Source organism: Crinia signifera, chromosome 7 (genome assembly GCF_055691185.1).
Source record: "Crinia signifera chromosome 7, ASM5569118v1, whole genome shotgun sequence".
Classification (NCBI taxonomy): Eukaryota; Metazoa; Chordata; class Amphibia; order Anura; family Myobatrachidae; genus Crinia; species Crinia signifera.
Genome location: NC_139223.1, coordinates 12,590,339 through 12,878,696, shown reverse-complemented (window position 1 = coordinate 12,878,696; position 288,358 = coordinate 12,590,339). Strand labels below are relative to the sequence as shown.

The 288,358-nt window shown below is 46.4% G+C and overlaps 3 protein-coding genes and 2 pseudogenes across 3 annotated transcripts in view; 2 read left to right on the top strand and 3 right to left on the bottom strand.

Annotated features, from left to right (window-relative positions):
* LOC146019782 (uncharacterized) overlaps positions 1–5,605 on the top strand; it is a 10,280-nt gene extending 4,675 nt beyond the window's left edge. The window contains exons 2-3 of the mRNA XM_083152336.1: positions 1,021–1,064; positions 5,453–5,605. Of these exons, the coding sequence (XP_083008462.1) occupies positions 1,021–1,064; positions 5,453–5,551 (143 nt within the window). The 3' untranslated portion in view covers positions 5,552–5,605. The remainder of the gene's footprint in view (positions 1–1,020; positions 1,065–5,452) is intronic.
* A 1,399-nt stretch (positions 5,606–7,004) lies between these two features.
* Positions 7,005–71,880, bottom strand: LOC146019780 (guanylate-binding protein 7-like). Its single transcript, XM_083152333.1, has 11 exons — positions 71,718–71,880; positions 55,022–55,217; positions 48,327–48,454; positions 42,095–42,204; positions 36,435–36,622; positions 36,084–36,332; positions 33,722–34,002; positions 26,764–26,976; positions 25,437–25,539; positions 19,733–19,926; positions 7,005–7,672 (listed from the first exon to the last, which is right to left on the bottom strand). The coding sequence occupies exons 2-11, from the start codon at positions 55,212–55,214 to the stop codon at positions 7,478–7,480; spliced, it is 1,854 nt and encodes a 617-aa protein (XP_083008459.1). The 5' UTR covers positions 55,215–55,217; positions 71,718–71,880; the 3' UTR covers positions 7,005–7,477.
* A 22,621-nt stretch (positions 71,881–94,501) lies between these two features.
* LOC146019781 (guanylate-binding protein 2-like) lies at positions 94,502–220,002 on the bottom strand. Its single transcript, XM_083152335.1, has 11 exons — positions 218,782–220,002; positions 201,454–201,649; positions 197,166–197,293; positions 189,626–189,735; positions 172,907–173,094; positions 172,573–172,821; positions 168,286–168,566; positions 154,841–155,053; positions 127,791–127,893; positions 125,807–126,000; positions 94,502–94,728 (listed from the first exon to the last, which is right to left on the bottom strand). The coding sequence occupies exons 1-11, from the start codon at positions 218,836–218,838 to the stop codon at positions 94,612–94,614; spliced, it is 1,836 nt and encodes a 611-aa protein (XP_083008461.1). The 5' UTR covers positions 218,839–220,002; the 3' UTR covers positions 94,502–94,611.
* Positions 178,357–178,475, bottom strand: LOC146025310 (5S ribosomal RNA; annotated as a pseudogene).
* Positions 187,851–187,969, top strand: LOC146025312 (5S ribosomal RNA; annotated as a pseudogene).
* Positions 220,003–288,358: the final 68,356 nt, after the last annotated feature.

Below are 288,358 nucleotides of genomic sequence, written 5' to 3'. Positions count from 1 at the left end.
TTCGCACGCCACAACTTTACTAAAGGTGATAAATGGTGGCGTGGACATAGGAGGGTGGTGTGGACCCTGAAAATAACCCTCACGGCTCGCCGTGTGCTACGTAAGTTCCATAGCGTAAGCGATGGCTGCAAAGAAGTGAAAGTACCTCAGAATCTCTTTATTTAGCCCCTTCTACTAGTACCCCATCCGTGCAGCTCCATCTTGTGCTCAGACCTTCAGCATACCTCCCAACTTTGAAGTCCAGGTAGGAGGGACTTCTGTGCTCCTTCAAAATTTGGGGAGTTGCCGCTGTGGGAGAATGGCTAGCGGCTCTGTAAAGCTGCTAGCCAGTCCCTCTGCTTTTGGGAATAGACACTGTGCCGTGAGACAATCGCAGCTTGCCACACCATCATACCCCCCCCCCCACACACACACACACACACGATATGGCAGTGAAGGAGCAGAGAAGATCTCCAGAACAAATGAGATGCCGTGGAAGTGGCGGAGGCATGCCTGCCATGCAAAAGAGCTTAAATGCCGCCACCCTGTGGGTGAAGATGCTGGAAATGTCCCAGCTAGGTCGCAAGTGCTGCCCATCAGTTGAAGAATTCCAAAAAGTACTGGAGGGGTAGCGAGTGCTATGCCTCCAGGTAAATATACCTTGGAAGTCCCAATGGGTGGCAGCTTGAAAAAGAGCTCAAAACCCCATCGGGTGCACAAGCTGGGGGATACGGTGACCATTTTAAAACCTAAAATGATGCTGCCTTTCTCAGTGGTGGGGCGGGGCAGGTTTGCATTATGCCTGCCCATTGGCTGCATGTGGGCAGGGCTTACTCTCCAATGGACAGTAAGCCCCGCCCCTGCCCTCAGCGATTACTGCACAGGCATATTGAATTGGAAAGCCCTATCTTTATAAGGCAGCACATATTTGTGTAAAATAAAGAAACTGTACATCTCTGTAACCCCAAAAGGCCCGATACCTCCCCAATATTTATCTTGAACAACATACCCAAGGTATTAATTCATTCTTTTCCCTCATAGGCTACTGCACAACTTCTAGAGGAAGCACATTGCCGGAGATGATGGTAAGCTTACTGCCAGTGTCCACGAGCACCCCGATTTCTCAACATTCTAGCTGTACCATGAGTAGAGGGGGGGGGGGGTAAGAGAAAGATTTGGGGCCCGATTCTCTAAGCTTCAAAAGTGATAAAATGGAGAGTGATAAACAGCCAGCCAATCAGCTCCTACCTGCCATGTCACAGACTGTGTTTGAAAAATGTCAGGCAGGAGCTGATTGGCTGGCTGTTTATCACACTCTATTTTATCACTTTTAAAGCTTAGAGAATATGGCCCTTGCTCTGCGGATGCACTCCAAAAGGACAGAAATTAATAGACACGTTAAAATCTTTTAATCTTTATTTCAAACAATTTTTAAAAAGAGTTTTTTCAAAATCCTGTGTCCATTTTTAATTAGTGGATTTACAGGAAAAGGCTCCTACTGGCAGTGACATTTTTTTGAAGGAGTTTTTTATCGTTTTAAACAAACTTGACACACAACATATAATAAAGTGCTAATTGCACTTGTGAAGAAAAGAGAAGAACATGTGTATAAAGATTAAAATAGGTAAGGTAGCAGGGAGATACTGTTCTTTGATGAGTATGAAATGGTTTGAATAAAGATTTTATTATTGATGATTTTGTGTCTTTATTTCAATTTATTCAAACTTATTGTAGTAGGTACAGGCAGCTCAGTTTATTATGATGTTGAGGTATTTCCTCATGTTTATTGACACTGTGTTGTAGGTATAAATACCTTTAAATATTGAGGTATTGCCTCTTATTTTACACAGTGATAACCCAGTGGTGTTATGAGCAATTATAAATTCCCTACAACACACGTGGGATCTTATTAGGGATTAGCTCAATTCAGGTAAGCTCTCTTTCCCTGTTATATACTGGTCTGTATCCCCATCTAGTGGCCGATCTTGGGAATTGTCAGCACTCGTCACTTTGTTTTAATAAAGTGAGCTTCGTCAGGACGAAGCTCAAGTGAAACAGCTGTAGAGATGTTGTTAGGCTAGGAGCAGGGAGGATGTTTACGTATAAATTATCTATATTCATGTAGTAAAGCAGCCATACATTGTCTAATGGTATAGCCTCTGCTCTAATACTCCAAGCCAAGAATTAAACTTGGAGAGAGAATAATAAGAGGAATACCTTTGACATATATCCCCATCTTATATATGTATATAATTATTAAAACAAAGTGACGAGTGCTGAAAATTCCCAAGATCGGCCACTAGATGGGGATACAGACCAGTGTATAACAAGGAAAGAGAGCTTACCTGAATTGAGCTAATCCCTAATAAGATCCCACGTGTGTTGTAGGGAATTTATAATTGCTCATAACACCACTGGGTTATCACTGTGTAAAATAAGAGGTAATACCTAAATATTTAAAGGTATTTATACCTACAACACAGTGTCAATAAACATGAGGAAATACCTCAACATCATAATAAACTGAGCTGCCTGTACCTACTACAATAAGTTTGAATAAATTGAAATAAAGACACAAAATCATCAATAATAAAATCTTTATTCAAACCATTTCATACTCAAAGATCAGTATCTCCCTGCTACCTTACCTATTTTAATCTTTATACACATTTTCTTCTCTTTTCTTCACAAGTGCAATTAGCACTTTATTATATGTTGTGTGTCAAGTGTGTTTAAAACGATAAAAGACTCCTTCAAAAAAATGTCACTGCCAGTAGGAGCCTTTTCCTGTAAATCCACTAATTAAAAATGGACACAGGATTTTGAAAAAAACTCTTTTTAAAAATTGTTTGAAATAAAGATGAAAAGATTCTAACGTGTCTATTAATTTCTGTCCTTTTGGAGTGCATCCGCAGAGCAAATCTTTCTCTTACCCCCCCCCCCCCCCCTCCCCTGCATTATATTTGCCTGGATGGCACCCCCGCCAGAATAAATAAGGCGGCACCCTGAGAACCCCCTAGAAAGAATCAATATATAGGGGTAATCTATTTGTGTGCAGAAAACCCATATTCCCCTCCCCCCATTTCCCTAGCATCTATAATAGCTGTACCATGACACAGAACAGGGTGGACTCTGCTTTGGATATATTCCCAGCAGCCATGCTGATCATTGGCTGAGTCGCTTTCCCTAAACCGCAATCCATTGGCAATCCATTGGCTCTTCCTGTCTGGGGCAGTCCCACAATATATGACCAGTCTTGCCACATTGAAAACCCACTGTGGGAGGTGGGGCCTTTGGCTTAACCACTGGAGCCTGAGTTCTGGGCTTTGGTACTGGCACACATTCTGTCCTGACTTTACTTAATTTTGCCAGGGTCAGCTGCCACTCAATCGCCACTGCCAACTCTAACATCTGGGGGTCGGCCTGAAGGGCCCACTGCTGCACTGTGTGGTCTAACACCAGCAAAGCCTGGTCCAGTGTAACTACCTCCACAATCTTCACTGCAGAATTTTTATCTGGCTGCAACCAGGCCCTTGTCAGATGGGCTAGTTTGGCCAGCTGAATCCTGGGAGGCTCAGAGCCCTCCAGCCGCCAGTCATGAAATTATTAGGCTTTGCTGGAGCCTGGGTAGGAGTGTGTCTCAGCCACTGGGAGCCAATCAGACCATTCCTCTACAGGCCATTTTAAATGCTTGTCGGTGTTCTCAAACAAGCAAAGGAATGCCTCAATTTCATCAGCTTCAGTAACCTCTCCTACCCACCTTTTCTCAGCTCATTATACAGCAGCTGCATTTGCTGTCCCTGAATCTGAGATTGCTGTTTATCAGCCAGGTGCTGCTGTCCCTCATGCAACATCTGAACATCAGTGGCGTAACTACTGTAAGGCAGCCCCAGCAGCCGCTTGGGGGAGCAAGAAGCAGCAGAGTCTGTGTGGGTGCCGGCACCCGCTTGACGCACTGACATGCTGCTGCCTGCCGCTGCCCACTGGCTGAGCACTGGAGGCGAGTCAGCCAAAGCGCGATTGGGGCCATGACAGAGATGACAAATTCCCCCACTGATTCAAGTGACTGTACACAGAGCCGGCTATTGGCTACTGTGTACAGGATGGGTGGGCGGATGGGCGTGCTGGGGTGGCCTGGGATGCGTCGGAGCCAAGGGAAGCAGCAGTGTCTGCTGGTCTCTCTTCCTCTCTCCTGCTTCAGCGTGGAGCGTGCTTATGCGTGTGACTTCATCACATCACACGCTGGGGAAGGATGCTGGAGAGGAGCCTGGAGGGGGGAGGAAAATTTATAGCTACGCCACTGCTGAACATGGTCTTGTTGCCCCTCATGAAATAGCTTAATCTGAGCTTTTTATTTAGCAGCCAGATCCTGTTGCCCTGAAAACAGTTCAGCAAACATTTTCATTAATGACTCCATAGTATCCAGCATTTCCCCATTAAGGGCAAATTTAGGAGGCTTAATATAATGTTCCAGATTCACAAAACAGACTTAGCTCACACCTACCTGCTTCACTGTCCACTTAACACAAAACACAAAAACAATCTTTTATGACACGGTGGCGCTGTAAGGCTGGCTGCCACACCTAACATTTGCAACTCCAAGTTACCCTGATATTGCACTACAGTCACAGAATGGAAAAGCTTTAACAGGCTGACCAGATAATGACAACCCATTACCCACACTCACAACATTTCCTTGCTCCCAAAGTTTTCGCCATTCATCTGTCTTCCCGGGGTTCTTTGCGGTTTGCAATCTTTAGCTGTGATGCCTCACCAAATGTGACAAGGAATCACACAGACTGGATAGCAGTAATGTCTTGTTTTTTATTTGTAGCAGGAAGACAGCATACAAGGTAACAGCATGGCAGTTCTTCAGTTACAGCATAGCAGGTTTTCCACAGTAAGGATACACTCCAGATAGCACCTAATATTATCCCCACATTCCTTACCTATCACCAAGCCTCTTTTAGGCATTGGGAGCCATGACCCCCTGCTCTGGATAAACATATAAGAGGAAGTAACAGGTGCTGTTAATTAGCATTCACAACACAACTTAAAAACCCGACCTGGATCTCTCTAGCCCTGCTGCTGCTGTTCTAAATCCTGGACTGGATCTTGCACATTACCTTAACGTGGAAGTATGCTGTCCCTGCCACACTCCCCATATATTGTCCATACTGATATAAGTGCATACCCCTGATTGGCTATAGCAACGTTTTAGGGTTTTCCATTCATGTACAGTAGCAAGCGATCACTCAATCCCATGAACAGAAGCATTGTGCCCGAGTATCACAGTTTCCTGACACAAATATTGATTATTGTTTTAATTCTAAATCCATTATGGTCTTTAACATTTTCTTGAAAAGAGATTACTGATAACAGGGGGAACAACCACGTCCAAAATCTTTGCAACTCCACCCAGAATAGATGAAACAATGTCGGGGCTTCTCACTTCCTCTCTCTTCTCCTTCAGGTCTTCGATCTGCGCCTGGTACATTTTGGCCTGCTCCGATCCCTGTTTCCTGAACGCTTCCATCTCCTGAGAAGACAGAGAGAATCATTACATAGATAATGGGAAAGTAACAATCTGCTGTGACTGTAAATAAAGTCACTTATAAACCACAAACATCTACATAGTCCTGGGATGAGGTTGTTTTTCTGTATGGCTGTGTTCAGTGATTTCGACAGGTTGGTTGGGCCCCGGTGAAACAAAGGGACGTGATTACCAGGATGGGACATAGCCACGCCCCTGTGAATAAAAAAAAATCTTCATTTGTGTGGGCAGCAGGGGAGTGAGAAGGAACCCACACTCAGGGAGATGACAGGCTGCCCCTACAGCTGCCTCTCTCCCCAGCTCAGCACACACAGCTGTGGCAGCCTGTCCTCTCTCCCTAACTGGACCGCTTGCAGTCTCATCCCCCATATTTTTCTATGGGGGATGCAATGCTGGCCGATGCACCAAAATCAGGCAGCATTGCATCAGATCCCTCAGCTACCACTATTCTGAAATGGGGGTAGCCCATTGTAGCCTGTGGGTTACTTACCACACTGTCTTAACCAAATCCTGATAGCTGATGTGCCAGAGAGACTCACCTGTGACTGCCCTGCGGCAGTGTGCTGGATGAACACTCTGGGCATGCAGCAGTACCTTCCTGTTCCTCGGGGTCTGAATGTGGGAGCTTGCTGCTGCCCAGTACTCTCAGCTGCCAGCTGTGCTGGCTTCTGCCTAAGGTCCCGGATGCTGGCGGAGCGGGACTGGACTGCTGCCCGGTGGTTGTGGGTGGTGTCACTGCCTGTGTGCTGCCACCTTAGCGCTGATCCCAGCACAAAACATCCATACGTATGGCACTGGAAGCCTGTCCCGCCCACTGCTTATCCGTCTGGAGAAGGTACTGCGATACATGCAGCCTACACACTATATTCTAGGGGGAGTGTGTCTGAGTGATGCTGGGATTTGGGTGTTGATAGTGAATGGACATAGAGGGCAGGGGGAAGGGGGGGGGGCATGAAAAACTACTTTGCCTCTAGGCTGCTGGTAATGCCAGAAATGCATCTTAGTCTATTAGTGATGTAACCAATAGGTACAGGACACTGTGCTTATTAATTTGGTATGGCGCTATGATGTAACTGCCTCAGCCATTTGCCACACCAAGTTCCACCGTGCTCCGTATACAGACTCCGTCTTAGCTCACACCTACCTGCATCACTGGCCACTCAACACAAAACAGCAAAACAATCTTTTATGACATGGTGGCGCTGTGCCACACCTAACATCTGCAAGTTACCCTGCTAATCCACTGCTGTCACAGATTGGAAAGGCTTTAACAGGCGGACCAGATAATGGACAACCCACACTCACAACATTTCCGGGCTCCTAAACCAGCTGCACCAATGTGTAACCAGAAAGTTTTCGCCATTCATCTGTCTTCCCGGGGGTCTTTGCGGTTTGCAATCTTTAGCTGTGATGCCTCACAATATGGGCACCAAATGTGACAAGGAAACACATAGACTGGATAGCAGTAATGTCTTGTTCTTTATTTGTAGCAGGAAGACAGCATACAAGGTAACAGCATGGCAGTTCTTCAGTTACAGCTTAGCAGGTTTTCCACAGTAAGGATACACTCCAGAAAACACCTAACATTATCCCCACGTTCCTAACCTATCACCCATCCTCTTTTAGGCATTGGGAGCCATGACCCCCTGCTCTGGATAAACATACAAGAGGAAGTAACAGGTGCTGTTAATTAGCATTCACAACACAACTTAAAAAACCCGACCTGGATCTTGCACATTACCTTAACGTGGAAGTATGCTGTCCCTGCCACACTCCCCATATATTGTCCATACTGATATAAGTGCATGCGCCTGATTGGCTATAGCAAAGTTTTAGGGTTTTCCATTCATGTACAGTAGCATGCGATCACTCAACCCCATGAACAGAAGCATTGTGCCCGAGTATCACAGTATCCCCACACAAATACTGATTATTGTTTCATCTCTAAATCCATTTTTTTGTAAAGAGACTACTGATAACAGGGGGAACAACTGCGCTCAAAATCTTTGCCACTCCGCCCAAAATAGATGAAACAATGTCGGGGCTTCCCAGTTCGTTTTTCTTCTCCTTCAGGTCTTTGATCTGTGCCTGGTACATTTTGGCCTGCTCCGATCCCTGACTCCTGAACGCTTCCATCTCCTGAGCAGACAGAGAGAATCATTACATAGGGAGACTAACACTCTGCTGTGACTGCTATTCTAGGGGAGTTGGCAAGTAAATTGTATATAATATCATCAATAGAGCTGCCGCCACATCATGCAGTGTAAGGGACAGAGCAGAGCTGCCACCACATCATGCAGTGTAAGGTGCAGAGCGGAGCTGCCACCACATCATGCAGTGTAAGGGACAGAGCAGAGCTGCCGCCACATCATGCAGTGTAAGGGACAGAGTGGAGCTGCCACCACATCATGCAGTGTAAGGTGCAGAGCGGAGCTGCCACCACATCATGCAGTGTAAGGGACAGAGCAGAGCTGCCACCACATCATGCAGTGTAAGGGAGAGAGCGGAGCTGCCACCACATCATACAGTGTAAGGGACAGAGCGGAGCTGCCGCCACATCATGCAGTGTAAGGGACAGAGTGGAGCTGCCACCACATCATGCAGTGTAAGGGACAGAGCAGAGCTGCCACCACATCATGCAGTGTAAGGGACAGAGAGGAGCTGCCACCACATCATACAGTGTAAGGGACAGAGCGGAGCTGCCACCACATCATGCAGTGTAAGGGACAGAGCAGAGCTGTCACCACATCATACAGTGTAAGGTACAGAGCGGAGCTGCCACCACATCATGCAGTGTAAGGGACAGAGCAGAGCTGCCACCACATCATGCAGTGTAAGGGACAGAGCAGAGCTGCCACCACATCATGCAGTGTAAGGGACAGAGCAGAGCTGCCACCACATCATGCAGTGTAAGGGACAGAGCAGAGCTGCCACCACATCATGCAGTGTAAGGGACAGAGCAGAGCTGCCACCACATCATGCAGTGTAAGGGACAGAGCAGAGCTGCCACCACATCATGCAGTGTAAGGGACAGAGCGGAGCTGCCACCACATCATACAGTGTAAGGGACAGAGCGGAGCTGCCACCACATCATACAGTGTAAGGGACAGAGCGGAGCTGCCGCCACATCATGCAGTGTAAGGGACAGAGTGGAGCTGCCACCACATCATGCAGTGTAAGGGACAGAGCAGAGCTGCCACCCAGGGCCGGTGTAAGGCTTCTCAGCACCCTAGGCAAAACTTCAACCCACTGCCGCCCCCCCCCCCCCCCATACTGCCACCAATAACCATTTTCCAACCCCTTAATGCATACTTGCCTAAAATTCTGGAATGGCAGGGAGCCTCCCAAAAATTGAGTGGTCCACCCAGCCCCCCAGGAAGGTGGGCAAGACCCTTGCTTTCCCTGGAGGCCCCCAGCACTCTCCCCTTTGACACTCATGACAGAGTACAGGAAGGGAGCAACTTAAGGAAGTATGCCTCAAGAGAAAGTATGGAGGTGAGGTCTTAGAAGTTCCACAGCAGCCACCTGCATTAATTACAACAAGGATCGTTACAGACATCATTGATTTTTTGATAGGCAGACTTGGTGGCGCCCCCTAGAACCTGGCGCCCTAGGCAACTGCCTAAAGCTGCCTAGTGGTAGAGCCGGCCCTGCTGCCACCACATCATGCAGTGTAAGGGACAGAGCGGAGCTGCCACCACATCATACAGTGTAAGGGACAGAGCGGAGCTGCCACCACATCATGCAGTGTAAGGGACAGAGCGGAGCTGCCACCACATCATACAGTGTAAGGGACAGAGCGGAGCTGCCACCACATCATGCAGTGTAAGGGACAGAGCAGAGCTGCCACCACATCATGCAGTGTAAGGGACAGAGCATAGCTGCTGCACATGCCCAGTGTACCAGCTTCTTCTACTACATACATATAGTGTGGATCTGAGAACTCAAACATTGCAATGGACTGGAGAGCAGCTGCCAGGAGGAAGAGACAGGAGCCTTACCATGAAGTGGGAGATTGTGAGCTTAGCAAGTGCATTACTGTTTCTATAATGTTTGTGTATTTATGTATTTATTTTTTCCGTATCTTATTTAAATGTTTGAAACTATACTATAGACCAGTGGTTCCAAAACTGTGTGCCTAGGCTCCCTGGGGTGCCTCAGGACACTTGCAGGGGTGCCTCGGATTGGTCATTCAGGACCAATTCAAATTATTTATGATCAATTATTTCTGGATAAAACCAGTGCTGGTGGCTGCCAATCATAAAACGTGTACAATCAGAACCAAATCCTGCCATTTACCACATAACTGAACCTAAGAAGCACATATAAACCCAATCTACTTAATTTGATATATATTTTTTGGGGCCATGGAAAAATTCTGATACTCTAGGGGGCCTTGATTAGAAAAAGATTGGGAACCCTGCTATAGACCATCTGTGCTGTTAAATATCAATACTGTATTCCCCAAAGTATCCAGTGTATAAAAAGCATACTTACTCCAATGCGCTGCAGAGTGAGAGATTTTGGATTACATTTGGAAACCCCCCTCTAAAAATTCTGCGTTTTCGGCTAACATCAGTTCACTATCTTCAAAAAGCAGTGATGGTAATGACAGGGGAGCATAGTGCATTTTGCACACACCACCTCAATTGTACATGGTGTAATGCATTTACTGTAGCACTCAGCCGCACACAAATATACAACAGTCATATATCAGAGACTGCTGGTGCGTCCTAGTCACCTTGCATTGTCACTATGATAACTGGGATGCAGTGCTCAGTGTCATGTACCAGCCAATAAGGCCAAAAAGATACTAACATGTATAAATAGGGGCATGGAAGCTAGGGACGCCGGGATAATTATATCACTGTACAAGGCATTGGTTAGACCTCAACTAGAATTTGGGGTACAATTCTGAGCTCCTCACTACACAAAAGACATTGTAGAACTTGAAAACGTCCAGAGAAGGACAACCAAGCTAATAAAAGGGATGAAGGGTGGGATGTAGTAAGGGGAAAACCCCTGTTTTACTGCATTTTCCTATGTACTGTATTAAAACCCTGCTGCCTCGTTACCACAGTGAAGGGTATCGCCACCTTTTGGTGACGATACTCTATAGAAGCCTATGGGCTTCTTTTCGCCGCCCGACGCCTCCGCCGCAAACCCGCCACCAAACCCCCGTCTGGCTTACCCTAGTCCAGGTCCTCCTGGACCCGGAAGGTAAGCCCTTCCTCCCCCTAGTAACGCAGTCGGACGTCCTTCCGGCTGTAGGGGGAGGAGGAGGTGCCGGGGACAGCTTGCCCCCCCCACCCCACACACCAGAGTACAGGTATCGCGGGGGTCACCGCACCGCAATGCCAGCCGCATACCCTCCAACATTTGAGGAGTACAAATCGGTACAACTGCAGAAAAGGGGCGTGGTCACGAGTAAAGGGGGCGTGGCCACGACCCCTAAACTAAAAAAAAAAAAAAAACACTGCATCTGTATGAGGTGAGTAAGTAGGCTGCCCAGTGCCTACCTGTGTCCATCAGGCTGAGAGCAGTCAGCGGCAGTTGGTGTGCAGGGGCTGAGACTGTATTCATGCAGGTGGCCTGGGACGAAGCCTGCTAACTAACACACACGTAGGGGGAGAGAGATGGTAGAGGGAGAGAAATGCTGCTGCTTACTGGACACACGGCACATAGGAGGAGGGCGGGGGTGGCTCTGTCAGAGAGAGGATGAGCCGCTCTTCCAACTGTCTCCTGCGCTGCACTATCCTGTCATATACTGTGAATGTGACAGGCTCAGCGCAGCCAGTAGCAGCAGCGGCGGGGCACAGCAGCAGTCGGCACTCGGCAGGGCAGGCGCAAAGTGTCTCGCGTCGTGATAGGGTGTATGACATGGCACCCTAAGCCCTCTGGGAGTTGTAGTTTGGTCGGCCACTCCCCCTCCCCGAAGAGCAGCCGGCTGTGAAAGAATAAAACTACAAACATATGCATGCCAGTTTGTCGGAAGCCAGGGGAGGAGCCAGTTATCAAAAAAAAGGTACATTCGGTACACTTTGATTTAGCCGGTACAGACCGTTAAAAAACGGTACTGTACCGGCTAAAATCGGTACAGTTGGAGGGTATGCAGCCGCATATGTTAGTACATATACGCTGGCATCACGGCGGGCAGGCAGCGATGTATTTTAATACATCCCGCCCGAAGTCGGAGGACAGGTTAGCTGAATTTGGAACGCTGGAAAAAGAGATGTTTAAGGGGAGACAAGCTTAACATGTACAATATAGCAGGGGACAATACAATGTTCAGGCACCATCTTTACTTTGAGGTCCGAGACTAGGACACGTGGTCATGCACTCATGCTGGAGGATAGAAGATTTCGTAGAAGGAAAGGCTTTTTTACGGTCAGGGCAGTAAAGGTATGGAACAGACTTCCAGAAGAAGTGGTGTCGGCAGACACAATAAATATATTTGAAGTAAGGTTGGACAAGCATTTATTGGATAAAAGCATCCAGGGATACAACCCATAATCACAAACTAGCCCAAAGATGAAACAAAGGAAATAATTAAAATGGGGATATCACGTATAGGGCGGGATGTATTAAAATACATCGCCGCCCTTCGCGCCCCCCCCGCCGCGATGCCGCCGCATATGTACTAACATATGCGGCTGGCATCGCGATGCGGTGACAGAGGCCCCCCGCGATACCTGTACTGTGGTCTGCGGGGGGTCTCCGTCACCTCCCAGCCGGCTTCTGCAGCTTTCACGCCGGGGACAGCTAAGCAAGCTGTCCCCGGCGCTTCCTCCTCCCCCTGCAGCCGGAAGGACGTCCGGCTGCGTTGCTAGGGGGAGGAAGGGCTTACCTTCCGGGGTCCAGGAGGACCTGCAAGAAGGTAAGCCCAAGGGAGGGGGGAAAGGGGGGGGTCGGCGAGGCGGCGGGTTGCGGCGACGCGGCGGGCGGCGAAAAGAAGCCCATAGGCTTCTATAGGGTATCGCCACCCAAAGGTGGCGATACCCTGCCCTGCGAAACCGCTGCGAACGGGTTTTAGTACATAGGAAAATGCGGTAAAACGGGGGTTTTACCGCATTTTCCCTTTAGTACATCTCGCCCATAGACCATACACTGGTCCATTAGAAAGACTGAACTTGATGGACTTACATCTTTTTTCAATCACAACTACAATATTATTATGGGCGGGATGCTATATAGCAGAAATGCGGTAAAAACCCCGTTTTCGGGGTTTCTACCGCATCTCTATATGCTATATGGCGCCTCCGCAGTGTCAGCGCTGCGGAGGGAATCGCCAGCTAAAGCTGGCGAATCCCTGCAGAAGCCTATGGGCTTCTTACCGCAGCGCTGTTTGAGGGATCCGTCACGGATCCCTCCCAGCGTGCCCTGCGGCCGGCGCCGGGGTCTGCGCATGCGCAGATGGACTCCCGGGTCACAGACCCGGAAGTCCAGCGCCGGCACCGCATCGCAAGGGACAGCTCTTACCGCAAGAGCTGTCCCTTGCATGAATAACGGCATATGTTATAGCATATGCCGTTATTAAAAATGCGTTAGCCAGCGATAATGGGCGCGGATGTTACAACATCCCGCCCTATGAGCGGGATGCGCTAAGAAGAAAATGCGGTAAAACCCCCTTTTTATTGCATTTTCAAATGTACTAATACCCGGCTGCCGCGTCATCGCAGGGAAGGGAATCTGCACCGCAGCAGAGTCCTACCCCCCTCCCCATCCTCCATGCTTCTCCTAATCCCCCAGCAGCATGTGACAGCCGGGGAAGTCCCATACCCTCCAACTGTACCGATTTAGCCGGTACAGTACCGTTTTTTAACGGTCTGTACCGGCTAAATCAAAGTGTACCGAATGTACCTTTTTTTGATAACTGGCTCCTCCCCTGGCTTCCGACAAACTGGCATGCATATGTTTGTAGTTTTCATTCTTTCACAGCCGGCTGCTCTTCGGGGAGGGGGGAGTGGCCGATCAAACTACAACTCCCAGAGGGCTTAGGGTGCCATGTCACACACCCTATCACGACGTGAGACACTTTGCGACTGCCCTGCCGAGTGCCGACTCTGCTGCTGTGCCCCGCCGCTGCGGCTACTGGCTGTGCTGAGCCTGCCACACTCACAGTATATGACAGGATAGTGCAGCGCAGGAGACAGTTGGAAGAGCAGCTCACCCTCTCTCTGACTGTTAATGACAGAGCCACCTCCGCCCTCCTCCTATGTGCCGTGTGTCCAGTAAGCAACAGCATTTCTCTCCCTCTACCATCTCTCTCCCCCTACGTGTGTGTTAGTTAGCAGGCTTCGTCTCAGGGCACCTGCATGAATACACTCTCAGCCCCTGCACACCAACTGCCGCTGACTGCTCTCAGCCCCTGCACACCAACTGCCGCTGACTGCTCTCAGCCTGATGGACACAGGTAGGCACTGGGCAGCCTACTCACCTCATACAGATGCAGTGTTTTTTTTTTTTAAGTTTAGGGGTCATGGCCACGCCCCCTTTACTCGTGACCACGCCCCTTTTCTGCAGTTGTACCGATTTGTACTCCTCAAATGTTGGAGGGTATGAAGTCCTTCTGGCTGCAGGGGTGATGAGGAGACGCCAGGTAACGCCGCATAGCCCAGGAGGTGACTAAGACCCTCCCCACAAAACATCACAGGTATCGCAGGGGGCCTCCGTCACCGCACCGCGATGCTAGACGCATATGTTAGTACATATACGCTAGCATCTCGGCGGAGGCGTGGTGAGGGGTGGCAATGTATGTTAATACATCCCGCCCTATGTATGCAGGATCTTGCACTGTAGATGTATGAGGTATATCACGCTGCACGGTGTACTGAGGCTGGATGTATGAGGTATCTCACACTGCATGGTGTACTGAGGCTGGATGTATGAGGTATATAACGCTGCATGGTGTACTGAGGCTGGATGTAAAAGGTATCTCACACTATATGGTGTACTGAGGCTGGATGTATGAGGTATCTCACACTGCATGGTGTATTGAGGCTGGATGTATGAGGTACAATATCTCACACTGCATGGTGTACTGAGGCTGGATGTATGAGGCATCTCACGATGCACGGTGTACTGAGGCTGGATGTATGAGGTATATCACGCTGCATGGTGTACTGAGGCTGGATGTATGAGGTATATCACGCTGCACGGTGTACTGAGGCTGGATGTATGAGGTATATCACGCTGCACGGTGTACTGAGGCTGGATGTATGAGGTATATCACGCTGCACGGTGTCCTGAGGCTGGATTTATGAGGTATATCACGCTGCATGGTGTACTGAGGCTGGATGGATGAGGTATATCACGCTGCACGGTGTACTGAGGCTGGATGGATGAGGTATATCAGGCTGCATGGTGTACTGAGGCTGGATGTATGAGGTATATCACGCTGCACGGTGTACTGAGGCTGGATGGATGAGGTATATCACATTGCATGGTGTACTGAGGCTGGATGTATGCGGTATATCACGCTGTACGTTGTCCTGAGGCTGGATGAATGAGGTATATCACGCTGCATGGCGTACGGAGGCTGGATGGATGAGGTATATCACGCTGCATGGTGTACTGAGGCTGGATGTATGAGGTATATCACGCTGCACGGTGTACTGAGGCTGGATGTATGAGGTATATCACGCTGCACGGTGTACTGAGGCTGGATGTATGAGGTATATCACGCTGCATGGTGTACTGAGGCTGGATGTATGAGGTATATCACGCTGCATGGTGTACTGAGGCTGGATGGATGAGGTATAGCACGCTGCATGGTGTACTGAGGCTGGATGTATGAGGTATATCACGCTGTACGTTGTCCTGAGGCTGGATGAATGAGGTATATCACGCTGCATGGTGTACTGAGGCTGGATGGATGAGGTATATCACGCTGCACGGTGTACTGAGGCTGGATGGATGAGGTATATCACATTGCATGGTGTACTGAGGCTGGATGTATGCGGTATATCACGCTGTACGTTGTCCTGAGGCTGGATGAATGAGGTATATCACGCTGCATGGCGTACGGAGGCTGGATGGATGAGGTATATCACGCTGCATGGTGTACTGAGGCTGGATGTATGAGGTATATCACGCTGCACGGTGTACTGAGGCTGGATGTATGAGGTATATCACGCTGCACGGTGTACTGAGGCTGGATGTATGAGGTATATCACGCTGCATGGTGTACTGAGGCTGGATGTATGAGGTATATCACGCTGCATGGTGTACTGAGGCTGGATGGATGAGGTATAGCACGCTGCATGGTGTACTGAGGCTGGATGTATGAGGTATATCACGCTGCACGGTGTCCTGAGGCTGGATGTATGAGGTATATCACGCTGCATGGTGTACTGAGGCTGGATGGATGAGGTATAGCACGCTGCATGGCATACTGAGGCTGGATGGATGAGGTATATCACGCTGCACGGTGTACGGAGGCTGGATGGTTGAGGTATATCACATTGCCATACCCTCCAACTGTACCGCTTTTGCCGGTACAGTACCGTTTTTTAACGGTCTGTACCGGCTAAAATAAGCTGTACCGAATGTACCGCTTTTATCACAGAAGCTCAGGGTGATTGAGGGACTCTGGGAGTTGTAGTTTAAAACACTGACGACTGCTCTCCAGAGAGCGTGGGGGAGCTGCCTGCTAAGACTATATCTCCCATGGCGCACGGCGGGGGGGGACGCAGCGGGCCTGCCTCTCCCTGCTAGTTCCCTGTGGTTGGAGGATGGCATGGCTGCGGGGAGACTACAAGTCCCAGCATGCTGTGTGCGGCCCTTCAGCCGTGCCAGAGTGACTGCACCCAGCCACTAGAGCGCAAGCCGGCGCTGGGATAAAAGAATGGGCGGCGTGACGTCACTAGTGGGCGGCCTAAAGTGCCGCAGCACGGAGAACCCGGCTGTGGCGACTAACAGCGGCCGAAGTTTCAAGTCATCTTCCAGCCAGACCCCGCACAGCCGATGGGGACTGAGGTAGGGACAGCCAGCACAGCTGTCTCTTTTTTTAAATGGGATACTATAATTTTGGGATTTTTGGAAGTGCAAAGTAAAAGGGTCGTGGCCACGCCCCTTTACATGTGGCCACGCCCCTCCATCTATGGCCACACCCCCGTACCGATTTTTTGAGTCCAATATGTTGGAGGGTATGCATTGCACGGTGTCCTGAGGCTGGATGTATGAGGTATATCACGCTGCACGGCGTACTGAGGCTGGATGGAGGAGGTATATCACGCTGCACGGTGTACTGAGGCTGGATGGATGAGGTATATCACATTGGATGGCGTACTGAGGCTGGATGTATGAGGTATATTACGCTGCATGATGTACTGAGGCTGGATGGATGAGGTATATCACATTGCATGGTGTACCGAGGCTGGATGTATGAGGCATATCACGCTGCATGGTGTACTGAGGCTGGATGGATGAGGTATAGCACGCTGCATGGTGTACTGAGGCTGGATGGATGAGGTATATCACGCTGCACGGTGTCCTGAGGCTGGATGTATGAGGTATATCACGCTGCATGCTGTACTGAGGCTGGATGGATGAGGTATAGCACGCTGCATGGCATACTGAGGCTGGATGGATGAGGTATATCACGCTGCACGGTGTCCTGAGGCTGGATGGTTGAGGTATATCACGCTGCACGGCGTACTGAGGCTGGATGGAGGAGGTATATCACGCTGCACGGTGTACTGAGGCTGGATGGATGAGGTATATCACATTGGATGGCGTACTGAGGCTGGATGTATGAGGTATATTACGCTGCATGATGTACTGAGGCTGGATGGATGAGGTATATCACATTGCATGGTGTACCGAGGCTGGATGTATGAGGCATATCACGCTGCATGGTGTACTGAGGCTGGATGGATGAGGTATAGCACGCTGCATGGTGTACTGAGGCTGGATGTATGAGGTATATCACGCTGCACGGTGTCCTGAGGCTGGATGTATGAGGTATATCACGCTGCATGGTGTACTGAGGCTGGATGGATGAGGTATAGCACGCTGCATGGCATACTGAGGCTGGATGGATGAGGTATATCACGCTGCACGGTGTACGGAGGCTGGATGGTTGAGGTATATCACATTGCACGGTGTCCTGAGGCTGGATGTATGAGGTATATCACGCTGCACGGCGTACTGAGGCTGGATGGAGGAGGTATATCACGCTGCACGGTGTACTGAGGCTGGATGGATGAGGTATATCACATTGGATGGCTTACTGAGGCTGGATGTATGAGGTATATTACGCTGCATGATGTACTGAGGCTGGATGGATGAGGTATATCACATTGCATGGTGTACCGAGGCTGGATGTATGAGGCATATCACGCTGCATGCATACCCTCCAACATTTGAAGGGCCAAAATCGGTACACATTTAAGAAGGGGCGTGACCATGGGTAAAGTGGGTGTGGCCTTGGGTAAAGTGGGCATGGTTACGTCCCCAGGCACCCTGACCCCCCGGCCCAGCACCTGATGCAGCTCATGTCACATGGTGGCTTGGTGGGCTGCTGGCATATTAAATAAGTATATTTAATATAATATTTAATAAATAAGTATATTAAATATACTTATTTAATATGCAAGCAGCCCACCAAGCCACCATGTGACATGAGCTGCAGGCAAACATAAGTGTCGATGCTGGATAGAAGAGCTGGGGTGATTTAGTGCAGCTGGCTGAGCCACCTACTTATTGCTGCACAGAAGTGGGTGATCATCTCTGATGGGCTGACATTCTACTGTGGCAGGCTGGCTCCGGACGGCAACCACTGTGAAGAGGACACCCAGGAGATCACACACCCCCTCCCCCCTCACGCGCGCCGGGGCTCGCCACTGCACCACTCTCCCTCACAGAGAATTGCGCCCCAGTCTGCGCATGCGCACAGTGAGGGCAGGGAGACCTCCTTTCCTTTCCCCTGGATGCGCGGTGCTGGCGCGTGACGTCATGACGCCCGCAGCGCAATGCACTCATGGGAACGGAGGGGGAGAGGGGAGAGCCGGAGCACCAGGTTACTGAGCAAGCACACAGAGCTAGTAAGTGCTAGAAAATCGGTACATTCGGTACAAACTGAATTTGCCGGTACAGACTGTTAAAAAACTTTACTGTACCGGCAAATTCGGTACAGTTGGAGGGTATGTGCATGGTGTACTGAGGCTGGATGTATGAGGTATATCACGCTGCATGGTGTACTGAGGCTGGATGTATGAGGTATATCACGCTGCATGGTGTACTGAGGCTGGATGTATGAGGTATATCACGCTGCATGGTGTACTGAGGCTGGATGTATGAGGTATATCATGCTGCACGGTGTACTGAGGCTGGATGTATGAGGTATATCACGCTGCATGGTGTACGGAGGCTGGATGTATGAGGTATATCACGCTGCATGGTGTACTGAGGCTGGATGTATGAGGTATATCACGCTGCATGGTGTACTGAGGCTGGATGTATGAGGTATATCATGCTGCACGGTGTACTGAGGCTGGATGTATGAGGTATATCACGCTGCATGGTGTACTGAGGCTGGATGTATGAGGTATATCACGCTGCATGGTGTACGGAGGCTGGATGTATGAGGTATATCACGCTGCATGGTGTACTGAGGCTGGATGTATGAGGTATATCACGCTGCATGGTGTACTGAGGCTGGATGTATGAGGTATATCACGCTGCACGGTGTACTGAGGCTGGATGTATGAGGTATATCACGCTGCATGGTGTACGGAGGCTGGATGTATGAGGTATATCACGCTGCATGGTGTACTGAGGCTGGATGTATGAGGTATATCACGCTGCATGGTGTACTGAGGCTGGATGTATGAGGTATATCATGCTGCACGGTGTATTGAGGCTGGATGGATGAGGTATATCACGCTGCATGGTGTACTGAGGCTGGATGTATGAGGTATATCACGCTGCATGGTGTACTGAGGCTGGATGTATGAGGTATATCACGCTGCATGGTGTACTGAGGCTGGATGTATGAGGTATATCATGCTGCACGGTGTACTGAGGCTGGATGTATGAGGTATATCATGCTGCGTGGTGTACTGAGGCTGGATATATGAGGTATATCACGCTGCACAGTGTACTGAGGCTGTATGTATGAGGTATATCATGCTGCGTGGTGTATGGAGGCTGCATGTATACGTGAGTAAAATGCGCTGATTGAATGAAAGTACTGACCCTGTTCTTCTCCTCAATGGTCCGATCTATCTGTTCCTTCATCTGTCTTCTCTCTTCCGACATTTTCTCTTCCAACTGTTGCATGTTCTTGTTCATAGTTTCCATCTGATCATCCATCTTCTGTCTCTCCTGAGCTCTCTCCTGTTCCCGCACTTGGTTTTCCAGTTCTTCATTTTTCTTTCTCGCTTTCTCCTCTGACAGAAAATACTGAAGTTATAAAATAAAGCACCTGACACATCGATACTGGGTTGTAATCACTAACAGCACTGGGTATTTCCCGTCCCTGAGTACTGGGCTGTAATCACTCACAGCACCCGGTATTTAGGGTCCCTGAGTACTGGGCTGTAATCACTCACAGCACCCGGTATTTACCGTCCCTGAGTACTGGGCTGTAATCACTCACAGCACCCGGTATTTACCGTCCCTGAGTACTGGGCTGTAATCACTCACAGCACCCGGTATTTACCGTCCCTGAGTACAAACCACCAATGTATTAAACATGTGTTATATCTCCTAAATAGGGTGCTAGTGACCTGGACGGTGACCTGCAGCAATTCAGTGCGACACAATATTAGTGTGAGCCCTAAGCTGCGTTACACAGATCTAAAATCATTCAGATGCAGCCGATGCAATACGGGTCTGAGCAATTACTACTGAGTGTACAGTATTTAACATACTGTAGATGGATAGAATTACCACAGCATCACATTATGGGGGGGATGTTCTAACATCCGCACCCCAGCTCCGCCCCCCTAATGCCGTCCATCGCATTCATAATTATCGCATATGCACTAACATATGCGATAATTATGGCAAAGGACAGCTCTTGCGTTAAGCGCTGTCCTTTGCGATAGAGTCAGCGGGTCCCATGGGGACCTGGCGGCTCTCCCCTCCCTCCCTTACCCGGCGCTGCTGCTGCGCCGGGCTCTCCTCCTCCCTGTACCCGGAAGAGGATCAGTGCAGGAAGGAGGAGGTCACAGGTCCGGGCAGCACAGCTCTGTGCTGCCCGGACACAGGCGATGCGGGGCAGCGGGGGTCCGTGTGGGGCGGCGGTGGGGCAGTGCGGGGCGGCGGAGGGTTGCGGTAGAAGCCCATAGGCTTCTATGGGACATCTACAAATTTTTCTGGCGATGCCCTCCGCCGCGGTAACCCGGCGGTGGATGCTTAGTGCATCCCAAAATGCAGTAAAAACCCAGATACTGTAACTGGGTTTTTACCGTATTTTTAGCTTAGAGAATCTCCCCCATTATGTGATATCCCAACGAGATCAGAAGAGCGCTTTAGTCAGTATGTTTCTAAAAGGTCAATTTTGACCTATTGCTTGTCAGTTTTTTAAAAGGAAAAAAAGAACTGAAAAATTTACATACAATCGAAATAAGGTTATTGGAAAACATTTATGTTTTCTCCTCGAGCCCATTGCAAATCAGAGATTTACTAACAGTTGGTTTTAAAATTGATTAAAAATTAATCTATGGAGGGACAGTGAGAGAGGTACGGAGAGGGCAGTGAGAGATATGGAGCAGGCAGTGAGAGCTACAGTACATGGAAGGGGCAGTGAGAGAGATATGGAGGAGGCAGTGAGAGAGATATGGAGGGGGCAGTGAGAGAGATATGGAGGGGGCAGTGAGAGAGATATGGAGGGGGCAGTGAGATATGGAGGGGGCAGTGAGAGAGATATGGAGGGGGCAGTGAGAGAGATATGGAGGGGGCAGTGAGAGATATGGAGGGGGCAGTGAGAGATATGGAGGGGGCAGTGAGATATGGAGGGGTAGTGAGAAAGATATGGAGGGGCAGCGAGAGATATGGAGGGGGCAGTGAGAGAGATATGGAGGGGACAGTGAGAGATATGGAGGGGGCAATGAGAGAGATAGAGGGGCAGTGAGAGATATGGAGTGGACAGTGAGAGATATGGAGGGGCAGTGAGAGAGATAAAGAGGGGGCAGTGAGAGAGATATGGAGGGGGCAGTGAGAGATATGGAGTGAACAGTGAGAGATATGGAGCGGACAGTGAAAGATATGGAGAGGGCAGTGTGAGAGATATGGAGGGGGCAGTGTGAGAGATATGGAGGGGGCAGTGTGAGAGATGGAGGGGCAGTGAGAGATATATGGAGGGGACAGTGAGAGAGATATGGAGGGGGCAGTGAGAGAGATATGGAGGGGGCAATGAGAGATATGGAGCAGACAGTGAGAGATATGGTAGGGCAATGAGAGAGATATGGAAGGGCAGTGAGAGAGATATGGAAGGGCAGTGAGAGAGATATGGAAGGGCAGTGAGAGAGATATGGAGGGGGCATTGAGAAAGATATGGAGAAGGCAGTGAGAGAGATATGGAGGAGGCACTAAGAGATACTGTACAGTATGGAGGGGGCAGTGAGAGAGATTGAGGGGGGCAGTGGGAGAGATATGGATGCGTCAGTGAGAAAGATGTGGAAGTAGTGAGAGAGTTATGTAGGTGTAGTAAGAGAGATATGGAAGGGCAGTGAGAGATATGGAAGGGCAGTGAGAGAGATATGGAGGAGGCAGTGAGAGAGATATGGAAGGGCAGTGAGAGAGATATGGAGTAGGCAGTGAGAGAGATATGGAGGAGGCAGTGAGAGAGATATGGAAGGGCAGTGATAGAGATATGGAGCAGGCAGTGGAGATATGGAGAGGGAAGTGAGAGAGATATGGAGGGGCAGTGAGAGATATGGAGTGGACAGTGAGAGATATGGAGGGGGCAGTGAGAGAGATATGGATGGGGCAGTGAGATATGGAGGGGGCAGTGAGATATGGAGGGGGCAGTGAGAAAGATATGGAGTGGCAGCGAGAGATATGGAGCGGACAGTGAGAGATATGGAGGGGGCAGTGAGAGAGATATGGAGGGGACAGTGAGGGAGATATGGAGGGGGCAGTGAGGGAGATATGGAGGGGGCAGTGAGAGATATGGAGGGGGCAGTGAGAGATATGGAGGTGAGAGAGATATGGAGGGGGCAGTGAGAGAGATATGGAGGGGCAGTGAGAGAGATATGGAGCCGACAGTGAGAGATATGTAGAGGGGGCAGTGAGAGATATGTAGAGGGGGCAGTGAGAGATATATAGAGGGGGCAGTGAGAGATATGTAGAGGGGGCAGTGAGAGATATATAGAGGGGGCAGTGAGAGAGATATAGAGGGGCAGTGAGAGATATGGAGTGGACAGTGAGAGATATGGAGAGGGCAGTGTGAGAGATATGGAGAGGGCAGTGTGAGAGATATGGAGGGGGCAGTGAGGTATGGAGGGGGCAGTGAGCGAGATATGGAGGGGACAGTGAGAGAGATATGGAGGGGGCAGTGAGAGAGATATGGAGGGGGCAGTGAGAGAGATATGGAGGAGGCAGTGAGAGATATGGAGGAGGCAGTGAGAGATATGGAGGGGGCAGTGAGAGAGATATGGAGGGGGCAGTGAGAGATAGGGAGGGGGCAGTGAGAGATAGGGAGGGGACAGTGAGAGAGATATGGAGGGTGCAGTGAGAGAGATATGGAGGGGCAGTGAGAGATATGGAACGGACAGTGAGAGAGATATGGATGGGGCAGTGAGATATGGAGGGGGAAGTGAGATATGGAGGGGGCAGTGAGAAAGATATGGAGGGGCAGCAAGAGATATGGAGCGGACAGTGAGAGATATGGAGGGGGCAGTGAGAGAGATATGGAGGGGGCAGTGAGAGAGATATGGAGGGGAGAGAGATATGGAGGGGGCAGTGAGGGAGATATGGAGGGGGCAGTGAGAGAGATATGGAGGGGCAGTGAGAGATATGGAACGGACAGTGAGAGAGATATGGATGGGGCAGTGAGATATGGAGGGGGAAGTGAGATATGGAGGGGGCAGTGAGAAAGATATGGAGGGGCAGCAAGAGATATGGAGCGGACAGTGAGAGATATGGAGGGGGCAGTGAGAGAGATATGGAGGGGGCAGTGAGAGAGATATGGAGGGGGCAGTGAGGGAGATATGGAGGGGGCAGTGAGAGAGACATGGAGAGGACAGTGGGAGAGATATGGAGGGGACAGTGGGAGAGATATGGAGGGGCAGTGAGAGATATGGAGCGGACAGTGAGAGATATGGAAGGGGCAGTGAGAGAGATAAAGAGGGGGCAGTGAGAGAGATATGGAGGGGCAGTGAGAGATATGGAGTGGACAGTGAGAGATATGGAGCGGACAGTGAGAGATATGGAGAGGGCAGTGTGAGAGATATGGAGGGGGCAGTGAGGTATGGAGGGGCAGTGAGGTATGGAGGGGGCAGTGAGAGAGATATGGAGGGGACAGTGAGAGAGATATGGAGGGGGCAGTGAGAGAGATATATAGGGGCAGTGAGAGATATGAAGCGGACAGTGAGAGATATGGAGGGGCAGTGAGAGAGATATGGAAGGGCAGTGAGAGAGATATGGAAGGGCAGTGAGAGAGATATGGAGGGGGCATTGAAAGAGATATGGAGAAGGCAGTGAGAGAGATATGGAGGAAGCACTAAGAGATACTGTACAGTATGGAGGGGGCAGTGAGAGAGATTGAGGGGGGCAGTGGGAGAGATATGGATGCATCAGTGAGAAAGATATGGAAGTAGTGAGAGAGTTATGTAGGTGTAGTAAGAGTGATATGGAAGGGCAGTGAGAGAGATATGGAGGAGGCAGTTAGAGACATATGGAGGACGCAGTGAGAGAGATATGGAAGGGCAGTGAGAGAGATATGGAGGAGGCAGTGAGAGAGATATGGAGGAGGCAGTGAGAGAGATATGGAAAGGTAGTGATAGAGATATGGAGCAGGCAATGGAGATATGGAGAGGGAAGTGAGAGAGATATTGAGGGTTCAGTGATAGAGAAATGGAGGGGCAGTGAGAGATAAGGAGGGGGCAGTGTAAGGTATGGGGGGGGCAGTAAGAGATATGAAGGGGCAGTGAGAGAGATATGGATGCATCAGTGAGAGAATAAGAAAGGCAGTTAGAGAAATATGGAGGGGGTGGTGTGAGAGATATGGAGGAGGCAGTGAGGGAGATTTGGAGAGGGCAATGAGAGAGATACAGTATGGAGGGGGTAATGAGAGAGATATGGAGGGGGCAGTGAGAGAGAGATATATAAGGGCAGTGAGAGAGATATGGAGGGGGGCAGTGAGAGAGATATGGAAGGGCAGTGAGAGCAATATGGACGAAGCATTCGAGATATGGAGGATGCAGTGAGAGAGATTTGGAGAGGGCAATGAGAGAGATATGGAGGGGGCAATGAGAGAGATATGGAGGGGGCAATGAGAGAGATATGGAGAGGGCAATGAGAGAGATATAGAGGCGGCAGTAAGAGATATGGAGGGGCAGTGAGAGAGATATGGAGAGGGCAATGAGAGATATGGAGGGGGCAATGAGAGAGATATGGAAAGGGCAGTGAGTCGTGAGTGGATGTTAGTGTTCTACTGTACCTACCTTCTCCTTCATATTTCTGCTGTCTCTTTCTCTTTGTTTCCTTTTTCTCTTTCTCCCTATAAGTTTATGTTTACTTAAAAAAAATGTTATATACCCAAGGATAGGATGTTATTCCTTTTCCTTACCACCAATTTATGATGGGACTCCCATACAGTCCAAAATTGTTTTTCTTTCATATGAAATGATTTACATATTGTTGCAAAGTATTGTATATGATATGTCTTTGTTTTTCAATTAAAAAAAAGAATAAAAAAAAAACTAAACGTATAGTTACAAGTAACGCTCACCTTCCCTCTGCTTCTCATTCTCAGTCAGAGCTGCGTCACTTTTCAGAATGTTGGCTTCAATGGATTTTTTGGACATGAGGTAATCCTTCAGCACCACATCCGCCTGCAGAAAGTCACAGAGTTAGAGACCACAATGTTGAAAAAAGAGGACAGGTCTCCTGGGGTCCAAGAACATGCTCGATCTCTAAAAGTGTATTGTCACTCGAGGAGGGTCGGATGGAGTCGTGTGAGTTACAGGGGCCACAGATGATTCAGAAGAAGTCGGGTTGAAACGACCAGTTTTAATTAATGTCCTTTTCATAAATAGAGAACAATGGGTAGCACTCAAATACTTCTTTGAGGTCAACGGGAGAACAAAATATAAAGCAATACGTTCTTGCGTAGTAAATAAGAAGAAGCAATCGACTCTTGCGTTGAAACAATAAGAAGCAATAAGTCCTTGCGTAATAACTTAAGAAAGTGGATGACGGGATATGGAGAAGACTGACTGTGGAGGAGACCAGAGGGAATACCAATGACTGAACGGAGAAGACTGGAGTTGATTGGAGGCTGGAGAATAAGGAATGGACCCGGTAGAAATAGATCGGAGTGGATCAGCTGGAGCGGACCGGATCGGACTGGATTGGCACTGCTCAGCACTGCTCTCCCGGCTCCCCACGCTGCCGGACAAAGCCCTGGATCCCTGCCGCCTACTGCCAGCCCCGGGGGACCTCTGCACACAGGATAGTTGCCGACGGGCATGGACGGGTGAGTAAACCACCCGCTGTGTCCCGCGGCGGCGTCCTGTGACATGTATATACTCCTGTGACATGTATATACTCAGTTATAGAACTGCCATTGGGGTGATTCAGAACTGATCGCTGTTGGGCGATTTTGCAGAGGCCTGTGATCAGATAGTCGCCGTCCAGACAGAGTGAATTCCCACCCCATGCCATCAGCCTGCCTCATACTGTGGAAAATGATTAACCCCCCTGTGAAAATTGCCTGGCCAGGTGAAAAACGCACAGTGTGTATGCACCTTAAGAACACTGGTAATCAGACTATTTTAATAAACTCTGCAAGTTTCTGTATCATGGAATAAAATTTAGGTTTTTGCATATATTTGTTAAAAATATGGATCCACCTACCACAACCAGGTGAACTCATCAGGTGGGTCCTTAACATTCCTAACGTTCACATTCAGAACATGGGACCCCCTGGGCCGGCAGTGTTACATTATAAGAAGTAGCGCCAATATACAGTTTCCCTTATAATAACCCCAAACTAATGAGTTCATAGTCACACAACTGAGAACTAATTAGCTAAACAGTAAGCCCCGCCCACATACCTGTATACCTTTTCCCGTCTCATTTTTGTATTTTTCCTGTATTGCTGCCAGGTCTTGCTGGAACTGTTTATGGCCCCCTGGGACGCTGTATGTTCCTGCAGCCAGCGCCTCCTCAAATCCTGCAGAAAGCTTCCTAATAAGAGTCTCACAGCGTTCCCGGGACGTTGTCTCATTCACCTGGCAGAACTCCTCCTTTTTCTGTTGTACAAGTTCCTGGGGGGAACCAATCAGATACATCTGTATGTAGCGCGGTTATTAATGGAAATGTCAATATTTACAGTACCAGTTCCGCTATCTAGTAATTCCCAGTTATTTCCTGCACATTGCAGGAGCCTCTCCAATCAGAAAAACTTACTGAGGGTTACTTAAAAAGTTGGGAGACTGGGGGGAGCACCTCTTCCTTAACACATTTATATACACCTTTAAATAATAGAAGATTTTGCCATGAAAACCCTGGCAGCAAGTAGTTAACTTACTGTGGGGCATAATATTTAATAGGCATTACGGTGTGTGGCATAATGTGTAATAGGTATTACAATGTGTAGTATAATGTGTAATGGGCATTACAGTGTGTGGCATAATTTATTGGGGGAGTAAAGGGTTAATTGTTAATTGTACCCTCCCCAGAACATAACCAGCCCCGGTCTCTTTGAGGCAGTGCTGGTTCAAAAAATATGAGGGGAAAAGTGCATAGGGTTCCCTGTATTTAAAGAACCAGCAACAGGATCCTGGACCGGTCTTGGTTAAAAAATATGGTAAACATACTGGCCTCAACCAAACGTCTCCTAGCCCGCAACTGGAGGACAACTAACATACCTAGCCTTAAAGAGATAGAAGAGGCAGTTCAATCTCACTTTGAATTCGAATCAGCTGGCACATCTTATAACTCATCGCCATCAACTTCCGCAACTAGGCTATGGCAAACTTGGATGGAATATAAATCAGAACAAGTAATGTAGGATTTAAACAGTGTATGTACTTATTAACTCCGACCACTCTATTATATTGTATTATTGTAGTTCAGCACTATATCATTACACTATGGAAATGTAACCGTACCTCCCCCCCTCCCCACCCCTATCTCTGTTCTGTATCATATCCCCAAAAAAATAGAAAAATCAAAGTCATAAGACACGCTTGCAATGATATATTGTTTATTTGGATTTGTGACATTCAATAAAATTTTAAATTTGAAGAAAAAAAAATGGGAAACAAAAAATGTTGGGGTCCCCCATATTTTTTGACAGGAGATATGGAGGTAGGGGGGTATCTGTGCGCACTATTTTTACTACGGAGTTATCTGCAGCCCTCTGTTGCCAAAAAAGAGTAACACCAACTCTTGAATATACAGGTTCAATGGAAAGATAGGTCAACAGCTTAGGCGCAAATAGTCCGGAGTGGATATGTGAATAATCTGGACCCACAGTGGGGAGTATTTTACCAGAACAAAGATTTGACATACAATTCACAGTTAAAAAGTGCAAATGCAAATGGGTGCACAAAGTGCCAGTGCAGCAGCAGTACAATTTCTCAAAATTCAGTGACAATGCATATATTTTCAAAAGTGCATGTACAATGAATGCGACGGGGCAATCTGATACTTTTATCTCACCATTCCAGGGAGGTGCGGTGGGCTGGGTTCTATAAGATGGTAAGTCCCGGGTAGCAGGAATAAAGCACCACCGCACAGGCTTTGGATGGGGATACAGTGATGTTACTGCAGAGTCCTCCCGTCAGAGTGTTGGCATCCTCATAACATGTTTCGGAATCTGGTTCCTTCTTCAGATGTGGATGCCAACACACTGAAGCTAAGGGTTTTTATACCATATGGGATAGGGTGATTTGATACACCTGTGTCCCACACCTCCGTTTTCCGGAAGTGACGTTTAATGGTGCGCTGGAGAATCTCATCCTCCATATGCAAAGGATCTAACATTCCCCCACAGCGTCGTTCCGCCTGGAGGCAGACGCTGTGGAAGTAATCACATGCAGATTGGTTCAATGCACAGTCCATTGCGCCTCCGTCCGGATCGGAAGTTCAAACCCGGATATGACGTTTGCGTTTCAAGGCGCTTCCTGTTTGCGTTCCACTGCGTCTTTTTCTCACAGGAATCCATGCATTTTGTTTTTCAAGATTTGGTTTTCTATTTAAATAATAGAAGATTTTGCCATGAAAACCCTGGCAGCAAGTAGTTAACTTACTGTGGGGCATAATATTTAATAGGCATTACGGTGTGTGGCATAATGTGTAATAGGTATTACAATGTGTAGTATAATGTGTAATGGGCATTACAGTGTGTGGCATAATTTATTGGGGGAGTAAAGGGTTAATTGTTAATTGTACCCTCCCCAGAACATAACCAGCCCCGGTCTCTTTGAGGCAGTGCTGGTTCAAAAAATATGAGGGGAAAAGTGCATAGGGTTCCCTGTATTTAAAGAACCAGCAACAGGATCCTGGACCGGTCTTGGTTAAAAAATATGGTAAACATACTGGCCTCAACCAAACGTCTCCTAGCCCGCAACTGGAGGACAACTAACATACCTAGCCTTAAAGAGATAGAAGAGGCAGTTCAATCTCACTTTGAATTCGAATCAGCTGGCACATCTTATAACTCATCGCCATCAACTTCCGCAACTAGGCTATGGCAAACTTGGATGGAATATAAATCAGAACAAGTAATGTAGGATTTAAACAGTGTATGTACTTATTAACTCCGACCACTCTATTATATTGTATTATTGTAGTTCAGCACTATATCATTACACTATGGAAATGTAACCGTACCTCCCCCCCTCCCCACCCCTATCTCTGTTCTGTATCATATCCCCAAAAAAATAGAAAAATCAAAGTCATAAGACACGCTTGCAATGATATATTGTTTATTTGGATTTGTGACATTCAATAAAATTTTAAATTTGAAGAAAAAAAAATGGGAAACAAAAAATGTTGGGGTCCCCCATATTTTTTGACAGGAGATATGGAGGTAGGGGGGTATCTGTGCGCACTATTTTTACTACGGAGTTATCTGCAGCCCTCTGTTGCCAAAAAAGAGTAACACCAACTCTTGAATATACAGGTTCAATGGAAAGATAGGTCAACAGCTTAGGCGCAAATAGTCCGGAGTGGATATGTGAATAATCTGGACCCACAGTGGGGAGTATTTTACCAGAACAAAGATTTGACATACAATTCACAGTTAAAAAGTGCAAATGCAAATGGGTGCACAAAGTGCCAGTGCAGCAGCAGTACAATTTCTCAAAATTCAGTGACAATGCATATATTTTCAAAAGTGCATGTACAATGAATGCGACGGGGCAATCTGATACTTTTATCTCACCATTCCAGGGAGGTGCGGTGGGCTGGGTTCTATAAGATGGTAAGTCCCGGGTAGCAGGAATAAAGCACCACCGCACAGGCTTTGGATGGGGATACAGTGATGTTACTGCAGAGTCCTCCCGTCAGAGTGTTGGCATCCTCATAACATGTTTCGGAATCTGGTTCCTTCTTCAGATGTGGATGCCAACACACTGAAGCTAAGGGTTTTTATACCATATGGGATAGGGTGATTTGATACACCTGTGTCCCACACCTCCGTTTTCCGGAAGTGACGTTTAATGGTGCGCTGGAGAATCTCATCCTCCATATGCAAAGGATCTAACATTCCCCCACAGCGTCGTTCCGCCTGGAGGCAGACGCTGTGGAAGTAATCACATGCAGATTGGTTCAATGCACAGTCCATTGCGCCTCCGTCCGGATCGGAAGTTCAAACCCGGATATGACGTTTGCGTTTCAAGGCGCTTCCTGTTTGCGTTCCACTGCGTCTTTTTCTCACAGGAATCCATGCATTTTGTTTTTCAAGATTTGGTTTTGGCGATTCAGGTTGTTTGTATGGGGAGAATCATTCGCAGTTATATGCAGACCATTCTTAGGAGAATCTTCTTGATACATCCCCTGGGTCCCAAATCTCCATTTTGAAAACTGGCAATCCAGCAGATAATACAATGGAATATCCTATATGGCCACATCTATAAGCTAAGCCCTACTTCGTTCAGGCTAAGTCCATCCCTAATGTGGCCGTATTTCATGTATGGATCCGCGAAGTGTCATGTGAAATAAATAGATAAAAAGAGGATTAAAATACAAATATTAAAATGAATATACATACATGATAAATTAATCTAAAAACCACTTTAACTCTAAATCTATATTGAGCCCATGTGGCGTGAGGGTATCTAAATTAAAAACCAACGCATTTCACTCTGGGCAAGAAGTTTTTCTACATTCTTCTCTCTCCAGGTGTTTTTAGCTACTTGGATTCCTAAAAATCTTTTAATGTGCTTCTCATTGCTGCCATGTTTCATTTTAAAGTGCTAGGAAACTGAATGACTCATGAGGCCTTTTCTTATATTATATATGTGTTCGGCAAGCCTCACTTTTAAATTTCTTGAGGTCTTGCCTACATATATTAGGCCGCATGTGCACTCTAAAAAATAAATCACATTTCGTGTATGGCAGGTAATAAAATCTTTTATTTTGTAGGTTTTGTCTTTGATTTTAAATTCAGTGTATTTCCTTTCAATATTTGACTTTGTGGTGGTTTTGCACATAGTGCACTCGCCACATCTATGGAAACCTACATTCCTAGAGCTGGGGGGGTTTTCAATGAGAGCACTCCTTACCAGCTGATTTTTTAGTGATTTTGCCCTCCTGTAAATAAAGGATGGTCTTTTGGGTATTATCTTGCCAATCACGGGATCATCTTGTAGGATTCTCCAATTATTTGATATGATATTTTCTAGTTTTTTGTGATGGCTACCATACTGGCTGATAAAAGACCATTCTGTTTTATTGTCTTGAGCCACTTTGTTTTTTTCTATCAGCAGAGAGCTTCTATCAACTTTTTCTAATTCAACCAGGGCTCTGTCTAGAGCAGGCATGTCCAACGTTGGCCCTCCAGATGTTTTGAAACTACACATCCCAGAATGCTTTTTCACAGTTTTGCTATTAGAGAATGCTAAAACTTTTGCAAAGCATGCTGGGATGTGTAGTCAAATATTGAAAGGAAATACACTGAATTTAAAATCAAAGACAAAACCTACAAAATAAAAGATTTTATTATTATTTCTGGAGGAAAAACAAAATGCATGGATTCCTGTGAGAAAAAGACGCAGTGGAACGCAAACAGGAAGCACCTTGAAACGCAAACGTCATATCCGGGTTTGAACTTCCGATCCGGACGGAGGCGCAATGGACTGTGCATTGAACCAAGCTGCATGTGATTACTCCCACAGCGTCTGCCTCCAGGCGGAACGACGCTGTGGGGGAACGTTAGATCCTTTGCATATGGAGGATGAGATTCTCCAGCGCACCATTAAACGTCACTTCCGGAAAACGGAGGTGTGGGACACAGGTGTATCAAATCACCCTATCCCATATGGTATAAAAACCCTTAGCTTCAGTGTGTTGGCATCCACATCTGAAGAAGGAACCAGATTCCGAAACATGTTATGAGGATGCCAACACTGACGGGAGGACTCTGCAGTAACATCACTGTATCCCCATCCAAAGCCTGTGCGGTGGTGCTTTATTCCTGCTACCCGGGACTTACCATCTTATAGCACCCAGCCCACCGCACCACCCTGGAATGGTGAGATAAAAGTATCAGATTGCCCCGTCGCATTCATTGTACATGCACTTTTGAAAATATATGCATTGTCACTTTGAATTTTGAGAAATTGTACTGCTGCTGCACTGGCACTTTTGTGCACCCATTTGCACTTTTTAACTGTGAATTGTATGTCAAATAAATCTTTGTTCTGGTAAAATACTCCCCACTGTGGGTCCAGATTATTCACATATCCACTCCGGACTATTTGCGCCTAAGCTGTTGACCTATCTTTCCATTGATCCCCCATATTTTTGCAACCAGCACCGTGCTTCACTAGCCAGGGGGGTAAAGACACTAGCCAGGGGGGGGGGGGTGTGTGCTGGGGCCACAGCATCACCCCCTCCCCAACTAGTCACCCCTGGCCAGGGTCCCTTGGGAAGTGGGGATCCCCTCAATAATGGGGTCCATCCTCTCTAGGGCACCTAAGGGCCAGGAATGAAGCCTGGGGCTGTCCCAGCACCCATGTACTGTGAATGCCAGGCTGATAGCCAATGTCACTATTACCCCCTGTGTGCAATGGAGAGGAAGCTGTAAGAGCTTGCGGAGGCTGCGGACAGGTGTAGGACCCAGGGGGCCACGGATGGGAGCAGGACCCAGGGTGGCCACAGACTGGAACACGACCCGGGGAAGACGTGGACAGGGGCAGGACTTGTGGCAGCCACAGGTCAGATTCGGGCGGGGAGGGTACAGAAGGCTTGGCTTGGGACAGGTGGGAGCGATAAATCTGAAGTACACAAGACCCATCCAATGTGCCCCTGATGGCTTCGGATCAGATAGATCCTTGGTGCAGCAAGGATCTATCTGTCAGACACATCTAAAGTGGGGATGCACATTGGATCGGAGTGAGCTCCGATTGGCCTGTTTTCATTAGATCCACTATAATCTGAAGAAAAGAGGCCAAATTGGACTAGTGGATGGGGGCTTTTAGACAAAACCTAAACAGTAAGCCGGATACTTTATACCCATTACATCACTGCGGGTACTGTATCTTGTTTCTATACAGACTTCTGTAATAATCACTCTGACAAACCCGCACATGCTCATGGCTACAGACTGCAGATCGCTCGTTGCTCATGTTTTTAATATCTTGAAAATATTACCTGCACCACAAAAGGAGCCTCCTAGACCTGTCAGCCTGGTTCTATATTCCCCTAAGAGGAATTTCCAGATTTGGGGAGTAATTTCTGTTACTTACAGTATCATCTAGCAACACGTCTCCTACATTCTAGTTCTGTATCCTACTGTAAGTAAGGGTCAGTCTAAGTTTTATGTTTGGATCTGACACTCACAATAAATTGTTTCTGGAACTTCTGTTCTTCATCCTTAAAGGATTTTTTCATGAAAATCTGAAGAGCTTCATCCTCATACTGTCTGCTCAGAGTTAGGAGCTGATTGAGTGTCTCAGTGGGGTACACCACGCCATCGTTCATCTTGCTCACGTAGTGCTTTATTGCCTCCTCCACTGCTGCCTTGTTTTCTGTCTCAGACAGGGAAAGCACCACCTCCTCCATACAGGCGACATTGGAGGAGCTTATAGCCTCTGTGTATGTTTTTGCCAATTTAGCCAACCCTAAAATGGGGGGGGAAATATGAATGGGTTCTCTAAACACTTGAGATTAAGATAGGAGTTATATTGAAGGTGGGATGTTGCCCCTAGCAACCAATCAGATTCTTCTTATATATTTAGCACCTTCTAGAACTTAATAGATATAATCTGATTGGTTACAATGGACATCTCATCTACAATAGAACTCCCATCTTAGTAAATGTTCCCCTAAATGTTAAAACATGTTCATTTCTGAATAATAATAATAAAACATAATTATTTTGGAATCATTTTAGTTTCCACAGATCACCAAAGATTGTATCAGTGCTCAACAATTGGTAACACGTGAATGATTGAATAAATGTAATTAATTTAAAAAATAATAATCAATCTTTTAAAAAAAATCAACAAAACATATATTTATAATATAGTAGTATAGTAATATATATATATATATATATATATATATATATATATATATATATATATATATACACACAACAAATGAAAGCAGTACTCAAGTTTTGTATAAATACTGAAATCAGTTTGTGATTTATTGATCTAAGTTTTGGAGATGTGCTCCCCTTCTTCACCATCTTTTATATGATTGCTTGAAGAACATTAACACAAAATGACTTAATGTTTAACGGAAAATACTTCATCCAAAAACAGGATGCGCAATGGGGTAATTGGTTGCACCCACACTTGCAAATGTGTCCATGTTTGAACAGGAAGGGAATCTATACTTCAGTTCACAAACCAGGAGCAATAGACTATTCCTATAAACTAGATACATAGACGACATTTACTCCTTCTATGGACAGGACCAGAAGATAACTGCCTATATTATTTACAATCTCAGAAAACAACCCCATAAAATTCACATACCAAATGAGCAGAGCAAGCATCAATTATCTAGATGTAACAATAAAAATTATGGACACCAAAATGAAAACTTCTTTATAACCAAAGTAAATCAACTGCCATATAATTCTTCAAAACCGCAGCTGCCACCCCCTGGCACTTAAAAGAGGATTAACAAAATCGCAAATGCTAAGAGCAGCAAGAATATGAAGTGACCGAGAACAACTAAAAAGTCACTGGACATTATAGTTAAAAAATTTGTGGCACGAGGAATAAGCTACAGGGCAGTAACAAAAGCAAACAACCAATTGTTAGTGATCCCTAGAGCACAACTATTGACCCACTCTAACAAAAAAAACAACGCAAACAAGAAATCCATTTGGTACTACACTTACCCCTACCAGCCTAGTATTGCCAACGGCAACAAAAGCAATTTGGACAATAGTAATGAGAGATAAGTATCTAATTTGCCGACATGGACCCGGACGCCGACATGGACCAGGACACTGGACCAAGACCCAGGGACCTACCTACGGGCTCAAGATAGGTAAGTATCAGTATGTGTGGGCTTAACGCTGTTTTTTTAAATTATTATTATATTTTTCTACTTTTTTTTTACACTCTGCTGCCTGCACGGATCTGACTGATCCGTGCAGACTGCCCGCACAAATTCGTATTAGCGGCCATATATACGGCTGTTAATATGAATGAATACGACATCGGAGGGTTACAAAGCAGTCGTATTTGACTGCTTTGTAAATTCCCCTCCGGAACACAACTTTGCATACGGCTGAAACAGCCATATGCAGTCGTATTCATTTGTATTAAGAATACTAATACGATTTTTTGTATTCGCATTCTTAGTAAATTTCCCCCAATGTTTGAGAGATACCAGTCTCCTGTGTTATCTGGATGGCAGATCGACGGGGGTGGAGGTCAGCCATACCATGCCATGCTATGGTTGACAACTGGAGGTCAACAGTGTCTAGTTAGATGCCTACACAGTGATTGAAGGTTGACTGAAGGTAAGCATCAATGGAAACCTGGTGAACAGTAGCAAGGTCGACACAGGTTTTTTGGCTTTTTTTGGTGCCGGTCCACTTGGTTCCTCTTAGTGGGCTGAACGTAGCGAGGCACCATGCCCAAAGCATGGCGAGTACAGCGAGCCATTGCTCATTCATCTAGAAGCAGGCATCTCCTTAAGAACAAGCTTAATCAGAAGGTACATGAGATCAACTTACTGACTCCTGTAACCAGGGGTACTCCGGTAACGCGTTTCACTTCTGCCTTCCTGAAGATATAGTCGCAGAACCTCTTTGACTGAGCCACAAACTCCGGATTAAGCTCACTCTCAGGAACTTGCTCCATCTTCTGGAGAACTTCCTTGTCTGCCGACGGCTGGTCAAACACAAAGCATTTCCGGCTACTGAAATACATGCGGAGGCATTGCCTGGGCTTATTATATTCCATGTTCTTCATTGTTTTTTCAGCTTTCATAAAAGGAAAAAAAAAAGTTATAAAAATGTTCTTTTTATTTTCATATTTTTATGTAATCCTACGAGAATCCTATAAGCGCATTTCACTGTACTTACGGGTCTTCAGCTTCAGGGCGTTCTCTAGGTAGTCATCTTCTGTGACCTTCTCTCCATCAATCACTAGTCCTAGAGTAAAGTCTCTGACAGCCCAGATGAAGATGGGGAAATGCTCTGAGAATTCAGCTTCCTCATCATCGTTGTCCTTAGATTTCACCTTGATAAGCTCAGAAAGTTCCCCCACAAATCTAGCAGAAGCCAATAAAAATGTGAGTTTTTATTGAGATTTTCCAGGTTGCACACATACAAAACAAAACAGTAAAGAGCAAAGAAGACATATATATATATATATATATATATATATATATATATATATATATATATATATATATATATATATATATATCTCTTGCACCTTGATAAAAAATCCGGAAAGGATTTGAAACGTTGGTTAAACAAGGTCTCCTGCCTGTTTATTACTTACCTCTACTCCGAGTGCCGCCGTCCACCACAACATATATATATATATATATATATATATATATATATATGTCCAATAGACCGGCACAATCCACTGCAGCTATGTGGATGATAGTGGCTGGGTGCCTGCACGAAGAGATAGTATACTTGCTGGGGTTGGAGCGGCACTCTCAGCAGAAAGAAGAAACAGGTACACGTTGTTATCAGAGCGACGTCCTTTATTTGGACATTTTCTTCAGGCTGTTAATCATTTGAAAGAAACATGGCTTTATACCCCTCCGTGCTGGATTGCGTCCCCTGCCACCACGTAGGGCGGCGTGATGCGCATGACATCATAAAAAAGTGCTACCATCACCATGGTTACGTACAACAACATACCCCCCATTCACTGAAATACATCACAAATGGGACAAAAAACATGAATGACAATAAAGGCAAAAATACTGATATAGGGCAATATAAATACACTGCGGTACATATTTAAAACCGCAAAACGTACATAAGCATAGTGACAGTCAATAATTACGCCAAACTTGAATACACTTATAACACTCACAAAGTGAGAACCTATGTTTTATGGCATGTAAAAGAGCCCGAGAGGCTCTTAGATACAAGGGGATGATGACTACAGGTGTAACTAAAGTATAATGATGTAAGAAATACCAAAAGGCAACAATATTTGAGGAATATTTTAAGGAAATATTATAAAAAATTTGTTATTAAAGGTAGCGGTATAACCTGGATAATAAATTGATTATAAAAGATTGAGTTATTATCTACTATTGGTCAACGACTAGATTTTCAAAGCAGATTAGAGATATATATATATATATATATAGATATATATATATAGAGATAGAGATATATATATATAGAGATAGAGATATATATATATATATATATATATATATAGATATATATATATAGAGATAGATATATATATATATATATATATATATATATATATATATAACCCATGCTGTATGTGTTTCTGTTACCCCTTGTAATTTCCCCCACCTAATCGCATGTCAAGTTCATCTACATTCTACTGTGTGTTTGCCCCTTCCCAACACCACTCCGTCCCTTCTTTTCCTCTCTTAATTTGAATTGGGCATTCTAGGTCCAACTTTACCAGCCTTTATATTCCACTGAGTTATGGCTGATCCCATCAACTTAATGTCATAAAAAGTTACTTTACTAAATCAAAGGTTGATGTAGGCTACCTCCATAAGGCCCACCTTATCCCAACGGAGGTAGAGTAGTTAAGAAAGCTTAACTGATCAGTGACAGAAACAACCCCTATAGATATGTGTACTTAATAGCAGATCTGTCACGGCAATGGGTTATAACCTGAGTCACATACAATGGTGTGAAACAAGTTATTTTTTAAGTATATAATCCAAATACGATCAAAGGCATTCTTCCAATTATTGGTAGCTAAGTTCACCATCTATGGTATACTTATGACCTACTAATGCCCCATACACCCTGGGCGACTTTGAGCTGAATGCAGCTCAGTTTTGTTGTTTAAGTCGCTTTCAGCTCAAAAACCGCCCAGTGTGTACAGAGCAGCGATGAGCAGTGAGCGCTGATCACAACAGCTTTCCATAGAGTCCTGTTATGGAACAAGGCTAATTGGTTCCCAACAAATTAACCCTAGAATATCTGTGTGAGCGTGTACATGTGGTAGGGAATATAGACTGTAAGCTCCACTGGGGCAGGGACTGATGTGAATGTTCAAAATATTCTCTGTAAAGTGATGCGGAATATGTGTGCGCTATATGAGAAAATGTTAATAAATAAATAAAACATTTTTTTTAAAGAATCGAGATAAGGGTAAAGAATTATAACTCTTATAAAACAAAGCTCTCTGCACTTTTTAGACATTCAAACAAACACAAAAAAGTGGGGATCCCTTTAGGACCGATTCACGTTTTTTCTTTATTGTCTAAATAAATGGCCATCAGTTCAGGAGGATTTAGAGTTCCCATTCTGAATGCCAATTTGTCCATAAGATATATCTAGATTGGTTTGTAGAGAGAATTCCATACACAGATTACGATGTAGATCAAATACTTCTTGACCCATTATCACTGGACGACTGAAGACTGGTGTTATGGTTTTGGGTGAGAACCCACAGCAGGGACACGGCAAAATGTACACTGACTCTGTTGACCCCCAAAGGGAGATGGCTGATTCCTCCAAATGCTAGGCTTTGCCTTTAGTCGCTACATTTGAAGGAGCGAGTTAAGCCAGTTACTCCAGCTCCGGTGCAACCAGGTGTTAGGGAGTGACAAGGAAACAGCAATCCTCTAAGGGTATGGTCAAAAGGAAATCTAACTACTTGGCCTGCCTGGGGAAAAAACCTGCCTAATGACTTTAGGCCAATGACGGGGAATGCGACCTAGTCACAGATACCTCTGACAGGAGAACTGGGGTACCTCCAGCGATACCTATGCAGGAAATACAGCTAACCAATAATGTAAACAATAGCACAATAATCCAGTACCCCAAAATGACCAAATCATGGAGTATAATGCCCCTTGCCACCATGGGAGGACTGAACAAAGGTGGAACAAATGATTGCAAAACCAACACAAGGAATTGGCAGCTTGCCATCTAACAGGGATACATAAATAGAACCAGGCTCCAACAGAACAGGAGACTTCCAGCAGCTGCAGATGAGAAGAAGAAAGCAGGGACAGACTGGAGTAGACAGACAGATTCCAGACATAATGGAAGCAGGCTGAACCAGGAAAGGCTGCATTTGGCTATGAACAGGGAGAAACAGACTAATAAATAGCAGACGGCTGGTGACCAGCTGGAAACAAGAATTTGCAGCTACCTGCAAAAGGAACAGGAAACTATCACCGGCAAGGCAGTGCTGGGGAGAATGCTTTAAGAAGTGTTCAAGTGATCAATCACCTGGGACATATCTAGCCCAGCTCCCAAGCTAGGATAACAAGGTCATTACCTCCCAGTCTTGTGCATAAATCAACTCACAGAAGATTGAGCTGCATAGGCACAGACTAACCACTGAGGCCACCAGAGAGTCCATTACCAGAAACAGACTTGAAGACCACAGAACTGACATGACAGTAATGAGCCATAATAAATGGCTCATGACAACTGGAGGGCTCAGGTAAGTATAATAACTTTAAACAATGTTCAACCCTGGCCGATGCAGATCGATGGAGAATACATGGAGGGAACACTGCAGGTAAGTATAAGGCTCTAGCTGGTACCACTAATACAGACACAGTGACGGTCCACCGATGATGACTGTAATCGATTATATCTACCCATGGTGGTAATATCGATGTGGACTTTCTGAATGGTGGCTGTTAATGGAGATGGTACTGAGGTGTGAGCAGGTAGCAATGGAAGGAAGCAGTGAAGGCTGGAGAAGCAATGAATGATTGATGGTACACAGGAGATAATGAAGCTGTAATGGACTTGGTGGAGCCAATGCAATTTCCCAGTCTGGACACTGGAGGGAGTCAGACTGCAGAGAGGTGCTAAGCCACAGATGCTGTGGAAAGCAGGAGATTCTCACGGGTAGCAGGGGACACTGTTACCCTAAGTACATCATTGTAGTGACTGCTTGACTGGACCAGCTCCAGCATATTTATATGAAGAGAGTACAGGGGATTGGTTGTAATGGAATGATGACAGAAATGACCAGTCTTGGATTGGCTGAGGAGATCATGTGAGTGAAACCAACATGGCTGCGCCCATGCCAAGGACCGTAGGAAAGCTTGGCATCCACGTGGAAGGCATGATGCCTGCGTGAGAGTGGAAGTCTGGCACTAACTGCCATGGAGGACCAAGTCGTGGACGCAACCCAGCAGCGGCTGCCAGGATGACATTGCAGGAACCACTTAGTTGCACACATGTGGCTTTCTCGGACCATATGTGGGAGTCAGAGTCCCATGCCCGAAGACGTGGCATGATAGTGGAGGGTCAGGTGGAGATAAAGTCTATTGGTCCACAAGGACCGGGAGTTAGTCTTTGAATTGACTGAAGAAGTGACTGGAATCGGCTGGAACTGAAAAACTGTAGATGCTGGAATCATCTGGAACCAAATAAGTTACTGGAATCTGCTGGAAATGAAGGGGATAGTGGAATTGGCTGTAAATGAAGGAGATACTGGAATCATCTGGAACCAAAGGAGATAATGGAATGTATCCGATGATGACCATCGATGGGGAGTAAGTAGCAGCAGCAGATGATGAGGCACTGACCCCTTTTACTAGGCAGCGGAGAAGCTGCATTATGCACCAAGAACACAGATACCGCAGGAAGACACCAATGACAACAGGTACCTATGGAGGCTACCGATGGTGATTGGTAATGCAAAGGGTACACTGGAGATGAGTAGATGGTACCTCGATAGTAATACTGTAGATGGTGGTCGAAGGTAGTATGGAATTGGAATCTTGGAATTGGCTGTAATAGAAGGAGTAAAGGATTGGCTAGAACGTAAGGGAGCCAGGCAGTGCAGCAGGATTATTAAACAGAGAGATTTCTACAGGAGCTGAGATTACAGGATGCAGCCTGGAGGAGGACATCATTGCACTGGCCTTTTGGGAGTGGTTTTCTGACCCCCTTTATAGGAGTCAGTGCCTGGTGACTGACTCTCAGATGACAATACTGGATTCACGGGTTTGGTTGTGGAGAATCATGTGATAGCATCCAAGATGGCTGCACCTGTGTTTGGATTTTGGCGGGAAACGTGGTGTGGTACTGGCAGGCCAGAGGCGTGGGATGATTTCGGAGAAGCGGAGTGCTGTCGGCGGCCGCTAATGGCATGGGGCCGTGACGACAGGCTGCTCCCATGGGAATGCCCAGCATTTCATTGGTGTTCCCGTGAAAACGCTGGGCACTCCCATGGAAATTAGGCAGTGACACGGCTGCAGGGGGGCAGGTCACTGAAGTTTTGTGTGTACCTTCTCAATCATTCGATGACTGGCGACCAGGGAATGGTTTGGCCTCCGCACCCAAGGCTACGAATGGATGTTTATGTAAAAGATTCATTCGCAGCCATACGGGGAACTCGGCGAGCGAAGAAGCGGGGCAGTGCAAGCGGCGGGTGGCCTTTCATCCATTTTGCAGAGTTGCATGTGAAAGAGAATCAGGCCCTTAGTAACTAATGGAATGGGTCTTGTTGGTGCGGAGTGTAGAACAGTTATGTGTATTCTATTATATTCCATTGCAGAGTGACATAGATGGAAGGATACCTCAGCTTGTTCAGTGCATCCTGGTCTATGGTGCCCTTACTGTTATACACCAGGGCGCTGCTCAGGAGAACGGCCAGCGAGAAGATCCTGATGTCATTCTTGGTGTCGCCCTGTAAGATAAACACAACAATAAAGCAACAATCTGACAATAACATTGGGTTGTCTCCACCACATGCAGGGACCTGGAGAACCACAAATCCCAGCATGCAGGGTATTAAAGGGCCTTCTGGGACTTGTAGTCCCAAATTATGACTAATGTTAAAATAAAAACACACACCCTGAAAATGAAACGTTTATTATCCCACAGTACATGCTGCATACACACATTCACACACACAAACATATCTCTTATATATTTGCCCAGAACTGTCACTCTGTGACTGTGTGTATAACGCTGGATGGAGTCATAGAGTGAAACTCGACCCAGCGTTATATACACAGTCAGTGGCAGGCTGGGCTGAGGGGCTGCATCCCCGCTGCTGTCCTCTATGGCTGCCGCTGTCTGTCACACTGCATGACAGACAGGCAGCCGCAGCATGAAGCTCCCTTTCTGGCTCCCAGCACCATTTGACTATATCAGTGGTGGCTGCAGGGACTAGAAAAGGTGCAGGGTTACACGCACTGGATGGGCGGGACAACACTGAAGGGAGGGGCGGGCCTAAGGGCTGCATCCCCTCTGCGGTCCTCTATGGCTGCCACTGTCTGTCACACTGCATGACAGACAGGCAGCTGCAGCATGAAGCTCCCTTTCTGGTTCCCCCCCATTTGACTATGTCAAGGGGGGTGTGGGGGGGGTACTGATTACCTGGGCCCAGGCTTGCTGGAGGGGCCTGGTGGGGGCCCTGGTACACACCCCCTTCCCCCTTCATCCCTCCCGGGCAGCAGCAGCAGCACACACCTACAGCATGTGCTGTGCTGACAGCAGACCCAGCATGAGCATCTCACTGGCAGCATGAGAGCTCATGCTGAGCCTGCTGCCAGCACAGCACATGCTGTAGGTGTGTGCTGTTGCTGTTGCTGCTGAGGGGGGGAGGGGACAATAACACCCCCCCCCCCCTCTACTTTAGATAGGTTTTTTTATCCCATAAACATTTTGGGGGCGTGGACTAATCGTGGGAGGTGGCTATAAGTTACCAGCCAGCCTCTGTCACAGAGTGTGCACACATACTGTATAATAGTAGAGCTGGAGCAGGGTGGCAGAGTATTATTACTCCCCAGGGTAGCCGCTCATTTTTAGGGATGCAGGAGGTCCGTGATGTCACTGCATGGAGGCGTGCCCTCCAACTCCACCACCCGCAGTATCCCCGCACCTACCACTGCCCCACACACACCACCCACAAGCACCCTCCCCCACCCATGGCACCCTCGCACCCAACCCTCATCCACCCACGCCACCGCCACACCCACCCGCAACACCACCGCATCCTCCCCTCCACCACCCACAGCACACCCATATACATTTGTAGAAACACCACAACCGCCCCTCCCACACCCGCAGTACATACACACCCTCCCCTCCCCCACCCACGGCACACCGACCTCTCCCCCATCCACAGCACACCCAGACCCCATCCCTCACCCATGAACACCCGGGCCAACCCCTTCAGCATCAGCAGCACCCCGCCCCCAACCATCCCCCACCCACCTGCAACAACCCCTGGGGTGGAGCCCCTTCCAACACTGTGAAGAGCACTCGTCGGGAGCGATGAATCACCTAGTATATAATATACATTGTGTGCCATACTCAGGTGTCCTGCTCATGTAACTCCTATATTCTCCCTGTATTAAACACATATATATAATATACATTGTGTGCCCTACTCATATAACTCCTATATTCTCGCTGTATTACAAAAATTGGGGTTAGGGGGAAGAGGAGGTAATAATCCGCACACTGATTATTTTAAACCCTTCTGATTTTTTAAGGGTCCATAAGGTCCGCCTATTCATAATTTTTTCATGGCGGGGGTGCTATCCGGGCAAACTGAGTACAATATGAATGAAGAAGAAGGAAAGAAATTGCACTATGGATGCACACCTAGAAAGATCATTTTTAATTTTTAAAAGGGTTGGTACTTTATTGAACTCGTTTTTAAGAAATAAGGAGGAGTTTGTCCGTGTTCGTTGAATTTATAGGTTCACGGGTAATCCCACCTTATTGGTTGTGAAATTGATAAGAATTAAAAAGTTTTAGAAACACATAAACGAACATACATGTAACGTGATTGGCCACAACGGCACTTTATAAAGAATAGAAAGTGTGCATAAAGATTAAAAAATAGGCCTTGAATTCTATATGGTTGTTTTTAGTTCATACACTGCCAAGTAAACTTATTTTCTACAGATATTTCAAATAAATGACATACTGTCTGAAGCTGTGTCTGTTGTATTACTCATGTATTTGGATACTCCTTCCTTCTAATTTATTGTTACCATTTATTTTGTAACATTTTATGTAGAGGAATAATTGTGCAGCTCTTATGCAGAGTCTTTTTTGGTGATCTGCTGACCTCTTGTGGTCGTTCAGCACAATTGCAGTTGTGTATACTGTTTTTTCATATGATACCTTCAAATAGGATTTATGGTCATATGATTTTATTACTTTGTCTGCTATGCAGCAGTGTCCGGCCAGATGATTTTACTTTTTTCACTTATTACACATTTCAGGGAGTTCAGCATATGGATTTCAGTGCTACCTTTAGGTCTTGGCATACACTGGATTGTTTTATGAATTTACCGTAATTAATTAGTTTAATAACTTACGGAAAGCAGCATATTAATGGGCATGTTCTCTCACAACATGCCAGACTAAGATGCTGCTATTAGTATATAAATCCTGTGTTCTCCTTCCAATATGTGTTAATGATCTACTGACCTTTTAACAGTATATTATCTGCACCAATGTATTGCTCTATACAGCCTGGTTATTAACCTTCCAATGGGGTTAATGGCTCTATTAATCCTCTACATTCAGGGTAGGAGACCGCTATCAGGGGTACCATTACCTAGTGAACAATTTCTTATGGCTCCACCTTTATTTCACAATACATGGTTTGGGTTGTATTATCAATTACACACTCTCTCACAATATGTATATTGATACTGCCAATTATTGGCTGCTATCCACCTTTTGAGGATTCAGTATTTAATTCTGATCCTGTTTATCAATGTATCTAGGGAGGAACTAATTCCTATCTGGTGTTGGTGATAGTTTGCTGACCTCTGGTGGTTGGTAAGCAGTATATCACCTACAGGTATTTTTACAAGCAACTTTATTAGCCTTGATCTTAATTGGTACTAAATTTCTGTTCTGGATAGGTTTTGGAGTTTTAAATAAGGGGTTACCTCTTCCCTTCGAAGGGAGAGAGGACAAGCCCTTCACTAGGCAGTATGGTCCTCAGAGTTTGGCACGTGAACTGTTACAATTATTTCTATACAATTGATTTTTATCACATTTAGTTATGATAACATTATTAGCACATATAGACAATGGCCTATTGTTTTCGACATGTGTTTCACAACATGCTTTCTCAAGACACTTTTTAGGGTTTGGAGTTTTAAATAAGGGGTTACCTCTTCCTTTAGAAGGGAGAGAGGACAAGCCCTTCACTAGGCAGTATGGTCCTCAGAGTTTGGCGCGTGAACTGTTACAATTATTTCTATACAATTGATTTGTATCACATTTAGTTATAATAACATTATTAGCATAGATAGACAATGGCCCATTGTTTTATGTCGACACGTGTTTCACAACATGCTTTCTCATGCTGTCTTGAGAAAGGCTATTGTCTATCTATGCTAATAATGTTACTATAACTAAATGTGATAAAAATCAAGAGGTCAGCAAACTATCACCAACACCAGATAGGAATTAGTTCCTCCCTAGATACATTGATAAACAGGATCAGAATTAAATACTGAATCCCCAAAAGGTGGATAGCAGCCAATAATTGGCAGTATCAATATACATATTGTGAGAGAGTGTGTAATTGATAATACAACCCAAACCATGTATTGTGAAATATAGGTGGAGCCATAAGAAATTGTTCACTAGGTAATGGTACCCCTGATAGCGGTCTCCTACCCTGAATGTAGAGGATTAATAGAGCCATTAACCCCATTGGAAGGTTAATAACCAGGCTGTATAGAGCAATACATTGGTGCAGATAATATACTGTTAAAAGGTCAGTAGATCATTAACACATATTGGAAGGAGAACACAGGATTTATATACTAATAGCAGCATCTTAGTCTGGCATGTTGTGAGAGAACATGCCCATTAGTATGCTGCTTTCGGTAAGTTATTAAACTAATTAATTACGGTAAATTCATAAAACAATCCAGTGTATGCCAAGACCTAAAGGTAGCACTGAAATCCATATGCTGAACTCCCTGAAATGTGTAATAAGTGAAAAAAGTAAAATCATCTGGCCGGACACTGCTGCATAGCAGACAAAGTAATAAAATCATATGACCATAAATCCTATTTGAAGGTATCAATAGTCATACATACCTCCCAACAGTCCCGATTTTAGCGGGACAGTCCCGATTATCAGGGCCTGTCCCGCTGTCCCACCCGCGGGCAGCAGTGTCCCGTGATGTGGGGGGGCTGTTGGGAGACCCCCCTGTCAGCTGCTAAGCAGCGGGGAATAAACGCTGTGCGCATGCGCACAGCGTCTATTCCCGCAGCCCCCCTGGCTGCGGGAATAGACGCTGTGCGCATGCGCACAGCGTTTATTCCCCGCTGCTTAGCATGGGGGCATGGCTAGAGGCTCACAGAGCCTCTGGGTCATGCCCCCATAGCGGCAAAATGGGGGCGTGGCCTCGCGGGGAGCCGCAGGTATAGGCCACGCCCCCAAATTAGGCCACCACCCCCCCGAAAATTTTGGCGCGTCTCTGGCGCGCAGCAGCAGCGTCCCGCCTGCTGAGCTGCCAAAGTTGGGAGGTATGGTCTTATGAAAAAACAGTATACACAACTGCAATTGTGCTGAACGACCACAAGAGGTCAGCAGATCACCAAAAAAGACTGCATAAGAGCTGCACAATTATTCCTCTACATAAAATGTTACAAAATAAATGGTAACAATAAATTAGAAGGAAGGAGTATCCAAATACATGAGTAATACAACAGACACAGCTACTTGGCAGTGTATGAACTAAAAACAACCATATAGAATTCAAGGCCTATTTTTTAATCTTTATGCACACTTTCTATTCTTTATAAAGTGCCGTTGTGGCCAATCACGTTACATGTATGTTCGTTTATGTGTGTCTTATCAATTTCACAACCAATAAGGTGGGATTACCCGTGAACCTATAAATTCAACGAACACGGACAAACTCCCCCTTATTTCTTAAAAACGAGTTCAATAAAGTACCAACCCTTTTAAAAATTAAAAATTATCTTTCTAGGTGTGCATCCATTGTGCAATTTCTTTCCTTCTTCTTAATTCATATTCTCCCTGTATTACACATATATATGATATACATTGTGTGCCCTACTCAGGTGTCCTGCTCATATAACTCCTATATACTCCCTGTATTATACATATATATGATATACATTGTGTGCCCTACTCAGGTGTCCTGCTCATATAACTCCTATATTCTCCCTGTATTACACATATATATGATATACATTGTGTGCCCTACTCATCATATAACTCCTATATTCTCCCTGTATTACACATATATATGATATACATTGTGTGCCCTACTCAGGTGTTCTGCTCATATAACACCTATATTCTCCCTGTATTACACATATATATGATATACATTGTGTGTCATACTCAGGTATCCTGCTATTATAACTCCTATATTCTCCCTGTATTACACATATATATGATATACATTGTGTGTCCTACTCAGGTATCCTGCTAATATAACTCCTATATTCTCCCTGTATTACATATATATATATGATATACATTGTGTGCCCTACTCAGGTGTTCTGCTCATATAACCCCTATATTCCCCTGTATTACACATATATATGATATACATTGTGTGCCCTACTCAGGTGTCCTGCTCATATAACTCCTATATTCTCCCTGTATTACATATATATATATGATATACATTGTGTGTCCTACTCAGGTATCCTGCTAATATAACTCCTATATTCTCCCTGTATTACACATATATATGATATACATTGTGTGCCCTACTCAGGTGTCCTGCTCATATAACTCCTATATTCTCCCTGTATTACACATGGGCACCTTCTCACCTTCTCCACGTCCCCCAGACCTTCTGTGTCCAGCAGAACCAGGGTGTGATCCAGCTTTCTGGGATGGGGGACGCACCACATCCAGATGCCCTTGGTCTCCGCTTGGACATTGTAGCCCAGGTTAAAGCCTGCAGACATTACACACAGAAAGTCCTTATTAGAGCCAGACTTAGGGCCTCATAATGACCTAATTGCACGGCTGCGAATTTGCAGCGATCAGTTAAGCTGTTGCCCTACTGCGCCGCATTGCGAATTAATGTGCGCATATGCACACACACACACATGCGAATATACCCGAAATCCTATGTGACAGGCCCACCATCTAATGATTTCTACTCTGGGCACCAGTCATTGCAGGCGCCGCGTAGCCGGAGACATAATTGCTGCTGAAGTGAAAAAAAGGCACATCCGGGCTGACGCTGACACCGCACACCCTCCCCTGAGCCGGCTTGGCACACATTTTCCCAGACACACTCAGCACTTTTCTAGGCACTCCCAAAAAATGGTCGGTTTCCACACCCACACATGACATTCAGCTTACAAACAGTCAGCGAACATAAGTAGTTGCAGGAATTCATCGCCAGACGGCCTTGTGTATGTGTACTGTGAACCGTACGCAGTGTGCCGATAATAACCTGCTGTGACAAATCTTAGTGACTACACTAGCGAACAGGTCTGAATCAGTTCTAATGTTTTCTATTGCTGGTACAGACATATGTGACAGATAGGACGGTTACTGTATCGCTCCTGCTGGTTACCTCTGCAGCACAAGTCTATCCAGAGGTGTACAGATGGGGCCAGGCTCATCTTTGCTGGCGAATCGCCAGAAAGACACCGCTGGCGATCCACCAGCAGCCCAGCTCGCCATCTGACTGAGACGCACGTGCGTCTCAGTGTCCGTGCGCCAGGGAGACGGACAGGGTTAGGGGGGGTGCGGGGAGGCAGTGGGGACCCCGGACGGCAAGCCGGCGGGGACCCGGGGGAAGCAGTCGGAAGGGGACGCGAGCGGATCTCGTGTGCGCACGTCTCCTTTCGCAAATACAGGTGGCGGGGGATGGTGTTGCCAACGCCATCTCCTGCAAAGAAGAGTTCCATCTGTACCTAGATATTCGTGGGCCCTATAGCAAAAGTTTGTAAGGGCCCCTTATTTAGCGGCTGATGGTGATAAATGTGTGTAAAACATATTTCTCAGACAGTAAAGATGGGCCCCCTTCAGCTCTGGGCCCCATAGCAGCTGCACCCCTTGCACCTATGGTAGTTACACCCTTGAGTCTATCTATTCTCTCCTGGTAGAACATTCCATTAGGTACAAAATGCTCTGTTCCTGGACTTCCCTGCCAGTGGCAGTTACAGAGGTTGGACTCCAGCACAGACCAAAATTCAAAAAGGGGGGGTCACATCAACTGCCATTGAGTCCAGGACAGTGATGTTTGGAGTTTCATTAGGTGTGGCTCCCCTTTCTGAATATTGGACTGTGCTGCAGCCTCACCTCTGCAACTGCCACTGGCAGGGAAGTCCAGAAACAGAGCTTTTTGTACCTAACGGAATGGGTCATGTTGGAGAATATGTAATACCAGCATTGCATGGCGGGGGCGTGGACATGATGACGTAATTGCACTTGCCAAACCAATGCAGTACTCCCCGGCAAGGTCCGCCTCTGTACCTAGTGAGGCACGGGCCTAGGGGCGGCACATATTATGGCCGCCCCTCAGAGGCCAGAAGCTCCATGCCGCCATTCCCCAGTCTGGAGTCATCATCCCCTCAGCCAGAGTGCCGGGCTCCTGCAGAAGCAGCTCGCAGCAGCGCAGACCCACCAGCTGGAGGATACCCGAGCTGCCCAGTCTCCGTATGGCGGCATTGAACAATTTAAGTGTGTGTGTGTGTATTAGGGTGACCAACTCATCCCTTTAATCCGGGACACATATTAATTACACAGGTTCTGTGGCAGTTTAAAACCAGGAGAAAGCCAGCCACAGAACCTGTGTAATTAATATGTGTCCCGGATTAAAGGGATGAGTTGGTCACCCTAGTGTGTATGTATGTTCTGCGTGTCTGTGTTTATATGTATGTTGTATGGATGCTATGTGTTTATTGTATGTATGTGTGTCTTTATTGTATTTATGTATGATGTGTGATTATAGTATGTATGTATGTATGCTAAGTGAGTGTATTTACAGTGGTAGCATTGGGGGTGGGGGGGAGGGTGGGCACAAGGCACGTGCCACCCCTGTCGTTTAGGAACCAGCAACAGGGATTTTGCAATCCTCCCTCTGGGTCCAGGGGGCAGCCAAAAATATTGTGCCTAGGGGCGCCCAGTCTGTACCGCCCCCCTTTTACTTCTCAATGCCCATCCCTCCCCCCCACTTCCCGGAGCTGGCGTTCAGAAAGTATGCTGCAGCTGCTGCCAATTCTCTGCACTGTATTTATATCCAGCGGCTGTGGATGAACTTGATGTTTCCTAAATGACAGTAGTTCCAGCCAGAAGTTCATTCCTCCTATCCCTCCTGGATGAAGTCCAGGTAGTAAATACTGTAGCTAGCTATGGGCCTTATTCAGATCTGATTGCTGTTGTGCAAATTTGCAAGGCGGCCAATTATAGTACCACTGCGCATGCAGTCAGATCATAGGCCCTTATTCTGGTTCACTTGCAAAGGCAAATTCCTTCTCAAATGGACAAAGCCATGTGCACTGCAGGTGGGGCTGATGTAACTTGTGCAGAGAGAGTTAGATTTGGGTGGGGTTTTATTTCAAAACTAAAATCTATATTGCAGTGTAAAAATAAAGCAGCCAGTATTTACCCTGCACAGAAACAAAATAACTCACCCAAATGTAACTCTCTCTGCACATGTTACATCAGCCCCACCTGCAATGCACATGGTTTTGTCTATTTGAGAAGGAATTTGCCTTTTGCGAGTGAACCAGAATACCCCCCTATGTGCGCATGTGCAAGGCCAAATAGTGATGAAAACTACAATGGTTTTATTCGCAATCACCACAAAACTTGAATGACAGGAAAGATACAGGCGTTCCCCGGTTAATCAGGGAGGGTCTGTGACATCAGCGCTGTCTCTGTTACAGAGGTGTGGAGGAGTCAGAGTTATGCACATTAGCGCAGACTGGGAAATTCATTCGATGGTGAGTGTATGGATTTGCTGCTGGCGGCCGATCGGCGATCCATTCGCAGACCTGTAGGGGGCGGGATTTCATTCTGTCTGATCGCAGGACTCTGTCATACGCAGCCTGTCAGCCTACTCTGTACTAGCAGGGGACAGCTCCAGCACCACCCACCACCACCAGCTCTATATGTCTCCAGTAGGGGCAGCCACCAACTCTGCGGGGCCACTTCCAGGGACGCCTCTACTGGGCCACAAGGGTAATCCCTGTCCTCTGCTCCTTCCTATAGCTGACCATCACATAGCCAAAGCAGCCTCTGGGGTACATTCCCTGCCGTTGCAGACTCTGATCACCGGGATGAGGGTTCTCCATACGGTAATTTCCTGGTACGCTCGGCACCCCGTAACTCCCCAGTTCAATATGGCCACATCAATGGTCCTTGCAGCCTGAGCTACCCCCAAGCCATGTGAACTTCAGTGTAGCCAGCTTGTGGGTTAGGAGCTCGGATCACGGTGCACTGACTTTGTAAGTGTAATTTTCCTGTAACGGTGGTCAAAGTGGGCAATATAAAAGGGATTAAGGGGGTGATTTTGATTTATTTGCTAAGCAGCAAAAATTCACTGTGTATCGGGCCTTCTAACACTGCTCCCCCAGTCGCGGTCCAAACATCCACCCCACTTTGCGAATGCATGTTTTGCATAAAGGGGAAGAGTCAGGTCTGGCGCCACCACTAGGCAGCTCTAGGCATTTGCTTAGGGCGCCGGCACCTGGAGGGCGGCAGTTCGCCCCTCATCCCCAGCACTGTGGTACCTGTGAAGAATCTTGCGTCTCCGGCGTCCCTGCTGAGTGCTGGTGCGTGCAGGGGTGTCCGTGCCGCCGGGGTAACCTGCGGCGCTGTTATTGTGTATAAGCTTGTCGCGGCCGGCGGGGTCCCTACAGTGAATAGAAAATAACTGGCGCTATGCGCGCGGCGGCGCGGGAAGCGCTAGTTATTTTCTATTCACTGTAGGGACCCCGCCGGCCGCGGCCAGCTTATACACAATAACAGCGCCGCAGGTTCTCCCGGCGGCACGGACACCCCTGCACGCACCAGCACTCAGCAGGGACGGAAGTTTTTTTACACAAGTACCAACCTCCCCCCCCCCCCCCCCCCCTCCCCGACTCGCCTGGGGCGCTCTGGTGCCTTGAACCGGCCCTGGGAAGAGTAAGGGTGCAAATTCTTTTTTTTTCAGAGACTCACGGACACTAGACATACAGGGGAAAATTTACTAAGAATACAAATATGATATTTCGTATTCTTAATACAAATGAATACGACTGCATACGGCTGTTTTAGCCGCATGCAAATTCGTGTTCCGGAGGGAAATTTACAAAGCAGTTAAATACAACTGCTTTGTAACCATCCAATGGCGTATCCATTCGTATTAGCCGGCCGTATATACGGCCGCTAATACGAATTTGTATAGCCAGTCTGCACGGATCAGTCAGTTCCGTGCAGGCTGCAATGTGTAAAAAAAAAAAAAGAAAATAAATGTTTTTAAAACGGCGTGGTTTCTCCCCCCCCCACAACTCTAACCAGCACCAGGCCGAAAGAGCCGGGGACGGTAATAAAAAAAAAAAAAAAACAGGAAACCCTGCAAATAGGGGTTCCCCGATTTTTCCTCCAGGGCCGGGGTTCCATGATTTTTCCTCTAGGGCCGGGGCTGGTTCCCAAAATACGGGGGACAAAATTACTAGGGGTCCCCCGTATTTTAATTGATAGCCCCAGGCCAAACCAGCCAGCAGTGTAATGTTACAGTCGGGGGACACTTATTATATAAGGTCCTGCGGCCAAAACATCACCCTACTGACCAGGCAGCTTGGCCAGGAGCCCTGTGGGAGTGGGGACCCCCAATAAAGGGGTCCCCCCCGCTACAGGACCTACCTGACCAGGCTGAAGGCTGGTGCTGTCCCCGGTGACCCTATGCGATTCCAGTATAAAAAAATGAATAAACTATTGTATTCTACTGTAGAACTATGAGTCCCAGCAAGCCTCCCCCACATGCTGGGAATTGGAGAACTCAAAGTCCCAGCATGTGGGGCATTAAAGGGCCCGCTGGCACTAGTAGTTCCACTGTATTAAAAATAGTCAAATAAACACACTGACACATGAAAAATATAACTTTAATACATCCAAAGCCCTTTCATACTGATACTTACCTATCTTGAGCCCGTAGGTAAGTCCCTGGGTCCGGGGTTCCATGGTCCTGGGTCCGGGGCCTCGGTTCCTGGGTCTGGGGCTGCAGAGTCCAGGGTCCGGGGGCTTGGTTCCTGGGTCCGGGGCTCCAGGATCCTAAGAAATCCATAGGGGTACCTGTGGAAGGAAATCCAACTCACCAAGGTCCTCCGGCGAAGATCTGTCCTCTTCGTTCTAACTTAGTCCAGGTCTTCTTAGAATAACAAACACCCGACTATTCCGTCCGGTACCCACGACGGACTGAGGAATGACGCTGATGTTTCATCCTCAGCGCCTCTCCTCCTAATGACTCTATTGGCTGCCTAGCGGCCAATCAGGAGCCGAGAAAGTCGAGACATGATAAGTAACTATGGATCCGCGGACCGGAAGTAGTAATCACTTGCCGTTCTTGCTGGGGGGGGGGGGGGCACAGATTTGTATTTGTATTCTATAACCCCTTCATCACACAGGGGGCAACTTCGCACAGGAGCGGGATGATTTTCTTCTGCGCATGCGCTGTGTGTGAGCGGCCCCAGCAGATAGAGTGTGGGTGCAGTGCGGGTGGGGGGAGGACGGGGGCAGTGGGCCGGGGGATTCATCCATGGGAAACGCCCAGTGTTTTATGGGCATTCCCATGAAAGAGCTGGGCGTTATCATGGTAATACCCCGATGACGAGGGTGCCGGGGACGGGCAGCTGACTTCACTGGGTGTCAGCTGCCCGCCCTGTCCTCAACAACCATCCAATGATGTGGGTGTCACCCCGTAGGCTGCAAATTAATGTTTATGCAAAATATTGATTCACAGCCATGTGGTTATAATTCGCCCTGCGCAGGTGGGTGGGCGGCAATGCAAGTGGCAGGCGGGCTAAAAAAGACACACAGCGCTGTGAACTTCGCAGCACTGTGTGTCAACCAGAATAAGGACCACAGTCTGATCTGTGCGGGCTCTAGCACAACATGCTGCTCACAGGCAGGTATACGGAACTCGTGCAGGATACAAATGACTTCATTCAAAACAACACACTATTGATGCACCATCCAAACACTCGATTCCCTCACACATGATTCTTAGCAAGTCTGCGCTTTTGATCGGACAAATTTTGTATTCTAGTGATTCCCAACATGTTTAGTCTCAGACAAACTCCATTCTTAGTACATTTATCCCCCAGAGCGCTGAGAGCGGGATGTATCGAACCTAGGAAGAGCCCAGAGCAACCAATCAGCTGCTACAGTAACTAACACATTCTATAGGATTATAGGGTGAATCTGATTGGTTGCTCATTATAAGAATAGATATATGTCCCCCATACTGATAGGAGACACTGCCCTGGTCAGACGTGGTGTCTCCAGCTACCTGGCCACTGACCTTTCTGGGCTCCCGCCAGCTTGTTCATCAAGTAGGACTTCCCGGTCCGGTACAAGCCCACTATGGACACCACCACCACCGGCTGGGTGATCCGGGAGAGGATGTCTATCGCCGCAGGGTTGGTTTCCAGCTTTCCGTCAGGGGTGTTGTTAATCAGACAGACTGGGGCTTCCATCATCATGTGTGAGGCCATAGTCTGCAGGTGGAGCAGAGTTAGGTGTGACAGTGGCTGCATGGTACATGAAGGGTTACTGATACTGTGTATTTGTGTTACTGTATGTCTGTATCCATAGCTGAGAACATCTATAATCCTATTGTTCTATATGGAAAGCCTACACACTGCATTAACTATTATTGAGCATTTATGCTTCTGCTTAAAATATATGCAAATACTGGGTTGTGGCCTGGACAGTTCTGGCTGATAATTATCCAGAATCAAGTGGACTACTGTATGTAAGTGAGGCTACAAGACAATTGAGCGATGGAACAATATACCGACAATTAATCTCGGATCCTACCCCTAGATTCATCAAAGATCTTAGGGTACTATTGGAAAAAGCTCTTACAAATAATGTTATTTCGAAGGATGAATTTCGTTACTTGTTCACTGAACACCCGGTTATTCCTGTTTACTATCACCTTCCCAAAATCCACAAATCCATCACCGCACCACCTGGACGTCCTATTATTTCGGGTGTGGGTTCTTTAACGTCTAATTTATCCCATTATGTAGACACTCACCTTCAAGCACGGGTGTCCTCACTGAGGTCTCACATCAAAGATACAACCCATTTTCTTAATTTAATCAGAGATATCAAGTGGAAGGAGTCATACTCATTTATGACCCTTGACGTACAGAGCCTCTACTCTAATATTCCGCACAATCTGGGAGTAGAGGCAATCAAAAAACGCTTAGAATCTGATGGAGACCTCAGTGAGGAACATACACAATTTCTTTTGGATTCTATTTCTTTTATTTTGGGACACAATTATTTTATTTTTCTGGATAAACACTACCTGCAGATCATGGGGATGGCCATGGGGACCAGATTCGCTCCGAGCTACGCCAATCTCTACATGGGGGAGGTCGAAGACTCCCTCGTGTGGGGGGGCGGCTGGGAGGCGGGTCTGGTCCTCTATAGCCGTTATATTGATGATTTATTTATAATTTGGGATGGGGATCACGATTCAGCACTATCCTTTTTTTCACACCTTAACACTAATAAATTAAATTTACAATTCACTCACACTTGCCATAAAACCAAAATTGATTTTTTGGATATAAGTTTGGTTATTAAAGATAACGAAATTCAGACTTCGAATTTTCAAAAAGAGACCAACACCAACTCGTACCTACACTTTCATAGTTCCCACCACCCTAACTGGATAAAAAATATCCCCAAGGGTCAAATGCTTCGCTTAAGAAGAAATTGTTCTGACCTGACCGCCTATGAGGAGCAATCTAAAGACCTCAGCAGAGCCTTCACATTACGAGGGTACCCAGAACCTCTAGTGGAAGGGGCCAGGGAAGAAGCCAGAAAATGCAATAGAGATACCCTATTAAAGGGTAAAAAACGTGTCAATAGAGTAGAAACCCAACAGAATGGCACAAATAAAATTGCTTTTATTTCCACCTTTAATTCTCAATACAGAGATATTAGAAATATAATCCAAAAAAATTATAATGTCCTCAACCAGGACAATACATTAAGAGAAATCGTCCCCCAAAACCAACTTTCATTTACAAGAAAAACAAATCCCTTAAATCCCTTCTGGCGCCAAGTGAATTGAAAATAAAAGACACCAAAGAAATTGGGTCAAGTAATACACATACTATGTGGCTCCCCAAAAAGACAATAGGCTGCTTTAAATGCGGAAAAAATTCATGCATAACTTGCGGATTCATACAGAACAGAACTCTAAATATCATGCTGGATTCAAAACCCGTTGATATTAGGGGCTTCATTAATTGTGGCACAACCTACGTGATCTATCTCCTCACCTGCAGCTGCGGTTTGAGGTACGTGGGTCGTACCACAAGGGCCCTAAAAACTAGATTTTTAGAACACCGTAAAAATATCTTGAACAAAAACATCCATAGTGTCTCCAGACATTTTGTGGAGTGTCACGATAGTAACCCAGTAGGGCTCAAACTCCTGGGTTTGGAGCATATAAAAACCACCACTCGGGGGGGAAATAGATTTAAAACCCTCTGTTGTCAGGAGATTTACTGGATCTTTAAATGTGATTCATTGTTTCCAAGGGGTCTTAATGATTCATTAGAATTAAATGTAGTTCTTTGAATCATTATTTCCACGCTTATCCCCTCATAATTAGACCAGTATAATTTGCATAATGGTGCACACTTTCACAATGTCAAATTTATATGTCAGCTCTCTTCATCCCCTTTTTTCCCTGTATTTTTGGACATGCCAAATTTCTCCTAGTTATTCTTTTTGGACAATCCTGTATCTATCAATCATACCGAACTCCTAAGGAATCCCTCTATTTGTGTACTGTAAATGAATGTATATATACTTTATTCTTTGCTCCATCATGGGATTCCATATGCTCAATTGTGTATGTATTTATTTAATCATTGGTAGCGACTTGAAGTTGATATTCATAGAATCGAATTATATTTGAAATCAATAATAATAATTTTTTGTATATAAATAAACCCAGTGGTAATAATCTTAATGGACAGCTAGAAACTAAAAACTAATGATTAGATGAGTGAAATGTTCCTTATACAGGTTGAGTATCCCGTATCCAAAATGCTCGGGACCAGGAGAATTTTGGATAACGGATTATTCCGTATTTCTGAATATTTTAACCCCTTCCTGACACAGCCAGTTTAAGCCTTCCTGACAGAGCACTTTTTTTCAAATCTGACATGTATCACTTAAGTGGGGATAACTTTTTTTTGTTTTTACTTATCCCAGTGATTTTGAGATTGTTTTCTCGTGACACATTGTACTTCAAATTAGTGGTAAATTTGGGTCGATACAGTCTGTGTTTTTTTGTGAAAAATACCAAAATGTCGTAAAAAAAATGGAAAATTTAGCAATTTGCAAAATGTAAAATTTTCTGCTTGTGAGACAAATAATCATACCACTCAAAATAGTTAATAACTAACATAGACCATATGTCTACTTTATGTTTCCATCATTATTTCAACTTCCTTTTAATTTTTTTGGACACTAGGAGGCTTACAATATGAATAGCAAATTCTCAAATTTTCAAGAAAATTTCAAACACTGATTTTTTTAGGGACCAGTTCAGTTCTGATGTGACTTTGAGGGACTTGTATGTGAGACACCCCCATAAATGATGCCATTTCAAAAACTGTACCCCTCACAGTATTCAAAACAGCATTTTGGAAGTTTGTTAACCCTATAGGTGTTTCACAGGAATTAAAACAAAGTGTAGGTGAGATTTCAAAATTTGCAATTTTAATACATTTTTCTAAGGAACACAGTAGATTTTACTAGAGAAATGTGACTAAAAATTGATTCCCCCAATTCTTTTGTTTTCAGAAATATCCTATATGTGGCCCTAGTGTGCACGTTGACCAAACCACAGGCTTCATAATAGAAGGAGCACCTACTTGATTTTGGAGCCTCCTTTTTATGAGATTATTTTTTAGGCACCATGTAGGTTTCTAGGCACCATAAGATGCTAAAATTTAGAAACCCCCCACAAGTGACCCCATTTTGCAAACTACACCCCTCAGGGAATTCATCTAGGGGTATAGTGTACATTTCAAACCCCCAGGGGTTTCACCAATTGTGGTACAACTGGGCAGTGAAAATGAAAAATTAAATTGTTTACACAAAAATGCAGTTCTGGCTAAAAAATTTTCATTTTCACAAGGAATGAAGGAGACAAAGCACCCCAAAATCTGTGCCCCAATTTCTCCCGAGTACGGCAATGCCTCACATGTGACCAAAAAATACTATTTAGGTGCATGGCAGGACTCAGAAGGGAAGGAGTGATTTTTGGATTTTGCAGCTCAGATTCTGGTGGAATGTTGGTGGGTGCTATGTCGCATTAGCAAGACCCCCCAAGCACCAATACAGTGGAACCCCCCCACAAGTGACCCCATTTTGCAAACTACAGCCCTCAGGGAATTCATCTAGGGGTATAGTGTACATTTCAAACCCCCAGGGGTTTCACCAATTTTGATACAACTGGGCAGTGAAAATGAAAAATTACATTTTTTTTACACAAAAATGCAGTTCTGGCTCAAAATTTTTCATTTTCAGAAGGTATGAAGGAGAAAAAGCACCCCAAAATCTGTGCCCCAATTTCTCCCGAGTACGGCAATGCCTCACATGTGACCAAAAAATACCATTTGGGTGCATGGCAGGACTCAGAAGGGAAGGAGTGATATTTGGATTTTGCAGCTCAGATTCTGGTGGAATGTTGGTGGGTGCTACAGTATGTCGCATTAGCAAGACCCCCCAAGCACCAATACAGTGGAACCCCCCCACAAGTGACCCCATTTTGCAAACTACACCCCTCAGGGAATTCATCTAGGGGTATAGTGTACATTTCAAACCCCCAGGGGTTTCACCAATTTTGATACAACTGGGCTGTGCAAATGAAAAAGTACATTTTTTACACAAAAATGCAGTTCTGGCTCAAAATTTTTCATTTTCACAAGGAATGAAGGAGACAAAGCACCCCAAAATCTGTGTCCCAATTTCTCCCGAGTACGGCAATGCCTCACATGTGACCAAAAAATACCATTTGGGTGCATGGCAGGACTCAGAAGGGAAGGAGTGATTTTTGGATTTTGCAGCTCAGATTCTGGTGGAATGTTGGTGGGTGCTATGTCGCATTAGCAAGACCCCCCAAGCACCAATACAGTGGAACCCCCCCACAAGTGACCCCATTTTGCAAACTACACCCCTCAGGGAATTCATCTAGGGGTATAGTGTATATTTCAAACCCCCAGGGGTTTCACCAATTGTGGTACAACTGGGCAGTGAAAATGAAAAATTAAATTTTTTACACAAAAAATGCAGTTCTGGCTCAAAATTTTTCATTTTCCCAAGGAATGAAGGAGACAAAGCACCCCAAAATCTGTGCCCCAATTTCTCCCGAGTACGACAATGCCTCATGTGTGACCAAAAAGTGGCAGGACTCAGAAGGGAAGGAGTGATATTTGGATTTTGCAGCACAGATTCTGGTGGAATGTTGGAGGGTGCTATGTCGCATTAGCAAGACCCCCAAAGCACCAATACAGTGGAACCCCCCCACAAGTGACCCCATTTTGCAAACTACACCCCTCAGGGAATTCATCTAGGGGTATAGTGTACATTTCAAACCCCCAGGGGTTTCACCAATTTTGATACAACTGGGCAGTGAAAATGAAAAATTACATTTTTTTACACAAAAATGCAGTTCTGGCTCAAAATTTTTCATTTTCAGAAGGTATGAAGGAGAAAAAGCACCCCAAAATCTGTGCCCCAATTTCTCCCGAGTATGGCAATGCCTCATATGTGACCAAAAAATACCAGTTGGGTGCATGGCAGGACTCAGAAGGGAAGGAGTGATTTTTGAATTTTGCAGCTCAGATTCTGGTGGAATGAATGGTGGGTGCTATGTGGCATTAGCAAGACCCCCGAAGCACGGTGAAATGATTAACCTAATAATCCATAGATGTGTGGTATATTTTAAAACACTCCTTTATACATAGGCCGGGTTTGTCGGGGCAAGTTTCACAGTGGAAAATAGTTTCCTTTCTTATTCCCTTTTTATAGCAAACTTTGCACCTTTTTTGTGTCCTGCCCTTTCTTGCAGTGGAGGGGATTTCGTTAGGAAAATGCTGCCCTGGTACAATACAGGGGCCAGTACTAGAAGTACTGGGGCCCTCTGCCTGCTGGTTCACAAATATTAGGCCCTTTATGACTTCCTCTTGAAAGTGCATAAATGTCCCCCTCTGGCCGGTAGAACGGAATAGCACGTAAGCGTTATACAGTGCCATCTGGATGATATACACGGCCAGCTTCTTGTACCAGATTTTTGTTTTCCGCAGGGCACTGTACGGCTTCAGTACCTGATCTGAAAGATCCACTCCGCCCATGTACCTATTGTAATCTAGGATACAATTAGGTTTTGAGGTGTGGGTACTGGTACCTCGTACAGGGATGGAGGTGGTACTGTCTCCATGAATTGTTGTCAGTATAAGGACATCCCTCTTGTCCTTATATTTGACCAACAACATATTTTCGGTGCATATTCCCCTGCTTTCACCCCTTCTCATTACTTGGGCAATGTGCGTTTTTGGGAGGCCTCTTTGGTTCTTGCGCACAGTACCGCAAGCTGCTGTACCTCTTGAACCAAGGGCCTTAAACAGGGGGATGCTAGTGTAAAAGTTATCCACATAGAGGTGATAACCTTTATCCAGGAAGGGGTGCACTAAATCCCAGACAATTTTTCCACTAACACCTACGAGGGAGGGGGGGCATTCTGGCGGTTCAATTCTTGAATCCTTCCCTTCATATACCCTAAACCTGTGGGTGTACCCTGAGGTGCTTTCACACAGCTTATACATTTTTATGCCATACCTTGCCCTCTTACTGGGAAGGTACTGGCGGAATTTAACCCTTCCTTTAAAATGTATAAGGGACTCGTCAATACAAATAAATTTTTCAGGGATGTACATCTCTGCAAATTTGGCACTGAAATGATCAATGACCGGCCTGACTTTGAATAGCCGGTCAAAGGTGGGATCATCTCTGGGTGGGCACAGTGTATTATCGGTGTAATGTAAAAATTTAAGGATTATCTCAAAACGAGCCCGAGTCATGGCCATACTGTAAAATGGGGTGCTGTACAGAACATCTGTACTCCAATATTGCCTAATTTCTGGCTTTTTTACTATGCCCATATGTAACACCAGACCCCAAAACGTCATCATCTCTACTGCATCTACAGGGGTCCACCTAGCAAATAATGACGTGGGGTTTTGAGCAATAAACTGCTGGGCATATAAATTACTTTGGTCCACCATTAAATTTATAAAATCATCAGAGAAAAATAATTTGAAAAAGTCAATTTCTCTGAGACCTGCTGAATCAAATTGGATTCCTGGGATGGCCAAAAACTCAGGAACCTGGGGCTCAAAATTGTCTGGTGGTGGGGTCCATACGGGATCAATCATTTGGGGGGGGGGTCCCAGCTGCTCTACGGGGGCGTCTTTGAGGGGGTCCCTCATCAGCAGAGGAGGAAGAGGAGCTTAAGGCGAATCCTTCAAATTCCCCGCTTGCATCACTGGCTGTGTCAGAGTCAGAGTCAGAGGCAAGCATGGCATATGCCTCCTCCGCTGAATACATTCTTCTGGATGACTGGGATGACATTTGGGATGACATTTGGGATGACATTTGGGATGACATTTTTATTTTTGTGTTTCTGTAAGTGTAATGTTTCAACACGTGTATAGTGTAGGGGGGGTACAAACTTTATTTCAACACGGGGGGTATGTAGTGTGTAGTGTGTATGTAGTGCAGAAAAAAAAAATACTTTATACAGGAATTTGATCCCAATAAAAAAAAAAAAAAATTGAAGGGGTTAAAAAAAAAAAAAAAGGTCCTGCGCCAAAAATTGAGCACAGATGTGCCAAAAATGCTGTTCAGTGATTGTACGTCACTGATCAGCGGCCACAGGACACCCACAAAAGCAACGTGGGTGTAAAAACAAAACCCCACAGCACTCTCCAAAAAAAAAACAATTTAAAAAAACTGCAGGAAAAAAAATGATATCAACCCTGTGCCAAAAATGCTGTTCAGTGATTGTACGTCACTGATCAGCGCTCAGCGGCCACAGGACACCCACACAAGCAACGTGGGTGTAAAAACAAAACCCCACTGCACTCTCCAAAAAAAAAAAACTGCAGATCAGTGATGCAGTGATGCAACACTGATTAGCAGTGAGGGGCAGCAGACACACAACCTGGCAGGGTATATATATAAAAAAAAAAACCTGGACCCCCCAAAAGTTGCTGATTAATTAATTTAAACTGACCAGCACAAAAGGGGGGGCAGCAGGGGGGGGGGGGGCAGCAGTCAGTTGCACATGCAGCACAACCTTTGGTGCAACTGACAGGTATATATATATATATATATATAAAAAAAAAACCCTGGACCCCCAAAAAGTTGCTGATCAGTTAATTAATCAGCACAATCAGCACAAAAGGGGGGGCAGCAGGGGGGGGGGGGGCAGAAGTCAGTTGCACAGGCAGCACAACCTTTGGTGCAACTGACAGGTATATATATAAAAAAAAAACCTCTGCACCCCCAAAAAGTTGCTGATCACCTCAGATATAGTGATCAGCACAAAAGGGGGTGCAGCAGACACAAAATATAGCACTCTCTATCACTCTCTGTCACTATCTGTCCCTATCTCTCACGATCTGTGACTCTATGACACTGCAGCAGCAGCACACACAGAAGTCACAAGATCCAGGAAGTATCCAGCTGCTGGCAGCACGCTACCAGCGGTGATCAGCGGTGATCAGGTAAGTTTCAGGCAAGGATCAGGTATGTATCACGACAGATTGGCACGGTGACCGCTCTGCACGCAATTCCAGACCGGAATGGCGTCTGCAGTGCAGTCACCGTTAGTTTAAATCACGCGCCTTGGCTGTGATTGGTCCGTGGGTCCCACGGACCAATCACAGCCTTGGGGGCAGGTGGGGTGAGGTGTCGTCGTCACCGATGACCCCCTCATGCCCCCTGACGCCCGGCGGTGATTGACACCTGTGTTACCGAGCGTCTGATTCGCCGGTAACACAGGAAAACGCTGTGAATGGCTGTTCACACTGAACAGCCAATCACAGCGATCGCTGATGGGGGGGCGGCATCGCAGCCCCCCTGGGCATGCAGGGACATGTCTGCTGTCAGGGACAGCAGACATCGTCCCTCTGTCCCCGCGTCTATAGACGCGGGGACAGTTTAAAGTCATGACGTATATATACGTCATGTGTCGGGAAGTACATCCCGGCCATGACGTATATATATATGTCAAATGTCGGGAAGGGGTTAATATTTCAATGATGTATTTTGAAGTATCTTGCATTTATGCTGTATAAACACATAATATACACACAAATATATTTTATTACCACATAAAATACACACAAATATATTTTAATTGTTCAAAAAACAAGGTTTCAAAACATGAAACAAAATGTGTGTACTATCTCAGCACTGAATTTGAATGCCAAGCAATCATTGTCTTGCACATATATAGTGCCAGTTACATATCATGTCCCCAGAGATGCTGTTACAAATGTCCCCAGTGAGTTTTTAGCAAAAAAAAATAAAAAATTTCACTTTCTGGAATGTCCGTATTTCGGAATATTTCGGATAACGGATATTCGGATACGGGATACTCGACCTGTATTATAAAATAATCATTGGTTATTCATGGTATTGAAACAACAGTATGCCGTTTATATGTATATAATCTCTGCGTTCCACCAGGTACATACTGTACTTCCGCGTTCCAGAACATGTATTGACATATAAACGGAAGTAACTATTTAAATGACGGACTAGCTCCGCCATGACACGCGGAAGTTATGCACACTGGTGCAATGCAGACAGACTATAACTCCCCACCGCTATGACAGCTTCCGGTGGGGAAGTATGAACGAGTGGGACAGAAGGAACGTTTCCATAAGTTCCGTTCCCTGATCATTCACCAATGGAGCCCGCCGTTAAATGCATAGAGCAGCGGAAGAGCATAAAAAATAAAGATGCGAACCGCCGACCTCCCTCCATAACCCCCGAGCCGAAACTGAATCCTGTCACGGCCGGGGAAAGTATTTTAGGACACGCCGCTCTATTTCCGGGACGCTGTTTACACCGTAACGTCACTTCCGGTGACAGGAGACCCGGTATGTAAACGAGTGGCCTCTCCTAGACCTATAAAGATGTCTTTATATAAACAAATAACATATGATATGTGATATATTCACTATGCCACTTTGGTGGGGAGTTTCCAATATGGTTTTGAGATACTTAAGTGCCAATTAAATAATAGTGACCCGGAGTTGAACCCGGAAGTGAAACACAATAATAAAAAAAAATGAGAGAATGTTGAATTTTTTATTATGTTACATGGTATTTTTAATTTGATTTTATGTGATTGTCACAATGAATATTCTAAGTTGTCTCCGAGCATGTTTTTTTTCTTGTTTTTTTTTTTGTTTGTTTTCTTTCTTGTTATTTGCTGTATTTTATAAGTGAATCAATTACGTATGCTCATCAGTAACCAGGAAGTGTGGGTATAAATACCCTTAAGGTACACTTACAGAGACACCTTGATAAAGCTGACAGGGGTCAGCGAAATGCGTTGGTGTTGTGTGGATTGCCATCCTTTCACTTTACTCATTTGGACCCTGCCACCTGCTTAATTTACTGGACCTAATATCGAGACCTGGGAGAACTTACCATCTATCGGGACAAGCCATATACCGCATACATCGTCGAGGTTGCTCCACTGTGGGCGAATTTTGCCCTAATTCTTTAAGGATCATCATACCTCCAGCGGCTTTCTAACTAAGATTGGCTCACCCAAGGACTTTCTCCACAAAGGACTCTAGCCCGTTCCAGTGCAGGTCATATGATGTGCTAAATATACACGTTATTTGATTTTAAATTTTCTTACATAGAAGCTTTTTATTCTCAAATCCTGATTAATTGTATCCTATGTACCATTAAAATTGTTATATTTTTATAGTAATTTGATTCACTTATTATTAATTATTAATTTTACTGTACAGCGCTGCTATTTCTGTTTTTTCTTGTCTATTTTCATGAGGGAACTGACTACTCCCTTTTTTAGCAGCTGCTTAAATCCTTGAGGGAACAGCTTGTGAGAAGCGCTCCAAATCAACCTAGGTTGATTTTTTTCCTCTGGCTGTAATACAAGCTGTGTAATATTCATGTGTCCTGTTGTTCTGTTACCTCTGATTGTCTGACATTATAGCACATTACCACAGGACCTTACTGGTCCACTCTCCGGGAAGGGACAGGCCAAAATACAGGGACACTCCCACCCTACTGGGAAAGCGGACAAGTCACCTGCATCCCACTCGCACCTCTACCCTTACATACCCTCCAACATCTCATACCTAAAAATCGGTACAAATTGGGGAAGGGGTGTGGAAACATTGGGAGATGTACTCTTGGCCGTTTGCTCCCCGTCATGGTCCCCAGTGAGCAAGCACAACCTGGCCTGAATCAGTAGGGGAGGTGGGCCCACTGCATACCCCCGCAGTGCACCCTGCTTCACCAAGCCGTGGCGTAACTAAAAATGTTGCTCGCCCCAGCCAAAATATCATCTGGCGTCCCCCCTGAATTGCCTACCCCCTGATGGATATATGTACATATATATATATATATATAGCCCCACAAGGGGACTGTCACTGCTGGGGCCAGAGCAGACATGCTGCAGTGCTGACAGCCTGACATATTATCCATCCCTTCTAACAGCAGGGAAGGTATGAGGGGAGGAAAATACAAGAGGGAGCGGAGCCACGTGTGTACCTGGGTCTTGTAGTAGGGGCTGGGGTGGCTGTCATATGGCCACCACTCAGCACTCTCCCTCTGCCCAGCCCGACACACGCCGTCGCCGCTGTTGCAGTGCTTGCCCCTCCAGCATCCGTTTGAAATTTGGCTCCAGTCCGTGAGCCAATTGGAGCTCACATCCCTGCAGCCAATCACCACGGCTGCAGGAACATGAGTTCTGATTGGCTGGCGGTACATTTCAATTAGCCGCCGGCGCTGTCTAGGCTGCACTGAGAAGTCTGTATAGCTGTGAGCACCGGGGGAAAGGGGCGGGTGTGACCATTACTTGGTGGCCCGAGACAGTGAGTTACAGAGTGGCTTGGGGGCACATTGCAACCTGCCACCCTGCCCAGCCCACAACTGCTGGTGAGCACCGGCGGCACCCCGCTGGAGCTTGCTCTCCCAAGCAGCCGCGGTGGCTGCCGTACGGTAACCATGCCACTGCCACCAAGGCTCCATTTCCATAATCAGAGATTATGGAAATGGAGCCTTGGTGACACACTTTGTCTCTCAATAAGTGCAGTTGTCTACTTCCTATGTCGACTATAAACTTCGGTACGAGTCTCATCATTTAAACAATTGAGTGTTTCATAAAACGTATAATCACAGTGTTATACTGTCCAGCGAGCATATAGACCGCGCCTGGCTCATTATACACACTGCATACCTCCCAACATGACCCTCTCCAGGAGGGACACATTGCTCTGTTTCTGGGCTTTTCCTTAATGTATGATTGCCATCACCTGTTCTGAAGCACCTTTCTTATCAATTAACCTGTGTGAAACAGGTGCTGGCAATCATACATTAAGAGGAGCAGAGCATTGTGTCATGTGTCATGTTGGGAGGTATGCACGGAGCTCAGTCAGACAGCCAGGAGGAGGAATGATTTTGTGGCGCAGGCACACAGTGTAGAGATGGATCGTTCATGAACGAAGCGGGTCTTTTGAACGGATCCCATGAATGACTGAGTGAGCCGCCGATCCCAAAAAGGTAAACCCTCTTTCTTTTACTTTCAGTTTCGTTTTTCATTACAATGCATTTGCCTGAGCTCAGCACTGCCACCTGTGGCAGCTGACATGTACTGACTCCAGAGACTGAGCTCAGCACTGCCACCTGTGGCAGCTGAGATGTACTAACTCTGTACAGTGCTGTGAGTGCAAGTGAAAGAAGGAATAACAAGGCTGCTGCTACGGATGGCCATTGGTGCAGACGCCATCGATGGTTGTCATCGATGGCGATTCTGCACCCAGCCATCGATCTGTGTTATACTCGGTTATGTATGTTCTTATTTGTTCAGCTCACTGTTTAAAAAAAAAAAAAAAAAGTAAAAATAAAAATGGCAAAAAGTGATTGTAAAACAAACTATGCTTCGTTATTATCAAATTACCCCTTCTTTTAAAGTGAAACGTTGATCCGCGTAGAAGACCTGGATCTTTTCACGGACTGATCGGTTGGATCCCAGCTCTCGTTAGTGACCCGTTTTGCCCATCTCTAAACAGAAACTCGGTAAAAACTGAATTTGCCGGTACAGACTGTTAAAAAACGGTACTGTACCGGCAAATTTGGTACAGTTGGAGGGTATGTGATACACGTGAGCTTGCAGCAGATAATTCTAGCAGGTATGACAGCACAACTAGGGTGGCCAATCCCGGGATCGGGATCGGCGGGATCCCGGGATTTGGCCCCAAAATTGCCGGGATTTGAATCCCGGGATTGGAGCTTCCAATCCCGGGATTTCGGGATTAGATTAGTCTAATGCTGGGCAGCGTCTGAGCGCTCGCTCAGACGCTACCCGGCTGCTTCGTTCTGTTCCTAATGCACAGCTCAGACGCGCAGCGTGATGTGCTCAGAGGTCACGCTGCGCGTCACACTGTGCAGCCAGAACAGGCCCCCGCACTGCCGCTCCCTACTACCGGAGGCTCTTCGCCGCTGTGACCAGAGACTACCTGCCGCTGTGACTATGTGTGGCCGGGAGAGGTCGGGCAGCGAGCGAGTTGTGACACCAGAGGTGTAGCGCTGCAGCCTGCGCAGAGTGACCCATGGGTCACGCTGCGCAGGCCGCAGTACTGAACCCGCTTGCTGCCCGACTTCTCCCGGCTGCACAGTCCAGTGACATACCGTCAAACCAGCAGCCTGCTTCCATTCTGCTGCCGCCTGCCCCTCTCAAAAGTAAGGCAATGTGGGAGAGAGGGGGGATACCAATCCCGGGATTGAGCATTTTTCAATCCCGATTCCCGGGATTGAAAAAATGCTCCGGGATTGGCATCCCTAAGCACAACACTGGGGAGTTCTAGAGTGTATTAACTCTTATTTGTGAGATTCCATCTGTCTCCCTCATCACATTAGTACATACCTAAATGTCTGGCGTTCTTGTCCTTTTGTGCAGCTCCCAGCAGTTCTGTAGGGACAGCAGCGTCTTTGTGGTCTGGCTCCTGGTGGTCCCACTTTTATAAGCCGGCAATAACAACTCATGGATGGAAATAGAATGAGTTCAGGAAGTTTCACTTTCACTGTTCGCTGCTGTGTAATGTCAGTAAGTGGTGTGTCACCAAATGTCTCTGTGCCTCTCAGATGTCAGGATATCATTTTGGTAATCCCTAATTCCCAGCAGTCACATGTCATGTTAAAGGGACAATTTATTAAAAAAATATATTTTTTCTCAACTATTTCAGTTTCTGTTAGTTTTATTTAAATGTATTAAAGGGATGTTGCTGCAGATTTGGGGTTTAAACTATGGATGTGCACTGGCCACTTTTCGGGTTTTGGCTTCTGATTACCTTGAGGTTTTGGGTTCTAATGGGTTTTGCCAAAACACGTTTTGTGTTTGGATTCTGATTTTTTTGTTAAAAAAGCATAAAAACTGCTAAAATCACAGATTTTTTTTTTCTCCTACGTTATATTAACCTCAATAACATTAATTTTCACTCATTTACAGTCTATTCTGAACACCTCACAATGGCCCTTATTCTGGTTGGTGCGGTCAGAGCCGCACACGGGGCTCCGACCGCACAAACCAAGGGCCGCCCACCGGACGGATCGCCACGGCCGTCCGTACACGGACGGCTGGCGATCCGCACAAAAATGGTGGAGGCTACGCCTCCACCATGGTGGGAGCTGCCCCCTGCCTTCGATGGTCGACGACCATCGAAGGCAGGCCCGCACGCCGCGGCAGCTCCCGCAAGCTCAGACCACACGGACAATCGTCCGTGTGGGAGCTTGTAAGGGGGCTGAAAGCTGACATCCGGCGACGTCAGCTTTCCGCCCCCATGTCATGGTAATGAGGGCGTCATGCCCTCATTACCATGCATACGCCCCGCGTTTTCATGGGAACGCCCATGAAACGCGGGGCGTACACATAGGGAAATGAGGGGCTGAAGCCCCTCACGCCCCTATACGCCCCCTTTGCGGCGGACGAAATCCGTCTGCGGCGAAGGGGGCTGCACATGCGCAGAATGACCTCTGCGCATGTGCAGACAAAAAACATCGGCGGTACGGCCGCACGCGGGCCGTACCGCACGATTCTGAATAAGGGCCAATGGGGTTTATTCTTTCTGACAAAATCCTTCTTAGATGGACAAAACCATGTGCACTGCAGGGGGGCAGATGTAACATGTGCAGAGAGAATTAGATTTGGGTGAGTTATTTTGTTTCTGTGCAGGGAAAATACTGACTGCATGATTTTACACTTCAATATAGATCTCACTTTGAAGAAAAACCCCACCCAAATCTAATTCTCTCTGCACAAGTTACATCTGCCCCACCCGCAGTGCACATGGTTTTGTCCATCTAAGAAGGATTTTGTCAGAAAGAATGGACTAGAATAACCCCCAATATTGTTTTTAGGGCAAAAGGTTGCACCGAGGTAGCTGGATAACTATGCTAAGCCACACAAGTGTGCGGCACAAACACGTGGCTCATGTAAGAGTGGCACTGCAGCGGTAGATACGGCAGTACTAGGCACCAGACAGGTAGATACGGCAGTACTAGGCACCAGACAGGTAGATACGGCAGCAATACTAGTATATGTGCACCAGCAGAATTTATAATAATTAATTTTATTATTAGGTACTTCTTGGCAGTGGCACTCAGTGGCACACGTCAGTGCACCAGCAGCATGGAATTATTTTTTTACAGTCCCACGCAGCACAAGTATTATTTTTTAATTAAATTATATATAGCAGCCTAGTATGTACTTGTACTACTAGGTAGGTGCACTTAGGCAGTAATACTGCCAGTGGCAACAGTGGACTGAGTAAATAATACTGGCAACCTCTATTCACAGTATTCAGTGCAGGCAGCACCAGTGGACTATATATAATTAAATTAATTAAGTATTAATAATAATATAGCAGCCTAGTAGGTAGAGAAACTAAACTACTAGGTAGGTAGGCCGTAGCACTGCCAGTGGTCACCACAAAAGGTAGTTACACACCACCTGTTGTTAAGGTTGCTGACTGGGTGCTGAGGGAGACTACAGGAGGCAGGGAGCTGTAGGTCAGGCATGAGCCCGGAGCCGGGACCACTGGTTAGAACAGCCACAGCGAACCCTACACTGACTCTATTGAGTACCCCGGGCAGATGACAAACCTCTGCGGGAACTAGGCTTCACCTGTGGCTGCCGCGTCCGAAGGAGCGAGTTAGGCCCACTCCAACCTCGATGCAGCCAGGTCTTATGGATGGACAAAAGGAGAGCGATCGTCAGGGGTAACTCAAGAGGATAATCTAACTAACGGGCCTAACTGAAAGATGCCCCTATCTGCCGGCACCTGGCCAATGATGGGAATGTGACCCAGTCACAAGCACAAGAGACAGAGCACGGGGAATCTCCACACAAAAAGGAGACAATGCTAATAGGCGAATCCCCAAAACAAAACCAGGACTGAATGGGGGAGGCCCTGCCTATTAAATGCATAGAAAGGGCAAGCAAAAGGAAACAAAGATAAATAAGTGGTGACTACCAGAGGGAGCAAATGGGCTTGGCCCATGGCGGGGCGCAATGCTGAACCCCAAAAAAACTAAACAACGGGCTGAACGGCCCAATAACTAAAAGAGCTTGGTGGCTCTCCAAAAGAACAAAATGGAAAATAACCAGGCTCCACAGGAGCACTTACGTGAACCGAGATGGGAATAACCAGTGAGACTGGACCGGGCACAGGAACTGAAAACTGTGTGATGGCACACCAATCAAAGGACAGCCACTGATGCCAGGACTGGGACAGGTTGAGTCCGGGGACTGGGCACAGACACGCAAGCAGGGACCGGGATTAGCTTGCAGGAAGCTATCACTGGTATTGTATTGCAGAAAAGCCTGCCCTATAAAGGGCTCAAGTGATTAATTACACCTGATGGATATCCAGGCAGCTCCCAGGCTTGTGCTTAACGAGCTCATTACCTCGCAGACTAGTGAATAATTAGCTCCCAGAATATTGAGCTGATATGGCACAGACCTACCACTGGAGGCCACCAGTGAGTCAAATGCCAAACACAAACTGAACAGAAAACAAAACAGACAACCATTCAACCTGGTTCCTGACACCAGTAGCTTTATTATTAGAAGAAGACGGGAGGGATTGGCACAGGCTAATTGGAACAATTACTTTAAACAGTACATTAGATTACCAACATGGTTACTGCAATATCTAAATGATTCGCAGTGTCCGGTTGGTGGTGCTCCCAAAGGATGTTCAGTAATAAAACTGAAAAAGGGGGTTGTCACGGAGATGACTACAAAAAAACATACGTGAGGTTTTTTGGGGCACACTTATCATATAATGGTGGTGAGGGTGTAAATGGGGTGATTGAATAAAAAATAAACTTTTATTAGATATGCGCTAAAAGAAGAGTAAGGGTGAACTCGTCACTTGTGTTATCTCACAAGTAACTTGACTAGTCACCTTGTATAGAGAGTCCTGAGTATATCTTTTCAGATGGCGCAATGATGGAGTACAGTTCGGATCTACCTGTCCACGAAAATTAGTAACAATAATATAGAATAAATTGGCACAAATGCTGGAGATTACTTGGTACAGGTAGTTCAATTCAGACGCTTGACACACACATAGAACAGTATATATACAGTAAGTATATGTATATGTAGCCTCCGTCCTAGAGACACAATATGAGACAGTAAGCTGTAGTAACAAATAGAGAGGCGTGGAGTTGGTACAGATTATAAATTGTAAGTTTGGGTCAGACACTGAGTGTTTCTGCTGTTCTGTGTTATTACAACACCGTGCATTCCCAGTGAGTCCTCCCCACAGGTACTAAGCCGACCAATCACTGCTTAGCTGCTGAGATCGGAACGGAATCAGGCGATACAGTGATGTATGGTAGTAAAATTTCTTATCAGAGTGAGAGAACACACGTGTTGATACCCAAGGAAAAGTGAGTGCCTCTGCTTTCAGAAGTGCCGGCAGTATCTCACCCTGTTGCCTGCCTGCATTGCAGGGTGATCAAAATATGACACGACTGATGAGAGAGCATTGAGCAAGTCTGTAGGGAAAAAGTTGGGTTATTGTCTGTGGCGTGTCTCACCTTCTGCTGTCCACCATCTACTGGATGTATCCAATGGTAAATGAGAGAAGTGAGCAGCGCCGACACCTCCCCTAAAAATGGTAGTTGTAAGATAGAGAAAGGTGAGAGAAAGAAAAGACAGATCTGCTCATTTAGTCCGTAATTGCATCGATATTGTGCTGGACTAATGATTTTATTTAAGATGGTGAATGTGTCCTCGCTGCTGGTGCAGCTGGTTGGTCACTGGTATCAGTATAATATTACTAGGAGCGCTGTGGCAGCCTGAGGAGATTTCTCATAGATTGCCTGGTCTGTATGGTTTTTTGTTGGTGGGGTTTGGGTGAACTGACATCTGTCATTCCCCAGCCAAATGACCAGGCAAAATGATGACCGGTTACCGTGGAATTAGCTTTTTGTAGATAAAGTAATATGGTAATATTGTTAATTGTAAGTATACAACCAGTTGAAGGATAATAAGTGAACTATGATAAAAAAAAATGTTTAGCCCTCTCTGGTGGATTGATAAGGACAAATACTGAGAGCCTATAACTGTTACACACATCAGACTTTAAGTGTTAATTGAGAGGAATTGAAGCAGTTACCTCCTAGATATGTTTGGCTCTACTGGTAACACTGATATCACTAAGTTACAGTAAAAAGAGCCAAACATATCTAGGAGGTAACTGTTTCAATTCCTCTCAATTAACACTTAAAGTCTGATGTGTGTAACAGTTATAGGCTCTCAGTGTCATATTTTGATCACCCTGCAATGCAGGCAGGTAACAGGGTGAGATACTGCCGGCACATCTGAAAGCAGAGGCACTCACTTTTCCTTGGGTATCAACACGTGTGTTCTCTCACTCTGATAAGAAATTTTACTACCATACATCACTGGATCGCCTGATTCTGTCCCGATCTCAGCAGCTAAGCAGTGATTGGCCGGCTTAGTACCTGTGGGGAGGAGTCACTGGGAATTCCCGGTGTTGTAATAACACAGAACAGCAGAAACACTCAGTGTCTGACCCAAACTTACAATTTATAATTTATAATCTGTACCAACTCCACGCCTCTCTATTTGTTACTACAGCTTACTGTCTCATATTGTGTCTCTAGGACGGAGGCTACATATACATATACTTTCTGTATATATACTGTTCTATGTGTGTGTCAAGCGTCTGAATTGAACTACCTGTACCAAGTAATCTCCAGCATTTGTGCCAATTTAATCTATATTATTGTTACTAATTTTCGTGGACAGGTCGATCCGAACTGTACTCCATCATTGCGCCAGCTTAAAAGATATACTCAGGACTCTCTATACAAGGTGACTAGTCAAGTTACTTGTGAGATAACACAAGTGACGAGTTCACCCTTACTCTTCTTTTAGCGCATATCTAATAAAAGTTTATTTTTTACTAGCTGACCCGCCCGGCGTTGCCCGGGAAACCCTTGGGGTTTCTTTATTTCCAAAATTGCTGAAAAATGTCATCTTACAATATGCTGTGCCAAAGACCTAAGATTGTAATTTGTTATAGATTCCACCATAATGTTAGAATGTGTTTGCATTGATACTCAATGACGGCAATGAGATCAGGTGTGGTGTTGTTGTTTGAAACACAACGCTCCTGAGTTGATAACTTGTATGTGTTGATGAATTCCACATCCACTCCTGAGATTTAGCACCTACTGTATGACATATCCTCCAACATCTGAGGGTCAGAAATCGGATAAATCAGAAAGGGACGTGGCCACACCTCCATTTCTATACTTTCAAATTGTACAGTTTCTAGGGTGTGTATTTACAGGCGCTGAGTGCAAAGGGACCGGGGTGGGCGTTACTTACCCCGCCATAATTAATTAAAAATTCACTGCTCCCTGCCACTGCCCTCACCGAACCTGCAGCAGTCTCTGAGGTCTGGGGATCTGTAAAGCACATGCACTGAGCGTCTCTACCAAACAGTGGGGCAGCGCCTGAGTGTGGGAGCAGGTCCACGGGCCTGGCCACATGATGTCATGACGCGACGCACGCTACCCGCACCACTGTAATGCCCCACTGGGAATGGGTGCAATGGGCCAAATTCTTCCCTACACCCGCCGAGCCAATCCACTGATCCAGCCATCACAATCATCAATGGGTGCATTGATAAGGTTTGAGTGTAAGAAGTTGAAGAATAAGACTGAGAAAAAGAATTGCCATGTTACAAAGTGTACAATTTACTCAATAAATCGTGAAAAAAATGTAAGTGTACATAGAAGTACAATCAAGAAATGAAAGTAGGATTAAAAAATAAGTTCTGATTCAAACTGATAATTGTTTGGATGGGGTGGGTTGTGAAACAAATCTATAGGTGGGGGTATGGATATTGTGGGCATAATTGGTGTTTGTTACACCTACATGGGGCGCTCAATTGATGGGATTTTCACTACAGTGTCACGGTCACATTGTCACCATAGGGGGATTCCCAATTGGGGTCCAGGTGGTCTTTTAGGGACCCTTTACAATCCTGTAGGTCTCTTCTCCTTGAGCTTACGGTCTCCCTTAATGATAGTCAATCACTGAGGGAGACCATAGGCTCCAGGAGAAGAGACCAACGGGATTGTAAAGGGGTCCCTAAAAGACCACCTGAACCCCAATTAGAAATCCCACTATGGTGACACTGTAGTGAAATTTTTTCATCATCTGGGTACCCCCTGTAGGTGTACCAAACACCAATTATGCCCACAATATCCATACCCCCTCCACCTATAGATTTGTTTCGCAACCCACCGCCATCCAAACAATTATCAGTTTGAATCGTAATTTATTTTTTAATCCTACTTTCATTTCTTGATTGTACTTCTATGTACACATATTTTTTTCACGATTTATTGAGTAAATTGTACACTGTAACATGACAAATCTTCATCTCAGTCTTATTCTTCAACTTCTTACACTCATAACATTCAAACAAATGCATGCAGCGCTCATGTCCATCGACCAAACATTATCTATGAACCAAAAGAGTCTGGGAAAGGCAGAGCAGTGTCTGATATCCAACTGACTAACAGGGTGAGTGCAGTGTACCCACTTTGTATTGATCAATGGGTGCATTGGCCAGGACAAAGATTTCTCAGTGCAACTGGAGGACTGGAGAGACGGATATGGGGAACAAAGTAGAAATGGTACATTAGGTACAGTTTTTATTTGCCGGTACAGACTGTTAAATAAACGGCAAATTATTTTTTATGTGTTTGTGTGTGTTGTACTGTTTTTGTGTGTGTGTTGTAATGTATGTGGTTTTGTGTGTTATATTGTATGTATCTGTCCAATGCGTAAGTGTGTGAGGTGTGCTATGTATATACAGTATGTGTGTGTTGTGTCTTTGTGTATCTGTGCAAAGTTTAAATGTGTGTTTTGTGTGTGTTGTACTGTTTTTTGGGTGTGTGTGGTGATTGTGGGTGTGTGTTGTGCTGTTAGAGGTATGTTATGTGTGTGTATCTGTGCAATGTTTAAGTGTGTGTTCTGTGTATTGTACTGTTTTTGGGTGTGTGTTGTAGTGAATGTTGGTGTGTGTTGTACTGTGAGTTGTGTGTTATGTGTGTGTGTGTTGTGTTGTGTGTATATCTGCCGAATGTGTAAGTTTGTGAGGTGCGCTACCTATATATATGTGTGTGTAGTGTGCTGTGCATATCCTGGCAATGTTTAAGTGTGTGTGTTCTCAGTGGCGTAGCTTGGTTTGGGGCGCCCCCCCGCCGGTAATGGGGCGGCGCCTCCCCCCCACCCCGGCCGCCGGTGCCACCCCCCCATCGCCACAGGCTTACCTGTCTGCGCGTCCCGGCTCCCCTCCTGGCTTCAATTAATAATTCTATGCAGACGGACCACGATAAAATGGCCGCCCCCATACCGCAAACAGTTTCAGAGAACTGTCTGCTTTATGGGGCGGCCATTTTATCGTGGTCCGTCTCCATAGACTTGATTGAAGCCAGTAGTTGTGTGTTTGTTATACTGTTTTTGGGTGTGTGTTGTAGTGTGTATGGATTTGTATTGTACTGCATGCGGTGTGTTTCCAGCGATTTCAGCCCCTATCTCCCCGTGTGTACACAGCTTAAGTGTGTGAGGTGCTCTACGTATAAATGTGTGGGTTGTGTGCTATGTGTGCGTATGTGGTGTACTGTGTGTGTGTGTGCGTGTACAATGTGTACATGTGTGTGTGTTATGTGTGGTCTATGTATATCCTCAATTATTTCCTAATTGTTTAAAGCCTTCACCATAATGTTAGAATGTGTCTGTCATACTCAATGACAGCAATGAAATCAGGTGTGGAGTTGTTCCTTCGTCCACGGATTCCCAGATCGTCGATCTTTTCCCCAGATCATCAATGGAGGAAAATTAAAACTTGGTGTTTTTTTAAATTCTAAGTGAATTTTCCCAAAAACGGCTTCGAGGTGCACACCACCGGGTCCAGAGGTATCTTGTTGCCAAATTTGGTGTCTCTGAGTGCCACGGTGTGTCCGCAATGCGACGGACACGCACACACACACACACGCACACAGACTCTTCAACTTATTATATAGATTATATTAATAATTAATTATATTGTATATATAGTCCACTGGTGCTGCCTGCACTGAATCTGCCAGTAATATTTAGTTACTCAGTCCACTGTTGCCACTGGCAGTGCTACTGCCTAAGTATACCTACCTAGTACATACTAGGCTGCTATATATAATTTAATAAAAAAAATAATACCTGTGCTTCGTGTGACTGTAAAAAATAATTCCATGCTGCTGGTGCACTAACGTGTGCCACTGAGTGCCACTGCCAAGCAGTACCTAATATAAAATTAATTATTATAAATTCTGCTGGTGCACTGCATAAAGCTACTGGTAAAGGGGGTTGTCACGGAGATGACTACAAGAGAACATACGTGAGGTTTTTTGGGGCACACTTATCATATAATGGTGGTGAGTGTGTAAATGGGATGATTGAATCTATATAATAAGTTGAAGAGTCTGTGTGCGTGTGTGTGTGTGTGCGTGTCCGTCGCATTGCGGACACACCGTGGCACTCAGAGACACCAAATTTGGCAACAAGATACCTCTGGACCCGGTGGTGTGCACCTCGAAGCCGTTTTTGGGAAAATTCACTTAGAATTTAAAAAAACACCAAGTTTTAATTTTCCTCCATTGATGATCTGGGGAAAAGATCGACGATCTGGGAATCCGTGGACGAAGGAACAACTCCACACCTGATTTCATTGCTGTCATTGAGTATGACAGACACATTCTAACATTATGGTGAAGGCTTTAAACAATTAGGAAATAATTGAGGATATACATAGACCACACATAACACACACACATGTACACATTGTACACGCACACACACACACAGTACACCACATACGCACACATAGCACACAACCCACACATTTATACGTAGAGCACCTCACACACTTAAGCTGTGTACACACGGGGAGATAGGGGCTGAAATCGCTGGAAACACACCGCATGCAGTACAATACAAATCCATACACACTACAACACACACCCAAAAACAGTATAACAAACACACAACTACTGGCTTCAATCAAGTCTATGGAGACGGACCACGATAAAATGGCCGCCCCATAAAGCAGACAGTTCTCTGAAACTGTTTGCGGTATGGGGGCGGCCATTTTATCGTGGTCCGTCTGCATAGAATTATTAATTGAAGCCAGGAGGGGAGCCGGGACGCGCAGACAGGTAAGCCTGTGGCGATGGGGGGGTGGCACCGGCGGCCGGGGTGGGGGGGAGGCGCCGCCCCATTACCGGCGGGGGGGCGCCCCAAACCAAGCTACGCCACTGAGAACACACACACTTAAACATTGCCAGGATATGCACAGCACACTACACACACATATATATAGGTAGCGCACCTCACAAACTTACACATTCGGCAGATATACACACAACACAACACACACACACATAACACACAACTCACAGTACAACACACACCAACATTCACTACAACACACACCCAAAAACAGTACAATACACAGAACACACACTTAAACATTGCACAGATACACACACATAACATACCTCTAACAGCACAACACACACCCACAATCACCACACACACCCAAAAAACAGTACAACACACACAAAACACACATTTAAACTTTGCACAGATACACAAAGACACAACACACACATACTGTATATACATAGCACACCTCACACACTTACGCATTGGACAGATACATACAATATAACACACAAAACCACATACATTACAACACACACACAAAAACAGTACAACACACACAAACACATAAAAAATAATTTGCCGTTTATTTAACAGTCTGTACCGGCAAATAAAAACTGTACCTAATGTACCATTTCTACTTTGTTCCCCATATCCGTCTCTCCAGTCCTCCAGTTGCACTGAGAAATCTTTGTCCTGGCCAATGCACCCATTGATCAATACAAAGTGGGTACACTGCACTCACCCTGTTAGTCAGTTGGATATCAGACACTGCTCTGCCTTAAGGGTTTCCCAGACTCTTTTGGTTCATAGATAATGTTTGGTCGATGGACATGAGCGCTGCATGCATTTGTTTGAATGTTATGAGTGTAAGAAGTTGAAGAATAAGACTGAGATGAAGATTTGTCATGTTACAGTGTACAATTTACTCAATAAATCGTGAAAAAAATATGTGTACATAGAAGTACAATCAAGAAATGAAAGTAGGATTAAAAAATAAATTACGATTCAAACTGATAATTGTTTGGATGGCGGTGGGTTGCGAAACAAATCTATAGGTGGAGGGGGTATGGATATTGTGGGCATAATTGGTGTTTGGTACACCTACAGGGGGTACCCAGATGATGAAAAAATTTCACTACAGTGTCACCATAGTGGGATTTCCAATTGGGGTTCAGGTGGTCTTTTAGGGACCCCTTTACAATCCCGTTGGTCTCTTCTCCTGGAGCCTATGGTCTCCCTCAGTGATTGACTATCATTAAGGGAGACCGTAAGCTCAAGGAGAAGAGACCTACAGGATTGTAAAGGGTCCCTAAAAGACCACCTGGACCCCAATTGGGAATCCCCCTATGGTGACAATGTGACCGTGACACTGTAGTGAAAATCCCATCAATTGAGCGCCCCATGTAGGTGTAACAAACACCAATTATGCCCACAATATCCATACCCCCACCTATAGATTTGTTTCACAACCCACCCCATCCAAACAATTATCAGTTTGAATCAGAACTTATTTTTTAATCCTACTTTCATTTCTTGATTGTACTTCTATGTACACTTACATTTTTTTCACGATTTATTGAGTAAATTGTACACTTTGTAACATGGCAATTCTTTTTCTCAGTCTTATTCTTCAACTTCTTACACTCAAACCTTATCAATGCACCCATTGATGATTGTGATGGCTGGATCAGTGGATTGGCTCGGCGGGTGTAGGGAAGAATTTGGCCCATTGCACCCATTCCCAGTGGGGCATTACAGTGGTGCGGGTAGCGTGCGTCGCGTCATGACATCATGTGGCCAGGCCCGTGGACCTGCTCCCACACTCAGGCGCTGCCCCACTGTTTGGTAGAGACGCTCAGTGCATGTGCTTTACAGATCCCCAGACCTCAGAGACTGCTGCAGGTTCGGTGAGGGCAGTGGCAGGGAGCAGTGAATTTTTAATTAATTATGGCGGGGTAAGTAACGCCCACCCCGGTCCCTTTGCACTCAGCACCTGTAATTACACACCCTAGAAACTGTACAATTTGAAAGTATAGAAATGGAGGTGTGGCCACGTCCCTTTCTGATTTATCCGATTTCTGACCCTCAGATGTTGGAGGATATGTCATACAGTAGGTGCTAAATCTCAGGAGTGGATGTGGAATTCATCAACACATACAAGTTATCAACTCAGGAGCGTTGTGTTTCAAACAACAACACCACATCTGATTTTATTGCCGTCATTGAGTATCAATGCAAACACATTCTAACATTATGGTGGAATCTATAACAAATTACAATCTTAGGTCTTTGGCACAGCATATTGTAAGATGACATTTTTCAGCAATTTTGGAAATAAAGAAACCCCAAGGGTTTCCCGGGCAACGCTGGGCGGGTCAGCTAGTATATAATATTACAGCACAGCACCAGAGGTAGGCCCCAGCACAGAGGAGACAGTAGTACTACAAGTACACAGTTGGACTGTCCTCCTTGCTAGGGAGATCCCACCCTAAGCAGAGAGGAGAACAGAGTACACAGCAGCACTGAGAGACAGCCCCAGCGAATAAAATAATTACAGCACAGCACACCAGAGGTAGATCGCACAGAGGAGACAGTAGTACTACAAGTACACAGTTAGACTACACAGCAGCACTGAGAGAAAGCCCCAGCGAATAAAATAATTACAGCACAGCACACCAGAGGTAGACCGCACAGAGGAGACAGTAGTACTACAAGTACACAGTTAGACTGTCCTCCTTGCTAGGGTGATCCCACCCTAAGCAGAGAGGAGAACAGAGTACACAGCAGCACTGAGAGACTGCCCCAGCGAATAAAAAATATTGCGTTCAAGGTCAAGCTCAAGCTTAAGCCCCAGCAGCAGCACCAACACACCCTCTCCCAACCCACTACTAGACTGGAGTGAAGATGGCGGGTGCAGCAGCCACTATTTAAAGCCTCGCGAAATCCGGCATCGAGAGATGACTTTCTGACCACGCGGACGGACCCGAGTCAGGCGGGAATCTCCGAACACTGCTCAGAACCGAGTCTGCACATCTCTAGTTTAAACTGCTCCAAACTCTTTAATTCAGTGGTTCCCAAACTGTGAGCCTAGGCTCCCTGGGGTGCCTTGAAGCACTTGCAGGGGTGCCTCAGATTGGTGGTCCAGAACCAATTCAAGTTATTTATGGCTAATGAAATAGGTAAAATTAGTGCTTGTGGCTTCCAATTAAGAATAAGTAGGTAAACAGAAGTGAATCATGTTCCTCACCACATAACTGGACCTAAGGAAAACATTTAAATCACAACTAATTTAATATTTTTCCTGAAATTAGTAGCCAACTTTTGGCCTAGGGGTGCCGTGAAAAATATTCTGATACTTTAGGGTGCCGTGATTCAAAAAGTTTGGGAACCACTGCTTTAATTCAATTTTTATTTTAGTAGCCAGATGATTTTTATAATTTGAAATACCCCCCTGCAGTGCCGCTTATACATAATACCCTCTGTAGTGCTTCTTATGCGTAATGCCCTATGTTGTACCACTTATACATAATACCCTCTGTAGTGCTTCTTATTCGTAATGCCCCCTGTTGTGCTACTTAGATTAAGCGAGGGCTGCATAGGAATGAGGGCATTTAAGAGCCTGCTAATTTTTTGATTGTCCTAATAAAGTTGTGTGAATAGTTCATTACCCATAGAAGTCAGAGGATTGATGGTTAGAGTAGCCAATTAGGTGTAGCAGGGGTGGTAGCTTATGCAGGGGTATATACAGTATAGGGGAGTCAGATGATGCTGCTTCCTCTTATAGGCCCTTATTCTGGTTGGTGCGGCCAGAGCCGCACACGGTGCTCCGGCCGCACAAACCAATCCCCGCCCACGAGACGGATCGCCACGGCCGTCCGTACACGGACGGCTGGCGATCCGCATAAAAATGGTGGGGCGTACGCCTCCACCATGGTGGGAGCTGCCCCCTGCATTCGATGGTCGTCGACCATCGAAGGCAGGGCCGCACGCCACAGCAGCTCCCGCAAGCTGAGACCACACGGACAATCGTCCGTGTGATAGCTTGTATGGGGGCTGAGAGCTGACATCCGGCGACGTCAGCTTTCCGCCCCCATCAGTGGCGTCATAGCCTCATTACCATGCATACGCCCCGCGTTTGCATGGGAACGCCCATGAAACCCGGGGCGTATACATAGGGAAATGAGGGTATGAAGCCCCTCACGCCCCTATACGCCCCCTTTGCGGCGGACAAAATACGTCTGCGGCGAATGGGGCTGCACATGCGCAGATTGACCTCTGCGCATGTGCAGACTAAAAACATCGGCGGTACGGCCGCACGCGGGCCGTACCGCACGATGCAGAATAAGGGCCATAGTCTGGATTCCCACCCTCCCTCCCTTGCTTTTTTCAATTGCTACCTGGCCTTTTGGCCTTCACCCAATTTGGCTTCTCAACTATTAATTACTAATTGGAGGGAAGGCGCTCTCGACCAGCGGTCAATATTGAGGTACAGGTGGTCAATGTGCGGTATTGCCCCTCTCTGCCAGGACAGCTGGTGAGTCCTGCCCCCAAGGGGGGACATTGGCCACTTCCTGGAACTGTCCTTGCCATGCCATAGGAGGGGCGGTAAGGCCGTCACAGTGCGGGCTGTGCCTTAAATTTAATGGGGGCAGTTCATCGCCCTGGTTATAAGTTGGGGCGTTGTAGTCGCCACCATTTCTAACATTTTTTGACCTGAGCTGGTCTCCAAGCACTTTCCTGGCCATCCCTTTCAGTAGGGTCATACCACTTAATAAATATTATTGACCTTTTAACTTATGCAGATGTTGTCCGTGTGATTATTTTCAGAATAAGGTGTCCGTGTGATTATTTTTAGAATAAGGTGTCCGTGTGATTATTTTTAGAGGTAATTTAGAGTTAAGTTAAGGTAAATGTCAATCATGATAATTCAATAGGAGCCTTATAGATAATGCCCTCTGTAATGCTCGCTCAACTCCACGGTCTGGCCTCCATTGACTCTGCTGGCCACTAAGGGGAGGAGTATGGCGTGCAGGCTTCTCCTACCCCTCCAATGGCACTCAGCTATTTTTAAATATGGTGCCAGCTTGTGAGCCAATCAGAGCTGCCGGTGTGCAAGCTTTGACTGGCTCATGAGCCGGTGCCTCATTTGAAGTGGTCAAGGGCCACTGGAGGGGTAGGAGAAGCCTTCCTTTGACTGATAAGTGTATGGGCATGGTGACTCCTCATTGAAGGGTGACACCTGCGTGTGAGCTGCACCCTTGAACCCCACTAGTGATGCCACTGTATGTGTGGCTACAGGATTCAACTTCCACAGTTTGCCCCACCTATCGGACATGTTTGCTCCCACCAGGCCTCTGCCAAGGTTGCTGTACAAAAGTCTGCACTCCCATAAAACACTGGGCGGACACCTGCGACCGCCCCCTGTCTGCCTCCTGTCTGCCTATCACTGAGTGAACACCCCAACAAGTATGAAACTCGCCGAAGCCGTTTGCTCCAGGGGTTTGCAGAAGTGCATATTCGCGCATGCACATGTGCTAACCCCCATCATTGGTCAGGGGAGTGAAATCGGACCTCAAAGAACATCCTGCCAGAAGATCCCCCAGTCGGTGAGGGGAGACATGCTGCAGTGCCGCGGGTGAGAGACGTGGGTGAGCGGTCTCTGACATGGGTACGGTACAGATTGCAGACACCAGCGGTGAAATTGCTGGATAGACATGCTACAGCGTGTGTGAGAGATACGACTACACTGCCCACCGACTGGCTCAAGATAGGTAAGTATCAGTATGTATGGGCTTTGGATGTATTAAAGTTTTATTTTTCTTGTGTGTCAGTGTGTTTATTTTACTATTTTTATTACTGTGGAACTACAAGTGACAGCGGGCCCATTAATGCCCCACATGCTGGGACTTGTGGTTCTCCAAGTCCCAGGTTGTGGGGGAGACTTGCTGGGACTCATAGTTCCACAGTATTAAACAATAGTTTATTCTTTCTTTTACACAGAATCAGCCCGGTGACCACCGCTCCAGGGTCACCGGAGACAGCACCAGGCTTCAGCCTGGTCAGGTAAGTCCTGGGGGGGGGGGGTCCCCAGTGGCAAACGCAGGATTTTCAGAAGGGGGTTTCCAGAGGGGCGGAGCAAAGCACGGAGATGGACACTTAGGTGACCCAGTATAAGGCGGTCAGTTAAAGTATTATAGATAGACCAAATGTATATAAATAATAATACACACACACATTTATTATTTATTTATTAACAGTTTCTTATATAGCGCGTACAAATTCCGCAGCGCTTTACAGAGCATAGTTATGAGCAAACACAAAACAAATCACATTACAAGACAGTTTAGGACAAGTACATGGTTAATATGGATAGTTTCATCAGGGGACAGGACACTGAAGCAATTATCAGGGTGGCAGTAGTTTATATATTCTAAGAAGGGCACAAGAGGAGAGAGGGCCCTGCTCGTGAGAGCTTACATTCTAAAGGGGAGGGTTAGACAGACAGGGGTAACACAGAAGGGGGAGAGGTGAGCATAAACAGGTTAGGATGAGAGATGGTCAGGTTTTATGCAGGGGGGTCGGAAGAGGTCAGCTTAGTGTTTGATATTTTAAGTCTAAAATAGCGCTGGGTCATCCAAGAGTAGACAGCAGAGAGACAGTTGGAGATATGAGTTAGGATGGAAGGAGAGCGATCAGGAAACGAGGGGTAGATTTTAGTATTTTCGGCATAATGGAAGTCGAGTGAACAAATAAGTTCACCCAGAGAGGACATGTAGAGATAGAGAAGAGGGCCAAGAATAAAATAATCAGGGACACCTACTCTCAATGGAACAGCAAGAGAGGTAAAGTCATTAGAGGTACAGCTGGGCATTTTCAAAACTGACAGTGCAAGTGCAAACTGACACACATATATACGAACATAACAACAGTGTATGACCCCTGGGCATAGCAATGTATTGGAGCCCCTACCAATCCTCCAGCGGTAGGGATGGGGGAAACTTTGATGTCCCCCGGGTGGTAGGGGGTATTATATCAACCGCTCAGCATGTAGGGCCTGGATCAGTAATTTCCATTAATTGCCCCTTTACTGCACAGATGGTGGGAGAAGGGGACATTGGGCTGAATGAAGGGGTCCTGATACATAACTTCCAGGGTGGTAGAGGATGTGTAATACGCAGAGGAGGGGTGTATAGTGGAGTGGGCTTATTATTCATAATTTTCTGGCGGGAGGACAGCTTGCTTAACTGCAGATAACTCCAGTTCCCAGAAATAGATTTATTCGATTTTAATGGAATTAAAAACTAGAGAATCCCACCTACCAAATGGACTAGGGGATCAGAATTCAGAAGGGAGAGCAATCCGCCAATGAGTATATAAAACTACATACCAGGAGTGTGGAGCTGGAGCAGTAACCAGCTGCTGGAAGGCTGATATCTCTGGTTCTGGGTACAGTAGAGACAAGCGTCTAGTGTCCATCAAAGGGGGAGAGTCCCAGCTTTTGGAATATACCCTCAGAAAAACTCTAAAGGGCCCTACATACGCAGAGATGTGTGCCAGAGATACATAACGGGAGATTCAGCACAAGAGATTTCACTCTTGTGGCTCATTTCAGACAATGAGCCACATACAGAGAGATTTGTGTCAGAGATTCAGCACGGGAGATTCAGCACGGGAGATTTCAAATCTGTCACAGAAAGTGAAGTACAACACTGCACTTCATCACAAAAATGTTATTATTACTGAACATTACTTATTTTTCTTTAATAAGTATTCTTTCACCTCCCCCTAATATTGCCCCCCCCCCCCAAAAAAAGTTAATCATTGGTGGCTAGTGGTTCCCCCTGCACCGACCGACCCCCCCATATGCAAACTTTTTAACATTGGTGGTACAGTGGAAACGGACATAAAAAAAATACTTACCAAGTCCGGGGTCCAGCGTCTCGTCCTGTCATACAATCATTTTGTAAAATAAAAAAATGGCATGGGGTCCCCCCCCCCAGGCATGACCAGCCCCGGGCTTTTTGAGTGGTCCTGGTTCCCAAAATCCAGAGGACAAAGTGCGTGGGGTCCCCCGGATTTTGGGGACCAGCACCAGGCTCTTGAGCTGGCCCTGGTTTCCAAAATACGGGGGGACAAAATGAATAGGGGTCCCCCGTATTTCGGAGACCAGAACCAGTAGCAGGGGGTGTAATGCCATAGCCAGGGGACACGCTTGATGGTGTCCCGTGGCCAAAGCATTACCCACCCTAACTAGTCAGCCCAGGCCGGGAGTTTTTGGGGAGGTGGGGACCCCCCAAATAAGGGGGTCCCCCCTCTCCAGGGCACCCCAGGCCTGGGCTGCAGCCCGGGGCTATCCCCTGCACCCCTGGGCGGTGGGTGCAGGGTTGATAGCTTGTTTAACAGTAATATTGTCTTTTACAGTAGGACTACAGGTCCCAGCAAGCCTGCCCCACATGCTGGTACTTGGGAGAACCACAGGTACCAGCATGTGGGGCATTAAAGGCCCGCCGGTACGTATAGCCCCCCTGTAAAGGAAATATTAAAATAAAACACACAAACACTGGTTTTAAAATATTTTATTAATCTGATTCTTCTTTTTTCACCCAGGGGAGCTCAGCCCCCCAGGGCTTCTGCGGCATCTTCACCTGGGGGCGGCAGCCGCCTAAGCTCTTTTGCATGGCTGCCGCCGCCCAGGGCTTCTGCCTCTTCATCTGTGTTCTTCACCTGGGGGCGGCGGCCTTTTAAGCTCTTTTGCATTGGCCGCGCCTCCCAGGACTTCAGGAGCTCTTCTCTCCTTCTCCGCCGTCGGACTGACTGCCCCTACCCCGTCTCGAGCTGGCTAATATAGCCAGCTCTAGGGGGCGGGGCAATGACGCGGCGAGCCGTGATTGGCTGGCCGCGGCCATTTTGAAATTTAAATTATAATTTTTTTTTTAACATGTCCGCCGCGCTGCCGCCCCGAGGAGAGGTGAGGTGGGGGTGGCGATGGGTGCTACAGCTGGTGGGGGAGGGGGGTCAGGGGTGGCGGCGGGTTCTGCGGCGCGGGGTGCGGCGGGTCTGCAGTCGCTCGGCCCTGCTCATCTGCCCGCAGCCACACATGCGGGAGATGAGCAGGAGCTTTCTGAGCGACTGCTCTGAATTGTACAGCTCGTCCTTTCTGAATCTATGACAAATTCAGAACGGCGGGTGCGCGCATGTAAATCGCTTTGTGGGCTATATACACAGCGATTTACATGCATCTTCAGGCATTTTCTGAGCGATTTGTTAGAATCGCTCAGAAAATGCCTGAATATCGTGCTGTATGTGTGGGCCTTAAGTCAGATATCTCCGGTTCCCAATAGCCGATTTTTAAGATTATTGTACCCATGGAAAGAGGGGACCCTCAGATTTCAGCTTAGGGCCCTTAGACTCCTAGGGGGTTTTATGGGTACTCAGAAACCCCCCCTGAGTGCACCACTGTGTATATCTGCATTGACTGTGTTGCACACAGTTCACGGATATATCGATTTTCTGATGGTCCATCAATATATCGGCCAGTGTGTGCGCACCTTTAGAACCATGTATATTTCACACTTTGTTCTCTGTGATGTTAAGGAACACACTAGACACACATACACACACTCACACACACACACACTCACACACAGAGGATTATAATTGGTCTGATTATTAGATACGCTTCCTACAAAAATGTTGTCACTTTCAAATACCATTTAATTATCAGCAATTCACATTAAGCTGGGGCATACTGTATGTAATACCATGATTCATACCACATGTACATGATTTATCATTGCAGCATTAATGTCAGTAGCGGCTTCCGCACAGCACGGTGGGTTTTGGTTGACTCGCAAGGGTGCAAATTCGTGCCCAATCGAGTCAACCAGAATAAGAGCCATCATGTAAAAAACATAAAACATTTTGGGGCAGATTTATTAAGCTTGGAGAAGAGATAAACAGGAGATAAAGCGGAGAAAAGGTAAAAGGAGATAAAACTCCCAACTGTCTTTTTCAAACACAGTTGATTGGCTGGTGCTTTATCTCCTTTTACCTTTTCTCCGCTTTATCTCCAGTTTATCTCTTCTCCAAGCTTAAAAAATCTGCCCCTTTATTCCTTGGTAACATAAGTAAATGATCTCAGATAAAACAATAATGAAGATGGAGGTTACCAGGCCGTAATAAATAAAAGGCCCAAATGATGTTCTGTAGTGCAGATAAAGGGTTTCCGGATAAGCCGACCTCAGGACTCCCTCAGAGACATCCACTCAGGAATCTCCTCAGGTCTAACATTCACACTTGTGTGTTTTCTGCAACGCGTTTCAGGAGCTTATTTCCCATCTTCCAGACATTATCCCAGGAGTGCAGAGTACAACATATTTACAGCGTGACCATTGATTGCTTCTGGCTCATAAGGTCATGGGCTATTCTTACATCAAGCTCAATATATTTACATCTTATTTAATTGTAATACATGAGAATTTAACATAAATAAAATTGCATGCAGCAAGTATTTCTACATTATACGTAAAAATTTAGTCATATTAAATAAAATCCCAAGACCAGAAGTGGAACGCAGAGGACTCCCTTAAGTGAGATGCCAGAGTATAGTAATCTAGCAGTACAGTAGGTTGTATAGAGGACTTCAGCAAGGACCATGTTTGAAAATCTGAAACCATAATGATCTTGGACTGTACTTCAGGGTCTAGGGTAGAAATATAAGAGTCCTACAGTATTTCTTATGAAAGCGGAGGAGGTTGGCCCAATTGTCTAAAGATATAGATCGTGATATGTGTTAGAACATTATTCTATGAACTTCAGCAACCGCTGGAGCTGGCTTAACAATGGCTTAATATCATCTCTTCTGGAACAGTAGAAATGAGAGTAAACATAAGGAAAAGATGATGAAGTTGGTTATTGTTACTCCACACAAAAATGCATGTACAGAGTGTGCATCTATATTTGGGGAGATATACGCTCTATGAAGAGAGCTTACATGTACTTCTTGTAGATAAGCTGAGCTTAAAAGTTTCATGGTAGAGTGAAAATGGAAGAGGTCATCATAGGATTCAGTACTAGGGATATCTCCTTTCCAAGACTCAGCTAGTTTCAGCAAGTAAGATTTGGCCGGTAAATCTGTCAAAAGAAACATAGAAACATAGAATTTGACGGCAGATAAGAACCATTTGGCCCATCTAGTCTGCCCCTTTTTTTACCCTTCAGGTAAACTCAACCCTTTTTAATCCTTATTTCTTTGTAAGGATATTCATATGCCTATCCCAAGCATGTTTAAATTGTTCTACTGTCTTAGCCTCTACCACCTCTGATGGGAGGCTATTCCACTTATCCACTACCCTTTCTGTGAAGTAATTCTTTCTAACATTTCCCCTGAACCTACCTCCCTCCAGTTTCAGTGCATGTCCTCGTGTTTTATTACTTGTTTTCCTTTGAAGAAAATTTCCCACCTGTACTATGTTAAAGCCCTTGATATATTTGAAGATTTCTATCATGTCCCCCCTTTCCCTTCTCTGCTCCAAACTATACATGTTAAGATCTTTTAGTCTATCCAGGTAAGTTTTGTGATGTAGGCCATGCACCATTTTAGTTGCCCTTCTTTGTACACTCTCCAATGTATTTATATCCTTCTGAAGATATGGTCTCCAGAACTGGACACAGTATTCCAGATGAGGTCGTACCAATGACCTATAAAGTGGCATTATTACGTCTTTTTTTCTGCTACTGATTCCTCTCCCTATGCAACCAAGCATCTGACTAGCCTTCCTCATTGCTTTGTTACATTGCCTCCCTGCCTTTAAGTCACTTGAAATAGTGACTCATAGATCCCTCTCTTCCTCAGTAGTTTCCATTATAGTACCTATGATACTATATTGAGCCTTTGGGTTTTTCAGTCCCAAGTGCATAATTTTGCATTTTTTAGCATTAAACTGTAGTTGCCATTCTCTTGACCAATTCTCAAGTTTACTTAGATCATCAGTCATTTGATTTACCCCTCCTGGTGTGTCTACTCTGTTGCATATCTTTGTATCATCTGCAAAAAGGCATACTTTCCCTTCAATACCATTTGCAATGTCACTAACAAAGATATTAAAGAGCATTGGTCCAAGTACAGATCCCTGGGGTACTCCACTGGTAACATGTCCCTCCATAGAATGCACTCCATTTACTACAACTGTCTGTTTCCTATCCTGCAACCAGGTTCTTATCCATTTAATTGTTTTATAATCCAATCCCACACTTTCAAGTTTATTTAGCATCCTGCGACAGATTACAAAGACAATAGATTTGTTTAATTTTGTGGGGCTGGATCTCCCAATGTTTCAAAACCTTCAAAAAGGGAGACACTGGAGACGGGATAAATGAAGTCTTATCTAATGATTGAACATAATGGCGTGTTTGGAGGTACATGAAGAAATGTATATTGGGGAGTGAGAAATTCACTTTCAAATGTGGGATCTGGAGTATTGCCCTCAAGGATAAAAACTTGGTTAGCATACCCCTTCCCCCACCACTGAGGAAAGAGAAAGTTATATAAGGAGGGAGTAAAGGCTGGGTTTCCCCAAAGGGATACGTATTAAGACATCTCAGTTTTTTATGCAATTTGACCCAACCTATATACTGTATGTATCAAAAAATAAGGGATGTTGCAATAGAGGGGGTGGAATAAGATATATTTTTGTATGCAGTAATGCGTTCAAGGAAAATGGGTGAAAAATATTAAGACTCAATTTTTGAATCAGCATAGTGGTTCGGTCTAAGAATCCAATCTGTTGCATATCAAAAAAGTATAGATAAATAGTAGGATGAAAAATCAGGTGCTCCAAAAACCCCCTTGGATTTATCTATTGTCAATTTCGAATACGCACCCTTCCGTTTTTTCTCCATGCCAAATAAATGTTAACATAGCTTTACGGAAATGAATATCATTGGCGTCTTTTAGTCAGAAAGGGAGTAGCTGTAGGATATAAAACATTTTTGGAAAAATATTCGTTTAAAAAAAAAAAAAAAAACAACCCTTCTGCCTAGTAAAAAGAGAGGGAGGTCTGCCCAGCCATCTAGTTTGGCTATAGATTTGGAAATGACTGAGGATATAGTCTAGAAAGATCTCCTGAATCCTGCACTCCTACATATTTAATGGAGGCTGCAGTGATTTTATACGGATAGGTGGAGATAATGGAGGAAAGGAGAGATCTGAAAAATGGATGGGCAGCATTTCCGATTTGGTGATATTGTCCTTGTATGCAGCCAACTGGCCAAATTCTGAGATCAATCGCAAAATCTTAGGGATTGATTCCAGAGGATCAGACACAAATAGGAGCATGAATGTGTGTGCATGGTGCGCAACCAAACAACAGCTGACACTGGGTTGTCAGACCCCAATGGGTTGAAAATTAAGAAAAAAGGAGTGTCAGTGCTGGCTATGCCAATAAACCTGGCATACTGACACCATCCTTGCTGATTCGGTGACCTGTCCAACCTACCCACAGATGTCCCTCGATATTCAACTGGATCAATCGCATCTTAGATAACCGCCTGATCCCTAATTATTCCAGCAAAAACAAGAGGAAGTCTACACAAGTGGGAACTGTGAGTCCTTGAAAATATAGGACAACTAAGGACACTTCAGTCACCAGTCTGGATACATCCATACACCAGACCACCCAGGATGGTAACATTGATTGTCAGTGCATAAAGTGCCACCAAGCCTTAATATCCCGGTGATATACTTTTTAAAGATCATTAATTGGACACTCAGTCTATTGATTCACACCTATTTTATTTAACATATTCATTTTTATTTTTTATATTATTGTATTTCTTTTATGTTTTACTACTATTAAATTTGTTATATCTTTTGAGAACCGTCTGATCCAATTATTGGCATAGCCAGCGCTGACACTCCTTTTTTCTTAATTTTCACAAATAGGAGCATATCTTCCGCAAAAAAAAGCTACCTTAAGATCCACATCATTAATTAAAATTTCTTTATAAGTCTTTGATAATCTCCAGGCCATAGCAAGGGGTTCTAAGGCAATGGAAAAAAGTGATCGGGAGAGGGGGCAACCTTGCCTAGTGCCTTTTCCAATAACAAAGGGAAATGGAAGGGTACCAGTGCAAGAAACCTGAGAGTAGTAGTAGCAAAACTAAGGCAAGGCATGCTGGGATGTGTAGTTCCTCAACAGCTGGAGGGCCGCATTTTGCCCACCCCCGTTATAGAAGATAATAGTTAGTATCTGATTGGTTGCAGCAACCCATCTGAAATCATACTTGCCTACTCTCCCGGAGGCTCCAGCAAATTGGGCTCCACTCCCAGCCCCCAGGAATGTGGGCAAGTCTCTTGCATCGAAAAAAACAAAGTTGTGGGTAGTTGGAGGGTTAAGAGGTTCCTCCTCTAACCTAACCCTCGAAAAAGTTTCCGGTTGTCTGGGAGACGAAATGCGTCAACGTCACTTCCGCCCTTACGTGGAGAATTCATGTGGTTGTCATTTCCGGTATTTGTGCCAGCTTGTAGCATCCGTCCCCCTCCAATCACTGGAGCCCAACAGAGCACCGCTCCGATTCACGGTGAGCCGGGGAGAGAGCCTACTTGGCGCAATCATCTGTCCAGCAGAGCACCGCTCTGATCCATGGAGCGTTGGGGAGAGAGTCCACCTGGCTTAATCATCTGCCGCAAACCCCGCTCTGTCAGGATACATCACCATTGGCCGACGTACAGCCCTCCGGCACACAGCCCATTGGTGCACAGCCCTACGCCTCATCCCAGGCTACCTGCAATTATCTGCACCTGGTAGAGCCGTTGAATTATCCAGCTCCCCGACCCCTCCGGATTCGTCTACAAAATACAGGAGGGTGAGCATACCGTTACAGGGCAATTATCAGACGCAAATTGTATGTATAGTCTAAGGGATCCAACCACAGACTACTAACAACTACTAATATATGTGCCATAACTTGCACAAACTAACCTGATTTAACAGACCCCATCTGCATTAACAGACTAATTTCATTACCACTAATACTGGCAGTACCGGAACTAACCAGAATTATACCACCATTCTCTTCAATAACCAGAATATTTGTATTATACAGTACAGCTAATGCATATCAACTAATTTTGATTGTATTGTATTATATTTTTTATTATCTTTCATGTGTATTATCAATATGCTTAATTTTATACAATTTTGAATATATAAGGCAGTGTGTCCAGTGTCCTTTCATTCAGCAGAGGTTATTAATTAATTATAATACTCAGTGGCGCAAAGTGCTATAAACTCCTTCCAAGTCTCTCGCATCACCCCGCAGCCCCTGCACCCCCTTCCCCGCTGCATCAAATTCCGAATTTTGCAGGGAGGGGCTAAAATGATGCGAACCGCGTCAATCACGGACCCGCATTTCTGCGGCTGAGTGTCTTGGGGGTCTTGTTGATGTCAGCCTCATCCTGCCCCTGACATGTAGCCTCACCGCTCCCCCCTTTTACGCCACTCCAGGCTTCTCCCAGAGAGGAGTGAAAAAAAGCAGGCAGGTATACAGTATCTGAAATAGAACGCCCATCTTAGTAACTTTGCCCCTAGGTCCAGAAACATAAAAAAGTTTTCTTGCCCAAATATCAGAGAATCCCGACACTACTACTAATATTTGTTGAGTTTATTTAAACATTGTGAATATATATATTTTTAAGAAGCGATTTGAGACTGCAGTGAGTACAGACAGAACCAGGGCCAGAAACTGCATAGATCCTCTCATAGCAGCACACAGTCTTTCTGCTGTTCCTTATCCTTCCTCCTTACAAGGTTTTCGATCTGCGCCTGGTACATTTTGGCCTGCTCCGATCCCTGTGCCCTGAACGCTTCCATCTCCTGAGCAGACAGAGAGAATCATTACATAGAGAATGGGAAAAAAAACAGAGCATGTAGTAACTGGGGTAACAATGTGCTGTGACTGCAAACACAGGGGGTTATTCTGATGGCATCGCTTTCCTGCGTGTACGCTCAGAGCATGTAGTAACTTGGGTAACAATGTGCTGTGACTGCAAACACAGGGGGTTATTCTGATGGCATCGCTTTCCTGCGTGTACGCTCAGAGCATGTAGTAACTTGGGTAACAATGTGCTGTGACTGCAAACACAGGGGGTTATTCTGATGGCATCGCTTTCCTGCGTGTACGCTCAGAGCATGTAGTAACTTGGGTAACAATGTGCTGTGACTGCAAACACAGGGGGTTATTCTGATGGCATCGCTTTCCTGCGTGTACGCTCAGAGCATGTAGTAACGGGGTAACAATGTGCTGTGGCTGCAAACACAGGGGGTTATACTGATGGCATCGCTTTCCTGCGTGTACGCTCAGAGCATGTAGTAACTGGGGTAACAATGTGCTGTGACTGCAAACACAGCGGGTTATTCTGATGGCATCGCTTTCCTGCGTGTACGCTCAGAGCATGTAGTAACGGGGTAACAATGTGCTGTGACTGCAAACACAGGGGGTTATTCTGATGGCATCGCTTTCCTGCGTGTACGCACAGAGCATGTAGTAACGGGGTAACAATGTGCTGTGACTGCAAACACAGCGGGTTATTCTGATGGCACCGCTTCCCTGCGTGTACGCTCAGAGCATGTAGTAACGGGGTAACAATGTGCTGTGACTGCAAACACAGCGGGTTATTCTGATGGCATCGCTTTCCTGCGTGTACGCTCAGAGCATGTAGTAACTGGGGTAACAATGTGCTGTGACTGCAAACACGGGGATATATCTGATGGCATCGCTTTCCTGCGTGTACGCACAGAGCATGTAGTAACGGGGTAACAATGTGCTGTGACTGCAAACACAGCGGGTTATTCTGATGGCATCGCTTTCCTGCGTGTACGCTCAGAGCATGTAGTAACTGGGGTAACAATGTGCTGTGACTGCAAACACAGGGGGTTATTCTGATGGCATCGCTTTCCTGCGTGTACGCTCAGAGCATGTAGTAACTTGGGTAACAATGTGCTGTGACTGCAAACACAGGGGGTTATTCTGATGGCATCGCTTTCCTGCGTGTACGCACAGAGCATGTAGTAACGGGGTAACAATGTGCTGTGACTGCAAACACAGCGGGTTATTCTGATGGCATCGCTTTCCTGCGTGTACGCTCAGAGCATGTAGTAACTGGGGTAACAATGTGCTGTGACTGCAAACACAGCGGGTTATTCTGATGGCATCGCTTTCCTGCGTGTACGCTCAGAGCATGTAGTAACGGGGTAACAATGTGCTGTGACTGCAAACACAGGGGGTTATTCTGATGGCATCGCTTTCCTGCGTGTACGCTCAGAGCATGTAGTAACGGGGTAACAATGTGCTGTGACTGCAAACACAGCGGGTTATTCTGATGGCATCGCTTTCCTGCGTGTACGCTCAGAGCATGTAGTAACTGGGGTAACAATGTGCTGTGACTGCAAACACAGGGGGTTATTCTGATGGCATCGCTTCCCTGCGTGTACGCTCAGAGCATGTAGTAACGGGGTAACAATGTGCTGTGACTGCAAACACAGGGGGTTATTCTGATGGCATCGCTTCCCTGCGTGTACGCTCAGAGCATGTAGTAACGGGGTAACAATGTGCTGTGACTGCAAACACAGGGGGTTATTCTGATGGCATCGCTTTCCTGTGTGTACGCTCAGAGCATGTAGTAACGGGGTAACAATGTGCTGTGACTGCAAACACAGGGGGTTATTCTGATGGCATCGCTTTCCTGCGTGTACGCTCAGAGCATGTAGTAACGGGGTAACAATGTGCTGTGACTGCAAACACAGGGGGTTATTCTGATGGCATCGCTTTCCTGCGTGTACGCTCAGAGCATGTAGTAACGGGGTAACAATGTGCTGTGACTGCAAACACAGGGGGTTATTCTGATGGCATCGCTTTCCTGCGTGTACGCTCAGAGCATGTAGTAACGGGGTAACAATGTGCTGTGACTGCAAACACAGGGGGTTATTCTGATGGCATCGCTTCCCTGCGTGTACGCTCAGAGCATGTAGTAACGGGGTAACAATGTGCTGTGACTGCAAACACAGGGGGTTATTCTGATGGCATCGCTTCCCTGCGTGTACGCTCAGAGCATGTAGTAACGGGGTAACAATGTGCTGTGACTGCAAACACAGGGGGTTATTCTGATGGCATCGCTTTCCTGCGTGTACGCTCAGAGCATGTAGTAACGGGGTAACAATGTGCTGTGACTGCAAACACAGGGGGTTATTCTGATGGCATCGCTTTCCTGCGTGTACGCTCAGAGCATGTAGTAACGGGGTAACAATGTGCTGTGACTGCAAACACAGGGGGTTATTCTGATGGCATCGCTTTCCTGCGTGTACGCTCAGAGCATGTAGTAACGGGGTAACAATGTGCTGTGACTGCAAACACAGGGGGTTATTCTGATGGCATCGCTTTCCTGCGTGTACGCTCAGAGCATGTAGTAACGGGGTAACAATGTGCTGTGACTGCAAACACAGGGGGTTATTCTGATGGCATCGCTTCCCTGCGTGTACGCTCAGAGCATGTAGTAACGGGGTAACAATGTGCTGTGACTGCAAACACAGGGGGTTATTCTGATGGCATCGCTTTCCTGCATGTACGCTCAGAGCATGTAGTAACGGGGTAACAATGTGCTGTGACTGCAAACACAGGGGGTTATTCTGATGGCATCGCTTTCCTGCGTGTACGCTCAGAGCATGTAGTAACTTGGGTAACAATGTGCTGTGACTGCAAACACAGGGGGTTATTCTGATGGCATCGCTTCCCTGCGTGTACGCTCAGAGCATGTAGTAACGGGGTAACAATGTGCTGTGACTGCAAACACAGGGGGTTATTCTGATGGCATCGCTTTCCTGCGTGTACGCTCAGAGCATGTAGTAACGGGGTAACAATGTGCTGTGACTGCAAACACAGGGGGTTATTCTGATGGCATCGCTTTCCTGCGTGTACGCTCAGAGCATGTAGTAACTTGGGTAACAATGTGCTGTGACTGCAAACACAGGGGGTTATTCTGATGGCATCGCTTCCCTGCGTGTACGCTCAGAGCATGTAGTAACGGGGTAACAATGTGCTGTGACTGCAAACACAGGGGGTTATTCTGATGGCATCGCTTTCCTGCGTGTACGCTCAGAGCATGTAGTAACGGGGTAACAATGTGCTGTGACTGCAAACACAGGGGGTTATTCTGATGGCATCGCTTTCCTGCGTGTACGCTCAGAGCATGTAGTAACGGGGTAACAATGTGCTGTGACTGCAAACACAGGGGGTTATTCTGATGGCATCGCTTTCCTGTGTGTACGCTCAGAGCATGTAGTAACGGGGTAACAATGTGCTGTGACTGCAAACACAGGGGGTTATTCTGATGGCATCGCTTTCCTGTGTGTACGCTCAGAGCATGTAGTAACGGGGTAACAATGTGCTGTGACTGCAAACACAGGGGGTTATTTTGATGGCATCGCTTTCCTGCGTGTACGCACAGAGCATGTAGTAACGGGGTAACAATGTGCTGTGACTGCAAACACAGGGGGTTATTCTGATGGCATCGCTTTCCTGCGTGTACGCACAGAGCATGTAGTAACGGGGTAACAATGTGCTGTGGCTGCAAACACAGGGGGTTATTCTGATGGCATCGCTTTCCTGCGTGTACGCTCAGAGCATGTAGTAACGGGGTAACAATGTGTATGAATGAGAGCGGCAGTGTGTGTAGTATGTATGAATGAGAGCGGCAGTGTGTGTAGTATGTATGAATGAGGGCGACAGTGTGTGTAGTACAATAAAATGCAATAAAATCAATGGCGCTGAAAAGGGCGGCACTAACCTGCCCAGGGGTTACCTTCCCTGGGTAAAGAAAGACAGTAAAATACAAAAGACAGGAAAAGCGCCCACTGTTAGGATTTGTTGTTCAAAGTCTTCAAAGTCCATATAAAAAGTTCTCTTTTTATCTCCAGCACAGGTATATGTAAAGAAAATAAAAATAGAGGGAACACAATGTGTAAATCTCTTTCTTGAACCACAAAAAATATATATAGATGGGGTTTCTTTAAGGACACTTCATATCCCTTTTTTTTTTTTTCTCCAGTGATGTTATAGTCTTTAAGGTTCACCACGTGTTCTCTGGTCTGTGTAAAAGCTGACGTACATGTATGCTTACATATATCTGGAGCTTTCAACACACATCAGGGTATCTTTTTAGTAGGTATTCTTACTTGTATGCTTACTTTAAGCTAAGTATGGATCCTCACATCAGGGTATCTTTGACCATGGACACGTCTCCAAAGGATTTTTCACGTAGTTTTATTATAACAAACGAGGGTCAAATTATACAAATTTTAAAAATGGTTTCCAATATCTTAAAATGTATACCAGTGATTATGGATTGTTCTAAGGCCCAGGTTAGGGAGTCACAAAAAGATGTTATGCCCGGGACGGCTCACCAATACCTTAGGTCTATCACAAAGAACATAAACTGGATATACCTTAAAAACAGCAGCACCGCACCAACGCGTTTCGACCCTCAGGTCTTTATCAAGGTGGTGCTGTATATGAGTTCAGACATGGTTTATATACCTTAAATCCCCTCCCCTTCCCCTTGTCATAGGTGGGTGTGGGAGGTGGGTAATCGTTGGCAATACATCAAATTGTTGAAACATTGGTATAGTAGTGCATTTTGTAAACAAACATCATCAAAGAACATATGAAAGTTTTAAAAAACACAGAATTTCATCGCATGCACAAACATATCAATTAAAAAACCTGTCAATCAGAAAAAACGGAAATGTGGACCGGAAGTCCATTTATGGGCATGTTACCCTGCACCCTGTATCTCGCCTGCCCCACGGGGGCTCTTTATCCTTATGTTATTATATATGCTCGTGTGGGGGCTGGCCAGGGCGGCTCTCCACTGGGTGTTAGCGTATGGGAAGCTCCGCTTCCGGTATACGAACACCCGGAAGTCGGAGCGCACCGTGGAACGCACGGCCATCTTGATTTAATGTGTCTTCTGGCTGTGACACGCATCGCCGTCTGACGCGATGCGCTCCTATTTAGATGTTGACACGCACCGCAATGCACACTGCGCGCGCAGGGCAGCGCATATTCCTATAGTAAACAGAAGCTTGATTCTGGCTTCTGTTATGGTGACACGCACGGCCATTTTGGATGGTGTGTGCATCTATTCATTTTGCTATGACACGCACGGCCATATTTGATTTAACGTTATGGTTATGACACTATCTCCTTTTAAAGCTGTACAGCCATAAAATGTTTAGAGTTCTATCTAGATCTTTTATTATTAAGAACATGAAAATATCTTTTTAAATAACCATTCATATTTGGAACTTTTGTCTGGATATATTTTTTTCTAATGTATATGATGGCTGAATCCATTATGGTATCTTGTTTGGCTGATTAAAGGAACCATTTGACCTCAAAATCGCCGTTTAGGCCGTTGGGTGTGAGGGTTTTCATATTGTAGATATATTTCATTTTGGGCAAGTGTTCTGTCACATCCTTTTTCTCGCCAGTTCCCTACTACTTTTTTAATACCAATCACTTTGGTTATATCTTGCGTGGAACAGGAATGTTTGTTTTTGAAGTGCTCTGAGAGAAGATGGCCTGTCATGCCTTTTTTGATGTTTCGGGCATGTTCGGCCCATCTTTCTCTAGCGTCCTACCTGTTTTGCCCACATATTGAAGGCCACATGAGCATTGGATCATGTATATGCAGTTTTTGCTATTGCAAGTAATGAATTCTTGGATCTTGAAAACAGAGCCATTAGCTGTGGCTGTGAATTCTGTTACCTTGGTAGGGGTATTTTTGTGGGTCTTGCACATAGGGCACATGCCGCACCTATGGAAACCCTTAGTTTTGATTCTCCCGTCTCTTTGTTCGGGATTAGCGCTTTTTACTATTTTAGATTTCAGATTTTCCGCCCTCCTGTAAATAAACGTGGGTTTGTCTCCAACGTGGTTCTTTAACAGCGGATCTTTAGTTAATATGTGCCAGTGTTTTTTGAATGCCTTTTCTATTTCCTTGTGTTGATTATTGTATTTGGTGATGAAAGCTAATTTTGGTTTGGTTTTTTTCTTATTGTTATATTTCAACATGGATGTTCGGTCTTGGGATTTCAGTTCTTCTATTTTTTCATCAATCTTTTTTTCCGGATAGCCTTTTTCCATAAAGCGGTTTTTCATTTCTTTCGCTTGTTCCTGGAAAACCGTCACTTCAGAGCAGTTGCGTCGTATCCTCTGTAGTTGCCCCGAGGGGATGCCTTTCAGCCATGTTGGATGATGATTGCTTGTCACCGGGATATAATTGTTATTGTCTGTAGGTTTTGTATAATTTTTCGTGTGTAATTTCCCCTCCTTTACGTAGATGCATAGATCCAAAAACTGTACCTCAGTGTCACTGATGTTAAAGGTAAGTTTTATATTGTGGTCGTTGTTATTGAGAATATTGCAGAAATCTTCCAAAGTTGATCTGTCACCTCTCCATATAAACATAATATCATCGATATACCTTCTCCAAACTTTAATTTGTTCTCGGTGTATGTTGTTTGTCCAGATATTATGATCTTCCCACCAGCTCATAAACATGTTCGCGTACGCAGGTGCGAACTTCGTTCCCATAGCGGTACCTGTTGTTTGCTGGTAGTACCGCTCTTTGAACCAGAAAAAATTGTTATTGAGAATGAATTCTATGGCGTCTTTCAGGAAATCTATTTTATTTTGATTGAAATTGGCTTTTGTGAGATGGTATTCAACCGCTGCAATTCCTGTTTGGTGATTGATTATGGAATATAATGAGGTGACATCGGCTGTTACTAGGAGGTCATCTTTTTCCCAGGTTATTTGGGTGATACAGTTAATGGTGTCTATTGTGTCCTTGAGGTAGGATTTGGTCTTGATTACCTCTGGCTGCAGCGCATGGTCCACAAATTCGGAGAGGTTTGCTGTCACCGAATTTGTGCCTGCTACGATCGGACGTCCGGGGGGTTCTTTATTGTTCTTGTGTATTTTAGGAAGTATGTAGAAAACTGGGAGTGACGGATTGGGATTGTGTATGAATTTTGCTTCCTTTTCTGTAATCGAATTGTTGCTTTGATGTTTGACTAGCATTTGTAGTAAATTCTTCTCTATTTTGGTAGTTGGATTACTTCTTAGGAGGATGTAGGTGTTTCTGTCGTTTAATTGTCGTAAAGCTTCCTTCTCGTAGTCGTTTTTATTCATTATAACGATGCTCCCCCCTTTATCCGCGGGTTTGATAATTACTTCTTTGTTGTCTTGAAGTGTTTTTATAGCATCTCTTTCTTCTTTTTTCAGATTGGGCTTTTTCGGCCACCTTGGGACAATGTTTTCCAATTCTTCACATACGAGTTTTTGAAAGGTCTCTACCAGGCATCCTCTTGCGAAGGTTGGGTTAAATGTTGATTTGGGTCTGAAGTGAGTGGGATTTTCTTCATCTTCCTCTGCTTCTTCTTCATTTCTGTCTTCTTTCGCAAAAAATCTTTTAAGTGACAACTTCCTGGTGAACTTTTGGATATCTATATACGTTCCAAATTTGTCGATTTTGTTATCTAGTGCATACTTTAGACCCCTGTTGAGGACTGCAGTTTCATTTGGATCGAGTGGGTGATTACTTAAGTTGAAAATTCTATTATCTTTTTTTGTTGTTGGTTCTCCGATGGATTGTGTGTCCACATTTGGGTTTTCATCTTTCTGTTCTGGATCCACATCTTTTTCCTTCTTCCTGAAATGTAAACCCCCTCTCTTTCCTCTTCTTTTTTTCTTGTACAGATGAGTTATATATAATTCCTCCGCTTGTGACTCCGATCTAAAAAACTTTCCTGAGTTTTTTGTTGGTATGGGGTCCTTGGGTTTTGGCGTCCTGCATGCCATTCATCTTGGACTATGAAGGTTTTGTGATTGTTGTGTCGGTAGTTGTTTTCTACTCTTGAATGACGTATTCTGAATCTATCTTTTTCGTAAATTCTCATATTTGTTCTGTTTGTTCTTGTATCTCCTTTGTATGTCCTTCCGTTATTTCTTTCATGGTTATCGTTGTATCTTCTTGTTCTACGTTTCTCCCAATGTTGGGGTGTATTCTCATATTGGTCTTGGTTCTGTCGCCATTCTCTTAGATCTCGAAACCTTTTATGTGGGACTTTATGTTTAATTTTGCGTTCTGTGGTGGCTCTTAGGTTTGTTTGTGATGTTCTCTGATGGGGGGTTAGGATCGGGATTTCACAGTCGCAACTTGTTTCTCTCTGTGTTGTTAGGTCTAAATCTTCTGTCTGTTCCTTATGTGTTTTGTCACTGATGTACTTCCTCTGTTTCCTCTGTATTGTGGCTTTTTCTTTATTTTTTACTCGATATTCGATATCTTTTTCTATTTGGCTGTATTCTTCTAAGCCTCTTAGGGGTTCCAAGCTTTTGGTAATTATATTAATTTCCTCCTCTAAGTCGTTTAGATATCTTTTTCTATCTCTTATAATATGGTTCATTAAAGAAAAAGAACATTCCTCCAAAATTTTATCCCAGCCTAGATTGAAATCTGGGGACTCGTTTTTATTGGATGGTTCTTTCTTTATAATTAATCCCTTAGGGATCATTTTTTCCATTAGGTACTGTTCCATGGTGGCTACTTCCCACCATGTACTGCTCTCTTTGTTCAGAGCTTTTTCTAACCTTTCCATTATTTGTTCTAGGCTTTCCTCTTCTACCTCAATGGTTTCATTGTCATATTCTTCATTTTCAAATACATGTTGTACAATCAATTTTCTTTTATCTCTATATCCCAACATCCTGCTGCCTGATCTTATAGGTAACACACAAATGTAATACAATAAAATGCAATAAAATCAATGGCGCTGAAAAGGGCGGCACTAACCTGCCCAGGGGTTACCTTCCCTGGGTAAAGAAAGACAGTAAAATACAAAAGACAGGAAAAGCGCCCACTGTTAGGATTTGTTGTTCAAAGTCTTCAAAGTCCATATAAAAAGTTCTCTTTTTATCTCCAGCACAGGTATATGTGAAGAAAATAAAAATAGAGGGAACACAATGTGTAAATCTGTTTCTTGAACCACAAAAAATATATATAGATGGGGTTTCTTTAAGGACACTTCATATCCCTTTTTTTTCTTTTCTCCAGTGATGTTATAGTCTTTAAGGCTCACCACGAGAACCCCCATCTATATATATATATATAAAGAAACCCCATCTATATATATTTTTTGTGGTTCAAGAAACAGATTTACACATTGTGTTCCCTCTATTTTTATTTTCTTCACATATACCTGTGCTGGAGATAAAAAGAGAACTTTTTATATGGACTTTGAAGACTTTGAACAACAAATCCTAACAGTGGGCGCTTTTCCTGTCTTTTGTATTTTACTGTCTTTCTTTACCCAGGGAAGGTAACCCCTGGGCAGGTTAGTGCCGCCCTTTTCAGCGCCATTGATTTTATTGCATTTTATTGTATTACATTTGTGTGTTACCTATAAGATCAGGCAGCAGGATGTTGGGATATAGAGATAAAAGAAAATTGATTGTACAACATGTATTTGAAAATGAAGAATATGACAATGAAACCATTGAGGTAGAAGAGGAAAGCCTAGAACAAATAATGGAAAGGTTAGAAAAAGCTCTGAACAAAGAGAGCAGTACATGGTGGGAAGTAGCCACCATGGAACAGTACCTAATGGAAAAAATGATCCCTAAGGGATTAATTATAAAGAAAGAACCATCCAATAAAAACGAGTCCCCAGATTTTAATCTAGGCTGGGATAAAATTTTGGAGGAATGTTCTTTTTCTTTAATGAACCATATTATAAGAGATAGAAAAAGATATCTAAACGACTTAGAGGAGGAAATTAATATAATTACCAAAAGCTTGGAACCCCTAAGAGGCTTAGAAGAATACAGCCAAATAGAAAAAGATATCGAATATCGAGTAAAAAATAAAGAAAAAGCCACAATACAGAGGAAACAGAGGAAGTACATCAGGGACAAAACACATAAGGAACAGACAGAAGATTTAGACCTAACAACACAGAGAGAAACAAGTTGCGACTGTGAAATCCCGATCCTAACCCCCCATCAGAGAACATCACAAACAAACCTAAGAGCCACCACAGAACGCAAAATTAAACATAAAGTCCCACATAAAAGGTTTCGAGATCTAAGAGAATGGCGACAGAACCAAGACCAATATGAGAATACACCCCAACATTGGGAGAAACGTAGAACAAGAAGATACAACGATAACCATGAAAGAAATAACGGAAGGACATACAAAGGAGATACAAGAACAAACAGAACAAATATGAGAATTTACGAAAAAGATAGATTCAGAATACGTCATTCAAGAGTAGAAAACAACTACCGACACAACAATCACAAAACCTTCATAGTCCATGATGAATGGCATGCAGGACGCCAAAACCCAAGGACCCCATACCAACAAAAAACTCAGGAAAGTTTTTTAGATCGGAGTCACAAGCGGAGGAATTATATATAACTCATCTGTACAAGAAAAAAAGAAGAGGAAAGAGAGGGGGTTTACATTTCAGGAAGAAGGAAAAAGATGTGGATCCAGAACAGAAAGATGAAAACCCAAATGTGGACACACAATCCATCGGAGAACCAACAACAAAAAAAGATAATAGAATTTTCAACTTAAGTAATCACCCACTCGATCCAAATGAAACTGCAGTCCTCAACAGGGGTCTAAAGTATGCACTAGATAACAAAATCGACAAATTTGGAACGTATATAGATATCCAAAAGTTCACCAGAAAGTTGTCACTTAAAAGATTTTTTGCGAAAGAAGACAGAAATGAAGAAGAAGCAGAGGAAGATGAAGAAAATCCCACTCACTTCAGACCCAAATCAACATTTAACCCAACCTTCGCAAGAGGATGCCTGGTAGAGACCTTTCAAAAACTCGTATGTGAAGAATTGGAAAACATTGTCCCAAGGTGGCCGAAAAAGCCCAATCTGAAAAAAGAAGAAAGAGATGCTATAAAAACACTTCAAGACAACAAAGAAGTAATTATCAAACCCGCGGATAAAGGGGGGAGCATCGTTATAATGAATAAAAACGACTACGAGAAGGAAGCTTTACGACAATTAAACGACAGAAACACCTACATCCTCCTAAGAAGTAATCCAACTACCAAAATAGAGAAGAATTTACTACAAATGCTAGTCAAACATCAAAGCAACAATTCGATTACAGAAAAGGAAGCAAAATTCATACACAATCCCAATCCGTCACTCCCAGTTTTCTACATACTTCCTAAAATACACAAGAACAATAAAGAACCCCCCGGACGTCCGATCGTAGCAGGCACAAATTTGGTGACAGCAAACCTCTCCAAATTTGTGGACCATGCGCTGCAGCCAGAGGTAATCAAGACCAAATCCTACCTCAAGGACACAATAGACACCATTAACTGTATCACCCAAATAACCTGGGAAAAAGATGACCTCCTAGTAACAGCCGATGTCACCTCATTATATTCCATAATCAATCACCAAACAGGAATTGCAGCGGTTGAATACCATCTCACAAAAGCCAATTTCAATCAAAATAAAATAGATTTCCTGAAAGACGCCATAGAATTCATTCTCAATAACAATTTTTTCTGGTTCAAAGAGCGGTACTACCAGCAAACAACAGGTACCGCTATGGGAACGAAGTTCGCACCTGCGTACGCGAACATGTTTATGAGCTGGTGGGAAGATCATAATATCTGGACAAACAACATACACCGAGAACAAATTAAAGTTTGGAGAAGGTATATCGATGATATTATGTTTATATGGAGAGGTGACAGATCAACTTTGGAAGATTTCTGCAATATTCTCAATAACAACGACCACAATATAAAACTTACCTTTAACATCAGTGACACTGAGGTACAGTTTTTGGATCTATGCATCTACGTAAAGGAGGGGAAATTACACACGAAAAATTATACAAAACCTACAGACAATAACAATTATATCCCGGTGACAAGCAATCATCATCCAACATGGCTGAAAGGCATCCCCTCGGGGCAACTACAGAGGATACGACGCAACTGCTCTGAAGTGACGGTTTTCCAGGAACAAGCGAAAGAAATGAAAAACCGCTTTATGGAAAAAGGCTATCCGGAAAAAAAGATTGATGAAAAAATAGAAGAACTGAAATCCCAAGACCGAACATCCATGTTGAAATATAACAATAAGAAAAAAACCAAACCAAAATTAGCTTTCATCACCAAATACAATAATCAACACAAGGAAATAGAAAAGGCATTCAAAAAACACTGGCACATATTAACTAAAGATCCGCTGTTAAAGAACCACGTTGGAGACAAACCCACGTTTATTTACAGGAGGGCGGAAAATCTGAAATCTAAAATAGTAAAAAGCGCTAATCCCGAACAAAGAGACGGGAGAATCAAAACTAAGGGTTTCCATAGGTGCGGCATGTGCCCTATGTGCAAGACCCACAAAAATACCCCTACCAAGGTAACAGAATTCACAGCCACAGCTAATGGCTCTGTTTTCAAGATCCAAGAATTCATTACTTGCAATAGCAAAAACTGCATATACATGATCCAATGCTCATGTGGCCTTCAATATGTGGGCAAAACAGGTAGGACGCTAGAGAAAGATGGGCCGAACATGCCCGAAACATCAAAAAAGGCATGACAGGCCATCTTCTCTCAGAGCACTTCAAAAACAAACATTCCTGTTCCACGCAAGATATAACCAAAGTGATTGGTATTAAAAAAGTAGTAGGGAACTGGCGAGAAAAAGGATGTGACAGAACACTTGCCCAAAATGAAATATATCTACAATATGAAAACCCTCACACCCAACGGCCTAAACGGCGATTTTGAGGTCAAATGGTTCCTTTAATCAGCCAAACAAGATACCATAATGGATTCAGCCATCATATACATTAGAAAAAAATATATCCAGACAAAAGTTCCAAATATGAATGGTTATTTAAAAAGATATTTTCATGTTCTTAATAATAAAAGATCTAGATAGAACTCTAAACATTTTATGGCTGTACAGCTTTAAAAGGAGATAGTGTCATAACCATAACGTTAAATCAAATATGGCCGTGCGTGTCATAGCAAAATGAATAGATGCACACACCATCCAAAATGGCCGTGCGTGTCACCATAACAGAAGCCAGAATCAAGCTTCTGTTTACTATAGGAATATGCGCTGCCCTGCGCGCGCAGTGTGCATTGCGGTGCGTGTCAACATCTAAATAGGAGCGCATCGCGTCAGACGGCGATGCGTGTCACAGCCAGAAGACACATTAAATCAAGATGGCCGTGCGTTCCACGGTGCGCTCCGACTTCCGGGTGTTCGTATACCGGAAGCGGAGCTTCCCATACGCTAACACCCAGTGGAGAGCCACCCTGGCCAGCCCCCACACGAGCATATATAATAACATAAGGATAAAGAGCCCCCGTAGGGCAGGCGAGATACAGGGTGCAGGGTAACATGCCCATAAATGGACTTCCGGTCCACATTTCCGTTTTTTCTGATTGACAGGTTTTTTAATTGATATGTTTGTGCATGCGATGAAATTCTGTGTTTTTTAAAACTTTCATATGTTCTTTGATGATGTTTGTTTACAAAATGCACTACTATACCAATGTTTCAACAATTTGATGTATTGCCAACGATTACCCACCTCCCACACCCACCTATGACAAGGGGAAGGGGAGGGGATTTAAGGTATATAAACCATGTCTGAACTCATATACAGCACCACCTTGATAAAGACCTGAGGGTCGAAACGCGTTGGTGCAGTGCTGCTGTTTTTAAGGTATATCCAGTTTATGTTCTTTGTGATAGACCTAAGGTATTGGTGAGCCGTCCCGGGCATAACATCTTTTTGTGACTCCCTAACCTGGGCCTTAGAACAATCCATAATCACTGGTATACATTTTAAGATATTGGAAACCATTTTTAAAATTTGTATAATTTGACCCTCGTTTGTTATAATAAAACTACGTGAAAAATCCTTTGGAGACGTGTCCATGGTCAAAGATACCCTGATGTGAGGATCCATACTTAGCTTAAAGTAAGCATACAAGTAAGAATACCTACTAAAAAGATACCCTGATGTGTGTTGAAAGCTCCAGATATATGTAAGCATACATGTACGTCAGCTTTTACACAGACCAGAGAACACGTGGTGAACCTTAAAGACTATAACATCACTGGAGAAAAAAAAAAAGGGATATGAAGTGTCCTTAAAGAAACCCCATCTATATATATTTTTTGTGGTTCAAGAAACAGATTTACACATTGTGTTCCCTCTATTTTTATTTTCTTCACATATACCTGTGCTGGAGATAAAAAGAGAACTTTTTATATGGACTTTGAAGACTTTGAACAACAAATCCTAACAGTGGGCGCTTTTCCTGTCTTTTGTATTTTAGTGTGTGTAGTACGTATGTATGGAGTGGAGGGGAGGAGAGAGGGAAGCTTCACTTGCACTGCGGGGCACATGTGTCTGGCACTAAGGGACAGGTGTACTGTGGGGGCAATGTGTATCTGGCGCTGGGGCATATATGTAAACTATCTGCCACTGTGGGGACATGTGTATCTGGCACTGTGGAGCACTGGTGGGGATACATGTATCTGGCACTTGTGGTGGGAACATATGTATCTGGCACTGGGGGGCACGTGTACCTTGTACTGTGGGGGCAATGTGTATCTGGCAGTGGAGGGCATGTGTATCTGCCACTGTGGGGACATGTGTATCTGGCACCGGGGGCATATATGTATCTGCTACTGTAGGGTCATGTGTATCTGGCAATGCTGAGGGCACGTAATGTGTATCTAACAATGTCGGGCATATAATGTGTATCTGCCACTGAAGGGCATATAATGTGTATCTGCCATTGTAGGGCATATAATGTGTATCTGCCACTGTAGGGCATATAATGTGTATCTGCCACTGTAGGGCATATAATGTGTATCTGCCACTGTAGGTCATATAATGTGTATCTGCCACTGTAGGTCATATAATGTGTATCTGCCACTGTAGGGCATATAATGTGTATCTGCCAATGTAGGGCATATAATGTGTATCTGCCACTGTAGGGCATATAATGTGTATCTGCCAATGTAGGGCATATAATGTGTATCTGCCACTGTAGGGCATATAATGTGTATCTGGGGCTGCTGCGGCATATAATATGTATCTGGCACTGCTGGGGGCATATCATGTGTATCTGGTACTTTGGGGGCACGTATGTCTGTCAATGTTGGGGCATATTATGTATATCTACCAATGCGGGGACATATAATGTGTATCTGGCACTGTAGAGCAAGGGGCTGTACTTGGCGTACCGTGTGCAAAGGGCTGTACATGGCATACTGTGTGCAAAGGGATCTACCTGGCATAATGTGTATAAGCGGCTGTACCTGGCATAATGTCTAGGAGCGGCCACTGGCATAATTAGAATTTTATCTCATTCCGTGGTGGATAATGTGTATAAGGCAAATATGGGTGAGGTACACTACACTTAAGAACAAGCCCCTTTTTAAGTGACCACGCCCCTTTATAGGTGAACCCGTCCCTTTTTAAAGTAGCCACGCCCCCTTTCTCCGAGCGCGCGAGGCGTGCGCATAATTACAGCCTTATCTTTTGCATACCCCCACTTCTAAATTTCCACTTCGACCACTGTGTATAGAGAGAGAATGAGAGAGAGAGAGAGAGAGAGAGAGAGAGAGAGAGAGAGAGAGAGAGAGAGAGAGAGATGGCCTGGCACCCCCTCAGCTGGAATTCAGTACCTGGGTGCCTTCTGGATTTTTCATTGAAATTTCACAAGCAACGAAGGGAGATCACCACACGGATTCTATATGTTAAAAAATCCTGACAGGTTGCTCATCTCCTTTTTTAGATCGAATTAAAATAATAAAGTACAATTTTTATATTAAAAAAAGACCAGAATATTTCCATCTGTTTGAAATATTCCTCCATTTAGGTGTGCATCCACAGTGCAATTCTTCTCTCTTTTGAACCTGTACTCTAACCATATTGCCTGGATAGCACCCGCTGCCCAAATAACCAGAAATTGAAGGCAACCTCCCCCCAATTAAATATAGGGGATACTCTAAAGAAAAGTGTGTGCGGACTCCTAACTCCCCCTCCCTTATCCCCAACCCATTGCATGCCTTCTGGAACAAACAGGTAGTCTCGTAGGAAGGAACAGACAGCGGCACTCCAAGGGTTTTCAACAGCGTGTATTAAAGCAAACCAGCGTTTCGGGGTATCATTCACCCCTTTGTCAAGGTTTAAGTGCAATAACAAGAAAATAGTGACTGGTGACCGACGAGATGCCCGAGATTTCCCATAGGGAACAATGTTAAATGTCCCAATTGACCCGATTTTCCTGTTCAATGTCTCAATTGGCGTGGAGTTGAGAATAGAAAGTGTGGCGAGCGGACGCGGATACCTTCACAGATATACGCGTCCCCTCGCGGGCTTCACGGCTGTCCGCGTCCCCTCACGGGGCTCGCCACGCTTCGGGCTCGGTGGCTCGCTGCGCTCGCCACACTTTCTATTCTCAACTCCACGCCGACGTGGATAGTGGGGGTATGAAAAGGTCGTAGGACGCGTACCGCCGCCCCTCGCGGTCTCGCTGCGCTCGCAACGCTTCGGGTTCACGTTGATCGTGGGGTGGCGTTAACAATTGTGGGGGCCATTTCACACTGCAGGGTGCCTATTTGGCCTCTGTGGGCCATTTAACATTGTTTCCTATGGAAAATCGGGTCAATTGAGACATTGAACAGGAAAATCGGGTCAATTGGGACATTTAACATTGTTCCCTATGGGAAATCGCGGGCATCGCGTCGGTCGCATCGCATGCGATTTTTTGGTCGCATGCGATGCGATGCCGCTCTCATTCATACATACTACACACACTGCCGCTCTCATTCATACATACTACACATACTGCCGCCCTCATTCATACATACTACACACACTGCCGCTCCCATTCATACATACTACACACACTGCCTCCCTCATTCATACATACTACACACACTGCCGCTCTCATTCATACATACTACACACACTGCCGCTCTCATTCATTCATACATACTACACACACTGCCGCCCTCATTCATACATACTACACACACTGCCGCCCTCATTCATACATACTACACACACTGCCTCCCTCATTCATACATACTACACACACTGCCGCTCTCATTCATACATACTACACACACTGCCGCCCTCATTCATACATACTGCACACACTGCTGCTCTCATTCATACATACTACACACACTGCCGCCCTCATTCCTACATACTGCACACACTGCCGCCCTCATTCATACATACTACACACACTGCCGCCCTCATTCATACATACTACACACACTGCCGCCCTCATTCATACATACTACACACACTGCCGCCCTCATTCATACATACTACACACACTGCCGCCCTCATTCATACATACATACTACACCCACTGCCGCTCTCATTCATACATACTACACACACTGCCACTCTCATTCATTCATACATACTACACACACTGCCGCCTTCATTCATACATACTACACACACTGCCGCTCCCATTAACATAGAAACATAGAATTTGACGGGAGATAAGAACCACTTGGCCCATCTAGTCTGCCCCTTTTTTTAAACATGTTACCTCAAACCATATTTGATCCTTATTTTTTTGTAAGGATATCAATATGCTTATCCCAAGCATGTTTAAATTGTACTACTGTATTTGCCTCTACCACCTCTGATGGGAGGCTATTCCACTTATCTACTACTCTTTCTGTGAAGTAATTCTTCCTCAAATTTCCCCTGAATCTTCCTCCCTCTAGTTTCAGTGCATGTCCTCGTGTTCTGCTGCTCCTCTTCCTGTGAAGAATGTCTCCCACCTGTACCTTGTTAGAACCCTTGATATATTTGAAAGTTTCTATCAGGTCCCCCCTTTCCCTTCTCTGCTCTAAAGTATACATATTAAGATTTTTTAGTCTTTCCTGGTACGTTTTGTGATGTAGGCCATGCACCATTTTAGTTGCCCTTTTTTGTACAGTCTCTAATGTATTTATATCCTTCTGGAGATATGGCCTCCAGAACTGAACACAATACTCTAGATGAGGTCGTAACAATGACCTATACAATGGCATTATTACTTCTTTCTTTCTACTGCTGATACCTCTCCCTATGCAACCAAGCATCTGACTTGCCTTCTTCATTGCTTTGTTACATTGCCTACCTGCCTTTAAGTCCCCTGAAATAGTGACACCTAGATCCCTCTCTTCCTCAGTAGTTTCCATTATAGTGCCATTTATACTATATTTAGTCTTTGGATTTTTGCAACCCAAGTGCATGATTTTGCATTTTTGGGCATTAAACTGTAGTTGCCATGCCCTTGACCATTCCTCTAATCTACCTAGATCATCAATCATTTGTTTTACCCCTCCTGGTGTGTCTACCCTGTTGCATACCTTTGTGTCATCTGCAAAAAGGCACATTTTACCCTCAATTCCATTTGCAATATCACCAATAAAGATATTAAAAAGCACTGGTCCAAGTACAGATCCCTGGGGTACTCCACTTGTAACCTTTCCCTCCTTTGACTGTACTCCGTTTACTACAACTCTCTGTTTTCTGTCCTGCAACCATGCTCTTATCCATTCAACTATCTTAGAATCCAATCCCAAGCTTTCAAGTTTATTTAACAGTCTGCGATGTGGGACAGTGTCAAAAGCCTTACTAAAGTCTAGATAAGCTACATCTACAGCCCCACCTTGATCTATTACTTTAGTCACCCAGTCAAAAAAGTCAATAAGATTTGTTTGACATGATCTTCCCCCAGTAAACCCATGCTGTTTTGGATCCTGTAAATTGCTGGTTTTGAGATATTCTACAACTCTTTCTTTTAAGAGTGTTTCCATCAATTTCCCTACTACTGATGTAAGGCTCACTGGTCGATAGTTGCTTACCTCTTCTTTGCTTCCACTTTTGTGCAGTGGGACTACATTCGCTGTTTTCCAGTCCTCTGGAATTACTCCAGTAGCTAGTGACTGGTTGAATAATTCTGTTATTGGTTTTACCAGCTCCCCTTTGAGCTCTTTTAGTATCCTTGGATGTATCCCATCTGGCCCCATTGATTTATCCACTTTCAGTTTTGAGAGTTCTGTGAGGACTTTCTCCTCTGTAAATGTACTTGTTTCTCCCTCAGTTTTCTGACTATACTTGCAACTTAATTGTGGCCCCTTCCCCTCTCTTTCAGCAGTGAATACTGAGCAGAAATAATTATTAATATTATCTGCTATTACATTGTCCTCCTCAAGAAAACTTCCACTCTCTGTCTTTAGTCTTATTATTCCACTTTTTGTTTTTCTCCTTTCACTTATATACCTAAAAAAAGTTTTCCCCCCTTTACCCACTGATTGGGCCATTTTCTCTTCAGCCTGTGCTTTTGCACATCTGATTACCTTCTTAGCCTCCTTCTGTCTAACAAGATACACCTCTTTGTCCTCATTCTTCTGCGTCTTCTTAAATTTCTTAAAGGCCAACTTTTTTGCTTTCACAATACTTGCTACTTCTTTTGCAAACCACAATGGCTTCCTTTTTCGTGTGTTTTTCCTAACTCTTTTGACACAAAGTTCTGTTGCTTTTAGAATTGCACTTTTTAATTTTTCCCACTTATCCTGCACTCCTTCCAAGTTCCTCCACTCTGCCAAAGAATCCCTTACAGAGTTTCCCATCTCTACAAAATCAGCCTTCCTAAAATCTAACACCTTTGTTTTTGTGTGCAATGAGTCAGTCTCTGTCTTTATTTTGAACCATACTGCTTGATGGTCACTGGATCCCAGGTTTTCACCAACATTTATGTCAGATATTCTGTCACCATTTGTAAGTATTAAGTCTAATATTGCGTCCTTACGAGTGGGCTCCCTCACCAATTGCTGGAGGGATGCTCCTTGCAAGTAATTCAGCATGTCCCTACTTCTGGTGGAACTTGCAACAGGCAGCTCCCAGTTTACATCAGGTAGATTAAAGTCTCCCATGATTATCACCTCTCCTTTTAATGCCATTTTATTGATGTCCTGCATTAGGCTCTTGTCAAGTTCCTCTTCCTGACCTGGTGGTCTGTAGATCACCCCTATATGAAAAATCGCCTTCTCCCCTGTTTCTATGGTCACCCAAAGGGCCTCAGTTTTTTCTTCAATACTTTGTATTAAGGTAGTCTTTATACTTTTTTTTCACATATATTGCAACCCCTCCTCCAATTCTTCCCATTCTGTCCTTCCTAAATAAAGTATATCCTGGTATAGCTATGTCCCAGTCATGATTTTCATTGCACCATGTCTCTGTAATAGCCACAATATCCAGTTCATCCCTTGTCATTATTGCAATTAGTTCATACATACATACTACATACATACTACACACACTGCCGCTCTCATTCATACATACTACACACACTGCCACTCTCATTCATTAATACATACTACACACACTGCCGCTCTCATTCATACATACTACACACACTGCCGCCCTCATTCATACATACTACACACACTGCCGCTCTCATTCATACATACTACACACACTGCCGCTCTCATTCATTCATACATACTACACACACTGCCGCTCTCATTCATACATACTACACACACTGCCGCTCTCATTCATTCATACATACTACACACACTGCCGCTCTCATTCATACATACTACACACACTGCCGCTCTCATTCATACATACTACACACACTAGCGCTCTCATTCATACATACTGCACACACTGCCGCTCTCATTCATACATACTACACACACTGCCGCACTCATTCATACATACTACACACACTGCCGCTCTCATTCATACATACTACACACACTGCCGCTCTCATTCATTCATACATACTACACACACTGCCGCTCTCATTCATACATACTACACACACTGCCGCTCTCATTCATACATACTACACACACTGCCACTCTCATTCATTCATACATACTACACACACTGCCGCTCTCATTCATACATACTACACACACTGCCTCCCTCATTCATACATACTACACACACTGCCGCTCTCATTCATACATACTACACACACTGCCGCCGTCATACATACATACATACTACACCCACTGCCGCTCTCATTCATACATACTACACACACTGCCGCTCTCATTCATACATACTACACACACTGCCTCCCTCATTTATACATACTACACACACTGCCGCCCTCATTCATACATACTACACACACTGCCGCCCTCATTCATACATTCTACACACACTGCCGCCATCATTCATACATACTACACACACTGCCGCCCTCATTCATACATACTACACACACTGCCGCTCTCATTCATACATACTACACACACTGCCGCTCTCATTCATACATACTACACACACTGCCGCTCCCATTCATACATACTACACACACTGATGATCTCATACATACATACTACACACACTGCCGCTCTCATTCATACATACTACACACACTGCCGCTCTCATTCATTCATACTACACACACTGCCGCTCTCATTCATTCATAATACACACACTGCCGCTCCCATTCATACATACTACACACACTGATGATCTCATTCATACATACTACACACACTGCCGCTCTCATTCATACATACTACACACACTGCCACTCTCATTCATTCATACATACTACACACACTGCCGCTCTCATTCATACATACTACACACACTGACGCTCTCATTCATACATACTACACTCACTGCCGCTCTCATTCATACATACTACACACACTGCCGCCCTCATTCATACATACTACACACACTGCCGCCCTCATTCATACATACTACACACACTGCCGCTTTCATTCATACATACTACACACACTGCCGCCCTCATTCATACATACTACACACACTGCCGCCCTCATTCATACATACTACACACACTGCCGCCCTCATTCATACATACTACACACACTGCCGCTCTCATTCATACATACTACACACACTGCTGCCCAGAGGGAGGGATGGCAGGGACAGAGGGAGGGATGGCAGGGACAGAGGGAGGGATGGCAGGGACAGAGGGAGGGATGGCAGGGACAGAGGGAGGGATGGCAGGGACAGAGGGAGGGATGGCAGGGACAGAGGGAGGGATGGCAGGGAGAGTGACATCAAATTGATCACATCAGAAAATAGGGATTTAGAGAGGGATGAGGTTAGTATTGCAGCAGATCGGATGCTGGCAGTCGGAATACCGACACCAGCATCCCAACTAGCGCCCAGGTGCCAGAATCCTGACATCACTGAGGATATCGATGTCAGAGTCCCGACTCCAAGCATACAGATAATAAATATGCAGGTGGGTAAGTGTTAGGATGGGGAGGGGGGAAGGTTAGGTTTAGCCAACAGGGGGAACTTATAGATAGGGTACTGGGAGGGAGGTTTAGGTTTTGGCAATGGGGTACAAGGGTTAGGAAATAGCGGGAAGGCATACGGATAGACCGGTATGGGTGTGTGTTTAGGATTAGGCTGTTTAGGATTAGGCTGTAAGAAGGGGAAGGTAAATATTGTTACCAGAATGCATTGCTGTAGTTTCCCTGATGCTGTTGTCAATCATATATTACTGTGGAGGGGCAGATACAAATGAAAATGAAGGGGGATGGGGCACCATGATAGGGGAAGTTAGTTAGCAGCTGTAGGTATAAGCAGTGTACACTCCCCTAGTACAGAAGACCCCCTCAGTTACAGGATTTCCTTTTAGCAATAAATAAACCCCCTCCTCCTCAGAAAGAGCATCATCTCCCCCTAGCATAGAATAGTTCCCGCCCCCTTAGGACATATCATCTCCCTCTGGTATAGAATTGCCTCCCGCCCAGTTCCTGTAGATAGCTAATCTCCACTGTAAAAAAAATAACAACCCTGCAGTACATGCTAACCCTAACCCAACTGCCCCCTCCCCCGCCAACACAGAGCAGGACATTGTTTTTAAACACTTACAGACTGGCTGCAGTGGATGCCTCCCCGGCCAGCGCTGTCTCCACTCTGTGGGGCAGATTTATAAAGCTTGGAGAAGAGATAAACTGGAGATAAAGCGGAGAAAAGGTAAAAGGAGATAAAGCACCAGCCAATCAGCTGTGTTTGAAAAAGACAGTTGGGAGTTGATTGGCTGGTGCTTTATCTCCTTTTACCTTTTCTCCGCTTTATCTCCAGTTTATCTCTGTCTCCAATTAGCAGACAGGGAAACTTCGCATGGCATGTGGGAATCGTCCAGCCCTGATCTATGATGATGCACGGCATGGCATGTAGCTGCCTGCTAGTCAGTCCCGGACACTACCACACTGCTCCTTAGGGATGGCCATCGTTGCCATTGCCATCGATGGTTGCTATCGATGGCAAATTGGCAACTGGCCATCGATAGTGCTTAACTATGCAATGGCTGACCATCGATATTTTTACATATCGATGGTCATCCATTGTGTTTGATTGGCCTGTGGGCCAATCAAAACTGGGGGGCGTGGCTTCTCGGGTGTCGGGGGGCGGAGCTATGCTCCGTGTCCCAGCACTTTTGAAACAAAAAAAAGCAAAACATCGTTTTGCTATTCCATCGATGGAGGGAAACCATCTGGTACTCCCCCAATCGATGGCAAAAGTATTCGACATCGGCCATGAACCATCGATGATTTCGAATCATCGATGGTCGATGGCCATCCCTACTGCTCCTCGCTTTCAGGCTGAGCTGGCTGGTCAGAGCGTGTCCTGGGGTACCCGGCTTTTTTTTTAACCCCCATATGAAAGTGGCGGTATGACATCCTGCCCCACTTCGACCACTGTATATATATATATATATATATATATATATATATATATATCACCCAAAATCTCTTATGCTGAGCTAGTAGTGATTCCAAAGAAGTGGGTCGCCAATAACTCTCAGCCCCCTACTAGTGGGGCTCCACAAACCAAATATACCCACAATAGTGTTACGGGGCGCGCTATATTTTTGGACGGTAATTCCTAACTCTCCTCCCATTATAAATTCATAAACAAGAAGTTTTATACTTTAGACATAAAATATTTATTAACATACAATTTAAAAAAAGTTTTTTCGTGTCAATTTCTTGTTAGAGACGTACTTTTTCACAAGGTTATAGATGACGCGTTTTGTCTAGTTATGAGACTTCGCAATGCTTTTTTTTTTTCATTCTTTTTGATCGAGGTCTGTCCCATTTTTTTGCAGGACAAGTGGAGCAGGGTAGGGAAAAAATATATTTTACCCTTGAAATGAGTTGAGTCTGCTTGTGCACTAATGCGCCCAGACAAAGATTTCTCACTGTGGCATGTGTGTATGTCTTGTTTGTATTGGATAAAATTGGAGTTTAAAACTGTTAATAGTTGGCCCAGTGGCTGGTATTATAGAGCGGGTACAAATGAGTCTTAAATCTGCTTTATTATTAAAAGATGGTTACCTTAATATAACTTTACTAATTTGAGGAATTCCCCTAGTTTAACTGTATATACTGTATATATTCTAAGCACCCAGAGTTTGATAACCATAAATCCCCTTGACAGTGATGCATTCCCCAGTGGTGAAACGCATGCCACCATTGGTTGTGAGCCACACGCTGACCGGGAGGGTGGACACGTCACTTCCGGTGATGCAAACACTTCTAAATAGTTGATTCGTTGTTGCATGATTGAAACACTATGCCATGTGATCGGGGCGGTAAGTATGCTGGTTTGTGATACCGCTGGTCTCACTTGCCTTGCCCTGTTCAGAGGGGCTCCATTACCTGGATGTGAAAGCGGTTATTTGAATATGTTCTCAGGGGACACAATATGGCGACGCATTCAACGGTGGTGGAACGTACGCCAGTTCCGTACTTACGCACACTCAGCTAGGAAAACCCCTGATCCTAACATACTGCTCCCATCAGCTGCTACATAGCTGCTCACTATACCTAATGCACACTCAGCCAGGAACATCACTGATCCCCACTACTGCTCCCATCAGCTGCTACATAGCTGCACACTACACCTAATGCACACTCAGCCAGGAACATCACTGATCCCCACTACTGCTCCTATCAGCTGCTGCATAGCTGCTCACTACACCTAATGCACACTCAGCCAGGAACATCACTGATCACCACTACTGCTCCCATCAGCTGCTACATAGCTGCTCACTACACCTAATGCACACTCAGCCAGGAACATCACTGATCCCCACTACTGCTCCCATCAGCTGCCGCATAGCTGCACACTACACCTAATGCACACTCAGCCAGGAACATCACTGATCCCCACTACTGCTCCCATCAGCTGCCGCATAGCTGCACACTACACCTAATGCACACTCAGCCAGGAACATCACTGATCCCCACTACTGCTCCTATCAGCTGCTGCATAGCTGCTCACTACACCTAATGCACACTCAGCCAGGAACATCACTGATCCCCACTACTGCTCCCATCAGCTGCTACATAGCTGCACACTACACCTAATGCACACTCAGCCAGGAACATCACTGATCCCCACTACTGCTCCTATCAGCTGCTGCATAGCTGCTCACTACACCTAATGCACACTCAGCCAGGAACATCACTGATCACCACTACTGCTCCCATCAGCTGCTACATAGCTGCTCACTACACCTAATGCACACTCAGCCAGGAACATCACTGATCCCCACTACTGCTCCCATCAGCTGCTGCATAGATGCTCACTACACCTAATGCACACTCAGCCAGGAACATCACTGATCCCCACTACTGCTCCCATCAGCCACTGCATAGCTGTATACTACACCTAATGCACACTCAGCTAGGAACACCTCTGATCCCCACTACTGCTCCCATCATCCATTGCATAGCTGCTCACTACACCAAATGCACACACAGTGAGGAACACCCCTGATCCCCACTACTGCTCCTATCAGCTGCTCCATAGCTGCTCACTACACCTAATGCACACTCAGCCAGGAACACCCCTGATCCACGCTACTGCTCCCATCAGCCACTGCATAGCTGCTCACTACACCTAATGCACACTAAGCTAGGAACACCTCTGATCCCCACTACTGCTCCCATCATCCGTTGCATAGCTGCTCACTACACCAAATGCACACACAGTGAGGAACACCCCTGATCCCCACTACTGCTCCCATCAGCTGCTGCATAGCTGCGCACTACACCTAATGCACACTCAGCTAGTAACACCACTGATCCCTGTTACTGCTTCCATTAGCCACTGCATAGCTGCGCACTACACCTTATGCACACTCAGCTAGGAACATCCCTGATCCCCGCTACTGCTCCCATCAGCTGCTACATAGCTGCTCACTACACCTAATGCACACTCAGCCAGGAACACCCCTGATCCCCACTACTGCTCCCATCAGCCGCTACATAGTTGCTCACTACACCTTATGCACACTGAGCTAGGAACACCCCTGATCCACACTACTGCTCCCATCAGCCACTGCATAGTTGCTCACTACACCTTATGCACACTGAGCTAGGAATACCCCTGATCCCTACTACTGCTCCCATCAGCTGCTGTATAGCTGCTCACTACACCTAATGCACACTGAGCTAGGAACACCCCTGATCCCCACTACTGCTCCCATCAGCCACTGCATAGTTGCTCACTACACCTAATGCACACTCAGCCAGGAACATCACTGATCCCCGCTACTGCTCCCATCAGCTGCTATAAACCACACAGTGGCCCTGATTCTGTTTGACACCCTATGCTTTGAATTCGCAGTGGTAGCGTATTTTTGCTTACTGCACACACACCACATACACAATATGCATGTTCAGATCTTCAAACTTGCATCACTATGAGCATAAAAACACTTCCCAAGCGAACAACGAAAGCAAGGCGTGTTGTTCGTGCCCCTCTGGGCGCGGCCTCAGAACACTACGAAAAACTAGGGATGTTCACCGGCCACTTTTCGGGTTTTGGGTTCTGATTACCTTGAGGTTTTGGGTTCTAATGGGTTTTGGCAAAACACCTCCTAAGTGTTTAGTGTTTGGATTTTTTTGGTTTTGGGTTCTGATTTTTTTGTTAAAAAAGCATAAAAACTGCTAAAATCGCAGAATTTGGGTGTTTTTTTTTTTGCTCCTACGCTATATTAACCTCAATAACATTCATTTCCACTCATTTCCAGTCTATTCTGAACACCTCACACCTTACAATATTGTTTTTAGGGCAAAAGGTTGCACCGAGGTAGCTGGATAACTATGATAAGCCACACAAGTGTGCGGCACAAACACGTGGCTCATGTAAGAGTGGCACTGCAGCGGTAGATACGGCAGTACTAGGCACCAGACAGGTAGATATGGCAGTACTAGGCACCAGACAGGTAGATACAGCAGTATTAGGCAGTGAGCCCCAGACCACACAGGTACGGCAATATTAGGCAGTGAGCCCCAGACCAGACAGGTAGATACGGCAGTATTAGGCAGTGAGCCCCAGACCAGACAGGTAGATACAGCAGTATTAGGCAGTGAGCCCCAGACCACACAGGTACGGCAGTATTAGGCAGTGAGCCCCAGACCAGACAGGTAGATACGGCAGTATTAGGCAGTGAGCCCCAGACCAGACAGGTACGGCAGTATTAGGCAGTGAGCCCCAGACCAGACAGGTAGATACGGCAGTATTAGGCAGTGAGCCCCAGACCAGACAGGTAGACACGGCAGTATTAGGCAGTGAGCCCCAGACCACACAGGTACGGCAGTATTAGGCAGTGAGCCCCAGACCAGACAGGTAGATACGGCAGTATTAGGCAGTGAGCCCCAGACCAGACAGGTAGACACGGCAGTATTAGGCAGTGAGCCCCAGACCACACAGGTACGGCAGTTTTAGGCAGTGAGCCCCAGACCAGACAGGTAGATACCGCAATATTAGGCAGTGAGCCCCAGACCACACAGGTACGCCAGTATTAGGCAGTGAGCCCCAGACCAGATGGTAGATACGGCAGTACTAGGCACCAGACAGGTAGATAAGACAGTACTAGGCACAAGACAGGTAGATACGTCAGCAATACTAGTATTGTGCACCAGCAGAATTTATAATAATTAATATTATTATTAGGTACTGCTTGGCAGTGGCACTCAGTGGCACACGTCAGTGCACAAGCAGCATGGAATAATTTTTTACAGTCCCACACAGCACAAGTATTTTTTTTTTTTTTTATTAAATTAGATATAGCAGCCTAGTATGTACTTGTACTACTAGGTAGGTACACTTAGGCAGTAACACTGCCAGTGGCAACAGTGGACTGAGTAATAATACTGGCAACCTCTATTCACAGTATTCAGTGCAGGCAGGCAGCACCAGTGGACTATATATAATTCAATTAATTTTTAATAATATAGCAGCCTAGTAGGTAGAGAAAATAAGGTACTAGGTAGGTAGGCAGGCAGTAGCACTGCCAGTGGTCACCACAAAAGGTAGTTATTAATATTACACACCACCAGTAGCTTTATGCAGTGCACCAGCAGAATTTATATAATAATTAATTTTATTATTAGGACGGTACTGCTTGGCAGTGGCACTCAGTGGCACACGTCAGTGCACCAGCAGCATGGAAATTTTTTTTACAGTCCCACACAGCACAAGTATTATTTTTTAATTAAATTAGATATAGCAGCCTAGTATGTACTAGGTAGGTACACTACGTAGGCAGTAGCACTGCCAGTGGCAACAGTGGACTGAGTAACTAAATAATACTGGCAGATTCAGTGCAGGCAGCACCAGTGGACTATATATATATATATATATATATATATATATATATATATATATATATATATATATATATATATATATATATATATATATATATATATATATATAATAAAATTAATTAATATTATTATTAATATATAATATAATATTACAGGCACAGCACAGCACCAGAGGTAGGCCCCAGCACAGAGGAGACAGTAATACTACAGGTACACAGTTAGACTGTTCTCCTAAGCAGCACTGAGGGAGACAGCCCCGGCGAATAAAATAATTAATTACAGCACAGCACACCAGAGGTAGACCGCACAGAGGAGACAGTAGTACTACAAGTACACAGTTAGACTACACAGCAGCACTGAGAGACAGCACCAGCGAATAAAAAATATTGCGTTCAAGGTCAAGCTCAAGTTTAAGCCCCAGCAGCAGCACCAACACACCCTCTCCCAACCCACTACTAGACTGGAGTGAAGATGGCAGGCGCAGCAGCTGCTTTTAACGCCTCGAGAAATCCGGCGCCGGAAGATGACGTTCTGACCACGCGGACAGACCCGAGTCAGGCGGGAATCTCCGAGCGCTGCTCGGAACCGGGCTCGGAATGATGACGTCCGTGGGGGCTCGGATCTCTGGAATCCGAGTCTGCACATCTCTAGAAAAAACGGGTGTAAAATGGGACAAGGGGATTATACAAAAAGTGCACGCATACATTGGGAGTGTTGGGAAGGAAAATCATTCAAACTAAGTGACTCCTAGATGTCCCCTGGCTACAACTAAATGGGGAAGCGCTCACAACACCAATCACCACTCTCAATAGTTATATTGCATCCGTCTTCACACACTACTAAGCCATGCACCATACCAGTTTCTTTCATTAATCAATTCGCTAAGCTCATGTAGTGAATGCCGGGCCACGGTAAGCACAGTTCTTAGCCATTTCTACGATCCGTGCTTAATATAGGATTTACAGTATATGTGTGTACACAGTGGCGTAACTTGTGGGTTGTGGGCCCAGGTGCAGAAATATAATTTGGCCCCCCTCCTGCACCCAAACTCAGTTCATTATATGCAACATGGCACTCTGCCTCCCCCTTACCAGAGAGAGGTAGGGGGAGTCAGAGTGTGACAGGGGAAAACAGTGGACGACGGGGGAGCAGTGGACCCCTTAGTCCTCAGGGGCCCTGGTGCACTGCGCCTGCTGCACCAATGGTAGCTCCGCCTCTGTGTGTATATATCAGCCCTTAATATCAATGTTATTACCAACTGTTGCCTGTAATTTAGACAATGTCCTTCAATAAAGACAACGAAGTGAGGCAAATGATCTCATTAACTGTAGTGTTGGATCATATGTAAACAATGAAGTTGTGGGTTGACTGTGTGTATATGGTTACAGATCCGAGCAAACACATCAGACTGAGCGTGTGTGTACGTGCGCACAGTGCAAGAACCGTCGCTCATGTGAATGTGTCTACGAACACGCAAGTGTGCGGCTGCCTTGAGCTCACTCCCCTTTGTGTACCGTTTTTGTGAAGGCTTCTGTTCAGATGCGGTGGGGGCGGTGGTGCGATTGACTGTTTGCGATCGGTCGCTCTGTGTATTTATGCGTGCAGAAACAAGCACGAACGAGTCAACCAGAATGACCTCCAGTACAGATGGAGCGTCTCTGATCCTTGGCCGGGGATCGCCAGCATGCCTGCGCAGGCGATCGCCGGCGCAGAGGCGCTCCATCTGACTGGGATGCGCGTGCGTCTCACATGCACGCGCGTGCCAGTTTTAGGACGGTGCCGTGGCAGCATCCTGTCCGTCTCTTCTTCAGGGAGATGGGCAGGGATAGGGGGGGGGGGCGGCGAGGGGCACCGGGGGAGGCGGCGGAGCCAGCTCCGTAGCCACGGGGTGCGCGCGAGCGTCTCGTGCACGCGCGCCCCTGGTGAGAGTCGGCCAGCCCCTGCAAAGATGGAGCCTGCTCCATCTGTATGTCCACCTCGCACTAGTCTGTAAGAGCAGCGGCTAATGTGCATCCTGAGTCATGTGACATCTCCGAGTTTGTGCTGCTGCAGTATTGCAGATGATAAATGTCCTGTAGCTGCACAGCTGCAAATGAGTGAGTGTAAGTGAACTGATTCAGTGGAAGTATTTACCCTTATATGCTGTGCAATAAGTCGCTCTATTTGTTGGTTCGACTGTCTACTTTCATCCTCCATTTTTTTTTGCAGGTGTCTTATGTTCTCCTGCATAGATGCCGTCTCATAGTCACGCTTCTGTTTCTCCGCAGCGTCTTGTAGTTGCTGCACTTTGCATTCCATCTCTCTGTTTCTCTGGTTCGCTTTCTCCACTAAAAATATTTAAATGAGTGTAAATAAAAGTACCGGACAATTTCTTACTGGCCTGAAAATCATCCCAATGCCCCAGTTATATCAATTTCAGACTGCACTCTCGAACCGGGTTATTGCAAGGTTGTTCCAACATCAAACTGGGTTGAGAGTGCGGTTTGAAAGCATCAGCCCGGGTCGAGCCACCCGGCATTTCAACCGTGGTCACGACCAGGGTTGAACACTGCTGTGACCCAGGTCGAGGTGCAGTGTTTATGGGTAACCCGGGTCCTGTTCACACGATGGAGAAGGCAGCACTGTCAGCTCCAAGTGCTGCCTCCTCCCTCACCCCTATGGTGCACCATTCATCCGCTCCACCCGACAGCAATAAGCCGGGTCACTGTGGGTCACAGACCGCAAATGCCAGGTCGCTCCTGGGGTGAACTTGTGTCCTAATCCTAGGTGCGACCTGGCATTTGTGGTCTGAAAGGTGTATTATTTACCCTTCCCCAAGTACAATCTGCCAACATCACTTTGGTATACAGTATAATGCATGAAAGAAGTAGGAATTGTGAAAGCAAAAAAGATTTAGGAAATATAAGCAGACACAAAATAACGATGACAAAGGTCAGGGGGGTTTGATGAAGGCTGGGGAGATTACGGGGGAATGCCCACCCTCCTGGGGGCCGGGAGGACACAATTTCCAGGAGGCTCACAGCCATTCCAGGAGGGTAGGCATGTATGGCTACAGGAGAAAGGCTGGAAAATAGCAAACATTGGGCCTAATTCAGACCTGATCGCAGGACAAATTTGTTCTAAAAATGGACAAAACTGTGCTGCACTGCAGGTGGGGCAGATGTGACATGTGCAGAGAGTTAGATTTGGGTTGTTAACTTTGCTGGGGGGGGGGTGGCACTCCCGGAATTTTCAATGGGGGTGGAGATATGATAGCTACGCCACTGATTGGTGCACTCACAATGCAGATGCGGTGTGGGCAAGGCACAGCTGGCACACACCTAGTTACGGCCCTGGCCTATGCATTGCAGCCGCAACATATAAGGATACATCTGTACTTTATGTTAATAACAAAGTTCATAGGGGTTATTCTGGTTCACTCACAAAAGGCACAATCACTCTCTAATGAACAAAACCTTATGCACTGCAGGTGGGGCTGAGAGAGTTAGATTCGGGTGCGGTTTGTACTTCAAACTGATATCTATATTGCAGTGCAGTGGCAATATATCCATGTAGCCTGCCGGGCTGTGGCTTCACAGGCTGTGTGAGTGGCGCTGCCTGCTATACGCGTGCCTTCATGACCTTACAAGGGCGGCCAGGCAGGGGGAGCACAATGCAGGCAGTGTATCACAGCCAGGCTCCCTGTCCTGTCTGATCCTGCCACCAAGAAGCGGCACCTGTCTGGCGTAATTAGTGTCTGCCTGCTTACTGTCATCCAGGTGAGCTGGCAACTAATGAACAGGGTGGGAGTGCCTAGAGATGAGAAATCCAGGCTGAAGCGATGAAGGGAGCTGGCCATGTATTAGGGTTAGATGTAGAGCCCTCTGTGAAGGAGCAGAACCTTTGTTCTGTCCACGGCTGCCATCAGGAATTGTGGGGCCAGGTACTGGCAAAATAGGCAGGGCCCTCCCCCTCCCTCCCCCTCTCACCCTCCCCACCTCCCTTATGGGAGGGGGCATAGATGGACAAAAGGGAGAAGGCATAGATGGTACTGCCTTCTGTGTACTACAGACTCTGAGCACTAGGACCCAGAATTGCTAGGGAGGTGTGACCTCTGATCTTAAATGCTACTGCTCACCTTCCACCTGCTTCCGTGCCTCAGTCAGAGTTGCATCAGCTCTCAGAATGTTGGCTTCAATGGGTTTTTTGGACATCAGGTAATCGTTCAGCACCCCGTCCGCCTGCAGAAAATCACAGATTTAGAGAACATAATGTTTAAAAGGGGAAAGGCCTATAGGATCAAAAGCCATGAGTCTGTATGGGTGCATCCACCCAGCTATAGATCATAACCCTTATCCAGAGGTGCGTTCAGTTTAGAGATGAGCTTGAGATCAGAACCCAGGGCCGGAGCTACCATTAATTCTAATTGCTACCTTCTAATTAAGGACAAACTATATAAACGCAAGCTGCCCATGCCACAGCACAAGCCTTGAAAAAGACCTTTTCTACATAAGGTCGAAACGCGTTGGCTAAGTGAAGTGGCAGCCTTTGTTGATCCAGCTCAAGGGGACACCAGAAATTTACCTTCGGTATTCTACACCCAGGACTGCTACCCGGGACCAGACTGGTGACTATTATACCGAGCTTATGAACTGATTAACACCCAGTTCTGATACTATATTCGGTAATTGTACTGGGCACTTGATTGCTGGATTTTTGTTTTTTACTGGATCTATTATTGTGTATTTTTGTATGTTATGTTTGTGTATGTATATGTATATTAAAACTGGCTTCACTATCTTGAGCCTTTCTTTTTTGCATATACCGGAGTTTACAAACTGACAGAGATACTCCACATATGGAACTTTGACCACCGTGCATAAAGGAAGTATATTTTTTTGCATTTCCCCCCTTGTCACCTGTTATTATTAGATTATTACCATTAGCTCACTGGCGCCATTTGGAGTTGTAAAACTTTTGTTGTTCGGATGTTCTAATTGTTGAAGGTTTTGGATACCCTTCTTTGCAATTTCTGTGGCGGCCTGGCGCAGAACTGTAATAGACACCACCAATTGTACTTTTGTCTGTAATCTATCCTTGGTCTATATCAGTTCAGCTGCAATATGTTTAAATATAGAGATCAAAGGAAGACTCTATTAGAGGATATTTTTAAAAATGATGGTGAACGCATTGACCTTTTGGATGACACATTAGAATCCATAATGAAAAAATTGGAGACACTTCTCATCAAGGAAAATAAACTTTGGTGGGAGGTGGCCACCTTAGATAAATATTTAAGTCATCAGATCATACCAAAGGGCCTGCGTATCAATAAAAAAGCTAGTTTTTTAGATGCCTCTGATGAATTTTTGGATGCATGGGAAGGGGTCATCAATGAGTGTTCCTTTTCCCTCATACGCATCATTATAGAAGAAAGGAAAAGGGATCTAGAAACTTTAGACGGTGAAATTAAAAAATATAAAGACCTATTAGGTCGCTTCACTGATCTTACTGAATATAAAGATTTGGAAAAGGATATAGAATCTAACATCAAAAGAAATGAAAAAATATTAGTAGAGAGAAAAATTAGGAAATTTCTCCGTGATAAGAAAGAACATGAGGAGAATGAGTTTGATGCCGAGGGTTCATTTATCTCTATAGAAACCCCAACCACCTCTGGTAATAAACCCTTTTTGATGAGTAAAAATAGAAAAAATAATAATAAAAAATATATTAAAAATCCCACGCCCTATAAAAGGACTGCTCAAGAACATTTCCAACCAAAAAGGAGAGATCGAGAGCCTAAAAGAGACAGAGAATGGAATGGGAATAGAGAATTCCATCCTACAACTGCAAATTATAGGGGCGACCATAGAGAGGAGAGACCTAGATTTCAAAGAGATCGCAATTGGAGAGTTCGAGATGACGACCAATTTGTTGACCGCACTCCTAGAGAAAACAGAAATAGGTACAATCCCCTGAGAGATAACCATGGAGATCATTTTTTAGGGAAACATCGGTCTACAAATGTAAGACGGTAATTAAAAGAACGCATAGAGGTAAAAGGGGTGGCAATAAAATTAAAATCATACAGAGGAAAAAAAAGAATAAGATCAAGAAAAAAAGATCTAAGGTTAAAGCAGGCCCTCCAATCATAGAGGAAGCCACAAAGGTCAAAATCTTTAACCTCAGTACATATGTCCTTACCGATATAGAAACAGCAGTTTTGGGTAAAGGACTTAAATATGCCCCATCTGTCCCTTTAGATAAATTTACAACATTTGTCGACGTGCATAAGTTCCTGCGAAAACTGTGCCTAAAAAAATTCTTCCTCAACAGAGAACACACGAATGATGAGGAGGAACTAATCAGACCTAATGAAACCCCTTTTAGACCTAAATCTATTTTCTGTCCTACTTTTATAAAAGGGAACTTTATAGACACTTTTTGTTCCCTAGTCCAGGAGGATATTAAAAAAGCACCCCAAAAGGACTTCAAATCCAATCTTACTTTTAAAGAAAGAACCGCATTGAAGAACCTTAGTGAGAATCACCTTATCACTATTAAACCCAGTGATAAGGGGGGAGGCATAGTTTTAATGGATAGAACCAGATACGAAGCCGAAGTTTTGAAACACCTAGAAGATAGAACAACATATCATAAATTAAGAGCTGACCCCACCCTTGTCATCTTAGAAAAATTAAAAAAGATGATAGAAAAATATGAAGGGGATGGTGTCTTACTAAACAGAGAGGCTAAATTTTTACTGAATGATGAACCAGCCATTCCGGTTCTTTACCTTCTACCTAAGGTTCATAAGGACCCCCTGAATCCCCCAGGGCGTCCTATTATGTCAGGGGTGAACTCCCTCACAGCAAACTTATCGGAGTTCATAGACTTCCACCTACAGCCTTTGGTTCTGGAGAATACATCACATCTGAAGGACACCAAAGACTTGTTGAACTACCTATCCACGGTCCAGTGGGAGGAGGGATACGTCTTGGTAACCGCGGATGTTAGATCGTTATATACGATAATCCAGCATGAAGCTGGGGTGGAAGCCTGTACAGAAGCACTTTCAAAAAGCACTTTAGCTACCCCGCTACAACTGTTTTTAATAGAAGGCATTAAATTTATTCTTAATAATAATTACTTTATGTTTAATGAGACCTTTTATATTCAGAAGGTCGGCACGGCGATGGGTACCAGGTTCGCCCCAAGTTATGCTAACATCTTTATGGGGAAGTGGGAACAGGATGTTATCTGGTCCCACAACCCCTTTGGGGCGAACCTGGTATCCTGGAAACGGTATATAGACGATATACTGTTCCTGTGGAAAGGGGGACGGGAAACCCTGTCTTCATTTTGTACATACCTTAATACCAATCTTTTAAACATAGATCTTACTTTTAATATCAGTGAAGTTTCAGTTGATTTTTTAGATATCACTATTTTTATTCAAAATGGAGTTTTATGTACTAAAACCTTTACGAAACCCACGGATTCTGGCACCTATATTGAGACCACGAGTTGCCACCACAATAATTGGTTAGAATCAATTCCGGGTGGTCAACTCAAAAGGATTAAAAGAAACTGCAGTGAGAATGAAATTTATAAAGTGCAGGCTGACCAATTAGAAAAGAAATTCAAAAAATGTGGTTATAAGGAAAAATCAATCCAACAAGCCAGAACCTTGGTAGACAATACTGATCGTAAGGCCCTACTGGAAAACAGAGTCATCAGTATAGAGGATGATACATCCAGAAAGAATAATAAAGCAGAGTGGGCCTTTATTACTAACTACTCTGCACAATATAAATACATTGAAAACTCCTTTAAGCGACATTGGGAAATTCTATTTCGTGACCCCATAATAGGGGGAATTATTCCCAAAAAACCGCAGTTCATTTATAAAAGGGCTCCCAACCTAAGGAACAAATTGGTTAGAAGTGCCCTCCCCCCTCAAAAGAAAGAGGGCAATATCCTTACGAAAGGGTTCCATAGGTGTGGGATTTGCCAGGGATGTAGAGAAGTGAAAGGTGATGGTAGCAAAAAAACTGATAAAATTACCATCAATGGTACATCCTTTGAACTTAGAGATTTTTTAACTTGTAACACAAAGAGTGTGGTCTATATGATAGAATGCGCATGTAATTTAGTATATATCGGACGCACCTCAAGACCATTTAAGGTCAGAATAGGCGAGCATCTACGTAACATTAAAAAAGGGCTCGCCACCCATGCTTTATCTCAGCATTTTAATGAGGTCCACAATAAATCCATTAGTGGTATAAAAAGATTCTTGGCGATTAAAAGCGTCAAGACGGACAATAGACAGCGCAATTTGAGTACTGCTCTTGCCAAAGCAGAGATGCGCTGTATTTATGACTTTGGAACTCTCAAACCAGGTGGACTTAACGCTGACTTTGAGATAAAATGGTTTTTATAGAATGTATTTTAGTGCTTTTCTATTCTATTTTTTTAGACCACACTACTTTTTTAATTAATTGATGTTTTTAATTAATTGAAGTTTTATGCTAATGTAACTTTTTTAAAATTTATCCTTAATTTTAAATATTGGACGTTTTCAGATGCATATATCAAATTTTATTATGTATTTATTTATCTGCACTTTCTTGCACAAATAATCTATATGCACTTTGTGGAATGAGTAAAAGTATCACGAAGTATTGCATTTAATGTCCTGATTCTCGCATATTATTTTGTCCCATCACAGAAAATAATGCTGGCTCAGGGACTACATTAAGGACAAGCTTTATGCACTGCGCTTTCCCTGGTACGCTCCGTCACGGAGAGCCAGGAAGTAGAGTTTCCGGCTAGTTGGAACGCAAACAGCGTTCCACATACCGGAAGTGACGCGACGCAAACCCGGAACCCGGAAGCGATCAGCGGTGACAGCGGGGAAGACGGGTGGACGCTCGTTCACCGCTGATCCCTTCTAATTAAGGACAAACTATATAAACGCAAGCTGCCCATGCCACAGCACAAGCCTTGAAAAAGACCTTTTCTACATAAGGTCGAAACGCGTTGGCTAAGTGAAGTGGCAGCCTTTGTTGATCCAGCTCAAGGGGACACCAGAAATTTACCTTCGGTATTCTACACCCAGGACTGCTACCCGGGACCAGACTGGTGACTATTATACCGAGCTTATGAACTGATTAACACCCAGTTCTGATACTATATTCGGTAATTGTACTGGGCACTTGATTGCTGGATTTTTGTTTTTTACTGGATCTATTATTGTGTATTTTTGTATGTTATGTTTGTGTATGTATATGTATATTAAAACTGGCTTCACTATCTTGAGCCTTTCTTTTTTGCATATACCGGAGTTTACAAACTGACAGAGATACTCCACATATGGAACTTTGACCACCGTGCATAAAGGAAGTATATTTTTTTGCATTTCCCCCCTTGTCACCTGTTATTATTAGATTATTACCATTAGCTCACTGGCGCCATTTGGAGTTGTAAAACTTTTGTTGTTCGGATGTTCTAATTGTTGAAGGTTTTGGATACCCTTCTTTGCAATTTCTGTGGCGGCCTGGCGCAGAACTGTAATAGACACCACCAATTGTACTTTTGTCTGTAATCTATCCTTGGTCTATATCAGTTCAGCTGCAATATGTTTAAATATAGAGATCAAAGGAAGACTCTATTAGAGGATATTTTTAAAAATGATGGTGAACGCATTGACCTTTTGGATGACACATTAGAATCCATAATGAAAAAATTGGAGACACTTCTCATCAAGGAAAATAAACTTTGGTGGGAGGTGGCCACCTTAGATAAATATTTAAGTCATCAGATCATACCAAAGGGCCTGCGTATCAATAAAAAAGCTAGTTTTTTAGATGCCTCTGATGAATTTTTGGATGCATGGGAAGGGGTCATCAATGAGTGTTCCTTTTCCCTCATACGCATCATTATAGAAGAAAGGAAAAGGGATCTAGAAACTTTAGACGGTGAAATTAAAAAATATAAAGACCTATTAGGTCGCTTCACTGATCTTACTGAATATAAAGATTTGGAAAAGGATATAGAATCTAACATCAAAAGAAATGAAAAAATATTAGTAGAGAGAAAAATTAGGAAATTTCTCCGTGATAAGAAAGAACATGAGGAGAATGAGTTTGATGCCGAGGGTTCATTTATCTCTATAGAAACCCCAACCACCTCTGGTAATAAACCCTTTTTGATGAGTAAAAATAGAAAAAATAATAATAAAAAATATATTAAAAATCCCACGCCCTATAAAAGGACTGCTCAAGAACATTTCCAACCAAAAAGGAGAGATCGAGAGCCTAAAAGAGACAGAGAATGGAATGGGAATAGAGAATTCCATCCTACAACTGCAAATTATAGGGGCGACCATAGAGAGGAGAGACCTAGATTTCAAAGAGATCGCAATTGGAGAGTTCGAGATGACGACCAATTTGTTGACCGCACTCCTAGAGAAAACAGAAATAGGTACAATCCCCTGAGAGATAACCATGGAGATCATTTTTTAGGGAAACATCGGTCTACAAATGTAAGACGGTAATTAAAAGAACGCATAGAGGTAAAAGGGGTGGCAATAAAATTAAAATCATACAGAGGAAAAAAAAGAATAAGATCAAGAAAAAAAGATCTAAGGTTAAAGCAGGCCCTCCAATCATAGAGGAAGCCACAAAGGTCAAAATCTTTAACCTCAGTACATATGTCCTTACCGATATAGAAACAGCAGTTTTGGGTAAAGGACTTAAATATGCCCCATCTGTCCCTTTAGATAAATTTACAACATCTGTCGACGTGCATAAGTTCCTGCGAAAACTGTGCCTAAAAAAATTCTTCCTCAACAGAGAACACACGAATGATGAGGAGGAACTAATCAGACCTAATGAAACCCCTTTTAGACCTAAATCTATTTTCTGTCCTACTTTTATAAAAGGGAACTTTATAGACACTTTTTGTTCCCTAGTCCAGGAGGATATTAAAAAAGCACCCCAAAAGGACTTCAAATCCAATCTTACTTTTAAAGAAAGAACCGCATTGAAGAACCTTAGTGAGAATCACCTTATCACTATTAAACCCAGTGATAAGGGGGGAGGCATAGTTTTAATGGATAGAACCAGATACGAAGCCGAAGTTTTGAAACACCTAGAAGATAGAACAACATATCATAAATTAAGAGCTGACCCCACCCTTGTCATCTTAGAAAAATTAAAAAAGATGATAGAAAAATATGAAGGGGATGGTGTCTTACTAAACAGAGAGGCTAAATTTTTACTGAATGATGAACCAGCCATTCCGGTTCTTTACCTTCTACCTAAGGTTCATAAGGACCCCCTGAATCCCCCAGGGCGTCCTATTATGTCAGGGGTGAACTCCCTCACAGCAAACTTATCGGAGTTCATAGACTTCCACCTACAGCCTTTGGTTCTGGAGAATACATCACATCTGAAGGACACCAAAGACTTGTTGAACTACCTATCCACGGTCCAGTGGGAGGAGGGATACGTCTTGGTAACCGCGGATGTTAGATCGTTATATACGATAATCCAGCATGAAGCTGGGGTGGAAGCCTGTACAGAAGCACTTTCAAAAAGCACTTTAGCTACCCCGCTACAACTGTTTTTAATAGAAGGCATTAAATTTATTCTTAATAATAATTACTTTATGTTTAATGAGACCTTTTATATTCAGAAGGTCGGCACGGCGATGGGTACCAGGTTCGCCCCAAGTTATGCTAACATCTTTATGGGGAAGTGGGAACAGGATGTTATCTGGTCCCACAACCCCTTTGGGGCGAACCTGGTATCCTGGAAACGGTATATAGACGATATACTGTTCCTGTGGAAAGGGGGACGGGAAACCCTGTCTTCATTTTGTACATACCTTAATACCAATCTTTTAAACATAGATCTTACTTTTAATATCAGTGAAGTTTCAGTTGATTTTTTAGATATCACTATTTTTATTCAAAATGGAGTTTTATGTACTAAAACCTTTACGAAACCCACGGATTCTGGCACCTATATTGAGACCACGAGTTGCCACCACAATAATTGGTTAGAATCAATTCCGGGTGGTCAACTCAAAAGGATTAAAAGAAACTGCAGTGAGAATGAAATTTATAAAGTGCAGGCTGACCAATTAGAAAAGAAATTCAAAAAATGTGGTTATAAGGAAAAATCAATCCAACAAGCCAGAACCTTGGTAGACAATACTGATCGTAAGGCCCTACTGGAAAACAGAGTCATCAGTATAGAGGATGATACATCCAGAAAGAATAATAAAGCAGAGTGGGCCTTTATTACTAACTACTCTGCACAATATAAATACATTGAAAACTCCTTTAAGCGACATTGGGAAATTCTATTTCGTGACCCCATAATAGGGGGAATTATTCCCAAAAAACCGCAGTTCATTTATAAAAGGGCTCCCAACCTAAGGAACAAATTGGTTAGAAGTGCCCTCCCCCCTCAAAAGAAAGAGGGCAATATCCTTACGAAAGGGTTCCATAGGTGTGGGATTTGCCAGGGATGTAGAGAAGTGAAAGGTGATGGTAGCAAAAAAACTGATAAAATTACCATCAATGGTACATCCTTTGAACTTAGAGATTTTTTAACTTGTAACACAAAGAGTGTGGTCTATATGATAGAATGCGCATGTAATTTAGTATATATCGGACGCACCTCAAGACCATTTAAGGTCAGAATAGGCGAGCATCTACGTAACATTAAAAAAGGGCTCGCCACCCATGCTTTATCTCAGCATTTTAATGAGGTCCACAATAAATCCATTAGTGGTATAAAAAGATTCTTGGCGATTAAAAGCGTCAAGACGGACAATAGACAGCGCAATTTGAGTACTGCTCTTGCCAAAGCAGAGATGCGCTGTATTTATGACTTTGGAACTCTCAAACCAGGTGGACTTAACGCTGACTTTGAGATAAAATGGTTTTTATAGAATGTATTTTAGTGCTTTTCTATTCTATTTTTTTAGACCACACTACTTTTTTAATTAATTGATGTTTTTAATTAATTGAAGTTTTATGCTAATGTAACTTTTTTAAAATTTATCCTTAATTTTAAATATTGGACGTTTTCAGATGCATATATCAAATTTTATTATGTATTTATTTATCTGCACTTTCTTGCACAAATAATCTATATGCACTTTGTGGAATGAGTAAAAGTATCACGAAGTATTGCATTTAATGTCCTGATTCTCGCATATTATTTTGTCCCATCACAGAAAATAATGCTGGCTCAGGGACTACATTAAGGACAAGCTTTATGCACTGCGCTTTCCCTGGTACGCTCCGTCACGGAGAGCCAGGAAGTAGAGTTTCCGGCTAGTTGGAACGCAAACAGCGTTCCACATACCGGAAGTGACGCGACGCAAACCCGGAACCCGGAAGCGATCAGCGGTGACAGCGGGGAAGACGGGTGGACGCTCGTTCACCGCTGATCCCTTCTAATTAAGGACAAACTATATAAACGCAAGCTGCCCATGCCACAGCACAAGCCTTGAAAAAGACCTTTTCTACATAAGGTCGAAACGCGTTGGCTAAGTGAAGTGGCAGCCTTTGTTGATCCAGCTCAAGGGGACACCAGAAATTTACCTTCGGTATTCTACACCCAGGACTGCTACCCGGGACCAGACTGGTGACTATTATACCGAGCTTATGAACTGATTAACACCCAGTTCTGATACTATATTCGGTAATTGTACTGGGCACTTGATTGCTGGATTTTTGTTTTTTACTGGATCTATTATTGTGTATTTTTGTATGTTATGTTTGTGTATGTATATGTATATTAAAACTGGCTTCACTATCTTGAGCCTTTCTTTTTTGCATATACCGGAGTTTACAAACTGACAGAGATACTCCACATATGGAACTTTGACCACCGTGCATAAAGGAAGTATATTTTTTTGCATTTCCCCCCTTGTCACCTGTTATTATTAGATTATTACCATTAGCTCACTGGCGCCATTTGGAGTTGTAAAACTTTTGTTGTTCGGATACCATTAGGCAGCTGCCTAGGGCGGCAGCCACTTGAGGGCGCTCTTTGTTCAGCCCAAGTATAAATGAAGCAATGGTGGCAAAAGCGGGTCACATAAATAGTTGCAATTTTTCCCCCCAGCACTGTATCCGCAGTTTCCAGATGAGGAGGAGTGAGGGGAAGGGGAAGCACTTCAACCACCGTGCAGCAGCTGCAGCGACGCTAGGGAGCCAGTGGCAGCAGTGGAGACCAGCCGCAGCGCTCCCCACAGTGCCTACCCACCATCAGACAGCGGCTCCTCCAGTGCCTACTCACCAGTGGATAGCTACTCCCCCAACTCAGACAGACAACGGTAATTTCATGCAAATAGAAGAGAAATTTTCTGAACCTTGCGCTGATCAGTGCAGCAGGTCTCCTTAATTAGGGTTAACGCCCAACCCAAACATACATGTATACAAAAAAAGGTATAAGGAGCCTTGCGCTTTGAGAGATTCTAATAAAAGGCTTCTCAGTGGGACTCTTCTTATGTGATCCTCTATGCACAGTGACTCTGCTGTATTCAAACAGATGGAGCTTAACTTACAATATAATTCTGGCAGGGGTTCACGTAATGGTATCTTTACTTCAGCTCACAATGAATGGCAGCATGAACTCAACTTACTTTCTGGTTCATTCACGCGTTCACATAAGGGTATCTTTATCCACTAGTCAGGAGTCAGCGGTGAGATAAAGCAGGATTTATTGCAACAAACAGCACGTGAAGAAAACTTTTCAGATACAGACAATATCTGAAACGCGTTGATGACCCAGTGAACCAGGACCGCCGCACTGTTTGAGTGACGGAGAAGACCAGCTTCTCGTCCACAGTTCCATCTGACGGAGAAGGGCGCATTCGCTCAGCGCCTGAATCTACGTGTCTGCAGCACAGAACCCTCACACTTGCATGTTCTGAGGCTAGCTCGATGCAGTATCCATCTTCAGTGCCAATTTTTGGGATCCAAAGCAAGGCCGAACGTCATCATCCCGCTGTCGGATTCTCGCAAGTTTCGGACTCTATATAAGTGCCTGTGATCAGCACCATCTTCAGTTTGTCTGCAGGGGCAGAATGGGGGCTGCTATGGGGGAATATTACGGGGCACTACTAAGGGGGCTGCTTTATTTAAAAAAAAATATATTAAAAAGTAAAATCGAGAATACATCCGGATGTGATTTTGAATGTGCGATTTTTTTAGACAGGTCAAAATGCAAATTCTACCGAAATTGGCATGTTACTACTAGGGATGTGCACCGGCCACTTTTCGGGTTTTGGGTTCTGATTAACTTGAGGTTTTGGGTTCTAATGGGTTTTGTTAAAACACCTCCTAAGTGTTTTGTGTTTGGATTTTTTGGGTTTTGGGTTCTGATTTTTTTGTTAAAAAAGCATAAAAACTGCTAAAAATCGCAGAATTTTTGTTTTTTTATGCTCCTACGCTATATTAACCTCAATAACATTCATTTCCAGTCTATTCTGAACACCTCACAATATTGTTTTTAGGGCAAAAGGTTGCACCGAGGTAGCTGGATAACTATGCTAAGCCACACAAGTGTGCGGCACAAACACGTGGCTCATGTAAGAGTGGCACTGCAGCGGTAGATACGGCAGCACTAGGCACCAGGCAGGTAGATAAGACAGTACTAGGCACAAGACAGGTAGATACGGCAGTACTAGGCACCAGACGGTAGATACAGCAGTACTAGGCACAAGACAGGTAGATACGTCAGCAATACTAGTATATGTGCACCAGCAGAATTTATAATAATTAATTTTATTAGTAGGTACTGCTAAGTAGGTAGAGAAAATAAACTACTAGGTAGGTAGGCAGGCAGGCAGTAGCACTGCCAGTGGTCACCACAAAAGTTATATTACACACCACCAGTAGCTTTATGCAGTGCACCAGCAGAATTTATATAATAATTAATTTTATTATTAGGTACTGCTTCGCAGTGGCACTCAGTGGCACACGTCAGTGCACCAGCAACATGGAATTATTTTTTAAAGTCCCACACAGCACAAGTATTATTTTTTAATTCAATTAGATATAGCAGCCTAGTATGTACTAGGTAGGTACAATAGGTAGGCAGTAGCACTGCCAGTGGCAACAGTGGACTGAGTAACTAAATAATACTGGCAGATTCAGTGCAGGCAGCACCAGTGGACTATATATAATATAACTAGGTGATTCATCGCGCCCTACGGGCGCTCTTCACACCGTCGTAAGGGGCTGCGCCCCCTTAATTTGTGAACATTTGTATATGAGAAAGATGGTTAGAATTGTATGAAAGATGGCCTGTATTGCAACTTGAGTTATAGGTGAAATGTGTTAAATAGAGAGCATATGATGTGGAAGGGGGTGTGTATTGTTTTGTTTAATTAAAAAGCGGTTACAGAGTAAGATGTACATTGATAGTGTGGATGGTACAGTGACATTTGTGGGTGTGGGGGGGGGGGCTGTGTGTGCATGTTGTTTAGGTGTGTGTGTGCAATAGTAAAGTAGGGTGTTTTTGAGTCAGCGGCTCCCCACTGGCGGAGGTCACGACACAGGAAAACAGGAGGATGGGTAGTGATAGGGGTGTGTGGGCATAAGGGGGACTAAAGAGGAGGGTGGGAGATACTGTGCAGCTTCTGCCAGTGGGTGAGGGTCCAGCGTGGCAGTACAGGATGGTGGCCCTTAGTCAGTGTCTCCTCCTACTGGGTGGGAGTTTGGGTGCATGAGAGCAGGAGGCTGGGCTATAAGGCATGATAGGGGCATGTGGGCAAAACAGCGTCAGCGACTCCCCAGTGGTGGAAGTTATGGTTCAGGAGAGCAGGAAGCTGGGTAGTGATAAGGGTGTGTGAGTATACGGGGGACTAAAGAGGGGCTTAGGGGTGCCGTGAATTGTGGGAGGGGCACGGTGGGTGCCGTGAATCAAGGGAGGGGGGGCGCAGGTGTCGGCGAATCACGGGAGAGGGCGGGGGTCCGCAAAGCGTGGGAGGGGGCGTGAATTGCGCGAGGGTGGGTTGCGAATCGTAGGAGGGGGGGTGCACGGGGGTCTGTGAATTATGGGGGGCACGGGGCGCGATTAATCACCTAGTTATTATTATTATTATTATTATTATTATAATTTTATTTATAAGGCGCCACAAGTGTTTCGCAGCGCCGTACAAAGGAACAATACAGGGAAACAAAACTTGGCATTACATTGAATAAATAACAAAAATACAGTACAAATAAAGAGCGCCACAGATCAATACACATTACAGCTTGGATATAAGTAGTGAGGACTCAATCAACATACAACTAGAGGCTTGAGGCCAATGATGGAGAGGAGTATGCAGATGAAGATGGTCACTGAGTGTTGGAGTAAAGGAGAGCTGTGAGTGAAATGTGAAGAGAAGTGGGCTTTGACAACAGGAGGGAAGAGGGCCCTACTCGGAGGAGCTTACAATCTAGTAGGAAGGGGAGACAGACAGATTACAAGAGGTGCAAGCGAGGGGGTGGTGGTTAGATAGCAGGATGTAAACAGGAAACAGGCAAGGGGTCGGAGAACCAGCTGGTTTATGCAGTGGAAGGGTACGCTTTGATGAATAGGTGAGTTTTCAGTGCCCGTTGGAAGCTTTGCAAAGTTGGTTATATATTCTTGTAGAAGGATGGTAGGATGTTGCTGTTTCTTAATTTATTCAGAATGCATTTACATAAACAGTAATAGTAGCAGTAAAAGGTCTGACTTAAAACACCTACAGTAAAACAGAACAGGTGTTATATATTATACAAAGAAGTGGTTGATGATGTGTAGGTTGACGTGCACATAGTTCATAGTTGTCACTGGAAAAAAATTGCTACAAGAAAAAATCAACACAGAAAGTTTAACACATGTAAATGTTGACATAAGTGTGGCACTTCATCGGTGTCCATGTCGACACATGAGAATGAATATGAAAACATTCAAAATAAGAAAAATAAATCTTCAAAAACTCATGTCAACCTTTTTCATTGTCGACCATAGCCGTGCCAGTGTTTTGCATGTGCCATTTAATCCTGGGGTTGCCGTGAATCGCGTGCGGGCGTGGGGGGGAGGGAGTAGGTTAGGGGTGTCCGCGAATCATGGGAGGAGGGGTCGTGGGTGGATGCCGTGAATTGCGGGAGGGGGGGTCGCGGGGGGGGGTGTGTGTGTGGGTGCCGCGAATCGTGGGAGGGGGGGGGCGCGGGGAGTTGCAGTGAATCGCGGGAGGGTGGGTCGCGGGGGCGGGGGGTTGCCGCAATGACAGGAGGGGGTGTCAGGGGGTTGGCGCGAATCGTGGGAGGGGGGGTCGCGGGGTGCCGGGAATCGCAGGAGGGGGGGTGTGTCACGGGGTGGGGCCGCGAATCGCGGGAGTCACCGGGGGTGCCGCGAATTGCGGGGGGTGTGCTGCAAATCGCGGGAGGGGGGTCGCGGGGGGGTGCCGCGAATCGCCACAAGAAAAAATCAACACAGAAAGGTCAACACATGTAAATGTTGACATAAGTGTGGCACTTCATTGGTGTCCATGTCGACACATGAGAATGAATATGAAAACATTGAAAAAGTGAAAAATAAATCTTGTCAACCTTTTTCATTGTCGACCATAGCCATGTCAGTGTTTTGCATGTGCCATTTAATCGTGAGGATGCCGTGAAGGGGGGGGGGGGAGGGAGGGAGGTGCATACCCAACATGACCCTCTCCAGGAGGGACACATTGCTCTGTTTCTGGACTTTCTTCTTAATTTATGGATTACCATCACCTGTGCTTAAACACCTTTCTTATCAATTACCCTGTTTAAAACAGGTGATGACAATCATAAATTAAGATGGAAGTCCACAAACAGAGCATTCTGTCCCTCCTGGAGAGGGTTATGTTGGGAGGTATGGAGGTGTGGGGTGCTCACCTGGTGTGTCTGGTGTGTAGCTGTGTCTTTGCTGTGTAACATGGAGAGGCAGAGGGTGTCTGGCACTGTCTGTGGGCTCACTGGGCTGGTTCTCTGTCATGTGAGTCAGTCATGTGAGTCAGAGGCTCCACCCAGCGTTACAGCTCCAGACACACTTTGAGTGACAGATGTAGCCAAATATATAAGAGATTAATTATTCATATAATGTCACATTCTTAAAAGCACCAGCTGTAGAGTATCCTAAGCTGGGTGCTTTAACGTTTGAGGTAGTGTCCACGACAGAACAGAAGAAACAATGTTGATAAAATATAATGGATTTAATAAAGATATTGCAAACAGTGATAATGATGGTATAAGCGGTATATGGCAGATATGCAAATATAAAGTCAATTGTCCAATAGATTATTGTAAAAGATGATGAAGCTTGGTACTTGAGGAATATTGCAATATAACTTGAGGAGTGGAGCTGAATATAAAACCAGAGTTGAATACTTAAGGGTTGCAGAAGGAATTGATGATTGGATGATTTGAAGAACGAATGAAGATTGTATTGCAGATTGGAAGATTGGATGATTGATTGAAGATTGGAAGATTGGAGGATTGGTTGAAGATTGGAAGATTGGATGCTTGGTTGAAGATTGGAAGATTGGTTGAAGATTGGAAGATTGGATGATTGGTTGGAGATTGGAAGATTGGATGATTGGGTGGAGATTGGAAGATTGGATGATTGGTTGGAGATTGGAGGATTGGATGGTTAGTTAAAGATTGGATGGTTGGATGAAGGAGAATAATAAATGAAGAATAATGAATGAAGAATAATTGGCCTTTGCTGTATGAGGTCGTGGCTGCTGCCAGAGGTAACCGTGGAAGTAACCGTCAGGAGAGTAGCAAGGTGAGACCCCTTAGAGCACAGGTCTTCAACCTGTGGCCCTCCAGATGTTGTGGAACTACATGTCCCAGCATGCCCTGACAGTTTTGGCATGCTCTTATAGATAAAAATGTGGCAATGCATGTTGGAACATGTAGTTTCACAACATCTGGGGGGCCATAGGTTGAAGACCCATGCCTTAGAGGACCTGACCTTGCGATCCACATTGGCGGTAAGCAGAGTCCGGTGGTACGTGAAGCAGTGAACGGCCAGCAGGAACTCTTCAGGGAGAAGCTCAGGATCGTAGCGAGAACTACAGAGCCAGGTAGGAGCAATGATGCTGCGGGGTGGACATCATTGTACAGACTGCCGTATAGCCTGAGCAGGCAGTACTTACCAGATGAGCTGTGATGGGATTGGTCAGGCAATCAGACAGGGAGGCGGAGCCGTGCAGGAGAGGCTGGGGAAACCAAAAAGATGGCGCCGGCCAGAGAGGGCGACAGATTCTAGCCGGCCATGATTGTACGCAGCTGCGCAACCACCGGCCTTCCCTCAGACGCTAGCCAGGCACAAACACACATGGCGGTATGACACTCATACCCTGCATGGAACTGGAGCACAATACCCCGGTGTCACCACGTGGTGACATCGCGGCCACATGTACCCCAGTGGAGCCAGAGACATGAGCAGAGGTAAGCGCCATGGTTCTAGTGTACCTAGAGGGTCCAGGGCTAAGCACAGTACAGGGGTCTTTGGGTAAACGCCATGGTGGATGTGACATATAATATATATTACAGCACAGCACCAGAGGTAGGCCCCAGCACAGAGGAGACAGTAGTACTACAGGTACACAGTTAGACTGTCCTCCTTGCTAGGGAGAGCCCACCCTAAGCAGAGAGGAGAACAGAGTACACAGCAGCACTGAGGGAGACAGCCCCAGCGAATAAAATAATTACAGCACAGCACACCAGAGGTAGACCGCACAGAGGAGACAGTAGTACTACTATTATACAGTTAGACTACACAGCAGCACTGAGAGACAGCCCCAGCGAATAAAAAATATTGCGTTCAAGCTCAAGTTTAAGCCCCAGCAGCAGCACCAACACACCCTCTCCCAACCCAATGCTAGACTGGAGTGAAGATGGTGGGCGCAGCAGCCGCTTTTAAAGACCCGACCCGAGTCCGTCTGCGGGAATCTCAGAGCGCTGCTCGGAACCGGGCTCGGAATGATGACGTCCGTGGGGGCTCGGATCTCTGGAATCCGAGTCTGCACATCTCTAGTTACTACATATGCGATTTTCGGAAAACGTGCTATTTAGGGCCGTTTTTGCAGAAAATTCTCACCCTAGTACATTTCACCCTGTGTGTGCATCGGGATGCTAATTAGTAGCACACAGGGGTGCCGATTTACAATTTTTCTGGTGGGTGCTCCCACAGACTATCAAACCCCCCCCCCCCCCCAGACAGGGACAGGTGGGACAGGTTACATATATATGGGGAAGGGGGCAGTCTGTCTGTAATCGGAGACTGCGCTCACCCGGAAGCTGCTGGTCACGAACTCTTTCTTGTGGCGGCCCCTTTCCGGCACCGGGTGATCGCCAGCCTGGGGCCGCTCATCAGAGCCTTCCCCCATCATGGTACTGCGCTTGCACCGAGTGATCCGCATACAGGAACAGGTCGCAGGCGGACGTCATCCGGGCACTGGCAGACACACACTGCGGTGACCGCTGCGTCTTTCCGCCGTTTAAACAGCCCGGTCAGCCCAACGCCTCGCTGACTGGATTTAGTGTGAACCATCCGAGCCTCTGATTGGATGAGGCTTGAGGTTGTCATGGGACTATCCACACGCTCTCTTGGCTAGGAAGCGCTGCCAGCGGGGTCCCAGCAGCGGATATGCTGTCAGCAGCAGGGTCCCTTCGGAAGATGGGAACTAGCAACGGTATTAATACCACTACTAGTTCCCATCCGCCGCAGGGACCCCCGCTGCTGACAGAATATCCGCTGCTGGGACCCCGCTGCTGTGGCCCGTGGGTGCTCCTCACTTTCCGTGGGTGCTCGGGCCCCGGAGCACCCACGGTTTCGGTGCCTATGGCAGCACAATCAGCTTATGCTCATTAAATTGATATCTAGCATGGATATATACTCTATGTACTGTATTTGGGATTTTCTCTGCATAAGAAAATGTTCTCACACAGTGTTTTCTTGCCAGTCAGTGTGAGGTCTTATACATACAGCCACAATTAGAGGCTGTGGGTGAGATGTAATAGGGAGCGATTTTTTAGACAGATTTTTCCTGAAATTCGCACATGTATTAGGGTGCAAATTATTACACAAAGTCAGAAATTGCATGCGGTTTCTGGCGATTTTTAGTCACGAAAATGTGCAATTTTTTAGACGTGCGGTTTTTAGTAATGAGAATGTGCGATTTGTATAAACCTTTAAAAACAAATGACGTGGGGCTCCCAACCAAAACCAGCCCAGGGCTCGTTAAGCCGGTCCTGGTTCCCCATATATGGGGGGAAAAAATCATGGGGATTCCCCATATTTAAGAAACCAGCACCGGCCTCTTGGACCAGTCCTTGTTCCAAAAATACAGGAGACAAAAAGACTGGGAGATCCCCCATATTTTGGAACCAACAGCTCCAACAGCCAGCGGTGTCATGCCGCAGCCGGGGGACACTTTTCATGCAAGGTCCCCTGGCTGAACCATGATCACCCTGGCTGGTCAGCCCTGGACAGGGGAGTGGGGTCCCCCCCTCAGGCTTCACCCTTCCAGGGCTGTAGCCTGGGGTTGTCCCTGCTACCAATGGGCTGTGAGTAGCATGCTGATAAATGAAATGTACACCCCGACGGCATGGCTACAGGGTGTCAGTGGAGTCCCTGTAATGCCTACAGCCAATCGGGCTAGAGCTGATCCCTGATTGGCTGTGGGAATCTCTATGGAGATGCTTTCAGTCAATCAAGCTTGAGCAGGGTCCCCGGCACGGCGGTCAGCGGGATTCCCTGAGCTTTTGTTAGCTTCTCTTCCGCAGAAACCCGTTTGTGTCTTGCTACTGAACAATGCAGCACACTATGAGGTCAACATGCGGTGTAGCGTCCAATGTGGGCTGAGAGTGGCAAAGCATAGAGTTTACAGTCTGGGGGTAGGAGCACGGCTACAGTATTGAAACGGAGTCCACATGCATACAGTGAGAAACTGACCAGGTGTTTTTTTTTCTGAAATAATGTGCACAAGTAGTGGAAGCAAAGCCTAAATATGGTAAATGCACCGGGCATTTTTCATGTTTTGGATTTGGATATGTGTCTCCCGTCTTATTTTGGTTCTGGATTGGTTTTGCAAAAAACACCCTTTTGTGTTTTGGTTTTGGCCATACCTCCCAGCATGACCCTCTCCAGGAGGGACACAATGCTCTGCTCCTGGACATTCTTCTCCATCTTTGTTGAACAGGTTAATTGCTGAGAAAGATGCTTCAACACAGGTGACAGCAATCCTACATTACCAGGGAAGCCCAGGACCAGAGCATTGTGTCCTCCTGGAGAGGGGCATGCTGGGAGGTATGGATAATGTAGGATTGCCAGCACCTGTGGGGAGCTAGGTAACTGATAAGAAAGGTGTCACCACAGGTGCTGGCAATCCTACATTACCAGGGAGGCCCAGGACCAGAGCATTGTGTCCTCCTGGAGAGGGGCATGCTGGGAGGTATGGATAATGTATGATTGCCAGCACCTGTGGGGAGCTAGGTAACTGATAAGAAAGGTGTCACCACAGGTGCTGGCAATCCTACATTACCAGGGAAGCCCATGAACAGAGCATTGTGTCCTCCTGGAGAGGGGCATGCTGGGAGGTATGGATAATGTATGATTGCCAGCACCTGTGGGGAGCTAGGTAACTGATAAGAAAGGTGTCACCATAGGTGACGGCAATCATACATTACCAGGGAAGCCCAGGAGCAGAGCATTGTGTCCTCCTGGAGAGGGGCATGCTGGGAGGTATGGATAATGTATGATTCCCAGCACCTGTGGGGAGCTAGGTAACTGATAAGAAAGGTTTCACCACAGGTGCTGGTAATCATACATTACCAGGGAAGCCCAGGAACAGAGCATTGTGTCCTCCTGGAGAGGGGCATGCTGGGAGGTATGGATAATGTATGATTGCCAGCACCTGTGGGGAGCTAGGTAACTGACAAGAAAGTTGTCACCACAGGTGCTGGCAATCATACATTACCAGGGAAGCCCAGGAGCAGAGCATTGTGTCCTCCTGGAGAGGGCATGCTGGGAGGTATGGTTTTGGATCTGTATTTAAAAAAAAAAACACATAAAACAGCTAAAATTACAGAATTTGGGTGTTTTTTTTTGTTCCTTCTCTGTTATTAACCTCAATAAAATTTCCACTCATTTCCAGTTTATTCTGAAAACCTCACAATATTGTTTTTAGGCCAAAAAGACATGGTACACTTAGCATCCCCCCTGGACTGATACGGAACACTTGGCAGCACCCCATGAATTATACGACACAGATGGCGGCACCCCTGACCTGATACAGCACACATGACGGCACAAATGGCATTATATGGCACAAACAGAGCCGGATTAACAATGGGCCTGATGAAGCTATAGCTCCAGGCCCACTCTCCAAATAGGCCCATTTTGTAGCTGAGGGCCAGGGCTTTCCAACAAGACCAGCCCCGCGTGGCTAGCCCCCCGGAAACCGGAGATACCGCCAGGCAAACCTGGAACGTTTTCCCCATAGGATAACATGGGACCCGCTAATTCCGACCTCCACCCGGTTCCAACGGCTGCCAGTTCCCCCTACAGCATCACAGAAACTAGAGGTTGATCTCAGTCGAACCCAAATCGCTGGGCCTTCAATCTGATACCTGGTCCATATGGGTTCATTGGTTCTAGAGATATTGCAGGTAAAACTTTTTTTTTTTTCATTTCTGAAATGTAATTTCATGGCTGTTCATGTTGTTTGAGGACAGATTTCTCTGGAACCAAACGGCCCAGTTTCACGGGACCAAAATCATTTGAAGCCTACATGTAAATGGGTCAGTTGGTTCCGAAGATATAGCTGGTTGTTTAAAGGGGGGCGGGGGTGGTTTTCTCTCCCCTTCACACCAGAAAATGTAGGCTGGTGTAAAAGGGGCCAGTCCGAGAATCTTCCTGCATGATCCTGGGACCATATTCCCTGCATTTTCTGGTATGAAAGGGGTATTATTTCAAATAGCCGGGACATGCAGTGCTCTGAATACAGCCCCCTGCTCTCTGCCCGGCGGCGACCCAGTTACCACGAGCATGTATTCCCCCTTGGCAATGAGCATGTAATCCCACATGGCAACGAGCATGGAACCCCTGGCAATGAACATGTAGGTAAGCAACACTTATGTAGCATAATTTTTAATAGACATTATGGTGTTTGGCATAATACGTAATGGAGATTATGGTGTGAGGCTTAACATGTAATGGGCATTATGGTGTAAATTTTTAATGTACGCCTTTGGCGCACAATTCCCCTATTTATGAAGCATATTGTGCATTATTGCTCAATCTGTTTGGTTTAGTGCAGGCATGTCCAAACTATGCCCCTCCAGCTGTGAAACTACAAGTCCCATCATGCATTGCCACAGTTTTGCAATTAAGGAATGCTAAAACTACTGTATGTCAAAGCATGCTGGGACGTGCAGTTTCACAACAGCTTGAGGGCCACTGTTTGGACATGCCCGGTATAGTGTATATTTTGGCTCAATCCATGTGGCAAAATGTGAATTTTGCCTTAATCTGTGTGGCATAACGTAAATTTTGACTCAATCTGTGTGCCATAGTGGGAATTTTTGCTCAATCGGTGTGAATTTTGTCTCATTCCATGTGGCATAATGTGCAAGAAGCAAGTACAGTATAAGTTACTATTGTGTTGCATGATTTGTATAAGGGGTATATGGTGTGGTAAACTTAGGTTACCACATAAAAGGTGCTGACATATTGTCTACCAAGTTTCGGTTTTCAGTATTTTTTTATGACTGGAGTGCCGCCTCACCCCGCAAGTATCTTAGGACATCGGCGTCCTGCGGGTGCACAACAACAACCAGCCTATGCCACACACACAGCAACACCCAGCCTGTGCCACACACCCAGCCTGTGCCACACACACACACACACACACACACAGCAACACCTAGCCTGTTCCACAAACACAACAACAACCAGCCTGTGCCACACACACACACACACACACACAACAACAACCAGCCTGTGCCACACACACACAGCAACAACCAGCCTGTGCCACACACACACACACACACACACACACACACACACCACAACACCCAGCCTGTGCCACACAGCAACAACCAACATGTGCAACCCCCCCCCACAGCAACACCCAGCCTGTGCCACACACACACACACACACACACACAGCAACACCCAGCCTGTGCCACAAACACAGCAACACCCAGCCTGTGCCACACACACAGCAACACCCAGCCTGTGCCACACACAGAGTAACACCCAGCCTGTGCCACAGACACAGCAACAACCAACATGTGCCACACACACAGCAACACCCAGCCTGTGCCACACACAAAGCAACACCAAGCCTGTGCCACAGACACAGCAACAACCAACATGTGCCACACACACAGCAACACCCAGCCTGTGCCACACACACACACACACACACACACACACACAGTAACAACCAGTCTGTGCCACACACACACACACACACACACAGCAACACCCAGCTTGTGCCACGCACGCAGCAACACCCAGCCTGTGCCACACACACAGCAACACCCAGCCTGTGCCACGCACGCAGCAACACCATGCCTGTGCCCAGGGGCGGATTTAGGGAAGAGGGCGCCCCTAGGCACAACAATAATGTTTACTAAGTAGGGCAGTTTATAGGGGCAGTATCTGCATGTCCTATCCATTTACACTCTATTTAAGATGGAATATAGTACAGTACAGTGGATATTTTGCAGTTATTTGTACATTTTGGGCTGACAGTAATATCACAGACATCCAAGTGCCGCCCCCAAACATGTGCCGCCCCTAGGCCGGTGCCTCACGTGCCTAATGGGAAATTCGGCTCTGCCTGTGCCGCACATACACATACTTTGACACACAGCTACACACACACACACACACACACACAGCAACACCCAGCCTGTGCCACACATACTTTGACACCAAGCCTGTACCCCCCCCCCAGTATGTACCAGCTATCCACCAGGATCCATGTAGGCCTAGATGACAACCATAAATTAACAAGACACCCACAAAATGTCTCATGGAAAGCTGAACGTAAATGGCATAAATATCGCAGTCCAAGGGTCTTCTACTTCTCATAAAGTATTGCCCTGGAAACTGCCAAGCAAACATATTTGCAGACTGACCGGGAGCAGCACGGCGGGCAGCGGGTCCCTGAGCACTAGCACACACTGACCTGGCCGGGCATGTGATCACTAATAGCAGCGCTGCGGGACGGGCAGTGCAGTGGCGGCTATTAGATTATTAAAATACCTGTCAAATGACAGGCCGTTCTCTGATTGTCTGAGAGCTCTCTCAGCCAATTAGAGAACGGCCGGTCATTTGACAGGTATTTTGAAAATCTAATAGCCGGCACTGCACTGCCCGTCCCCGCTGCTGCTATTTGTGATCACATGCCCGGCCAGTTTAGCAGCACTCGCCGCACCCGGCACACGCCGGGAACTCATTTGAGAACCGCCGCCCGCCCCCACTACTGCCGCTGCCTTGCTCCTCATTGGCATCGCCGCTGCCCGCCCCACTGCTCCTCACCGCCCTGCAGCTCCCCATTTGTTTTACATGTGATAAATCGCAAGCGATTTATCACATGTAAAAATTATCTCATCAAGTGCCAAATTGTATGTGAGCCTCCCGGGGAGCTGCCGGGCGGCTCACAGGAGAATTGGGTCCGACTTGTCCTAAGGACAAGTCAGCCTAATGTATGGGGGCCTTTACAGTGCACAAGATTTTGCTTCCTACTTCAGGGACAAGATTGATAAGATCCAAAATATAAATGGTATGCTCTGACTCAGTCAGTGATCTGCTCAGTTCCCTACTGGAGCCCTCTGACGCATTCACTTCATTTGATCCCGCAAATGAAGATGAAGTAGCTACACTTTTTATCTTCCTCCCTCTCTACTATGTCCCCTCTTTCTCCCACTCTACTACCTCTCCTCTTCCTCCTACTCTTCTACTTCTCCTCTTCCTCCTACTCTACTACCTCTCCTATCCCTCCTACTCCACTACCTCTCCTCTTCCTCTCACTCTACTACCTCTCCTCTTCCTCTCACTCTACTACCTCTCCTCTTCCTCCCACTATACTACCTCTCCACTTCCTCCTACTCTACTACCTCTCCTACTCCATTACCTCTCCTATTCCTCCTATTCCACTACCTCTCCTCTTCCTCCCACTCTACTACCTCTTCTCTTCCTCCCACTCTTCTACCACTCCTCTTCCTCCCACTCTACTACCTCTCCTCTTCCTCCTACTCTACTACCTCTCATATCCCTCCTACTCCACTACATCTCCTCTTCCTCCTACTCTATTACCTCTCCTATCCCTCCTACTCCACTACATCTCCTCTTCCTCCTACTCTATTACCTCTCCTATCCCTCCTACTCCACTACCTCTCCTCTTCCTCTCAATCTACTACCTCTCCTCTTCCTCCTACTCTACTACCTCTTCTATTCCTTCTATTCCACTACCTCTCCTCTTCCTCCCACTCTACTACCTCTCCTCTTCCTCCTACTCTACTATCTCTCCTCTTCCTCCCACTCTACTACCTCTCCTTTTCCTCACACTCTACCTCTCCTCTTCTTCCTACTCTACTACCTCTCATCTTCCTCCTACTCTACTAGCTATCCTCTTCCTCCTACTTCACTACCTATCAGTCTGGGGGTGACCTGCTGTTCTGTATCAGTCCTGTCTAGTGATGCCGTGCTGCTGTATCTGTCTGGGGGTGACCTGCTCTACTGTATCAGTAAAGTCCAGTGGTGCTCTGCTGCTGTATCAGTCTGGGGGGTGACCTGTTCTACTGTATCAGTCCTGCCTAGTGATGCTGTGCTGCTATATCAGTCTGGGGGTGACCTGCTCTGCTGTATCAGTCCAGTCCAATGGTGCTGTGCTGCTGTATCAGTCTGTTAGTGACCTGCTCTGCTTTATCAGTCCAGTCCAGTGGTGCTGTGCTGCTGTATCAGTCTGGGAGTGACCTGCTCTGCTGTATCAGTCCAGTCCAGTGGTGCTGTGCTGCTGTATCAGTCTGGGGGTGACCTGCTCTGCTGTATAAGTCCAGTCCAGTGGTGCTGTGCTGCTGTATCAGTCTGGGAGTGACCTGCTCTGCTGTATCAGTCCAGTTTAGTGTAGCAGTGCTGCTGTATCAGTCTAGGGGTGACCTGCTCTGCTGTATCAGTCCAGTCCAGTGGAGCTGTGCTGCTGTATCAGTCTGGGAGTGACCTGCTCTGCTGTATCAGTCCAGTCCAGTGGAGCTGTGCTGCTGTATCAGTCTGGGAGTGACCTGCTCTGCTGTATCAGTCCAGTCCAGTGGTGCTGTGCTGCTGTGTCAGTCTGGGAGTGACCTGCTCTGCTGTATCAGTCCAGTGAAGCTGTCCTGTGCTGTTTTTTCAGTCACCAGTTCAAATAATTTTTAGAGGGGCTGCCCTGCGTGTTTTAGGGGTATGCTCTCCTGTGCTGCATAACTGCGAAAACAAGGGGTTAATCATATTTAATCTAGGGATGTGAACCAGCCACATTTCGCGTTTTGGGTTCTGGTTACCTTCAGGTTTTGGGTTCTAATGGGTTTTGCCAAAACACCCCCTAAACGTTTTGGGTTATGATTTTTTGTTTAAACAGCATAAAAACTGCTGAAATCACAGAATTATTGTTTTTTTTTTTTGCTCCTACGCTATTATTGACCTCAATAACATTCATTTCCACTCATTTCCAGTCTATTCTGAACACCTCACTATATTGTTTTTAGGGCAAAAGGTTGCACCAAGGTTGCTGTATAGCTATGCTAATCCAAACACGTGTCTCATGTAAGAGTGGCACTGCAGCGGCAGACAGGATGGCAGTTTGAAAAACTAGGCCCAAAAAATACCCCTATCTGGCTTGATCGCATTTACGATGTGCAGCCGAGGAGCAGTGGCCGATTGGTGCAGCACTGAATTCTACAATGATTTCCAGCAATTGCCTCCAGAGGGACCTGTGATTGTGGATTCCAGCTGGGACGAATTAGTACTCTGCATACCTCCCAACAGTCCCGATTTTATCGGGACAGTCCCAATTGTCAGGGCCTGTCCCGCTGTCCCACCCACGGGCGGCAGTGTCCCGCGGTGTGGGGGGGCTGTTGGGAGTCCCCCCTGTCAGCTGCTAAGCAGCGGGGAATAAACGCTGTGCACATGCGCACAGCGTCTATTCCCGCAGCCAGGGGGCTGGGGGCATGGCTAGAGGCTCACAGAGCCTCTGGGTCATGCCCCCATAGCGGCAAAATGGGGGTGTGGCCTCGCGAAAGAAGCCGCGGGCATAGGCCATGCCCCCAAATTAGGCCACGCCCCCGAGGTATGACTCTGTGAGGATGAGGATGTACACACTGAAGAGGATGAGGAATCAGAGGATGAGGATGAGATCTTGCCTCTATAGAGCCAGCAATCATTTCAGCCACAGTCATGTGGCAGACCCTGGCACTGAAATGTTTGGTTTGTTAAAGTGTACATGTCCTATTTACTATACAACATAAGGGTGGATGGGAGGGCCCAAGGAAAATTCCATCTTGAACCTCTTTTTTTGTATTATGTGCTCTTTGAGGCCTAGTTTTTAAAACTGCCATCCTCTCTGCAGCTGCAGTGCCACTCCTAGATGGGCCACGTGTTTGTGCCGCATACTTGTGGACATAGTCATTCAGCTACCTCGGTGCAACCTTTTGGACTAGAAACAATATTGTGAGGTGTGAGCTGTTCAGAATAGACTGGAAATGAGAGGAAATGGAAGTTATTGAAGTTAATGATAGCGTAGGAGCAGATTGTTTTTTTCTGGTGATTACAGCTGTTTTTAGGAGTTAAAAAAAAACATATCCAAAGCCTGAAAGGGTATTTTTGCCCAAACCAATCCAAACCACAACGAGAGATTCAAAACCAAAAATAAAATTAAAAAAAAAGCCAAAAAGTGCCTGGTGCACACCTCTAATTTATAGTCATACTTCATTTTCAATGTGCTGTTTGAACTGTATAAAGTTCTGAGTAATCACAGTTATATGAAGTACATAACATAAGGGGTCACAAGGGCTCAGATCCAATAAACACATATGCTACAGTAAGTGACATCTGATTGGTCAAATAATAAGCCCCACCCACCTACCTGTACACCTTTTCTTGTTGTCTGTTGATAATTTTGCTGTATTGCTGCCAGTTCTTGCTGGAACTGGTTATGGCCACCGGGGACGCTGTATGTTCCTGCAGAGAGCACCCTCTCAAATCCTGCAGAAAGCTTCCTAATAAGACTCTCACAGCGTTCCCGAGACTTTGTCTCATTCACCCGGCAGAAGTCCTCCTTTATCTGTAGTACACGTTCCTGAGAAAATAAAAGATTTGATTAAGCAAGGGCTGCCTAAGCCAGAGCGTAGTTAAGAGGCATACAGTTCTGTGTTTGCAGTAAGGGGTTATGGACTTCTAGTTGCATAAAGTTTGGTTGCAGCTTTGATGGAAGCCTATGGGAGACAATCAGGGCGTGAACTTGCGAGAGGGGTATATGGGCAGGTCCTTTCAGGAAGTACTTCCTCTTGCAGAAGTTTCAGCCCCACTCACCCTCCCTTGCCTTTTGGGCATACACATTTATATTCAATTTTGGTACATTTTAGAGATGGGTCGTTCGCAAACGAAGTTGATCTTTTGGATGGATCCTATAAAAGAGTGAGTGAGCCGATCCCAAAAAGGTGACCCGTCATTCTTTTACTTTCAGTTTTGCTTTTAATTACAATGCATTTGCCTGAGCTCAGCACTGCCACCTGTGGCAGCTGAGATGTACTGACTCTGGAGACTGAGTACAGTGCTGCGACTGCAAGTGAAAGAAAGAATAACAAGGCTGCTGCTGCTAGGGATGGCCATCGGTGCAGACGCCATTGATGGTTGCCATCGATGGCGATTCTGCACCCAGTCATCGATCAGTGTATTTGTTCAGCTCACGGTTTAAAAAAAAAATAGCAATAAATGATTGTAAAACAAATTATGCTTCGTTATTATCAAATTACCCTTTTTTTCCAAAGCGAGTCGAAGATTCGTCCGAAAGAGTCGAATCTTTCCACGGATTGGCCTCTTGATCCCAGCTCTTCTTAGTGACCCGTTTTGCCCATCTCTAGTACATTAACAATTTTCTGAGAACTAGGCGGTACGGTGTCGAGGTTCATTGGTCACTTGTGGCCCCAGCGGAGCTTACAATCTATATTCCCTTCCACATGTACACGCACATACAGACATTTTAGGGTTAATTTTGTTGGGAGCCAAATAGCCTATCAGTATATTTTTGGATTGTGGGAGGAAACCGGAGTACCCGGACTGGAGGAATAGGAGAGGTAGTAGAGTAGGAGGAAGAGGAGTACCCGGACTAATGCTAACCATTACACCATCCTTACTGCCATAAGCCCCTTTGAGTCCATGAATCAAGTAAAGTATATATATATATATATATATATATATATATATATATATATGGGGGGGGGGTTATGGCCTTTTTCCTGGGGTAGCAGCACACCTCGCTGTTAATCGAGGCACAGGGGATAGAAATGGAAAAAGAAGAGATATACTGTAGAAGTGCGCTCATACTTTCACCAGAAAAGGTACACAGTGGTAAAATCAATGTATTTATTCAGAACATCAGTACAAAAAGATATTTCTTTCAGATTGGTGATTCTCATAAGATTTCAATATTGATCCAACATCTGACTTAAATCAGCAGATACGACCCTACACATTTCGTCTGATGAGGACTTCTTCAGGGGTGATCAGGATCTAAACGGATAATGTAAAAGGACTAATTCTACTCAATGGTTTAAAACAAGGTATGGAATATACCGATATCTGACTTAGTATTTTGTTATACAGAATAATGTAGCTCCATTCGTAACCAGATATAACAAGCAGCTTTAGTTAATGATTAGACAGCTGACCGGCTTTGGTTTCTTCACAGCACTAGTACTGACTTAATGGTACATTCATGCTCTCTGACTGAGGACTGAGGACACTGTGTTGATAGGTAGATTTGAGTATCATCTGCATATAAGTGATACTGAAATCCGAAAGAGCCAGAGCCGGCCCTAGCCTAAATTACGCCCTAGGCAAGATTTTGACTGTTGCCCCCTAGCACTGCCACTAGTTCCGTCTCCCCTTTCCCAGCACCATCAACCCTCATCATAGCAGTCATCATTTTGGTGTCCCTACCCGCAATATTTTAAATAGAACCAGCACACCCATTCAGTGCCTTTTTTGCTGAAAATTCGTCTTATTTGCATTTTTTTGACCAGCACACACAAGGAGCTTCTGCTGATTAAAATGATATGCAGCATGCCTATATTCTGTGTGCGACTGTGGCTGTACCTGCATACGGAATGCTATGTTACAGTGAGTTCCATGAATACACTATTTCATATGCAGATACAGCCTCACTCACACACAGAATATAGACATGCTGCATATCGTTTTAATCAGCAGAAGCTGCTGATGCCCCTAGGCATTCCAAATGCCCTAGGCAATTGCCTAGTTGGCCTATGCCTAAGGCCGGCCCTGGAAAGAGCTGATTAGTTTGCCAAGAGAGGAGGTATAGATTGAGAAGAGCAAAGGACCTAAGACTGAGAGTTGCGGAACTCCGACTGACAGAGGTAGTGAGGAGGAAGTAGAGTCAGAGCAGTGAACACTAAAAGAGCGATCAGATAGGTAAGCTGTGAACCAGGAAAGGGCTGTATCATTAAGACCTAGGGAGTGTAGTGTTTGTATGAAAAGAGAGTGGTCAAAAGTATCAAACACAGCAGAAATGGTCACACCACGTGTTCCAAACATACTGATTGATACAATAGTATTATGGTGTATTATAGCGATTGTAACAATGTTGTTAATGTGAGCGGTTCTGAGTATGTGTCGCTTAGTAGCGATGTTTTCACTATGTAGCTTCTCTATGTACAGATGGAGCCAGGCTCTTCTTTGCAGGGGATGGCGATGGCGACGCCATCCCCTGCCACCTGTATTTGCGAAAGGGGACGCGCGCGCACTACATGCGCGCGTCCCCTTCCGACGGCTTCCCCCGGGTCCCCGCCGGCTTGTCGGCGGTCACCCGGGGTCCCCACCGCCTCCCCGCACCCCCCCCCCCCCAACCCTGTCCGTCTCTCTGAAGCGGAGACAGACAGGGTCCCATTGCCCCGGCGCACGGACACTGAGACGCGCGCGCATCTCAGTCAGATGGCAGGCTGGGCTGCTGGTGGATCGCCAGCGGTGACGTTCTGGTGATTCGCCAGCAAAGAAGAGCCCGGCCACATCTGTATAAATTCACTTATGCGTTGTATTTGTTAGCTAGTCTGTTACCTTGGTAACACATACACTAATCATCGTTGGGTTATCAACAGGTGAACTGGCTCCTATATATATATCTATAGTTTAAAGCAGGGGTCCAGATTTGGTGAGGTGAAAATGTGGGGGGCCGACCATTCAGCCTGACATTCTTTGAATCATTAATCACATCAGAATGGTCCCCCTCTCTATGTCCCCCAGCCTGCCCCCTTCACATTATATTCCCCTGTCTGACCATCCTTCTCTGTATGTCCCCCAGCCTGCCCCTCCTTCACTTTATGCTCCCCACTCTGCACCCATTCACTCTGTCCCCTAACTTGCCCCCCTTCTCTGAATGTCCATCACTGTCTCCATTCACTGTATGTCCCCAGATCTAACCCTCCTTTACTGTATGTTTCCCATTCACTATGTCCCCCACACTGCCCCCATTCACTATGTCCCCCAGGAGATGCTTGGGCTCCCATTGCCGCCATCCTCCACTCTGCATGTTACGGGAGCAAGCTTCCCCCTTGCTGCCCCCCCTCCCCGCACACTCCTGTCACAGTGATTGCGGAAGAGTGTGATATACAATTGCAGACACAGGGGTTGGACACACACTCACCCGAAACACACCAAACTCATCTTACTGTGTTGGCCGGCACCTCCTCACTGCTGCAGACAGCAAGGTAAAGGCGCTGGAGGCTGCGGGCCACTTGAAATGATGGCATGGGCCGCAATTGGCCCCTGGGCCGGACTTTGGACATGCCTGGTTTAAAGTGAGGGGGAATGGGGTGGAACTGAATTCCGCTACCTGTAATGGGGAGATGGAACATTGTAACCTCCACATTGGCCCTGCACAGTAATTCTCATAGAAAAGCATTCTAGTTTGCAGGGGGATGCCAAATACCCTACCACTGGCCCTGTCTCTGCCTAATATGGGGGAGGGGGTATTTACTGTAGGTGCCACAGATGAATTAGTTCTCCCACCTCTGCATGCCCTGTGTATATATATATATATATATATATATATATATATATATATATATATATATATATATATATATATATATATATATATAGAACTCCGGAAGGGCCGTCACTCTGGGCTTACATCAGCTGAACACAATACCTTGCCCCGGTGCCAACTTGCAGAGGGCAGCAACGTAGCACTGCCCACAGAATATATAGAAGAAATGACTGGGCACTCGAGGACTCGCAGGTGCAGGTAAAACAAGACCAATTTATTCCATAGTGGGTCTTACAGGTGTCGTCAACGTTTCGGGGGCCATACCCCCGTCGTCAGGACCAAGTGCAGACAGTGTGAAGTATGGCCCCCGAAACGTTGACGACACCTGTAAGACCCACTATGGAATAAATTGGTCTTGTTTTACCTGCACCTGCGAGTCCTCGAGTGCCCAGTCATTTCTTCTATATATATATATATATATATATATGGAAGAGGGTTTGATTGGCACTCTCGGCTAATATCTGGTCACAGACCGTGGTGCCTCCACACAAGGGAATGATAGTGGCAATATTCTCCTGGGACAGACCTCAAGGAAAAAATGAGTGGCACTCTCCGGATTTTTGTAAATACACGTTTATAGTGCAGAGGTTATAAATACATGGTCGTCAACGTTTCAAGGCCTCAGCCTTTTCGTCAGGACGGACTTAAAGTGCATACAGTGCTGTGCAAAGGAAAGAACAGAATGCCATAACCAAGGTACCTTATATGCCTGTGCAGTCAAACCAGTGTGTGTGCTACGGCGTCTGGATGCTGTACTTCCGGGGGTGTGTAGCCGGTGCCAGCTTACAGTGACGTCAGACTTCTCCATTCATGGGGTCCGCCTCCTGTCAGCTGCGCTATCCGGGTCACGGCACCCCGTGTAGCGATCAGCTGTCCTGCGCTAGGATGTAGCAATAGAAGACCAACCTGAAAAAAGGTTGGAAGAAGTGAGAAAAACGAAATGTGCAATAAACATACATTGCGGCATATACATAACGAGTGACAGTGCTAAATAGACAATGTGTAGAATTACTGAGAGTAAAGGTAAAATGAAAAGCAGACACCAGTGTGTATACTAGTGTCAAAAGTCAATGAACGCATCATACATAATAAATAACATAATCAATGTCAGACTGCAATCTAATATTCATAGGGCGGGATCAGAGAGTGGTGACAGCAAATATTACATGAACGCTCCCCAGGAGATTTTTTCATTAAGTCCGTTCGGGGCCAAAGTGTTCAATTTGTAGATCCACTCAGACTCGCGTTGTGTCAACAGTTTGTGTCGATCACCCCCTCTGGCAAGTGGAGGGATGTGATCGATAATTTTACATTTGAAATGAGTAAGTGAGTGACGGAATTCCTTAAAATGTTTAGCGACAGGTTGGTCCATGTCCTTGCCCTCCAGGGCAGCCTTAATTGCATGGCGATGCATAGCCATGCGTTCGCGCAGGGTGCGAATGGTTTGTCCGACATAATACTTCCCACAGGGACAGATGATGATATAGACAATGAATTGAGACCTGCAGGAAAGGACATGCTTGATCTTAAATTTTTCTCTTGTGTAGGGATGTTTAAAGGTAGAGCCCGGTTCCATGTAGCTACAGGTGGTACAAGATGGACAACGGTAGCAGCCTGGTTTTTTAGTTTTAATGTTGAACAAGGTTGGGACATGTGTGGTGTCAACATTAGTTTTGACCACCATATCTTTGATGTTTCTTGCTCTGCGGTAGCTAGGCATCAGACGTTTATTGGAGAAGATGGGTAAGGTCTTGTCGCTGGTCACGATCGGCCACCAAGTATGTAATGTTTTAGGGAGCGCCAGGCTAGAGGGGGAGAAGGTGGTCACAAAAGGAATGCGAGTATCAGAATTGTGGTCTCTCACGCTTGGAGCCAGGAATTTCTCTCTGGGTGTCTTTAAGACTTCTTGCTTATGTTTTGCAAGTGCAGACACATTATAGCCTCTGTCGGCAAATTTCTGTACCATGTCGTCCAGTGCAGGTTCCAATTTAGTTGCATCACTGGTGATGCGAGCCACCCTGACTAGCTGTGACTTAGGGAGACCATTCTTCAATGCTGGTGGGTGGTTGCTGCTTGAGTGGAGCAACGTGTTGCGATCAGTTGGCTTTGAAAACAGGCTTGTCACAATTTTACCATCAAGCAATGTAATTTTCACATCCAGATAGTTGACACTACAGGTGCTGCTTGTAGAGGTTAGTTTAATGGGGCAATCGTAGGTATTGATCTGTGCGATCAGATTGGATAGCTCAGTTTGAGTCCCGGACCAAAGTATGAGCAGGTCGTCTATATATCTACAATATAGAATGATACTGTTGTAGATGCTGGGGTCTTGAAAGAAAAAGTCATTTTCGATCTCAAACATAAAGACGTTTGCTAGCGCTGGCGAGACGTTGGAACCCATTGAGCAACCTGTTAGCTGGATGTAGTATTCGGTGTTGTGGAGGAAGTAGTTTCTAGAGAGGGTGTATTGGAGTAATTGAAGGAACAGGTCTATGTCCAGTTTGTCAAATTTAACCCTCAGTAGGAATTTTTTCATTGCTATGATGGCTTGTGCATGTGGAATCACGGTATAAAGATTGGCAACGTCCAGGGTACACAGAACCGTGTCGGGTGGTAACGATGGTAAAGCTTGTAATTTATTCAACAAGTGTGTGGTGTCCTTAAGGTAGTATGGTTGCTGGATGATGAATGGTTGCAGAAGACAGTCGAGGAACTGGGATATGGCTTGCGTGAGGGAGCCCCTGGCAGAGATGATAGGTCTGCCAGGGGGATTAACCGGGTTTTTGTGAATCTTGGGTAATGTGTATATGACTGGAACAATGGGAAACGGCTGAATCAGAGTGTCCAGCACTTTTTTGCTAATGAGCCCCTTCTGGAGAGACTCAGTAAGGATGCTGTCAATTTCTTTTTTGAACTGTATAGTCGGGTCCCCCTTCAGTTTCTTGCACGTAAGGGCATCGGAAAGCATCAGGTCTAGGTTATGTACATATGTTACAGTATCTTGAATGACAATTGCACCCCCTTTGTCAGCGGGTCTTATTATAATTTCTGCCCTTTTAGAGAGATGGATTAGAGCCCGTTGTTCATCGGGGTGTAGGTTGGAATATTTTTTGCGGGAGTCTTTGTTGAAGTTAGAAATGGATTCATCAACCAATCTTGGAAAGGTTTTTAGAGCAGCGTTGAAGGATTGAGGGTCAAAAGAGGACTTGGCGTGTTTTTTCAAAAAGTCGTTGTGTCGATCGGAAGGGATTGATTGTGAATGCTGGAAGAATTCTTTAATCCGCATAGATCTATTGAATTTATGCAAATCCACCTTCCACTTGAAGTCCTCATGGGTATTGGTCAGGACAAAAGAAAGACCCCGATTTAAAACCCTTTGTTCAATCTCAGAGATGGGATGCGAGCTTAAGTTAAAGATGAGGGTTTCTTTTTGTTTGACGAAGGTTTTGTAGATGCGGGAGTTCTGTCCGCCCCTCCTCGTGTATCTTGTCCGCGAAGGTCTAAATTGGACCGTGTTGCCCGGCCTAAAGGGATGTTACCTTGGTTTGGATTGTCATCAGAATCTTCAGGTGCGAAGTCGCTATCACTGGTATAGCGAGACTGGTCACGGTGGGTGCGAGGTTTTCTATTTGCTCTGAAGTTCGGGCGGCCCCTTGATCTCGGGGGTTCGGTACCATTTAGCCAACGATACACTCGGCAATCCTCATAGTCAGATTGAACGATGCTCCATTTCTTCTTCTTGAATTTCTCCAGGTCAGTCTTGTATTGATCCACTTGTATTTGTAGTTTTTTCCACAGGGGTGAATGATTTTTGTCATCAAGAACAGATTTATTCGTTGTACGGAGCTCCGCGATTTTGGTTCTGGTGTTCTCCAGAATTTTGCTGACTCCTCAATTACCAAGATCATCAGATCTTGGCTGCATTTGTTCAAAATGGAAATCCATTTAAGGCAGAAATCAGGGCTATTTCTGCCAATGGTAGGCACATTGTTTATGCGGAATCCACGAGGGATCATCCGATGTCGAAAGTAATCTGACAAGGTGCTGCCGTGCAATAAGAAATCTGTCTCTTTTTTCTGAAGTTTAAAGAGTAGGTTATAGATGTCATCTCCAGATTGGAGGGATGGGGTAAGGTCGACTTGTTCCTTGAAGAGGATGGCTTGAACCCGCTCCTTATATGCCTGTGCATACTGTCGGTTTTTTTGTGTGTGTATTTTGAAACTTGTCCTTTAATACGATTGCTGCATTAGGAATATAATGTCCAGATTTGCAGATCTTCGTGAGAAGAGATCTAGGCAAAATGTGAATGTGTTTGCAGATGCAGCTGCTGCTAATGTGGTTGAACAAACTGCCAATTTAGAGGCAGAGGGAGATATTTATGGTGATTTAGAGTACCTTCTATTAAGAGAAATGAGAACATGGTGGGATGTAGAAACATTAGAAAATTATGTAAAAATCGCAAGAGTACCAAGAGGCTTGCGATTATACAAAGAGCCCACCTTTGGTCAGGGTAATGAGGCATTTTTAAAAGAATGGTATAAAATTTTAGAAAACAGCTCCATTGAATTGATGAAATTAATCATTTTAGAAAAAAGGAAAAATTTTAAAGAAATAGAAACAAAATTAGTGGCCTTAGACGGCAAATTAGAAACAAAAAATATTAAAGAAGTCATAGAGTTTAAAGAATACATGGAGACCAAAGTGACTAGAGCAGAAAAGGAAATTATTGAAATTAAAGTTAGTAAATTTAAAAGGGACAAAACAGATTATGAGCTTAACCAAGTTAGGTCCTGGAATAAAAAGCGACAGGAAAATAGAAATAATAGAACAGGTTGGAACCGCCCACAACCTGACACATCAAGATCTAGGTGGAATACTAAGTGGGAAGATAGAAAAAACGAATCAGTTTACCCCTCAAGAGATCGTTCTAATGAAAGATGGATTAAAGTGACAGGTTCCAAAAAAGACTCCAGACCATGGAGAAAAAATTACTCTAATCAATCACGGGAATATGTCCCACAGTTACAAAACAGATTCCAACCCCTACAACAACAGGGGGAACATACACAAAATCTTTTTTTAGAACAACGCCCCGACGAGGGAAATTCCCCTCGGGTATGGGGAAAACGAAACCGCGAAGACGCGGCAAAAGAGGGAGAAAGGGTTCCCGTTTTCAAAAGGAGACTATTAACATAGACCCCCCAAAATCTGAAATAAAAGGGATATTTAATTTATCAGACACCATGCTCACAAAAGACCAATTAGAAGTTTTGAATAAAGGTCTCTCTTTCGCCCCTTCAAATAAAGTAAATAAATTCTCACTAGAAGTAGACTTAAACTTATATATCAGAAAACTCACGTTAAGACGTCACTTCTCAAAAAGAGAGAATAAGATGTTAGAATCTGAAGAATTTCAGAGAGACCCATTACCACTCAGTAATCCAACAGGTTTAAAGAACCCCAGTACGTATTATCCAGTCGAATCCCGAGGCCCTAATATTGAGCTGTTCGCACAATTGGTTAGAAAATATTTTGAAGAGTTGCCATAAAAATTTAAGATTAAAGAAAACAATTTGACATACAGAGAGAATAGAGCGTTAAAAGAACTCATGACCAATGATGAATTGGTACTAAAACAGGCAGACAAGGGCGGTGGCCTTGTTATATTAAATAGAACAGACTATGTCAAAGAAATGCAAAGACTGCTGGCTGACCCGATATCATATAAATGCTTACCAGGTGACCCGACCAAAGAGTTTGTAATCGATTTAAAAAAACTCTTAGATGATGGCAGGACGGGAGGTCTACTACATAAAGAGGAATATGAATATGTGTATAACGAATATCCGAGAGTGGCAACAATATATTATCTGCCCAAACTGCATAAAAATCAGTCCGCCCCTCCAGGACGGCCGATAGTTTCGGGGATTGAATCCCTGACAGCCAGGCTCTCAGAATATGTGGACCATCATCTGCAAAAATATGTACCCAGATTGAATTCGTATATAAAGGATTCTACTGCGGTGCTGCAGGTTTTAGATACCATTGAGTGGCAGGAGGGATATAATTGGGCCACTATAGATGTTAATGCTCTGTATACATCGATACCCCACGAGAAGGGCGTGGGATGTATTAAAGATGTATTAAGCAGAGATCCTGCTCTAACAAATGAAAAAGTAGAATTCCTGGTTAAGTGTTTACAGTTTGTCCTAAAGTATAACTATTTTACATTCTTGGGACAATACTATATCCAGCTGTGCGGGACAGCGATGGGGACAGTTTGTGCCCCGGGGTTCGCTAATTTATTCTTAGGAGAATGGGAACAGAAACATCTATATAGCAATAATCCTTTTTCTGAATATATTGTCAATTATAAACGGTATATAGATGATCTGATTGTGGTGTGGAAGGGACCAGAAAGTGTATTCCTGGAATTCATTGAATATATACATATCAATGACTTCAATTTGAGTTTCACATATAATTTCAATAGTACAAGTGTGGAGTACTTGGATCTCAAATGTGAAATAAAAGAGGGGGTTCCCAAAACAATTGAGACCAGCACCCATTTCAAATCTGTGGATAGCAACAGCTATTTAAAATATGACAGTTGCCATGCAAAGAAATGGAAGTCAAACCTCCCTTACTCGCAACTCTTACGTCTTAGAAGGAATTGTAGTTCGGTTGAGGTTTTTGAACATCAAGCTCTGACATATATATCAAGGTTCAGAGAGAAGGGTTACCCCGAACCCCTCATTGAAACTGCTTTGAAAAAATGCAGAAATCTAGATCGAAGCAGTCTCTTACAGTATAGAGAATCCAGGGACACAACTAAAAAATTGGTGTGCCCGTTTATAACACAATATAGTTCCCAAACAGATGATATTAGAAGGATACTTACACGACACTGGCCAGTCGTAAGATTGGACCCGTTACTAAAAGATATTGTAACACCGCGTCCTGAATTGATATTCAGAAGAGCAAGCACTTTACGTAATAAATTAGCTCCCAGCTTGTCACCACTTCAAGTAGAAAGAAAAAACACTGACAGCTTTGGGAATGTACCTTTCCAAGGGTTCCTTAGCTGTGGAAAATGTAAAATGTGTAACCATGGGCTGAGAGGCTGCAAAACAGTAATGGGCAGAAATGAAAAAGAAATTAAAATTAAAGGTCCCATTAACTGTAACAGCACGTATGTGGTATATATGTTGAGTTGTCCATGTGGAAAGAGATATGTGGGACAAACCAGGAGGGTGCTTAAAATACGAATCTTGGAACACTTTAGGAATATAAAAAACAAACTTAAAAACCATAGTGTTCCACGACATTTGTTAACATGTCAAAATGGGGACCCTTAAGGTATGAGATTTGTAGGCCTGGAGAGAGTTAACCTGGATATCAGGGGTGGTAATAGAGAAAAACAGCTCCTGAGAAGGGAGTCTTGGTGGATGTTCAATCTTGCTACGTTGTTCCCACAAGGGTTAAACGAGGGATTGGAAATCACTCCATTTATTGGATAAAATATAGTTGTAAATTTGATATATGCTCAGTTAAGAGATGTTATTTAAAAACAGACAAGTTATTTATCTATATGACCCTTCTATATAAATTATCCCGTAAATTGGTTTGTGTGTAATATCTTGCAAGCAGTTTTTGGTATACGGTCGACATGTGAAGATTCGTGTATGGACGTTATTGTTACGGGTCCTTATTTATTTCACAGGTCCTTATCCATTTTATTGGTATTATAATAAACTTATTAAGTCAATCTGGGCATAATAAAAGGTTTGGTTGGTCCTATAAAATATAGTCGACTGTGTCGGCGATTAGGTTGTCACCTAGGAATACGAGCAGTGACATACCCATCTCTTTTCAGACGACGGAGGGTCGTAGAAATGTAAGAAAGCAATGTCTAAAGTTATTCTGTTACATTAATTATTGTCCAAAGTTATCCTGTTGCATTAATTATTTTTATAACTGTATCAATTTCTTTTTCTTTTTCTGTTTCTGTTTCCCTTCGGCTGTCAGTTTTAACATCAGTAAGACAGCGGAATATCATGTATTCGGACTCTATGCATTTATATACATTTATACATTTTTTGTATCTAAAAAATATATTTTGTATTGAAATTTTTATCTTTATTTATAAAAATGTTTTTTTATGGCATCCAAATGATGTAATGATAAATGGAGCATGTATTAAGAGATAATTGTGTTTTTTAGAAAAAAATGTACATAATCCTATGGAATTTTTTAGTGAAAATGATTGTTTTTTTAAATTTGATGGCACTTGATTTTATAAAATTTTTTTGCTAAGTAGCCTTGTTTTATACTATATATATATATTTTTTGTCTTTTTATTGTTGACCTAAGCTAATTTTATTGGTATAAGAATGAGTTGTAAACATGACAAGCATACCATTAGGTGAGAGTGCATTTATGGTGCCAATTATTAATTGATTGACTCCAACTGTGTTCGATCGTTGATCGGGGCAGGAGGGAGGATAAAGGAGGTTACTGACTGTCGCTAGGCCAGCCCTCTGACGAAGTCGATGACGAAACGCGTTGGGGCGTGGCCTAGCGACGTTACTACTAAGAAAGGAGCAGCGAGTGTTGACCGGCTCCCTATCTCTGGTGCCTTGCACCCTGTCTACGTTCTATGTACTGCGGTTGTCGATACCGCTCATTCTGGTACGTTCACCCATCCCCTTTTTATGTATTGTTATACCCAATAAACACAATTTCTTTAAAAGCATACTGCACTATGAAGCGCCTGTTTTCAAAGTTCTTCTAGATTCCCTACCTGCTTGGACCCAGGAAAAACACCAGTTTGGTGGAAAACAGTGCGGCCGGATCACAAAAGATCTGAGTGCAATTTATACCGAGTGGGAGATTATCCATTGGACTGTGATCTTTGGATTGTGATCACACAGACATTGGGACGGTATTTACTTCATCCCCAAGGGACTATATATTTCCTACTTTTTGCGCATCGGTTTTTTTGTGTATATATATATATATATATATATATATATATATACACACATATACACACACACACACACAAAAACACACACACACGGGATCCCTGCTAAACCACGTCCCTTTTAGTGAGGCCACGCTGTGCGAGGGTCCCTATCCAAATGCAGGAGTAATTGAATTTGGGACAACATTTCTAGATTCAACAGTGATCCTACTGTATGTCAGGGTGCAGGACTAGTTTTATGTTTGGATCTGACACTCACCCCCAATTGGCTCTGGAACTTCTGTTCTTCATCCTTGAAGGATTTTTTCATGAATATCTGAAGAGCTTCATCCTCGTACTTTCTGCTCAGAGTTAGGAGCTCGTCAAGTGTCTCGGTGGGGTACACCACGCTGTCCTTCATCTTGGTCTCATAGTGCTGTATTGCCTCCTCCACAGCCGCTATGTTTTCTATCTCAGACAGAGATAGCACCACCTCCTCCATGCAGACGGCTTTGGAGGTGCTGATAGTCTCTGTGTAGGTTTGTGCCAATTTAGCCAACACTAACATGAGAAAAACAATAAATTAATGTATTCTATACTTCTTGGTCAGACTGAGAAATCTCTCTATAGCTTGCTACAAAATGGCCTGAATCAGAGACACGTGCAGTGACGTATGTATAATGGGTACAATGTGTGCGGTGCACACAGGAGGAGGAGTCTCAGGAGGGCCCACACTGCACTCATATTTTTTTTCATCTATTTTTTTTTTTTTCAAAACCCAAAAGGGAGCAAAGCACATCATGTCAATTAGAAACCACATACATCAATAAAGTGGGCAGCGAAAAATGGGGGGTGGGGGGTGCACGCCACACTCCCTAACCACAAAAACTACATACGTGATAATCAGTCAACGGTAAAGGCCCTTCGTTCAAAAGACCGTTGTGGCACCAAGTAGGCCTCTGGGAATACTAATTGTGATGCTAAATGAAGGATCAGAAAGGGGGGCAATTTGAAAACAACACTTCCAAATTATATGCGCATGCAAGTGCTCAGACTCTACTGCGCTAGGGGCACTGGGCACTGCTCCTGGCACAGAGGAGGGGGCCCAGACAGAGGAGGCTGCACATGGGACTTCTCCTCTCTTACAGCGCATCTGCATGTGTGCGTCATGTCTGTGACTTTATTCTAATGCAGCTACAAAAGGGTTACTTCCAGTGTAAGGGATTCAGAATCTCTGTATGGCATACACCGTATTACCCATTACACATGAAGGCACACACCGAAAGTTCTCAGCGGCATGTCATTGTGGTGGGGGGCAGCATAAGGGTGCACAGTGACTCACACAAAAAGGGCAGGGTGCATTTTGAGGTTTAAAAATGGGAAGGGTGCAGCACCCTATAAAAGGAGCTTAGAGGGAACACTAGCTTGTGTTCATAAATGTAGGTGTGTAAATCCCATTACACAACCCCTGACCTAAAATGTTCTCCCTAAATACAGATGTAGCCACTTTCATCTATCCTGTTTTTGCTGTCGGGCTGTGATGGCGCACTGAAGCGTACTATGGCGAAATCACGTAACTTCACTGCTTTCCAGTTGGGTGGCGATTGCTCCAATAGTACAGTACAGTGCCGCGGATTGATACTATACAGTATGTGAGGTGCCATCGCTATTCACTGTCCTCCTTCGCTTCCACTTTTTAATTAATTATGCTACCCTGACTGCAAAGGTCACTTTTATGGTTCCCCCAATTAACATTGAGAACAGCTTATCAGGCACACAACTCCTCTGGAGCTCTGCCGTGATTGGCTGAGGGGAGTCCAATTGACTGACATCCGTGGGATTCCCTTCATTCTCGGGGAGGGGCTGCATGTGTAAACACACATGCAGACTGCGTAATAGGGAATGTAGATTGGGATACGGTCATTAGGGCTACAACAACTAGGTCGACAAGCATTGGGTTGACACCACTAGGTCGACAGGCAACAAGGTCGACATGGTTTTGGGCTGACACAAGCATTAGGTTGACATGGACAAGGTCGACATGGGTTTTTTACTGTTTTTTGAGGCAACATGTGCCGACAGTCGGTATTTCATGCCCTACCATCCACTGGGGCGGGGCAGGAGAATAAAATAGTGTGCCCGAAGCATAGCAAGCAAAGTGAGTGATGCAAAGGGATGCGGTGCACTTCAAACTGTGTCCATGTTGACTGTGTTGACATTCGGGTCAAAAAACTGTGAAAAACCCCATGTCGACCTTTTGACTGTCGACCTAGACCATGTCAACCTAATGCTTGTGTCGACCTAATGTCCTGTCGACCTAGACCCATGTCGACCTAGACCCATGTTGACCTAGACCCATGTCGAGCCAATGCTTGTTGACCTAGTTGTTGTAGACCTAACAACCCACACCCACGTAGATTGTAAGGTCCACTGGGGTAGGGGCTGTAAAGCGCTGTGGAATATGTGTGCACTATAAAAATAACTGGTAATAAATGAATAAATATTTCCTGTGTATGTAGAGAAACTTCATTAAACCTCCACATGTTAATTTTACTCCAGTCTCTGTGTCTCTTACTGGTCATAGCCAAAATCAGACCTCAGGAGTGACATATCATTAACAGTATTGGTCAGTGTGTATGCACAACAATGTTAGTCCAGGAGTATAGGCAGTTCAATGGAAAATCATTAACAATATTGTTCATACACAATATCATCTAAGGCAGTGATTCCCAACCTCGGTACCCCAACCTTTTACATTGTCAAAGATATATAATTCTAGTCATTGTATATCTACATTTATTTTCAACATCATATCATACAGTGACCAATTTAATTAGCTTTCTCTGTTGCATAAGGTTGCATAATATCTATGCACATGAAAAAAAGCTGATCATGAGGTGAATCAGTTCTTGCCAAAAATGATAGGCACTTTTAAATGTTTCTCGACAAAAGTAAAACACATAATAACCAAATAGGGTCAGAAGTATATACATTGTGACATATTAGGGAGGTGGTGATAAGAGTAGTAGTGGGAGTGTCTATAGAAACGATCATAACATATAAGTGTTTGTAACAACCACACCCAGTGTTGTTGTCATCCGACACTGAGGAACTGTATGAACTGAAGATGTCTCATTCAATGATGTGGTAATGTATTAAGTTAATAAATAATAATGATTTAAAAAAATTTGTCTAGCTAAATTCTTCCATCAGCATCACACTGGCAGCATGGAAATGATCCTGTTTCCACAAGTGGGGGCTCGTCCGGGAGATGGATGCCCGTGCAGCAAGCGCCTACTTGTGGAAACAGGAACAATAAGAACGCTGTGGTTATGGCTCGCAGACGTGTATGGTAGGTAATGTTTTGTGTATTGTGTCTAGCTGTGTACTAAAATATCACTTTATGTCTGTCATGATACATTTATATTTAACCCCCATAATGCCATGTCATTATTTTCAGTACAGTACAACTGAAAAGCTTTCTTGTAATTTGGCAATAGACTCAGATGTCTATGTTGCACTACTTCTGATATAATTTAATTTATTCTATGAAATACATTGCATCTCTTTGACCTATTTGGTCATTTTAACTGCATTTTACTTTTGCCAAGAAACATAAAGAAGTGCATATAACTTTTGGCAAGAACGGATTAATCTCATGATCAGTTTTTTTTTCATGTGCATAGATATTATGCAGCCTTATGCGACACATTCTGTCCTTGCAGGTTTAGAACATCTGGGTTTGATTATAGTCAGCTAGAGAAAGCTAGTTAAATTGGTTGCTGCACCCCTTCCGGCGGCTGGTGGCAGATGGCGGAGGCTGGCGATTTGTAGGTTTAGGCATTGTTTATATTGAGCCAGAAAAATCAGTCTTTGGTGTACTCCTTACGAGCTGGCTTTCACACAGTGAAGGCCCCCATACACTGGGTAATTTACCTGCAATTTGAGCTCTTTTCCTGTGATTAATCACGGCAATCAAAGCAAAGAAGCCAAATTGCAGGTAAAATACAGCAGGTCTGATGCGATCCGTGGTCCGGTGCACATCACATTAGGACCCTCCAAGTCGATCCAGCTGCAGAAGCAATCTCTAGGCCTTGCTAGGATTGCATGCGATATATCATATGCGATCCTGCCTTAAGGGAGCATTCCCTGCAACTACTCCGAGGGAAGAAGAAGTCACTGTAATGTATGGGCGCCTTTACTTTATAAAAGCTTCTTTCACACAAGTGTTATCAGACAAGGCAAAATGACTGTGACCTAGTCAACCATCAGAAACAACAGCACATTAAGAAATTTTTAATTAATAGCATTAAAAAAAGACTTGTCAACAATATTAGAACATTGTAATTCTCATTTTGTGGAATGGAACCGATGGAACCGATGGATGATTTGTGGTATCAGACAGCTTGGAAGGAAACTGCGTCAGTGATAAATAATAAAGCTTTAAAAAAAATAGTTTCATGAGTGGGATCATTGGTCATTTGTGGATCGTTACATCGTTCATCAAGAACCGGAGGACATTTAGCAAGGATCAAGTTTAGTCAAAAAGTGCATTAGGTCAACTTACTGTCTCCAGTAACCTGGTAAATTCCGCTAACTCGCTTCACGCCAGCATTCCTGAAGATATAGTCACAGAAGTTCTTTGACTGAGCCACAAAACCAGGATTAAGCATACTCTCAGGAGCGTCCTCCATCTTCTGGAGAACATCCTTGTTTGGCGATGGCAGGTCAAACACAAAGCATTTGCGGCTACTGAAATACGTCCGAAGGCATATCCTGAGCTTATTATACATTTGAATCTTTGGTGTCTTTTCAGCTTTCATATAAAGGAGAAGAAATATAAAAATATCAGTTATCATTTACTTTCAGAATTTATAGATCAAGTCACAAGCAATACTTACGGGTCTTCAGCTTCAGGGCGTTCTCCAGATAGTCATCTTCTGTGACCTCCTTTCCATCAATCACCAATCTCAGTAAAAAGTCTCTGACAGCCCAGATGAAGATGGGGAAATGCTCACAGAATTCTGTTTCATCAGTATGATTGCCCTTAGATTTCACCTTAATTAGCTCAGCGAGTTCCCCGACAAATCTAGTAGAAGACAGTTAATTTTTAAAAAAATTGAATGCAACTAATTTATATACAGGCATGGATCATTAGGTCGACAAACATTAGGTCAACAAGCATTGGGTCGACACCATTAGGTCGACATGCAGAAAGGTCGACATGGGTCTAGGTCGACAGGGGCGGCGGTACGCGTCCTACGACCTTTTCATACCCCCACTATCCACGTCGGCGTGGAGTTGAGAATAGAATAGTGTGGTGAGCGCAGCGAGCCCGAAGCGTGGCGAGCGCAGCGAGCCCCGCGTGGGGATGCGGATACCTGTGAAGCCCGCGAAGGGACGCGTTTACCTGTGAAGGTATCCGCGTCCCCTCGCTGCGCTCGCCACACTATTCTATTCTCAACTCCACGCCGACGTGGATAGTGGGGGGGAAAAGGTCATAGGACGCCTACCACCGCCGCTCGCCACGCTTCGGGTTGACGTTGATTGTGGAGTGGCGTTAACAATTGTGGGGGCCATTTGGCCTCTGTGGGCCATTTAACATTGTTTCCTATGGTAAAATCGGGTCAATTGAGGCATTGAACAGTAAAATCGGGTCAATTGAGAAATTTAACATTGATCCCTATGGGAAATCGCGATGCCCGCGATTTTTTTACCTGTGATGCCCACGATCAAAATCGTGGGCGCCGTGCTAGGTAAAGAGTACCCTATTTTGTTCTCCCTCCACACCCTAGTGGAGGGTAGGGCATGAAATACCGCCTGTCAGCACATGTTGGCTAAAAAAAACTGTGAAAAACCCCATGTCGACCTTTTGACCTTGCCCATGTCGACCTAATACTTGTTCGACCTATTGACCTAGACCCATGTCGACCTAGAACCATGTCGACGTTTCTGCATGTTGACATAATGGTGTCAACCCAATGACCGTATACCTTTATATACATACATACAAAACAATAAGGAGCAAACAATCCCCCACCCTGTGCTACCCAATCATAAGACCGCACTGCTGAGGGGGAAGAGAACATCTACAGCAGTGCATGATGGGAGATGTACACAACAGAAAATAACTATAACATATTAGTGTTAGAGGTTACTGGGGGTTATTCTGGTTGACTCTGTAACTTGCGAAGCTCGCAGATTACTGAACACTTGTGATACCACCCCACGGCCCAGGGCTGAATTCAGACCCCCCTTCCCACATTTCCCCCCTCCGCAGCCATGTGAGCAGATGTGTTACATAGACACACCCCCAGGCATGTGCCCGCAGCAGGAGGAAGCATCCGATGGTAGCTGACTATCAAATTAATTATCTTATCTTCGCAAATATAAATCACTGGAGACTGACTTATATTTGTGGTCGCTGAGACAAAGACAGGACAGACAGACTTTGTCCCACCTGCATTCCCATGTTAACAGCCAGCATTTAAATGTGACACCCATGAAACGCTTGGAATCCCATGACCCAGCGCCACCACTGCCCCACATCAGCGCCCAGCCCTCCCTCCCCGCTGCAAACATTGTAAATCGCCAAAGCCGCTCAGTTTGGGTTTGAACATGCGCAGAAATGAGCAGACGCAAACCCCGACCAATGGGCCGATTTCAGTTCACTAAGAGTGAAGCACAATTGCCCCCCCTGTGTGACCTCTAACCCCTGGCCCAGACCTCTAACCCAATAGGCAGATACGTAGGGCATGATGGCCTTAAGGTGCCTCACCAGGTGCCCAAGTAATAAATCAAATAAAATTCCAAAGAGGTGGTAGGATACAGAGCCTCAATTAGACTAGAGTGATATGCAAGGCCAAAACTGGGAGGGACACAGGGAGGCTGCAAACATGACAGTTGTGCTCTAAATGACCTGCACAGCACTATCTATACTCTCAGCCAATCATAGGGTTCACTCTCTCTAGTCTCAGCTAATCACAGGGGTCACAGGAGCATGTGCTAAGCACCTCCAATCAGGGCTCAGCAAGTTCTGCTCTAACTCTTCTTGCTGAGAGAGACTCTAGTTTGCAGGAATCTATGATCTGAAAACTGTCTTTGTTCTAGGGAATAGGATTTCCACCTAGCAACAGCCAGTGGGTTAGGGTGCAAGCCTACCGACATACGCTGGGATGGTATAGTGAAAGAAAAACTTTCACTTACCTTTCCACAGCCTGGGGAGCAGGGAGCTTAGCTGCGGGACTAGTGTGCACAGGCAGTGCACGTGCACGTGCACGGCAGGTCATGCACGTGCACTCTGGTCACATGCACCTGCTGTATATAAGGCTAAGCCACGCCCCCTGAGGTCCGATTTTACATAAGCTTACAGATGGTAATGCTAAGCTGGAACAAGAGAGACATAAGAAGGAAAATAAATGTCCCTCATTTCTTAAAGCAAACTTAAAGAAAGGACGCAAGACCGTTGTATGCAAAAGGAAAATGTGAAATAGAACATTCATACCAAACATTGATCAGATCTGAGAAACTCTCCTGGAAGGAGTAAAGGCCCCCATACACTAGAAAGATTTGTCTGACCTGTAAATTGCATCTTATTTCCCTTGAACTTCCCCGGCAGCTTCCCAGGAAGGCTACATCCAATTTGACACATGATGTGCCATTTTTTACATCCAATTTGCGTCAGATGAATCTCATGTGATTTATCTGATGCGAATTCACCTGGAATACGAATGTATATCGACCATAGTAAATTTTGGCTAGATACAGCTAGAAATGGCAATGATTATGCCATTTCTGCTTAGTAAATTTCCCCATTGCCCCCCCCCCCCCCAAAAAAAAAATCTAGACAAGCAAAGACAGATAAGCACTCTCATCAGCTGACACGTCTTATGTTCTGCCACATTGATGTTCAGTACCAAGCAATACAGTACAGTAGGCCACACAATATTCAGACAAAGTAAAACTATAATACGTGGTGGACACTGCCACAGATGGTAGAGAGGAACTACCGCAGCTGCAATGTCCTGAGTCGAAAGTGAGTTGTTCTCTCTATATACAGTACACTGACATCAGGCTTGAGCTCCATAGCAGCACAGCACCTGATTGGTTATTATGCGGCTCTCCATGGACTCCTGTGCTGGTAACATCGGTACACTGACATCAGGCTTGAGCTCCGTAGCAACACAGCACCTGATTGGTTATGCGGCTTTCCATGGACTCCTGTGCTGGTAACATCGGTACACTGACATCAGGCTTGAGCTCCGTAGCAACACAGCACCTGATTGGTTATTATGCGGCTCTCCATGGACTCCTGTGCTGGTAACATCGGTACACTGACATCAGGCTTGAGCTCCGTAGCAACACAGCACCTGATTGGTTATGCGGCTCTCCATGGACTCCTGTGCAGGTAACATCGGTACACTGACATCAGGCTTGAGCTCCGGTGGAGTACGGCGCCTGATTGCCTGTACGGCTCTCTGTGGACTCCTGTGTTATTAAAATTTAAACACAGTCTATGGAGAGCCGCATAAGCAATCAGGCGCCGTACTCCGCCGGAGCTCAAGCCTGATTTCAGTGTAATGTATACAGAGAGAACAACTCACTTTCAGCTCAGGACATTGCAGCAGCGGTGGTTCCTCTCTCCCATCTCCCTGCTTCTTCCGGTGACGTGCTGCGGCTGCTGCGGGGGGTCAGGCGGAGGAGGGTCCACTCCAGAGCTACACAATAGATATATCGGATCATGGTGCTTTTAAGCACCCAAGATGTGCCCAGATTCTGATATATCTTATCTTCAGCAGGTCCGACGCCCTGATCCGATCTGATGCGCACGGGACCGCGCATCAGATCAGATGTCAAACACATGCGATTTTGGGCCGATTTCACCTGATTTATCGGCCCAAAGTGCCGACATCGTGTATGGGGGCCTTAAGAATAGAATCTGGGTTGGACTAGGAACCAAGAACTGGAATAACCGTGCTGTACTGTAGCCGGCATACTTGCCTACCTGACCCTCTCCATACGGGAGAAAATGCTCTGTTCCTGGACTTCCCTGGTAATATATGATTGCAGTCACCTTTGAGGAGCTATGTAAAGGTGTTTCACCACAGGTGATGGAAATCATACATTACCAGGGAAGTCCAGGAACAGAGCATTTTCTCCTGCATGGAGAGGGTCAGGTAGACAAGTATGGTAGCCGGTCATGTTATAAACTGAGGGAAACTTGCAAATACTGCATACCTCCCAACATGACCCCCTCCAGGAGGGACAGAATGCTCTGTTTCTGGACTTCCCTATTAATTTATGGTTTACCATCACCTGCGCTGAAACACCTTTCTTATCAATTACCCTATTTAAAACAGGTGATGGCAATCATAAATTAAGATGGAAGTCCAGAAACAGAGCATTCTGTCCCTCCTTGAGAGGGTCATGTTGGGAGGTATGGTACTGTATAGCAGAGAAGAGGAAAGAATCAATATCTGATCCTTAGGTGGCTGCTCTTGTTGCTTCTTCTGGGCATTTGGAGTACCTTGAATCAAAGGATGTTAGGTATACAGTATACTGTAACCAATCCTAGAGAGCACAAGCAGCGGACCTACATAGCAACGTAGTGGGTGAGAAGGGTGGGAGCTGTTGCTAGGTAGCAATCCTAAGCCATAGAACAGGCATGTCCAAACTGTGGCCCTCCAGCTGTTGTGAAACTACACATCCCAGCATGCCTTGCCATAGTTCTAGCATTCAAGAAAGAGGGTGTAGATCTGCACAGACTAAGAATTAATCTATTAATCAGGAAACCAACTGAATTAGAACTACTTTAGAATATAATTTCTGGTAGTTATGGGGTTAGCGGTGCGCCCAGCGTTTAGGGTCAATGATTGTACACTGGGGTTTTGTCAAGGAAGACCTGACAAAGAGAGAAAAATGCTTTTTGGGCGCACTCCTTTTTTGTAAATTTACAAGTATTTGATGATTGTTTTAATATATAACTTTTATTAAAGACTTTATTAAAATAAATGGCACTCTGCATTCAAATAATTGATTTGGTTAAAAATGTAGTGTGGTCCTCAAACTATTATTGTTTAAGGAATAATAATTAGTATGTCACACTTTACTTTATCATTTATGCACTGAGTTTTTCAAAGGTACGATTACCAGTGAACATAGGCAGAGAAATGATTTAGTTCCCTTTATGGATCGATATAGTGTGCTGATATTGCACGATAGGTATACACAGTGGTTTACAAAAAATAGGTCACAGCCTTATATAATCAATGGTTTCTAATAACAACGGCTCTCTCTGGCAGTCATGGGTACAGTAGTTAAATTGAAGCGGCGGCTTGCCTCCCTTATGTTTATATTGCCACACCTGGTCTTCCCCAGGGGTCTCCCACCTGGGTACTATCCCGGCCCTCCACTGCTTGGCTTCCAAGTTCGGAGAGGGTTTGGGCAAACCAGCGGGGTATGGTGGCAATACATCAAAATTAGTGCAATGTACTTCAATCAATTTATACTGTTTGGCTGCAGATAGCAGTGGCGCATCACACTAGGCCTTTTTATTGGCCTGATAATTTTATATACGGTACACAGGTCGGCTACCTGTACTCAGGACCGTTGTCTTGGGGTGCAAATAGGGGTCAGTGCCCGGGTTTTTTTTAGCAGCCGGCCATTTACCGGCTTGAAGGAAAAAGATAATTATTGTACAGTAATGGAGAAAAAAACAGTATTAATGGTAAATAGCTTTTTAGGGATAAAGTTCTATTAGCAGGTAGAACACACTGATGCAACAACCGTGCTTGGAATGACTTGCTTACTGTGAATAGATTTAATTCATGGCAAGTGTAAAGCACTGGTTTAGAACTGTTTGAGCAGTATAAATAGACACATGGTTAATTGTTTTCTACAAGTAGATACAACGTTGGTAAACTGCTCCTGATTGATCAACAGAAAAGAAAGGGTACTATAGAAAAAATATAATATAATAGTTGACACTGAGTGTGTCGACACAGTGTTCGGCTCGAAGGAGAAAAATAATTATTGTACAGTGGTGGAGAGAAACAGTATTAATGGTAAATTGCTTTTTAAGGATAGAGATACTGTATATTAGCAGGTGGAACACACTGTTGCAGAAACCGTGCTTTGAATGACTTGCTGTCTGTAGATAGAGTCAATTCATGGCAAGTATAAAGCACTGATTTAGAACTGTTTGAGCAGTATAAATAGACACATAGTTAATAGTTTTCTACAAGTAGATACAACGTTGGTGAGCTGCTCCTGATTGATCAAAAGGAAAAGAAAGATACTGTAGACAAAAACTATAATGGCCGGCACTGCTAGAAGAAGCCTCATAGGCGAAACACGTGTCGTCAGCCAGTTCCCGTCCAGCCCACCTCTCTGGCAATCACCGGTAACAAACGCGCCACAGCCGCGACTCCACCAGCCGTCAATTACCGCGACGGAGTAACAGCAACAAGCCGGTGCGGCTCCCTGCGCCTTGGATCTCCCCGCATCCTCCGGTCCGGCTCAACACCGCGAGGCTCACCACAGCAAACCGCGGACACGCTGAGTCCCGTCATCAGCCGCTAACATAGGCAGCGGCAGCAGGTACACGGGCACATTCCCCAGTGCACATTGCATTTGGGAAGTGCTCGTTTCACACTATTCCCCACCCAGCGCTACAGTTTGCACTTTACACCTGGGGTCCCCATTAACAGACAGTATGATCAGTCTTCAATCCATACCAAAAAGGAACACTGTGTCGACACATTTTGTGTCAACCATCTAAACACAGCGTTAGCCCCACATCTTTTCAGCAAGCCGGCCATTATAAGGCGCCCAAGGGATTATATTGGTTACCCTTTGTTGTTACCCTTACAATAACTTCCTAGAAATAATTCACGCGGACACCTTATCTAAAAATAAGACTCAGACAACCATGGCATAAGTTTAAAATGGTCAAGTTATTTATTTAGGTGGTATGACCCTTGTTAGTCTATCAAAGGGATGGCCAAGACAGCACTTGAGACCAGCACCAGTCAGGGGTGTATGTCAATGGCAGCGACTGCCTCGCTCCAATCTAACAAACACACCCCTTACGTAAGGTACAGCCTGCACCGTGACGGCTCCCCGCCCCCTCTAAGGTAAGGCGCGGACACCTCCAGGAAGTGCCCACCGTCCCCGCTCATTTCGGGACTCGCCCACCGTCCTGGCAAGGGGGGGGTAATACCGCACGGTGACCACCTGACACCTCACCCGACTGCTGGTCGAGAGCGCCTTCTCGCCGATTTTTAAACTAAATTAATTTAACCGAATTGTTTGGACAGCCCGAAGGCAATGAGCACCAGAGAGAGGAAAGAAAAGAAGGGATGGGAGGGTGGGAATCCGGATTCCAAGAGGAAGTTCCTCTCCCTAAGCTGAACCCTATATACCCCCCTTAAGCTACCTCCCCTCTGGGTGCTGATTGGCCCATAAGCACCACATGCTAACCTGCCTAAGAATTACACACTGCTCTGTGCTGCATGTGCTTCTGCGTTTAACCCCTAAATCCCCGGGCTCTTAACTACACTCTGGCCTATGCAGCCTTCGTTTTGCCTAAGGCGCCCAAGGGATTATAATGGTTACCCTTTGTTGTTACCCTTACAATAACTTCCTAGAACAAATTCACGCGGACACCTTATCTAAAAATAAGACTCAGACAACCATGGCATAAGTTTAAAATGGTCAAGTTATTTATTTAGGTGGTATGACCCTTGTTAGTCTATCAAAGGGATGGCCAAGACAGCACTTGAGACCAGCACCAGTCAGGGGTGTATGTCAATGGCAGCGACTGCCTCGCTCCAATCTAACAAACACACCCCTTACGTAAGGTACAGCCTGCACCGTGACGGCTCCCCGCCCCCTCTAAGGTAAGGCGCGGACACCTCCAGGAAGTGCCCACCGTCCCCGCTCATTTCGGGACTCGCCCACCGTCCTGGCAAGGGGGGGGTAATACCGCACGGTGACCACCTGACACCTCACCCGACTGCTGGTCGAGAGCGCCTTCTCGCCACTGCCAAGGCTCCCCAGACCTAACAAGGTCGCCCGGGACCAGGCCCGCCACCCCTCAACTAGACCTAATGCCCTCCTATTGCCGAGTCACACCAGAAAAGATGTCGCCCAGGAAAATTTCCATGCCCGCGTCAGACAGGTGGACCCCGTCCGACCTATAGAGGTGGGCCGACTCCCTCACTATCATGGGGTGCCGCACTGCCCTACCCCCCATGGCGTTAACCCTCCTGGAAACAGCGTGGTTCACCTTTCGCCTTGCCCTGTCTATGGCAACTGCATTCCTGCAGCCCCGCCACTGAAGCCGGGGGACAATATCAGACCACACTAACCGCACCCCTGGCCAAAGGGCCGCAATTCGCTCCAGGTCAGCCGTTATGTTACACATGAGGGAGAGCCCCGTATTTTTGACCAGGTCGTTGCCCCCTAGATGTATTATCAATGTGTTGGGGGGACCTAAACTGCGGGCCTTTGAAACTAGTAGGCTATAAAGTCCACCCCACTGAAGTCCCCTAACCCCGAACCACTGCACTGACTCAGCTCTTAGCAAGACTAAAGCTCTGGAGGCCATGGGATGCCTGGCCGCCCAAAATATATATGAGTGGCCCACTACCCAAACTCTCCCCTGTTGTGATGAGGAAAGGGGAAAGGCTGAAAAAGAAAAAACCTACCGTTAACATCAATATATTATACTTGTAACACAACCAGAATACAGTAAACAGCCCAAGTGAAGGTGAAAAACTTAAAAAACCTCCGGTGAACTTTGGTGACAGCCGAATTGAATTAGTTCTATCTCGGAGGAAAAAGTAAAAAATTCACTCCACACCGTCGATTCCAGAACGCTAGCCGTTCCAGAACCGATTGTAAACTTACGTTTTTGGGCTGGCGCAACAGGCGCATTCTACAACTTATCTACCTTATCTATCTTATCTAATCTTATATATTTCTTATAAGCCGATGACTTCCACCTCCCTACCGTCTGTATGGCAGAGGGTGGAAGCCCCGCCGCCGCTGCGCATGTTGCGGCCCCTATGCGAAAAGAGTGTGTCCCATAATCCTGAGCCTTCAAGCCTATGCCGGTCAAGCACCGTCTAAACACAGCCCCGAACTGAAAACGGGTGAGGGGCACACCATCTGTGTGCACCAAAAACTGCATGGCTCCCACCGGCCTAAGAGACATGTAGCCCCTGCACAATGCTACAGGACAAATGGCTTGGTTCACACTGGATCGCAGGGTGGCCCAACTACCCTTCCCCAACTGGTCTGTTTTGGATCTCTGTATCCTACACAGGACGTGGTCCTCATGGAGAACCACGTCCTCCGACCTAAGACCAGACTGGGCCTTCTTGCTCGCAGCTACCAGTTCCCCAATCCTGAATGCCCCGAAGAAGGCGAATGCGAAGGCCACCTTCAGGAGCGCAGCCTCGAAGGGGGTATCAGCCACCCTATCCAGACTTGCTACTAGCTCGCCTAGCATGCGCTCATCTATAGGTCGCCGAGTGTCAGGAGGCACTGGCCGCTGCTTAGCCCAGCCCCTCAAAGCCTTACTCAATACAAAAGAGGCCGTGGGATCCCGCTCCCCTCTCAGCCTGCTGTGGAAAGCTATACCTGCCAAAGCCGCCGTCATAGCCGACTTTGATCTGCCTCTAACATAATGGCCCCATACGAATGCGAGTAACCGGTCCTCGACCGACTTACCGCTAGTGTCAGGCGCAGACTGAAACTCTTCCCAATCCCTCCAGGCCGCATTGTAAGCCCTGCGGGTTGAGGGCGCCAGTGACAGCAATGCCAAACCCTTCATGCCGATTCTATGATCTGCCATACAAGATTTGGACACCTGAGCCCCAGGGGAGACGCTTCAGGAGCAAGCTCCCGAAATTTTGTAAACTGAAATCTAGACAGGGCGTCAGCAATAGTGTTCTCTATGCCTGGGACATGTCTAGCCCTAAAATGTATATTGTTCTTCAGACAATGAAGCACAAGGTAACGCAGCAACCTGAGGGCCTCTGGGGAAGCCGCCCTCTGATTGTTAATTGCGTGTACCACCCCCAGGTTGTCACACCAGAACACAATGTTCCGATTTGCCAATTCTGCCGCCCACAGCTGTACTGATACTATTATGGGGAACAGTTCCAGCAGCAAAAGATTGACCGTGAAACCCCTGTCAATCCAAGACTGTGGCCACCGTGAGACGCACCATTCCCCTTGAAAATAAGCCCCAAATCCCGTGGAGCCAGCAGCATCTGTGAAGAGCTGCAGTTCCTTGCTGGATTCGGGCTCCGTGGGCCATATAAGCTCCCTATTAAATTGCCCCAGGAATGTGGACCACACCTCCATGTCGTCTCGCATTTCCCGTGACAGCCTGACCGTGTGGTGGGGGTCCCGCACCCCCGCCGTGGCCCTCTCGAGCTTGCGGCAGAATACCCTTCCCATGGGAATGATGCGGCAAGCAAAATTAAAGGACCCCAGCAGGGACTGCAATAGTCTCAGCTGTATCCTCTTCTTCTGCAAGCACTGGGCTATCAACCCCTGAAGCTTTGTCACCTTATCCTCGGGCAAACGGCAGCACCCTGCAGCCGAGTCTATTTCTATACCCAGGTAAGACAGGACCCTGGTGGGTCCCTCCGTCTTATCCGCAGCTATAGGGACCCCCAGCTCCTCTAGCAGGGAAACCGCCCGGGACAATATATGGGCGCATGTGCCGTCATCTCCTGGTCCCACAAAGAGAAAGTCATCCAGGTAATGGGCTACGCCCGCACAGCCTGTACTGCTCTGTATGCACCAGTGCAGGAACGTGCTGAATTTCTCGAAGTAGGAGCAGGAGACAGAACAGCCCATCGGTAAGCATTTGTCTATATAACAGCCTCCATCTAGCCTAAAGCCCATGAACCTGAAGGACTTAGGGTGTAATGGGAGGAGCCTAAACGCAGATTCGATATCCAGTTTGGCCATAAGTGCTCCCTGGCCGAAACCCCGGACTATGCCCAGCACCTCGTCAAATAGCTGGTACTGCACACTACAGAACTCATCCGGGATGGCGTCGTTTATGGACGCGCCGTGTGGGTGTGACAGGTGCTGTATCAACCTGTATTTACCCGGGGTCTTCTTAGGGACCACCCCGAGAGGGGAAAAACACATATCAGGGAGGGGGTTCCCTTGGAAGGGGCCCGCCATCCTGCCCAGGGCCACTTCGGCCTGGACCTTCTGGCGGACCACATCTGGAAAATCCCTGGCTGACTTGAGGTTCCTAATGCAGGAAACTCTGATTCCGTCAGGGATGGGGAGGGGGAAACCGAAACTGAACCCGTCCAACAAAAACCGAGCGTCAGCCCTGTTAGGGTACGCCATTAACCTACGGGCTAGGGCGTCTACCACAATCGGGGAAGGGGCCTTACTTTCCGCCAGTGCCGGCGTCCCCGTGATACCCACCTTTGGCCGCTGACCTGCAGGACTTGGAGGGATGCCCCGCCCCCCCCGCAGTTACTGCAGTCGTGACGGAAGCGGCACTTGGCGCCCCTGTCACATTTGCCCTCGTTGTACGCAAAGCACTTCCCTTTGCCGCCGGCTTTGGAACCGGGTTTGGCCGCAGGAAATGGCTTCCTACCCGATGTGTCTGAGCTATGCTGCCCCTTGCCTATGACCTCGAGCCATATCTCCACGTGCTTGCAGCCCATGGGCATGACCCTTGACCCGGCGTGAGCGAGGCGGAACTTCTCATCGTAGTTCCGCCACGCCTGCCCCTTATAATCCGTGTACGTCTCGTTCACAAGGAACAGGTAGCGTAAGACGTTCACGTGTTCCCCAGGCCTTGTGCTCAGGTAACAAGAGGAGAATATTAAAAAGCCCTTCAGCCAATTGTGGAAGCCTTTAAAGGCCGCCTCGCTACCACTTCCCGCTTTCTTGGCTGCCTCAAAGTCTTTCTTCATGTCGACTGTCAGAGTAAAGAAGTCGACAAACTTTCCCCTCTTTATCTTATCCTTTACCCCCTTACGCAGGCCCCTGGCCATGGCGGTGTTGGTGCAATGGACCATATCGCCTGCCTTGGTAGCTACCTCTGGCTCCGCCTCTTTCCTAGCTCGCTTAGTGCCACCCACTTTTTTCGCAACTGCGCGCGCAACCATTTTTGCAAACTTGCGCGGGCGCTTGGGTGACCCAGACTCGTCGCTACTAGCCGAGGAGTGGGAGGAAGAGGATGCACACTCTGAAGAATTATCATTCTCACCATCACCAGAAGCCTCGCCTTGGACCACGGGATCCGCCCGTGCTGTGGCCCCCGTCCCTGCAGAAGTGGATGCTTCTGCCCTTGACGTGGATGCAGGGGTCTCGGTCGTCCTGGGTGCTGGAGCCGGGACCCTGGGTATGGCTGGAGCCGCCACCGGTGTTGGCGGTCTGGATTCCGGGACCCTCCTGGACCTTTCTGCGTCCTCTTCCTGGGACGATCCCCCGAAAATGCCACTCCTGCCACCGACCGATGATACCTCGGGAGATAAAGGTGCAGTGTTAGGACCATATCCTGAGCCCGTCACCCTCACAGACCCTCCCGCTGCTGTACCAGAGCTCCCCAGGCCCCCAGTCGCATAAACCTGGTTGACCTGTTGAGCCTGGGCATACATGTTGGGGTGCGTGTAAGCCGCCCCCTGAAAAGCCTGCTGCGGCACACCGGGGCCCTGCTGTTGTGGTGCACCAGCACCCTGCCATGCTCCCCCGAAATACCCCCCGGGAAACCCTTCACCTGCCCCTGCTGTTTGGGGAAAGTACGGGAAAGGGGGCTGCTGGGTCCCTGTGTAGGGCCCGTATTGTGGGTTGGGCATGGGGTACCCCGGGTAACCCCCCGCATTCGGACCGGGAAAAGCCCACTGCTGTTGCTGCTGCACGGGGGGTGGCATGTATGCCTGCTGACCCGCGCCAAAACCCGTGTGGCCAAACCCCAGGTGTCCCCCCTGCCCCGCCGGGGCCCCGGCGAAGCCCTGAGGGGCCGCGGGGAAAGGCTGCTGGCCTTGCCATTGCTGCTGCGGGGCCTGCCAACCCTGGAAGGGGGGGGCACCGCCATCCATCCGGCCGCCGACGAAAGCGTCCCCACGGCCACCATCCCAGCCCAGGGGGATGAGAGAGCCTCTCCCCGTGGCCAGTATGTTTGTCAGGGAAGCCAGAGGGCCCTGACCCGCACCGCGCTGCCCACCTGCATTCATCCGCAGAGGGCTCCATGTGGGGCCCCCTGTTATGACTTGCAAAGGACTCCCTGGACCCTGTGCTAATGGGGTGCTAGTCCTGGGGGGCACCCCCCCATCCCCCCCGCTGAGTGACACCCCCCCAGCGCTCACCCCGCTGCCTGATGCGCGCGGGGTGCCCATAGGAGTCTGCATACCCTGCGCTGGCGCTGAAACGCCAGCAGATGGCGCCAGAGCGCTGTCCCCAGCAGCGCTGCCTGCTGCTGGGTGTCCACCATGTGCTGCTGGCGCAGCGCGTTCCCCGCTCCCAGCAGAGCCCTGCAGAGCTGGGGAAACGCTTCCCTGCGGTGGGGACCCATGTCCCCCAGAGGCAGAATGTGTAGGAGACGGCGCGCTCACCCGCGATGACGCGGTTGCGGCCGTCCTGCTGCCTCCCCTGCCTCCCCCGCGCGCTGGCACGGTCACCAGCGGGCGGGCTGCGTCTGCCAACCACCTAGGTGGTGGGGCAGATCTCTTGGGGCGGCCGGACATACTTGCAGCTGCGCGAGTGAAAACAGGCCTAAAAACAAGGTAAAAAGTACTTAGCTTCGCGTGCTGCACTGAGTGAATCCGGATTCCAAGAGGAAGTTCCTCTCCCTAAGCTGAACCCTATATACCCCCCTTAAGCTACCTCCCCTCTGGGTGCTGATTGGCCCATAAGCACCACATGCTAACCTGCCTAAGAATTACACACTGCTCTGTGCTGCATGTGCTTCTGCGTTTAACCCCTAAATCCCCGGGCTCTTAACTACACTCTGGCCTATGCAGCCTTCGTTTTGCCTAGTTTTTGTCTACAGTATCTTTCTTTTCCTTTTGATCAATCAGGAGCAGCTCACCAACGTTGTATCTACTTGTAGAAAACTATTAACTATGTGTCTATTTATACTGCTCAAACAGTACTAAATCAGTGCTTTATACTTGCCATGAATTGACTCTATCTACAGACAGCAAGTCATTCAAAGCACGGTTTCTGCAACAGTGTGTTCCACCTGCTAATATAATTCTATCCTTAAAAACCATTAATACTGTTTCTCTCCACCACTGTACAATAATTATTTTTCTCCTTCGAGCCGAACACTGTGTCGACACACTCGGTGTCAACTATTATATTATATTTTTTCTACAGTACCCTTTCTTTTCTGTTGATCAATCAGGAGCAGTTTACCAACGTTGTATCTACTTGTAGAAAACAATTAACCATGTGTCTATTTATACTGCTCAAACAGTTCTAAACCAGTGCTTTACACTTGCCATGAATTAACTCTATTCACAGTAAGCAAGTCATTCCAAGCACGGTTGTTGCATCAGTGTGTTCTACCTGCTAATAGAACTTTATCCCTAAAAAGCTATTTACCATTAATACTGTTTTTTTCTCCATTACTGTACAATAATTATCTTTTTCCTTCAAGCCGGTAAATGGCCGGCTGCTAAAAAAAACCCGGGCACTGACCCCTATATGCACCCCAAGACAACAGTCCTGAGTACAGATAGTCGACCTGTGTACCGTATATAAAATTATCAGGCCAATAAAAAGGCCTAGTGTGATGCGCCACTGCTATCTGCAGCCAAACAGTATCAATTGATTGAACTAATTTTGATGTATTGCCACCATACCCCGCTGGTCTGCCCAAACCCTCTCCGAACTTGGAAGCCAAGCAGTGGAGGGCCGGGATAGTACCCAGGTGGGAGACCCCTGGGGAAGACCAGGTGTGGCAATATAAACATAAGGGAGGCAAGCCGCCGCTTCAATTTAACTACTGTACCCATGACTGCCAGAGAGAGCCGTTGTTATTAGAAACCATTGATTATATAAGGCTGTGACCTATTTTTGGTAAACCACTGTGTATACCTATCGTGCAATATCAGCACATTATATCGATCCATAAAGGGAACTAAATCATTTCTCTGCCTATGTTCACTGGTAATCGTACCTTTTAAAAACTCAGTGCATAAATGATAAAGTAAAGTGTGACATACTAATTATTATTCCTTAAACAATAATAGTTTGAGGACCACACTACATTTTTAACCAAATCAATTATTTGAATCCAGAGTGCCATTTATTTTAATAAAGTCTTTAATAAAAGTTATATCTTTAAACAATCATCAAATACTTGTAAATTTACAAAAAAGGAGTGCGCCCAAAAAGCGTTTTTCTCTCTTTGTCAGGTCTTCCTTGACAAAACCCCAGTGTATAATCATAGTTCTAGCATTGCCTAATGGCAAAATTGTGGCAAGGCATGATGGGACTTGTAGTTTCACATCATCTGGAGGGCCAAAGTTTGACCATGCCTGCCATAGAACAAAAGCCGTGTACACATGCATCAATTTTTGGCTATTTTCGGGGGACCAAAGTATATGACCTGCACTGATCCGTGAAGATGAGTCCCGATGGAGTACAGTCCAAGAATAGTCCGGGATATCGCTGGAGGGATCGGTCCTGAAGGATGTTGGAGCAGGACCAATCTTAAACCTCAACCAGTGTTGCGAAAGGTAATTCCAGTAAGGGTCTGTAACTTCCAAGTCGGGTATAGTTGGTAAGATGACAGCAATCAGATGAATTAGCAGGAGATGGTCCAAAGTGACACTCAGGGTCCAAACCAAGGGGGGCACCAACGCGTTTCGCTGGGACTAAATTCCAGCTTTATCAAGGTCACCTTGATAAAGCTGGAATTTAGTCCCAGCGAAACGGATCTTCACGGATCAGTGCAGGTCATATACTTTGGTCCCCCTCACCACTTGGTCCTACCAACACTCGCCCCATTGCCCCCATTATCATGTGGATATGCTTTTATTTGATTGATTTTTTAACTGTGTAATAAATTGTTATTTTTTACTATTTAGTGTCCTCCACTGTTAAGCGCTGCTTAAAAAAACTTTTTCTCTTTGCATTCTTTAAGGGTCGACCTCCCCTTATTCAAGCCGCTGCTTTTAAGAAAATAACTCGGGTAACAGCGCTCTATCTTTCAACTTAGGTTGAACCTTTCTGTTTGTACACTGGTTTACACGCCTGCATGTTATCTATTACAGTTAGAACAATTTACTATATTCTACTTTATTTAATTGCAGTCACATAGGGGTTATTCTGGTTCACTCGCAAAGGCACAATCACTCTCTAATGGACCATGCGCACTGCAGGGGGGCAGATGTAACATGTACAGAGAGAGTTAAATTTGTTTCTGTACAGGGTAAATACTGGCTGCATTATTTTTACACTACAATTTAGATATAAGTTTGAAGTACAAACCCCACCCAAATCTAACTCTCTCTGCATATGTTACATCTGCCCCACCTGCAGTGCATTGTCCATTAGAGAGTGATTGTGCCTTTTGCAAGTGAACCAGGATAACCCCCATAGATGGAAGGATAGAGTACCTCAGTTTGTCCAATGCATCCTGGTCAATCGTTCCCTGACTATTATACACCAGGGCGCTGCTCAAGAGAAGGGCCAGCGTGAAAATCTTACTGTCATTTTTGGTGTCGCCCTGTAAAAGAAAAAACAATAAAGCAACAAAAGTATCAATAAATTCTGATAAGTGAAAGCATAAAATTACATAGCTGAGTAGGTAGAGTCCCAGGAAATATCAAACCAAAAGTGACAGGTGCCCCGCCCACAAACCGCCCTATGACCCCACCCACTTTCACACCCACATTAACGCCCCTATTGATATGAACTGGAGATGCTTTGATATCGCTTCATATTAAAGGATGGCTGTTTTTAATCGCTTGTCACGGAATGCGGCGACCCAAAACAAGAGAATGAAAGAGTGCTATTATGACGTATTAAAACCAGGTAGTTATAGCGGTATTGATAAATATTATTAAGCGGTTAAAAATAATTTTAAAAGAAACAAAGTAAGAAAATGGTCAGGGCCGGCGCTACCCACTCAGCAGCTCCTGCAAAGCAGGGAGGCGCCATGCTGAAAAGGCGCTGTCTCCCTCCCTGATCTGCTAAAGCTAACTCAGCCCTTACTGTCACTGCCTCCTGCACGCCGCCTGCGGGCAGGCGGCCGTATAAAGAGCTGCTCCCTGCACCGCGAGTGCACACAGCCTGCATGCCGCCCGCAGTGCCTGTCTGACAGTGGGCGTCAGTATGGAGAAGCTGAGCAGCTCCCTGCACCGCGCACACACTGTTCTCCTCCTGCGACCTGCCCCCTCTTCCTCACGGACACTTGCGCTGAGGCATGTAGCGCTGTCTGTGAATGCCTGGATGACATGTCATGTCCGGATCCGCCCCCTACCCATTGCTCCCTGCGCCTGTCAGCTGTCAATCAAATGACGAACAGGCAGCAGCACCGCCTCCCCTTCCTTCCCTCTTCTCAGTGTGCTGTGCCAGTGCCACTGCCAGTCCTCAACACTCCGCCCCCTCTATCTCCTCCCCTCTTCTTCCATCTCCTCCTTCTCTCCCCTCCTTTCCCCCTCAGTCACGAGAGGGGTGTAATGGCGTCCTCAGCGTCCTGCCTACGCATATAGAAGAGGAGGTACTGCACAAGAGTTAAACAGCAAAAGAACAGTGAGTCTTTTATTATACATGTTTAGAACAAATTTTTTAATAATTGTAGATTTTTTTTATATTATTTTAGACACTTTTTAAATAATGGGCTGTGTTATGTGCCTAAAGGTGGCCATACACGCTGCAATAGCAGCGTGCGATGCGATGTGTGCTCCCGCGGGCATCGCATCTCACAGTACAAAAGTATGTGCTGCACATTGCATGCATGCCGTGCGATGCGATGCGATCTAGCCGATAACGTATGCGATTCTCGCAGCGTGTATGGGCACCTTTAAGCCTGCAACATTTTGCGGACACAGCACTGAGATGGTGTATGCATACATGTACATGCACCTGAGATCCTCCATAGGATTGCATGTTGCATACGCTCCCACAATCGGGCTGCAGCTTGTTGCAATGGCAATGTGAAAGGGCGCAAAATGTATGGTTTGCAGGAGGGCGCCGGACACCCTAGCACCGGCCCTGAAAATGGTTACAAGAGCAAGACGCGTACACATTGCACAAGCCGGCAAAGTTTTGTCGTATACGCTGAAATCTTTGTTGTGTGGAAATGTATCGGCTGATGCGTTACTTGGCAACGTTATGTAGAACGGTTTGTCATCCATCTTTCCCTTTGTGTATATATCCTTTATATCCGATGCCGCGACCCAACTGTTAAATTTTGTGGGGTATCCGCGCCACTTAACTAGCGCGTATCTCCGACCTCTGACCGTCTTATTTTTTAAAATCTTTTCCACTTTGTGAACCCTATTATAATTTTTTGGTATGCTTTGTAACTCCTCTGGGTAAAAACTACCGGTTATAGTCTTGCCGTATAGGTACTCCAGTTTGTAAAGCGGCTTAACCCCTTTAGTGTTTACGCTGCATATTACAAATATTTCCTCAGAAAAATTCTGTTCGTATCCTTTCTGAAATATGTCCTTATATTTAGAAATGCGGACGTGGTCACCGATTGCTAAACAAACGGGTGTTTTCTTACTTCTAAAGCCGTACGTCGCCTTGAAGACTCTCAACACATAAGAACCATTCACGGCACTTGGCGCACACTTGATCGTTCTATGATAAATGCTATTATAACTGGTTATGAAATCTTGTAAAACATCTATATATCTGTAGGTATTCTTTGCCGTGAAATAACGCCACATTCGCGTTTTTAAAGTCCTATTGAAACGCTCTATAACAGCGGCTTTCACATCATTATTGGTTGTGAAATGTTGTATTCCAAATTTTTCTAACAACTTTTTTAGGACTTTGTTTAGAAACTCTTTACCGTTGCCGGTTTGCAGTTTCTTAGGCACGGCCCCCTGTTGGAATATTTTTTCAAAAGCCTTAGCGACGGTTGTAGCGTTCTTAGCGGGAAGGCTTACGGCCCAGGCCCTCTTACTGAATATATCGATGATGGTTAATATATATTTAATACCATTGACAGGTCTATGAGCGACACCAAATCACATTGCCATTGTTGAATTATCCCCGACCCGCAGACCATATTCCTTTTATAGTTTTTTCTCGCCGGCTTGTGCAATGTGTATGCGTCTTGCTCTTGTAACCATTTTCTTACTTTGTTTCTTTTAAATTAATTTTTAACTGCTTCATAATATTTATCAATACCGCTATAACTACCTGGATTTAATACGTCACAATAGCACTCTTTCATTCTCTTGGTTTGGGTCGCAGCATTCCGTGACAAGCGATTCAAAACAGACATCCTTTAATATGAAACGATATCAAAGCATCTCCAGTTCATTTCAATAGGGGCGTTAATGTGGGCGTGAACGTGGGTGGTATTATGGGTTGGTTTGTGGGCGGGGCAACTGTCACTTTTGGTTTGATATTTCCTGGGACTCTACCTACTTAGCTGCAGCCCGAAGCAGATCATGGTATAGGGGTAACTGGTGGATGCAATATTATGGTGTTGTGTAATTCAGTAGTGGAGAAGGTGGGATTATAGGACCTCCAGTTAGTACAACAACAGATCTACTTCATATGAGACACATTGGAGCAATACAGGTACTGTACCGTATATATATATATATATCGTGAAAAAATGTAAGTGTACATAGAAGTACAATCAAGAAATGAAAGTAGGATTAATATATATATATATATATATATATATATATATATATATAAATATATAATACTAGCTGACTCGCCCGGCGTTGCCCGGGAAAACCTTAGGGTTTTTTTATTTCCAAAATTGCTAAAAAATGTCATCTTACAGTATGCTGTGCCAAAGACCTAAGATTGTAATTTGTTATAGATTCCACCATAATGTTAGAATGTGTTTGCATTGATACTCAATGACGGCAATGAAATCAGGTGTGGTGTTGTTGTTTGAAACACACCGGTCCTGAGTTGATAACTTGTATGTGTTGATGAATTCTACATCCACTCCTGAGATTTAGCACCTATGACATACCCTCTAACATCTGAGGGTCAGAAATCGGTACAAAATCAGAAAGGGACATGGCCACACCTCCATTTCTATACTTTCAATGGTACAGTTTCTAGGGTGTGTAATTACAGGCGCTGAGTGCGTGGAGACCGGGGTGGGCGTTACTTACCGCGTCGTAATTAATTAAAAAATCACAGCTCGCTGCCACTGCCGCTGCCCTCACTGATCCTGCCTGCAGCAGTCTCTGAGGTCTGGAGATCTGTAAAGCACATGCACCGGGCGTCTCTACCAAACAGTGGGACAGCCCCTGAGTGTGGGAGCAGGTCCGTGGGTCTGGCCACATGATGTCATGACTCGACGCACACTATCCGCACCACTGTAATGCACCACTGGGAATGGGTGCAATGGGTCAAATTCTTCCCTACACCCACTGATCCAGCCATCACAATCATCAATGGGTGCATTGATAAGGTTTGGAGTTTAAGACGTTGAAGAATAGACTGAGATAAAGAATTGCCATGTTACAAAGTGTACAATTTACTCAATAAATCGTGAAAAAAATGTAAGTGTACATAGAAGTACAATCAAGAAATGAAAGTAGGATTAAAAAATAAGTTCTGATTCAAACTGTTAATTGTTTGGATGGGGGTGGGTTCGCCATAATGTTAGAATGTGTCATTCATACTCAATAACAGCAATGAAATTAGGTGTGGAGTTGTTCCTTCGTTAACGGTTTCCCACATCATCGATCTTTTCCCCAGATCATCAAATGAAGGCAAATTAAAACTTGGGGCGAAATGTAAGAAAAAAATCGCACCAAATCGCACCTTAAAAATCGCATTTTTTGCAGCGAATTCGCATATGTAATGAGATGCGAATTTGCGGCAAAAAAGTGCGATATGGTGCGATTTCGGCCGATTTTTAAGTCCTAAAAATGTGCGATTTTCATGTCATGAAAATCGGCACATTTTCAGTACTGTGCGGTGTGTTGAAAAAAAAAAAAAAAACGGCGTGCGGTCCCCCTCCTAAGCATAAAAAAGCCGGTGCTGGTATCATAAAATCAGAGGGACAAACAAATAGGGGTTCCCTTGATTTAATGAAACCAGCACCAGGCTCAAGGTCCAGCGCTTGTTCCCAAAATACGGGGGACAAAATGACTAGGGGTACCCCGTATTTTAAGAACCAGCACCAGACCCGACCAGCCAGCAGGGTAATGCCACAGCCGGGGGACACTTATTATACAAGGTCCCGCGGCCAAAGCATTATCTCCGTGGCTGGTCAGCATGGGCAGGGGTCCTGGGGAAGTGGGGACCCCCCCAATGAAGGGGTCCCCCCCTCCAGGACTTACCAGCCCATGCTGAAAGTCCGGGGCTGTCCCCGATGCCCCTGGGCGGTGGGCATCGGGCTGATGAAAAGTGTAAAAAAAAAGAATAAAAACTATTGTCTTATACTGTTGAACTATGAGTCCCAGCAAGCCTACCCCGCATGCTGGGACTTGGAGAACCACATGTCCCAGCATGCGGGGCATTAAAGGGCCCGCTGGCACTTGTAGTTCCACAGTACAAAAAATAGTTAAACAAAACACACTGACACCCTGAAAAATAAAAGTTTAATACATCCACAGCCCACACATACTGATACTTACCAACCTTGAGCCCGTAGGTCGGTCCCTGGGTCCGGGGCTCCAGGGCTGAAGAGTCCGGTTCCGGGGCCTTGGTCCTGGTTCCGGGGCTGGTCCGGGTCCTGGGCTCCTGGGCTGAAGAGTCGGTTCCGGGGCCTTGGTCCTGGTTCCGGGGCTGGTCCGGGGTCCTGGGCTCCAGGGCTGATGTCTCCGGGGTCCAGGATCCGAAGTAATCCAAAAGGGGTACCTAAGGAAGGAAATCCTACTCACCTGGTCCCCGGCGACGACCCCGGCATCTTCTCCGGCAGACGCGCTGCTCCCGGCTGGTACCCGCTCACGGAATGGAGAGGCGCAGAGATGTTTCATCTTCCGCGCCTTTCCTCCGGATGATTCTATTGGCCGCCTAGCGGCCAATCAGGAGCCGAGAAAGTCGGGAAAATATGCAAAAAAAAAAAAATCGCCTCCCATTACATTTCGCCCTTGGTGTTTTTTAAACTTCTAAGTGAAATTTCCCCATAACGGCTTTGACACCACCGGGTCCAGAGGTATGCTGAATTTGGTGGCTCTGAGTGCCACGGTGTGTCTGCAATGCGACAGACACGCACACACACACGCACGCACACACACTCTTCAGCTTATTATATAGATATACATTGTGTGCCCTACTCAGGTATTCTGCTCATATAACTCCTACAGTATATACTCCCTGTATTACACCTATATATGATATACATTGTGTTCCCTACTTAGGTATCCTGCTCATTTAACTCCTATATTCACCCTGTATTACACATATATATGATATATATTGTGTGCCATACTCAGGTGTCCTGCTCATATAACTCCTATATTCTCCATGTATTACACAACTATATAATATACATTGTGTGCCCTACTCAGGTGTCCTGCTCATATAACTCCTATATTCTCCCTGTATTACACAACTATATAATATACATTGTGTGCCCTACTCAGGTGTCCTGCTCATATAACTCCTATATTCTCCCTGTATTACACATATATATGATATACATTGTGTGCCCTACTCAGGTGTCCTGCTAATATAACTCCTATATTCTCCCTGTATTACACATATATATTATATAGATTCTGTGCCCTACTCAGGTGTCCTGCTCATATAACTCCTATATTCTCCCTGTATTACACATATGTATGATATACATTGTGTGCCATACTCAGGAGTCCTGCTCATATAACTCCTATATTCTGCCTGTATTACACATATACAGTATATGATATACATTGTGTGCCCTACTCAGGTGTCTGCTCATATAACTCCTATATTCTCCCTGTATTACACATATATATGATATACATTGTGTGCCATACTGAGGTGTCCTGCTCATATAACTGCTATATTCTCCCTGTATTACACGTATATATGATATACATTGTGTGCCCTACTCAGGTGTCCTGCTCATATAACTCCTATATTCTCCCTGTATTACACATATATATGATATACATTGTGTGCTATACTCAGGTGTCCTGCTCATATAACTCCTATATTCTCCCTGTATTACACATATATATCATATACAATGTATGCCCTACTCAGGTGTCCTGCTCATATAACGCATATATTCTTTATTACACATATATATGATATACATTGTGTGCCCTACTCAGGTGTCCTGCTCATATAACTCCTATATTCTCCCTGTATTACACATAGATATGATATACATTGTGTGCCCTACTCAGGTGTCCTGCTCATATAACTCCTATATTCTCCCTGTATTACACATATATATAATATACATTGTGTGCCCTACTCAGGTGTCCTGCTCATATAACTCCTATATTCTCCCTGTATTACACATAGATATGATATACATTGTGTGCCCTACTCAGGTGTCCTGCTCATATAACTCCTATATTCTCCCTGTATTACACATATATATGATATACATTGTGTGCCCTACTCAGGTGTCCTGCTCATATAACTCCTATATTCTCCCTGTATAACACATAGATATGATATACATTGTGTGCCCTACTCAGGTGTCCTGCTCATATGACTCCTATATTCTCCCTGTATTACACATACATATGATATACATTGTGTGCCCTACTCAGGTGTCCTGCTCATATAACTCCTATATTCTCCCTGTATTACACATATATATGATATACATTGTGTGCCCTATTCAGGTGTCCTGCTCATATAACTCCTATATTCTCCCTATATTACACATATATATGATATACATTGTGTGCCCTACTCAGGTGTCCTGCTCATATAACTCCTATATTCTCCCTGTATTACACATATATATGATATACATTGTGTGCCCTACTCAGGTGTCCTGCTCATATAACTCCTATATTCTCCCTGTATTACACATGGGCACCTTCTCACCTTCTCCACGTCCCCCAGACCTTCTGTGTCCAGCAGAACCAGGGTGTGATCCACCTTAGTGGGATGGGGGACGCACCACATCCAGATGCCCTTGGTCTCCGCTTGGACATTGTAGCCCAGGTTAAAGCCTGCAGACATTACACACAGAAAGTCCTTATTACAGACAGACTTGGAGACAGCAGGTATTATATCATTTTAATAATAGAATTATTTTAAAAAACAATTGCGGTGCTGAAAATAGAAAATGGGGACTCTGGGGTGGTCCTGATTTCAGCGTCAGTATTTTGACCGCCGGGATTCAGACTGCCGGCATTTCAAACCGGACCCGATGGTGTAGCCTGTCAAATTCTGCCGAATTCGTATTTAGCGGTTGAACATACGGCCGCTAAATACAAATACGAGTCGGCAGCCTGCCTGGATCAGTCAGATCCATCATATGAGTCAGATTTGTGCAGGCTGTAGTGTAAAGAAAAAAAAAAAAAAAAAAAAAAGACGGAGTGGGGGCCCTCCCCAAGGGCATAAACAGTCCCAGGGTCAAAGAGCCAGTTCTGGTTTAAAAAAATCTGGGAACAAAATATGTAGGGGTCCCCCGTATTTTGTGAACCAGCACCAGGCCCAACCAGCCAACAGGGTAGTGCCACATCCACGGGAAGACTTTTTATACAAGTCCCCAGTCAAAATATTAACCCCTGACTGGTCAGTCTGGGCAGGGATCCTAGGGAAGTGGGAACCCCCCCCCCCCCCCCAATAAAGCGTCTCCCCTCCAGAGTTGTCCTGCCCAGGCCGACCATGGTGCCCCTAGGCTTTGGGCAACGGGTTGATGTTGGTGTAAGATATATATTAATCTATTGTGTATTGCTGTGGAACTATGAGTCCCAGCAAGCTTGCACCACATGCAAGGGCATTAAAGGGCCCGCTGGAACTTGTAGTTCCACAACAGTAGAAATAGTGCAATAAACATACACACACACCAGTAAAGTATAACTTTATTACATCCAGAGCCCATACATACAGGTACTTACCTACCATGACATGTGGTTGCGTCTCCTCCATCCAATGGTCCTTAAGAAAATCCATATGGGTATGCCTGCATGGACCCAAGTGGATGTGATCTATGCCGGAGGACCCTGGTGAGCCTGGTTTGATTCCACAGGTACCTACAGTATATGGATTTTCTTGTATAAAAAGTCTCCCCCCAGCTGTGGCATTACCCTGCTGGCTGGTTGGGCCTGGTTTACAAAATATGGGGGTCCCCTATTCATTTTGTCCCCCGTATTTTGGGAACCAGGACCGGCCCTTGGGCCTGGTTTTAAAAAAAATACAGGGAATCCCTATCTAAATTTGTTCTCTGATTTTTTTAAACCTGGAAAAATGAAGGAGAAAAAGGTTGTTCATTATGTGGTGCACTGATAACGATTAGATATGATTGATAACCCAAACTTATATATATATATATATATATATATATATATATATATATATATATATATATATATATATATATATATATATACTTTAGAACCTATATATATATATATATATATATATATATATACTTTAGAACCTTTAAATATAACGGCAACGCTGAAATGATTGCACGCCAACACAACCTTGTTATAAAATGTATGACAATGCTCTTTACTTGAAAAATAGATTAATTACAGGTATTTGCAAATGCAGACTAACACAAGAAACATAACATTGATTAGCTAATATTTAAACAGTGATTCTAAATCAAATCAAAATGGAAACCTTTCAAGAACAGTGATCAGCCATGATTAAACCTCCTTCATAGTTACCTCCAGCCCCCCGTGCTTGCCTGTTCTTCCTCAACTGCCTCCCTCCTCCTTCTCTAACTCTGATATTTAAACCTTAATCACATTAATAAATAAATTAATTACTCATAAGCATTGAGTTTTATTGGCAAGCTCTGCTTTCAATCATGATGTCATAATTAACCCAACACCCAACTTCCTTGTTACTAGGCAAAGATTCAGTGGCCTTGGGGTCTACGCATATGTGGCCCTGTTCCCATATTATTGATAAGTTTGTGGAGACTAGCTCTCTGTCCTTGCTCCATTATACTGTCAACATCACATTCTTAAGCTTCTAAAACCTAAACAATTCTCTATAAGAAATAATCTTTACAGCACTGTTCTGTATCTTTAGCCATTTTATAATATTTTAATGCAAGCCATGGTTGCCAAAATGGTTGCCTCATATGCCGTGACTAGTACCTTGTGCAACAAGCTAACGCCACCTGCAGCAATAAATAAAAATATTTCAGAAAACAGACTATAACAAAAGCATAGAATTATTGATGCGTTATTTCTTTTTTAACAGCACCTATTAGGTGTCTTAAAATGTAATCTTTATTGGAATAATTGTAAAAGTTTCGGAATATAAAACACAGAAGTGAAAAAAAAAGTAGGCATATGGGGCCTTATTCTAGTTCATTCTTTCTGACAAATTCCTTCTTAGATGGACAAAACCATGTGCACTGCAGGGGGCAGATGTAACATGTCCAGAGAGAATTAGATTTGGGTGAGTTATTTTGTTTCTGTGCAGGGTAAATACTGGCTGCTTTATTTTTACACTGCAATATAGATCTCACTTTGAAGTAAAACCCCACCCAAATCTAATTCTCTCTGCACAAGTTACATCTGCCCCACCTGCAGTGCACATGGTTTAGTTCATTAGAGCGTGAATTTGCTTTTGCAAGTGAACAAGAATTAGGCCCTTAGTATATTTACCCGCTGGAACAGCAATTCCCAAACTTTTCTGAATCATGGTGCCCTAAAGTTTCAGACACTTCTTCACGGTGCCACCAAGCCTAAATCTTTCTTTGGGCCAGATGTATCAAGCTTCACAAAGTAATAAAATGGAGAGTGGTAGCAACCAGCCAATCAGCTGCTACCTGTCAGGTTACTGGCTTGATTTGAAAAAAAATGACAGGTAGCTGCTGGCTGGCTGGTTGTTTATCACTCTCCATTTTATCACGTTTTGAAGCTTGATGCATCTGGCCCTTAATGAGAGATTTAGAATAGAATAATAAATGAAGTAAATTGTGTTTACATGTCATCCTAGTGGTCAGTTGTGGGGAGACACATAATTCACTTCTGCTTGTCCACATACTGTATGTTATGATTGGCAGCCACAAGCAATGGTTTTGCCTGTTTTAACCTACCAGGACACCCCTGCACATGGTTTGGAAACAACTGCCCTAGAGGGAGACGTATCAAACGTTCTAACCAGGATAAATGGGTATAGCAACCAATCAGATCCTGACTACAGTATCATTTAACTAACACATTCTATAGGATTATAGGGTGAATCTGATTGGTTGCTCATTATAACAATGGATATATCTCCCCCATACTGATAGGAGACACTGCCCTGGTCAGATGTGGTTACATAGTTACATAGTAGGTGAGGCTGAATAAAGACTTGCGTCCATCTAGTTCAACCTATGTTTACAATAGTTTATCCCTTGTTGTATAGTATGTTCCTATATTTTAAAGACAGATTATGTTACTTATTCCTACCCGTGGATGTTTTTAACCAATAAATGTTTATCCAACCTTGTCTAAACGTATTTATAGTGTCTGCCGACACCACTTCTCCAGGAAGAGAGTTCCAAAGTTTGACTGCTCTGACTGTAAAGAAATGTTTTCTTCTAGATGAACAAAATATTTTTTCTTCTAATCTAAACTCGTGCCCTCTCGTCCTAGATTCCCGTCTAGCAGAAAAAAGGGTGTTTGACAGTTCCTTATATTGGCCCCTAATATATTTATACATGTTGAGCATGTCCCCCCTTAAACATCTCTTCTCTATTGTAAATAGTCCCAGCTTGCGTAATCTCTCCCCGTAGCTTAAATTCTCCATTTCCCTAATAAGCTTTGTTGCTCTTCTTTGGATTTTTTCTGATTCTATGATGTCCTTTTTATAGTGCGGGGCCCAGAACTGCACTGCTTATTCGAGGTGCGGTCTAACCAATGATTTGTACAGAGGCATAATTACTTTTGAGTCCCTAGTTTCCATGCCCCTTTTAATACATGCTAGAATTCTGTTTGCCTTTTTTGTTGCCATATAACATTGGGCACTACACCCCAGTTTGTTGTCTATTTGGACTCCTAGATCCTTTTCAAGTACTGAATTACCCAATTCATCCCTGCTTAGGTTATAACTAGCACACTGGTGATGTCTCCCAAGGTGCGTGACCTTGCATTTGTCCACATTGAACCTCATCTTCCACTTTTTTGGTGTCTTCTACTACCCGATCACTGACCTTTCTGGGCTCCCGCCAGCCTGTTCATCAAATAGGACTTCCCCGTCCGATACAAGCCCACTATGGACACCACCACCACCGGCTGGGTGATCCGGGAGAGGATGTCTATCGCCGCAGGGTTGGTTTCCAGCTTTCCGGCAGCGGTGTTGTTAATCAGACAGATGGGGGCTTTCATTATCATGTGTGAGGCCATACCCTGTAAGTGGAGAAGACACATTATATATACTGTGTATGTATATATGTATATATATATATATATATATATATATATATATATATATATATATATATATATATATATATATATATTCTGTGTGGTGACCGGCACTCCCAAATAGCAGGCTCAGTATATGCTAGCCTGGTGCCTTCCAGCATGGACCCTCCGGTCCTGTTATATGGGGTAGGGATCAGGCGGCACTCACGGACTCAATTTCTTGTGCAAAATGTTGTTTTATTTGTCCAACATGTTTCGGGCGTACTGCCCGTCCTCAGGGATCAAAACCAAAGTGACAGTGCAAAACATATATAGTCACACAATCAAAGAAAATCCCTCCTCCCTGTGCTATGCGGCTGTCCGCCCCTCTCACCTGCGTCTTTTATCAGCTATCCCCGCTTCCGTCTGCTCACAGCGTGCGTCGCTCGGTCCGGCGCCATTAGGGTAGCTGTCACTCTGCCCAGCTTCCAGACACTCCCCATGACGTCATCCGGCGTCTCGCTACGCTGCGGGCCAGTAGAGAAGCCAGGCCTCGTTCTGGAGCCGGCAGTGGGGCTTGTTGCCATGGCACCTGGGGGAACATAAACAAAAAACGACATATGTGTAAACGTGCTTGTTAACAATGCAAAACAGTGTTATAAGAGGCTGCTGCCAGCCAATTAAGAGGCGATATCATCGCCAAATATGTGATAAAAACATTAGATGATAAAAGATAAAATAGTTTAAAAATTTGCAGACTAGCGTGGCACACAGTGGTGCTGGGTGGGTGGAGAACTCTAATGAATATGTAGGCAATCATTATTGAGTGCAGATAAGCACTTTGCTATTGTTCTAATATAAATTGATGGTACTTGTGAGTTATCCGGGCGTCCGATTTTTAAATCGGGTCGGATCGGGACATCGCATCGCATGCGACCATCGGATGCGATGCGATGCGATGCGATGACCCGATTTTTCCATAGGAATCAATGTTAAAATGGACTGAGTCCATTTTAACATGGAATTCAATGGGAAAAAGGGTCCTTTTCATACCCCTACTATCCAAGTGGGCATGGAGTTGGATATAAACCTGTGGCGAGCGTAGCGAGCCACCGAGCCCGAAGCGTGGCGAGCGTAGCGAGCCCCGCGAGGGGACACAGAATACGGTTCGCTCGCCACGCTTCGGGCTCGGTGGCTCGCTACGCTCGCCACAGGTTTATATCCAACTCCATGCCCACTTGGATAGTAGGGGTATGAAAAGGACCCCTTTTTCCATAGGAATCATTTTAACATTGATTCCTATGGAAAAATCGGGTCATCGCATCCGATGGTCGCATGCGATGCGATGCGATATCGCATCGCATCGCATCTGATTGTATGCCTTAACTTAAGGCATACAATCAAAAAATCGGACGCCCGGATAACTCACAAGTACCAAATTGATTTATAGCTAGTTAATCACCGCCCACCGCCAACCTCCGTGAGTCATGCTTAGGTCTTCATATTACAACACTGTATCATACTCAATAAATTCATCAAGCTTACAAGAGGGGCCGTAATTTAGCTGACCAGTTGGTCAAGACAGATGTGGCAGCATTTACCAAAAGTAACAGGCCCACCCATTTTCTATCCAAGCCCAAGGGCTGCTTCAAATGCGTGGGCTGCATAACATGCAGCTCCATGTTAGCAGGTGATGCGGTAAATCATCCCCACACAGGCCGCAAGATCAAAATCAACCACTCGGTCACGTGTTCCAGCCGCTACGTTGTTTATGTCCTGTCTTGTCCATGTGGGCTCTACTACGTGGGCAAGACAGAGACACAGTTCAAAGAAAGAATGGCGAATCATCGCCTTGCCATTAGACAGGCCCTTGAGTCTGGCCGTAGCGAACAGCCCATAGCAAGGCACTGCGCAGAAAAAAAGCATAGTGTAGCCAGCATCAGGTCCAAGATCATAGACCAGGTACCTATACCCCCCAGAGGGAGGAACAGGAAATGATGCTCCTACAGCGGGAGGCCAGGTGGATACACCTGTTGGGGACACTCTCGCCCCGAGGTCTAAATGAACAACATGGATTATACCATTATTTATAATAATGTTTCTATACATATATATTTAAACAACAGGCCTTAGTTAGCTTAATGAATTTATTGAGTATGATACAGTGTTGTAATATGAAGACCTAAGCATGACTCACGGAGGTTGGCGGTGGGCGGTGATTAACTAGCTATAAATCAATTTATATTAGAACAATAGCAAAGTGCTTATCTGCACTCAATAATGATTGCCTACATATTCATTAGAGTTCTCCACCCACCCAGCACCACTGTGTGCCACGCTAGTCTGCAAATTTTTAAACTATTTTATCTTTTATCATCTAATGTTTTTATCACATATTTGGCGATGATATCGCCTCTTAATTGGCTGGCAGCAGCCTCTTATAACACTGTTTTGCATTGTTAACAAGCACGTTTACACATATGTCGTTTTTTGTTTATGTTCCCCCAGGTGCCATGGCAACAAGCCCCACTGCCGGCTCCAGAACGAGGCCTGGCTTCTCTACTGGCCCGCAGCGTAGCGAGACGCCGGACGACGTCATGGGGAGTGTCTGGAAGCTGGGCAGAGTGACAGCTACCCTAATGGCGCCGGACCGAGCGACGCACGCTGTGAGCAGACGGAAGCGGGGATAGCTGATGGAAGACGCAGGTGAGAGGGGCGGACAGCCGCACAGCACAGGGGGGAGGGTTTTTCTTTGATTGCGTGACTATATATGTTTTGCACTGTCACTTTGGTTTTGATCCCTGAGGACGGGCAGTACGCCCGAAACATGTTGGACAAATAAAACAACATTTTGCACAAGAAATTGAGTCCGTGAGTGCCGCCTGATCCCTACCCCATATATATATATATATATATATATATATATATATATATATATATATATATATATATATATATATATATATATATATATATATATATATATATATATATAGAAAGGATAGTGGCCCCTATAATGCGCTTAGGAGAGCAGCACCTCTATAGTATCCTGCTGTCAGTGAAGGTACGAGGGGGAAAGAGATAGAAAAAGAAATAGGGGTGCGCTTGATGTACCACTTAGTGGCTATACATATAATGAATAAAAAACGTATTTTTCATAAAAGCAGAACAGCATTTATTATAGGTTCATCCAACAGTAAAAGAATCTTTCATTTGTTCAGAATTTTTCAGACGTGTGCCACATACACTGTGAATCCGCGGCCCAACGCGTTTCGTCCCTTAGGACTTTATCAGGGGCAGTGAATCAATCAATTCGAGTAAGTAAGTATCTTCCGGCTAAGACAGCTCTGTTCCAAAAAGGGAGGTTTAGTACTGCTTCGGAATGGATGTGGTCTTCTTTGACCAAAAAACGTGTCAGCCGAGTATCACGGAGTCAGGCTCCTGGAGACCCTGTGATACTTGGTCTACACGCCTTTAGAATTTGCATCTATTTGTGAACAGAGGGATACCTAAATTTTTTTGTATTGGTGTTGAGGTCCATCTCTCCACCCTAAAGGAAATTGCATCCTTTTGTGAACGGAGGGATATCCTAATTTTTTGTATATGTGATTCGATTGCTGGTGTTGAAATCCATCCATCCACCCTAAAGGGGTTATAAACACACCCGCTAGAAATCTGAAGAAACCCACACTATTATTTATTTATTGATCTATGCAAACCCTGCTCTTTGGTCAAAGAAGACCACATCCATTCCGAAGAGGTACTAAACCTCCCTTTTTGGAACAGAGCTGTCTTAGCCGGAAGATACTTACTTACTCGAATTGATTGATTCACTGCTCCTGATGAAGTCCTAAGGGACGAAACGCGTTGGGCCGCGGATTCACAGTGTATGTGGCACACGTCTGAAAAATTCTGAACAAATGAAAGATTCTTTTACTGTTGGATGAACCTATAATAAATGCTGTTCTGCTTTTATGAAAAATACGTTTTTTATTCATTATATGTATAGCCACTAAGTGGTACATCAAGCGCACCCCTATTTCTTTTTTTATATATATATATATATATATATATATATATATATATATATATATATATATATATATATATATATATATATATATATATATATAGAGAGAGAGAGAGAGCAATAGTGGGTTGGCGCCCCTAATGTTGATCACTCCAATTAGATCAACCAAGCCTTATTCAATATAAATCTAGCACATAGGAAAAAAGTCCATTCAATCTTTAAATATTTATTAAAAAGTCTTTTCTTTCCACACAGTGGTAATAGTTATTCCAGATCTTTGTACATGTCATTGATACATCTCTGGTACATGGAAACAGCAGAAGAAAGTAACCCAATGCGTTTCGCCCCTTTAGAGGGACTTCATCAGGGGTTAACTATTTCCAATGTCTATGTAGGAGGACCGGTTAGTGGGGAAAGATATTTTTCCAAACAATGTTGCTATAAAATGTTCCTTTCTCCCTTTGAACAACAATTTTCCAAAAAAGGAGCCTTTAGAGGTGGCTATACCTATAGTGGATAAAAATGATGATAACTGTCTTCCTAAAGGATCTGGGGGGAGCCCAGTTGGTTTAAGGGCTAGATACCAGGTAGGTCCAGCTTAATACAATTTAAAAGGCGATAAATTCAGTACAAAATCATGGGTGCTCCAGGAGGCAATCCTCACCCTTAGTAGATGTGCTTTGGTCACTGGTTCAGTCTGAATATATATATAGAGATGCAGATGCGGCCCGGCACTCCAGCTCTCAAGTTCAATAACCTTGGTGCCTTCCGGATCAGAGGTATTACTAAGGTAGAAAACAAACAGCGGCACTCATAGGATTTTCAAAACTTGTATTCAAAAAAACGTGACCATAAACCAATGTTTCGGGGACTAGCCCCTTTGTTAAGGTGTGGATACCTTGACAAAGGGGCTAGTCCCTGAAACGTTGGTTTATGGTCACGTTTTTTTTAATACAAGTTTTGAAAATCCTATGAGTGCCGCTGTTTGTTTTCTACCTTCATATATATATATATATATATATATATATATATATATATATATATATATATATATATATATATATATATATATATAAATGCTTTAGAGAGCCAGCAACATCAGAAAAAAAATCATTTTATTAGGCATATAAAGTGCATATCGGATAATGTAGCAAAAAAAAGACTTTAAAAGTAAAGGAGGACACGTCTACTTAGCATGAGAGTGATAAGGCATCTTCACCACGTAAGTCCTCCCCCAACCAGTCATGACACCCAAATATATATATACAGAGAGAGAGAGAGAGTGGCAGATGTTCAATTAGTTTAGCGATATCACTCAAGTGAATGAGGGGGGGGGGTAATTCTGAGTACGTGGATATCCCTTTTAGCGCTAGAGGGAGCACTGCACACAACCATCTAAGTGTTACCGTGCACATACCCTCGCATGTTACTACGCACAGCCCCTCGCATGTTACCGCCCACATCCCCTCGCCTGGTACCGCACACATCCCCTCGCCTGGTACCGCCCACATCCCCTCGCCTGGTACCGCACACATCCCCTCGCCTGGTACCGCACACATCCCCTCGCCTGGTACTGCACACATCCCCTCGCCTGGTACTGCACACCTTCCCTCGCATGTTACTGAGGGGATTTGCACAGCTGGGGGCATTTGGCAAGTGGCGGGCGGTGTTTACCTGTTCACTAGGCTGCCTAGAGTACAGGTCTGAATCAGACGCATTGTTTACCCCAACACACTGAATGATATCAGTACCCAGCATTACGTCTACATAATAGGATTCAGAGATCTTGGTTACATAGATTTGCAAGCATAGGCGAATCTAGAATTATGGTAATGGATGGTCCCAGATGTAGACATAACACCAGGGGGACCTTTGCGCGGCGTAGCCACGCGACAAAAGGGGGTGTGGGCTCATAGGAAGGAGGTGTGGCATCACAAAAGGGGTGTGGTATTACACTTTAGAGCATACACAGTAATGCCCATTACACATTTTAGCAAACTCCGTAATACCCATTACACATAAAGCCACACGCCGTAATGCCAATTACACATAAGGCCACACACCATAATGCTGATTACACATTGTGCCACACATCATGATGCCCATTACATACTATATAACAAACCGTAATGCCCATTACATATTTGCCACATAAGTGCTGCTTACCTACGTTCTCATTGCTAGGGTGTTCTTGCTTGATGGCAACATAGTACCCATTACACATGATGCCGCACACCATAGTACCCATTACACATGATGCCACGCACCATAGTACCCATTACATGATGCTGCACACATAATGTCCATTACACATGATGCCGCACACCATAGTACCCATTACACATGATGCCGCAAACCATAGTACCCATTACACATGATGCCGCACACCATAGTACCCATTACAAATGATGCTGCACTCCATAGCACCCATTACACATGATGCCGTGCACCATAGTACCCATTACACATGATGCTGCACACATAATGTCCCTTACACATGATGCTGCACACATAATGCCCCTTACACATGATGCTGGACACATAATGCCCCTTACACATGATGCTGCACACCATAATGCCCTTTACACATTAAGCCACACATTATGCGTAATGCCCCCACATACCGCCACTTGTAGCGTCCCTTAAGCAATGCCCCCAAAATTGCCACTTACTGTAAATTTTTATATGAGCCTTCGCTGCTGCTGCAGGGAGAGATGGAGAGCGGTGCAGCTGCTTCTATGGGGAGAGGAGCAGAGCGCAGCGCAGAGCACGCTCCCACTCCCCTCCTGGTGTCCCCTCTAGCCGAGTGTACATTTGAAATATTGTGCGCGCTGTTGTTGTGCGTGACGTCAGAGGAGTACGCCGGGCGCAGGCACCACATGATTAAAGGGGGGGCGGGCTGAGTTGAAAGCTTGGAGAAGAATTGGAGTGGAAGCTGCAGGGGTGACAGTCATTGACAGCTGGGCAGAGAGCAGGGGGCTGCCTGGCTGTATTCAGAGCACTGCAGGTCACGGCTGTTTGAAATAATACCCGATTCACAACAGAAAATGCAGGGATTTACCCGGGAATATGGTCCCAGGATCACAAAACACCAGCCTAGTCCCTGCATTTTCTGGTGTGAGGGGAGAGACAACCACTCCCCTCTCCCTACCCCCCTTTAACCAACCAGCTACAGTATATCTTCGGAACCAACTGACCCATTTACATGAGACCAGTATCATATTGAAGAACTTTTTAGTTGGCTTTGAATGATTTTAGTCCCGTGAAACTGGGCTGTTTGGTTCCAGAGAAATCTGCCCTCAAAGAACATAAACAGTCATGAAATTAAATTTAAGAAATGAAAAAAACGGTTTAACCTCAATATCCCTGGAACCAATTAAACCATATGGATCCAGCCTGGTATCAGATTGAAAGCCCAGCGATTTGGGTTCGACTGAGATCAACCTCGAGCTTCAGTGATGCCGAAGGGGGAACTGGCAGCTGTTGAACTGGGTGGGGGTCGGAATTAGCGGGTCCCATGTTATCCTATAGGGAAAACATTCCAGCTTTGCCTGGCAGTATCTCCGGTTCCCAGGGGGTTAGAGACACGGGGCTGGGCTCGTTGGAAAACCCCATCCCTCAGCTACAAAATGGGCTAATGGGTGGTCCTGTGCACCCCCGGACAACCCCCTAGATTCGCCTATGTTTGCAAGTACAGTATATGAATAATCTCCGAAGCCAATCATCAAGGTATTGGGGTCCCTATTGCTATATCTAGGTGTGGGGTGTGGCACCCCAAAAATCAGCATAAGACAGAAAGCCCAGAGCAGAAAACAAGTGAGAAAACTAAAGTGTTAATAAGTATTAGTGTTAAGAAGCCAGAGCTTTATACAGAGAGTGATGCAAAAGTGATGAATCGAAATAAAATATTAAAGGAACTAGTAAGCCCTCTCAAAGAAAATGCTTCAAAGCCAGTCTACTCATGTGCTTGAGTCTCCGAAACACTGCCATCTGCTGGCAGAGAGTGAAACTACATCTCTTTCTCACAAATGCACAAACGCAGAAGGTAGCAGACTAGCTTTCGAAGCTTTTACTTCAAAGCATAGTAAAGGTTCAATTGCAGCGCATTGTACTGTGCACCAAACCAGGGGCACCACACACCAAACACGTTACCCCAATTTGGGTCCTATAGTTAACTAGTATAGAGCTGTAGTTAATTATAGACCCAGATTGGGGTAACATGGGTTTGGGGTACTGTGTCCAGTGAGGCCTGGTTGGAGGAGGCTGCACACAGGCCTCCTCTTCTCTTAAAGTGCCTCTGGTGCCCCTGCATTATTGTTTTGTCTTTATAGGGAAGCCTGCAGACTGCATAACATTTGTTACATATTAATATTATGCATCTGTTTACAATATAGTGTACATGTGATGCAAATAACATACCTCCCAACTGCCACTCTGCCCACGCCATACGCATTTCGACATTTCTGACAATGAAACAGGTAGTGGAGCTCCTCACTGATGGGTTACCGAGAAGCTGCTGGGACCCGTGCCACATCCCCTGTGTATATAATGTTCCCGCCCAGCAGGATACACAAACCCGCCCCCCCCCCCCCCAACTAAGAGCTACCTACCTTGGAGCAACCCCAGACTACTCCATGTGGCATATCAGAACCCACATCTCCTAATGCAGGCTCCTTTCTGCCTCTCACAACATACATATGGATAGTGGTAGATGCTCAATTAGTTTAGTAATACCACTCAGGTGGATGCAAGGGAGGGGTTAATACCGAGTAAGTAAAGCAAGACATTGGTTCCTCCAGCACACTGAATGGTATTAGTAACCAATCTAGAACACTACATGATAATAGAATTCAGAGATATTGGTTACATATACCTGCGCAGGTGTATGACATGCTACCAAGTCACGTCAAAGCTTCAATGTTTGGAGCTCGGTGCAAGGTCATTAGGAAATTAGTAATAATAGCACTTACCGAACCTAGCAGGAGGAAAGGAATAGCCCAGCACTCGATTTAAATGAAAAAAAAAAAGATGTGTATTGAAAGTTACAGCATGGTGAGCAGTGAGATCATTAAGGCTGACCCGACAGCTGTTTCTACTGGACTCCTTCCAGTTTTCATGAAAACTGGAAGGAGTCCAGAAGAAACGGCTGCTAGGTTGGGTAAGTGCCATATATATATATATATATATATATATATATATAATAGAGAATGCTTATTTTGCTTATTCCCTCATACCTCCACTGTAATCATCATGTTTACTAAAAGGAATTAAATTGTCTTTTAGTAAAAGTGTAGTGTGTAGTGTACCATGCTGTATGCCCCTTGTACACATTATGCAAAACAGTAGTAGATACCCTTACACTTGCACCTTAATTATTATGCCACGTGGATAGAGGCAAAATTCCCCTTATGCGACACAGAATGAGCAAAAAAATTCACATTATACCACCCGGATTGAGCCAAAACTCATGTTATGTCAAACTGGAAGAGCAGAAATTCCTGTTATGCTACATAAATTGAGCCAAAATTCACGTTATGCAACATGGATTGAGGCAAAATTCACCACATGCCTCCTGGAATAAGCCCAAATTCACATCATGCCTCCCGGATTGAGCCAAAATTCACATTATGTCACACTGAAAGTGCCAAAATTCACTTTATGTCACACGGATTGAGCAAAAATTCACATTATGCCACCCGGATTGAGCCAAAATTCACATTATGCCACCTGGATTGAGCCAAAATTCTCGATATGCCACATGGCGAGGTGACGCGTGGACAGAGACGGTAGTGTGATGCAGGGACAGAGATGGTGGGGTGACGCAGGGACAGAGATGGTGAAGTGACGCAGGGACAGAGATGGCGGGGTCATGCAGGGACAGAGATGGCGGGGTGACGCAGGGACAGAGATTGCGGGGTGATGCAGGGACAGAGATTGCGGGGTGATGCAGGGACAGAGATGGCGGGGTGATGCAGGGACAGAGATGGCGGGGTGACGCAGGGACAGAGATGGTGGGGTGACGCAGGGACAGAGATGGCGGGGTGACGCAGGGACAGAGATGGTGGGATGACGCAGGGACATGCAACTCTATGTCACATTACATGTCACATTCATCCAACCTGCTACCTGTCACATTTATCTGACCCGGCTCCTGTTTACATCAATGGGGGAAGCCCAACCTCCGGACCGCAGCATCCTGTGGTCAGTATGGAGGTTGGACGGGGGTCACACAGCCTCCGCTGCTGTCTGGTGTACTTTGCAGACAGCAGGGGAGTCAGGGAGGAGGTGAATGGATGTCTGTGTGAGGCATCCATTCACCTCGCAGACCGGGGGTGGACGGGGACTGGGGGCAGCCCAGCAGCTTACTTTGGTGCTGGGCTTGCCCCCAGAGCAATGATCGGCGCAGGGGAGACCACGGTCCTAGTGCTTGGAGATGATGTCATCTTCAAGCGCCACCTCCGTCTACACTGCAGGTAGGCACTACAGTGTAAACTGTGCAAATCCCGGATCTGACTTGGCTTGGATCCGTGTTCCAAATGCCATGTTGGATTTGGGTTTTTTGGTGTAAAAGGGGTATAAATGTGTTTGTGTGTGTTGTACTGTTTTTGGGCATGTTGTAGTGTATATGTGTGTGTGTTGTACTGCTTGTGGTGTGTTATGTGTGTGTGTTGTGTGTATCTGTCCAAGTGTGTGCTGTGCTATGTATACAGTATATGTGTGTGTGTAGTGAGCTGTGTGTGCGTATGTGGTGTACTGTGTGTGTGGTGTGTGATTTGTGTGGGTGTGTGTGTACAATGTGTACATGTGTGTATGATGTGTGGTCTATGTATTTCCCCAATTATTCTCAATTGTTGAAAGCCTCCACCATAATGCTAGAATGTGTTTGCATTCATACTAAATGACAGCAATGAACTCAGGTGTGGTGTTGTTCCCTTGTCTACAGTTTTCCAGATCGTCAATTTTTTTCCAGATCATTAATTAAGGCAAATTGAACCTTGATGTTTTTTACATTTCTAAGTGAAATTTCCCAAAAACGGCTTCGAAGTGCACACCACAAGGTCCAGAGGTACCTTGTTGCCAAATTTGGCGGCTGAGTGCCACGGGGTGCCCGCAATGCAACAGACATGCACACACGCACACACACATGCACACACACACGCACACACACACATACTCTTCAACTTATTATATAGATATATACACATATATGTATAATTTACTCTAAGTTTTTTTGGTCCTGAACTCTTAATAAAAGTTCGGTATGTAATTGTATATATGTTCTATGTATCTCTATATATTTCCATTTTTTTCATCTTCCTTATAGAAAATAATTTTTGCAAAAGAGTATTTTTATGCTCATTTCCTAAATTTATAGGAACACAGGACCCTTTTCAGAAATAGCCCTTAAAGAAATAGGATCCATGTCGACTGTCACTGTTGAGACAGTCGACATGGACACTGAAACGTAGCATAGCGTCCCCCTAGCCATCCTTCGGGCACACTATTTTATTCTTCCTCCATGCCCTAGTGGATGGTAGGGCATGAAATACCACCTGTCGGCATACGTTGTGTCGACATGGACAGTGAAGCATACAAGTGCATCGGCACACTATTTTATTGTCCATCCATGCCCTAGGGCATGAAATACTGCCTGTCGGCACATGTCGACTCCAAAAACAGTAAAAAAACAACAACCATGTTGACCTTTTGACTGTCAACCTTGCCAATTTCTACCTAATGCTTGAGCCGCCATAATGACCTGTAGACCTAAAGTCATGTCGACCTAGTGACCTGTCGAACTAAAGCCATGTCGACCTAGACCCAAGTCGACCTTTCAGCATGTCAATGGTGTTGACACAATGCTTGTTGACCATCTTGCTGTAGACCAAATGACCGTTTCCCCTCTGCACCTGCAGCCTGGCAGACAACCTCCTCCGCTGCAAGCTCCTACATTGTTTCTTGTTCCCCATGAACCCCAGAGGCGGCATGAGGACAAATGATGGGCGCTGAACACCCACACACCACACATCAGCCCACAGAAGACACTTAATCCTGCTTCCTGTACCGGTCTGTGCTGTACGATACAGTGCTGTGCTGCTGACTGGTTGTGCAGGTAATGATGGCCTGTGTACAGCCCAGGTGGTTCATTTTAACATACAGTACTGTATGTTCCAGGTACTGCAGGGAGTGAGGCACCGTCTATTTGTACTGAAAGGTTAAGTGCTCAGAGATGAAAGGAGGTAGTGAAAGCCAAGGTGCAAAGGGTAGGAGAGGAAGTGAAAGAGACAAAAGGAGGTAGTGAAAGGAACAAATGATGATGGAGCTAAGGAGATAGTGAGAGGAACAGGGGATCTAGGTGGAAGGAGGGAGAAGTACAGGGGTTCTGGGTGGAATGAGGGAGAAGTACAGGGGTTTCAGGTGAAAGGAGGGAGTGGTACATGGGTTACAGGTGGGAGAAGGGAGAAGTACATTGGTTCTAGGTGGAAAGAGTAAAAAGTACAGGGGTTCTAGGTCGAATGAGGGAGAAGAACAGGGGTTCCAGGTGATAGGAGGGAGTGAGATGTACAGGGGTTAAAGGTGGTAGGAGGGAAAGGTACAGGGATTCTAGTTGGAATGATGGAGAAGTACACAGGTTCCTGTTGGAAGGAGGGAGTGGGAGGTACAAGTGGTTTAAACTAGAAGGAGGGAGTGAGAGGTACAGGGGATACAGGTGGAAGGAGAGAGAGTTACAGGGGTTCCAGGTGCAAGTAAGCTGTGGTAAATAGGTTCCAGGTGGAAGGAGGGAGAATACATGGGTTTCAGGTGGAAGGAGGTAGAGGTACAGGGGTTCCAGGTGGAAGAATGGAGTGGTACATGGGTTCCAGGTGGAAGGAGGGAGAAGTACAGGGGTTCTAGGTGGAAGGAGGGAGTGATAGGTACAGAGGTTTCAGGTGAAATGAGGGAGAAGAACAGTGGTTTCTGGTGGAAAGAGGGAGTGAGGGATAGAGGGTTTACAAATGGAAGGAGGGAGAAGTACATGGGCTCCAGGTGGAAGGAGGGAGTGGTGCATGGGTTCCAGGTGGAAAGGGGCAAAGGTCCAGGGGTTCTAGGTGGAATGAGGGAGAAGTACAGGGGTTCCAGGTGGAAGGAGGGAGTGAGAGGTACCAGGGTTCCATGTGAAAGGAGTAAGTGAGAGGTACAGGGGTTACAGGTGGCAGGAGGGAGAGATACAGGTGTTGTAGGTGGAAGGAATGAGTAAGAGGTACAGGGGTTCCAGGTGAAAGGAGAGAATGAGAGGTTCAGGGGTTCCAGGTGGAAGAAGCGAGAGGTACAGGGGTTCTTGGTGGAAAAAGGGAGAATTACAGTGTTTACAGGTGGAAGGAGGTAGTGGTACAGGGGTTCCAGGTGGAAGGAGGGAGTGGTACAGGGGTTCCAGGTGGAAGGAGGGAGTGGTACAGGGGTTCTAGGTGGAAGGAGGTAGAAGTACAGTAGTTCCAGGTGGAAGGAGGGAGTGAGAGGTACAGGGGATACAGGTGGAAGGAGGGAGAGGTACAGGGGTTACAGGCAGAATGAGGGAGTGAAAGGTACAGTAAATCGGTTACAGGTGGAAGGAGGCAGAGGTACAGGGGTTCCAGGTAGGAGTGAGAGTTACAGGGGTTCCAGGTAGAAGGAGGGTGAGGCACAGGTACCTCACCATCAGTTGTTAGACCGATAGTTTCACCATCAGCACTTAGTCCAAAGAACTTAGATATTGGTTCCCAGAGTGAAAACTACCTCGGCTTCCAGGTCAAGATAACTTGCCATCAGTTCCAAGAATTATAGTATCACCATCAGTTCCCAGACTGAGTAAATCTTCTAATATTAATACCTCCACATCTCAAAGTTATCAGGCACATACAGCTGGGTACAAGAGACCAGGATAGGGGCCACAGCCTGCTCGTCGGGCACAGCAAAGTCCAAAGGGTCTTGCGGGGCTCCCTGGTGAAGACTACACACCCTGTATCTGGCGAGGGAGAAGAACAGGGATTCCCATTGGAATGAGTGAGTGAGGGATACAGGGTTTACAGATGGGAGGGAGAGGTACATGGGCTCCAGGTGGGAGGAGGGAGTGGTGCATGGGTTCCAGGTGTAAAGGGGCAAAGGTACAGGGGTTCTAGGTGGAATGATGGAGAAGTACAGGGGTTTCAGGTGAAAGGAGGGAGTGAGAGGTACAGGGGTTCCAGGGGAAAGGAGGGAGTGAGAGATACAGGGGTTACAGGTGGAAGGAGGGAATGAGAGGTATGTACAAGGGTTCCAGGTGGAATGAGGGAGAAGTGCAGGGGTTCCAGGTGGCAGGAGGGAGTGAGAGGTACAGAAGTTCCAGGGGAAAGGAGGGAGTGAGAGATACAGGGGGACTGGGGACAGGCCTGCGGTCCACCAGTCGATCGCGATCGACGCTTTGGCCACCCCTGCGTTATGGTATATCAGACTCCTCCCATCACTCTATGCCTCCACAATGCTGCCATGTATGTGCTGTCTGCTGACTACACATGTGATGTGATGGGTTATGGTATATCAGACTCCTCCCATCACTCTCTGCCTCCACAATGCTGCCATGTATGTGCTGTCTGCTGACTACACATGTGATGTGATGGGTTATGGTATATTAGACTCCTCCCATCACTCTGTGCCTCCACAATGCTGCCATGTATGTGCTGTCTGCTGACTACACATGTGATGTGATGGGTTATGGTATATCAGACTCCTCCCATCACTCTCTGCCTCCACAATGCTGCCATGTATGTGCTGTCTGCTGACTACACATGTGATGTGATGGGTTATGGTATATTAGACTCCTCCCATCACTCTGTGCCTCCACAATGCTGCCATGTATGTGCTGTCTGCTGACTACACGTGTGATGTGATGGGTTATGGTATATCAGACTCCTCCCATCACTCTGTGCCTCCACAATGCTGCCATGTATGTGCTGTCTGCTGACTACACGTGTGATGTGATGGGTTATGGTATATCAGACTCCTCCCATCACTCTGTGCCTCCACAATGCTGCCATGTATGTGCTGTCTGCTGACTACACGTGTGATGTGATGGGTTATGGTATATCAGACTCCTCCCATCACTCTGTGCCTCCACAATGCTGCCATGTATGTGATGTCTGCTGACTACACGTGTGATGTGATGGGTTATGGTATATCAGACTCCTCCCATCACTCTGTGCCTCCACAATGCTGCCATGTATGTGCTGTCTGCTGACTACACATGTGATGTGATGGGTTATGGTATATCAGACTCCTCCCATCACTCTGTGCCTCCACAATGCTGCCATGTATGTGCTGTCTGCTGACTACACATGTGATGTGATGGGTTATGGTATATTAGACTCCTCCCATCACTCTGTGCCTCCACAATGCTGCCATGTATGTGCTGTCTGCTGACTACACATGTGATGTGATGGGTTATGGTATATTAGACTCCTCCCATCACTCTGTGCCTCCACAATGCTGCCATGTATGTGCTGCCTGCTGACTACACATGTGATGTGATGGGTTATGGTATATCAGACTCCTCCCATCACTCTGTGCCTCCACAATGCTGCCATGTATGTGCTGTCTGCTGACTACACGGGTGATGTGATGATATTCTGCAGTAACTTGCTGGGGTCCTGTCATTTATTTATATTGTCTGATGGGGTCCCAGAGAAAAAGGGTCGAATAGTTTAATGCCATCGATGGATGGCATCCGATGGCGATTATTTTTTTTTTCCCCTTGCTGGCTGCTGTTCAACTGCCCGGCTATACTACCCTCTCCGAGTCCTATTCGGAGCAGGAGCCGGCCGGTCGATGCTTCCCACCATCGTCTACTTGTGTATGGGCAGAGGAAGATCAGTCCCAGGGCGTCGGCCGCCGCCGGGAGTTGCGCGCATGCACGATAGAACTATACCTGATGCACTGGATATTAAGGTTTCTTCTGCGCATGCACGCACCGCGCAGAAGAAACCTTATTATCCAGCGCATCAGGTATAGTTCTATTGTGTATGCGTGCACCTCCCGGCGGCGGAGGCCGCCCCGTTCTTCCTCTGCGCATGTGCAAGTAGACGATGGTGGGAGCCATCGATGGCTGTTGATAGAATGGTTTATAGCCATCGATGGTTCTGGGATAAACTGCCATCGATGGCCATCCCTAAGCACAGCAAAAGCAGAGGCAGGAAGGAAGAGCCTGTCTGTGACTGTAACACGGAGCAGAGTGTGGGGGCGGGCCCAGCCTCTGGGAAGCCCCGACTGCCAGGTGATATCTATGATCCTGGTGCACAGACTTCCGGTCTGTATGCACAGCAGCTGGTCACTGCTACTCATAACACTGCGGTGGCCGGCTGTGACTTCCCCACACAGGCCCCGCCCCCCGACAAGACAAACGCGCGCATGCGCAGTCCGAATTTCAAAGAAAGAATCCCAGAAACCGGGAGGTATAAGGGGCTTTGCGGGGCAGCGGGAGGGTCAAGAAAAAGTTGGACCCTCGGTTGGCAAGTATGGTGTTAGTGTTAGAAAGCAGCGCCCTGCGTCTGTCTCCATACACTGGTTAGTGGGCAGCCTACAGACTGCCTTGTCCCCCTGCAGCCACTGTAGCTAGACGTCACCCTGATTGACAGCTCACATAGCGAATAGCAGGGCAGAGTCCCCTGACCCTGCTGGCAGCGTTTCCTTCTTGTCGGTAAGTGATAGTGTGTGCCTCAGCGTGTGTGCGTGTATGTGACATCCTCCATGCCTGTTTCCAGCTCCACGTGCACCGGAGCGCGTAAGAGCAAGTCCCGCTGTACTCCCGTTACAAGCGTGTCCTTTATACAGGGAGATCCATCATCTGTGGCAGTAGCGTCGCTGGGAGAGATACCGCCAGCGTAAACCAGTCAATTGCCATTAACCCTGCACAAGCTGAACGCTACAGATAAGTAACACCTGAAACTGTGATTCCTGCATCAGTTGTATTACACCTGAAGTTAACTACTGAAGTACTGTTGTATTCTGCAAGCTTATCACTTGAATAAATCTCAAGCTGGTTACATCTTCTAAAGTGTGTCGTCTAACAACCACACAGCACATATATATAGACACTCTGCCAATAGTTAGTACATACCCAAACATCTGGTGTTCTCCTGTGCTGCCTCCAGCTGTTCTGTGAGGATGGCTGCATCTCTGTGTAGCTCCCAGATGCTCTGTGAGGATGGCAGCGTCTCTGTGCAGCTCTCAGCAGTTCTGTGAGGATGGCAGCGTCTCTGTGCAGCTCTCAGCAGTTCTGTGAGGACAGCAGCGTCTCTCTGTAGCTCCCAGAAGTTTTGTAGGATTGCAGTGTCTCTGTGCAGCTCCAAGCAGTTCTGTAGCGATGGCTCTGTGAGGATGGCAGCGTCTCTGTTCAGCTCTCAGCAGTTCTGTGAGGATGGCAGCGTCTCTGTTCAGCTCTCAGCAGTTCTGTGAGGATGGCAGCGTCTCTGTGCAGCTCCCAGAAGTTCTGTGAGGATGGCAGCGTCTCTGTGTAGCTCCCAGCAGTTCTGTAATGATGGCAGCGTCTCTGTGTAGCTACCAGAAGTTCTGTGAGGATGGCAGCGTCTCTGTTCAGCTCTCAGCAGTTCTGTAAGGATGGCAGTGTCTCTGTGTAGCTCGCAGAAGTTCTGTAGGATGGCAGTGTCTCTGTGCAGCTCCAAGCAGTTCTGTGAGGGTGGCAGCGTCTCTGTGTAGCTACCAGAAGTTCTGTGAGGATGGCAGCGTCTCTGTTCAGCTCTCAGCAGTTCTGTAAGGATGGCAGCGTCTCTGTGTAGCTCCCAGAAGTTCTGTAAGGACAGCAGCGTCTCTGTGCAGCTCTCAGCAGTTCTGTGAGGACAGCAGCGTCTCTGTGTAGCTCCCAGAAGTTCTGTAAGGACAGCAGCGTCTCTCTGTAGCTCCCAGAAGTTCTGTGGGGACGGCAGCGTCTCTGTGTAGCTCCCAGAAGTTCTGTGGGGACGGCAGCGTCTCTCTGTAGCTCCCAGAAGTTCTGTGGGGACGGCAGCGTCTCTCTGTAGCTCCCAGAAGTTCTGTGGGGATGGCAGCGTCTCTGTGTAGAATGTCTCCTGATGGTCCTGTTTTATAAGCCAGGAAGTATAATCCCAGATGTAACAGCCCCTTGGTGGAAATAGCAGAATTTCCTAGAAATGGTCAATGCTTTCACTTTCACTGCTGTGTAATGTCAGGGAAGTAGCCGGTTACCATACAGTATGTCTCTGAGCTTCTCAGATGTCAGTTCTTCTTGTGAGTAATCCCTAGAGATGAGCGATTCGGTTTAAGTGGAATCCGAAAAGCTACGAACATGCCTGGCATGAGAGTTTGCGAGCCCGGCCTGCGAACATCACAACAAGCTTGGAACGCACAAGAGGCCGAATGTCATCATCCCGCATCTGATTTCTCATGAGACTTGGAGTCTACAAATGCTCAATGTAATGCAGCTCTGCACTATTTCCTTGCTTGCTTCCATGCTGAAAGGAGCTCTGCTGCGGTGTGTTGTCAGTCTGTCCTTTTCTGGGCAGGATGTCAGAGCCTTTTGCTCGTCGGGAGGCTTGCCACCTAGCAACAGCTAGTGGGTTAGGTGGACTTGCGCTGTGAAGGAAGAATGTCACACACCTTTACATGGCCAGGGAGCAGCGGACCGGCCAGCAGGTGCCATAAGCACTGTGCAGGCGCGCCCCTGGTCACATGCACGCGCACGCACAGTATATAAGGCTGGGTCCTGCATCCCTGCACTCAAATTTTACCTCAGCGCTGAGATGGAGGACTCTGTGTCTGTTTCATCCACAGACACTCTTCTGCAGTCCCCATCTCCCAGCCTGGGGAAGCAGCCCTCTAAATATAAGAGAGCTGCATTTATACATGACACCTCCTCATCTGAGGAGGAAAGGATGTTTAGAAAGAAAAGGCACATTAGCCCTGCCAGGTTGGATGGCATAAACTGAGGAGGAAGTCAGTCACAGTCAGGAGCCAGAGTCCCCTTCTCCTCCTGCATATTCTCATAATGAGGAAATGTGCCACCAAAAAGAAGAGCACACCCCCAGTTGACTGGGAGTCTGAGAAGGCGACTATGACTAGTGCCTCCTCCCGCAGGGGTGAATACAGTGAATTTTGCGCAGCTGGCCATCCGCTGAGTAAAGAGAATGAGATGGTTCTGTGCAAGCATATGGGTATTCCTGACATCCCAGCATTATTTGCCCCAAAAATAGACCCAGCCCTCTCAGCACTAGTGGGAGAAAGGTCCCTAGCTGATTCGACAGATAAGCTGTTAAAGAATGTATAGTTAAAGATAGCAGATGCGGCTGGCCCTCTGCTATTTGTCTTAGACAAAGCAGAGAAAGAGGGGTTAACGGCAGGGTTACTGGACTCCCTATTAGCCTCAAAAATGTCCCTTTTAAAGGCATTTAGCTGTGCCACACTCATGATAGGGCAAACATTTGACTTCATATTGAACGCCCGCAGGATTGCTGGTTTAACAGATGTAGCTCCCAGACCGGTAGATGTTCCTAACCTGGTCAACTCAGACCTTTTTGGCCCCAACATTATAGACAAAGTCAATCTCTGCTATAAGGCCAGAAAGTCGTTTGCAGATCTCAAGGGGCACTAGCCTTCCAAGCCCTTTAATCAAGAGGGTCATTCTGCCAGAGCCAGTGGATCAACCCAGTGAGCAACGTTGCACCCTCAGAGCTCCCAGAGGAGGTTACTTCAGGATGCGAGTTGCAAGAGGCCCAGGTCCCTCCAACGCTTCCTGTCCTAAAAAAGACAGAGGATACGGTGAGTCTCATGCCACCAGATGTTGCATTACCTCCCCCTTGTTTTTGCCAGGCCCTACCCTCCTAGGAAAGGATTACCACAGACGGTTGGTTGTTAAAGGTGGTAAGGAAAGGAATTTCTCTTCCCCTTCTCTGATTCCCTATCCAAGTACACCCCTGTACAATAGACACCAGTCCCCTCCTAGACACTGTGTTATCCCGGGCCCTTCAACAAGGGAAAATAGAGCCCGCGGACATTCGCAAAGAGGTTGGCTAAGCCATCTTTTTCCCATACAGAAACAAGATGGTTCTTACAGGCCAGTCTTAAATGTAAAATCTCTAAACAGATATATAAATCCACGATCCTTTCACATGGAGGGTCTAGCAGACAACCCATTTGTACTAGCCCGGGACAACTGTATCAAAATAGACTTAAAAGAGGCCTTCCACACAATACAATTCCACCCCAACCACAGACAACTACTCAGGTTCCGGTGGAAAACAGTCCTGTACCAATGGACCGTTATGGTCTTTGGCCTATTCAATGCCCCCTATACCATTACCCGCTTCATGAAGGCAGTAATTATACACCTGAGACAGTCAAGGGTCCAATGTATCATTTATTTGGATGACCTACAGATAGGGCAGGCCTTATGCTTGCTGGCGAATCGCCAGCAGCATGCTGCTGGCGATCCGCCAGCAACACGGCGCGCCATCTGACTGAGACGCGTGTGCGTCCCCCACGCACGTGCGTCTCAGTATCCGGGCGGCCGGCGGGCGAGGCGGACGCAATACTGTCCGCCTCCCGCTCGAGGGGGGCTGGGGGGACCCGAGGAGGCTGTGGGGGGGTGCGGGCGCCCGGTGTGGGCACCGGGCGACCGTCGGAAGGGGACGGCAGCACCGTCTGAAGGGGACGCGCGCGCACCTCGTGCGCGCGCGTCCCCTTCCGACACACAGATGGCGCGGGAGCAGGGAATGGCGAATGGCGTCGCCATCGCCATCCCCTGCAAAGATGAGCCCGGCCCCATCTGTACTAGTACTGCACCCCTCACAAGAGGCACTTATAGTCCAGAGGGATATGTTCCAGACCAGGCATGTCCAAACTATGGCCCTTCAGCTGGGGTGAAACTAAACTTCCCAGCATGCCTTGCCATAGTTTTAGCATTCCCTAATAGCAAAACTGTGGCAAGGCATGATGGGACTTGTAGTTTCTCAACAGCTGGAGGGCCATAGTTTGGACATGCCTGATCCAGACACTGCTCCAGAGCCTAGGTTTTACCATAAATCTAGAAAAATCAGTGTTGCTCCACCACCTTCCCACTCCACCACCTTCCTGGGAGTCCTAATAGATTCCCTTTCCTTGTCAATAGCAGTTCCACAGGACAAATGGAACGCCTTCCAGACATATGTGACCCATGTCCTCTCACACCAACTATCCCTAAGAGACTTAGGAAGATGAGAGCACTGGATTTCTTCATGCTCCTCTGCTATGCACACAATCCCAGAACCTTCTGTCCTCTTTCCTTCGACAGGGTATGACATGGACAGACAAGATAGTTCTGCCACCAGCTGCTCAGAAGAGATCCGTGGCTGGACGTCTCTTCCTCTTCCTCCCCCCAAGTCTCTCCTAACCCCCAAAATAGATGTGGTAATCACATCAGATGCATCTCTTTCGGGATGGGGGTCCTTTACCCAGGAGAAAGCAGTGAGGGGGAAATGGTCCAATCGAGATTTACCAGCTCACATAAATCTCCTAGAATTGAGAGCTGCAAAACTAGCTCTAACCTCAATAATCGCTATACAATCCAGACACATACCCATACAACTCTGTTTGTACAACAGAACTGCCATCTCCTACATCAACAAGATGGGTGGACTAACTCCCGTGTCTTATGTAAGGAAGCACTAGACATATGAAACTGGGTGACAGAACAGTCCCAGGGCCATCTTAACAGCAGTGTGGGCCCCTGGGCAAAGCAATGCACTGGGGCCCTTACCCATTCTCCCCTCCTAGGGGTGGGGGGTGCTATCAGCAGCATCTTTGATGTCCCATGGGTGGCAAAGGGTGCTCTATCTTCCATTCAACATGTAGGACCGGGGGGACGGAACAGCAATGGGAGGCTGACACTGGGTTAGCTGGACCCAAGCTGAAAATGCCTTGCTGACACCAGGCCATGGGGAGTCTCCGCTAGCTGCAACAAAACACTCTGACACAGATTGGAGCTCGGCGCTTCTCCATACCCGCATGAGTCCTTTCTCCTTCACACTCTAGTTTATTATGGTCAAAGGTAAAAAGGTCGCACAAAAAAAGAAAAGAAGTTCACCTCCTCCTTCTGAAAGCATGTCCCAACCCGGGATGAGATCATATCTACAGGCCAATCATCCCACCTCGTCCATGCACACAGACGACTCATCGACCCCACTATCTTCTACTCCACCCCCAGACATCCAAGCTTCACAAATGGCAACAGATCTAGCCGAAATTAGAAACGCCCTCTCTTATATGAGGACACTCCCAACCAAACAGGACATTCAAGAAACTATCCGTAAAGAGTTGGACTCCGTCAGGCAGGACCTGTCACAACTCTCTCATCGCACTGCCTCCGTAGAAGCTCGCCAAGATGAACTATATACGTTCTGCAATGCTCTCTCGGAGACTATTTCTTCCCAGGCCAAAGAGATCCGCTCCCTTCATATGCACCTGACGGACCAGGACAATAGAGGAAGAAGGAATAACCTCCGCATAAGAGGCCTCCCCGAGGATGTTTCCCAAGAATCGCTGCCAGATGCCCTAACCAAAATTTTCAATGAAATTTTGGGAAACGATTCATCTGAGAAAATTCTTCTAGACAGGGCACATCGGGCACTGAGACCAAGGGGTTCCCCATCAGATCGACCGCGAGACGTGATTTTTCGTATGCATTATTATGCGCAGAAAGAGACCATCGTGCGCAAATTACGCCAGCTAGACGGAGTGGACTTCAACGGCACTGCAATTGAAATATACCAAGATCTATCTTGGCACACTCTTCAGCAAAGAAAGGCGTTGAGGCCTCTCACTACAGAACTTCGAAAACGCCAACTGAAGTAAAAATGGGGCTTCCCCTTCAACCTACAGGTGACCCTTGCAGGAAAACTCCATTCCCTGTCCTCCTTTTCAGATCTCCCTGCATTCTGCAAGTCACTGGGTCTCCCAAACCTTGAAATTACCAGCTGGGAGTTCCCACACCCAGAATTGCCTCCCCTAAGATGACCGGCGCAAGAGCTACCCTGGCAAGAAGTTCGCCACACCAAGAAAAACCATGGTCAACGCTCTCCGCCACCTGCCGATGACCACACCTGAATACTCATGGACTGAACCTAGAGGAGAGCGGCCTCATTTCCGAATCCATGACATGGACTGGTGATTATAACGCACTCTTACAGTAGTTATTTCTATTACCCATAAGCATTATATCAGATATCCTATCTAGGAACTACGAGTTAAGGCAGGAGGGCTCTGTTAACCCTTATTGTTGTACTCATTTACGTTTCGCCTTAGATAGCAGGCAAACAGATATTTTATGTTTTTTTCTTTTTCTTTAAAACTATATGCTATATCTCAAAATTGCCACATATTCTAGACTCTAGTTTGTGTCTTATTCTTATAATGACTATCTAGAAATTATTGATTGTTGCAGTTTGGTGACTCCCTCACCCCCTTTACCAGCACTAGACTAAAATGTCACCTGGGTCACTGGCGCCACAAGCGACCAGTAGTCCCACAGCGGGAATTTTTTCATTGTTATTGTTGATGCTGTTTATGTTCTCATACCTTTCTATTTTCTGTCCCCCTTTCCGCTTTCCCCCTTCCACTCAATCACCTGACCTCCCCCGAGATTCTAGACATACTTGCTCACCCCTCATGGTACTACATGGCTACAACAGGTAAACTAGAGATCCTTTCCATTAATGCAAAGGGCCTTAACACTCCGGAAAAGCGATCCAGCTTACTTAGAACCTTGTGGGCAGAGAGGACTGACATTGCACTAATCCAAGAAACGCATTTTAGCACATCCTCTCGTCACCCATCCATTTCTAACCCCCGCTATCCCCACGCTTACTACTGCAACACCCCGAACAGTAAGTCCAAAGGAGTGGCAATCTTGCTCTCCAAACACCTTCAACTGTCCGACGTCTCCGTCCAGAGGCTGGTCCCGGGGAGAATTCTCCTCCTTAAATGCAAAATAGCTACACTACCCTATACACTCGTTGTGGTTTATGCCCCCAATCAAGATCAGTGCACTTTTTTTCAATCGCAGCTCGCTCGATTAGACTCTTTTTTTGAGGGCACGATAGTTGTTGGGGTGACTTTAATTGGTCTGTGGACCAGGATATGGACACATCCACTGGCTCTCATCGATCTCCTCCCAACAATTATCGGAAAATCAAGAAAATCCTACACGAGCTTCAACTAGCTGACTCATGGCGTACACTTAACCCAACTGGCAGAGATTATTCATTCTATTCCCACCCACACCAAACTTACTCCCGCATTGACTATCTATTTCTTAGCCATAGACACCTCCCCCTTTTACTCGATGCATCTGTGGGCTCCATTACATGGTCAGACCATGCCCCAATTTCCATGACCCTGGAGATCCCACAGCACACTCCGGGCCAATGGACTTGGAGGCTGAATGAATCACTACTGCAAGATCAATACTGTAATTCTGAAATTAAAAAGCACTAACGGAGTACTTTGAACTTAATGACACGGAGGATGTCTCTGCTGTAACTCTCTGGGAGGCACACAAATGTGTTATTAGGGGCAGACTAATCCAACTAGGCACGCTAATTAAAAAACAGAAAGCAGCTAGGATTAATACCCTCTTAAACACTATCCAACAACTCGAAACCTCACATAAAACTAGCGGCCGACCAGATACTATGATCAAACTTACTGAGGCTCGCTCCGATCTGAACAATCTCCTCTCCGAGCGAACTAAATTTCAACTACGCAAATGCAAAGGCAAATACTACCAATGGGGGAATAAGCCGGGCCGCCTCCTTGCACAAGCGACCAAGGCCCAAAGGTCAGCATCTTTTATTAATATGATTAAAAAGGACTCAGGTTCCCAATGCTTTAAAACCCCAGAGATAGCGGCTTGTTTCCAGAAGTATTACTCATCACTATATAACTTACGTGACTCCCCCACTCCGATAGAACATCTTCACGAGACGCTTCAAGCCAAGGACTACTTATCCTCCGTGGCTTTCCCTAATATATCTCCCTCTGATAGAGACATTCTAGATGCACCGTTCTCCCAACTAGAATTGGAATTGGCCATATCAGCCTTGCCGTTAGGTAAAAGCCCGGGCCCAGATGGTCTTACTGCCTCATATTACAAAACCTTTAAACCCATCCTAATCCCCAGCTTGCTCCAAGCTTTCAACGTCATCTCTGCAGACACTAAGATTTGTCTTAGACAAAGCAGAGAAAGAGGGGTTAACGGCAGGGTTACTGGACTCCCTATTAGCCTAAAAAATGTCCCTTTTAAAGGCATTTAGCTGTGCCACACTCATGATAGGGCAAACATTTGACTTCATATTGAATGCCCGCAGGGTTGCTGGTTTAACAGATGTAGCTCCCAGACCGGTAGATGTTCCTAACCTGGTCAACTCAGACCTTTTTGGCCCCAACATTATAGACAAAGTCAATCTCTGCTATAAGGCCAGAAAGTCGTTTGCAGATCTCAAGGGGCACTAGCCTTCCAAGCCCTTTAATCAAGAGGGTCATTCTGCCAGAGCCATTGGATCAACCCCGTGAGCAACATTGCACCCTCAGAGCTCCCAGAGGAGGTTACTTCAGGATGCGAGTTGCAAGAGGCCCAGGTCCCTCCAACGCTTCCTGACCTAAAAAAGACAGAGGATACGGTAAGTCTCATGCCACCAGATGTTGCATTACCTCCCCCTTGTTTTTGCCAGGCCCTACCCTCCTAGGAAAGGATTACCACAGACGGTTGGTTGTTAAAGGTGGTAAGGAAAGGAATTTCTCTTCCCCTTCTCTGATTCCCTATCCAAGTACACGGTATACTGGAGAAAAAGAAGACTCTTTGTGGGGGCACTCTTAGTGTATGTACATATGTACATGCAAATACAATACCTATTGGTATCAAAAAATGTGGTGAATGACTAACGAAATGGTGAAACTGTTTAAAATTTAACTTTTAATATTTACGTTTTAATATAAATAGGTAATTAACACACGGTATATGATTAAATTACATATAATTACAACACACAATTAATGTTAAAATATGCACTGCAACTAATAATTATGTTACTGTCTATAAGTAAGGGTTCACCGAAAGACAGTCTATTAAGTCCTTGCCTTGATTTATATACCCGTTACATGGGTTGAAAATTCATATATATTAACAACAATCACTGTATTCACTGAAACCAAAGAATAGTGTTAATTAGAGGCAGTCTGTGTCTATTCTTAGTGATACAGTTGGGATAAGAGCCTGTCTGCTCCTAGTGTCAAAAGAGCTCAGTTGTCAGAGTAATCAAAGAAGGAGGGACCCACAGTGTTGCATTTGTGTGTAGATATTATCAGGAGGGTATAGTGTGCTAACCCCTTAACATCTGCACATTCTTTGGTTACTAGGACAGATCTAAATAGGTGTATTGACGACTGTCAGATTGTAAACAGGTATTTGGTAGAAGAGAGAGCTAAAATAGGAGAGTGCTAATAAGTTTGCAAGTGTCTATATCTCACCCAAAACCCACCTTCTTACCATCATACGCTTATAGGGTGGCAGATGGGGGAGTCGGGGAGAGACTCCGCAAATGAAAAAAGTTGAGTGGCCACAGTACCTTCTGCTGCTCGTTTGGTCAGATCGTCCATCCACTGTTACTCTGCTGAGTATTGCAGTGTAGGGATCCAGCCGACTTTAGGAGTGAGAGAGGATTAGTAATTCTAGGATAGAAATTTAGAGTGTCTGACAGAATAAAAATATTGTGTCAGAGAGGAAAGGTAAAGTGAGAGAGATAATTTCAGATCGCAAGTGTCTATATCTCACCCAATTTCTGTTTTCCAACCATCATAATTTAGAGGATGGTGGATGAGATAGTCGGGGAGAGACTCCGTTGATGAAGGAAGTAGATTAGATGGCCAAAGTACCTTCTGCTGCTCGTTTGATCCAACTGTGTGGTCACTGTTGCCCAATTGGGTATTGCAGTGTAATGACACAGGTAATCTCAGGAGTGAGAGAGGATTAAGTTGCCCTAAAAAAAGGGGGGACTTTTTAGAGATGGATAGATGTAAAGTATACACAGTTGTATATCTATTGTCTAGTATTCTAGCCACCAAGATATAGGAATAAAATACAGATAAATATATCACAGCTGTCAAATTACTACACAAGCTGCTGGCCAACTGTGCTTTTTTGAATAACTGTGACCAAATCACCAGAAAAAGCCGCTGAATAGCAATTATTTTGTGATAATCACAAACTGTTGTTAATTTGTACACAACCTTGCAATAATTGTATGAGCCCGTTTATCCACACCATATAACAGGAATTTAGTAACAGTATGTCAGTTCAATTAGCAATTTCAATTAATTGAACTGACATACTGTTACTAAATTCCTGTTATATGGTGTGGATAAACGGGCTCATACAATTATTGCAAGGTTGTGTACAAATTAACAACAGTTTGTGATTATCACAAAATAATTGCTATTCAGCGGCTTTTTCTGGTGATTTGGTCACAGTTATTCAAAAAAGCACAGTTGGCCAGCAGCTTGTGTAGTAATTTGACAGCTGTGATATATTTATCTGTATTTTATTCCTATATCTTGGTGGCTAGAATACTAGACAATAGATATACAACTGTGTATACTTTACATCTATCCATCTCTAAAAAGTCCCCCCTTTTTTTAGGGCAACTTAATCCTCTCTCACTCCTGAGATTACCTGTGTCATTACACTGCAATACCCAATTGGGCAACAGTGACCACACAGTTGGATCAAACGAGCAGCAGAAGGTACTTTGGCCATCTAATCTACTTCCTTCATCAACGGAGTCTCTCCCCGACTATCTCATCCACCATCCTCTAAATTATGATGGTTGGAAAACAGAAATTGGGTGAGATATAGACACTTGCGATCTGAAATTATCTCTCTCACTTTACCTTTCCTCTCTGACACAATATTTTTATTCTGTCAGACACTCTAAATTTCTATCCTAGAATTACTAATCCTCTCTCACTCCTAAAGTCGGCTGGATCCCTACACTGCAATACTCAGCAGAGTAACAGTGGATGGACGATCTGACCAAACGAGCAGCAGAAGGTACTGTGGCCACTCAACTTTTTTCATTTGCGGAGTCTCTCCCCGACTCCCCCATCTGCCACCCTATAAGCGTATGATGGTAAGAAGGTGGGTTTTGGGTGAGATATAGACACTTGCAAACTTATTAGCACTCTCCTATTTTAGCTCTCTCATCTACCAAATACCTGTTTACAATCTGACAGTCGTCAATACACCTATTTAGATCTGTCCTAGTAACCAAAGAATGTGCAGATGTTAAGGGGTTAGCACACTATACCCTCCTGATAATATCTACACACAAATGCAACACTGTGGGTCCCTCCTTCTTTGATTACTCTGACAACTGAGCTCTTTTGACACTAGGAGCAGACAGGCTCTTATCCCAACTGTATCACTAAGAATAGACACAGACTGCCTCTAATTAACACTATTCTTTGGTTTCAGTGAATACAGTGATTGTTGTTAATATATATGAATTTTCAACCCATGTAACGGGTATATAAATCAAGGCAAGGACTTAATAGACTGTCTTTCGGTGAACCCTTACTTATAGACAGTAACATAATTATTAGTTGCAGTGCATATTTTAACATTAATTGTGTGTTGTAATTATATGTAATTTAATCATATACCGTGTGTTAATTACCTATTTATATTAAAACGTAAATATTAAAAGTTAAATTTTAAACAGTTTCACCATTTCGTTAGTCATTCACCACATTTTTTGGTACCAATAGGTATTGTATTTGCATGTACATATGTACATACACTAAGAGTGCCCCCACAAAGAGTCTTCTTTTTCTCCAGTATACCATGTACTTATCTCTGACTCTGGGGAGCACCTCCAACCTATAAAGTGGTTAGATCTAAAGGCTTTCTCCTCTTTAAAGAAGGAAACCTTGTTTATAACCTAACATAACAGGATTTGGACCTTTTTTGAATTATTCACTCCACTTTAATTAAAAATTGATGGTAATAGTCAATAAATAGTGGAGTATCCAGTGCGGGACCCAAACAAAAAGACGTATCCTATCCAAGTACACCCCTGTACAATAGACACCAGTCCCCTCCTAGACACTGTGTTATCCCGGGCCCTTCAACAAGGGAAAAAAGAGCCCGCGGACATTCGCAAAGAGGTTGGCTAAGCCATCTTTTTCCCATACAGAAACAAGATGGTTCTTACAGGCCAGTCTTAAATGTAAAATCTCTAAACAGATATATAAATCCACGATCCTTTCACATGGAGGGTCTAGCAGACAACCCATTTGTACTAGCCCGGGACAACTGTATCAAAATAGACTTAAAAGAGGCCTTCCACACAATACAATTCCACCCCAACCCCAGACAACTACTCAGGTTCCGGTGGAAAACAGTCCTGTACCAATGGACCGTTATGGTCTTTGGCCTATTCAATGCCCCCTATACCATTACCCACTTCATGAAGGCAGTAATTATACACCTGAGACAGTCAAGGGTCCAATGTATCATTTATTTGGATGACCTACTAGTACTGCACCCCTCACAAGAGGCACTTATAGTCCAGAGGGATATGTTCCAGACCAGGCATGTCCAAACTATGACCCTCCAGCTTGGGTGAAACTACACTTCCCATCATGCCTTGCCACTGTGGCAAGGCATGATGGGACTTGTAGTTTCTCAACAGCTGGAGGGCCATAGTTTGGACATGCCTGATCCAGACACTGCTCCAGAGCCTAGGTTTCACCATAAATCTAGAAAAATCAGTGTTGCTCCACCACCTTCCCACTCCACCACCTTCCTGGGAGTCCTAATAGATTGCCTTTCCTTGTCAATAGCAGTTCCACAGGACAAATGGAACGCCTTCCAGACATATGTGACCCATGTCCTCTCACACCAACTATCCCTAAGAGACTTAGGAAGATGAGAGCACTGGATCTGTGATTTCTTCATGCTCCTCTGCTATGCACACAATCCCAGAACCTTCTGTCCTCTTTCCTTCGACAGGGTATGACATGGACAGACAAGATAGTTCTGCCACCAGCTGCTCAGAAGAGATCCGTGGCTGGACGTCTCTTCCTCTTCCTCCCCCCAAGTCTCTCCTAACCCCCAAAATAGATGTGGTAATCACATCAGATGCATCTCTTTCGGGATGGGGGTCCTTCACCCAGGAGAAAGCAGTGAGGGGGAAATGGTCCAATCGAGATTTACCAGCTCACATAAATCTCCTAGAATTGAGAGCTGCAAAACAAGCTCTAACCTCAATAATCCCTATACAATCCAGACACATACCCATACAACTCTGTTTGTACAACAGAACTGCCATCTCCTACATCAACAAGATGGGTGGACTAACTCCCGTGTCTTATGTAAGGAAGCACTAGACATATGAAACTGGGTGACAGAACAGTCCCAGGGCCATCTTAACAGCAGTGTGGGCCCCTGGGCAAAGCAATGCACTGGGGCCCTTACCCATTCTCCCCTCCTAGGGGTGGGGGGTGCTATCAGCAGCATATTTGATGTCCCATGGGTGGCAGAAGGTGCTCTATCTCCCATTCAACATGTAGGACCGGGGGGACGGAACAGCAATGGGAGGCTGACACTGGGTTAGCTGGACCCAAGCTGAAAATGCCTTGCTGACACCAGGCCATGGGGAGTCTCCGCTAGCTGCAACAAAACACTCTGACACAAATTGGAGCTCGGCGCTTCTCCATACCCGCATGAGTCCTTTCTCCTTCACACTCTAGTTTATTATGGTCAAAGGTAAAAAGGTCGCACAAAAAAAGAAAAGAAGTTCACCTCCTCCTTCTGAAAGCATGTCCCAACCCGGGATGAGATCATATCTATAGGCCAATCATCCCACCTCGTCCATGCACACAGATGACTCATCGACCCCACTATCTTCTACTCCACCCCCAGACATCCAAGCTTCACAAATGGCAACAGATCTAGCCGAAATTAGAAACGCCCTCTCTTATATGAGGAAACTCCCAACCAAACAGGACATTCAAGAAACTATCCGTAAAGAGTTGGACTCCGTCAGGCAGGACCTGTCACAACTCTCTCATCGCACTGCCTCCGTAGAAGCTCGCCAAGATGAACTATATACGTTCTGCAATGCTCTCACGGAGACTATTTCTTCCCAGGCCAAAGAGATCCGCTCCCTTCATATGCACCTGACGGACCAGGACAATAGAGGAAGAAGGAATAACCTCCGCATAAGAGGCCTCCCCGAGGATGTTTCCCAAGAATCGCTGCCAGATGCCCTAACCAAAATTTTCAATGAAATTTTGGGAAACGATTCATCTGAGAAAATTCTTCTAGACAGGGCACATCGGGCACTGAGACCAAGGGGTTCCCCATCAGATCGACCGCGAGACGTGATTTTTCGTATGCATTATTATGCGCAGAAAGAGACCATCGTGCGCAAATTACGCCAGCTAGACGGAGTGGACTTCAACGGCACTGCAATTGAAATATACCAAGATCTATCTTGGCACACTCTTCAGCAAAGAAAGGCGTTGAGGCCTCTCACTACAGAACTTCGAAAACGCCAACTGAAGTAAAAATGGGGCTTCCCCTTCAACCTACAGGTGACCCTTGCAGGAAAACTCCATTCCCTGTCCTCCTTTTCAGATCTCCCTGCATTCTGCAAGTCACTGGGTCTCCCAAACCTTGAAATTACCAGCTGGGAGTTCCCACACCCAGAATTGCCTCCCCTAAGATGACCGCCGCAAGAGCTACCCTGGCAAGAAGTTCGCCACACCAAGAAAAACCATGGTCAACGCTCTCCGCCACCTGCCGATGACCACACCTGAATACTCATGGACTGAACCTAGAGGAGAGCGGCCTCATTTCCGAATCCATGACATGGACTGGTGATTATAACGCACTCTTACAGTAGTTATTTCTATTACCTATAAGCGTTATACCAGATATCCTATCTAGGAACTACGAGTTAAGGCAGGAGGGCTCTGTTAACCCTTATTGTTGTACTCATTTACGTTTCTCCTTAGATAGCAGGCAAACAGATATTTTATGTTTTTTTCTTTTTCTTTAAAACTATATGCTATATCTCAAAATTGCCACATATTCTAGACTCTAGTTTGTGTCTTATTCTTATAATGACTATCTAGAAATTATTGATTGTTGCAGTTTGGTGACTCCCTCACCCCTTTTACCAGCACTAGACTAAAATGTCACCTGGGTCACTGGCGCCACAAGCGACCAGTAGTCCCACAGCGGGAATTTTTTCATTGTTAATGTTGATGCTGTTTATGTTCTCATACCATTCTATTTTCTGTCCCCCTTTCCTCTTTCCCCCTTCCACTCAATCCCCTGACCTCCCCCGAGATTCTAGACATACTTGCTCACCCCTCATGGTACTACATGGCTACAACAGGTAAACTAGAGATCCTTTCCATTAATGCAAAGGGCCTTAACACTCCAGAAAAGTGATCCAGCTTACTTAGAACCTTGTGGGCAGAGAGGACTGACATTGCACTAATCCAAGAAACGCATTTTAGCACATCCTCTCGTCACCCATCCATTTCTAACCCCCGCTATCCCCACGCTTACTACTGCAACACCCCGAACAGTAAGTCCAAAGGAGTGGCGATCTTGCTCTCCAAACACCTTCAACTGTCCGACGTCTCCGTCCAGAGGCTGGTCCCGGGGAGAATTCTCCTCCTTAAATGCAAAATAGCTACACTACCCTATACACTCGTTGTGGTTTATGCCCCCAATCAAGATCAGTGCACTTTTTTTCAATCGCAGCTCGCTCGATTAGACTCTTTTTTTGAGGGCACGATAGTTGTTGGGGTGACTTTAATTGGTCTGTGGACCCGGATATGGACACATCCACTGGCTCTCATCGATCTCCTCCCAACAATTATCGGAAAATCAAGATAATCCTACACGAGCTTCAACTAGCTGACTCATGGCGTACACTTAACCCAACTGGCAGAGATTATTCATTCTATTCCCACCCACACCAAACTTACTCCCGCATTGACTATCTATTTCTTAGCTATAGACACCTCCCCCTTTTACTCGATGCATCTGTGGGCTCCATTACATGGTCAGACCATGCCCCAATTTCCATGACCCTGGAGATCCCACAGCACACTCCGGGCCAATGGACTTGGAGGCTGAATAAATCACTACTGCAAGATCAATACTGTAATTCTGAAATTAAAAAAGCACTAACGGAGTACTTTGAACTTAATGACACGGAGGATGTCTCTGCTGTAACTCTCTAGGAGGCACACAAATGTGTTATTAGGGGCAGACTAATCCAACTAGGCACGCTAATTAAAAAACAGAAAGCAGCTAGGATTAATACCCTCTTAAACACTATCCAACAACTTGAAACCTCACATAAAACTAGCGGCCGACCAGATACTATGATCAAACTTACTGAGGCTCGCTCCGATCTGAACAATCTCCTCTCCGAGCGAACTAAATTTCAACTACGCAAATGCAAAGGCAAATACTACCAATGGGGGAATAAGCCGGGCCGCCTCCTTGCACAAGCGACCAAGGCCCAAAGGTCAGCATCTTTTATTAATATTATTAAAAAGGACTCAGGTTCCCAATGCTTTAAAACCCCAGAGATAGCGGCTTGTTTACAGAAGTATTACTCATCACTATATAACTTACGTGACTCCCCCACTCCGATAGAACATCTTCACGAGACGCTTCAAGCCAAGGACTACTTATCCTCCGTGGCTTTCCCTAATATATCTCCCTCTGATAGAGACATGCTAGATGCACCGTTCTCCCAACTAGAATTGGAATTGGCCATATCAGCCTTGCCGTTAGGTAAAAGCCCGGGCCCAGATGGTCTTACTGCCTCATATTACAAAACCTTTAAACCCATCCTAATCCCCAGCTTGCTCCAATCTTTCAACGTCATCTCTGCAGACACTAAGATTTGTCTTAGACAAAGCAGAGAAAGAGGGGTTAACGGCAGGGTTACTGGACTCCCTATTAGCCTAAAAAATGTCCCTTTTAAAGGCATTTAGCTGTGCCACACTCATGATAGGGCAAACATTTGACTTCGTATTGAACGCCCGCAGGATTGCTGGTTTAACAGATGTAGCTCCCAGACCGGTAGATGTTCCTAACCTGGTCAACTCAGACCTTTTTGGCCCCAACATTATAGACAAAGTCAATCTCTGCTATAAGGCCAGAAAGTCGTTTGCAGATCTCAAGGGGCACTAGCCTTCCAAGCCCTTTAATCAAGAGGGTCATTCTGCCAGAGCCAGTGGATCAACCCCGTGAGCAACATTGCACCCTCAGAGCTCCCAGAGGAGGTTACTTCAGGATGCGAGTTGCAAGAGGCCCAGGTCCCTCCAACGCTTCCTGACCTAAAAAAGACAGAGGATACGGTGAGTCTCATGCCACCAGATGTTGCATTACCTCCCCCTTGTTTTTGCCAGGCCCTACCCTCCTAGGAAAGGATTACCACAGACGGTTGGTTGTTAAAGGTGGTAAGGAAAGGAATTTCTCTTCCCCTTCTCTGATTCCCTATCCAAGTACACCCCTGTACAATAGACACCAGTCCCCTCCTAGACACTGTGTTATCCCGGGCCCTTCAACAAGGGAAAATAGAGCCCGCGGACATTCGCAAAGAGGTTGGCTAAGCCATCTTTTTCCCATACAGAAACAAGATGGTTCTTACAGGCCAGTCTTAAATGTAAAATCTCTAAACAGATATATAAATCCACGATCCTTTCACATGGAGGGTCTAGCAGACAACCCATTTGTACTAGCCCGGGACAACTGTATCAAAATAGACTTAAAAGAGGCCTTCCACACAATACAATTCCACCCCAACCCCAGACAACTACTCAGGTTCCGGTGGAAAACAGTCCTGTACCAATGGACCGTTATGGTCTTTGGCCTATTCAATACCCCCTATACCATTACCCACTTCATGAAGGCAGTAATTATACACCTGAGACAGTCAAGGGTCCAATGTATCATTTATTTGGATGACCTACTAGTACTGCACCCCTCACAAGAGGCACTTATAGTCCAGAGGGATATGTTCCAGACCAGGCATGTCCAAACTATGGCCCTCCAACTTGGGTGAAACTACACTTCCCATCATGCCTTGCCACTGTGGCAAGGCATGATGGGACTTGTAGTTTCTCAACAGCTGGAGGGCCATAGTTTGGACATGCCTGATCCAGACACTGCTCCAGAGCCTAGGTTTCACCATAAATCTAGAAAAATCAGTGTTGCTCCACCACCTTCCCACTCCACCACCTTCCTGGGAGTCCTAATAGATTGCCTTTCCTTGTCAATAGCAGTTCCACAGGACAAATGGAACGCCTTCCAGACATATGTGACCCATGTCCTCTCACACCAACTATCCCTAAGAGACTTAGGAAGATGAGAGCACTGGATCTGTGATTTCTTCATGCTCCTCTGCTATGCACACAATCCCAGAACCTTCTGTCCTCTTTCCTTCGACAGGGTATGACATGGACAGACAAGATAGTTCTGCCACCAGCTGCTCAGAAGAGATCCGTGGCTGGACGTCTCTTCCTCTTCCTCCCCCCAAGTCTCTCCTAACCCCCAAAATAGATGTGGTAATCACATCAGATGCATCTCTTTCGGGATGGGGGTCCTTCACCCAGGAGAAAGCAGTGAGGGGGAAATGGTCCAATCGAGATTTACCAGCTCACATAAATCTCCTAGAATTGAGAGCTGCAAAACAAGCTCTAACCTCAATAATCCCTATACAATCCAGACACATACCCATACAACTCTGTTTGTACAACAGAACTGCCATCTCCTACATCAACAAGATGGGTGGACTAACTCCCGTGTCTTATGTAAGGAAGCACTAGACATATGAAACTGGGTGACATAACAGTCCCAGGGCCATCTTAACAGCAGCGGCCTCATTTCCGAATCCATGACATGGACTGGTGATTATGACGCACTCTTACAGTAGTTATTTCTATTACCCATAAGCGTTATACCAGATATCCTATCTAGGAACTACGAGTTAAGGCAAGAGGGCTCTGTTAACCCTTATTGTTGTACTCATTTACGTTTCTCCTTAGATAAAACAGTAAGTCCAAAGGAGTGGCGATCTTGCTCTCCAAACACCTTCAACTGTCCGACGTCTCCGTCCAGAGGTTCGTCCCGGGGAGAATTCTCCTCCTTAAATGCAAAATAGCTACACTACCCTATACACTCGTTGTGGTTTATGCCCCCAATCAAGATCAGTGCACTTTTTTTCAATCGCAGCTCGCTCTATTAGACTCTTTTTTTGAGGGCACGATAGTTGTTGGGGTGACTTTAATTGGTCTGTGGACCCGGATATGGACACATCCACTGGCTCTCATCGATCTCCTCCCAACAATTATCGGAAAATCAAGATAATCCTACACGAGCTTCAACTAGCTGACTCATGGCGTACACTTAACCCAACTGGCAGAGATTATTCATTCTATTCCCACCCACACCAAACTTACTCCCGCATTGACTATCTATTTCTTAGCTATAGACACCTCCCCCTTTTACTCGATGCATCTGTGGGCTCCATTACATGGTCAGACCATGCCCCAATTTCCATGACCCTGGAGATCCCACAGCACACTCCGGGCCAATGGACTTGGAGGCTGAATGAATCACTACTGCAAGATCAATACTATAATTCTGAAATTAAAAAAGCACTAACGGAGTACTTTGAACTTAATGACACAGAGGATGTCTCTGCTGTAACTCTCTGGGAGGCACACAAATGTGTTATTAGGGGCAGACTAATCCAACTAGGCACGCTAATTAAAAAACAGAAAGCAGCTAGGATTAATACCCTCTTAAACACAATCCAACAACTTGAAACCTCACATAAAACTAGCGGCCGACCAGATACTATGATCAAACTTACTGAGGCTCGCTCCGATCTGAACAATCTCCTCTCCGAGCGAACTAAATTTCAACTACGCAAATGCAAAGGCAAATACTACAAATGGGGGAATAAGCCGGGCCGCCTCCTTGCACAAGCGACCAAGGCCCAAAGGTCAGCATCTTTTATTAATATGATTAAAAAGGACTCAGGTTCCCAATGCTTTAAAACTCCAGAGATAGCGGCTTGTTTCCAGAAGTATTACTCATCACTATATAACTTACGTGACTCCCCCACTCCGATAGAACATCTCCACGATATACTTATCCTCCGTGGCTTTCCTTACTATATCTCCCTCTGATAGAGACATGCTAGATGCACCGTTCTCCCAACTAGAATTGGAATTGTCCATATCAGCCTTGCCATTAGGTAAAAGCCCAGGCCCAGATGGTCTTACTGCCTCATATTACAAAACCTTTAAACCCATCCTAATCCCCAGCTTGCTCCAAGCTTTCAACTTCATCTTTGCAGACACACACTTCTCCGAGCAGTCACTGGAGGCACATATAACCATCATCCCTAAACCGGGGAAGGACCCTTCGATATGCTCTAGTTACAGACCCATCTCCCTCCTCAATGTCGACATTAAGCTATTCGCCAAACTGATGGCTAACAGGCTAAATACATTTTTACCAACACTGATTCACAGTGATCAAGTAGGCTTCGTCCCTGGCAGAGAAGCGAAAGATAACACTACCAAAGTGCTCAACCTGATCCATCTGGCCTCTCGGCATCGAATCCCAACCGTTCTGGTCTCCACAGATGCGGAGAAAGCCTTTGACAGGGTAATCTGGGGTTTTATGAGGTCTGTGCTGGAGCATGTCGGCCTGGGTCTGCTAACACTACATAGAATTCTAGCCTTATACCATCGACCCGTGGCAAGAGTTAGAACAAATGGCTTCCTCTCAGATCCCTTCCCCATCAGTAATGGCACAAGACAGGGGTGTCCCCTGTCCCCATTAATCTTTGTCCTATGTATGGAAGGCCTGGCCAGAGCAGTAAGATCTAAAAAACATATCACGGGGGTGCGGATCGGAGAGGAAGAATATAAACTAGCACTATTTGCGGACGACTTATTAGCAATAGTTACACATCCCGAAACCTCACTCCCCCACTTTATAAAGGAGTTGGACCGCTTTAGCGCTTTATCTAACTTTAAGATCAATATGTCCAAATCAAGCATCCTCAATATATCAGTCCCCTTAATAGCAATTCCTCACTTAAAAACCTCATTTTCCCTTGCATGGCAGCAATCTCATATCACGTACCTGGGGATTAAATTGCCCAGTGATCTCATCCGATTATATTCACTAAATTATCATCATCTTCTCAAATCCCTTCGTTTAGATTATAATAACTGGCAGAATAAACAATTATCTTGGCTAGGTAGAATCAACATCATTAAAATTAACTCTCTTCCAAAACTGCTCTATGTTCTCCAAACATTACCTATCTCAGTCCCGGAGGAGTGGTTTAGAACCATAAGGAAACTAACGCAACAATTCATTTGGCTGCGTAAAACACCGAGAACAAAACGTGAAGTACTGTTGAGAAACACTCAGACAAGCGGCTTCAAACTGCCAGATATTAAAAACTATTATTATGCTATCCATTTAAATAGAGTCCTAGACTGGACGAGAAGCAGGACCTCCAAGCAATGGGTAGAACTCGAGGGAATATGTGTTCAGCAATACCCTGAGATCTTCCCATGGCTCCCCAAACTGAGCAGACCCCCACTCTCTCACCCACCTATTTCAACCACACTTGCAATCTGGAAATCTTTAAGGCGAAACCCTCTCATCTCCTCAGAATTTGGCCCACTGACCTCTTTTATCTACAACCCGGAATTCCAACCAGGGTTAAATATCCCTGATTTCTCTCAATGGGCTTTAGAGGGACTGTTTAGGGTGGGCCAGATGGTGAGTAACTCAGGCATCCGCTCATTCTCAGAGATTCAAGCTAAATGGGAGGTCCCAACTAAAGATTTTTGGAAATACCTCCAAGTTCGGCATTTCCTACTAACAGGCACCACTAGAGAATTAACAGCATTTGAGAGGCTATGCTGCGAGTAACCCTGTCCACACAATCTCACTATTATATAAACTTCTCCACAACTCAAACACCACCATATCGACATCATTCACGCGGGCTTGGGATCGGGATCTAGGTCTCACCATCTCCGATAAAGACTGGGAAAGCATCTTCTTAAAAGCCCACACTAGCTAAACCTGCATCCAAAATAGAGAAACGCAATATAAAATTATAATGCGCTGGTATAGGTACCCATCTTTATTACATAGGATGAACCCAAGCATCTCCGATGTTTGTTGGAGATGTAGACAGGCCACGGGTACCTTCATCCACATATGGTGGGAGTGCCCGCGCTTTGTTGCGGGCTTCTGGACGGATGTCGTTGAGACATCACAAAAAATTCTCCACATGCCCCTCCCTAATAGTCCAGCCTCCTGGTTGCTAAATCTTTCTTCCATCCCTATCTCCTCATATAAAACATCATTGCTTAAACACCTAAGCAACGCGGCAAGAGTATGCGTACCGATTTTATGGAAATCCACAATTTCCCCTACACGCAAATCTTGGTTTAGTAGATTTGAGTATTACATGTCCATGGAGGACATTCTCTTATCCGCTGTTGATAAGCACCCTGAATTCGGGGCCACCTGGCTCCCATGGTTGGATTATAAAACATCACAAGATTATAGAAATCATGCATTCAGGCAACTAGTTTAGTAAGGATTCACTAATCTCATTGATGCCTTCAAGTAGCCATCTTAGGACACTCTGGAGAGGTCCCCCCCCCCCCCCCCCCCATCCTCCTCACCTATCCCCTCTCTCTGTCCTCCCCTGCTTTTCTTTCCACCCCTCTTCTCTTGTTCTATAATCTATCAACAGAACGAACCACAGTTCGGAAGCTGTCTTCTCATGCACCTTTCTTTCCTTTCTTCTTCTCCCTCTTTCTATGTCTCAGGTTTACAGTGTTTATTTAGCAACCATTGGAAGAGTCTGTAGACTCTTCCCTTACTCATGATTGTAAACTGTTGTTACTTTATCTTCTCGCTGCGCCGAGAGGGAGACATAACCGTAACCTAAAACTGCATGAATCCATTGTTAACCCTCTGTTCATTTCAATAAAAACAGAATATACAAAAAAAAACATGTAGGACCTGGAGCAGTAACTTCTGCTAATTACTCCTGGTGGTGGGAGGGTGAACAATAACGTGTGGAAGGGGGCACTGAGCTGAATGAAGAGTCCCTTGTAAATTACTTCCAGGGAGGTAGGGGGTGTTTTATACGCTGGGGAGGGTTGGATAATGGAGTGGGCTTAATATTCGTCATTTTCCGGTGGACGGGCAGCTTGTTTGACTGCAGATATCGCCATTATCTGGAAATAGATTTCTTAGCCTTCAATAGCACCTCCTGAAAGTCCCAACTTTCAGGAGGTGCTGGGAACTTGAGGATCAGAGATCAGGAGCCAGAGCAATCCATTGACAAAAATGTAAAACTGTACACCAGACGTTTGGAGCTGGAGCACGGACCAGCTGCTGGAAGGCTGATATCTCTGGTTTTGGGCATGATGAAGACAAGCTGCTAGTGTGGACAGAAAGGGGAGAGTCACAGCTTTTGGAATATACTCTCAGAAAAACTCTAAGTCAGAGAGAACCTGAGAATTATGACTGGGAAATGCAATTAACAGGTCGGAGGGTGGACTGCTGCTTTGAAGTTGGATATCTCCAGTTCCCCAGGGCCGATTTTCAAAATTCTGGTATCCCTGGAAAAAGGGGATCCCCAGCTATTAGGATGGTGCCCTTATACACCAGGGGCCCCTGGGCAAGTTCCCATTAAGCCCATATGAACAGTCCATCCTTCTGTCCACAACATACCTTCTGGGAGAACTCAATGAGCTAGCCGACTCCTTATCAAGGAACAAACTCACCCTAGATTGGGCAGCCCTCAGGCCGGAGAAATTCCACTCCATCATAGAGAACTTTGGGAAACCCCACATAGACCTGTTTGCAAACCATTCAACAAACAAGTCACGACCTTCATGTCCAGAATTTGGATGCATTAAGCCTTCCACATGGACGCAATGTCCTTCTCATGGAAAGACCTATCATTACCTTATGCTATCCCTCCCCCCGGCAATGTTACTACAAGTTCTTTACAAAATCAGAATGGACAGGGTACCCCGAATAGTCCTAGTATACCCAGTCTGGCCCTCCAGAGTTAGGTTCCCAATGATTAATCTTCTCTGCAAGGGCCCCAAACTTCCCTTAGGAATGTCCAATGAATGTTTCCAGGGGACTCCAGACCTTCTGGATCGGCTTCCAAAGTGCATGTGGATAGCGAACTTACTAGGCTGCTAACCATACCAAACCGTTCAGTCTTCACTGCAGCCTTGATTAATGTCTGCCTTAGGCCCAGGACGAGGTCCAGATATCAGGCCATAATTAATTAGTTCCTTTCCTGGCGTACGACACAGACGTCATCAAATGAAAATTCTGTGTTGACCGTTTTTCAGAAAATGCGATTTTAACTCAAATCGCCGTGTATCGCCATTTTTTGAAATCGCATTTTTTTCCAGAAATCGCGTATTGAATGGCTGTCGCAAAGCTGCCTGAAAAGTGCGATAGATGGCGATAGACGGCGATAAGGTGCGATTTGAGTCGATGTAATACGCCATAAAAGTGTGATTTCCGGGTAAGGTCATGTGCGTATTTGCGGCCAACCAGAATGCGATTTACACCAATACACCTGATCAGCCCATACAACATGCTAACCTATTGGCCCACCTTAGTCCCTTGCAATACGCATCACACCCCCTATATAAAGGGGCGCAGACGCCATTTTACCCTTTGAAAGGGAGTAAGGAGTTTGAGATGGAGAGGAGAGGAGCAGTCATAAGGTGCAGAGGAGGCAGAGGGACAGCCAGCTTGGGCCCAAATACCCCAACCACTGGGAGAGGTAGGGGAGTGAGAGGCAGCACTGCCAGAGGCAGGACAGGGAGAGCCAGCATGCTCCCAGCAAGCGCTGCACCAGGGAGGGGCCACATGGTGGAAGCTGAGCAGGTGGCTATGGAGGATGAGGAGGAAGCAGGCACAAGCCAGGTGTCCTCACAGGAGGAACAGAGTGCCAGGCACACAGAGGAGGAGCTGCAAGAGGGGGATTTCTCAGAGGTGGGTTGGCCTGTGCAGGAGGCAGATGAAGCAGACTTGGAGGTGCTGGGGGAAGAAGCAGGAGGAGGAGGAAGAGGGTGAGGCTGAAAATGTGGAGGAGGAGGATGATGCAGCTCATACAGCTAGTTGGAGGAAAGTCAGGTTCTCTTATGAGGAGAATATGGCCCTGGTGCGGGCACTCTTGCCCCTGTATGACCGCCTACTTGGTCCTCACCATCACCGCACAAGTGTGGCAAAAAAGAAGGGGATGTGGGACAATATCACCTCCGCGGTAAATGCAGTTAACACACACAAGAGGAGTGTGCGCAACGTCAAAAAGCGATACAATGACATCAAGCGCCTCCTCAAAGCCAAGCTTGCCCTGGAGAGAAAGAGGCCTGTCGCACAGGAGGTGGCCCTAGGCAGGAAGTCCGCTTTAAGGCCTATGAGAGGCTGCTACGCCGAATCATCCCACCGGAGGTGCTTCCCGGCATCCACATTGCCGACACAGACAGGCCCCCCACTACACCGCCAACTGGTAAGTGTCCACGCATGTCAACTACACATTTTGCTATGTCATGTGCGCATGCTATTATGGTGGTATGCTTTATGTGTTTAAAAGATTGCTGTGTGTGGAACTACATATCCCAGCAAAATCACATTTTGCTTGCTTGCATTGCTAAATAATGGACTCTGCATTTGGCTGGGTTATGTAGTTCCACAGATCCAATTAATGTGTGCTGTCCTAATCACTGTAGGCCTGCAGTGTACTTGATTGTTAATCCATATCAATCCTCTGGGTAGTTGGAAATGCACTTTACAGTCACTTTTACATGTGTAATCTGCTGGTGTTTACTGTTCTTAGCAAGTGAATTAACAATATCGTTCACAGTCATAATACTGAAATAACCACTTCAGTTCAAAGTCTTCACATTCCTTATGTAATCATATCAGAGTAAAAAAGTTTGATTTTGGTAAAGTTTTTATCAGCATATTTGAAAAAGTGACAGTTAGGTGTAAATGGACATTATGGAAAATGTCTTCTTCTTTCAAACAGCTCCATCTCTGGAGTCCCAGCCTGCTGTTGAGCAACATCAGCCACATCCGATTGTTCACACTGTCCAGTCTGCAGGTGAGATATCATAGTGTTACACAAACACATTGCACATTTCACACATGGCTGTCCCCACCACAGTAGCCTGTGCCAATGCATAATGCATGAGAAACACCTAACCATTCCAACTAAGGTAACATGACCCACCATACACCTGTCAGGTCCTCCGGCCGCCGCCGGTTCTGCAGAGCATTGCACCGCATGCATTACTCACCTGCACGGGCGCTGTACTCCTGGCGGTGCTACACCCGTCACTCAGCGCTTCCCCGACTTGGTGTCACTGGCAGGGACGGCGGTAGGTCCTCTGGGGGTCCGGCTGTTCCCGTGGTCGGCTCCTGGGACAGGCGCCGCCATCTTGCTTGTGGCATTAGGCAGAAGGGAGCAGGGTCTGATATAACCTCTGATTGAAGGTTGGGCCTGTGACATCACTGCCTGGAGGAATAAAAGGCTGGGCCGCCTATCCTCCAATGCTGCTGCTACTTCTGCTTTCTGCTCAGTGTCCTGCTGACAGCCAGTGAGAGTGTACACAGCTCCAGGTCTCTCTGAGTCCTGTTTGCAATCAGAAGCATCTCGTTATCCTTTCAAGTGCCTCCTGAGTTCAGTTAACCCTTCAAGTGCCTCCTGAGTTCAGTTTACCTTCCAAGTGTCTCCTGAGTTCCGTTAACTCTTCAAGTGCCTCCTGAGTTCAGTTTACCTTCCAAGTGCCTCCTGAGTTCCGTTAACCCTTCAAGTGCCTCCTGAGTTCCGTTAACCCTTCAAGTGCCTCCTGAGTTCCGTTAACCCTTCAAGTGCCTCCTGAGTTCAGTTTATCTTCCAAGTGTCTCCTGAGTTCTGTTAACCCTCCGAGTGTCTCCTGAGTTCTGTTAACCCTCCGAGTGTCTCCTGAGTTCTGTTAACCCTCCGAGTGCCTTCTGAGTTCAGTTCACGTTTCAAGTGTCTCCTAAGTTCTATTATTATTTCAAGCGTCTCCTGAGTACAGCTATATCCATCTGTTCCAGCACGCGTCCTAATCTCCTTGGAGGCTCCTGATTGGGGGCCGCGACCTGCTGGGTGGACGCAGCTAAGTCCAAATCCCCTTGCGGGGGTCCCTGGTGAAAACCGCCACTCAGTTAGACTCCGCGCCTCTGATTAGGAGTATAGCCAAACTCCTTGGAGACTCCTATGAGACGTCAGTATATTCGACCAGCAGTTCTTTCTCCACCATTGGCATCCGTGTCAGAATCCACGCCCCCAGTGGATCCACAACAATCCGTTGTGACAACACCAATCTGCATAGCATACTTGCCACTCTTTTCTCATTTGTAGGCCCTTCACAACCGATGCTTGAACCTAAGGATCCCATGCAAAATATGGACGACATGAGTGAAATCATCCTTGAGACGGTGCCATCGTTGGAACCTGCACAAAACCAAGCACACCCAGTCAATGAGGCCCCCTATATGCAGTCACATAGGCAGCAGCCCCCAATCAGTGCAGCCACCAACACCCCCCACTAGTGCGGAGGAGTTGAGCAATCCATCCATCTTTTCAAGGAGAAACAAATAGCATTTATGGAGGTGCAGACCACCCAACTAGAAACCATTAAGGGGTATGTGCGGAACATAGCTCTGCAAATGAGACGAATTTCTCAAAGTGTGCGGGCTAATGTAGGGACACAAATTTGTCTTGTCTCCACATTAGACACACGCTTAGCAGAAATTGGCCAAGCCATTCAGGGCCAAACTAGTAATTTTAGAGCACTAAATGCCAATATGGTTGAACAGACCCAAGCAATTAATGGGCAAACAACTGCGTTGATGTCCCTACAAACGCAACTCAGCCTCAGTGCAACTAGTTTGTTAGGTCAGCACCAAACCACATCTACCCAAAGTAGTAGTGTGTCCTCCACACCCATGAGTGGGTCCCCCACGGCGTAGTGTCCGTACTAGGGGTAGTGGTGCCACTAGAGGTAAGGGTGCTAATACCCGGCCTGGATTCAAAAATGAATAATGTTGTTTGCATTTACATGTGTATCATGTTCTTTCTTTTTTTCCTTCACTCATGCAGTGAATGTTCATGAAATTTTTTTATATGCTATGACCTATGGCTAAATGTTTCAGCAAGTAAAAATTATTTGCATCCAGCAAACTTGTTGTCATTCTTTACAAATGATTCCCCACACTGTTCTATTATGTCTTGTCAACTAGTGACGTTTTAGCAGACACAGGACTTTGGGTTGTGTGTGCTTATTTGTCATGGAATTTTAAGGAAATAGTCACATTTGAAGGGGATAAGCATTGGGAATTGCATACAGTATGTAGCCGCCACTTGTTTTGCTACATTTCAACCACCTCAGATCAATGATCCATGTCACCTCCATCCATTAAGCCTATGTTAATTTGTATTTGTCAACATTTTTACACACAGAAAACTACAGTACTTACTTGACATTGTTATAGGTGTTATCATGTTGCCAGGCATAAAGTATGCTGTGGTGGGGTAGCTTGCAGGTGTTGGCCATTATTGTTGGTCTGCTTCTGGGCAATTAACATGGACAGGGAAAAATGTAATGTTACCAATGTATGTGTGTTACAGGTTCCCCATTACTAATCATTGTACACACACTAACTACCTGTGAAATGCTGCCGGATCATCCGTGTACGAACCACATCCCCCCTCCGCGTACTTCGCACTACAACATCAGTAGTTTGAGCTTCCTGCACGACTGCTGCAGGGGCCACATCTACATAATTTGGTTGACCCAAAGCTATGTTATGCAGCATGCAGCAAGCCTGGACAACCAAAAACACTTTGGCAGGGTGGTATAGCAGTGTACCTGCTGACCTGTCCAAACACCGAAATCGGCTTTTCAGCACCCCAAAGGTGCGTTCCACTACATTGCGGGTAGCAATATGTGCAGCATTGTAGCGGTGCTGTGCAGGGATTTGTGGGTTCCGCAGAGGTGTCATGAGCCACGAATGACACCCATATCCTGAGTCACCTAACGTGTAAAGGGATTTGTGTGGTCACATATCATGTGGGTAATTTGCACATAATAGTAGCAGCCTATACTATATTGTTTGGGCTGGTATAAACAATTACAACAGAAATGACTCTTGAATAGAAGGTTACACACATGGATGTTAAAGGGAAAGACATAGGTAAGCAAACATCATGTAAACAGTGGTAAGTGACTTACCAAGTAGCCAGCCCTCTGGCATGGTGTGGTTGTGGAAACAGTCCCAGAGAGCTGAGTGCCGCAGGATATAGGCATCATGGCAGTTCCCGGGGTAGCCTGCAACCACACTGAGAATTCTGAGGTTGGCATCGCAGACCACCTACACATTGAGGGAATATCTGCCCCTGCGATTGACATAGACATCCTCCCTCACGTGCGGGGCCCGAATCCCAATGTGGGTGCAGTCTATGGCTCCCAGCACATTTGGAAATGCTGAGAGCCGATAGAATGCCACCTTCAGGTCCTGCCACTCGGACTCACAACGTGGGAATGTGATATATGTGCGCCACAGCTTCTTTAATGCATTTAACACTTGAGAAAAATGTTTAGAGAAAGTGGCTTGTGACACCCCCATGAGTGGAGCCTGTGGCAAACAAGTGGAGGGCACACATTAATTTCTGCAGCCCAGACACTGCATAGTTGGCCCCCCCACAAGGGTCCAAATCCTCTCTCACCTGCTCATATAAGTTCAACAGGTTCTGTCGGTTCAACCTAAACATGTCCACCACCTGTTGATCAGAGAGGGAGTCCAGGTACACCCTAGCACGGTACCGACGAGAAGCATGGAGTGGTCGGGGTAACTGGATCTGGTGGGCAGCATCATCCCTCCTGCGTAGCTCCTCCAAACGCCCCAGCTCACACACTAGCACCTCCAGTCCACTCTGCAAAATGTCCATCTCAAACAGCCTCACAGGTGTCCATAATCATGTGGGGGTATATGTAGGGGAGTTAGTAAGTGCTATGTGGGTCACCTGTGAGAGATTTAACCGTTTCTACGCTCAAATGCTGGCGATTTTAAGCAAATCGCCATCCTGTACTTGGTCTATTTTTTTTTTTGGGGGGGGGGGGGGGGGGAATCGCATTTTGCTGCCGATTTCCAAATGCGGCAGACATTAAATTAGCGATTTGTATCTTTTTCAATGGGTAAACATCTGGATGCGATGTTCTAAATCGCCACTTCAGAAAGTGCGAATTAGCGGCAAAAAGTGCGATTTATGCCACAAATCGCCACCCATTAAGTAGTCGATTTGGGAAAAAAATGAAAAAACGGCCGTTTTTGCGATATAAATCGCCAAAAACCCAACATCAATCTCTAATAAATGTCACCCAGGATATATGCCGGCACACATTACATGTCACACTGGACACAGGATATATGTTGTGACTTGTGACACTGGACACAGGATATATTGTCGTCACACTGGACACTTGATATATGTCGTCACACTGGACACAGGATATATGTCGTCACACTGGACACAGGATATATGTCGTCACACTGGACACTGGATATATGTCGTGAGTGACTCGTGACACTGGATAAGATATAGGCCGTCACACTGGACACAGCCCCTTGTATTACTGCAGCCCCTGTACACAGTGTACTACTCAGCAGCACTGCAGCCCCTGCGTGTGAGCACTGCAGCACTGAGTTAGTTAGTTAGTTAAATCACAAAAAAACACAGGGTTCAGGGCTAAATAAATCACAACACAGGGCTTAGGGCTAAATAAATCACAACAGGGCACGGGCCACAGGACAGTGGAAACTGTAGCCCCTGCGTGTGAGCACTGCAGCACCTAGTTAGTTAAATCACACTACAGGGCTCAGGCCTATAAACAGTCACTGACTCTCAATACAAGTCTACAACACAGGGCAGTGAGGGCACAGGGCAGGTCACAGAGCACAATACAGCACAGGGCAGTGAGGGCACAGGGCAGGTCACGGAGCACAGCACAGGGCAGTGAGGGCACAGGGCAGGTCACGGAGCACAGCACAGCACGGAGCACATGGCACGGAGCACAGTACAGGGCAGTGAGGGCACAGGGCAGGTCACGGAGCACAGAACGGAGCACATGGCACAGGGCACAGAGCACAGCACAGGGCACACGGAGCTTCCCAACCACCCTCTTCCCTCTCCAAGATTGGAGTGAAGATGGTGGGGCGCGCGTGCGTCTTTTATAAGATCCCGCTCCCGCGAGAATCTGATGATGTTCGGCCTCGTTATTGGTCCGGAATTCAGGCGGGAACTCCCGAGCCGACTCGTATCTGACCTGGATCCCCGATATTCGGCTCTGACGGATCTCAGGGACCCGGACCAGCTCATCTCTAATAATAATAATAATAATAATAATATGTATATATATATATATATATATATATGTATATATATATATATATATATATATATATATATATATATATATATATATATATATAAAGTATATTAATCATTCTACATATATAATTTAGGACCAGTATGATGAGCAGTTGCCCATTTATGCCGAGTTCTCAATAGATATATTATCCAGCTATATATAACCACAGGCTCCAACGGGTTGTGTCACCGCAGCAAATCTCTCAATTAAGGGTTATTTCAACTGCAATACCAGAGGACTGGTCTATTGCATCTCATGTAGCTGTGATAAACGATGCGTAGGAATGACCACAAGACTGCTCAAACAGCTCAACATCCATCCGCAGCCATGCTCGCTATTTGCCCTGCGAAGGGGGCGGGGGTCTGTATGGGCGGGATTTAAAAGACATGCAGTGCTGCAAACTTCGCAGAGCTGTGTGTCATCCAGAATCGCCCCCTGTGTCTGCTGTGTTTGATAACAGTTTTCATTTTGAGCCTCTACAACTGGCAACACTGTGTTTGAATATCAAGAGTGGAGACTTGCATGTTACACTGAAAACGTATTTGTCACGCGCCGCTGCGGCGCCAGGTCCGGCACTGCCTACTCACCCCGTCGGGTCCTCCGGTCCTGGCGCCGCGATGGTGCAGGTCTGGGCGACTCTGGGGTGCAGGCTGGCACAGGGGCTCCCCAAGTCCTGGCGGGTCCGGGCGCAGCGCAAACGCCGGCTCCCGGGACTGGGCGCCGCCATCTTGGCCGGGTCACGTGACCGCAGCGCTGAGGGTGATTTATCCCCTCTCTGATTAAGGAGGCTGGCCTAACTTGCTGGGCTGAGTATAAATCCCAGCAGCCCTTGTACCTCAGTGCTGGTACAACTCTGAAGCAGCAGCATAGCTCTGCAGCAGCTCCCAGTGTTCCTAGTGGTGTACTGCGCTCCCAGTCTCCTTCTGTGTTCCTGTGTCTCTCCCATCCCAGATTCTGCAGTCCTGCCGTGTCCCTGTGTATCCGGTTCCTGACCCGAGTTATACCATCCCTGGACCCCCCCAAGCCAAGTCGGCCATTTCAGTTGTATTTATACCTTCCCTGGACCCTCCAAGCCAAGTCGGCCATTTCAGTTACATTTATACCTTACCTGGACCCTCCAAGCCAAGTCGGCCATTTCAGTTACATTTATACCTTCCCTGGACCCCCCAAGCCAAGTCGGCCATTTCAGTTATATTTATACCTTCCCTGGATCCTCCAAGCCAAGTCGGCCATTTTCAGTTTGTTAACCCTTCCCAGAACCCTCCGAGCCAAGGCGGCTACCTCAGTTTTCGTTACCCTCCACTGGACTTCCACTAACACCCCGTGGTCTCCTCTGACCATCCCCAGTCCTGGCTATTGGGTTCTCCGAGTGAGGGGCCGCGACCTGCTGTCCAGACGCAGCAAAGCCCAAACTTCCTTGCGGGGGTCCCTGGAGAAGACCGCTGGGCAGTTAGACTCCGCGCCTTCACTTCGGAGCTTCCGTCTAACCCTTAGCCTGGTATTTATGCAGAGGTCCTATATCCAGCCTGCTAAGTTCCAAGGGCCTCCAGTACAGTCCTCCTTGGACCTAACACCTGAGGTGGGTCCTCAACCTCCGTCGGCCGTGACAGTTTGTACCAGCCACATGGATCCTGCCTCAGGAGCTAATTTCAGTGCAGAATTACTCCAGCAAATTGCTTCCCGTCTAGAGGGTTTGGAAAACTCACAACGCCAATTAGCCCAGGGTTTGCAGGATATTTCTCATCGCCAAGATCTTCTCCAGTCTTCTTTGCCTAAAGCTCCGTCCCCGTCTCGAGCCTCCGCAGACGCAGTCCGACCATCGCTTAGCAGTGCCGCCGCTTCCGGTCAACTCCATCTGCCACCTCCAAGCAAGTTCGATGGTACGCCCAAGCAATGCCGGGGCTTCTTGAATCAATGCGACGTGCACTTCTCTCTGCAGCCGGGACTCTTCCCTTCAGACAAAACCCGAGTAGCGTACATTGTGTCCTTACTAACCGGTACTGCCTTGGAATGGGTTTCTCCATTGTGGGAGAGAGACGACCCACTTCTGTCCAATTATCGGGAATTTCTGGCCCAGTTTCGCCGGATATTCGATGAACCAGGGCGCTCGACTTCTTCTGCTATGGAGATTCTCCGGGTTAGACAGGGGAATCGCTCGGTGGCACAATATGTAGTACAATTCCAGACCCTGGCCTCCGAGGTCAGGTGGAATGACGAGGCCTTACTGTCTGCATTCTGGTCCGGGCTGGCCGAGCGAATCAAGGATGATCTAGCAACCCGAGACCTTCCCGAGACCCTGGATGAGCTAATTTCTCTCTGTAATAAGGTAGACCTGCGGTATCGTGAGAGACAAGCGGAGAAGTCTCGAGGAGAACGGAGCCGTCCCTTTCCGCTTCCTCGAACACCTCCCGTTCCAGCTCCAACCTCAGAAGAACCTATGCAAGTGAATCGGACGCACCTCTCTCCAGAAGAGAGACAGCGCCGCCGTTGTGAGAACCTCTGTCTTTACTGTGGGGAGTCCGGCCATCTAATCGCCCAATGTCCTAAGCGTCCGGGAAACCCTCGGTCCTAATGGGGTCCGGAGAGGCCCGATTAGGACAAGTCAATACCTCTCCGACTCGTCCTGAATCCCTACTTCCAGTCCAGCTCCTTCTTAAAGACAAAGTCAACATATCTGCCTTACTGGATTCTGGAGCAGCCGGAAATTTCATTTCCCTTGACTTGGTCCAGACTTTCGAAATCCCCACTCAAGCATTGGAAGTCCCAGTCAGACTAACGGCCGTAGACGGCAGTTACATTCCTCATGGCCTGATCTCATGTAGGACAGTTCCTTTAAGCCTGACCGTGGGAGTCCTCCATCATGAACAGTTGGAGTTTCTAGTCATCAATCGGGCTTCGTTTTCCATGGTTTTAGGCCTCCCGTGGCTAGAGAGACATAGTCCACATATTGACTGGGCCACTATGCAGATACTCTCCTGGGGGTCCTCGTGTGTTAATTCTTGTCTAACCAAAGTCTTACCCATATGCCTCTCCGAGCCCGAAGATTCAACTAAGATTCCTGGGCCATATCGTTCCTTTTCGGATGTGTTTAATAAAAAGGCCGCTGATATATTACCTCCACATCGGGAGTGGGACTGCCCAGTCGATTTGGTCCCAGGAACCACGCCTCCGCGCGGCCGGATCTATCCGTTGTCACTGCCGGAGACAAAAGCCATGTCCGATTACATTACCGAAAATTTACAGAAAGGCTTTATTCGTCCATCTTCTTCACCAGCAGGGGCAGGATTTTTTTTTGTTAAAAAAAAGGACGGTTCTCTCCGCCCCTGCATCGATTATCGCGGCCTGAATGAGATCACTGTTAAGAACCGCTACCCGTTGCCCCTCATCCCTGAGTTGTTCGACAGAATCAAAGGAGCCTCCATCTTCACTAAATTAGACCTGCGAGGGGCTTATAATTTAATTCGAATCCGTGAAGGGGACGAATGGAAGACGGCTTTTAACACTCGTGATGGCCACTATGAGTATCTGGTGATGCCATTTGGCCTATGTAATGCCCCCGCCGTCTTCCAGAACTTTGTAAATGAGATCTTTCGGGACTTGCTCTACTCCTCAGTAGTCGTATACCTCGACGACATTTTAATCTTCTCCCATGATTTGGATACCCATCGAGACCAGGTCAGAGAGGTCTTGCGACGCCTTCGAGTAAACCACTTGTATTGTAAACTAGAGAAATGCCTCTTTGAGAGGGAGACTGTTCCGTTCTTAGGTTACATAGTCTCAGGACGGGGTCTACGGATGTATCCGGAGAAAGTATCTGCCATCCTCGATTGGACCCAACCATCTACCCTCCGAGCCATCCAACGGTTCCTAGGGTTCGCGAATTATTATCGCAAGTTTATCCTAGGGTTTTCTGCTATAGTGGCCCCCATCACCGCGCTCACTAAAAAAGGAGCTAACCCCTCTCAGTGGCCGCAAGAGGCCATCGAAGCCTTCCATAAACAAAAACAGGCCTTCATCACGGCTCCTGTACTTCACCAACCGGATGTTAAACGTCCATTTGTCCTAGAAGTCGACGCCTCCTCTGAGGCCGTAGGGGCAATCCTCTCCCAGTATGGGGAGGATGGGAAACTGCATCCGTGTAGTTTTTTCTCCAAGAAATTTGCTCCCGCCGAGCGGAATTATGCCATAGGGGAACAAGAACTCCTAGCCATAAAACTTGCCCTAGAGAAGTGGCGGTACCTCCTAGAAGGGGCTCAACACCCCTTTACTGTGTTCACGGATCACAAGAATTTACTTTACCTGCATACGGCCCAATGTCTCAATCCTCGCTTGGCACGTTGGGCTCTCTTCTTCACACGATTTAAGTTTAAACTATCCTTTCGCCCGGGTTCGCGAAACATCAAGGCCGATGCCCTCTCTAGGTCCTTAGATTCCCTCGAAGAAGAAGTGTCCCCCCAACCCATCCTTGATTCTCTGGTTTTTGCCGCTACCCAGCTCCGCACACCACCGATAGGCAAAACCTTTGTACCCTCTACATTACGACCAAAGTTACTCCGTTGGGCTCATCAATCCAAATTCGCTGGCCATGTGGGTTCCCAGAAAACTCTGGAATTCATTCGACGATCCTATTGGTGGCCCTCTTTACCTAAAGATGTGCAGTCCTTCGTTGCGTCATGCCCCGTCTGTGCACAGCATAAGTCCCCTCGACATGCACCCGCAGGGAAACTCCATTCCGACGCGTCCATGGTCCCATCTGGCTATGGATTTCGTTACTGATCTCCCGAACTCCAACGGATATACCACCATTTGGGTCATAATTGACCGATTCTCGAAGATGGCCCACTTCGTGCCTCTAAAAGGACTACCCAGTGCCCCTACCCTGGCCCAACTATTCCTCACGCACGTGTTCCGCCTGCACGGGCTTCCAGAGGAGATCATCTCCGACCGAGGGGTACAATTTGTAGCCAGGTTTTGGAGAGCTTTATGTTCAGTTCTTCGCATACAGCTCAAGTTTTCAACTGCCTACCACCCGCAAACGAATGGGCAAACGGAGAGGGTAAATCAAGACCTCGAGACATTTTGTTCGACTTTATCTGTCCTCATCCCAGGACAACTGGGCGGAATTACTTCCCTGGGCAGAATTCTCCCATAATAACGCTTACCATAGCTCAAGTCAAACCACTCCATTCCTGGTAGTTTACGGTAGGCACCCCAAAGTACCCGAGTTCTCTCAGCTCCCGGCTAGTAACGTTCCAGCAGTCAACTCCTCGGTTCGTTTCTTTGCCAATATTTGGAGGAATGTCCACTCGGCTCTCCGCCAAGCATCCACCAGATATAAAAAGTTTGCAGATCAGCACCGATCAGCCGCACCAGTCTATCGTGTAGGCGATCGAGTCTGGCTCTCCACAAGAAACCTCAGATTTAAAGTCCCGACCATGAAGATGGCCCCTAGGTACATAGGCCCCTATGCCATCACCAGAGTGATCAACCCTGTAGCGGTCCGCCTAAAACTCCCATCTTCATTTAAAGTTTCCGATACCTTTCACGTGTCCCTGCTCAAACCTTTGGTTCCGAAAGATCTCTCCCAAGTTAGTCTCACCCAAAGTAGAGAGGGGAGTAGAGTTCGAAATTAAAAGAATCGTTGATGCCCGTCGGGTTCGGGGCAAACTTCAGTTTTTGGTGGACTGGAAGGGATACGGACCAGAGGAGAGATCATGGGTACCGGCAGTAGATGTCCATGCACCGACCCTGGTGAAGAGCTTTTTTCTCCGAAATCCAGCTAAGTGTCCTGTGGCCACTCCTAAAAGGGGGGGTACTGTCACGCGCCGCTGCGGCGCCAGGTCCGGCACTGCCTACTCACCCTCCGGTCCTGGCGCCGCGATGGTGCAGGTCTGGGCGACTCTGGGGTGCAGGCTGGCACAGGGGCTCCCCAAGTCCTGGCGGGTCCGGGCGCAGCGCAAACGCCGGCTCCCGGGACTGGGCGCCGCCATCTTGGCCGGGTCACGTGACCGCAGCGCTGAGGGTGATTTATCCCCTCTCTGATTAAGGAGGCTGGCCTAACTTGCTGGGCTGAGTATAAATCCCAGCAGCCCTTGTACCTCAGTGCTGGTACAACTCTGAAGCAGCAGCATAGCTCTGCAGCAGCTCCCAGTGTTCCTAGTGGTGTACTGCGCTCCCAGTCTCCTTCTGTGTTCCTGTGTCTCTCCCATCCCAGATTCTGCAGTCCTGCCGTGTCCCTGTGTATCCGGTTCCTGACCCGAGTTATACCATCCCTGGACCCCCCAAGCCAAGTCGGCCATTTCAGTTGTATTTATACCTTCCCTGGACCCTCCAAGCCAAGTCGGCCATTTCAGTTACATTTATACCTTACCTGGACCCTCCAAGCCAAGTCGGCCATTTCAGTTACATTTATACCTTCCATGGACCCCCCAAGCCAAGTCGGCCATTTCAGTTATATTTATACCTTCCCTGGATCCTCCAAGCCAAGTCGGCCATTTTCAGTTTGTTAACCCTTCCCAGAACCCTCCGAGCCAAGGCGGCTACCTCAGTTTTCGTTACCCTCCACTGGACTTCCACTAACACCCCGTGGTCTCCTCTGACCATCCCCAGTCCTGGCTATTGGGTTCTCCGAGTGAGGGGCCGCGACCTGCTGTCCAGACGCAGCGAAGCCCAAACTTCCTTGCGGGGGTCCCTGGAGAAGACCGCTGGGCAGTTAGACTCCGCGCCTTCACTTCGGAGCTTCCGTCTAACCCTTAGCCTGGTATTTATGCAGAGGTCCTATATCCAGCCTGCTAAGTTCCAAGGGCCTCCAGTACAGTCCTCCTTGGACCTAACACCTGAGGTGGGTCCTCAACCTCCGTCGGCCGTGACAGTATTTAAACAAATGTACCCATCGGCCCTTTCCCTGACTGCTACTGGGTAAAGAGTCAATTAGATTTTTGCAACACTGTTTGGGATTGTAAAAGAATGCAGAATGATGAGCTACTGTGCCTATAACCCCGTGGTTCCCAAACTGTGTGCCGTGGCTCCCTGGGGTGCCTCAGGAGTCTTGCAGGGGTGCCCTGGGAGCTATGCTCCTTGTCCCAGGAAATAGCAAAATGAAACTATTTGTTTGAGCTTGACATCAATGGTGGGAAACCATCTGGTTCTCCTCCATCGATGTCAAAACGATTCGGGATCGACCATAAACCATCAATGTTTTTTAAACATCGATGGTCGATGGCCATCCCTATGACAAATTGGAGATCTATCTCCCCGAGTCAGTTGTCCCAGAGATAAAGATTTATGTGAATTCTTCATACTAATGTATAATCAGACTGGTGCGAGCTTCCCCTTTCTCCCCCCCCCCCCCTGTACACTTCTGCTTGTCTGACATGATGACCATAGGACGCCAGAGATAACATTTATATAGGGAACTGCTGTTTATTATCTAATAAAACCCTGCACCCACTGTCTGTATACACTACTGTATGTAAACACTAGCCCCACACAGCTGCCGAATATAATAACTACACACAAGGCAGAGACATGTAATAATAAGAAGAGTTGGAGTAGTTAGAGGAGCAGGACACCTACAGTATAAATGTCTGCCCCATAAATACAGTACACACACCATTTATATATATATAACTTACGTGGAGTTCTCCTCTCTGTGCAGAATACCTCTGTGATGTGCAGCCGGGTGAACTTTAAGCCGTTATTATCTAGGCTGGGTGTGGGCTGAAATAAAAGTGAAAGTGTCTGGGCTGCAAGATTTATTGTACTTTATCTTATTAATCATAAATTCCCTGCTGTCGGGAAGATCATACTAAAGGCCCAGACACACTTCTGCCAATAATTGTGGCTTCGGGGACCCAGCCGGCGAGGGGTAGGCCGATACCAGCTCCGAGGTGAGCGAGGGTGGTGGTGGTGGTTGGGGAACGACGGAGGACCTTCCTCATCCGGACATGCTGGACGAAGGAGGGGGTGGATTACGATGCACGGGAGTGAGCATTGTTAATGAGAGGGAGCATATACACTAGGCAATATTGTCCACAATATCGCTCAGAAAGGGCGGAACTACCGGAGACAACGGAGTCATTTGCCGCCGGGCTCCCAGGTCTGAAGGGGCATTGATCTCCATTGTCTCGGACAGCTTCTACCCAGGTCACCAGCTGCAGCTGCAGGCTGATGCGTTCGGTGACTGCGTGTGTGGTGCCCCAAGGCCCCATGCAGCAAGCAAGGGGTTAACCTTTTCCCTGGGCTTCGCGCCTCAGGAATTGATGGACAGGCAGGGGGAGCTTGGGATTGGCCAGGGAGAGGAGACCAGAGCGAGGAAGGAGAAGAAGGAGACTCACGTGGGGCAGACAGCGCGGAGAGAGAGGCGAAGGAGCGTGGCGGTGCCAGAAGGACGGAAGCGTGCTGCCGGAGAAGAGGAGACCGGGCGGCGTGGAGAAGCAGCGTCATCGTTAGGCGGCAGAGACCCCGGCGCGGAGAAGCAGCGTCACCGTCGCGTTGCAGATACTCCGGCACGGACCGCGTGAGAAGTCAGGCGACGCGGCGTGGAGAAGACCCGGAGGCAGACCGCCCAGCCGTTGCCAGAACCCGGAGAGCCGGCGGAGTCACGGAGTGGGGCAACGCTGCGCATGGGGCGCCCCCACTAGTGCACCACGGTGAAGAGAACGAGACCCTGCTGAGGCACCAGCGGTGTGGAGAGCCGAGTCCCCGGTCGTGACGGGCAGGAGCCTGCAGCTGCATCCTGCCACCAGGTACTCACTCCCCAGCCAGCCTGCCAGCCCCAGTGCTGCTACCCTCACTGCCACCAAGTCCTCCTTAGTGCTGCTCCCCCCATTTGCAGTCACTTAGCCTCTGCGCTGCCCAGCTCCTCTTGTGGGGCCCCTCTCAGTACCCAGTTGGGACCACTAACGAAAGGGAAGGGGGTCATTAAAGAAACCAGGCCTGTAGCCTATGAGGAGACCCTGTGCTGAAGCCCTAACAGTTAGCTAAGGGCCATTTGGGGCTAAGACTGAGACTGCCAAAAGCCCCAGTCACCTGGATTCCCTTTGAGGGATTAGCAGCCTTAAGTGAAATACTCTTATTAGTGACGGGACAGTGCCACCTTGTGGCCATTTCAAGGAACTACACCCTCAGTACCTTTCAGGATTGACCATAGACCACGTTTCCTCGGACTCCGCTGTGACTTACAGGCGGTAGCCTAACGCACTGACACGACCCACCGGTCGCCCCATTCTGAGTGTTCCTGTGGGGAAATGCATTACTACGTTGTTATTGTCAGTGTTATGTGATGTGATGAATGTTTACTGTTATATATAGATTGTGAAGTTAGTATAAAGAGGGAGTGTACGGCGCACTTCTGAGTTAACAGTACGGGCGCGGTGTGGTGATTCCTTAGTCACGATAAAGCGGGGGTGTCTTGCCCCATAGCACACCGTCCGGTATTTGTAACATAAGAAGTGTCCGAGGCCAGTTCAGACTTGTGGGAGTTAATATACCCCAAGCTAGTACTGTTGCCAATACTGCCGGCCAGGTTGGGGTCAGTCGATGCTTAGCATAAATTGGTCAGAGAGATAGTGTATGGTAGTACTTATGCTTATTTGGTTCCCAGTGACAGCAGTTAATTGAATAATTATTGTTGTGTACCACTGTGCCTTCACGTTTGCACTATTGTTGGCCGGACAGGTCGGTGGGTAACGTTTACCCCCATTTCTGCAATAAACCTGAGTTAATCCATCGACAAGTGTCCCTTTCATTGAAGAGTCATCTCCTGCCCACCCGGAGAACGAGAGATTCGACGAACCTAGAGTGCTCAGAAGACGCAAGGTAAGAGGCGAATTCTACCCTTACATCCCGGTGCACCACATCTCTTTTGGCGTCACACCGAACAGGATCCGGGTGCATCAGGAGAGCGACAACTCGGTGAAAGATGGAGCAGCAACAAGGCGGAGAAGCGGTGCAACAGGCAAACCCGCAAAACCAAGAACAACAGGACGTCCAAGACACAACACCGGCTGCGGCCATAACCCTGCCATACTATTTCGGGGCCCCGTATCTCCCGACCTACAGTGGAGACGATGATCAGTTACAGAAAACCTCGTTTGCAGACTTCAGGAACAACCTCGAATCCACGTTCCGGATGTACAAGCCTAGCGAGCAGCAGAAAGTGGAAATTCTGATGGGACAGCTAACGGGGTCGGAACGCAGAGAAGTGGCCTCATGGCTGATGGGAGAGAGAAAAAGTGCGCCGGACATGCTGAAGAAAATCTTCACCACGTTTGAAACGACGACCATCCCTGAGCTGAAGATGAAATTGTATGCTCGCAAGCAGCGGCCAAATGAGTCCCTACGGGACTATGCCCTGAGTCTGCAGGAAACGCTAAAGGCCATTATGGCAGTAGACCCGCAGGAAGTGCGAAACGCTGACGAGGCCCTAACGATTCAATTCGTTGAAGGAGCGTCTCAAGAAAACGTTAGGGTCCAACTGCGATTGCTGAAGTCACAGATGCCGGGCAAGACCTTCCGTGACTTAAGACGGCTGCCCTCGCCATTGTCGGTAACCCCAAAGGAAGGGAGGAGGAATACCCGGAACTGATTGGCTTCAGAGAAGTGGTGAAACCAACAGGAGCCACAGTCAGCGGCACGGAAAAGGCGAAACAACCCCACGACTTGGCGGTACAGGGTGGCCAACAGCCTGACAAAGACGCGATGCAGACACTCCAGAAACAAATGGAGGGGTTGGCCGTAGGGATGGCAGAGATGGAGAGGGAAATGCGCCGAATGGCGAGCTCGCCGGCACAGAACCAGTCGGAGCCAAAATGGAGAACAGAAAGGCAAAGGCCGGCTCGGAATAGGTGGGAACCACCCAGAGAGTACGGGCGGCGACCCTCTGACCAGTTCTACAGCCAAGGGCGCCCGATATGCCGCCTATGTCAAGAGGCCGGGCATACAGAAAGGTATTGCGGACAGGAGGAACATTTAAACTCCAACACCCCGAGGTCGAGGGCCGGACCTCGGGGCGAACTCAGGGAGTAGAACCAGACCCAAATTCATCGGACAGTGCCCAATCGTGTCGGTGATGATTGAAGGGGTGGAGATCCCGGCCATGCTGGACACCGGTTCCCAGATCACCACGATACAGCTTCCGACTCTCCGACAGCACTGGGATGAAGGCCAGGTCGTCCTACCCCCCCCCCCCCCCCGTCGTGGCTACAGCTCATAGCCAGCAATAGCCTGGCCATACCCTGCGTAGGCTACTGGGAGGCAGACATCAGAATTGGTGATACGCTACTGCCTAAACAAGGATGCCTGGTCACGGCCGTGGAGGGAGACGAGTTTGCCCCCATTATCCTCGGGATGAATGTACTCCATAGGTGTCCTGACGAACTAGTGAACACGCTGAAGGCTAAACTCACTATGGGCGTGACGGCCAGGGACCAAGCCTTACAGAAGACTATTAAAGTGCTGCAGGGGCATCAACGGTTCGTGCCCAAGACGGGCGAAGTCGGTAAGGTCCGGTTGACGGACGGGAAGCCAGTGAAGCTCCAGCCGAACTCAGAGACGATCCTATGGGGCAAGGCCTGGTGCGGCCCAACGGGTGCGACTATGATGCGCTGGTCGAAGCAGGGCCGATCCCGGCCCGGAATGACGTTGTCGTGGCAAGTGCTCTTGTAACTGTCAAAGGGAGCCGTGTCCCCATCAGGGTGCTAAACCCCCACAGCCGGGTGGTGAAGATCTATCGCAACCAACCTCTGGCAACGCTAAGATGGACCACCTTCCAAGACGTAGTGCCCCCACTGTCCGTGGGCCAACAGAACAGCGTGCAAGCCGAGCCAGACCAGCCGCCCCCCTTGGTGGAAGGGTATCCAGGTTGGGGACGCCAATACGCCCCCAGAAGAAAAAGAAGGGGTATTGGACGTGGTGCGAGAACAGGCCGCCGCATTCAGCGAGCACCCGTCTGACATAGGTGTCGTAAGAGACATCTGCCATCGCATACCAACGGGGGAAGCTCATCCCGTGAAGGAACGGCATCGACCGGTGGCACCAGCCCTCTACCAACCGGTGCGCCAGATGTTGGAAGAGATGAAATCCAGTGGGGTGATCCAAGAAAGCCATAGCCCGTGGGCGGCCCCGATGGTCCTAGTCCGTAAGAAGGATGGACAACTGCGCTTCTGCGTAGATCATAGGAGACTCAATAGTGTCACCCACAAAGATGCCTATCCCCTCCCCCGGATAGAGGAGTCCCTGGCAGCCCTCAAAACCGCTAAGTATTTTTCCACACTGGACCTGACCAGTGGTTACTGGCATGTCAGAGTTGCTGAAGAGGACAAAGAGAAGACGGCCTTTGTGACCCCCATGGGCCTCTACGAGTTCAACAGGATGCCGTTCGGTTTATGCAATGCTCCTGCGACCTTCCAGTGGGTGATGGAGAATTGCCTGGGCCACATGAATTTCGAGATCGTCTTGTTGTACTTGGACGACATCATTACATTCTCCGAGTCCTATGATGGGCACCTCCAGCACTTAAGGAAGGTCTTCCAACAACTCACCAAGTTCGGCCTCAAGTTGAAGCCAGAAAAATGCCACCTCTTGAAGCCAGAAGTCAAATACCTGGGCCACGTTGTGAACGCCGAGGGGGTCCCCCCTGATCCGGAGAAAATCAGAGCGGTGCTGGAGTGGCCCATACCCCAGACGGTGAAGGACATCCGGCGGTTCCTGGGGTTTGCGGGGTACTACAGGCGGTTCGTCCAAGATTTCGCAAAGTTGGCCGGCCCGCTGGCCGAAGTGCTCAGTGGGGTCCCGAAGGAGGGATACCATAAGAAGATCCCCATAGACTGGACCGACGCTCGCCAAAAGGCCTTCGATAGTCTTAAGCAGGCCCTGATTACAGCCCCACTGCTGGCGTACCCCGACTACAGCCTCCCGTTCCGGCTTTACACGGACGCCAGCAAACAAGGGCTGGGAGCGATCCTGGCTCAGAAGGAAGGAGGCCAAGAAAGGGTCATCGCCTACGCCAGTCGCAGCCTCCGACCCACCGAAAGGAACGATGCCAACTATAGCGCCTTTAAGTTGGAGTTCTTAGCGCTGGTGTGGGCGGTGACCGAAAAGTTCCGAGACTACCTGGCAGCTACCCCGTTTGTGGCCGTCACCGACTGTAGCCCCTTGGCCCATCAAGCCACAGCCCGCCTCGGCGCCCTGGAACAAAGGTGGGCCTTTCGGCTGGCGAACTACAACTACCAGATAGAGTACAGAAGCGGTCGCAGTAACGCCAATGCCGACGCCCTGTCCCGGCTGCCGGCCGCGGAGGAGGGAGAAGAAGAAGTAGACCCGAAGGAGACGGTGGAACTGCCCCACTTCCCAGCACGGTCACCCCAGGCTGGTCGACAGCGGGCAAAGGTAGCCGCCACTGAACCCACCGCCCGTAGTGACGGCGAAGATTGAGCCCAATGGCAACGGGAGTGTCCACACATTCAACGAGTCAAGAAGCACCTGGCGGAGCGGCACGACCCTTCGCCGGATGAAAGAGACAAGGCCCCCATCGAGTTCCAGCAGTTGTGGCGGCAACGGGATCGCCTGGTGGTGCGGGGCGGACTAGTGTATCATAAATGCATCGACCCAAGGACCCACCTGGCCCGAGAACAACTCCTCCTGCCCCGAGCTGCAATTGACACTGTCTTACGGGCGTATCACGATGAGTCGGGGCACTTCGGGAGCAAGAAGACGGAAGCCACCCTGCGAAGTTGATTCCACTGGCACAACCTACGCCAAGATGCCGAGACATGGTGTAAAAATTATTTGCCAGAGAAAGGAAACATTGTGGTACAAGGTACATGACTACGCTTGTATTGTGACCTCTGCTTGAGAAACATTAGCACTCTTTTTTCTATTGTATATACCGCATAACCAGGTTTGAAGTTTACCATCTTGTACCCTTTTTGCCAGAGAAAAGAAAAGTTGTATCACAGTGTATATGATTATGTTGGTAATGTAATTTCTGTTTGATATACAATAACACCCATTCCCTAACTGTACATATTGCGATATCAGGTTGAAAGTGTGAACCCTGCCCATTATTGGCTAATAACTAAGCCTAGTAACAACATGTTCGTTGTATGACCTGAGCCAAAGTATTCAGCTTGTCTGATACAGGAACATACAGGCCCTAACAGCACACCTCTTGACCCGAACCCCCCCCCCCCCCTAAACAGGGACATCAGAATCAGTGGGTAAGCCATACGTGTCAGGGGGCAGGGCCAAGTGACCCCACTCTGGGAATCTGTATGCAACAAACCTTAGCAGAGGCAGTACAAGAGGACACAGTGCCCGCGGGGCACAGATATTTAAGTGTGACCTAATATATGTCTATATGTTTATGTGTTTGTTTGTTAACGCCTGTAAACATCTGTCTAGTACTTATTTTATGGAGAATATAATAAAAGTTAATTTTTAGATATATACAACCCACCAGGAGATGGAGCATTCCACCTCATTTTTCGAAGTGTGACTAGCATTTTCCCACTTAACATACACAGCCCCCTTTAAAGGATTTTGCCCTCATAGGAAGGCCCTAACGATAGAGCCACTGGAACCAGTGATATCCCTTTTTGAGCGAGTATAAAATATCCCACCCTTATCTAACCTTTGACTACTTAAAACAATCCGATCAATGTTTTCAATTGATTACGACACGTAATCACAAAACCAAAGAGTGCCCCAAAAAAAGAGAGAGTCGTTCCTTATTTTCTTCCTACATATTTTTACTCTCTAGGGTGCACCTCCACACCTTTGATCTCTAAGGGAACCTCTTGTTCTCACACCATTAGCTTATTGTGGACGAAAAGATTAATTAAATCATATTTATTTACCAATATATAAACCTGTGCACTGGCCCATCTTCCCCTTCCCCTTCTCCCTCTAAGTTATGGTGTAAAAATTGCCTGGTCTGCGCGGGCCGGAGGCCAGCCACCACCACAGAGAGGGCGCCCCTTCATCCCATATGAACCGGTAGCTCCTTGGAATTAGTGTCACTCGACCACGTGAAGATGGAGCCCAGCCCAATGGGATATACCTATGTCCTGACCATAGTGGACCATTACACCAAGTTTGCGGTGGCAGTGCCAGTAAAGGACTTAACCACGGCCGAAATCTTCTGGAGGGCATTCGTTCGACCCTATGGGTTTCCACAGAAAATTCTGTCCGATCAAGGCCCGGCCTTTGAATCTCAACTTTTCAAAGAACTCTGCGCCTACTACGGGTGTAACAAACTACGCACTACCCCGTATCACCCCCAGAGGAACGGCACCTGCGAGCGTATGAATCAGACACTCATCCATATCCTCGCGCCCTACCCCCGAGTCAACGACCCGAGTGGCCCCGATTGTTGGCTGAACTGACCTTTCTCTATAACAACACGTGCCACACCTCGACAGGGTACACGCCCTATTACCTGCTGTTTGGAAGGCCTGGGAGGCTACCAGTCGATATGCAACTTGACCTCCCTGGTACCGAACCCCCAGTGGTGCCCCAGACCTCATGGGTGTATGAGCATCAGGACCGAATGAAAGAAGCTAGTCGAATCGTTCAGCAACAGCGGGAGAACCTACACGATCGTCAAAGAAAAGACTATGACCAAAACGCTCAGGCTTGTCCGTTGCCGGTGGGAAGCATCATCCTTAAGAGGAACAACCGGCCCAGAAGTAAGCTGGACCCCAAGTGGGAGCCGGACCCATATGTGGTTATAACTGAACCCATGTCGACGGTAGCCGTGTACCAGATCTCACGACTGGATGGTTCCCACCCACATTGGGTCCATAGAAACCAGATCAAGCTTCGACCCAGACCAGAATCAGGGTCAGAAATTGCCTCAACGGATGACTGGGACGAAGAGCCAGACGGCAAAGAAACTTTCACGCCTCCGTTGCCCACTGACCCGCTCGAGCTGCTGATAGCGGTCGGCTGGCAAGTTGCGTCACCGCCAATCCACTGTAGACCGCCAGTTGAAGTACCCACACCTTGTGCAGCTGTGGAAGTGGCCCCCGAGCCCTAGCGAAGGCGCTCCGAAAGGAGTACTCGGGGTACACTTCCCCGGCGATACCAGGATTAGATCGTTACCCGTAACCTGTTGTGTATATATATATATATACTGTAGACTGAAAGCACTGTTATTGTTATCGTTGTGAATGTAATGTAATGATGGACAGTTACCCGTTGTGTTATGATGCGCGGGGACATGCATCCGATAAAGCAAGGGTGAATGTGGTGCCCCAAGGCCCCATGCAGCAAGCAAGGGTTTAACCTTTTCCCTGGGCTTCGCGCCTCAGGAATTGATGGACAGGCAGGGGGAGCTTGGGATTGGCCAGGGGGAGGAGACCAGAGCAAGGAAGGAGAAGAAGGAGACTCACGTGGGGCAGACGGCGCGGAGAGAGAGGCGAAGGAGCGTGGCGGTGCCAGAAGGACGGAAGCGTGCTGCCGGAGAAGAGGAGACCGGGCGGCGTGGAGAAGCAGCGTCATCGTTAGGCGGCAGAGACCCCGGCGCGGAGAAGCAGCGTCACCGTCGGGTTGCAGAGACTCCGGCGCGGACCGCGTGAGAAGTCAGGCGACGCGGCGTGGAGAAGACCCGGAGGCAGACCGCCCAGCCGTTGCTAGAACCCGGAGAGCCGGCGGAGTCACGGAGTGGGGCAACGCTGCACATGCGGCGCCCCCACTAGTGCACCCCGGTGAAGAGGACGAGACCCTGCTGAGGCACCAGCGGTGTGGAGAGCCGAGTCCCCGGTCGTGATGGGCAGGAGCCTGCAGCTGCATCCTGCCACCAGGTACTCACTCCCCAGCCAGCCTGCCAGCCCCAGTGCCGCTACCCTCACTGCCACCAAGTCCTCTTTAGTGCTGCTCCCCCCCACTTGCAGCCACTTAGCCTCTGCGCTGCCCAGCTCCTCTTGTGGGGCCCCTCTCACCACTGACCGCAGCACCTATCGGTACCCAGTTGATTCCTTAGTCACGATAAAGCGGGGGTGTCTTGCCCCATAGCACACCGTCTGGTATTTGTAACATAAGAAGTGTCCGAGGCCAGTTCAGACTTGTGGGAGTGAATATACCCCAAGCTAGTACTGTTCCCAATACTGCCGTCCAGGTTGGGGTCAGTCGATGCTTAGCATAAATTGGTCAGAGAGATAGTGTATGGTAGTACTTATGCTTATTTGGTTCCCAGTGACAGCAGTTAATTGAATAATTATTGTTGTGTACCACTGTGCCTTCACGTTTGCACTATTGTTGGCCGGACGGGTCGGTGGGTAACGTTTACCCCCATTTCTGCAATAAACCTGAGTTAATCCATCGACAAGTGTCCCTTTCATTGAAGAATCATCTCCTGCCCACCCGGAGAACGAGAGATTCAACGAACCTTGAGTGCTCAGAAGACGCAAGGTAAGAGGCAAATTCTTCCCTTACATCCCGGTGCACCACACGTGTCTCTCTTAGCCGCAGCTGGCACACAGCGTGGGAGATCTTCTACTCTGTAGTATGACAACTCTCAAGTCCTTCCTCTCAGCTCCTCACCAATGATGCCACTCCAGATCAATAGTCACCGCTGGCCTGGGTCTGTCATGCAGTTCACATGCAGTGAGTGCCTGACACAGGGAGGGATGCAGTAACATCTGCGACCCCAATTTGCGCCGTTCGCCGCAGAGATAATTATCACATACTGTTTGCACTAACATATGCGATAATTATTGCAAAGGACAGCTCTTGTGTTATGAAATGTCCTTTCCCTATATAAACAGATGGGGCGGTCTGTTTGGTACTTGTTTCCTAGCACGGCCACAATCGGGAGTAATCGTGTACCTTAAGTTAAGGTACACGATTAACGCGATGGACCCGATTTCCTTTGAAATCAGGTCCATTTGGCCGGCTAAGACAAAATATCGGGGGGCATCGCGTCGGTCGGGACCATTAACAATGGTCCCGACGCGACCGACGCGATGCCCCCGATTTCCCCATAGGCTTCAATGTTAAAAAATATTTTAACATTGAAATCGTGTCGGGAAAGGTAAAATATCGGGGGCATCGCGTCGGTCGGGACCATTAACAATGGTCCCGACGCGATGCCCCCGATTTTTCCATAGGCTTCATGTTAAAATATTTTTTAACATTGAAATCGTGAGAAAATGTGAAAAATGTGAAATGGGCCAATATGACCCATTTCACATTATAGATGTCCCCGTCGTCACCCCACGATAGACGCCAACCCGAAGCGTGGCGAGCGCAGCGAGCCCGCGAGGGGCGGCGGTGCGCGTCCTCCGACCTTTTCATTCCCCTACTATCCACGTCGGCGTGGAGTTGAGAATAGAATAGTGTGGCGAGCGCAGCGAGCCACCGAGCCTGAAGCGTGGCGAGCGCAGCGAGCCCCGCGAGGGGACGCGTATAACTTCACAGGTATACGCGTCCGCTCGCCACGCTTCGGGCTCGGTGGCTCGCTGCGCTCGCCACACTATTCTATTCTCAACTCCACGCCGACGTGGATAGTAGGGGAATGAAAAGGTCGGAGGACGCGCACCGCCGCCCCTCGCGGGCTCGCTGCGCTCGCCACGCTTCGGGTTGGCGTCTATCGTGGGGTGGGGTTTACGCCGTTAAATTTGGGGGGGTTGGGAATATTTTACATTGAATCCAATGTAAAATCGGGTCCCAGGGACCCGATTTACATTTTATTCAATCAAAAAATCGGGTCGGTCGCGTCGATCGCATCGCATGCGACCAAATCGCATGCGATGCGATCGACCCGATTTTTCCGTCTGTTTTATCGTTTGTGGATTGTCTGCCAAGTGCGGTCTTGATGACGTCACAGGAGACGCCAGTCCAGGTTTCCTAGTAGCACTGGGGACGTAGTCCGACATGCATACATGTCAGCGCGCCTTCTCTACGTCCTCTGGTGGCTGGGACGCCAGACTGACGATCTCCACGTTGCAGGACGGCGCCCAGTACACGTGACCATCGCGTCACCGGGTGGCCGTTGCTTAGCAAAGGGGCAGACGCGGTTCAGGACGCCCGTGGGGATCCCGACGCTTGCACCGCCGATACTGGCAATCAGCGACGGCGTATGGGGTTCCCCTGGCGTCCCTAACCACACTGGGACCTCCATATGCATTTTCACTACTGGGATTCAAGTAACAATACATTATGTATATATCAACCCACTTAGCCCACACTTCCGGGTCATGTGACCCAAATCAGAATGAACACAAGAATATATATCTTTTATTTATAAGATTTTTTTATATTATCTGACATTCTAAACTGCCTCCTAGTGTGTTAGAGTTTATTATAAGTACATTACAAGACGGTTCTCTGTGTTTTTAATAATATGCTTATGTTTGACATGTGCACAACCGCACAGGTGCACCCTTTGAGCAATTAGATCACTGCTATATATACTGAACCCAGACCTCATTCCACACTTGCTCCTGAGGAAGCTGGACTCAAATTATCCAGGGAAACGCCTTGAGCTTACCTAACTGCTTTTGGACCCATCCATCCATCCAGTGTGACCTGTCAAAAACCAGCACTCTAAAAATCGTCTGCAAAAATGCTCATTGCCAAGGTGAGTGAGAAATGCTCATTGCCAAGGGGTAGTTTAAGTGCAGCAGCAGCATGTTAGTGAGGTGACAGCATGGAAGCAGGCAGCTGGGCAAGCGCAGCCCAGCTGAGCTGGTCCATGCTCCAATCTTGTGCAACTCGTGTTCCAGTAGCCAAACCGGAGCCACCACTGCCACTCCCGATTGGCTGCCAGACCGCGAGCTCTGATTGGCTTGTGAGGCAGCACAAGATTTGAAGTAGCCGTGGCCCTGCTCGTTGGGTTGAGGCCACTGGCCTTACTGTCCCAGCACAGTTGCAGACTCTGCCTGTTCCTGGACATTGTATAGTCCAGGAATGCCACCCGTCCAGACTCCGGACACCAGGCTTAATTACCGGACTGTCCGGAGTAATCCCAAATGAGTGGTAACCCTGCTCTCTCTCTCTCATGAGACTTATTATGCACCGCTAGAGATAGCCATTGACTATCAATGTTCCCCAAACATCTATGGTCAGGACCTAGTGATTGCTGTTTTTGGACATCAATAGGAGAGGTTCAAATAGTTTTATGCCATCGATGGACAGCGTCCGATGGCAATGTTTTTTTTTTCCCTGTCAGTCCCTCATTCCGTCTCCTGCCTACCACTCTCCAATGTCTCAGTCGCTCATATATGCGGTCCGGGTCCCACAGTTTGCAGCTTCCACCAGAACAGCACTGTGGCACTGGGCAGCGGCAGCCTATGCTAGGACCGGGGTGTGTGCACATGCGCAGCGTCAGTATTCATAACACGCCCCAGACCCCGCCCCTTCTCTCTGTGACAGTGGCTGCATTGCAGTACAGTCTATAGTGGATTGGAATCAATCTATATGGAATGGATCAGAGACATAGTTTTAAATATAGTACAATGCATGCATCAATATGTCTCCACCAGTACCGACGCCACCGGCACTCCTCATTCTTTTGTGCATGGGCGACTAAGCGAAGGCGGGAACCATCGATGGTCGGTGGTAGAATGTTTTATAGACATTGATGGTTCATGCTTTAAAAGCAATCGATGGCAAACATCGATGGAGGATGTTGCCAATAGCTGCAGAACCAGCACACCAACCAGTGACTCCCTAACAGCACCAGTGGCAGTGGGGCTGACCTGTGTGTTGGTGCTGATTGGCTTACCAGACTATCTTTCACTCTATCAGCCACCACCCCCAGCAGCAGCACACACAGAAGCCCAGTCAGTGACAGTGGCTTTCATTCTGGTTGTCTCGCAAGGCTGCGTTATTTGGCTGCTTTGAGAGCCTTATAGCACCGCCCTCAGTGCAACTGAACGCCCGCTATTCGCTGATCTTCCCCCACAGCGCTGTGAATGGATGTTTTGCATAAACATCCATTTGCAGCCTTGAGTGAGTGCCTGAATTCATTCGATAGTCATCAACCATCGAATGATTTCTGAAGCACTCGCTAATCTTACTCTCTGGTGCCTCAGATTAGTGGCGCCCTGCTCCGTGAACAGGGTAGTCAGCTGACATCCGGTGACATCAGCTGCCTGCTCACAAAAGGCCGTAGCCGCTCCCGTTCACATGTTTTGCTCATATATCATTATAATATTATTACATTTTTTGGTCAACATTGCTCTTAATATCACTATCTAGGCGCAAGTAAATAGGTTATTTGATTTTTGGACTCTATTGGTAGATGATCTATATACCAACCCCATCCATTTTTGCCGGAGAGGCAACATGCCAGGTGGGAGGGGTAAAGGCTGACATCACTTGCGGTAATTAAACCAGCGGGCAAGGGGGGAACGGGGTCTATGAACAGAAAGCGGGAGACTTGCCCACCTTCCCGGGAGGGGGGGGAGGCGGATCCTGATTTTCGGAAGGCTCCCGGCCATTCCGTAGGCAAGCCTGACCCCATCTGCTATAAAACTGGGTAATCCCATTTTCAACATCTGGGAACAGACTCCGTCTGTCATAGTATAGGGTTTACAAAAGTAACTCTCGGACAGAGCCTTCGTCAATATAATAGATAATAAAGGAATAATTGTCTTATAGTTCGGTACTGAATTCCAGTGCATATAATAAAAACGTAGAATTGCTAATGGGTCTGGTTGTATCCGTATCAAAAAGATTATTTATAAATATGGCGATTTTATTCCAAAATTTACATATTTTTCCACATTCCCAAAAGTTGTGATGGAATGATGCATTTGATGCGTGGCACTTAGGACAGCAGCCCGACTCTTCCTCCACCATGTGTTTCCTTTGGTTTTGTGCTATATATGCTCTGTTTAGCACTCTGTAATGGGTTTCCTGTAGCATTGCTGTTCTAATATATCTCATTGTGTTGTCAAAATTCTTCAGGAGGAAAACCAGACATATCCCTAGCTCGGCTTACGCATATCTTGTTCCACTCAGTACATGATCTTTCCTTGCTAAACAGTAGTCTGGTATGATATGTATGTGACTTTGTATATTCAAGTAAGGAGGCCAAAGAATCATGTGCTGTTTGGTTCTCATAGGCCCTTGGTAAGATTTAGATATAATGATGTATCTGGAGATACATATAAAAGTATTTATTGCTTATCCTAAATATCTCTGTATCCTTGTATATTGGATTATTGTAGGTTTCCCCCTGGATCGAATACATCTTTAATCATCTCTATTCCCTTAATTTCCACATTCCGATCATTCCAAGCCCGGTGTTAAAAGAGGGTTTCCACAGAAAGGAATATATGGAGTTCCGTTTACATTTTTTCTTTATCTGGGCCCATGCTATGTATGTATCTCCAAATAATGGGTTTCGTTGTAAGTAATGTGCGGCGGTATGTAATGCGCGCGGGAAAGGTGCTGCTGCATCTTTCTACTGGCCAGGCGGAGGGGGAACGGGAGCTGGGAGCCCGCTTGAAGGCCCTGGGAGGTGCTGTTCGCGAATGAGCAGCAGCTCTCCTGAGGCTATTTTGGATTTGGGCAAAGTGCTGCTGCTGCGGCCTGCAAACCAGCCAGCCCAGGGGGAGCGCGACCGGCCCGTTTTTATTGAGTTTTGGGCCGGCCCACTGGGAAATGGCCCGGTTTCCCGGTGGGCCAATCCGCCCCTGGATATTGGTATCGACTGCATAGGGTATGAGATTTTGGGATATATTACACTTTATATTACAGCAATCCTATCCATCATAGCTAGGGGTAATGAGGCCCATCCCTTCATCAGTTTAGGTATGGAGTGTAACAGTGGTGAAAAATGTACCTGATATAAGTCTCCAAGACTTATGTAGGTTTGGCGAGTCTTAATTGTGAGAACATTGGTATCTCTTGAAACCCCTGTAAGGGGCAAAAATTCTGATTTATTAATCTGATACCCTGCAAATGTACCATACCATTCTAGTATACGCATCACTTCTGGTGCAGAGGCCCTCGGATTGGACATAAACAGGAGCATATCGTCCGTGAAGAGGGGCGGATCCAGGATAAAATTACAGGGGGGCACCACAATAAAAGAGGGTTTGGGTGCGGGAGGGACGGTGTTAGTGGTGCCAGAGAGCAGCAGAGAGAGGGTGGGAATGGGATTAAAAATAGGCCCTGGCATTTAAAGTACGCAGGCCCAAGATGGCAACAAAAGTGAAGGAAAAAAGGGGGAAAGGGGGTGTGGCCACTCAACAGGGGGCATGTCCTTGAGTGTAGTGTACCACACCATATACAACTTCTACACAATATGCAACAAAATACTAGACCCCATTATGCCCCTTACACATGATGCCAAATGGAATGAGCCAAAATTCACATAATACCACATGGATTGAGCCAAAATTCACATAATGCCCCACGGATTGAGCCAAATTTCACATAATGCCACATGGATTGTGTCAAAATTCACATAATGCCACATGGATTGAGCCAGAATTCACATAATGCCACATGGATTGAGCCAGAATTCACATAATGCCACACAGATTAATCCAAAATTCACAAAACGCTTCATAAACAGGGACATTGTCCGGCAAAGGCTCGCATTAAACATTTACAACATAATGTCCATTACACGTTAAGTTACACGGCATTATGTCCAATGTGGATTATGCCAAACAACATAATGCCTATAAAAAATTATGCTACATAAGTGCTGCTTATCTACATGCTCATTGCCAAGGGTTCCATGCTCATTGTCAGATGTTCCATGCTCGTTGCCATGTGGGATTAGATGCTCATTGCCAAGGGGGAATACATGCTCGTGTTAAATGGGGGACAGCCGCCGCCAGGCAGAAGTGATAGCCACTGACAGTGGCAGAGCCTGGCTGTATTCAGAGCACTGCAGGTCCTGGCTATTTGAAATAATACCCCTTTCACACCAGAAAATGCATTCCCAGGTTGGCCCCTTTTACACCAGCCTAGTCCCTGCATTTTCTGGTGTGAGGGGGAGATAAAACCACCCCTCCCCCCCCCTTTTAACCAGTTATCTCATTTAACCGGTTATATCTTTGGAACCAACTGACCCATTTACATGACACAAGTATCATATTGAAGAACTTTTGTGTGAACTTTGAATGATTTTGGTCCAGTGAAACTGGAACGTTTGGTTCCAGAGTAATCTGCCCTCAAAGAACACGAACAGCCATGAAATTATTTTTTAAAAATATAAAAATCGGTTTACACGCAATATCTCTGGAACCGATTGACCGATATCAACTAGCTTGGTATCATATTGAAGGCCCAGCGATTTGGAATTGAATGAGTGCAACCCCAAGCTTCTGTGATGCCAGGGGGGGACTGCCAGCCGTTGGAACCGGGTGGGGGTCAGAATTAACGGGTCCCATATTATCCTATGGGGAAAAACGTTACAGCTTTCTTTGCCAGGCGATATCTCCGGTTCCCGGGGGGGGGGGGGGGGGGGGGGGGCTGGAGACACGGGCTGGGCTTGTTGGAAAGCCCTGTCCTCAGCTACAAAATGAAATGACAGCCCCCCCCCCCCCCCTGAATCCGACAATGTCTGTGAATAATGCAACCTTAAACTCAATGTCCACAACCCGAATGCCTCTGAAGTTCCTTGATTGTCTTAGTGCTATGGTTAACTGCTTCAAAGCCACAGCAAAGAGTAATGGAGATAGGGGGCATCCTTGTCTCTTCCCTCGCTTTATATCAAGTGGGTCTGAGAGGTACCTGTTACAGGCAATTTGTGACCTGGCATGTGTATAGAGGTCACAAATGTCTTTAAGGTATAAAATAGATGGTCCCATACAATTAAATCAAAAGCTTTTTCTGTGTCAAATGTTAAATAGTATTTAATTAATTAGTTATGGTATTCTTAGCAGCCTGGATTGCCGCTTTCACTCTATGGATGTTTACTGAGGAGTGCCGTCCCAATAAGAAACCAGTTTGATCTTCATGCATGATTGTCGGTATGGCTATTTTTACTCGCTCTGCTAATATCTTCATAATGATTTCATAATGGCCATTGAGTAATGATATAGGCCTATAAGACCCTATTGCTTCCGAGTCCTTACCCGGTTTGGGTATTAGTTTGAGAATTGCTGAATTAATGGGTGGAGGCAATAAATCAGCCGAGAAAATGGAGTTATACATATCTGTCAAGATGTCTGTCATTTGTAATATTAATAATTTATAGAATTCTCCAGTACAGATGGAGCCGGCTCCATCCATTGCTTGTGAGTGCCGGCGATAGGGACTGGGACGCGCGTTCGTCTCACGCACACGCGCATCCTAGTATCATGGCGGTTTGGGTAGCGTCTCCCTGCCCGTCTCCGCTTCAGGGAGATGCTGCCCAGTTTAGGAAGGGGGTCTGGTGGCGAGGGGGACCGGTGGCGATGGCGGGCGAGTCAGCGGGGACCCATAGCAGGCTCTATTGCCACGGGGCACGCGAGCATCTCGTGCACGTGCGCCCCTGTTGGGGGCTGGAGATAGAATCGCCAGCCTCTGCAAAGATGTAGCCGGCTACATCTGTATATCCATCCGGGCATGGGGATTTTCCAGTTTTGAGTGTTTATATGGTATGTTTTACCTCCTCAGAGGTAATTGGAGCAATGATCCTAATTCAGGGGTTAGAACTGGGTTACAGAAATCAGACCAAAATCCGTCTTTCTTAACAGTGTCAGGTGAAGAGGGTGAATAAAGTGCTGTATAGAAAGTGCTCAATTCTTCCACTATTTGTTTGACTCTGTGGTGGTGACTGAGCTTGTGCGCAATTTTTTAACAAGGGTGGGCGAGTATCTCCCTTTCAATAGGTTGGAAAGTATTTGACTAGTTTTATTCCCACATTTATAGAACTGATACCCCTTATTAAATGTATATCAATGGCCTTCATTCTGGTTGGCTGATACCTTATAGCACCGCCCTCAGTGCAACTGGACGGCCGCTATTCACTGATCTTCCCCCACAGAGCTGTGAATGGATGTTTTTGCAGCCTTGAGTGAGTGCCTGAATTAATTCGATAGTCGCCGACCATGAAATGATTTCTGAAGCACTCGCTAATCTCATTCTCTGGTGCCTTAGATTAGTGGCGCCCTGCACCGTGAACAGGGTAGGCAGCTGACATCCGGTGACATCAGCTGCCTGCTCACAAAATGGGGACAACCAGCATTCATCACATGGGGACAACCAGCATTCTTGTGGGTATGCCCAGGAAAAGTTGGGCGTTCCCTTGCGAATAACCCCTAACCGCCTCTTGCACGTCCCCTGCTACATGCGCCTTGGAAAATATGCATGTCTCCGAGGGGCCCGCGGTGAAGACTTGTACATGCGCATAAGCAATTATGCACTTGATCAGGCAGTAAACATAGATCGCCATTGTTAATTTGCAACTTAGTGAACCAATCAGAATGAGGGCAAGTGTGTTATTATTTTGGCAGGGTCCATCGGACACACACACAACTGATCTCACTGGCCGGGTCCATCGGACACACACAGCTGATCACACTGGTCGGGTCCATCAGACACACACAGCTGATCACACTGGCCAGGTCCATCAGACACACAGCTGATCACACTGGCCGGGTCCATCAGACACACAGCTGATCACAATGGCTGGATCCATCAGTCACACACAGCTGATCACACTGGCCAGGTCCATCAGACACACAGCTGATCACACTGGCCGGGTCCATCAGACACACAGCTGATCACACTGGCCGGGTCCATCAGACACACACAACTGATCACACTGGCAGGGTCCATCGGACACACACACAACTGATCACACTGGCCGGGTCCATTGGACACACACAGCTGATCACACTGGTCGGGTCCATCAGACACACACAGCTGATCACACTGGTCGGGTCCATCAGACACACACAGCTGATCACACTGGCCGGGTCCATCAGACCCACAGCTGATCACACTGGCCGGGTCCATCAGTCACACACAGCTGATCACACTGGCCAGGTCCATCAGACACACACAACTGATCACACTGGCAGGGTCCATCAGACACACACAACTGATCACACTGGGCGGGTCCATCAGACACACACAACTGATCACACTGGCAGGGTCCATCAGACACACACAACTGATCACACTGGCCGGTTCCATTGGACACACACAGCTGATCACACTGGCCGGGTCCATCACACACACACAGCTGATCACACTGGCCGGGTCCATCAGACACACACAGCTGATCACAACGTCCGGGTCCATCAGACACACACAGCTGATCACACTGGCCGGGTCCATCAGACACACACAGCTGATCACACTGGCCGGGTCCATCGGACACACACAGCTGATCACACTGGTCGGGTCCATCAGACACACACAGCTGATCACACTGGCCGGGTCCATCAGACACACACAGCTGATCACACTGGCCAGGTCCATCAGACACACAGCTGATCACACTGGCCGGGTCCATCAGACACACAGCTGATCACACTGGCTGGATTCATCAGTCACACACAGCTGATCACACTGGCCAGGTCCATCAGACACACAGCTGATCACACTGGCCGGGTCCATCAGACACACAGCTGATCACACTGGCCGGGTCCATCAGACACACACAACTGATCACACTGGCAGGGTCCATCAGACACACACACAACTGATCACACTGTCCGGGTCCATTGGACACACACAGCTGATCACACTGGTCGGGTCCATCAGACACACACAGCTGATCACACTGGTCGGGTCCATCAGACACACACAGCTGATCACACTGGCCGGGTCCATCAGACACACAGCTGATCACACTGGCCGGGTCCATCAGACACACAGCTGATCACACTGGCCGGATCCATCAGTCACACACAGCTGATCACACTGGCCAGGTCCATCAGACACACACAACTGATCACACTGGCCGGGTCCATCGGACACACACAGCTGATCACACTGGCCGGGTCCATCGGACACACACAGCTGATCACACTGGCCGGGTCCATCAGACACACACAACTGATCACAATGGCCGGGTCCATCAGACACACACAACTAATCACACTGGCAGGGTCCATCAGACACACACAACTGATCACACTGGCCGGGTCCATCAGACACACACAGCTGATCACACTGGCCGGGTCCATCATACACACACAGCTGATCACACTGGCCGGGTCCATCACACACACACAGCTGATCACACTGGCCGGTTCCATCGGACACACACAGCTGATCACACTGGCCGGGTCCATCACACACACACAGCTGATCACACTGGCCGGGTCCATCATACACACACAGCTGATCACACTGGCCGGGTCCATCAAACACACACAGCTGATCACACTGGCCGGGTCCATCAGACACACACAGCTGATCACACATGCAGGGTCCATTGGACACACAGCTGATCACACTGGCCGGGTCCATCAGACACACAGCTGATCACACTGGCCAGGTCCATCACAAATAGCTGATCACACTGGCTGGGTCCTTCACAAATAGCTGATCACACTGGCTGGGTATCTACAGTCAGCAGGCAGAGGAATCTGTGCAGGGGCGCGGGTATTGTAGTGAGCCTTATGATGATTTCAAGAAAAAACTGCTCCGAAGCCTCTTATTACATTAAGTGAAACTAAAATAATGCAAAATTATATCAAAACAATGTAAGTGAATCGGCCCCTAAACATGAATGGGGAAATTTACCAAGATTTGACTTCTATTTCACATGGATGTTGCTATTGGCAACCAATCAGAATCTGTTTATTATTTATTTAGCAACTTCTAGAAGACAATAGAAGATAATAGTATCTGATTGGTTGTCCAAAGCTATATTCCATGTGAAATAGAACTCTCACCCGACATGTGACTGCTGACAGTTAGGAGAAGCTCAGAGACATACGAAAGTGAAAGCGTTGTCCATTTCTAGGAAATCCTGCTATTTCCATCCAGGGGCTGTTACATCTGTGGTACTTCCTTGCTTATAAAACTGGACCATCAGTTGATATTCTACACAGAGACACTGCCGTCCCCACAGAGCCGTCCCCACAGAACAGCTGGGAGCTGCACAGAGACACCGCCGTCCCCACAGAGCCGTCCTCACAGAACAGCTGGGAGCTGCACAGGAGAACACCAGAGGTTTGGGTATGTACTAAAACATTTCTTCTCTTATCTCTTAGGGCCCCCAAACATTAAGCCGACTTGTCCTAAGGACAATTCGGCCTAATGTCGGCCGGACTTCCCCTGAGCTCCCCTGCAGCTCCTGATATGCATACACTTGATGTGCCATTTTTTACATGTGATAAATCGGATCGATTTATCACATGTAAACCCGGGGGACCCGCAGGAGAGCAGGGTCTGGGGGGAGCTGCAGGCGGGGTGGCGGCAGGGTCCGGGTCCATGGCGCTTACGCACACAATGCCCACAGGACTAACACCGTTTACGCACACAATGCCCACGGGACAAGCACCGCTTACGCACACAATGCCCACAGGACTAGCACCGCTTACCCACACAATGCCCACAGGACTAGCACCGCTTACCCACACAATGCCCACAGGACTAGCACCGCTTACGCACACAATGCCCACAGGACTAGCACCACTTACGCACACAATGCCCACAGGACTAACACCGTTTACGCACACAATGCCCATAGGACTAGCACCGCTTACCCACACAATGCCCACGGGACAAGCACCGCTTACGCACACAATGCCCACAGGACTAGCACCGCTTACCCACACAATGCCCACAGGACTAGAACCGCTTACCCACACAATGCCCACAGGACTAGCACCGCTTACGCACACAATGCCCACAGGACTAGCACCGCTTATGCACACAATGCCCACAGGACTAGCACCGCTTACGCACACAATGCCCACAGGACTAGCACCGCTTACGCACACAATGCCCACAGGACTAGCACCGCTTACGCACACAATGCCCACAGGACTAGCACCGCTTACGCACACAATGCCCACAGGACTAGCACCGCTTACGCACACAATGCCCACAGGACTAGCACCGCTTACGCACACAATGCCCACAGGACTAGCACCGCTTACGCACACAATGCCCACAGGACTAGCACCGCTTACGCACACAATGCCCACAGGACTAGCACCGCTTACGCACACAATGCCCACAGGACTAGCACCGCTTACGCACACAATGCCCACAGGACTAGCACCGCTTACGCACACAATGCCCACAGGACTAGCACCGCTTACGCACACAAAGCCCACAGGACTAGCACCGCTTACGCACACAATGCCCACAGGACTAGCACCGCTTAGGCACACAATGCCCACAGGACTAGCACCGCTTAGGCACACAATGCCCACAGGACTAGCACCGCTTAGGCACACAATGCCCACAGGACTAGCACCGCTTAGGCACACAATGCCCACAGGACTAGCACCGCTTACGCACACAATGCCCACAGGACTAGCACCGCTTACGCACACAATGCCCACAGGACTAGCACCGCTTACGCACACAATGCCCACAGGACTAGCACCGCTTACGCACACAATGCCCACAGGACTAGCACCGCTTACGCACACAATGCCCACAGGACTAGCACCGCTTACGCACACAATGCCCACAGGACTAGCACCGCTTACGCACACAATGCCCACAGGACTAGCACCGCTTACGCACACAATGCCCACAGGACTAGCACCGCTTACGCACACAAAGCCCACAGGACTAGCACCGCTTACGCACACAATGCCCACAGGACTAGCACCGCTTACGCACACAATGCCCACAGGACTAGCACCGCTTACGCACACAATGCCCACAGGACTAGCACCGCTTACGCACACAATGCCCACAGGACTAGCACCGCTTACGCACACAATGCCCACAGGACTAGCACCGCTTACGCACACAATGCCCACAGGACTAGCACCGCTTACGCACACAATGCCCACAGGACTAGCACCGCTTACGCACACAATGCCCACAGGACTAGCACCGCTTACGCACACAATGCCCACAGGACTAGCACCGCTTACGCACACAATGCCCACAGGACTATCACCGCTTACGCACACAATGCCCACAGGACTAGCACCGCTTACGCACACAATGCCCACAGGACTAGCACCGCTTACGCACACAATGCCCACAGGACTAGCACCGCTTACGCACACAATGCCCACAGGACTAGCACCGCTTACGCACACAATGCCCACAGGACTAGCACCGCTTACGCACACAATGCCCACAGGACTAGCACCGCTTACGCACACAATGCCCACAGGACTAGCACCGCTTACGCACACAATGCCCACAGGACTAGCACCACTTACACACACAACTCTGCACTGTCTATGCATGCAATACCTACACGAGTATCGCCACCTACACACATAATGCCCACAATAGTAATTCCGCTTACGCACATAGGGGCCAATTCTAGATCGCTAGTGATCCGAATACGGCCACTGCCCCGATAGTTGGGGTTTGCACATGCGCAAACCCCGACTGCGAATGGCCACGGCATGTTGCTCACTCGGCGGGCAGTTCGCAGAGTGGAGGGAGGGACTGGGACAGCGGTACCGCTGAGCCATGGGAACGCCCAACCTTTTATGGACGTTCCCATGAAAATGCCTGGCATCCCCATGAAAACGCTATGCGTTCCCATGGTTAAGCAGACTGGCCAATGCCTGCCAGGGGCGGGGCAGCTGGTGTCACATGACATCAGCCGTTAATCCATGTTCTCATCCCGGCGCCTGCAAATAAAAGTCAGTTGAGACTGACTTTTATTTGCGAAGGCAGGAGAAATCCATTCGATGTTCGGGGACCATCAAATGATTTCTCCTGCAGTTGCGGCATGCAAGCGGATGTGTCTTTATACACTCCATTGCATGGTTGTGAGGAGAAACAGCAGCGGGGGGTCGGAATTCATGCAAGCAAAGTTACATGGCTCACTAAGCAGCGAGTCAATCAGAATCACCCCCATATTGCCCACTTGAGTATTGCCACCTATGCACATGGGGGTGATTCTAATTCCCTCAAAACAGGGCAAATTTGGACCCTTTCCGGTGGATGGGGGACTGTGCATGTGTATGGTCTTTTATGTGCATGTGCAGGTGCCTTTTGTGAACAGCTTCGGTGACTTGCATAGTTGCAGAGCCATTCACAGGCAGCTCGCAACTCACCGAGTCAGCCCCATAATGCCCGCAGTAGTAGTGCCGCTTACGCAAATAATGTCCGCAGGAGTAGCACCTTTACACTCACAATGCCAACAGGAGTAGCACCATTTACACACATACTGTAGCACCTGCAAGAGTAGATTAGCTTCTGCACATAGCGCACACAGGAGTAGCAATGCTTCTGCACATAGCGCACACAGGAGTAGCAATGCTTCTGCACATAGCGCGCACAGGAGTAGCAATGCTTCTGCACATAGCGCACACAGTAGTAGCAATGCTTCTGCACATAGCGCACACAGGAGTAGCAATGCTTCTGCACATAGCGCACACAGGAGTAGCAATGCTTTTGCACATAGCGCACACAGGAGTAGCAATGCTTCTGCACATAGCGCACACAGGAGTAGCAATGCTTCTGCACATAGCGCACACAGTAGTAGCAATGCTTCTGCACATAGCGCACACAGTAGTAGCAATGCTTCTGCACATAGCGCACACAGGAGTAGCAATGCTTCTGCACATAGCGCACACAGGAGTAGCAATGCTTTTGCACATAGCGCACACAGGAGTAGCAATGCTTCTGCACATAGCGCACACAGGAGTAGCAATGCTTCTGCACATAGCGCACACAGGAGTAGCAATGCTTCTGCACATAGCGCACACAGGAGTAGCAATGCTTCTGCACATAGCGCACACAGGAGTAGCAATGCTTCTGCACATAGCGCACACAGGAGTAGCAATGCTTCTGCACATAGCGCACACAGGAGTAGCAATGCTTCTGCACATAGCGCACACAGGAGTAGCAATGCTTCTGCACATAGCGCACACAGGAGAAGAAATGATTCTTCAGATAGCACCCGCAGGAGTAGCAACGCTTACGCAAATACATAGTGCATACAGGAATAGCAACGCTTATGCAAACAGCACACACAGGAATAGCAACGCTTCTGCACAGGGCCAATGCTAGGGTGTTGGGCGCCCTCCTGCAAACTATAAAAATGTGCCATCCCTCCCATACCTTATCATAGAGACAGTGCATACTTGAGGTACACACAATAAAAAAGGGAGTATGTTCTCACAATGAGTGTTTTTTCACATTACAGCACACAGTAGCATAATCTTATTCATATTACACTGTATGTAGTGTTAGTGTTACATTACATCACACACTTGTGTCCCTTATACACATTATGCAACACAATAGTTCCCCTTATATATAATACCAACAGTAATAGTTCCTTTTACATATAATGCCCATAGTAATGTGGCTTACACATAACAACCAGAGTAGTGCAAGTTACACACAATGTCCACCAGGGGTTGAAGTGGAAACTTGAAAGGGGGGTATGGAAAAGTGAAGGATGTTGCTATGCGCATGGCGAAGGCGCGCTCCAGAAAAATAGCGTGGCCACCTTAAAGGGGCATGTTCTTGAGTGTAGTGTGCCACACCATATACCTCTAATACACATTATAAAACACAATAGCAGACCCCATAATACTTGCCCCTTAAACATTATGCGACACACAATGAGCCAAAATTCTAATAAATTTAGTCAAAAATCACATTATACAACCCGGATGGCAAACATTCACGTTAAGGTGCCCATACATGGAGCGATGTGCTCCGTGCATTTTGAACTAGATTGCGTTGCATCTAGTTAAAACATATGTGATGCGCTAAAGCAGTGTCATTCTGACATAGATGCGGTGCGATCTAGTTCAAAAAGTACGTTCAGCATACTTATTGTGCTTTGCGATGTGGGGGACCGCTTAGCACCTCACAAAACAGGACCGCTCTGTGTATGGGCACCTTTATGCCACAACGAAAGTGCCAACATTCACTTCATGCCACCCAGATTGAGCCAAAATTCACATCATGCCACCCGGACTGAGCCAAAATTCACGTTATGCCACTCAGATTGAGCAAAAATTCACATTATTCCACCCAGATTGAGCCAAAATTAACATCATGCCACCCAGATTGAGCCAACATTCACATCATGCCCCCCGGACTGAGCCAAAATTTACATCATGCCCCCCGGACTGAGCTAAAATTCACGTTATGCCACCCCGACAGCCAAAATTCACGTTATGCCACCTAGATTGAGACAAAATTCACATCATGCCTCCCGGACTGAGCCAAGATTCACGTTATGCCACCCAGATTGAGCAAAAATTCACATTATTCCACCCAGATTGAGCCAAAATTAACATCATGCCACCCAGTTTGAGCCAAAATTCACATCATCCCATCCAGATTGAGCTAAAATTCACATCATGCCACCCAGATTAAGCCAAAATGTAGATCATGCCACCCAGATTGAGATAAAATTTATGTTATGCTACATGGATCTAAAAAAAAATTCACGTTTTGCCACACGGATTGAGCCATACTTTACATATAATTTGGGGACACAGGGACCGTGGGGAGGCAGGGATCAGGGCAGGGGGGATGCAGGGACAGGGGGGATGAAGGGACGGGGACCGGGGGATGCAGGGACAGGGGGGAGACAGAGACTGGGACCGGAGGGGACACAGGGACCCGGGGGGGACGCAGGGACAGGGACCGCTTAATGACACAGGGATATGGACCGTCGGATGACGCAGGGACAGTGACCAGGGGATGACGCAGGGACAGGGACCGGGGGAAGATAAAGGACTGGGGGGACGCAGGAACAAAGACTAGGGGGACACAGGAACCAGGAAGATGCAGGAGTAGGGTAGGATGCAGGGACCAGGGGGGAGGCGCAGGGACAAGGACTGGGGGGCCACAGGGACCAGGGGGGGGGATGCAGGGACAGAGACCTACCAGGGGTCCAGCAGTGATGCCTTGCCGCAGATCTCCACCCTTCTTGTACGCCCTGCTTTAATAGTAGAGTCCACAGCTGCTCTCCCTCCTCCGCAAGCAGTGACAGCGACACTGCGTCAACCTCCTGCACAGTGCACACAGAGTCCACCGCCGCTCTACCTCTTTCTCATGCAGGGACAGCAGCACCGGCACCTTCCCTTGCTTCCCTGCACACTCACTGTTTCTATTCTCCTAACTCGGCGGCTCCTCAGTCAGGCACATTGCACAGTGCAGCCTGCAGAGCGCTGAGCCTAGGACACAGAGGGGAAGCTCCACACTGATGCTGATCGGCGCTCCCCCCGCTGTGTCCTAGGTTTGGCGCTCTGTAGGCTGCATTGTGCTGCATGCCTGACTGAGGAGCCGCCGGGAGAGGATAAAAAGTGAGTGTGCGGGCAGCAAGGGAAGGTGCCCGTGCCGCTGTCATGTGAAAAAGGTAGAGATGCGGTGGACTCTACTTTAAAGCATCTGGGGACAATTAATGAAACAGGTGCCCCCTAAAGCTGTCACTCGGCGGGGAGCAGGGAGTGCCTCTCAGGTCCGGCGCCTACCTGCTTTGCAGGCTTTGCTGAGCGGGTAGCGCCGGCCCTGCTTCTGCACATAGCGCACAGAGGAGTAGTACCATTTACGCACATAGCAATTGCAAGAGTAGCAACACTTCTGTACATAGCACCCGCAGGATTAGCAACGCTTATGAACATAGCAACCGCAGGATTAGCAACGCTTATGCACATAGCGCACACAGGAGTAGCACCTTTACGCTCACAATGCCAACAGGAATAGCACCATTTACACACATACTGTAGCACCTGCAAGAGTAGAGTAACTTCTGCACATAGTGCACACAGGAGTAGCAACGCTTATGAACATGGCACCCGCAGGATTAGCAATGCTAATGCACATAACGCACACAGGAGTAGCAACACTTATGCACACAGCACTGGCAGGAGTAGCAACGGTTATGAACATAGTGTTTGCAGGAGTAGCAACACTTCTGCACATAGGGCCTTATTCTAGTTCACTCTTTCTGACAAAATCCTTCTTAGATGGACAAAACCATGTGCACTGCAGGTGGGGTAGATGTTACTTGTGCAGAGAGAATTAGATTTGGGTGGGGTTTTACTTCAAAGTGAGATCTATATTGCAGTGTAAAAATAAAGCAGTCAGTATTTTCCCTGCACAGAAACAAAATAACTCACCCAAATCTAATTCTCTCTGCATATTTTACATCTGCCCCCCTGCAGTGCACATGGTTTTGTCCATCTAAGAAGGATTTTGTCAGAAAGAGTGAACTAGAATAACCCCTATATTGCACACAGGAATAGCAACCCTTTTACACATAGCGCACACAGGAATAGCAACGCTTATACACATAGCGCACACAGGAGTAGCAACGCTTAAGCACATAGCACCCACAGTAGTAGCAACGGTACTTGTTTCCTAGCACGTCGCCAACGATTTTAATTGTATCCATCGGGTCCGAAAAAATCGCGTTGATCGCATCGCATGCAACCAAATCGCATGCGATGCGATCGGCGCGATCGACCCAATTTTTACATTGGAACCAATGTAAAATGGTCCCTGAGACCCGATTTTACATTGGACCCAATGTTAAATGCCCCCCTAGACCCCAATTTTCATTGTATGCCCACCCTGATGGGTCAAATGCCCCCCCATTGTTAACGCCACCCCACGATGAACGCCAACCCGAAGCGTGGCGAGCGCAGCGAGGCTGCAAGGGGCGGCGGTACGCATCCTACGACCTTTTCATACTCCCACTATATAGTGTGGCGAGCGCAGTGAGCCACCGAACCCGAAGTGTGGCGAGCGCAGAGAGCCCCACGAGGGGATGTGCATTAGTTTACAGGTATAACGCACCCCCTCGCAGGGCTCGCTGCGCTCACCACGCTCCGGGCTCGGTGGCTCACTGCGCTCACCAGACTATGTAAGATCAACTCCGCGCCGACGTGGATAGTGGGGGTATGAAAAGGTTGTAGGACGCGTACCGACGCCCCTCGCGGGGCTCGCTGCGCTCGCCTTGCTTCGGGTTCACGTTTATAGTGTGGGGGGGGTGGCGTGGGGGTGCATTTAACATTGTAAGCACCCATTAGGGTGCTCAAAAGCACCCTTTAGGGTGCTTATACGATTTTTGATCGTATAGGGGGTCAAAATCGCGTCGCATCGCATGCCATCGGGTGCATGGCATGCGATGCGATCCGTTCATCGTACGACGGACATCGGAGGCGCCGCCAAAATACACAAGTACCAATAAATCTTCAAAAACTCATGTCAACCTTTTTCATTGTCGACCATAGCCATGTCAGTGTTTTGCATGTGCCATTTAATCGTGTGGTTGCCGTGAATAGGGGGGGGAGGGAGGTGGGGGGTGTCTGCGAATTGCGCGCGGGGGGGGTCGCGGGGGGTGCCGCGAATTGCGGGAGGGGGGGTCGTGGGGGTGGGTGATGCGAATCGTGGGAGGGGGGGTCGCGCGGGGGGTACCGCGAATTGCGGGAGGGGGTCGCTGGGGTGCCGCAAATCGCCACAAGAGAAAATCAACACAGAAAGGTCAACACATTAAATGTTGACATAAGTGTGGCACTTCATTGGTGACCATGTCGACACATGAGAATGAATATGAAAATATTCTTAAAATGAAAAATAAGCTTCCGGTTCCGGTGTCATGCAAGCAGCAGTGTGAGCGCACAGCTCCGCTTACTGACCCGCTCACCGTCAACTTTCCGGGCAACCCCCCGCTTCACTACTGACACCGGAGGCTTCCTAACACTCCCCTGACCTAGATGGAGAAGCTTTTAGCCAGCGGCAGCCTCACCCAGGCGCACACGCCGCGACAGGAGAAACGCCGCGCTGAATCCAAGATGGCGCCGGCTCCGGGCTCAGCACCGCAACCTCCAGCGTCTAAGAAAACTGCTGGCACCCTTGAAGCTCCAGGCAACACACAGGTACCCCGCGACCCTGAGGCTGTAGTTACTTATAGAGACATAGTGGATGTCATATCCGCAGCCATGACACCACTTCTCAACAAGGCGGTTACAGAGATAACCCAACAGCTACAACATCTGACG

Bases quoted from the DNA above. Each gene is read 5' to 3' on its own strand.
- LOC146019780 (XM_083152333.1), bottom strand. From the start codon at position 55,214: ATGGCCTCACACATGATGATGGAAGCCCCAGTCTGTCTGATTAACAAC. The intron at 36,623-42,094 runs GTATCCTTCCAT...GGCTTCTGCTAG, and splicing joins GATGCACTGAACAAGCTGAG to ATTTGTGGGGGAACTTTCTG. The intron at 34,003-36,083 runs GTAAGTTGATCT...CCCCCATTTTAG, and splicing joins ACCCCTGGTTACAGGAGTCA to GGTTGGCTAAATTGGCAAAA.
- LOC146019781 (XM_083152335.1), bottom strand. From the start codon at position 218,838: ATGCAGCCATCCTCACAGAACAGCTGGAGGCAGCACAGGAGAACACCA. The intron at 168,567-172,572 runs GTAAGTTGACCT...TTCTCATGTTAG, and splicing joins TTACCAGGTTACTGGAGACA to TGTTGGCTAAATTGGCACAA. The intron at 127,894-154,840 runs GTAGGTGGGTGG...GATTTTCTGCAG, and splicing joins CAACAAGAAAAGGTGTACAG to GCGGACGGGGTGCTGAACGA.